At 39.0% G+C, this 288,358-nt stretch overlaps 7 protein-coding genes and 1 non-coding gene across 19 annotated transcripts in view; 6 read left to right on the top strand and 2 right to left on the bottom strand.

Moving 5' to 3' along the window:
• Positions 1-47,780: 47,780 nt before the first annotated feature.
• EIF4G2 (eukaryotic translation initiation factor 4 gamma 2) lies at positions 47,781-60,273 on the top strand. The gene is made up of 22 exons (XM_039706793.1): positions 47,781-48,055; positions 48,578-48,688; positions 48,820-48,885; positions 49,292-49,417; positions 49,724-49,826; positions 50,496-50,627; positions 50,721-50,787; positions 50,871-51,022; positions 51,447-51,557; positions 52,101-52,184; positions 52,268-52,366; positions 52,550-52,691; positions 52,783-52,943; positions 53,368-53,481; positions 54,256-54,381; positions 54,622-54,726; positions 54,811-55,026; positions 55,289-55,547; positions 55,762-55,966; positions 56,388-56,599; positions 56,709-56,830; positions 57,146-60,273. The coding sequence occupies exons 1-22, from the start codon at positions 47,781-47,783 to the stop codon at positions 57,209-57,211; spliced, it is 3,054 nt and encodes a 1,017-aa protein (XP_039562727.1). The 3' UTR covers positions 57,212-60,273.
• LOC120501506 lies at positions 53,522-53,691 on the top strand. Its single transcript, XR_005627317.1, has one exon. It is a non-coding gene; the product is annotated as a small nucleolar RNA SNORD97 (small nucleolar RNA).
• A 12,733-nt stretch (positions 60,274-73,006) lies between the features above and the next one.
• CTR9 (CTR9 homolog, Paf1/RNA polymerase II complex component) lies at positions 73,007-93,608 on the bottom strand. Its single transcript, XM_039707340.1, has 25 exons — positions 93,484-93,608; positions 91,588-91,686; positions 90,597-90,836; positions 90,107-90,224; positions 89,311-89,400; positions 87,871-88,019; positions 85,469-85,576; positions 84,861-84,968; positions 84,502-84,738; positions 83,682-83,771; positions 83,450-83,578; positions 83,162-83,345; positions 82,490-82,578; positions 82,051-82,236; positions 81,792-81,879; positions 81,416-81,564; positions 79,273-79,389; positions 78,962-79,107; positions 77,289-77,360; positions 76,337-76,472; positions 75,771-75,917; positions 75,183-75,340; positions 74,773-74,869; positions 74,338-74,450; positions 73,007-74,085 (listed from the first exon to the last, which is right to left on the bottom strand). Exons 1-25 carry the CDS (start codon positions 93,526-93,528, stop codon positions 73,680-73,682), a joined length of 3,501 nt encoding a protein of 1,166 aa, XP_039563274.1. The 5' UTR covers positions 93,529-93,608; the 3' UTR covers positions 73,007-73,679.
• Positions 93,609-97,225: 3,617 nt separating this feature from the next.
• Positions 97,226-193,379, top strand: IRAG1 (inositol 1,4,5-triphosphate receptor associated 1). 10 transcript variants are annotated; one of them, XM_039707266.1, is made up of 23 exons: positions 97,226-97,320; positions 98,048-98,167; positions 156,201-156,264; positions 159,217-159,294; positions 160,326-160,514; positions 165,600-165,700; positions 166,866-166,936; positions 168,271-168,444; positions 169,922-169,971; positions 170,392-170,433; positions 171,012-171,602; positions 173,448-173,526; positions 175,931-176,051; positions 176,897-176,927; positions 178,003-178,143; positions 180,465-180,596; positions 181,367-181,508; positions 182,163-182,212; positions 183,749-183,856; positions 185,058-185,125; positions 186,424-186,543; positions 187,151-187,282; positions 188,239-193,379. In XM_039707266.1, the coding sequence occupies exons 5-23, from the start codon at positions 160,446-160,448 to the stop codon at positions 188,477-188,479; spliced, it is 2,463 nt and encodes an 820-aa protein (XP_039563200.1). In that variant the 5' UTR covers positions 97,226-97,320; positions 98,048-98,167; positions 156,201-156,264; positions 159,217-159,294; positions 160,326-160,445; the 3' UTR covers positions 188,480-193,379. The 10 variants fall into 10 exon arrangements, 9 of the variants coding, with proteins under 9 accessions (XP_039563200.1, XP_039563203.1, XP_039563201.1 ...); XR_005627249.1 differs by lacking the exons at positions 97,226-97,320; positions 98,048-98,167 and adding an exon at positions 130,067-130,128 and having other exon boundaries at positions 188,239-191,891; positions 193,245-193,379; XM_039707268.1 differs by lacking the exons at positions 97,226-97,320; positions 98,048-98,167 and adding exons at positions 130,114-130,128; positions 130,220-130,336.
• A 1,171-nt stretch (positions 193,380-194,550) lies between these two features.
• LYVE1 (lymphatic vessel endothelial hyaluronan receptor 1) lies at positions 194,551-203,910 on the top strand. Its single transcript, XM_039707275.1, has 6 exons — positions 194,551-194,687; positions 198,007-198,166; positions 198,261-198,400; positions 200,603-200,908; positions 201,707-201,785; positions 202,503-203,910. The coding sequence occupies exons 1-6, from the start codon at positions 194,606-194,608 to the stop codon at positions 202,687-202,689; spliced, it is 954 nt and encodes a 317-aa protein (XP_039563209.1). The 5' UTR covers positions 194,551-194,605; the 3' UTR covers positions 202,690-203,910.
• A 4,358-nt stretch (positions 203,911-208,268) lies between these two features.
• RNF141 (ring finger protein 141) lies at positions 208,269-220,407 on the top strand. 2 transcript variants are annotated; one of them, XM_039706775.1, is made up of 6 exons: positions 208,269-209,544; positions 209,967-210,166; positions 211,648-211,756; positions 212,736-212,917; positions 215,847-215,954; positions 217,558-220,407. In XM_039706775.1, exons 2-6 carry the CDS (start codon positions 209,982-209,984, stop codon positions 217,706-217,708), a joined length of 735 nt encoding a protein of 244 aa, XP_039562709.1. In that variant the 5' UTR covers positions 208,269-209,544; positions 209,967-209,981; the 3' UTR covers positions 217,709-220,407. The 2 variants fall into 2 exon arrangements, with proteins under 2 accessions (XP_039562709.1, XP_039562708.1); XM_039706774.1 differs by having other exon boundaries at positions 208,269-209,533.
• A 2,603-nt stretch (positions 220,408-223,010) lies between these two features.
• On the bottom strand, positions 223,011-255,832 carry AMPD3 (adenosine monophosphate deaminase 3). Of its 2 annotated transcripts, none has more exons than XM_039706770.1 (15): positions 253,035-253,776; positions 252,527-252,752; positions 249,857-250,052; positions 249,299-249,464; positions 247,034-247,253; positions 244,413-244,542; positions 236,507-236,701; positions 236,127-236,258; positions 235,068-235,231; positions 233,772-233,898; positions 232,805-232,968; positions 230,657-230,777; positions 228,604-228,777; positions 227,413-227,523; positions 223,011-226,484 (listed from the first exon to the last, which is right to left on the bottom strand). In XM_039706770.1, exons 1-15 carry the CDS (start codon positions 253,354-253,356, stop codon positions 226,308-226,310), a joined length of 2,625 nt encoding a protein of 874 aa, XP_039562704.1. In that variant the 5' UTR covers positions 253,357-253,776; the 3' UTR covers positions 223,011-226,307. The 2 variants fall into 2 exon arrangements, with proteins under 2 accessions (XP_039562704.1, XP_039562705.1); XM_039706771.1 differs by lacking the exon at positions 253,035-253,776 and adding an exon at positions 255,435-255,832 and having other exon boundaries at positions 226,308-226,484; positions 252,527-252,754.
• LOC120501083 (proline-rich protein 18-like) overlaps positions 253,943-288,358 on the top strand; it is a 40,299-nt gene continuing 5,883 nt past the window's right edge. Inside the window, exons 1-4 of the mRNA XM_039706776.1 lie at positions 253,943-255,048; positions 256,614-256,735; positions 257,710-257,832; positions 259,318-259,391. The gene's annotated coding sequence lies outside the window, so the exon portion shown is untranslated. The remainder of the gene's footprint in view (positions 255,049-256,613; positions 256,736-257,709; positions 257,833-259,317; positions 259,392-288,358) is intronic.

A 288,358-nucleotide genomic window follows, 5' to 3' on the forward strand; every position in this document is an offset into this window, starting at 1 on the left:
AACTACAGCTTTTCTAACCACACCTTTGGCAACATCTGAAAATGCAGGAAAGTGATCCAAGCCAGCTGTTCTACCTGTGTTAGCATTAATTGATTTAGGAAATTCTATACAGGAATCAAAATTACCTGAATCAGACCATCGTTTACAGTTCAGCCTTGCTCTGATTCAACATGAGTTTCAAAGCTAAAACTCCAGCAGAAAATAGGCTTAGCACACCTCATGACTCTCATTTGAGTTAATAGTCCAGTCATGATTCGCTTTCTTTCCTGTTTGCTGGACTTGATCTGCAGCCTGAGCACCAGCACAGTTGCTTAATTAATAAAGTAGGAAGAAGAACACAAATACTGTTAAATCTTAACTAGAAAAATGAGCTTGTAATGCTATTGTCAGAAGGCAAGCTTGGTTTATGTCCCTTGGTTCAGTGAACTAGGAAAACTTAGGCTGGCTCAATTGTACTTCTTACAGCATTAGCAATAATCCAGCCACCATCACTCTGCACAAGAACATCTACAAAACCTTCCTGACAGCGAGTTTCTCTTGGAGCTCATTGCAAACCTGTTGGGGTATTTAACATTCCTGTCCATACAAAACCCAGAGCCCTTCAACAACTTCAAGGTCCAACTTTTTTAAGTGTTTGATTATTGTTGTTCACAATTCCAATTTTCCAGGTTCCTTAGGTCAAGTGTGAGCTTTGCCTGGTGAGAGGGAGGTTGCTGCACATCCTCCTCCCCATGTGTGGGAGCTCTTACAAATCCTATTAAGTTATGTCCATTGCAAAAATATCCTGATGCAGGAAGCCAGGTTCATAATCCAGATAAAATGATCATTGGAGAAAAAGTCCCCACCAAACCCAGTGAAATAATCCACGCAATGACACTGGATTTACCCCTCAGCATGACAAACGTTCCTCTCTGTAACCAGATTTACAGATTAGCACCACGGAAATTTCAAAATGTTCCTGCTGCCCATCAGGACATAATACATCCAGTATTATTTTACACACAATCAGTTTGGGTCATGTGAAAAGCTCTGCTACAACATCTGATTGACAAACATCATGCACTACATGGATTTTCTTTTGGACAGCTGGTATTAAAAATGCTTGCAAAATTTTCAGCAAGAAAAAATTTCAGCAGAAAATATTTTGGGGGCAAGGGGTGAAACACAGGAAAAATCCAGAGATTTTTTTTTCCATACTTTTAATGCAGCTACTCTCAAGAAAGGCCTTCCTTGTGTTTGAGGAGAAATTTTGTTCCTGTATACATGTGAAGGTACAGATTGTGGCTTCTTCTCTGGTTAGAAATGTCTCTCCAACCCTCTGCATCAAGCTTTGACCTACGCTCACTCCTGCCTCCTGTGTTGATGAAGTTGTGTGGGAAGTCACTTCACACAGCAGACAACTGAAATATTTGAGTTAAAGGTAGGAAAAGAACAGCTCAATGCACAAAAGAGAGGCTCTGAGGATAAATAATCTTCTCAGAATATAAGAGAAATGCCAAACAGGATTTACATCCAAACATTCCCTTTCATTGTGCATCATATATCAAGCAGTGATTGATTTTTTTTTTCCTCCTCCAGGAAATCTCCAGTTTTATAGGCTTTTTTTTGTTAAAAACTGGAGATAAACTCAGCAAAGGGTTAGGAGGGGATAGTGCCCATGGGAAAACTGCTGCCTGAGAAACAGTGTAACAATAGGGAAATAAATATTTTTCTAAAAGGTCATGAGACAGGAATGCAAATTTTCACCTGTGCCTAACTAGCAAAAAAACAAAAAACCAAAACCCAAAAAAAACACCCCCAAACAAACAAATTAAAAAAAAAACACAAAAAAACCCCACCCCAACCCAAACAAACAAACAAACACAAAAAAAACCCAAACCAAACTTAACCAAAACCCCCAAAAAAAAACAAAAACCAACCCAAACCAAAACCCAAAAAACCACCCCCAAACAAATTAAAAAAAAAAACACCAAAAAACCCCACCCCAACCCAAACAAACAAAACAAACAAACAAACACAAAAAAAACCCCACAAACAAACCAAAAACCAAACCTAACCAAAACCCACAAAAAAAAAAAAAGGTCATATCTAAGTTGTTTTGATAACTTGTTTGGATCCTTCTGCCATGAAGACAGGGTGGATGGTGTAGACTTTTGACTCATTTGCTTAGGAACAGTGGCCATTTCTTTTTATGCACTGAGTCATCTAGAATAAAATAAGCCACACAAATCAAGATTGTCATTCCCTGGAATTCTTTGAGAATAATGTTGTAAGAACATCAACAAGAGATCTGCAAAAAGAAAGGATCAATCTCTTTTTGAGCTGGGGGAAAAGAAAAGTGACTAGAAATGTCAAAAGTTGACAGCTTTGCCAAAAAGGAACCTGAATCTTCTGAACTGATGTCAGTTGGTATTTCTGCATTTCTAAAAGAGCAAACACCAAAACCTATGAAGTTACATCTCAATTCCACAAAACTGCTTTGATTGTTTAAACGTCAAAAGCTACAGAGAAAAGCTGAGAAAATTCCTGCAGAACACATGATGCAAAGCAACAACATAAATGACACATGAAAGGAACAAACGTGTTCCTTATGGAGAAAACAATGGAAATACAACATGGACAGAAAACTGAGCAAACTGATTTTACAATGTTTGATTCAGTAGCAATGCTTCAGCCTTTTCTTATTAATTCCACACTCACTGCAGGCCTAAGGAAAAAAAAAAACCCTATCTTCAGAAAGAAAATAATGTTGGTAGAGTAGGGTCATTTTTTGCTCTTTCATCCATTTCAAACCAAAGAAGCTCTTTCCTCTTACCTTCTTTCCACTGTCAGCTTCCCCACAGCAGGAAATTATTCGTAGCCTGACAATTATTTTCCTGATGACAACTTAAGAAAATCTTCAGGACTCCAAATAAGACACTGAACGTACCTTCAGAGGTGAAATAATGAAGTAAAAAGAAGCCAGTTCTGCATTTAGGGCATTTCTGAGACAGAAATTGTAACCCTGAATTGTACCAAACAAATGTTGGTTAAAAGGAGTGGAATAAAAATCCCCAAAACCCTGCTCCCATTGAATAACCCAATAAAAGAGATTGGGTCTAAATGTATGCATGCAAAGGCAATAAAAATGAATAAAAATGCAAACTTTAAATAGAAGAACAAATAAAAGATGACATCTCTGGTCAATAACAATCCCTAAATGCCAAGACAGCCTCGGGGGAGTCAAGGTAAGCTGGGGCAGTGACAGGCTGGTTGTGAAGTCCTTAACATGGAACAGACTCCAGCCAGTGTACCTCGTACACTAAAATAATGGATGAAAACACATAATCGTGCTGTAGATACCATTTTAAAGCAAAATGTCCTATCCTTCCATCTCTTCAGGCACCTAAAAGCAGAACTAGGAGTCTGATTAATTAGTTTTTCATTATTTTTGCTGCTTGCCCTCCTTTAAGTGTCTACAGGCTTACACTGTTTAGCAGTAAGATATTCCTGGGCTCTTACCTATATTTAATATCACAGTTAGTTGCAATAAAACAGAAATATATTGATTTGTGTTGCTGTATTTCCTGTTTCAGTTGAAAAAAATACAGGTTCATTCCTGTGAATTGTACCAGATTTGCCAAGCATGGAGAGGGAATTTCTCCATTTCTTCACACAATTATCACCTGCTCATTTAACCCATGAGCCTTACTCCTGGCCCAGGGAGAAGATTTCTAAGCTGACACCTATTCCCAGTTTAATTTTAATAGTTTAACCTGTGAAGTCATTAAAAATGCCAGTCAAGAGTAGTGCTAGTCAGAACAGGATTACATGTGCCATAAATAAATTCAGTGCCTGCATTCCCTCACTGTGGTGTCAAACACTCCCACTCCTTGTGTCTTGCCGTTCCACATTTCCTAGAGCTTCCATGAGCAGCACCATGAACATCTCTCCCCACCTACAATTCAGGAAATTACCTGATGCTTCAGGGACCACTGCAGCTGCCTCCTTTCTTTGCCTGGTAGGAAGAGCACAGGGGTGGGGAGAAACACTCAGCTGCTTTTCTGCATAGGAATATTTTGTTCTGAGCTCAACTAAACCATTTCTCCTAGACTGGTCTGTTTCACTCTTAAAATCATCCCCACCATGAACTGGGACACTATTTGGGATCAATACTTCCCAGTCTGGCTCTTAGCAACAAACTCTTGTACTAGCAGAGGTTCGTGGTGCTCCTGATCTGTTTGGATCCCTACCTGTGGAATTCACATCTAAAATGCCACTTCTTATCAATTTCCTTAAGAAAACATCCAAAATGCCACTTCTTATCAATTTCCCTATGAATTGTTGCATGATTCAAGGGGAGGATGGGGGGGAAATATGGTTTCCATTGCTGTTCAGGGAGATCCTTGCCATTAATTTTCAGGGTAGGAGATAAGACATAGTCCTTCATATATGTTGCTTATCTTCCTTGAAGTATGTATCTGTGAACCTTTTTAAGTCTATATTTAAGTTCCCTTTCTCTTCCAGGCCTTTATCTGGTTAGTTTAGATGAAGCAGCTACTCTTCAGAAACTGTCAAATAAACACTAATTTTTTTCAACATATAGACACCACTTATCCTGTTGCTACTGTAACATCTGAATTTACAATCAAAACCACTGCAAGGTATATTCTCAAATGTAAGAAAACAGGGTGCAGCTTTTCTCAGTTTAAAACAACAACAAATCAGTTAACATCTAAAGAAAATGCTAAAGACCCCGTTCCTGAAGCACAATCAAACTTAGCAAACCAGAAGTATTCAATGGCACAGCTGATCCCCATGATCACACTGGAAAGCATCTCTGTATCTCCAAGGCTGCATGACTCTGGCAGGTCCTCAGGCAAGGTTCAGACAATGTTCACACACTAAGGGGTGCTATTCCAGCATGGGAACAAATACCAATCACAATCTGTGGGATTGTCCTCAAATCACGGCACCTTTTCTTGTCATAAGTTGCACACAACTTTGCCTTCAATATGTAAAGAAATAATTTTTCCAGAAGTCTTAATGTGCACATAAATGAACATAGCAAGTATTGTGAATATAACAGAAATAGACCTTTGAGAACTTTTCTTTATAAAACCTGACACCAGAACAGCTGTAATGGGCTGTTCAGTTCACATCCCTCTCTTTTGCCAGAAGGAAGATGAAAAAAGCAGGGAAGATCACATTTACCAAGTTCTGCCTTTCAATAGGAAAATCATGACTGATATTATGAGCTAAGCACACAACTGAACCAATTAATTCACATTTCAGTGCCTAAAAAACCCACATGTTCAGGATAAGATTGAATACCCACGGTTTTAAAAATTAGCCAATTATTTACAGACAGAGAAAAGGGGTTAGGTCTACAATTACATATATTAAATATCTGATGAAAGAAACCTGAGGGGGTAGTTTTCCCATGTGTACATAAAAGCCTAAATATTCAAAGTGTCTCTTCTCAGCTGTAAATGCCTGCTTGACCAGACTGTGTTAGGTTCTCATTTGTGGTGAGTGACCCAAATGCATGGCCTAAGCATAACTCTCAAGGCTTAAACTGTGAAGAATAGAATTATTTCAAGACAAACATTTTATTTTGTACTTTAAAATTTAGCAGAAGTTGGGGAGTTAAAAGAATGTAAATGGTCTGCTTTTTATGATGTAGCTTTCTTTGAAAAATAATAGATACAAGAAAGGAAATTAATTTTTGTTTAAAGTACCTTGTACTTTTACCTCTAAACTGGAAAACTTCTTTTAGTAGAAGACCAGGCTGGAAAAAACTGCTGCAATAATTACCTATAGTCTCCCAAAAATGAATCAGACTGTAAGGTATGAAGTATAATTTTGGTTCCTAAATACTAAGATAATACTATCAAATACGTTAATGATAATTATTGCCAACATTTTCAATGGAAATGTCAAAGAAAAACAGAATATAAATATTAAAAGTATATTTTTTCTAATAGGAACAAAGTCTGAATAGGAGTAACAAAAAGCCAAAGAGGCTGTATGTGGTGACCCTGCATGAGCAGTCATCTCTCCTTTAGCAGACACTGAAGAGAAATCAGCCTGAAAGACCAAGGAAAGGCTACCAAGAGCAAGCTGCAATAATTTAGGCCTGCTTTTGTGTGCTCAGTAACTCACAGATGAGGCTGGAATAAAAACACACTGATTTGGCATTTTGAAAAACTAAGGTAAAACAGGTTGGGACACTTAACCTCTTTCTCTAGGCTTGCACCAGCTCTGTGGGAACAAATCAGAACTTCCAAATTCATCCACAGGGCTTTCTTTCCAGCCCACATAAGTGTTTCTGTGATACAGGGAGGAGAGGGAGGGTCCTACATCCATATAAGTTTGATCCCCCCTGCTCTGACTTTGAATCAAAGTCATGGGACATTTAAGCATCAAAGACCTGAACTTCACGACTCACCTTAGAGGAACATTAATTTCCAATTGTTTGTGACCAATATATTCTGACATTCTGGGTGTCAAACTAAAGAGCCAAATTTCTGAGCTGTGTCACTGAAATGTAATTACAGAGGGGCAGTTTTGTGCTGTTCTGTGCAACCCTGAAGATAAGCGCAAAATAAAATACTCCAGAACCAGGAGCATCCTGTGACAACTTAATGAAACACAGACAACCAAAACCTATGTGTGAGATATTTTAAATTGCTGCTTCTGTTGGAGCATTACAGAAAATCAATTAATAAGCAGTTTAGCTCATTGGCATAACCCAAAATGACGTTTGAGAGGGTATTTACTATGTGTACTGAATTTACATAAGAAAGTGATGGAAAGGAATGCAGTGTTGTCCACTCCATGCCAGCCACTTCTGTATTTGGCTGTAGAAAAGCTACAATTGCAAACAAAAAAACCCCAAACAAATAGCAACAACAACAAAAAACCAAACACAAACTAAAAAACCCAATCCACCCCCCACCCCCCAAAAAAACCCCAAAACAACAACAACAAAAATTTAAACCCCAAAACCCACAAACCCTCCCCACAAAAATACCCCATAGCTGCAAGAAAAGAAACTAAATAAGGAAAGGTTAGATACCAAATATTATAAAAAAGGAAATTAATTGTGGAGTATCAGGTCTCTCAAGCACAGGGGAATTATTTGAAATAGACTCATGAATACTTTCTCTTAATACCTGAGAATTTTATCCAAGTGCATCTCTATGCTGTTAAGTTTCACAAACTCATCACCCCTTCAGAAATATGCTAGAGTCACACAAATAAAAACTAACTCATCATTACCATCTTTAGCACTTTCTCCCCTTAAAAAATACACTTAGAACCATGAGGTTAAATAAACATCTTTAAAAAACCCAAACAAACCAACAGGTATCAGGTTGATGCAGACAACCCCTTGGTGTTCAGCTCCCACAGACCCAAGCTAAGAGTGACATCCAGTGGAAATAGAGTCTACATCCTCTTGGGGGCTGTAGCTCACATTAAGCCATACCACATCTGTGTTACGAATATTCAGAAAGATATGTCTGTCTTGTATTATACACGTCACTGGGAAGGAAAAGGTGTGCAAGAATGAAAAGTAATATAGGATTTCTACAGAGATGAAAGCTGTGCCACATCTTGATTCATTTGGTCAAAGAGACAAAATTCTTAATCAGTGGTTCACCAGAACAAATTATCTGCCTTAGAGTTCACTGTTAAACTCTTTAACAGGGAGATTTTGCAAAAAATAATAATTAAAAAACCAAACAAAAAACCCCCCAACAACAACAAAAAAATCAAAACCAAACAAAAAAAACCCCAAACAAACAAACAAAAACCCAAGAAAACCCCCCCACATGCTTCTGATGCTACATTGCACAGGTATTTGTTGTAATTGATAATTAAGCTGTCTTTGGTAATATTCTATCCAACTTCCTAATGGCATTTAGGAGGTAAAGAGAGATACTGATGGAAGCTGCTCTGTCAAACGGAGCTGAACTGGGAACAAGCTGAGTAAAGGCTGACAAACTGATTTTTTTTTCTCTTTTTTTTTTAAAGCAAGATGGAAAAAAATCCCTTGTATGTGAAAAAGCCTGTTCCCCAATCCATCTCTTTGGATATACACCCTTCTGGATTGAGGGAAAAACCCAAGGAGTCACATTTCACAGAGTCACAGAAACTTTCCTCTGTGGGAGGTGTATTGAAGCAAAGGGAGATGTGCTCCATGTCACCAGCAGCCTTTTCCCCACTTTCTTGCACACACAGGAAGGGAGATCAGCCACCCATTATGCTGTTCTCCCCCACCTTCTCAGGTGCTCCCAGCAGCTCCAACTGGCCCTCACTCATTATTCCCTGAGCAGACTGGGAGGAAAACTTCCCAGTACTCTGGCTCCATTTGCACTGTTTCTCATGTTGCTTCATGTTGGATTCCACACATCTTGAGAGAAAGGATTGGGGCAAAACAGGGTTTTTGCTTCCCATCACATGCCTGCAGCTAATGGCTCTTACCATACCAGGTCTCACCTCTGCAAACTCATACTGAAATCAGAGTCTCACAGAAATCTGGTTGGTGCTGGAGACTCTCCCTGGCCCTGTCAATAAAGGACTCCATTGACAACAGGCACTGATAGAAAACAAAATAGGCAAATAACCACGTGGTGATTGTATGAATTTCTGTCATCCTGAAAAAATGTTCACTTCTGATCTCAGTTGCAAAGTAAATCCATACCAACTATACCTAGACAAGGTTTTGTACCTAGGCATCTTGAAATCCACAATCAGGAGCTCTTATTCAGCTGCTCATTACCTCTATCCTGCATATAATATTGCCTCTGCAAGAAAAAATGGTAGTATTCTACTCCAAGCTTTCATAATAACCACTTTGCAGGATATGGCAGAAATATTCTTCCAATGGGGCATTCATCTTTACAATATTCCAAAGCACATCTTCAAGTACTTTTCCCAATGTATTCCCTGGCTTCCAAATCAAATAAGCATTAATAAAGAAAAGATAACATTCATATCTCTAGCATTCTGCAGTTGATTGCATATATAAAAAGATTCTGAAATAATTATTGTTGAGTATTTTTCTAAATTCTTAGACATTTTAAGCAAGGACACTTTAGTTTAAGGAAGGCACCTTTCCAGTGCTTAGCTTTCTGTTCACAGAGTTTAGTTAGGGCTTAGTGTACTGGCAATCTCTTTATTCAATTCAATTATCTTTTAATCACAGCAAATTCTCTTTTTCTAACAGTAATTATGTATAGTTTTTATAACAATAATTATGTATAGTACCAGGTACTGTAGCATAAGAGTGTGAGTGATGTTCATTATTCAGACTAAATCACTCTTTCCATCAGTAAATAGTAAAATTATTTTCATTCAAAGTGTCCTTAAGATCTTCACTCGTAGGAGTAAAGCAAGCCTAGCGGATGATCATTGGCACTATCCAAGAGCAGAATTTCTCTCTATAAAATTAGGTTCTGTAGCCAAAAAGGACCAGCCTGTCAAAGACACAACAGATGAGGTGCTCATCTGCAGAGGCAGAACATCCTGTCCAGTCAGGATGTGCACTTTGTGTAATATTAGGAATTACTAAATGGGCAACCAGCTGTGGGAGTACAGGTCATAACCAAGCAATACTGTAAAATACAGGAAACAGAGTAAAAACAGAGCTCTGAAATCTTTATTTGCCTATAACAAATAGAAAGCATGTAGATCTTCTATTCACAATTAATTCATTGTAGATGGAGCTGGTTAAACCACAAATATGATTAGAAGTGTGAAATATAGAAAGATCTTTCAGAGATAGAAACAGTGGCTACAATAATTAAGAATGATCATAAATTTCAGAACATTTTGATGGGAAAGATGGAAGAGAACTTGGATAAAAATAGGAAGGCATGCTCTGATGCACTGGGTACACTCCAAGTTGAATTTTTCTCAGTAGAGGGGAGAAAAGCAATTCTTGATTACTGAATGCTTTGAAAGCAAATTGTCACCTTTTTTCCATCCATTTATACTTCAGTCCTGCAGCTACAGCTGCATGAAGAGGCATTTACTGTCTTTGTACTACACTTTAATTTTGGTAGGAGACTTCAGTGGAAAATATACCAACCTTAATATCTAGTACAGTTCCAGAAATATTCTAAGGATAGAAGTAAAATTTGCTTTTGGTAGCATTTGTCAAAAGCCTGCTGTTGTCTCACTATAATTGAAAGCAGCCTGGAAAGTGAAAAAGCAGACCTGCTTCTAAAAGAAAAAATAGTCACAGAAAAGCAAAAAGGGATCATGGGCTTAGTACTGAACATGGAGCACATGTTAAGGTGCAGCCCTGGTCATTTTTGTGTGGCTACCTAAGCAGCTACAACATGGCAAGTACAGCTTGAGAATCATAATAACATATTGAAAACAAAGGGCAGTTCTTTCATTGCTTTAAAGCAACATAAATCCCTTTAAATCAATAAAGAGCTGTGAAGGCTGCAGCAGCTGAAATGCAAATTTGACATATTTAAACTGGCTGTTTATGTGTCACCATAACTACACTGGGAAAAATCCCACAAACAGGCTGCTGATGGCACCCCAACAGCTACAAGTCACAGCAGATTAAACAATGACCCAAACAATGAGCCCAGGACTGACTGAATCAACAGCCATCCTAAGAAATCAGCTGTGAGTCAAACTGAGGAACAGAGCAACAAGAAATTAGGAATTACTTACATCACAGGCAGAATAATAGAGCAAGGACTAGAGTCTCCTGACTAAACAGACCAAGCAGGAATGAAAAAGGCTTAGGGATGTTTCTGGTCCTCAAATATCTTTGAGCAGAAGAATTTAAAGGCTCCCTCAGGTCCAAAGTCTGCAATGGGCAAAAGGAGGAAAGGTCACTGTTGGCTGCACCAAACCTCATCAGCCTGGGCTGAGCTTGTAGGTACCCAGTTTGTCAGTGAAAGCTGACAGAGTTGAAAGAGTAACTATGGGACAGAGGGCAGCAAGTTAGAAATAAAGAAAGGGGGCTGTAACCAGATTTAAAGAATTTGATTTTAAAAGGTGACAGGAATTTAATTTCACTTAGCAAAGTGCTTCACCTAGGGACAAACCAAAAGAAGGAACTATATCAACTGTACTGCAAAGTTGGTGAAAAGAACAAATGAGGCTCCCTGAAGCCATTTTCATGAAGTTATGAGCCCACACTGACAATATAAAAAGGAAAAATGGGTACAAAGATTCTTTGCCCACAGAGAAAAACAGTCACAAAATACTATATTTTGTAACTGTCAAGACCTGTTTGTACTTCCCAGAAATTCTTTTAGCAGTAATATAATCTGTGCATCCTTACTCATACTTCTGAAGCTTTGAGGGTCAAGCAATCACTGAGGTCAGAGCTCCAGGTTTCCACAGAACCTCATGTAGACATTTTGCAACTGTCAAGACAGGTTTATATTATTGCTAAAAGAATTTCTGGGAAGTACAATCTGTGCATCCTTACTCATACTTCTGAAGCTTTGAGGGTCAAGCAATCACTGAGGTCAGAGCTCCAGGTTTCCACAGAACCTCATGTAGACATAAATCTGAACAGGGATCCTATAACTACTCACCACAAGATCAAGAAGAAGGAGAACTTCTAAAGTATCCATCCATCCTCTCAATTATTATCTCTGTGTCAAGGAATGTGGCCTGAAACACTGTGAATAGCACTATGCAGAAATCCGTTGTGTTTTACATGTCAAAACATCTTCAGAGGGAATGCAAGTCAGACTTGCTTTTTTACAGCAAGAATTCCACTGGAAATGTAATTAAATATAGAAGAAGCAAGATAAATCTGCCACTGGCACCAGGCAAAACTCAAAAACCATCACAAAAATAACAACAGAATATAAAAGAGGACATGAGTCTCCTAACAATGGAACAGTCTTTAAATGGACTGGGGAATATGTTCAATTTGCTGTAAATTATAGCCCTGAGAGAACACTGCACATTAAGTAACAACATTGAGTGGCTGCTATAAGAGGCATAAATTGTCCAGAAGTGCCCTGTCCTACAGCACTGCCAATCAAAGTCAGTGTCTCTGAGGCTCTCTGGAAAATACCATTAGAGGAACACTCCCTGCAGATTGCTTGTGCTGAACCAAAAGCAAAGTCACTCAAATAGCAGCAGCAGCCTTGATCTGCTGCATTAGCCTTACTATTAACAGCACAGCTTCATGAATACTAGGAAGACCATAAGGGTGTCACAAAGTTTTGGGACGTTGGGGTAGGTTTTTTTGTTTGTGGCGTTTGGTGTTTTTTTTTCCCTTTTTTTTTTTTTTTTGTCCTGGTGGTGATGACTTTTCTTTGTTCAGCTTTTTAAGCTTTTTTTGTTGTTGTTGAATTCTCTTTGTTTCCTTTTTTTTCTTTTTTAAAATATATGTTGCTGGGGTTTTTTATATATGTATTGCAGCAGCACCTAAAAGCATCATTAGAACTTAGATCTCCGTTAGACTAGCAAAGCAAAACATTCCAACAGAAACAGTTCCCTGCAGAGTTGATTTAAAAGGGGGCTGGGAAGCAGCTCCTGTGAAAAATGTCATAAAAGCAGTTAAAATAGTCATAATTCATCTTCAGAATATTTCAGATCTTCATTTAAAAGTTGCAGATTTCACTTTTGGACAAGACTTCTTCAGCAAAACATTCTAAGTATGCAGAAGATATTTGTTTTTAAACAAGAAGTTCTATACTTATTCACTACTCAAAAATATGTACTCTCATTAGACACAAGATAAAATTAGAGAACGGAACAAACTCTAGGAGGCAGACAAAAATTGCTAACATAACTACTGAAGGTACTTAATCTTTTGAGGCATCTGTATTTTAATATTTGCCGTGTTGCAGCCTAGGTTTCCCTCAAACTGCTGGGCTGTCAAAGACCAGCTATTTCTAACCTAAAATCCAGCTTCTCTTAGAGCAAACTGACTAACCACATATAATAATCATTTGTACAACAGGATAAAACACATGAGCAGAACATAAGCTGAACATCTAATCATGATCCAAAACTTTATTTGGACATGAAGATTATAGAGAAAGCAACCAAAGGTCTAAATGTCAATTGCTCTATTCTTACCAGCTTTTGAGAAATCTACATGGTAAGGAATTGAAATATTCTGTATGGTATTTTACCACTGAAATGTCCTAAATTTTTTAGAAGAAAGTTCGTACTGCAATCAAAAGTTTTGTGATTCAAAAAATCCAAGGCCAAAAGCTCCAAAGACTTAACAGTCTGCACAATTTTATCTTCTGACTGTATTAACATAGTGCTCTGCACACATAATAGAACAAAACCAATTAATACTGAAGAATATTGACAGATTTAATTCCTTACAGTCAGTCTATTAACTCAGCCATTATCCCCAGTGAGAATATACACTATGTTGTATAAGAAAATGGCAAAAATGTATTCCATTAATCTGCAAATGGGAATAGTTCTCTTATCTCAGGGAGAATTTAAACCATTTTAATTTATTCCTAATTGTGCCAGAGGCCAGCTGCACAAAAACTGCTGCACAAATACAAGTGCCAGCTGACCATTGATATCGATTCTTTACAAACCTTCCATCAGGGTCTTGAGTGCACCAACAGCCCCAAAATTACTTGGGAGCAGCAGCCCCAGGAGCACTGCCCGAGAGCCCAGGGACTGCACAGGGGACAGCAAGGGACTGTCCTGCCTGGCCCTGGTCCCTCGTGCCTCCTGGACCATCCTCCCTCATGGGACAGCCCACACCTCTCTGCTGCCAGGCTCTCCAGAACATAACTTGTCTCCTCAGGAAGGGTAAAGGCAGGGGAGCACTACCCACCCATCTGTTTGATCCCAGTGGCCAAGGTGCCAGTTAAAAACCATTAACAGGATTCCATCTTTCACAGCTACAGCACTTTCCTTCCTTTACAATAAAAAATGTTCACTCCAATTAACTCACCAGTTCATCTCACCCCCTACTTTAAAACACTAAAGACAACAAGTTGGAAATAACTGGAATAAAATCAGAGGGTGCAGTCAGTGCCAAGGCCTGCCAGAGGCCAGCCAGCCACTGCTCAGGGATGGAACTGCTGTCCACTGCAGCAGGGAGGGGGCTTCAGCTAAAGAGCACCACAGCAACCAATTAAATAAGAGCAAAACATATGGGAAAGAAGTTGATGCTTCAATGATTCCGTGACAAATTATAAGAATAAACCCCCAATTTATTAGTTGAATTATTAGTTGAATTTGGCCCAAGAGTCAGGTAGAATGCTCTTTATTTCACAACAAGGACTTCCAGCATTTTCTTCAGACTGAAACTCTTAGAAATGTTTATATATCACTGTGCTAGTCTGTGAACATGCCAGTGAAAATATTTCATTTTACAGACCCATTCACATGTAACTCTAGAGGACAAAGCTAAGTAGGCAGAATTGAAATGTTTTAATAAACAAAATTAGGAGACAAATGAGAAAAAATTCAGTAAAGGATTAAACTCATCCTTAAAAAAGGAAGGTGAGATTAAAGCACTAGCAGTATATTGCAGTCTTATTTCTATCTCCTTTCTTACTTCATTCAATACCTAAACCACTTTGTAACATTTGGTTAACAGCATCTTATTACTGTGTAAATTACCACCAAACTGTGTTCCTGAATTAAAGCATTTGGTTTGGTTTTTTTAAAATTATCCCCATGCATATTCAGAATGCTGAAAAGTGATACATGGAATGAGTCTCCAGTGACCCGAAAATGTCTGTTCCTCTGGCATTGTACTCTCCCAGTCATTTGACTACCATGAAGGTTTCAAAAGATTTATACAATTCAATTATTAAATTCAGAAGGTTAAATTACAAAGTACAATTAAAATATTATTTGGTTTTCTGCTCGTTATTTTACTTTAAAAAACCCCAAAATCAAGCCAATAAAAGCAGAAAGCAGCTACAGTTTGGGATCCCTTTACTGTGCAGACATTGCAGAACAAATGCTGCTCTCCAGGATAGTGATGATGGAATGTTAAGGGTTGGAAGGGACCTTCTGGACCATTTAGTCCCAACCCCTCTGCCATGGGCAGGGACCTGCCTGGTGACAATGAGAAACAGGGAGCTTAAGACATTGTCTTTCATTTCAGCACAGAACGCTGGAACTTGGTAATTAGTGTTTGAATAAGGACTTTATCTTTCAATTAATTTTTTCCCTCCCATTTCATCACTGAGGAAATAATTTGGTCTTCTCTGATGTGGCCACAATGGAAATGAAAAAGTGACAGAAATATAACTTTTTTGCAGAGGGAGAGGAAAGAACAGGCTATCAGAAAGGAAGCCTGCTTTTGGAAACCCATATCTGCTTTAATGGAAAGTTCTTTCACCAGACAGCAAGTAATTTTATTTATTTTTGTTGCTTTGTCTGCAAGTTTCTTCCATTTCCAATTTCTCCTTTCAGATGCAATTTAAAAAAGTTCAATATTCAACAGACAGCAAACTAATTGCTCGATAACAACCTTTTAAATTCCCAGATTAATGGCTTTAAGTGGAATTTTAATGAGTTATTCTGAGTATAACTAATTATTTGCTATTTATACGTATAGGAATGAACAGAGTATTTTTGATTAAATGAAACTTTACCAAAAGTGTTATTCCAAGCTGCATGCTTTGCACAGAACTATACCATAGGAGAAGCATACATATGAATACATTCACATAAACTTGTGCTCTGGTTTGATAAGCCTGTCCAGTGGCATGGTTTGAAACAGGGGATCCATATTCAAGTTCATGCCCTGCATGCCCCCAGGTAATGCAGGACAAACTGCTCTGAATCAAGAAGAACAGAGGTTTATATCTAGACCTCTCTCATTTTGTGCTAGTGCTCTGTGCATGCTACACATATTGGTGATAGTCACACACATAATTCCCAAAATCAAAAGCCGAAATTCTGACTTGGACAAACCAATTTCAGGAGAATGACCAAAACATTTCATACTATTCTGGCATAAAAGAGGGAAACGTCTCGAAACATCAGGAATCCCTTAAAAATAGGTGTAGAAAGCATTGATTTGCACTACACTTTGAATTAGATTTGTATTACACTTGCATAGTGCTTTACTGTGAAAACCAAAAATTGTCTTCTGCAGGAAGGAGGTAAGGAAGCCAAACTCCTAATTTATTTATCCTCTTTGTCAATTGACAAGGTGAAGACAGGTTTGTTTTGCTTTTGACGTAGTTTTTGTTTTTTAAAATACAGGCAATGTTTCTTTTGCAACTCTTAATTCCAATATATGCAACTCCTAGGGTACGAAGATTGAGGGAAGAGAATACTACCTATAAAATTTACAGAGAGGAGAAGGCGGAGAGAGTGTTCTAAGTTGTCTTACAAGCCTGGGATGGAGTTGAACAATAGTTAATGTCTTGAAATATTGGCTTCCTTCACAAGTCCATAAAACCAATGCTGATATGTGCTATGACATGGCATAAACTTGGGCATAACTACTTGTACACTTGAGTTTGTGCTTGAGTATTTATACATCTTCTAGACTGCACTGTGAAATGAACTTCATCCATCTCCATTTCAACTGCTCTCAAACTACATTTCAAAAGGTTTTAAATAGGTTGCACAAAACTGCCTTTAACTGTGAGCATGTCACTCAGATATAGTGAAGCTTCAGGGTACAAAACCAAAATGCAGATAATCACTGAGTTCTTCTCACTCAGTCTTAATTTGAATTAATTCGCTCTTATTTTGCTTTTGTCATTAAAAAAGTATATCTCATGTTACATGATATCTGCCACCTGAGATGTTCATATACAAACACAAAAAGATCTGACATTTACTTAAAATATCTATAAGAAAGTGGCTTTTTTCCCCTTTGTTTCCCACAAAATAAAGGTACTTACATGCCAAAAAAAGCCACATTAAGGAAAATTAGTAAAAAGCAAAGTTACTCCTTTATCCAAAAGATAGAAATAACAAATTAAAAATACATTTTTTAGGAGTGGATTATCTTACAGGTTTTCAGGAAGTAGATAGCAACTTCAGGAATCCAGGGCCAGCAAAACACAGAGTATCTCCAACTGAAAGAGCATTCAGCTTTACCTTTCTGCCAGACATCAACTTTCTTGTCTTTTCAAACAACAAAGAAGCCAGAAATGGCATTCAGCCACTGTCCTTCACATCCTCACCTCTTCAAATCACTCTGTTGTAATTATTTATCAAAATATTTTGGGGGCAGGAGGGGGACATTTAACCATATTGAGATAAAAAGTGACATATATTGAGGCAGATATCTACCATGATGTCTCACTGGTGTCTAATGCTCTGTTAAACCCATTGGCTAAATTCCCTAATAAATCAGTGTATTGGGTCTGACCAAGGTAAAGTAGCTTTTATGTGCTAGTCTTTTCTTTATTGTAAAGCCTCTCTCCACAACAGAAAAACATCATTAAACCAAAAGGAAATCATTCCCCCAAGACTGGGAAACTGAGGACACCAAAAGAGTTTCCATGAGTTAGTACACTGGCAGAGCAGAACCCAAATATTGTAAGGTCATGGAGCAGATACTCCTGGACACTATGCTGAGGCACCTGGGAAATAAGGATGTGACTGCTGACAGTCAACATGGCCACAGAAAGGGCAAGAAAGCTAAAAAAAAAATAATTTCTCATACCTTTAGGTAGCTAACAGGAAAACAAAGCAATTCTAAGAGTCAACTTAAATAGATTCTTTATGATAAAAGTCAGCAGAACTCCTCCAAGTAGCAATATGTGCTATTACACTGCTGTGTCATATTTCTCAGATGTCAAAGATAATTTTACTCTCAGAAGTTCACTGGACAAATGTATGTACAGAATCTTTTTTTTTTTTCTTAAAATAATTAGAAGGATGTAAAGCAATATTGCCTTTGCCTGACAAGTTAATGATCTGCACTTCTCACACATCCAGACAGGCTAAAGAAAATTGAAACTAGCGGAGGACTTGGAACACCCATCACCATCATTTTAGGGTTTTGTTTCCAAATAAATATAGAAATCAAAGCTTTGAGGAGTTTGGCACAGAGTAATGCATTTGTCATTTAAGCACACCATAATCCTCTTGTGAGTGACGCTGTGTGACACACAGCAACATGGCATGTCTAAATGATAAACCACCAGCTCTTCACTGAGCTAGCTCACAGTTATTGGCACCTTGGTAAGCTGCAATCATTTCATATTTCCAGGAGAAAAGGAAGCAGAAAATTGGTGTGGCAGAAATAGAGACAATGTCCATGTGCATTACATGCTTCCAGGAAGAAAAGGAAATGTCAGCTGACCATTGGGAGTACAACCAAACTCTGCTGTTTCACCCTCATCTCTGATGGGGCCCAATGGGATTCATCCCTGGGTACTGCAAGGGCTGGCTGATGTTATTGCAGCATCTCTCTCCTTATTTTTGAAAAGCCCTCAGAGCTTCCAGCTGACTGAAAAGTGGCAAAAGTTCAAGAAAGATGGGAAGGAAGACCCTGGGAATTACAGGCTTGTCAGTCTCACTTCAGTGCCTGGTAAAATTAGGGAGAAGGTTATTCTGTCAATCTTGGGATCTTACTCATCAGATTCCAGTATCTCATAATTGGGATGCAGCCCATGTTTGATCAGTAAGTTTGGAGAACATGCTCAATAAAAAAATGTAAAGAAATCTGCTCCTGATTCTTCCTGATTATCAAAGGTTTCTTCCTAATTATCAATGTTCACAGCTGTGCACAGTCATTCAAATTACCATACTCTAATGCCATTAACCTCAAACTCTACCTACTGTAGACAATTTCAGTTTATAAAATACAACCTTTGAATAGGTTTGTCCCTCAATTACATTAAATAAAAAAAATGTTTTCTACAATCATAATACAAGGAAAGCATATTTTAAACCAAACTTCCCATGGAATAGACCTGGTGAGCAGAGGAGGACACAGCTAACCTAAAACCTAGGATAGCCTAGGTCCTCAATCACATGTGACCTACATTTTCATTATAAATGGCATATCCTGATATCCCTAGGTTTCAGCTGGGCTGATTATAACGTTGAAACATTCAGAGTGTATTTTTTTTATTTGGAAGTAGAAAGGCAAAATGCAATCTAAGAAAAAAAAGTTGCTATTTTTCATAGAAGAGCCTAGCAACCACTTATGAAATATAAAGCTCAACCTTGATTTCTCCTCAGAATGAGAGAGCTCCAATCCATGTCTTCCATTTTCCCAAAGAATGCATTAAGAAGCAAGCTGGAAACTATTCCACCACATTCAGCAGAAGCTGCATTATTGCAAGGAAAATAATTCAAGGTTTCTTGGGCCCAGTAGAAGGATCACATTTGACAGAGCAACACAGCATCCCATGAATGATTCTTACATTTGTTATTGGTGATGGAAATTTTACTGGAAGCCAAAACAAAAACTCAAAGGATTCTTCATCTCAGACAGATGGTCTATTGAGTGGAATATAGAAATAGCACTCATTTTCTTGATGGCATAAATACAATTACATATGCCTTAAAACCTACTATCCAAGTATTTACTCAAAAGAATAACAAATCCATTAGTTTGTAGTGCTCAATTTGTCAAAATTGAGAATGTTTTAATCATACTGTGGAACTTTCAGCTACAAAAACAAGCCAAAAATGGACTCCACATGCCAACAAAAAGCACTTGCAAGCATTTCCAGAACTGCAACTTAGACATGTGACTTTGACAAAAATTATGCCTTTAAACACTTGATCATTTGGGAGTATCAATAAAATTCAGGCTTTTACTCTAAAATACTGAAAATATAAAAGTAGAAGACAGCAATAAAAAGGCAAAAAGCACAAAATTCAAAATGTTTAAATATGCTACATTCTTCCACCACAATTTTCTGACAGTGGGTTGGTGCTTTTAAGGGATTAAAGGTCAAATAAAGCCTGCAATGTTTAGCAGAAGCAAAGTCAGGATGCCAGGAACCACATTACATTTCTACTTCTGCCTCCTCTAGTCTTACTTTCAATACACAATGTTACAAGGAAACAAGCATGGCATTTTTTCATGTTTTTACCCATTAAACACAATCCTCCAGTGCAAACTTACCAGATAGAAAGATGGTACCAAACTGAGATCCTCATGTAGATGCTGAAATGTCTCATTTCTCCCTCCCCAGTACAGCTCCAGGTATGAAATCATTCCACAGAATTTGTTATTTCCTGGATAATGGTATTTCTCTGCCTTAATGGTAGAAAGTATTTTAAGGCAAATTTATGGGAACATACAAATTAACCTCACAACTGACAACAGCACTACATGAAGTGGACACTGATCTGTTTTCTCTACCCCTCACAGTTGGCAGCTCCAACAAATTAAAATCCTGTTTGTGAAACACCTAGCAGAGAATTCTACTCCTTGCAAAAATAGCAGCACTTGACATGAGACCATGAGCAGACCTCCTAGAGAGGTAATGTGACAGGAAGTTAATTTAAAAACTCCCCGAATTACATGTTCTCACCTCAGGTAATTAGATAATTGCCTGAATAGTAAACATGTCCAAGAGAGTAATCAAACAATTGGAGTAACAAGGAGACAAATACTGTCATTGTTAAATGGAAAGTTCATTTAAAATCAGCTGCTCTATCAGCAAAACCTGTTTTGAAATGGTGTGTTGATACTATTAAGTGAAAGATAAATATTTGGCATTAAACATGCTCTAATTGTTCATACTGCATAATAACATTCTTAATAAATAACTGAATAAACCTGAGTCAAGCTCAGTCTGGTGCCTCTGAGAAACTAGAGCCTCATTACCAATATCATTATCTAAAACTAATTAGTAGCTGGTGATTGTAGCCTGCTGGCACTAGGAAGCTGATTAACATTCCTCAGAAACAAACAGGGCTGGGTTGGGGGAGGAGAGGGATATTTCCCGTTTGCTTCAGACTCAAAGAACAGAAATGGAATTAAATATTTAATACCTGTGAACATTACAGCTCAGTTTCTTTCATTAATCTGTATAATGGGCTGGTATTTGATGTGCTTGAGGCATTTTCATTGCTTGATAAATGTTGAGTTTGGAATTTTTTGCCTGGTTGGATGACAGAAATAGAAATCTTAAAGTGCAATTAAATATTTTATTACCATTGTTTAATTAAATAAATACTGGATTAACTTGTCAAAGCAGATTTAACTGGCATGCTAGAACAGCATTTTCATTTTTCTTTATGAATGTAATCTATGCTTAAATGCTGTGATGATTAGTATAATTACTTTAAATAGTACTGGATGCATTCAGGGCAGAGGGATGGACTAATTACTGAGTATTCCATAGAAAACAGTTCTTTTAATTTCCCTAATAATTTGCTATGTGACCCTTTTCCTCCTTTTTTAGTTGAAGAATGACTCCAGTGAAAAATCCTAAACTGAAGTTTAGGTTAGACTTCAATTTCATACCAGAAGAAAGCCCTGCATTGTGTCATAAGTCCAACTTTTTAATTCAGTGGACATATTAAGAGCCAGATCTGCAAGTAAACTTTCAACAACTGAGATACCTGTATCGGAAAATTTTCTTTTTGGTATTATCCAGCCACCTTGAAAACCTGTGTTGTTATAAATAATCCATGTCCAATGTAAACCCCTGACACAGTAAAAGCTCAGATGAGCAAGGGCTGAAGTTTCACCTGTATTTCTGCTGGTTTCCATATGGTGAGGTACACTTTCCTGTACATATATATGAATATGCTCAGACTCAGTTCAAGTATGGAGAGAAGACAGTCCTGTTGACTCTGCTGAAAATAAAGCGGGGTTATTTTTCTATCCTTGTTTTGGTTAATATTCTGAAGCACTACACTGAGAGCTAAGACAAGACAGTGCACTGCTGACCTCCAGTGAACCAGGTGCTCAGCACCACAACCAGAATCCTCAAGGCTGCTTCTTTAGTGGCAATATCTTCCTTTGTCTGGGTGGGAGATTGTCCCCCCTAACTTAATGAACTGGCAGAAAACTCACATTTGTGCAGCCCTAAGTACACTAAAATATACTACATCAGCATTATAAAGAACACTAATTTTTGACAGAAAATGAAAAGTTATTTAAAACAAGTAATATGACACAAAGGAAAAACAGGATGCTGTACATAAGTCTTTATTTCTGTCATACCCTAAATACAGGTACTAGACATTTTGTTTAAAGTAATTGATTCAGAATATTAATTACAACACTCTCATAATGTGTGCAGCATTCAAAATGTGCCTTGATGCAAAAAATACACAACTAGGACAAAATGCTTATACAAGGCAGTGAGCAGTGCCAGTAAGACTAAGCTGAACAAATTGAAAATGCTGAAGTTTCTTAAGCTTTGGGTTTTAATGCAGGTGATCATGAGGCTGTATTAATAACACCCAGCCTCAGGAGAAATGTTCACAATCCATATAAAGCAACTGAAACACATTACAGATTAGGTATTTCTGATTGGAGTAATAGTTTACTACAAGAACGGTACATTTTACATAAATACATACCTGAATGCTGAAGAATTGCACAGTTTGAGTACCTGCATTCCATAATTCTAACCTGGCTTAGGAGGACATCATGTGGCAGAATAATATATGAACAGACACTGCAGCCTTCCCACACAAAAACCCCTCCTTCTTCAGCTGCTGCCCCTTGCAGCCAAGGATATTCAATACTGTGGAGAGACTCAGTGAATGCAGAAGCCGTGTCCAAAATTGGACATTAGGATACAAGAGATGATTATTAAGATGATCAGCAATTCTGATACAAAGTGGGGTGAATGACTGGACTCAGAGGAGGTTTCCTCAGTTACCAAGCCCTAAGCAGCCATTTTCAAATTTTGGAAGAATACAGCCCCACTTACAGTACTAAATGTCCCCCTCCTCTGCTCTGGGATCAAACTGCCTTTGCCAGAGCCCTACCAAAAGCAGGAATTTGTGCAAATGTGACCTGAAAGCATAAAGAATTCCAAGGAATATATGAAAGGGCTGCATCCTACTTTCATCAATAAAACCTCTCATGAACAACTCCATGATTACTAGCATGTGAATCAAAAATTAGAGTTCTAGAGAAGTATTTCTGGATTTTTTGTTGCATTTATCTTAAAATCAATTTCATTTCCCTTGCCAGAGGCTGATAGTAAATTCTGATATTCTTAGAATATCAGATGAAGATACACACTACACATTAATTTTAAAATCTAAAAATAATCTGCTTCAGTTATAGTATCATTATATAAATTATGGAATCAATTCAGAATGTTTCGGTATCAGTTCAGGAAATAAGAACTGAAAACAAAAAGAACAATTTAATGGCATGGCTAACAGTGGACATAGCTAGAAATTCACCACTGAAGACAACAGAAGCTGTGAATGAGCAGAAAAAAATCTGGAGAAGAAAATTTTAAGGAGATTTTTGTCATTCCTGTTCCTGCCAGAAGACATAGATTTGGGTCATGCTACTTCCTTTCATAAAAGCCCTGAGATGAGCTCAGAGCATGGTGTTAATGACACCAAGATTGTGGGTTTGATCCTTGTATGGGACATCCACCTAAGAGATGGACTCAATGATCCTTCTGGGTCCCTTCCAACTCAGAATATTCTGTGATCACAGAAGCATTCCTAAAGTATGTTTTTTCACTGATTTAGTAAAACTATCATAGAGACAGTAACACTACTTTTCAATGCATTCTAAACTTAAATCCTCCCTATGGATGAGAAGAATTCTGTAATTTAAACACACAGCTGAGGCTGACTTTAAACACACAGCTGAGATGTCCTGAAATATTTCTATTTACAAAGCTTTTGTAATCAGTCTCAGTCTGTTCATTCTCAGATAACCCAGGCATTTCTTCCCTTACTACAGTGTCATTCAGCAACCCTGGATCTTCCACCCTATTCCTACATTCTTCAGGTAATATAAACTGACAAAATAAGTTACTGCATTCCCATAACTCAGTGAGCAATCCCAAACTTGTTTGAAAAAAACCTCCCCAGAAGAGTTCTGACAACAAAAGAAACTGCATGACCAAATCTGCAAGCTGGATGACACTTCCAAGCACAGATCAATTAGTCATGAAGGCTGAGCAAAATAATTGTGTTTCTAATCAGTGGGGTCCCAGAGCAGCATTCTGGCAGGAGCAACTGGAAAGAAACACCTACACACCATATTTTCATGTGTATATCTTGGGGAAAAAAAAAGCTTAATTAGCAGCTGTGAGGAGAGCTGAGGCCTTTCAAGTTCATTAACAACATTTTTTAAACAATGTAGGGTATCTCAGAGCAGGTAGGGTGCATGACAAAGCAGTTTCAAGACTAAGTTTGGATGTTTTTAAAGAGGGTTTATAAGATGTGATGAATGCTGCAGCAAAGAGGTGGATTCTGTGATCCAATGAGTCACTTCCAGTCCCACATTCCTGTTCTGCAGGCAGAGATTGGGAAAGTATAGGGAAAATAACAGTAGCAACTTACAGTAAGACCACAGCTGTTCACTGCCTTGGTCAGAATCAAACTTAAGTACAAAATAAAATAAATCTGCTTTTCAGGTTATTCTGACAGAGAAAAAGGGAAAAGTGCATGGTTAAAATCACACCATATAAAATGGGAAATAGGATCACCAAGTCTGCTGGTGACTATATTAAGTAAAACTAATTCTGAATAAAAAAATGAAATTGTCTTTATTCACTCTCATCAAACCTGCTCTGTAGAAGTCAACAGTATAAAGTGATTCTTCTGTCATTCTTGCTTCCTTCCTGCTTTAACTGCTTTTGCTTTTTCCTAGGCAAATCCATCAATAGGTAGAATACTTTTAAGAAAGAAAAACCCCAGTATCAATAAAAGCACATTGGTGTTGCAGAAGAGACTCCTATTTAAAAACCAGATCCCTCCACATCTATTGAAGTGAAGCAACAGAGGGATTACAGAGACTGTGCCACCAGAGCATTATTTTATCTCAGTGAAGGGGAAAGGCAAAATAATAGAATTTACCAGTGAACATACTGTTCTTAGAACCCTGAAGGAACACCTCCCAAGGTCTATCTAACAAATACTCCCCGTGAGGGACAGAAATCTCTGCGTGCCAGCAAGGGAGCTTGCACAATGGGATTTCAGTCTCACCTGCCTGGTACAGCCAGTAGGATAAAATGCAAAAAGGAGGAATGCAAATTTCTTCAGTCTCAGTGCTCAGACAACAAGGAAAAGGCTCTTATCAGCCAGTATCCAAAATAACCCAAGGTCAGGTTTCCAGGAACCTGGCTGCAGAGGGCACGCACTTGAGCAGACAACCCTCTGCCATTCTCAGATCTCCTGGTTCCCTCCAGGCTCCTGATTTACATCTCCCACCTGCTGGGGAAATCATACACTCCCCAGCAGTAAGATTTGTCTGATGGGTTGCTGTTTTCTACATTGGGATTGTTGAAGTTCCAAACCTCAGGTGGCTGTTCCAGGTGCCTGGGACAGGATTGGGCAGTCTCGTTTGGCAGGTGTTCTGAAAGGGTTTTGCATCTCATCCTTTCAGCAGTCGGGTGAAAAAATTCTTGAGCATCTGGGATGACATGTATTTGAGGTTTTACACTTAGTCAAAAAGATATTTATCCAACAGATGGAAACATGACAAACTAGTCTCTAAAGTAAGCATGTCTTCTGAAAATCTCATGCCTGAGTCAATATCCGTAGCTGGCAGGAGACTGTTACGATTTTAAAAGTGTCATTGCACACAACTGAGAAAATGTCAGAATCAATCTTCCCTCTTCTTTATATAAAAAATCAGTTGATAACCTAGGAAACATATGAGTAATCTGAGTAATTGAGAAAAAAATCTAATACATTAGAGGAGCTATTTATACACAGGATGAGTCAAAATTACATTTGTTTTATGTACTGTAATAAATTAATCCAAGATTTGAAAAATCTTCAATAGGGCCTGATCTACAATTAAAATCTTTTTCCACCCTAGAAAGGTTGGCTAAAAGGATGACAAAAAAATCACAGCCCTGCTTAGCAATTTTATGCAGCAATTCATTTCTTAAAGACATAAATGTATTAGAGGAAAGGAAATTGCTTTTGACTTTATTTTATTGAGCTGTAGAAGCAAAAGAATTATCTGTTTAAGTTGCTTTTATGTAGGTGGGAATTGTCAATGGCAGCACAGAAAACTAGAGTGGGAAACAAATTGAACACTGGGCCCAATGTAAACAACACATTTGACACTGGTCATCTTTGGTATTTACTTCCAGTCCTGAACTTTGAAGACAGAGTATTTACCTAACTAGTAAGAGGTGGTACAGCTGTGTTTGTGTTAGCAGACACAAATATTACCTTGATTTCCTTTACTTCCATTACATGTTGTGCCATCAGAGTTATGGAGAACTGAAAACATTTGGGCATGTAGACATAATAAACTCTTTCTTAGTAAAAAACTAGAGACCCCAGCATTTGGATTGCACAATTTATCACAAGCCACAGGAAAAAGAAGATGTGACATTTCATCCTGAGGAGCCCTTTGTCAACAATTATTCATTGAGGCAAAGTTCAGGAAAAATTGCTTTCTACTTCCTCACTGATAACATTTATGAATATTATCAATAAGATCTTAACAGTATCTTTAAAGCTTTTGTTCTGCTTCAAGGGACTTCAGATTATCTCTACATAAAATATTAAGAAAATCAGAAAGAATAATCTGCATTAATTACCAGAAATTACTTGTCTTTACTCTTTGCACTTGTTTTTTTGTTGTTTTGGAGGAGTTTTAAGTGTATTTAAATATGTACTGCTTCCTTCTAGAATAGAAATTAATGAGAATATTCTTGTCAAGACTTCATAAGCATGACCATCCTCTTGGAAATCAATTATTTCTGGAGCACCTGATTTTTTTGTAAAATAACTTTCATTCTTGTGCAAGACCTTCAACTTGACAGATTATCAACTCAAAGGAAAAAAACCTAACTAAATAGTCAGATCACAACCCTACAAAATTCAAGAAGTTACACTCAAGCACTTACAGTTTTTTCCCAGGAAACTCTCTCTGAGTTCTACAGGTCTTCTTGGTGAATAATTTTTGTAAAGTTGAGTATTTTTGGGGTCAGACCTCAGTACACAATTTTACACTTTCTTCCTTGCTGCTTCCTCAAAAAAGAGGTGCTTTTAACCTGCATAGTGCACTTACTCATTACTCATAAATTGGCACATCACAGAGAATTGTTATTCTTCTCCTCCATTTGTATCCAAAATTTGAAAGTTGCCTTTGATTCCCCATCAGACAAACTGAGGACTTCTCACAGGTGTCACGTACTTCAGCAGAACTAATTCACCATCTTTACAGGGCTGCTGATAGATGTTTCAGCCTTAAAAGCATATTGACAGCCACCATTTTTCAAAAGACTTCAGAAGAAACCCACTTTTAAGCTTCATTTCAATCAATAATAATGACCAAAGATTACACTGGCAAAAATGCTGTGTAGTTATTTGTTCTCCTAGGACTCAAATCAGCTGGCATTAAAATTCCTGACCCTCTCTGTTGCAGGTATCTTGTAAAAGGCTGGAGGAGAGAAACAGAGTTTTTGGTATTTTTCAGTTGTTTTTTTTTAACCATAGTTGCTCAGCTGTTGAGTACATATAAACATGTAGAAAAATCCAGAAAATCAGATTGAGAGTTGAAAAGAATACAAAAACCTGCAGGGAATTAATTAATTCTTACATATGCCATTGCCTTTTTTCAAAAATGAAGGCCAAATCCTGAGGGACCAAGTAGCATTTACTATTCAAGCAATGGTTAGAATAACTCAGGCCCTAAATATGATTAAGAAGTAGATGTTCACAATAAGATCAAACCTCAAATGCTCAGGGTCAGACAGTTTTTAAACGTGGTACACTACACTATATTCTTTTTTTCCCAAATAGGATGCTGAGAATGCTCACAGACACCCAGCAGAATATAAAAATATCTCCAACTCAAAGAAATTAAATGCTGCTCACCACATGATCTTAAGATCAGCAGTATGACCCAGCTCCAGGGATTCTTTTGAGAAACATATTGCTTCTCTTAGCCAACTTTCTCAGTGTTATGGCTCCTAACCCCATGCTAACTCTGCTGCCAGCCTTTTATAATCTGCAATCACAGTTTGCCAAAACCTGCTATACACTGTACTCTGGCAAAAGTCCCACTCACCACACATGCTGATGTAGTGTTGAAGGAAGTATCACATGTGGAACAACAATATAAAGTGGTTCAGAAAGGGGGAGAGAGAGTTGGGGTTAAAAGAATGCTTATTTTACATGTATTTTTTGAAAAGACAGATTTTCAGTTAGGGATTGACTTCCTTTACAAAGGGCCAACAATATTCATGTGTAAAGCCACATAAATGCTGCAGCTCTCATGCTAAGGCTTTCAAAAGCTTTGGTACAAATTTCTACATGGCTCTAGTGACCTCTGCTCACCTGACCACTTACCTGTTTTAGGTAAAGTCTGTGTAAAAAGTGCCATGGCCTCTGGCTTTGTGTTCTCACCTTGGTGGTACACACTGGTGTTACTGGTTTCCACTGAGAGCCATCCCAAACACAAATGAAACACAGCCTTGTGCAGACAGTTGTTTAAACAGAGTTTGACTGCTAAGATGTAGGGTTGGATTCCATCCTGCTTTGTAGTCCATTTTTACACTACCTCATGAAAATGGATGCATTCATTGCTCAGAGCAAGTCCTGCTTTATCTGAATGAGGCAGCAGAATCAACCTCCTCATCTCATCTTTCCTCATGGGCTTCCGTGCTACAACTCCTGTAAACAATCACAGTCTCAGAAGACAAGCCTTGGCAAGAAATCCATAATTCTACTACCTCCACAAGTGTTTGAATTATATAACCTTCTTCAGTTCCACCATTATTACAGGACTGTCATATTTCTCTGTATTCACTGCTGCATTATTTTACAGTACTGACTCAAAAGAATAAAGGTAGCAACAGCATTGTATGCAATTAATGCTAAAGAATTAAGTGGTGTACTGGATTTCATGCAGGGCCTTCAATTTATCAGTTTTCATTTTATGAAGAATAAAAATCTTTGAAATCAGGGTAAGCTCTCTTAGTTGCAGGTTTAGAAAAAGGTAAATAGTGAAGGCTTTGAAAGAGTAAAATCACATATATGGAAGACACCTTTCTGTCCATGTACCTCCTATGTTAGTTATGAAACAGAATGTCACCACTTACCAGACGAGTCCTTCATTATTAACCAGACAAGTAACTTCCCTTGTAAACACCTTTATACTCTACCATATTTCCCTCTCTCACCCTAGCACAGAGAATAAATACTGGGATATTTTTTTAAGCATCAGTGAATATAGAAAAAAATTATTTTCAAAGGACAGAAAGTACTAATTCCCTACAGTCTGGCAGAGTATGTTTACTTTTCAAACCATCCGAGCACAGAGAATAAATACTGGGATTTTTTTTTTAAGCATCAGTGAATAGGGAGAAAATTTATTTTCAAAGGACAGAAAATACTAATTCCCTATAGTCTGGCAGAGTATGTTTACTTTTCAAACCATCCAATCAATGGAGGCATCTTTATGAGTTTGTAAGTTCACACCAGAAATATGCTTTTGAAGGGAATCTGCTGTTCATTCTCTCTCACCTCACCTTGTTTCATCCAGCCCAGGTCAGAGAGTGCAGCCAGATACCCCCAAAAGACACAAAGCTGAAAGTTGTACTCTACAGACTTTGCAGAGCATCTCCTGTGCCCCAGCTATTACTGGACTTTCAGTTCAAAGGAGCAAACTGGAGCTAGTTCAAAGCACATTCCCTCCTTTCCACCCACTCACATGCAGTGTGGACAGCAGGTTCTTGGCACCAAAGGCAAACTGGCTCCAACTGCATGGCACCACTTGCAAATGTAGACCTGGACAATATTAGCTCAAGGTGGTGGGCAGGCTGGAGCCAAATTTTGCAGGGCAGGATGTATTTCCTTTTTGCATCTCAGCTTTCCTCTTCATAAACTTCCTTTGATTAAATCATTCTAAAAATAGATAGTTTTGTTTGCCTGGGAGGAATGGAGCAAGTTGGATTCACCTATGTCAGGAAGTTCAGGATGGAAAGTTGAAGCTGTAGCAAGCCCAGCGCGTTATCTGCATGCACAAAGACAATGTACTGAATGTGTGGGCTACGTGGTTCCTTTTATCATGTCTAGAGTCTGCTATCATGCTTATCCTGCAAATCCAACACATTTTCCCTGAAGGCTGAAAGCCTCTGTATTTATTCCAGCCTGTTTTGTGGCAAGCAACTTCATCTCTCCACTAAAGCACTTTAAAAAAAAGAGGCAAATTTGGAAATCACAGCTAAGTTAGGGAGAGATAACTAGGAATATAATAGATTAATAAAATGCATTTATTCAGTCTGAGATAGGTTTTGCTGGTTTTGAAGCACTATTGCAGAAAGGCTAAAGGAGGTGGATGAACCAACGCTTTAGAAGACAACTGCTTTTTTAAAATAACACTGATTTTTCTGTCAAAAAAAAAAAAGAAAAAGTACTGAATAGAATAGAATAGTTCAGTTGTAAGGGACCTACAATGATCATCTATTCGAATTGCCTGAGCACACAGATACAAGTTTTTATAATCAAGAGATTTAGTGAGGTTAAGAAAACCATCCTATAAGAAATCAACACCTACAGCATCTTTTTAGTGAAAACAAGCTAACTTCACAAAAATGTAGGATTTTTTAAAGGCATAAAACATAAAAATATTAACATCGCAGGTACTATTTCTAGTTGCTTAATAACGTACCATTTTCATGCTTCCATCTCTAACATCTTAAAGAATTAGATACTTTGCAACAAAAATCTCACAAGAAAACAAAAAGACTGGCTAGAATCTGTAAAAGAAAATAAATGGTGTATAAGGATAAGACAATATTATATTAGGAATAATATTTATAGTAGATACAGTTTGGTCAGCTGTAACATTGAGGACATGGTTTAGTAATTTAGTGGCAAACTTTGTGGTGGTGCTGGGACTTGGGGATCTTTTGGATCTTATGGTTTTTTCCAATCATTATGATTCTGTGACTCTAACTTGGGACTTAAACTAGAAGTTATAACTGAGCAAACAATACCAAACATAATAACTTCATTTTGTGGATATTGGACAGCTTAGTGGATTCCTAATGGGAGGATGTGCAAGCTTCTCTTTAACCTGAGAGCTGTTTGGTGGCTTATAGGGAATATTCCTGTGCAGTTTGGTTGGTTTGCATAAGAGATGTACATCACTGCAACCAGCACTGCCTGTCGCCTACTTTTGCAGTTAAAAGAGAGGCTAATTGCTGAACCTAAGAATAAGATACCATTTCCTCTTTAGAAGTGCCCTCTTCACTTTAAACTGGCAGAAAGGAAGGGAGAAACTTATTCAATTTCCACGTGTTCTGTGTCCTCTGCTCCACAGTGTGCTTTTTTGTGCACCTGATGTAAGCTGAGCACAGGCTGCCATGAGCCAGCCTGAGTGAGCACTGCCACCAGTATGCCCAGTGCCAGCTGGGCCCCAGGAACAGGAACCAAGTCTCTCACAGCACAAACACCTGTGTCCATCCACACTTCAGCAGGGCTTCAGCATCTGCCTTCCCAGCTCCCACATCCTCGGCACTCCTGAAACACAAAGTATGGGGCAGAGTCACAGCTTTCCTCTGCTCCCTCAACTGTACTTGCCAGATTGCCTCAGTCCCTAAATACAGCAAGTGAGGCTGAGGAGGTGAGAAAAGCAGTGGTGCCATGTGGGAACCATAAATAATAGCAGTGCTATGACAGCAAATCAGAAAAGAGAGTGTAAACCCTCCCTTCACCTGAAGCCCCACTCCATGGGATCACCCACAGCATGCGATCATTGCTATTTTTAAACACAGTATTTTCTAACATGAGTCAGTTACCAATCTATTTCTGATCTGAACAGGAAGGACAGTGAAACATCCTTAATCACAGCTGAACCAAAATTAGAACAGAAAAATGGATCAGTTCAGGTCCTTTATTTATACTAACCAACTTCAGATGTACCTATATGAAAATATATGCATAAACTCCTTTTACAGATACTCAGTGAAGGACCAGAAGCTGGTTTAAAGAGAAATTAAAAATGCAGAATTGGGTAGAAGGGGCTGCTCCCCTCAAGGCTTCTACTTGGACAGCTGTAATTCACCCAGCCAAGCCACCATCTAAGGGATGGTGACAGCAGCATGTCTAAGCAATGCCTCTAAGAGTCACCTCTTGGTCACTCTTTGCTCAGCACTTGTCAGGCCCCAGCCAAAACACCCTTGGCTGGAATTCTGTGTCCAGTCTTGGCACTCAGCATAGGGGAGAGAAAGAGCACAACAAGGTCCTGAACCTTGGAGATTAGCCATGCCTGGAGCAGGACTGTGAACCAGATGACCTCCACATGCCCCTTCTGACCTTAATTCCACACTCCTGAGACTCCCACACCACACACATGTTAAAAGCATGTCATGAACTGGTTAAAAACTAATCTAAAATAGTTTAAAAAAATAAAAGGGCGTGCCAATGTGTGACAGCAGAAGTCCTTTTCTCCATGGCAGAACAGTGATACTCTAGCAACAAAAATAACATTGAAGAAAATGAGAACAAATCCTTAGTAATTAGACAATGACATTACAGAGCACATATTATTAGAAGATCACCAAAATATACTGGATGATACTGGAAATGCAATTAAGCACCAAGATAGCAAATAAGAGCTCAATAAATTATTAAATGTATAAGCTTTGTAAAAACTGCAGAAAGACTGCTGGCACTACAACCTGCTAAAACCCTGCTGTTGGTTTTCACATTAAGTCCTCTATCTCAAAATTCCCTTGGAAAACTTGTAGAGAATCACAGTAATCAAAATCTCACAGAAGCATTCATTAAATTAAGGAAGTATCCTGATGTAAAAATATTGCAGTGATTAATAAATAAATCTCTATTTCTTTTAGCCCAAAATAAAGAAATACTTTGCAGCACTAAGGCTGCCCTTAAAGATAGACACATGCGAGGAAAACATGAAGGGGGAGGGGAAAATCTGTGCCTTTTTCCAAGCTGTTTTGATTATTAACAACTCAGTTCAGACACATGCGAGGAAAACACGTCTAAGAAGGGGGAGGGGAAAATCTGTGCCTTTTTCCAAGCTGTTTTGATTATTAACAACTCAGTTTCAAGATAAATTCCATATGGTAAGATACACAGCATGTTTACATTTGAGGTTTACAGCTGCACTTAGGTAATTTTACAGATGTATGTATAGATAAGCACAGGGTCAGCATGGATACAGCAAACTGCTTCATACAGAGATGGAGATTTCTGATTTTGTTGCCTAGCAATAAGATCTGACTCCTGGAAGCTAACAAATACTGATTGGAAAACAGAATAGAATTATTTAATATATCACATGCATCATATAAAAAGGAACATAAGGCTATTGAAGAAAGGAAAATGCGAGGCCAAAAATAAATTCTATTCAGTGAAATTTATCCAGGAAATATGTGATACTAAGAAACTGCAATATTTAAATTAAAGAAAGCCTCAGTCTGTTCACTCTGTCAGTACTTTTCATCATTCTTCCTTCAGCAGAAAGTCCAATTCCATCTTGGCTAATGGATCTGACTTTTGAATTGCTGTGTTTAACTTTGCCCAGTCTTCTCAAGAGTGCTTTAAAGCAGGAGACAGAGAGAGAGATATTTTTAAAAATTGGATAGGATGAACATGATGGCATTTCTCTTCTTGGGAAACACAGCATGGTACTAATGGGAAGTTTGATGACATTTTCTACACTGGTGGAGAGGCAGAAGTCCACATTTCTGTTTTACTTTTTACAAAGAGCTTTAAAACTGCCCTGATGCCTTTTAGCACATTTATAAGGTCTCTCTCAGTTCTTTCAGCAATACAAATGTTTTTCTTTCAGTACTTCAGCAGTAGAACAGGCAGCTCACAAGCCAAGGATAGGCAGGCTACCACTAGTCCAGCACAGACCAGGACTACCACATCTTGGATCAGTACTAGTATTGCTTTTTCCCCCTTATAGTCTCAATTTAAATAGATTAGTCAACAATAAATTTGGGGAAACAGAGGCCACTGGGTAGTATTCCAGCATTATAAGCAGCATGGACATGTAATGCTCTACGCAGGCATTATTTAAACCTGAAAAAAGAACATGATTCCCCTTTTTGCTATTTCCAACCTTTCTTTAAAACATTCTCCTTTAACAAGCCTTTGAAACAGTACTTCCCAAATCTGTTCCTGCTGGAGCTGTCACTTAACAGTATTCCATCTGCTTGGGACAGAAAATCAAAAAATTTCTCTCGTGTCCTGTTACATCAGCAGAAATCTGGAGTAACTCCCCAGACTTCCTGCGTGACGCACTCGCTCGGGTTTGCCTACACAAGGAAGTAAACATAAAGGAAAGCTGGCTCAGTCTGAGCCCAGCACCAACCCGGGCTCACTCCTGCTGGGAACACTCTTACCAGGCAGAAAAGAAAAGCAGCTTTTCCCACTCTGAATATGTTCAACTACTGTGAACAAAGAGAATCCTAGCAAAATCCAAAGGTATAATCACATTCCATAATGAGGTGCTTTACAAAAATAGAGTTTCAGGATCAGAAGCAGCATGTTTTCCATCTAATAAAAAATACCCTGCTTCTCAAACTTTCCCTAATTCAGTTTAGAGGTACTTTTAGATATTGGACACAGCTTTGCATTTTGGCATAAAAATTACCCTCTCACTATCAGTAACACACATTTTTACAGAATGGTCCATAACTGGGTACTTAAAAAGTACTCACTTTTCCATGAAGACAATGACTTTATTCTTAATCTTCCTTTCCCAGTTGCAAAGACTGTCACACAGACTAATTAAGTACATCTTAATTTGGTGTTGTACTGTGTCTCCTTTGTCCTTGTTACAGCACTGTGAAACATCCCTAAATGGAACATAAATTATATTTAATACATGAAAGGTTGTATTAAGACAGGAATTTACATTAATTTTTTTTTGTGTTGGTCAGACACTATAATGATAGAATCTACACAAATATCTAGAAAAGCAAAAGCAGACAAAAACAAAGGACACATAAGTGAAGATTTTGATGTGAATCATGATAAGATATTCAACCAGGACTAATTTACTGAGATGCAAATCAATTGGTAATTTCATTGTGGTACTCTCTGAATAATAATAATAATAATAATAATAATAATAATAATAATAATAATAATAATAATAATAATAATAATAATAAACAGATTTCTAATAATGTAATGACCTATGTGACCACCACCTACAGGTTTAAAAAGCTAAGAAACAATAGTATTTATTGGCACACATTCCTTAGAAGGCACTTGTTGTTTATAAAGGTCTGTCAGTAAAGAATGGACAGTCTGGGATGAAAAGTCTTGCTCCTAAGCTTTCCCACATGGATATACATCCCAGAATAATCTGGCACTACGATAAGTCCATGTGATGAACAGAAAAAATCATAATTTCATGAGGAGAAACTGTAGAGGGAGTAGGGACACAGAGTTGTCTCTGATCTCTTCTTGATTCTCTCAAGTTTTGTACACATTCTGTGCTATAAACACTGATCTCAGAGAGTTTCTGAAAAGGAGTAAATTGGACAGAAACCTCAAAGGCAGAAGTAACTAATTTTCTTATTTGGGGCTGTGTGGTCATCTTTGCACCTATTCTGAGATCCCAAGTACAGAATCCAACTTTTATTTTTCCTATGTCATAAGAAATAATAGCTTGAGCTCTTAATTTCAATTTAATGCACTGTAGTTTGAACTCTGCTCTTCCCTCCAATTTTTAAATGATGATCTCTTTTGACAAGTAAGAAGAAAAGTAAAATACTAAGTTTGAACTCTTAATTAATTGTGAAAATGTTACACCATCCACCCTACTTTGTATTTCCATGTCTTAAATAATATCCAAAGATCTGCTGTCAATTACATAGCAAAGATCATATCTAATTTGTAAGATGAATTGAAAGGAACTGGTATTTATGAATGTAGGAATCAAAATACTTCATGTTCCCAACCAAGATTCAGCAATTCTGGTTGCTTATGGATAGTCCAGTGTGGAGAATGAGAAAAGGAGATGCTCTGGTAAATATTTATATATTCTGTATTCAGTGTGACTTCTCTTTTCTATCTTTTTATCTAAATTATAACCAAAAAATAGTCAAGAAACTGTCTTATCAAATCAATTTCATAATAGAACAGAGATAACACATATATGTAGCACAAAACAGGTTTTATTCTGGCCTAATAGCAAAGGTTATCAAGATAAATGTACCATAAATTCTCACAGTGTTGCAAACCAGGCAGTAATGGCACTCCTTCTTCAATTAGACATCAGTTTGATGCATACTGTTTTAGGTAGTCTTATCCTCTTCCTTTTTTACCACCCGAACTACAAACCTTGCTTTCCCTGTCTATTTCTAAACTTCCTTTCAAAACTTAGTAACAATAAGGCCTGCATAAATCTTGCAAGTCCGTAACAAAAAAACCCCAATCAACCAACCAACCAACCAAAAAAAAAAAAAACAAAAAAAAAGACATTTTGGTGCAAGACTATTTTGTATAGTTTTATCTACAAATTTGTCTACTCCTTTTCTAAGTAACCACACATAAAACTGAGGAAAAGCATGTGTTGTACTCTGTCACTGTAAGCAGGAAATATCCATCCCACTCTCTGTGTTTGTTGTCCTGTGAGGCAAGATGTTGTCTTCTGAATTCTCCCTCTCAGAACACACACCCTAAAAGCAAGAATCACTATTACAGTAGTCTGACCATAATTTTTTTAGATTACAGGTAATTCAGGCTGTTATCTGTGACAGGTTGTAACACCACACAGAGGAGCTGGCATCATGTGAGGCCAGATCACTGACTGACATCAAAAGGGGCCAACAGTGTTTGCAGTTCTTTTTCTCCAGGCAGCGCCAGCTGCATTAGTAGCGATTTCCTTTCAAAAGATCAGTGGCAGCAGGTCTTAGAGGGGACAACAGAAGTGACAATTTTGCATCTTGTAAAAAGATCAAATGGTTTAAAACATGAGTGCCAACCCTCTTAAGATCAGCTCTAGCAAGCTCGAGAAGTGAAACTTGTGACATCAGGTTTTTTTTTGTTTACTTTCCAGTAAAGTTTCAAGTTGCAAACCCCTCTTTTGAATCCTGAGGTTTACTGATTCTGAGGCCTTGCTGGCCTAGAGTATAAGTGCTGAAATGCAAAACATGAGTGCTAGCCCTCTTAAGATCAGCTCTAGCAAGCCCGAGAAGTGAAACTTGTGACATCAGTTTTTTTTTTTTGTTTACTTTCCAGTAAAGTTTCAAGTTGCAAACCCCTCTTTTGAATCCTGAGGTTTACTGATTCTGAGGCCTTGCTGGCCTAGAGTATAAGGGCTGAAATGTTTTGTTGGTTTTTAGTCTTATTTTTCCTTGCTAGTTGGCTAAATCCCCAAAAAACCAATTAATGTTTCTCAGTAATATTTACAGAGATTTTCACATATGTAATCATAAATACATGGTGATGTTCTGCATTTTCTAAAAGAAGCCTGAAGACTTCTTTTAGATTCTTTCTGCCTAAACCATGTGAATCAATGAAATAGTAGTTGGAATAAAGGAGCAATAATTGACTGATTAAATTTTTCCATACCAACTAGGATGTGTTTTCTGTTGAAATATTCTTGGTCTTGATACAGCCTTGCAACTTTTGAAACCCTCCTATCTTTCAAAGATTTGTGGAAAAAGATCACTATCAGAGTGGAAGAAGTCACTACTGAATTTAATATATCAGCAACACAAATATCAACTCTCCAAATGCTGTGTCTTACCTAGAATTTCTGCAGATCTGGGCAGTCACTGGCGTGAATGTTGATTAAAAGACTTTTTGTTCTTATTTCCTTTGAAAAGTGACAATTATCTCCAGCAATTATAAAGTTAAATTTCCTGTTCCGCTGTCCCTGAACTAGATAAGATTACACTCAAAGGTAAAGTATAGAGGTCTAGGAAACTTTGACAAGAAGAGAGAAAGGACCCCCGAAGTATCCAAAATGTAGCTGCTAGAAGGCAAAATACACCCCAGGTGTGTTGGGGTTTTGCTTGTATTCTATCTGATGTTTCTGTAGGAGTTTATGATATAACTTGGGCAGGACAAAGCTTGTTACAGATAAAATCTCTCTTCCATAACTTGGCTTTGATGGCTTTGCAACTTTCGTGAACACAATACAGCAAAAACTGTTCGAAGGGAGCACTCTGCACCCAGAGTTCACTCTTACATGGAGTGTAAGAGTTCTTGGCACCTCTCCTTGCCCTGCCTGTTCCTGCCGTGCTGCTGCTCACAGCTCACAGCACAAAGCAATTGTCAGTCACGTGTACTCTTCTCAGAGAAAGCACCTTCCCTGTGAGTGGTCCTCCTGGCAATGCAGCATCTGGAGGTGCAGCTGTGTGTTAAACAGGGCAGGCCTAATGTTGGTTGGTCCCAGGTAGGAGGATGGATAATTTCCTTCCATAATACAATCTAGCTTTGTACAAGCTCCTCCTCAGCCTGTCAGCTGGTGTGACTACATCTGCTGCTCCCAGACTTCTTGAAAAGTGAAACTGAGAAACACAACGTAGAGTACTGAAAAAGGATGAGGTTTTATGAAGATTGAATTTGTTTTACTCCACTTTAAAGGCAGACAGCTTTAGTCCTTATTTATCTCTATGAGGTGAACTGCTCTGCTTAAGTCCTCTGTTGTTTCTATGTGGGTATACACAGGAAAAGTTATTTTAATTATCTTTTTAAATGAACACTCAAACTGTGCTATATTTCTAATCAGATGTTCTTACTGCTCAAAATTAATTTGGTTTAACTGCTTTTGTAATTTACTCAGAAAGTGCTTTAATAATTTAATTTAAGACTCCTGGCTGAAACTATCCAGGTTCTAGTTTCAATTAATCCATAAACACTGTGTTTGGACTCATCTTCCAGAGTGTTCTCCTGCTGACACATCCTCATCCTTGCACTTTGTTTGTTACACTGCTATCATGGTTCTGTATCTGTTTAGTGAAGGACATAATGTAAGTATATTTACCATATGGTTGCTGGGTGAAAGATGAATGGGGAGCTGACTAAGAATGTATTTATTACTTAAGAAAATCAGAGCCAAGGAAGAGAAGGACAAGTGTAGAGAACTCCAGAAAGCTTTCACCAAACTAACTGAGGTTGGAAATACCCATTGGCAGGAACGGTTTTACAACATTAGTTGTATATGTTTTGGCTTCTCTAAGTACTTTAACTTCTTACAGAAGTAGGAATCTGAGCTTGTGAGGTTTTCTAATGCAGCTTCTGACCTGCAAAGGTGGACAAACCAAACTGTCTTCTTTAATCAGAGCAAGCTGTAAATTGAAATTACTGACTACTCTTTTTTGTAAGCTTTTTTACCAGTTGTTTAGGAAGCAACCACTACAAACCTGTTATTTACTAATGGAAGCAGATAAATTATCAGGACATGAAGCCAGCACCCCATAGCTGTGCTCTCAGCTAACTCTCTGAGAGCTGCTGCATTCAATATCACCTCAGTCTAGGGATCCAGGTATTCAAATGTGAAACAAATGTGTCTTTGGGCAGAAGAGTTAACTCAGATTCACTTCATGTGGAACTTCTCCTTCAGACACACAACATGTAAAATGCTAAGCCTGAAAGCCCTGCAAAATTAGTATCATTTCAGAAAATCATTTATGCTAACCAGAATAACTACCTAGGATGAAATTATGCTTATTTATACTGTTTCCACTTTAAACAATAAACCTAAAACAACAACAAACAAAACCCAGCAAAACCCAAAGCAAACAAACACCCTCAATTTAAACAAATGACCAGAAAAAAAACGGAGACAAACCCACTTCCTTTTTACCAAGGAAAAAATTGCTCTAGCTGGAGATTCTTCTGCTTACAGGTATTTTACAATAAGTACACATACAACTGAACTCCCCCATACCCTCATGTTCACCTTGCAGCCCTTCTTAAGATCAATCCCCAACCAGAATGCAGCAATTCCCACAGCTCCCTGTGAGGCTGCAAAGCCAAACAAACTCAGAAACTTGTTTGTAGAAAATAACTAGGTTTTCAGAATCTTTTCTTTTCAGACCTTCCAATTTTACTCAAAATTTCACAAAAGAGAATTCAGAGAAATGGGACAGTGCTATTCAAGTACATCTCTGAAGTAATTTTTACCTTTTGTTAATGATTGTCAGCTTCCTGTTCATTAAACATGTGAAGCTGGCTAACAGGAAATAATTCTATGGTGCTGAAATGGCTTGTCTTGCCCCAGAGAATTAATTATTTTCAATCCACAGAATACATTTAACACTTTCATAGAATCATAGAATACTTTGGGTTGGAAGGACCTTTAAAGCTCATCTAGTCCTACCCCCTGCAATGAGCAGGGACATCTTCAACTAAATCAGGTTGCTCAGGGACTTGTCCAACCTGACCTTGAGTGTTTCCAGGGATGGGGCATCCACTTCCTCTCTGGACAACCTGTGCCACTGTTTCACACCACACTGTAAAGAAATTCTTCCTTTCACCGAGCCTGAATCTACCCTCTTTTGGTTTAAAACCATTGCCCCTTATCCTATTGCTACAGGCCCTATTAAAAAGTCTGTTCCCATCTTTCTTAAAAGTGCTCTTCAAGTACTGAAAAGCCACATTAAGCCCTCCCCAAAGTCTTCTCTTCTCCAGGATGAACAACCTCAATTCTCTCAGCTTTTTCTCATAGGAGAGGTGCTCCAGCCCTCTGACCACTTTTGTGATCCTCCTCTGGACCAGCTTTTCTGTATGACATAAAACCATGCCACATGAAGCCAGAAATACCTACTGGTTAATAGAAACTACTTTCAGAGTCAGATCCAGCCTTCTTTTTTTAGTATCTGGCAATCTTCCAATGTTTGTCCTGATTTAGGTCATGTTCTAGTAGTGGCTTTGGTTCTCTTCACCCACCTCTCTTCCCAAAACGCCTCCTTTATGCAATTTCTTTAAAAACAAAAGAGATTTCACTAAAATGGGAAAAAAAATACAGCTGCACTTGAGCAGCTGCACTTGCTTTAAATGGATTAGGGACTAAGGAATGATAATTTAAAATTAATCTACAGAAATGCAAAACAATTTTAACATACTCTAAGTAGACTGGATTTAATAAAGGGAACCATAGATCAAACAATGGAAATGCTGTTTATTGTAATCTAATGGCTTAACCTTCTTGCACCTATTTAAAAATACAGGTTTGTTAGTACAAAAGTACTATCATGCTCATGCAGACAAATAAAATTTTCTTTTAATTAAAAAAAGGTTTTGAACTTTTCAAATGGGTAACAAGGGAAAACAGAAGGACTTCACTGCCTTCCAAAGGTTAACCTGGATTTATAACTATTTGCCTGATTTCCCTGTGTTCTTGCTTCCTCCTAAAGACTGAAAAGGTAAAGTAGCTTTTCCTCATCCTTTTTTCAGCTCAAGTGGATCTTTGATCTCTAAATATCAGCAAATGTGGTCCTTACAGAAATCTAACAGAGAATTAATGCTCTTTTTTCACTAATAGAAATTATATTAATGGCAACCACTGATAACTATTATGCCTGAATATTACCTTAAATTGTTAGAAGCCCTTCTGTGCTTCTGCCCACGGAAAAGTAAGGCAAACAGCAAGGAGTAGCTCTTTACATCCAACAAAAGCCCTTTGCTACAAGCAGATAAATGTATATAAATGTTCTGTGGTGTATTCCTACTGTTTTTTCACACACAAACCATGACACAGCATCTTCTGCACTGAAAAAGAGAATACAAAATTAGTTTGGTAAGATCATGTGCAGCATTTCAGTAACAGTAATTTCCCATCCATGCTTCTGAGCTCATCAATAATACATAATTTTTAAGGAGTAATGCAATGCAGCTATAGGACATTCAGATGCTCTTCCAACTCAATCAACTGTACTTTGTGTTCAGCTGCAGTAGGTGTTTCTGAATATGATAAGTATTTCATATAGAAGATGATTGCCACAAAACCACTCAAGCAGGCAGATTACAATGGAATCAAGCCAATACATCCTAAAACTGATACAAGAATTATTGCTTCTTAAACATCATACAATTAAACTGCAGAACTCACTAAAATGTGTTACTAGAGGGCCTAAAAGCTGTCAAAATCAGAAATTAACATAGAAAATAGAAATTCTAATAACAATAAAAAATACAAATTATGAACATGCTTTAAGGTAACTCAAATATGAGCTGGCAGTGGTTAGGAGAAAGAAAAGCTCTTCTCCTAGCAAATAATGACAATTACAAATTTGAAATCTTTCCTACTTTGTTGAAAAGCTGCTGCTAACCAATACCAGAAACAGAACATTGCAGCACAGCACACTCATTCTGCTGAGCTAAGGACCATGAACAAATCTGTCCTTTTAGAAGACTAGAGAATGTGAAAATTTTGCAGCTTGTACATTTCACTGAACTGAACCTGATGAGAAGACAGTCACTGCTGGGTTCATTTTTTGGTTAGTTTGTTGTCCTAAATCATTCTGGGAATACATATGCAATCTCCCTCTTTGCAAGTTATGATGATTATGCATTAGTACAATCATATTGGCTAAAAATATTCCCTGTTCTAAATAGGTCTGTGAAAGCAAAGCAAGCTGTGCTGCTATGGGCACTGCCTCGCTTCCCTCACGGCCTGCACAAACATTCCCTGGTGAAATCTCACTATCTCTGACACTTGACTATTCCAGGCAGTTTTCACTGGCTAACTCTCAAGTCACACCCCAAGTATCTTTCCAGATTTTGGAGGAAGAAGCACCGTAAGAGTCCTGTGCAATTGTAAGTGCCAGACGTATTGTTACACTTGAGAAATCCAGCAAGTCTTGAGTCTTAAATTGGGAATCAGGAGGTGGATTTTTAAATACATACTTTAGAATGTCTGGTTCTGAGCAGCAGGAATCCAGCTGGTGAGTTAAGGTATTGGATGCAGCATTTCAGACGACAACGGAATTTGAAAGCAAAATAATTTATTAGATGGAAGACTCAGTGAAATCTACTGCGAAGGATTTTCCAAAGGAAGGGAAAAGGGAAGGGACCTCCCAGGTGGTTTAAAGTGCACCACTGTCTAGAAGGGTTGGAATGTTCTTGCCTCAGTGAATATTGTTAAATCAGTGTCACTCAAAGTCACTTCTACAGATATACAGAAGTTTAATACCAATACTCTGCAAATTAAAATCTTGTACAGAAAAACCTTCAAAGGTTTTTGCAAAAAAAGCCTTCTGCACTGCTCTGACACCATCCATGCTATATTGTACAATTTAGGTACATATCCAATGTACTACTAGTGCATTTCTCCAAGAGACAATACAAACAATTCCTATAAGAGTGAATCTACACAGTATGAATGGGTTTGTTGTTAAGAACATTCTGCTTCAGTAGAAGTGCCAATAAAAATGTTGAAATGAAAAATATAGATGTATTTTTCAGTTTGGGGTTTGGGTTTTGCTTTTTTTTTTCCTTCTTTCCCCAGGCTTTTTTTTTTTTTTTTTTAACAATACAGCTCTCCTTGAGGCAGGCTTCTATCACAGGAAAAACGAAATGAGTACATTTCACATTTGGTTAAATGTGTGTGCCAGCTGCTTCATTCAGCAGGTGGGTCACGATGGCTTTGGAGAAAAATAAGGCTCCCCTGAAAAAGCACAGGCTGAAAAAATGTTGGGAAAATGAGAAGGTGCAGGAGGCGATTATTATGTCGGAGAAATTAACATGGAATAAACTAGGGCGCAAACTGCCAGTGCATTACTTACTCTGCAGTAATTCTCTCCACGGGTGCTTTGGCTCACATTATCTGCATGTCCACACTGCGTTGATGGGGCACTCTGAATAAAGCCAGCCCAGGCAGCCCCACGGGCAGCACGGGGTGAGATGCAGGATGCTCTGGGGTGCTGCAGTGCCACACTGCCCCGGCCACCCTGTCACCAGCGCTGTCTGGAAGCCCCACCCAGCAGAGCCCAGCCTTGGAATCACTGCAAGGCAACCTATTACACTGGGTGAGTGCTGGTGATTCCAGCTCAGCCACAGTAAGGGAAAGCTCCCAGTCCTGAAAGCTCCTTTCCCACATTTTGTGGCTCTTTTCATAGGAGCCTGCCTGGATTCTGAGCTCTCCCATATGTGCAGCAAGGGGCATTTCTCTTCCTCTCAGCCAGATGCTGCATCTGTGCAGCAACTCCTGCTCCTGTGCCACACAGCCTGCAACGCAGAGGGTTCCTCAGGACACTTGACAGACATCCCTTCTCCAAACAAGCAGTGGCAGTGCACTCAGGCTGGAATTATGCATCAATTCTGCAAGTTCAGGCTCGCAGGAACAAATCCAGAACTACCACTATGTCAATTGGAAACCACCTGATTTGAATTAAAGCATCACTGGAGTCCAGCGCAAGAGGAGGAGAGAAAGGGGGAAAATACAGTGGGGAGGTGGAATCTGGACAAGTCACAAAGGGTGGATAGATGGATGCAAGGTGGTACTGCAACTGCTAGCCATGAAAATTATTTTTAGGTTTTTTTGTTGTTTTGCCTGGGTTGTTTTTTTTGTTTGTTTGGATTTTTTTTTTGTTGGGGGATGGGTGCGGTAGTTTTAGGGGGTTTTTTGTTGGTAAAGTCAAGGGGACAGCCTGAAAAAAAAGATTCTTTAGGTAAATTTTTTACCAAACAATTGGGCTGCTACATTCTCAGTCATGAATAATGGTGTCACCCATGCCAAGAAGTGAAGGAATTTAAGGAGAGGGTGAGATGTATAAAATAGATAAAATAGAAGGCATTTCACAATTTTTTTTTTTGTCCTCTGCATCATGGTTCACTGCCTTCATCAATTGTACTTGTGCAGCAGGTCTCTGAGGCTGACAAAGTGTGGCACATGTGAAGGGATGCTATGGGCAGCCAAGCACAGAAACTTCTTTGGCTCCCACCTGCTAAAGTCAGTGTGAGCTATGGAAGACCATATATCCTGCTGAATCTTTCAGCATTCAATCCTAAAAAAATAACCACAGCTTTAAGAAAGCATTTCTATTCTCTTACTGACCAAATGTTGGGGGATTTTCTGTTGTTATGGTAATAAGTATTTTATAGTATGCTTTAAAGTAAACAATGAAAGGTGACACTTTGTCACTATGTACCTATTATGTTTTGCAGGTTTCCCAATCTGCCCTCTGCCCTTCCCCCTCAAATATACATAAATTCTTAGGTTTTATTTACAGTTTAACAGTATTGGAATGCTTATGCTTGAAACACTGAATGAGAATATTCTGCCATCCAAGCCAAAACAAAACCCCTGCTTTCTCTTCTAAGATTTGCAAGTAATTTTTTATTGCATTTTACTCTGAAAATGTTCAATAACCTTCATTGGTTCTAACATTGGCTTAAATCTTGTTGACTTTGCTGTTTCCTCTGTGCCCATTGTTGCCTCCTTTCAAGCTGGATTCCATGGATTTCAATGGTGTTCTGCACAGTTCTGTTCTTGCAGATTTTCTCATGAAGTCCAAGCTCTTGCAGTAGTGTGCTTATAGTTCCATGTGGGAAAGTGTCATTATATAAAAATTCTGGTGTAAGAACCTGTCACAGTTGTGCCACCTTTATTCAACACGAATGAGCTCACAACTTACTTTCAGGTAGTTTGAGATTTTTTGCAACACAATCCAGTGAGTAAATTGTGCTTAATGCTTATAGATATGACATGGGGCAACCTACCTTGAAGAAGCTTTATCCCAGATAAGATGCAATGTAAGAACTCCCACAGGACAGCCCCCTTTAGGCCTTACATATGTTGAAAACATTAGGAATGAGGATGGCTTTGGAAAGAAGCTGGAAGTTCTGCAGGATCATGTGTTTGGACTTGCCATCTGCACGGCCCAGGAGTTACCACATGGATCACTTTCTCCCAGTCATCTGAACCGTGAGTCACACAAACCGAAAGTGGAAGGCGGCTGTGTGAACAAAGCAGATGTGGGTGTTTGTGGGGCTGCTCCTCACCTCCCCTTGTTTTCTGCCCTGCCCCATCCAGGGCTGCTACACTCAGACCTTTGGGAAGCCAGGGTGGCAGCCACCTTAGCCACCTCCTGGGATGGAGGCCGGGCTGTTCAAGGATGAAACCCCTCACGGGTGAGCCTCTGGAAGGCTCCATGACTCAAACTTCCAGCTGGAAGCCTGGCCATCTTTGTTTTGTTTAACCGAGCAGGAACACTCCACTAGCCGAGTGCTTACCACGACAATCACAAATGTCTGTCCCGAGCCCTGGATGTCTGAGGGGTGCCTGCGGCCCCGGACAGGCCGGCTCCCGGCCAAAAGCACATGCAGTGAAATAGTTTCCAAACCCCAAAAGCAAACCTGAAACTGGATCCGTACAGACAGGCTCCTGGTGCTCAGATAGCAAACCTTCTTCTCCGGGTCTGATTGCAAGCCCACGGCTACAGTGGGCTATCGGCTCATTTTTTTACCTCAGCCAAATCCGAAATGTGGGCTGAAGGAGGGGGCTTAAATAAATTTATTAAATAAAATTTTTAAAACTCCAAACAAACGAAAACCTTTACGAACATATATCCTAGCATATATAGATTAAAGTACCCTTCTGTGAACGTGCCTACAGCTCGCACGGCAGGCCCCTAGCACTGGAGCTCTGTGAGGGCTACAGCTCGACAGCAAACGGCGCGGGGACGCGGCGGCCGACCGGCCGCCATGCAGCGGCTACGCTACTTGCGCAGCCCCCGATGCCCTGCGCGGCGTCGCCAGCAGCCCCTGGCGTAGCAGCGTTCGTGAATACGGGTGCTGCACTGCGGCGACGGCGCGGCGCAACCAAACCTCCTCCCTCCACCGCCCACCCCGGCCCTGGCACCGCCCCCTTCCTCGGCTGTGATTGGCAGGACGGGTGGAGCGGTCGGCGGCGATTGGCGGGTGGCGGCGGGAGGTGGGGTAGGTTGCGTGAAGGGTGATAAAGTTAGTGGGGCTGCCGGGGAGCGCCCGAGACGCGGCGGCGGCGGTCGGCGCTCTATGGAGGTGGCGGGGGGAGGCGTCGGGTCGGTGCTGCTGCTCCTGCTGTGGTGACTCGGAGACTCGCCCTGTCCCGCGCGCTCCCCCCTTCCCCTCCCCAGCCCCGGTCCCCGGCTCCCTTCCCCTCCCCCCCCTTCTCTTGCCTTTTCCCCTGCCCTTGGTAGCCGCCGGGACCCGGGGAAGCTGACAAGGCCTTAGGGAAGGTGAGAAATGCGGGAGTGGCGGGAGAAGCGCGGATCTGGGGCCGGGAGTGAGCGGGTGCTGCTGCAGCTGCAGCCTAAAATGGCGGCTGCTCGGAGGGGCCGCCATTTTCTTGTCAGTTGCTTGTCTGTTTCTCCCGCACAAAATGGCGGCCCGGGCCGGCGGTCGCTGCCGGCTTTGCGGGCCCTGCCGCCGCTGAGCGAAGGGGTGGAGGAGCTCGGCAGCCCCTGCTGGGCGCCGAGGGGAGGCTGAGCGGCAGCGTTTCAGGTTAGAGCGAGGGAGACGGGATCGGGCAGTGCCCATCCGTACGGGCCATGCCTTTAGTGGGCTCGGCTGTAGGATGGTGCTCTGGCCGCGGTCTGCGGGCGCCCGCGCTGCCCCCCCAGTTTCCCTTGGAGGGAGAAGCCGCGGCACACAGCGGGCTGCGGTCTGAGGACCCACATTGCTGGGGGGAAGGTGACGAGAGGATTTTCAGATTTTTTTTTTTTTTAAATAGTGTTCATTAGCTTTTTTTTTTCACGCGAGCGGAGAGCGGGCTGCCGAAGCGCCTCGCCCATGTTTCCTGTCTGGGGGCTCGGGCGATGCCGCCTGCTTCCCCCTCGGTGTCTCCCGGGGCGGCTGCGGGGGAGCGGGGCCCGCCCGGCGCCCTGGCGGAGAACAAAGAGCCGGGCGGGCGCGGGCAGCGGGCGGCGCCCGCCGGGCGGGGCGGGGGCCGCCGCCGCCGCCATGTTGTCCCCGCTCCGCGTGCCCGGGCGGCCGCGCTCGGCTCCGGGAGGGCTCCGAGCGCATCCGGGACACTCCCGGCCTTCCCGCCCTCCCCCCGGCGTTCCTGGCCCCGTGCTCGCCGCTCCGCTGCGTGAGCGATGCAGTGGGGTTCTTAATGCAGGCTGAAAGTTGAGGTGGTGGGTGGACGATATCTTTTTTTCAATATTTGGTGCCATTTGGACGCAGAACACACGCCTTTTACTGCTTCAAGCGTGCGTTTTGTTGTCTGATGCTTTTCACTACAGAATTTGCTTTGTCGTGCCATTATAAATCATAGTTTCTGAATCACGTCAGTGAAAGACTCATTGTGCTGTTTAAAGTACTTGCGTTCTTTCCTGCCGCTACTCTTGGCTTTTGGATGGACTTGAGGGTTTTGCTCAGTCCATGATACCTTCTCTCTTTGCCCTCACCCCGCTGCAAAACATGGCTAGAATGATGAAATCGGCATTTCTGTGACTGTCCCAAGTGTTGCACGAATGAAAGTTTTCTTAATTTTTGTGAAGTTCAGTGTTGGAGGGTTCTCGTTGTCGAACAAACATTTGTACTTCTTAAAATTAGATGCTATTGCTGATAGTAAACAAGTATAATATGAATGCTTGGTTTGTCTTTCTAGGTTTTGTTTTTCCCTACCCCGTCAATTTAATTTTATTCTTTTGAAGATTCTTCGTTGTCAAGCCGCCAAAGTGGAGAGTGCGATTGCAGAAGGGGGTGCTTCTCGTTTCAGGTACCCTTTGTTTGTTTGATGAGTAGTTAGCAATGGAAAATCTCCTTGGAGGGCATCTTAAATTAGTGTAGTGTTTATACCACAACGGAGATGTTTGGACTTACCCAGGATTCCATGGTTGTTTTTAACAGTGCTTCTTCAGGCGGAGGAGGTGGTAGGGGTGCACCTCAGCACTATCCCAAGACTGCCAGCAACAGGTATGTCACCTTGCTCTTGGATTTCCATGATTTTAAAGTCAGAGCATGCTTGATAGTGAATATAGAACTGAAAATAGGTGAACTTTAAAGTTGTGCCAGAAGTATGTACTGAGTTAAAGACCTTTAAATGTTTTCCAGTCTGTGCCTCATGGTTGATAGGCAGTGCATGGGGTTGTTAAAGAGTTTAATTTTAAAAGTGTGGAGAGTAGTTTTGGGTGCCAGGCATTGTTGTTGTTGGGTACTTCCCTGTGCAGCAGATGTTGCAGCATTGGTAGGGCTAATTGTGTGCTCTTAACAAAGCAAGTAATGGAATTGGTTTGAGTAAGGCATCACTGAAAGGTTAAAAGTGCAGTTCCTTAAATCTCTTGTCTCTGTTTTAATAACCGCATTCTTCAAAATTTTGCAGCGAGTTCCTGGGGAAAACCCCAGGGCAAAACGCTCAGAAATGGATTCCTTCACGAAGCACTAGACGAGATGACGACTCCGCAAACGACAAAGAACGACATGATGCAATCTTCAGGAAAGTAAGAGGGTAAGTTCCTCACAAAGTTACTTCTTGCCTTACTGCTTCCATTAGCAGTGTGTACCTAAGTAATGGTCTGGAGGAAGGGAAGATGTGGGCCTTGAGTTTAAACGCTGAAAGTAATTCTTGCAAGCAGATTAGTGTTTTCAATGGTACTTCACAGTCTGAAGATACCAAAAAAAACCAGTTGAATGGAAAATTACACTTTTCAATTTTTAGTAGATGTCAAAAATAAAAAGTAAGCTGAGTCTAAAGTGTCTGTTAGCATGCTTACAGTATCTGTGTATTCTGATTTTGGTTTTTGTTCTTCTTTAGCATACTAAATAAGCTTACTCCTGAAAAGTTTGACAAGCTATGCCTTGAGCTCCTCAATGTGGGTGTAGAATCTAAGCTCATCCTAAAAGGGGTCATACTGCTGGTAAGTTGGTTGCATTTCTTTTAACTACAGCTGTCTTGCATACTGAAAAGCATGGGGTGGGGTTGTTGCTTTTGATGGGATACAGAAGTAGCATGAAAAATGCTTTTGTGTATTTCGATTATCAAACACCATGTCCCACCTGTGCTTTCTGTTGAAAAAGGATCTTCTAGGGAGGAAGTAGATTTAATGGTTTGAGTTTCTAATTTAGAAGTCTCCATAATGACTAAACGTGATTTTGGAGTTCTGTTATTATTTTTTAAAATAATCTAAGGTGTGAGTTAGCCATCTTACTTGCTTGGCCTCCCCTTCTTCCTCTTCTTCTGAGGAGCAAGCCTCTTGGTTTTGGAAAGGCTACCACTGGTGACCTCTGGGGACACTGATGCAACTGTTACATCCCTTTCTTTAAACGAGATCATATGGGTGATGCTAACATAGGTGTTGGTATAATAAACTTGAGTTTTAGTGGCCTTTTCAGTAGCAAGCAGTGGCTTTTGTCCTTTGCTTCAGCATTGAGATGGTGTTGGACTGCACTTCGTGTTTGATTAAGCAGAAAACAGGATGTTCTAGATGAGAGTGGCAGTAATCCATTCTGTGTTTTGTAACTCACTTTGCTAATAACATTTGCACCCTCCTGCTGCTTGCTGCCTCACTCAACCTGGCTCTCTCTAGATCGTAGACAAAGCCCTTGAAGAGCCCAAGTATAGCTCGCTGTACGCTCAACTATGTCTGCGACTGGCAGAAGATGCACCCAACTTTGATGGCCCATCAGCAGAGAGTCATCCAGGACAGAAGCAAAGCACAGTGAGTGCATCTCTCAATCTGGAATGGTAAATTTTGCATGCATTTGTAGCCTCCCTGATCAGCTTAATTGTTTTCTTTGTTCTCTTTTTGTAGACATTCAGACGCCTCCTAATATCTAAACTTCAAGATGAATTTGAAAACCGAACCAGAAATGTTGATAGTAAGTTTTAAAACCACTTTAATACAGAATCTATTTGTCATCTTTTCCCACAGCCATGTAAAACAGGCTTCTTTGTTTTCCAGTCTATGATAAGCATGATGGTCCCCTCCTCCCTGAGGAGGAGGAACAGAGAGCCATTGCCAAGATCAAGATGCTGGGGAACATCAAATTCATTGGAGAACTTGGCAAGCTTGATCTTATTCATGAATCTATCCTTCATAAGTGCATCAAAACAGTGAGTATTCATATTGGGAAGAAGCTAGGAGCTAAATAGAACTTAAAAACAAAACAAAAACCCATGCAAATATTGATACTGCTTTGAGAGTCTAGGAGCAGGAGCATAAAATGACACAAAAATGTGTCCTGATGATTACCCATCCCCTACTGTTACCTTTTGGCATTATTTAGAAGTAAAATCAGCTTTGTTCAAAGCCATAGGAATTGTCTCCAAGGGAGAATCTAGTTATGCCCAGACATAAGTGTGCTGTAGGTGCTTCAAACTACACACACTTAAGAATTGGCAGTTCTTAAAATTAAGTGCATTTGCCTTCAGAACAAAGCAAATGTTTTTGTATGTGTCAGTGTACAAAGTTTGTTACTTACTACAAGTTGTCATTTACAAAACTTTTAAATCCTAAATTTCACCTTTAATTTTTCAGCTTTTGGAAAAGAAGAAGAGAGTTCAACTCAAAGATATGGGGGAGGATTTGGAGTGCCTCTGTCAGATAATGAGGACAGTGGGACCTAGATTAGATCATGCGAAAGCCAAGGTATGTGCCTAGCTAGTGCAGTCATTAACCTAATTAAATTATGTGGCTAAGACTTGTGATTGCCTGAACCGTCTGTATTTAGTATTCATAAGTACAAAACAGAGGTTTTGTGGTTTTTTTTTCTTTCAGATAAGAGTGCCAACTATGGCTTCTAGACCAATTCCCTTGATAGAAAAAGCCAATCTTTGAAACAGTTTTAAACATCTCACCAGGATGTAGTTAGGGTCATCAGGAAATCACATAAGTGAGACTATTGTTTTTCTAAACATTGCTTGAAAAAATGTGCTGAGGAACTATTCATAGCACAGCTAGGTGATTGGAGAGATAGGAGTTTGGAATGTAAGCTTAAAATGACCAGAATTTTGGCTGTGTTGCGTATCTGATTCAGGTGTCTTGATACATTAGGTCTTCAAACTCTGTCATCAAGGAGCTAGAGATGGCAGGAAAGGGCACCTTGTTGCATTATTTTGTCTTGAATGTCTTGAGTGAAAACACTCAAGGCACTGATAAGAGTTCTCCTAACTTGTCACTTTTGTTCCCTAGTCCTTAATGGATCAGTACTTTGCCCGTATGCGCTCCTTGATGTCAAGTAAGGAATTGCCAGCAAGGATTCGTTTCCTGCTGCAGGTATGATGATTAGATGGCTCCCTGCTGCTTTTTTTCTTGAAAATGGTCTTGAATTCTTTTCTAATATCCTGTTCTGTTCCAAGGATACTGTGGAGTTGAGAGAACACAACTGGGTTCCTCGCAAAGCTTTTCTTGACAATGGACCAAAGACTATCAATCAAATCCGTCAAGATGCAGTAAAAGTGAGTGTTGCCTGTAAGGTCCAGAGCCTGCATTGGTGCTGTGCACTTGGAGTAGTTCTCACACAGTGTCACAGTTGGCTTAAGGGTTAAAACCCGATGGACTTCTGTAGTTGAGGGCTAAGAACTTTGCTTTCTTGGGACTGCTACTTGAAACTGACCAAAATTGTAATTCCTGTTTTAAAGGATCTGGGAGTTTTTATTCCTGCTCCTATGTCTCAAGGGATGCGAAGCGACTTCTTTCTGGAGGGACCCTTCATGCCACCCAGGATGAAACTTGACAGGGACCCACTCGGAGGGCTTGCTGATATGTTTGGACAAATGCCAGGTATGCTGACACTGCAGGGGTTGTGGCGTGGCTGTGGCTCTGCTGTGCTGAATAAGAACTAAAACTGTCATTTGTCTCCTTGCTGGTCCAGGTAGCGGAATTGGTACTGGTCCAGGGGTTATTCAGGATAGATTCTCACCCACCATGGGACGCCATCGTTCAAACCAACTCTTCAATGGCCATGGGGGTCACCTCATGCCTTCTGCTCAATCCCAGTTTGGAGACCTAGGCAAATCTTTTCTGAAAAGTCAGGTAAGGAAGCTGTTTGCATGGTGACTTCAGCTTGTTTAGAAGCACTTCCTGAGATGCGTATGTTATGGATTAAAGTCTGCTTATGTTGAAAGACCTATTCAGATTTGATTCTGATAACTGATGCTCAGCTGATACAAAAATTCTAAACCACTTTTTAAATAGCACAAAAGATGCAAGTACACTTTTTTTTTTTTTAACTGCAAGAAAAGGTGCATGTGGCTTTGGTGGGTCAGAACGGTGTGTTTCATTAAAAGATGGCCCTGTTTTTAGGGATAGATGCTACTCCCACCACCCCTGCTCCTTCTTTCTCCCTTCCTGGCGAATAGGATCTTTGTTCCTCTGGTCCCTCTGGTACTACTTACCAAATGATGTACGCCACTCCATCATCTGCACTTCTTTCTCTATATCTCCCTTTCTGAAATAGGGGCAAAGCCAACTCTACCATACCCAGAATCAGGGACTCTTATCCCAGCAACAAGGACAGTCGAAGGATATGCCACCTCGGTTTTCTAAGAAAGGACAGCTTAATGCAGATGAGGTACATGACATGCCTACATTATTTACAGCCTATGCTAATATTGCCCAATGATTATAGCAAGACGCGTTATTATGAGGACTAATGCTGGAACTCTTTCTCCTCCTCCTCATTCTCCTCCTTCTTTGTCCCTTCCTCTTTCACCTTTTACCCCCCCCTCACTTTCCTTAGGGTATCCAGCGTCCTATGAGCAAGACTGAGATATGAGGGCAATTTTTTGGGGTGTCCTTTCCTTCCCACACACTTCCAAGAACACTACTCTGACATCAGTTCCCATGCATCCTATTGATAACAAAACTTTTCATTAAAACTTCAGAAAATCCTGAACTTTAGAAACCCTGAAGTGCTGGACCAGGTTAATTTTTTTTTTGTTTTCTTTTGTTTAGAACTGGCTAATAGGCAAAATTTCAAATGCAGAGTAAACTGCATTGTGATTTTGAGTGTTAACCAGACTTGTATCCCGATTTCTGAGCAATTTGGTAGTTTCATTTTGGCTGTAAAATACATCAGCAAGCATGCTGATTATCTTCTTGGGTCTCTAACATACTGCATCTAAAAGGAGCATTTCCAGGTTTTTATACTAGTTGAACTAAATGCCAGTGACTTGATTTTGGGGGGAGTTTCAGAACACATGTGGCTTAATTTGTATTTGAGTATCAGTATTGTAGAAATGGAGTCATGCTTCAGTGAGATCAGTTGGAGTGAGTCCATGGCTGTGTATTGTTGGTCAGAATATTTGAAACAGTTTGAGTTTTTCTTTGACTTTACTGTTTACAGATTAGCCTGAGACCTGCTCAGTCTTTCCTGATGAATAAAAACCAAGTGCCAAAGCTTCAGCCCCAGATAACGATGATTCCTCCCAGTGCTCAACCACCACGCACTCAGACACCGCCTTTGGGACAGGTAAATACAAAAATTCCTGTATGTTGTTGGCTATACTTTCTTGTTTGTGCTTGAAAAACTTAATTTCAAATGTGTGAAGGGAGAAAGATGTCTTTGATTGCACAGAGCAGGACTTGGGAAAAGAATGTTTGAAACCAAACTAATTTGAGTTCCATCTGCTCTTTTTATGTTTTCTATTGTAAAACTTTATAAAAGCAAAAGTAGATGTGCTACAAAGAAACAAATTCTGGTCTCTTTCAGCCGCCTCAACTTGGTCTTAAAACAAATCCACCACTTATACAAGAGAAGCCTGCAAAGACCACCAAGAAACCACCTCCTTCTAAGGAAGAGCTACTTAAACAAACTGTAAGTTAGTGTGCAGTAGTGAGTGTTACAGCTTTGGACGTGACCTTCAAAAAGGATGCTTACCTGTGCTTCTTTCCTCTCCAGGAGGCTGTTGTGACTGAATATCTGAACAATGGAAATGCTAATGATGCTGTCAATACTGTAAGAGAAATGAGAGCTCCAAAACACTTCATTCCTGAGATGCTGAGCAAAGTAATCCTTCAATCCCTAGATAGATCAGATGAGGACAAAGAGAAAGCAAGTACTTTGATCAGCTTGCTCAAGCAGGAGGGAATAGCCACCAGTGACAACTTCATGCAGGTATTGTGGTCTGATAATCTTGCAGTTCTTGTTTCTTGGCTCTTCATGGTGTTTAGCTGCTGTAAAGGCAGCATGCAAATATTTTTTTAGTCCTGCTAATCTGAGGAGGTAAAAATAGTACATGAACCTGTGAGGGGCACAAGTGAAAGGAAGACATGCAGTATTTCAGCAGTTGGAACCTGGGATCCTCTTTGCAAAGTATGATGTTGCACAGGAACAGAATTACTTAGGAATTGAATCTTGTGTATTTACTGTTTCTTAGGCATTCCTGAATGTATTGGACCAGTGCCCCAAACTGGAGGTGGACATCCCATTGGTGAAATCCTACTTAGCACAGTTTGCAGCCCGTGCCATTATTTCGGACCTGGTGAGCATTTCCGAACTGGCTCAACCACTGGAAAGTGGCACCCATTTCCCTCTCTTCCTGCTCTGTCTTCAGCAGTTAGCTAAGTTACAAGACCGTGAATGGCTAACAGAATTGTTCCAACAAAGCAAAGTGAATATGCAGAAAATGTTACCAGGTAAGATTTGCCACAGAGTTCTTCTGTTACCTGATCCTAGAGTAAGCGAGATGTTGTTTAGTTTATGCCAGAGTAAAATAACATGCAGGGTTCTCTTGGTGGAATTAGCTGTCAGTATTGTTCGGAATGATGTTTTTTAAGGGGTGGCTGGAGCATGAACCATTACTTAGAGCTCTTGAGAAGCACTTAACACGTGTCTTTGTTTCCTTGTCAGAAATTGACCAGAACAAGGACCGCATGCTGGAGATCTTGGAAGGGAAGGGGCTTAGCTTCTTGTTCCCGCTTCTGAAACTGGAGAAGGAACTGCTAAAGCAAATAAAATCGGATCCATCCCCTCAAGCCATCTATAAGTGGATTAAAGATAACATTTCACCCAAGCTTCATGTAGATAAGGGATTTGTGAATATATTGATGACCAGGTAGGATGCTCTTTGGATATATTTTAGGTACCTGTTTGGTTAAGCTACCAGTGTGGCGCTCAAATGTAGCTCTGCAGAAATCCAAGATGCAGTACATGGGGAGACTGATTGTTCTGAGTGAACAGTCTCTAGTAAAATCCCATTGTACTTGAGAAAAGCAAGTCTGCAGGCTTGCATCAGTGTGTGAAGCGTTTTCTTTGGGAGGAAGTCTAGATCCATGTGTCTTTCTAAAATGTAGAGCTGTAACAAAGGCAGAAGAAGGATTTTGCTGGCGCGCCATCAACCACAGTACAAGTCCCTCTGCTTGCTCCTTACTGCAAGTGAAAGCAGGATGATAGTTGCAGTGACAGCTGTCTTAACTTGATAGTCAAGTGCTTTGATCTTACTTCACAGAACTTAGTTTGGCTTTTCTTCTGTCCAGTTTCTTGCAGTATATTTCTAGTGAAGTAAACCCACCCAGCGACGAATCGGATTCTTCATCTGCTCCATCTAAAGAGCAGCTCGAGCAGGAAAAACAGCTGCTTCTTTCCTTCAAGCCGGTGATGCAGAAGTTCCTCCATGACCATGTTGATCTGCAAGTGAGTGCTTTATATGCACTCCAGGTGCACTGCTACAACAATAATTTTCCAAAAGGTAAGTGCATTGAGGTCTCACCTGAATTGGCTTGTCCCTACATTTCTTAAAATTCAGCAAGTGGTTGAGAAGGTTATAAAGCTAACCAAGTTTAAACTGATTTTCATAGGCATGTTACTGCGCTTCTTTGTTCATTTCTATGACATGGAGATCATTGAAGAAGAAGCCTTCTTGGCATGGAAAGAAGACATTACTCAAGAGTTTCCAGGGAAAGGCAAAGCTTTATTCCAGGTAAGTCTGCTAACATTAGAATAGAGACTTGTTTTTTGTTATTTCTGCTGCACTGGAGTGTTTGAGAACTTTTGAAGTGTCTGAAACCTGTAAATATCTGGAAACTTCATGGCATATTTCACTCCTGTAGGAAGGAGTTAAAAGCAAGATGACTTAAATCTCTCCTATTTTCTGGAGGCCTGTGTGTAGTGCAAATGAGGCTGAAATGAAAGGTTTTTTTTTAAAATGAGTTGGGGGGGGAAGATGAATGTTGTGTGGATGTACCTAATGGGGAAACAATGCCTGCTCCCTTAAACCAGTTTTGTGTAACTGCAGGTAAACCAGTGGTTAACCTGGCTGGAAACTGCTGAAGAAGAAGAATCTGAAGAAGAAGCTGACTAAAGAACCAGCCAAAGCCTTAAATTGTGCAAACATACTGTTGCTATGATGTAACTGCATTTGACCTAACCACTGCGAAAATTCATTCCTCTGTAATGTTTCACAATATTTAAAGCAGAAGTATGTCAGTAGGATATTCTCTGCAAAAGGTTTTTGTAGTATGTCTTAATAGTCTACAATAAAAATATTTTAGAGTATCTTCAGTGTTTAGATAACAGTGTATTAGCAGCATGCAATAATTACATCATAAGTTCTCGAGCAGAAGCAGTCTGTTGCAAGGGTCTTCTTTGCTGCCAGTTATCATAGGCTGTTTTTAAGTTAGAAACTGAATAGCAACACTGAATACTGTAGAAATGCACTTTGCTCAGTGTAATACTTGAGTTGTTGCAATATTTGATTATCCATTTGGTTGTTACAGAGAATCCTTAACTGTAATCGATGGTTGTTGCCGTAATAGTATATTTGCCTGTATTTCTACCTCTAGTAATGGGCTTCATGTGCTAGGTTTTAATATCCTTGAGCCTGGGCAAGTGCACAAGTCTTTTTAAAAGGAACAGTTTACTTGCACAAAAACTGATAGGCTGAAGAGATGGTTTAATGCCCTTTTGGAAGAGGTTTTTGTGGGTGTGAAACATGACATGGTGAGAAATTTGAATTGGTCCTTCTTACAGTACTGAAATTAAGTCTATTAATTTATCAAGACATGTTCATGCCCTGATTTTATATACTTGTATCTATCAATAATAAACATTGTGATACTTGACTTGTTTCTGAATGTCTCCCAGTAGAAAAGCTTTGGCTGATGACTTGTTCACTTAAGAAAGGAACCATCAGTGGGAGTTGCCTTAGGTTGCAACCATCCTAAAATTACTTTTACACTCCTTGTCTGGATATGCAGATGAATTCTAAATAAGGTCACAGACAAGATGAGACACTACAGTTGTGTTGTGACAGGAGGAGAATGATGGGATTCTGTTGAAGAAATGGTAGGGGTTTGCCTTGTGGTCCAATGTATGCTTTATCAGTGAGTATGTGCTTTTGACTTGGTTAATGCTTTGAGCTTCCCCCCAGGCCACATGCATGTTTCTGAATCACGTGGCACTGTCTGTTAGCTGCCTGTTTCTCAAATTAAATTGGCAAAAAAAAAAATTCCTACAAAAGAGTTGAATGATGTTGCATTGTACAGGCTTGAAATGTCATCTATTAAATACTCAAAACACCTTACTTCCTAGAACCTTGTCCCCAGTGAGTTTTTTTTTGTCCTTATTGATACTCCAGACTTAACCTGTTGAAAAGTGATGTATTTGCAGTGGCAAAAGCATAGTGGCTCCTGGACTGGAGCTTTGTTTGCCAGTGGTGTGAGTGCTGTAGCCTGTAAGCTGTTAAGCATCACAGGAGGTGAAGAAGTGGAGCCCAAGAAAAGGACTAGAGCTGATAACTAGGTTTGCTCTGAGGAAAGAGGGGAGTTGGAATTGGCAGTGGAGCACCTTGTAACAGTACAGCTGGAAAAGCATGTCATGGTTTGCTTTGAAGGGTTCCCTAACTCCATTCACAGCTCTGTTCTCCTGAGTGTGAGCTGTGCTGTCGGGGAGTTCTGCTACTGCCTTGGGAGCTTCTGTGCAGCGTGGAGCCCAGCAAAGCCAGGGACTGCTCTACAAGCCAAGTGACAGCAAGGCTATTGAACTTGAATTGCTGTCAGAATTCCATGGCACCATCCCTCATGTCAGAAATGGGGTGTATTCAGCAGTTAAGGGAGAGCAGGGGATACTGCTGTGGGTGGGGTCCAGTTAAGATAGGAATGCTTCAAGTGCAGCTCAGTGGCTCGAGGTTGAGAGCTGGCTGTGGGTGAGGGAGCTGCACCTCCTGGGGGACAGTGGTGAGCACTGACATGGGCCTTCCCAGAACACTTAATGGTATGTTCCTCTGAAACTCATGACTCTCCCCTCTCTGTGGAGTGACTTGGTCACTGCTAGAACGAGTGGTGCAGACTTCCCTCCTCACTGCATGTTCAGGCTCGGGTGCATGTGTGCTACAGGCACTAAGGTTCTGCAGTTCAGTACTCATTTAACAGGATGGACAAATACAAGTACAGCTACAGGGTTCATTTAGTCCTAATTAGTTCAAAATTCCATTCCAAAATTGCATTTTTAAGTGTAACAGGGTGCTGTGAAGTGAAATTTACCATTGTTTCACTAACAGTGTTGTGTTTTTCCAAGTTTGTCTGTTTCTCATTGAACTTGGTTGTTACTGCTGGTTGGTTTAGTGGTGTATGGTGCTATAATACTTCCTGTGGAGATGGTAATCTGTGTGTGAAGCATGTGATGCACTTTGCTCCTGTGCACTGCAGAGGGAAGATGGGGAGGAACCACAAGGCAGGAAAGAGTGGTTTCCAACTCAAGTTATATCAGAGTTGAGAAGGTAGAAGGATGTGCAAGTAAAAACGTGGGAACAGATCCCAAATCTGCAGCTGAGCTTTTCTGCCACACTTTGGAGAAGGCTGAGCTGGCAGCTGTGGGCTCCTTAACACAGTAACTAATACAAGCCTTGTGTTCTTGCCCAGTCTGACATGTCCTTACTGCAGCCCTATGTACCTGTGCATGGAGGCTTTGCTGCTTGGTTTCTTTCTAACTGACCACTGAGTTAGGAACTCTGGTAGAGAAAACTACAGAAAGAACAACTAAAAATGCAGAATAGAACATAAACAGTAGAAAATGCCACAAAAAGGTGGAATTACCATCACATGACTTGGAAAATCCTCATGCAGTGTGAACAGTTGTGGGTTCTTCAAACTGATGTAAAAATGGTGCTTTCTGCAGTGTGCACATCAAAGTGGTCTCTCCATAGATGAGGAGAGGTGGTAGCATCTTCATGATCTTTACTGCTGCTGAAGTTTTTAAGTGCTCAAGTGCAAAACTTGTGGCTAATCTGGAACAGGGATGGCTGTTGGTTGGTTTCACTTCTGTGTTCCTGTTGACTATGAGTGGCATTGTACATAAAATGTAAACAGAGTGCTTAATTCTACATAGTAAAGTCACAGTCAAAATTAAACCACTGTAACCGATAAATCATGATGGCTTTTATTAATATTTTTGTTAAGGGTTGGGTATAGTTATACTGCCAGGAGCATTGGGAGAAACTGCATATCACACATATTTCCTACCAGTTAATAGCAACTCAGTTAATTCTCTGAAATTCTGAATTAGGTTGCAGTTCCTATTCAGGAACCCTCACCCTGTCAGGTGTGGGTCGGATTTTGGGAAGGACCTGTCATGGTGAATTCTCACCTGCTCCTAGAGAGTGTCACAGCTGGACAGCTGCTGCCTTGTCACTGATCATAGCAGTAGGCCACCATCTGTCCAAGCTGCAGTGGTGTTTAGGTATGAAATCTGAGAATTCCAGGAATGTGTTCTAATCATTGAATCCTGGAAAATCATCTAGTTCCAGCTCCACTGTGATGTGCAGGGACACCTCCCAAAGAGACCAGCTTGCTCAAAGTTTTTTTAAGCCTGGCCTTAAACAGTTACAGGGATGGGGTAGCCACAGGTTTTTGGACAGCTTGTTCAGTGTCCACCCCCTTCATAGTAAAGAATGTCTTCCTTTTATCTCACCTGAACTCTGTTTGAAGCCATTCCCCCTCATCCTGTCAATACCTGCCCTTGTCAGAAGTCTCTCTCCAGCTCTCTTGTAGAAGAACCTTTCACAGGCTCAACAACCCCAGCTTCAGCCCCTCCCCCTGGGAGGGGTGTTCCAAATCACCTCATCAGGTCCTAAAAGTCAAAACACCTTCATGACTTCTATGCAGTTCTGTTTCTTGGGGAACAGTGCAGGAAGAAGCCTTATGGTGTGTGGGAGAAGGTAGAGGCTGTGTCCAGAACAAAATTTTTTAAGAGTGGCTTATCTGGCCTGCTCTTTTAGCAGATGGAGGCTTTCCTCTGAATGCTGTTGGACTTGGAGTGCTTTTCCCCTTTTTCCCCAGAGCAGTGTGTAAATCCAAACAATTGGATCATTTCAGTGCACTCCTGAACTGTACAAATTTAGAACACATCTGAACCATGAATTATCATGGCTCATGTTGCAACCCAGGCAAGCAGCTGCAGAGACTGCTTAAAAGAGTCTCTTGCTAATTCATGCTTATTCTCAAAAGTGAATTCCCAGGGAGCTGGTACAGCAGCATGAAGGGTGATGGGCTTGTGCTCACAGGTACCTGAGAAACTCCCATTTATCAACTGTGGTTCCTGCAGTGTTTGCTTCAAATGCTGCTCAGCTCCAGCCTTGTCCTGGTGTGGGGGGTGTGCAGGGACTTGGGCACCACTGATGTCACAAGGATTCCCTAAATCTGGGAGGAGATCCATATTTGGAAGCTGATAAATAGCCCTGGTGCATCTCCTACATCAAATAACTTGAATGGATATGAGAAGGGACAAGAGTGTGAGTCTAGTGGCAGAATGGGTCAAAGTGTCACACAAAGGTGAGGCTTTTTCCCTTACCTCACATAAATCTCCTGTAAATTGATCACTGCTCCTCTTTTATCTCCAATGCTGTTGGCCAGAGAACCAGAGCACACAGCAAGTGCTCTTGCCCAGCAGGAGAGCTCAGTTCAGGGGGCAGGATCCTGTAGGCACAGCTCGAGCATGGGACAATTGCACCTCCACACATTGCATCTGGGAAAGCAAAACAGAAACAGCAGCTGGGCTGGGAGCTGTGCTCTGTGACAGGAAAGGGAAGAGCTCACAGCTACAGTTGCAGGCATCAGGGTGTAACAGTAATTTAAAGAAGACTGTATCAACATAGCTTTGAGGTTTTTTTATGCCAGGGTGGTTCTACACACAAGATATACCCCAAAAAAGTTTGTCAGTCCTTCAGAAGTAGCTGTATTTGTTATTCAGCAAGATACAAGCTGGTAACACTATCTCCCTGGATCCACCCCTATCCTGGCATTTCAGAATAAGCTTCACTTCTGAAAGACCAAGAATTCTCTCAAACAGGTTCAGGCCTTTCCCTCTGATGGTCAGGGTCTAAGACTCTTCAGGCAGGAGTTCCTTGAATAATGTGCCTTTTAAGTGGTGCTGTAAAGGCACACAGGCTTGTCTGGGTTTGATTTAGGGAGCCCACATCCCTTTCCTTTAAGGGAGGGGAGTTGGAGAGGAGTGAACTGTTATTTTTAATGAGTTGACGAAGCAGCCATGGCAACAGTTACACTTGGCATGGATACATGGCTGGAGTGAGGAAAGCAGCCAGCTGAGGGGATTTTTATCTTCAAATATTTTGCAGTTTAGAACAACGTCAATCTTGCATTTAGTTTTTGTTTATGTTAGCAGTAGAAGTGCTTGAAGGATCTGAGGTGTGAAGCATTCCCAGAATTTTATTATCTAAGAAGCTGTGTAAAACCACTTTGTGAAAAGAAAAGGGATCTTTAACTGGTTTGATAGTGGGGAGGAGTTTATTGAGTTTGTTCTCTCAGAAAATGGATGCGTCTCTTTTTGGTAGGAAGGGTGAAATTTGAGAAGTGGAAGTACATAGAGTTAAAACTGAAAGACAGGTGAAGGCTTGATGTGCCTTTCTTTAGGGATTTTGTTTAACCCTTTAAGAAATGACTGCATGTTCTTTGAGATTTCAGAGACAGCTCCCTCCACAGCAGAGCAACAAACAAGGCTCCAGGCACATGCAGCAGGCCAGCTTTGTGTTCCTGCCCAGAGGCATAAAGCAGGGGAAGAATTAAAGCCTGGGGTTTTTCTATTTGTACTGATATACACTCATACATATTATGTATATCCCCATTTATCTTTATTCCTTTTATTCCTCTTGGAGAAATGCCATTCAGTTACCTGATTATTTTAAGCTTAGGTTGTTGATATTTCTGAGTAACAGTAGAAGCATTAGTCCTAATCCCTCTTCCCAATATTGACAACAAAACAGGAATTGGCCTTGGCTTCAGCTGCCATGTTAACCTTAAACAGCCCCGTGAGCAGAGCTCAGAAAGGCAGGGCTCACTCAGTTCCACACAAAGAACATTTTTAAAATCAAGAGAGCCCCAGCCAGGCTGTGGGGAAGAGGCCCAGCACGACACAGCCATGAGAGGCAGGGTAGGTGCACTGCACTGCTTTTAGGCTGTACATAACTGATTACTCACTTCATCAGCACAGCAGCTTCATTTCCTGCTCCAGTGAAGGTTTCCATGGTGACCTCCAATTTCCCACAGTTTCCCATCTATAGGATTGATGTAATTTAATTGGCAAGACCATGAAGTATTTAGCTGTGATGAAAGGCCCTTCATAAATTCAATTAGATAAATATGTCAGTAGATTTACCATGCAGGTAGGGACCACAGTGCAGTAAAACCCCAGCACATACCTGCCACAGGTGAGACCTGGCAGTGGGAGTGCACTGACTCTGGCAGTCCAGGGGCTGGAATGGCTCTGATAAAACACATCAGTTATAAATACAGAATGTGCTATTCTATCCTGGTGGAATTCTTGCCAGTGCAAATTCCATAATAATTTTCATGAAGGACTGAAGTGCAACTCAGTTCAGGAATCATTTAATATTTTACATAAGCTCCTCAAAGACTCTACACAATTTAATTTGTAAGGGGAAATGTCATTCACTCAAACTCTTCTTTCCCCTCTAGCTTTAGGAACAGGCTGCTCCTTGGATTGAACAATATAAATCCAGGTAATCCTGTTACTTCTGACACCACATGAGCTTTGGGTTTCATCCTTGAATAAGGACCATAAAAAGACACTATAGATTGAGTTGAATCCTGGTACTACACCTGTTACCTGTACAGTAAGACACAGAACCAACAGCTAAATTAGATACTAGAGCCTGGAAAGATGGGAATGGGCTTCCTGCCTGGCTCAGGCTGAGAGCTCTGGATCCCAGCCTGTGCACCACAGAGGAAGAGTGTCCCTGCACTGCAACACCACAAACACTGTGCAGTCTCTGTGTACTCACCCCAGCACCTCCAGGAGCTCCCAATTCCCAGATGCAGTTTGCCAGGTACTTTCACAGCTCCACAAGAAGTAATCCTTAGTTTGCCTGACAATCTGAAAAAAGCTTGCTGTTGGCATTTGCTGAAATGGCAGACATAAAGCACAATTTGGGCAGAAAACCTCCTAAATGTAACAAAAAAAAACAAAAAAACACCAAAACCCAAAACTCATAAAAGCACAACTAAGCAGGGAGCTGACAGATGGATGCCAGCTGTATTTATGCTTGTTCTGGAAATCTCTCTGTCAGTTCCTCAGTGTGATAAAGGTTCATGTAAACTTGATCCTACTGGATTGGTCTAGGGAGGAAAGAGAGGGGAAGATTACATCTAAATTGGAAACTAATTCAAGTGAATAACAAAGGAAACATCTGAGCTCCTGCTGGGTGGGATTCCTCTTACTTAACTATCCAAATGCTGGCTGTCTAGACATCCACACGCTCCTGGGGCAGCAGACAGGAACAGGTTCCTCAGAGTGACTCATTCCTCCTACCTTACACAATTACCCTGGGATGGGATGATTTTCCCCCTGGGGATGCCAGGCCATGGATGTCTCTCTACAAGGTGTCTAGACTGCTAATTTTTAGATGTCTGAAGATAAATAAAATTCACTTAAATTACCTGGCCCTATAACACTGCAATAAAATGTGCCATTGTTACTAGAGGAAAATTTAAGAATGTGATTGATCCAGCCCTTTTTTTTTTTTTCTTCTAATGACAGTATGGGATTGATGCAATTTGGGAATCAACATAGTAATTTTCTCTACGCAGCCCTTAGAGCAACCCATTTAATTAGAATTGCAAATTTAGATATATAACCTGTAGGATCAGGTGCAGGATATACATACAGCTCTATGGGAAAAAACAAATCCAGCAAAATAAATAAATCTTGGCCATAATGTTTCTCAAGGTCTCTGAATTTTATTATTTTTTGATACTGCCTTTTAAATGCTCATTTTATCAAATTGGTAATAATTATTTACAGAATTATTGTGTCTTTTTGTTTTTTCCTTCTCGATTTTCTGCTTCTGGAGACTTCAGGAGTTTCTCTAAAATACTGGATTTCTGCACCTCTAACCCACATTCCTTCCCCTTCTCTTCTTTGTCCTGTTGAAGGGTGTCAGCCCCATTTCCCTACAGCCTCTTCAGCTGCTGCAGCTCTGAATTGCTGAGACAGCTCTCTCTGAGCCCAGGGGAGACAATTATGGAATTTAGAAGCACCACAAAGGAAAATAAATGCACACGTGCCTCTCCTCACATTACCCTGTGCTATCTCCCTCCTCATTTTCCTCCTCACATTCAAGGATGTGAGATGAGTCCACCAAAACCTAAATCCAGAATATTTGAATTAGAAATCTTGACACATAGTACATTCTGGCTTGTTTTTCCTTGCTTATCCAGTTTTGTACCCCCGGGGCATTTCCCTTCAGACATCCAGGCTTTTCACTGCACCCACAAAGGCTGAACATTTAAAACAACAAACAGCCAAACAAAAAAAACTCAACCAAAGACAATAAAACAAAACAAAAGATCCTAAAACCCTGAGGAGTGTTAGTTCTCATTGTTCTTGCAGGTGAGGCTTAGAGAAAGCAGCAGGTAAAACAAGGATCAGGATCAAACAAGGTGGCAATACTGAATAGAACTTGATGCTCTGCTGCTCAGGGACAACTGTAATTAATCAAAAGGAACTCCTGGGAAGCACCCAGCAGGTAAAGAAGCTCTGCAATCTGACAAAACTCCCTAGATTTATTAATATAGCAATACCTTTTATTTAAGAAGCTTGCTTTGCTTTAATTTTGCTTTAGATTTGTTCTCCCCTGATTACCTCTCAGCTGGATTTTTAGCTTATTCTTTTCATGTTCTACATGAGTGTTCTCCAAGATAACTCTCCATTATTCTGTGCAGCTCCAGCTTGCTTTCAAAATAATCCTTTTCCACTTGACACTAATCATGGCTGTAATTTCCTTTAACTGAAGTGACAAGAACATTCCCTTCTACATCTCTCAACTTCACAGGTCAATCTGAAATTACAGAGCAACATTTTAGTTGCGAGATTAATGTTACAGCTGCTTTTGTTAAAAAACGAAGATTGAAAACATCACCAAATAACAAATTCCTGAACGTTATTCCCAAGACTGGGTGTGGATTTGGCACATTTGTTACCAGGGTCTAAAGCAGCACAGCAGTTGACAGGGAAGGGAAGAAGCACAGCCAGGACACGGCTCCCACTGCCCTTCTATGCCCACACCCTCAGCTGAGCTCTGCTCACACTGCTGATTTTTAGGTTGACTTTGTTTTCTGGTCCCATGAACCACTTAGAGCATCCACCAGGAAGTATATTCCATGTGTTGATCCAAAGGGCCATCTCCATCAGAGAGATGCAAATCAGAAGGATTTCTGCTTCAGGAAAAGAAATTCTTGGCTATGGAATAACCAGCCCTGCTGTAGCTTTTCTCCTGTACCCCAGAGTTATACCACTGGCTCATTTTAGTCATGTCAGGTTTACTAATTCTTAAAAAGAGATCACAGAAATGCATCCTCTTAACTATTAATAGAAGCAATTGTAGCATTTGTAGCAGTTAATAGTTGAGAAAGCTGACCAGGGAGCTCACAGCAAAGACCATCACACCTGGGCATTAAACTAAACCCAGGTGCAAGGCAGGAGGAAGGATGCTAAATAGTGGGGCAGGACCAGAACTCTAGGGAGATACAAGCACTGGGCTGTACCTAAAGCAGCTTTGATTCTCTGCCTGGGACATCTGTGAGCCTGCAGGTTTGTCTAGTGTACAGATTATCTATTTTCCAGATAATCCACATAATATGTGGACTTTGAGAGGTTTTTCATGGCTTTTTGGTTGTGCATCCCACATGCACGCCCCACTGCCACCCCCAGTGATTGGTCTGTGGTAGTTTTGGGTTTGTTTTTTTTAAACAAATCATCACATGAAGTTTTCCCAAACAAAACAAATGCATGTGATTATTTGGCAACCTCAGTGATTGAGCAACTACAACCACAGCCTCTGCTGAAGCTCTCCAGGAGATATTGATTAATTGCCTACAAAAAGTACTCTGTGAAAGCAAAGCAGCTTCATAGCAGTCTAATTTGGACAGGAATTGAATCAAGTCATGCCTGGCCAAACCCCAGCTTTTCAAAGTGGGGATCAACAAGGATGGTCAGCTTTTAGGCAATAAAGGTTTAATTCTGTAAGACAATTCTGGCCATAATTTGTTTTCAAGTCACACTCTTGGCCAGCACTTCAACCCTTCTAATAGCAAAATTATGTGTTTATAGTTTTCTTTATTTAAATTAAATAATTCAAAACCAAAGACAGATCTTTCTCACTGGACTTCATCTTACGAAGAAGGAGAAAGAGGCTGTGGTTCTATTACTAATCAAGCAACAATGTTTGTCATTTTTTAAATCAAGGTACAATTTATGCTCCAAAAACCTTGCAGATCAGACAAAAATTCAGTACAGCTCTGTAAGGAATCATCCTTCCCCAAAGCAGCCTTATGTCAGTGCTACATGAAATGTGTTCTTAATGTACAGTCTGGATTCTACATCTTCATCCACCCCCTGCCCACCATGTTTTCTTACACATTTCTTAAAAACAACATCAAAGACAAAAATGTATGAAAGCCCTAAGAAATACAACATCACTTGAGCTAGGATACAGCAACAGGACATTCTGCAAAAGTAAAGCTGAAGGGAACTGCTGCTGTTTTGGGGCAATTTAGGCCAGGATGGAGAATAATCTAAAATTTGCAATTCTTTTTCACTAAGAATCATTTCTATGCAAATACTATAGATACCACCAACCTCTCCCTTATGTAGAGCTAGCACTGCTGCCAGCTGAGGTGAATCTTGGGCATTCTAGGATCACAGTACAGCCTGGACAAGTCCCTTTAGATCCTTGTGTCTTTTATGTTACATTTTTCCTGGTTTTAACGTGTACTTCACTTGATTTTACTGTTAGAACTTCCACTCTCTGGTTTTACAGTTGGATAGATCAATAGTTCTTGCACTGAATAAAATATCCTTTCCCTGCACTGTTTAAAGGCAACAGAAATTGAAACACTCATGGCAAAGCAAGTGTCTCTTGGGGCACTAATTACAGACAAGTGAGAGCAGAGCAAAAAACTAACACAGAAGATCCAAAATAGAAATACAGAAACCCAAGTAATTAAGGATCAAGACTATAAATAATATCTATCTAAGCACTGATCTGACACATCATTAATTTTCTTTCCATCCTTGCCCCTTCTAGTAATACCATTCTGTTTATATGGCAACTCCTAATTACCTCCTAGCCATACCTTGGCTACTGCCTGGACAAACCTTGAGCAGCCCAGACTGCAGAAGGAAATGAGGAACACCCCAAGAGTTACAGGTTCAATCTCCTGCAGTCTATGCCAGTTCCCTGATCCAGTGACCATAAAACAAAACAGCTGCATGAATATGGAACTGTTTGTATGAATACTCTGACTAAAATCACCACCTCGAATTTGTGCATGAATGTGCTTTATTCTGCAAACTCAAATGAGACCTAATCCCTCTTTCCTTTTTAGTATTAGTAAATAGCTGCTGACAATAATTGTTCCTCTCCAGCAGGTCTGGGACAGCTTCCCAAAAGAAAAAAGAATGTTACCTTTTGGCTAGATAGGTTCCCATGAGAACAGAACACACACTGGAATAATTTAGCACAGCATAACAGATACAGACAGTTTAGAGCAGTTCAAACTCTGTTGAAAGCTGGAACAAAGCAGTTATCTGTCTTTAAAGAGTAGAGATGGATGAAGAGCTGTTTCATCTTCTCTGAGGCATCTTCAGAATTGGTAGTTTACTGTCACCAGCCCAGAGCAAGACTGGTATTCATTAGTATTTATCAGTATTAGCTCTGCTTAAAGGAGTCTGTGGTTCAGCAGTGTCTGTACAGACAGAACCTTCAGGTGCAAAGGTGAGAAGACTCCAAAAGCAGTTTTCTCTACTAGAGTTGTGGAACCAGACAGAAGGAATATAGCACTGCATGAGATTCTTCTCAAATGACAACCTCCTCTGTCCTATAGAATGAGCAGCCAGCAAAGATGAGCTCTCTGTGTGCCCTGTGTGCCCCAAATCAGAAAGTCACTTCTGAATTAGCAGATAGAGTCTGGAGCATTCTGGCTGAGACCTATCTGTCATTGAAGATAGATTGTGCAACCAACTCAACTGCACCTTTGACAGGAGGCCCTAAGAACCAGAGTGGGCCCACAATACTCCCTGAAATGTCCAAGATTGTTTTAGGTATTCCTCAGTGTGTCCAAGAATGCTTTAGCTGTTGCAATTTGCATATGGGATTTGCATATGAGAGAGGCAAGAGAGGAGATTCATGTGCTAAGAACTCTGAAGGGTTCAAAAACATTCAAAGAGTCAGAGCATTGTTTGGGAGCCTTCCAAGGCAAAAGAAAACACCCCAGAAGTCACTACCACAAACTCACTCTCAGGTGCTAAACCCCCGTTTTCTTCAGCTAAAACTGGGCATTTGTATTTTAATCAACAAAGGCTGGGTGGGAAGTATGAAATTCTTGTATGTGTTGAGCCAAACAGCACTGCTGGAGTTCAGGCAATAGCACAACAATGCTGGGGGCATCTCCAAAGATGAGATAAAGGGACGTGCATAAAATAAGGATAACACATATTTAAAAGCAGCAATAGGGCCTCCTTAGCATTTATCATTTCAAATGGAGGTAAACTCAATCAAGTTTGCCAGCCCCAAATACTTCACCAGCCCCAAGCTCTTGAAGGTTCAGTGAAAAAAGTTTTTGCCTCAGGGCAAAGGAAGAATTAAAAAGAGGAAGAAAACAACCCAGAGGCACTTAAAGAACAACATAGCTATGATGAGTATTCTTAATCTCTCCAGTAGTTACTAACCACAGGTAAAAAAGACATTACAAGCTGCATGACTACACATGAACTGTACCTTCTATAGTGCAGCCAAGACAATCCTGAAGTTCCAAGTATTTCTAGTATAAAAGCATGAAGCTTAAGCAGGACCAAAATAATACTCATTTTCAGTATACTGACTTTGAATTTCTCTCCTAAGTATTCCCATATCTGGTATTCTCTTACATTCTCTCTCCAATTCAAATCTTCTTTTGCAGAGCAATTAATGTTCAGACAAATAACAAAATACTATTATTAGGCGTGAGTACTAGTAGCTATGAGAATAATGAGTATTCAGTTACACACCTTCTTTCACATCCATTTTGCCAACCTGTTTTGTTACTCACATTAATACTGAATTTGTCCCTGCTGACTGCTGTTCCAGTAAGAATTTTTCCAGGTAATTTCTGAGTTCCAGATTCATTGACTGCAAGGTAACTACCAATACTTAACAAGGGAGTCTAAAAAAACTGCAAAACAAAGTAAAGAGGAAAAAAGTAGAGAGCAAACTTGTTCCAGAAAGCCTGCAAGTCTCAACAGAAGATGTCAACAGTAATGTAAGTTTAAAACTTTGCTGCAAGCAGTGAAATATTTAATGTGGAAAGCAACTTATTCCCAGGAAGTGGCACTTCCTTATAGAAAGAACTGATATAATTTTGGCTGTTGTACTCCTACCATAGGCCTTGCCTCGTCCAAACCCTTCCTTGGCAGCACATTCCCAGATATATTCCTTGTTTCTGTGTGGATAGAGTACTGTGGTTTTCTGAGTTAAATGAGCAGAAGTGGACATTTACAAAGAGAATGATTGATTTACACATAGATGCTTTGTCAGTCAGCAGTGACAGCCACTCCTTCCCACCAAGTACAGAACTGCAAAAGCTTCTGAAAGAGAAAATTGAGTAAGTGGATCAAAAAACCCAAGAACTTACAAACACACACCCCAACCAACTCTCCTCTTCCCCCCCACTCCAAAAACCTCCCCAAAACAAAATACCCAACCCAGCAAGTTGTTTTTATTTCAAGTTACACTTGAAATGTTCTGTGAAAGGCCAAATCTACAAATATCAGGAATGAGAGCAAATTCTACATGCCTCTTTCCTCTTGTATTCTGGAGCTTATGTGCTGCTCACACGTGAGGACAGCAAAATGCTGAATTACAACAGGGCTCACCAGGAAACACTTCCTGCAGCCATGGAACTCTGATTGAATGGATGCAATCCACATCACACAACTGTGGATGCAAAACACAAACCAGGAATAAAGCATTTCTCTAGCAAGGCAGTGTTACACTTGTAACTTGCTGTATTTCATCCAGGAATAGATTACTGCTAAAAATAAAGGAATTTAATAGTTGCAAGCCAACCACCTACTTCAGAAGGCAAGGAATGCTGCCAAGAGAGAATTACGGCAATGTTATTCCACTACAGCACTTTCAAAAAACAAGCATTAGACAATATGAATTAAGCTAAAACACAGCTTTCTCTCAAATTACAGCAACACATGACTTTTTAATATAACCTTAATCCTGCCATTAACTCTCCTCCTCAAAGGGAAGAAAAAGGAAAATGACTGCTGGTTTTTGGTGGCTTTTTGATTCCTCTTTTGCTACATAAAAGCAGAGGAAAATTAGCAAAGCAAAAGCAACGTTGTCCCCTTTCTGTCCCTGTTGATTGGCCTCTTGTACATCACACAGTTCAAGCTGTATTAAGTCATAACCTCTCCTAACACAACTCCTTTCTGTGGAGAGCACAAAAAATACCTCTCACAAAGGATGCCTCAAAAATCCCTGTTATTTTACACTTCCAGAGAGCATTCCTCTCCAGCTGGATGTTAGGTCTGAAGACCCACACAGCACTTCTTCATCTAGAGCTATCTTTAGCCAACACAAAATGTATTTTCTGTACATACAGCTTCAAACAGAATCTGCAGACTTTTCACAAGGCAAACAGAATCAGTAACATGGTAAAGCTATGACAGCAGAGGTGTATTTGAGGTAGAGAAAAGTTTCTAAGATCCCACAGGAAGTGCTGTACATCTTTTTCCTTCCTATTGTTAAGAGCTGGGTACTCTCACACCTGCCATTACTGTTTGTGCTCCATTTGTTTCACCTTGCATGTATCAGCTTCCCTTAGTTGCACCAATTTCCTCACACTTTCCACAGCCTCGTAAATGAAGCCATGTGACACCAAGCATTCCCACCTCAGCTCTCCACTGCTTCCCTGTGGTTCTGGGTCATGATTCAGCTTTGCTCTGAGCCAGCAAACATGAGCCTTGTTCTTCTACTCTGATGCTAAGTTTTAGGTAAGAACACAGACAGAAACTTGATAACAAACTGAGCCACAAAGAAAGACATCTCGAGTGTTCTGCATTCTGCTGTCTGCTATGGTTACCAAAAGCCCATAAACACAGGAACAAACCCATCCACAATGAGAACAGCTCATGCTCACAACAAACCAGAAATAGCAGCATGGGAAACTTCACTTTCACTTAGTGCTTCAAGTAACTATCAGTAGTGACAATCCAGGTCTCCTAAAGACAAGGCAACATATTTACACAGTCTATTAGAACTGGTAGCAATACACTATCCAGACCTACAGAATCCTCTCTTAGCAAATGCCTGACGCAGGAATTAATGACCAGTGAAAAAAAGGAAAACATTTCCTTGGACTGGTACAACTGATTTTTTTCAGAACCACACAGAGAAATCAGATTTAGTCAATTTTTCATTGTTATTCCTGAACACATTATGTGAAAGGACTTAGTTCCAAAGCCATGTACTTACAATACAGGGAGGACCACCTCCTCCAAAGAGATTCCATTGTCAAATTCAATATTTTCAGTTATTCTGCTTATACCTCCTAAGGAGTAAAATAAATCACTCCAAACAAATAAGCAAGAAGATTTTATTGTGACACTTGCAGCTTTACCTTTCTCAAGTAATACAGAGTTGTCCCAAATGTCTTTACCAGCCAATTTAAATATTTCATCTAAATCTGCATCACTAGTTTATAAAATTTCTCTAAGATCTCCACATTTTCAACTGATTGAACACAAAAACAGAAGCAAAAGAACAAACCCTTGAAAACATAGAAGAGCTGCATTGTGGCACATTAACTCTGTAATAGAAAGTAAGAAAAACTTCCCTACTGACCTTTACTCCAAGTGAGGAAAAAGATAAATATCCATAGCTCTTTGTTGCATCTGGTAGGATTTTAAGATCCATCTATGCATCTTTAATCACAGAACAAAGTTTCAGCCACACTGAACCACCTAAGGAGATTTTATGTTCCATAGTTTTTACATGCATTCCATCCTCGGTGCGCTGACTACAGGACAGAGATTCTGTGCACCTACAGTGGTTTAAATTTAAAAATACACCATAAGCCAACTCAGAGAAACATCCATTAGTAACTAATAGAAAGAATCACAAAAAAGGTCTCACAACAGTTTACTAAAACATTAAGGTTCTTTAAATCACAGTTTTGAAATATAAAAATTCTATCTCCCCTGTAACTGAGATGTATTTACATGTTTTTAAAAATATGGTCTGTAATTCAGCTCTAATCGCTGTCATCTGAGCCCCCCTCAGAGCCCTCATCATTAGATGCCTCTGGCTCAGACTCGTTCCCAGAAGCTCTGGCAGACCCCTCGTGGTCGGAGCCCCTCTCCGAGTCCCTGTCGGACTCGGCGCTGCGCGAAGCCGGGCGCGATTCGTTCTCGGAGCCGCCGGAGCCGCGGCTCCTCCCCGACTGCACGGACTCATTGTCCGACTGCTCCGAGTCCGAGCGCCGCCTCTTCCTCGGGGACCTGTCACTGTCAGAGTCCTCCTCGGACGCGCGGGACCTGCGGGGACTGCCTGCCTCGCTGCCGGACTTGTTCCTGTTATCGGAGTCGCTATCGGAAACGATGCGTTTGCTGTGCTGCTGCTCCCCCTCCTCAGAATCACTGTTGCTATTTCTAGCGTGCCTGTGGGGAAAAGCAGAAGGAAAAAATGGTATTAAAAAGTGTTCCCTTTAGCTGATACATAAAGCAAGACACCAGGATTTGGGTAATGCTAGTTTTAGAGGAATCAGTGGAATTAATTTGCACTGGGAAGGGATGTTGCAAGTACAATGAAAAACTTCTAATTATCTTCGTGTTATCTCATTAACACTGCATTCTCTCTTGAAGGCATGCACTGAAACTCTAAGTTCATACAGAGTTAATTAAGGTTCTTACCCATCATCAGCAATTTTGAGTTTGTCCTCATCAGAAGAATCATCACTTGATGAAATGATGGCTTTTGATTTGATCTTTCCTTTCATTGAAGGAGGCAGACGCTCTGGTTTGGGCTGTATAGGGGGAAAACAAAGGGCTGCTTGTTCATGTGGCACAGGGCCCAAATGTAGAAACACGTTCAGAAAACCAGACAAGCTTTTAAGAAATTTTCCATTTACTATCACTTAATTCTAGATGGCTTTGGAAATATCCTTTTCATCCTTGAAGCAGCAATAGCAACAGGAGAGTAGGATAAAAATAAGCTCTAAGACTCTAAGTTGGCTTCAGGAGGTTTTGCTGTAATTTTCAACACTAATAAATGTCTCTTGACCAGGGTAATGCTGAACTCCAAATGCATATTTAGAGAGTGATGCAGTTATTCAGGGTTTAACTTACAGCCTTCTTCTTCTCTGCTTTGGGTGGTCGCCGCTTTTTAGGCCGCGGGCCGTTTTCGTGTTCCTCATCATCACTCCCCTCTTCTGCCTTCTGGGGTCTTGAACAGAAACACATTTTATATGGCAAGAAGCCTAATATTGCAAAAAACCCTTAAAAATGCAAAAATACTGGTCTCAAGAAATGTCCAGTTCATCAAGTGTTACTGCTACTTCTTTTGCAGAGTGGTTGCTTAAGTCTTATAAAGTGTAATGTGTTAGTAAAAAATAACCATGTGACCTCTTGATAAGAGTTCGTTTTCAAACTGTTACAAAACACTGCAGAGAATTTTCCTAAAAGCCCTACTATTGCTCAGGGAAGTACAATATTAAATTGACATTAATTAATAATTAATTGATTAAAGTATCAGTTACCTCCTCCTCTTCTTCTTCTTTCTCTCACCCTCCTCTTCTTCCCCATCCTGTTCACTGCCACTGCCCTTCCTCTTCTTTTTCTTCCTAGAGATGGGCAGATCTTCATCACTGTCATCATTGACAAACTCATCAAACTCCCCTGCTCCTTTTTTGGAACGCTGTAAGAAACACAGGCAGCACAACCTATTATTCACATCCCAGCTACAAAGCTACCAGGAAACATTCAAAATGGAAATTTAGCTGAACATGTTCTGGAAAAAATGAAAATACAGACCTTCTAGAAACTATGGCAAAGTTGGCACCAGAAAGGTATAATTTAGAAACTGATTCAGAATTGGCACATAAGATAATCTTCTGTTATTTTAACAATTGAACACATTTTAGTGATGCCACCACGCTCAGAACTGCTAAGTATTAGCTTCCAATTTTGACATTTTAGTATTAAACCTGTGCAATTTTACTCAGTACAGCCTAGGAGTTTGAAATTAAAAACCTGTGCTCCTGCAAGAGATTATAAATCACAAGGGGAAATTAAAGATGTTTAAAAGAAATAAAAACAAAAAAAGAGATTAAAACATTCTGTTCTACCCTGCCTCCACCGCCACCACGTTTTTTCTCCTTTGATCCTTCCACTTCACCAGTGAACATCAGAATATTCTTGGTCTTCTCCACATATTGAGCTCTTTGTTCCAGAAGTTTCTTCTGCTCTTCTTTTTCTCTCAGGCGCTTCTCTTCCTGAAACACCAAAGAAGCCAACCATTACCATTGTATTTGCACCTCCATGGTGATTATAACAGCAGACACAGAAATTATTTGCTGTCAGGAGACTGGAAAATTGCTTTTTGATGCTCTCTGTCACAGCAGAAGGTGACATGGCAAAAAAAAAAAGTTTTCTACAAAAAAGCCCCTGGTAGAATAGCTAAAAGTCTGATGGCAGAACTCCTGGCATATCTATTTTATTTCATTATACAACTAAATATTTCTGAGGCTATGGGGAAGTAAGAGCATCACCTGTTAGCTGCAATATTTTCAGCTAGCACTTACTATGACTAAGAAAAACAGCTGCTGGGTACCACCCCAGAGCAGCAGGAGCACATATACTGAAACTGTGTGCACTTATAAAATGCAATATACAGGTTGTAGTGGAATGAAACCTGTTCTTTAAGCAGTTTCTGGCGAAGCAGCTCCTTCTCCTGCTCCTGCTTGGCACGCAGCTCCCTCTCCTCCTCATCCTGCTTGCGTGCCCGAGCCACGTGATACTGGGCCTGGCTCAGTAAATCAGAGCATTGCCTGCAAAATCCAAGGTTCTTGGGTAAGGCAAGGTAGCAAACACAAAAAGAAATGCTTTTATAAAGTGCCTGCATCACAACACTACATTCATATCCTGAATGAACTAAAAAAACAGCTACTTGAAATAGCACAAAGAAGTGCAGTGCAGATTTTTGAGTAAATGAAAGCATTTTTAGTAAGCTAATTTATCTTCCAGTGGATCATTTCAGAACATATTGCTTCACACTCCAAACGTAGCCAATTCATATACAGAAAACCCACACATGAACATAAAAGGAATCATGCCAACCAATTTGGAGAGCTTCAGAAGCATGGTTACTAAGAACTTGTATTTAATAACAACAACCTAACAAACCTTCTTGGAAAGGTAAGGCAAAATTCAAGCTTAAAAAACCAAATAGTGCGAGAGTTAAGGTTGCATAAAGTATCCAAGTCACACAAAACATTAAAGCAAGATACTTTCAACCCCCTCTTAGTGATGCCAAAATGACATTTCTTTTAATACTGACATTTGCTTCTGTGCACAAAGTGCTTCAATGATACATTCAGATGTACAGTGCAGGATGGTCAGCACATATTATTTGTACGGGGCTATGGAAATCTTACAAGAACGTGCAGAAGTGAAACACAGGAAAAGCATGAAACAGTTGTATGGAGTGACCCTGCATTTGCATTTCTACTGTTCTAATAAACTCACAGTTGAAATTTTGGAATCTAGTTTTACTACTAAAAAAAAAAATCAACAAAAACCAGGACAAAAATATTTCAGTTACAATCTGAATGAAGGATTTGTGGGTTGTTTTTTAAAATTTTTACCTGGCTTCTGTAGCAGCAAGTGCCAAGTCAAATCTCATCTTATCACCTACTTTACTCAAGTAACTGAAGTACCTGGAGGAAATCACAAGAAACCAAAGCAAAGATAGCATTACTTACATATTTACTGCAATTTTGCCTTAAAACAAAGCATTTACACCGGAATTACAAACATGTAAAACTCAACAGATGAGGAAATCCCACCTATTTCCTCTGTGCCAGCACCTTTTAATACAGAACCTTTTAACAGTTAAAAAGTGCATCCAGAGTACTCCAAATCTAAAGCATTCTAACACCACTGTGGAGAGGAAAAATTCTAAAGAGAGTTCTGAGATTTCATTTGCTGGCTCCTACCAGTAAGATCCTGAATTACAAACGTGTAAAACTCAACACATGAGGAAATCCCACCCATTTCCTCTGTGCCAACAGCTTTTAATACGGCACCTTTTAACAGTTAAAAAGTGCATCCAGAGTACTCCAAATCTAAAGCATTCTAAAACCACTGTGGATAGGAAAAATTCTAGAGAGTTCTGAGATTTCATTTGCTGGCTCCTACCAGTAAGAACATTGCTGACCCCAACAGATTGATTTATCTGTCACAGATTACATGCCTGAATTCAGCATAAGAGAAGGAAGGGAAACTTGTTTTTCAAAAATCCTTGCAGAACAGCCTCCTTGACCAAGTGGACAGGCCCTTGGGAATACAACAAACTTCCAAGTAGTTAGTGAGTTAAGATGATCAGTGCTTTGAAAAGTTTCTTCAATTTAAAAGAAAAATCTAACTTGCAAGATTGCCACAGTTTCTTCCCATATACCCTCAGACACATTTCAAATGAAGTGTTTTTGTGCTAGACTCAAATTCTTGGGTATATGAATATAATAATTCTTTGCTTGAGGTCTAGACTGTGCAGAGTATGTTCCAAAAATTTTAGTTAATAGGCAAAAATAAATTCATGCAACTTCTTCAAGACAATAAATAATCAGCTTCTCATTAAATTTAAGTCAGACCTTCTACCCCCAATGTGACAGCAGAGCTAGGAATGCACAAATCATGCACCAGCTACATCTAGGAGCAGGATAAATCGTTGAAAGTTCTGTTCAAGGATGGTGACAACCGGATCACATTAATTACACCAGTGTCTGCACAAAATCTTCTGTTATTGTTTTTTAAACAGGACAAAAATATCTCAAATGCACTTAAGAAACTGCTTCTGTTCTTAAACTGTGACAGTACTTTACTTACCAAAAGGAGGGTGAAATTAGTCTTAAGGGACTGCCGCTCATTAATTATGCTTATGTAAGATAAACAGATTTGCTTTTAAGCCTTATAGTTTGCTTTGAAAGAAGTCATAAAATAGTATTCAAGCTGTAGAATAATTGTCAACATCTTTTCAACTGCACATTTCTGGGAAGAAGAGCATCTTGGTCACAACAATAACAAAACTCTTTGAGAAACACATATTGGCACCCGGTCAAAGAAAACTGGTTCTGGAACAAAATCTGAACATACAGTTTTGTCAGGCCCAATATTTTGTTTTCCTACTAGAAACTCTAGAATTACACAGTGCCTCGTAGAAGATGATTGCTCTTCTAACCAGATTTGTGTTCAATACTGCAAGTACACTATAAGGGGACAACAACATGGATTATAAGGATTAGAAACAAATGATCTTTACCTGTGGGCAAGTTCTAGCTCTTTCACAGCATTAAGCACTTCCTTCAGATTGCTTTTTTCATCTTTCAGGACAGAGGTAGCAAGTCTTTGCAGCACTAAAGCCACATTAAACATGAGGACTGTATCACTTGGAGCCACGTGCCTGGCCTGGAAAAAACCCATACTTTTAAGATAAGCTACAGCGTGATGCAGAAATGGCATAAAGAGAACAAACACCATTATTTCAACCCCAGACCACCAAATTTAAAGAAACACAAACCCACATCAACTAACAGCAATTTTATTGTGATCCATGATGTTCTAGATCCATACCTTTAACAAAGTTTGTTTGCATTCCTGTAATTTGCCACATTTAAACAGCGCCCGGGCCAAATATAACAACACTTCAGTGTTTTGATGCTTATAGAACTTCCTGAGGCAGTTTTCATACTGAAATAAAAGAAAAAAAATCAAAATAAAAGGCGACAGTGATTTGTTATTTTGGTTAGGTAACCCCAGTAAATGTTTATATTCCTAAAAAGCATTACTGCTAATATGCCTTTTGTTTTTTAAAGAAGTGTGTTATGCCACACGGATGCCTATTTTTCAGTGATCAGAATGTTCTCTCTCCCATTCCATAGCAAGCACCTGCTTTTTTCTAGAAACTGGCTGCAGCCCAGAAGGCTCTGTAGGTCTTAAGTACAAAAGAATACTTTTTAAAGTAGCATTTACTGCAACGAAGTCAAACCAACATGACCCATTTTAAGATCACTCAAATATTCTCCACAGTATGTGTGGGGAATAAACGATCTATTTCCTTTATTCATATCAGATATTTTACAAATTGAAATATATCTAATATACTAATTCTACATATCTGATGTAATTAGTTAAAAAAAAAATCAGACTTTCCAGATAACTCAACTTTGCTCTGTCCACCCAGCTGAGGAACATGGCCATGCCAAGGGATATCAGTTTCTCTGAAGTGTAAAAGATGACTTGTTACTATAACTTCTGTGGGTCTAGAATTAAAGGCTTAAAAGATAGCAAATGTTATCATTTTCAGTTAAAAGCACCTTCTGTTTGATGTACTCTTTTCTCAAGGAACCCTTCACCCTCTCTAAGCCTCCAAAATATTAAGGAATACAAAGGAAGTTTTATTTGCAGCTCAAGTACTGAAAAATTGCCCTCAACTGTAACACCTGAGGTTGTTACTCTTGGATCTTACTGTGTTGTGAGCACCTTCAGCATCCAAGATTTTGTGTTTAGCTCAAACCTGCCTCAGATTTGTATGCTTTAGGGTAGAGAACTCAGAAGGATAATTATTGTAGCTGCACTAAGCTGGGCTAGTAATTTCAATTTGTCTCCCTTTGAATCCAATATAATGTATTTCACACTGTGACTGCATAGCAAAACCCAGGGAACAATAAAACACTTCAGTAAACAAACACATTTCTAGTAACACCTTTTCTTAAATTAGCAAACGAGTAAAATTTTTTCTCCCTAATCGATAGGTGAAAGTGATACCCACTTCCCCACTGTAACTCACTGCTCAAACAATTGCTAGAATGAGGTTTTCATTAGGCTTTTTGTCAATAATAATAGTCAAATTGCTAAAAAAAACAACAGACCCCATTCAAGCACAACAGAGTGAATGTGACTGTGTTGCCAAAGCTTGCTAACAATAGTTCACTGAAGGACAGTGACTACTGAGCTCCTGAGCATGTAAGAAAGGCCCAGTAACACTTCTTTACTAAGCACCACAAAAAGCTCCAGAATAGCTCTGAATGAAGTGTCTTTCAGCCTCAATAAGGACTCATCTTAAATGACACAAGTTGGTTCTTAGTTTCTGTCCTGTTCAACATATGCTGTGCTTTTAAGCTTATTTGTATGCTTTTCATCAGCTAATTGAGTCAATTTACTCAGAATAGGTTGACACTTGAACATTTACTTGCTTGGGCAGGTCAGGTTAAACTAGCTGACCTCAACAGATTTCTTTCAACATGAATTATTTTGTGATTTTAATTGTGGTGAGTGAAATTACAGCCCAGTAAGCTTTTAAGACAGCTTTTAAAGTATTCCTGTGATCATTTACAAGAACAAAAATAGGAATTGTTGATATTTAAAAGAAAATCCCAGCAGCAAATTGTATCTATTTACTTTGGAAACATCTGCATGTAAATCACATACAGTAACTACACTGACTGAAACCCCCTGGCTAATAATTTATTCCACAACCAAAATTCTAACCCTACTACCACAAAAAAGTATAAAAGATGGTAAGTGCTTTGTTACCCTCCACCCACATTTGGCAGTCTGTTACTAAATCTCGACTTGACAGCCAACAGCTTGCTAGAAGTAGGCCTAGAAGGTGTTAAAATACTGCTCAGAAACTTTCCCAGCTGCCCTGACAACAGAGAGACATCTAGAAGTCATCTGAGCCAAGACAGGAGGTAGTTCAGTGTGGAGATGTTACCATCTGCACAGCACTGATGTACTGCTTCTGCTCCACGTAGATATGTGCCAAATTCAGCCACACATCGCTGATATCTGCTGTGGCCTCTCTCACTTGGGCAAAAACATCACGAGCTTCACGGAAATATCCTTTGTGTGCCAAGACAGCTCCTGAGGGGAGAGGAATATGGACAGGGTGAGCTTCCAGGTTCATTCACTGTGCATTCCTACCACAGAAAATTCAATACTGCCTCAATGAAGTGCCCCTTCAAAAACTGACACAGCTGCCATTTCCTGCCACTCTACAGTGCTCAGGCCCTGAAAAAACAATTCTTTATTAAAGCATGAAACTTAAGAATATGATCACCTCTGAAGCAAAACTAGAGTCTGATATTCACCTATGCCATTAGCAGCATACAAATTCTTTGGGTCATTTCTGAGGACTTGCTTGTAGATAGCTAATGCACGGTCTTGGTGACGTTTCTCCTGCAGAAAGAAATGCCCCAATTCATCACTCACTTCTAAAGTGGGGTATTAAAAGATCTACCCATGAACTAGAAGATGCCAAACACGCATTAAAAAGAGGTTCTGAACAGCTAATAACATACAGAAAATAAACAAACAAACCCACACACAGGGCAGAGAGACGCCCATTACCTTTTCTCTGTCTCTTGTGGGTTGATGGAGAGTCTGCAACCAGACGTTGCCAAGAGCCAGCATGGAATAAGTATCATTTTGTGTGGAGGGCTGCTTCAATATTCTTTCAAATTTCTTCTGTCCTGGACCCCACTCTTGTTTAGCCAAGTGAAGATTGCCAATCAGAGACCAGGCATCTGGATGATCCTAAATAAAAATTCACTTGAAGTTACAAAAGCACTCTTTTCCTTTGCAAGGGTTCTTTTTCCAGTATAAAGTATTACTCTCTTAAACATAATTCCACATTCAAAAGAACCCCAAACAAAACACAGAGAGCAGATGTGGCAGCTCTCTCTTCTTCCCCTAGTTTAAACAAATGAAAAACACAAAAAGTGGAAAATTAAATTTTAAGTTAACTTATTAGAGTGTTTTAATGTTAAACACTTATAAGGTTACAAACCTGATTGATCTGAAGTGCTTCTTTAAACCAATCAGAAGCCTCATAAAAATTCCCTTTATCCCTGGCCATAGCTCCCAAGCGCAAGTAGCCTGACAATAAAGATAGAAAATGAAATAAAAATCAGGGAACAGGTCAAAGTCATCTTGAACAAAGAAAATATTGTCTGTGCACCAATTTCAAAAGTAATCTTTCTCTTGATCACCTAAGGACAGTAAGACACCTTTCATATTCTATTCACAATGAGAAATATGATGCGAAGAGGAACTTGCACCCATGATGGCCATATAAAAACTGCAGGTTTTGAATAGTTAGAGTATTGTAAATTGTGTTAAATTGGCTTCATAAGTTAAAGACAACTGAAAAAAAAACTGCAAAGAAATAAGGATCCATCTGTTACATAATTCTCCTTCCTCCACTTTAAATAGCTCTCCCATCTCCACAAGCTTTGGGAAGGGTATCTGCAGGTGACAATGGAAAATAAGCAGGGAAAAGGCTACAAATGAGGCTGGGACATGATGGGTGCTGCAGCTTGTGGCAAATAGCACAGATCAGGCCAACACTACTGTGAAAACAAGGGAAGACAGACATAAGGAGAGCAGAAGACACTGCCAACCAGAAGATTTTTGGTATTATAAGGATGGCTGTAGAACTGAAATACCAGATGCTCCTTACAATCAACGTAATTTGGATGTTCTCTCAAAATGTTTTTATAGAGCTTTTCTGCTTCATGAAATTCACACATGGCCTCGTAGAGCCTGGCAAGGTTGTAGGATGTTGTCACAGAGATGGCATTGTAGTAATGCTCATCATGCTCAGCCTCTGCTTTTGCACGATCCAGCGACGCCAGGAAGTATTTCTGAAGTACAGAAAGAAAAGAGCAATGAAGCACTCCAGAATGTCCTCCAAGAGAAACTTCTGTGTGATCAAGAAACACCATTCAAACTGGGAGTAACTGCATACCTTTGCTTCTCCCAGGTTTCCCAGCCTGAAGTGCAGGGCACCCACATTATTCAGGATCTCTGGAGGGACATCAGCCTGTACTTTCTCCTGCAGAATGCGTGTGGCTGTTCCATAGGCTGACAGAGCACCCTTTGGAAAGAAACAGAAAATGGATGAAAGAAAGAAAAGAATGAGCCCTATACGCTCTTATGAAAAGCACACAAATAATTCACCAAGTGTGTATTAATAATACCTGTATATCAGTCTGTTCTAGAATTTGGGCTAGCTCAATCCATGCCTCTACATCATCAGGATATTGTTCCGTGACTTTCTTTAAATGTCCCTGAAAAACAGAAGATAATTATGTCACTTCAAAGACACACAGCCTGTTGAAAAAAATGGAAATCAAAGAAAGAGTGAAGGCATTCACCTTAACGCTAGAAAGATATACCATACTGCAGAAGCAAACATCCTAAACATCTGCACAGTAATAAATCTGCATTAGTTTTCTTCCTTCATCATTCTATTCTTCTGTAGACCAGAACACCTGCTTCAAGCCTTAGAGAAACAAAGGCTATTACACCAACATGAAAAGCTAGAGAAATGCCTAACATTTTTTGCATTTATCTACCCAACATTAGATTTAAAATAGCCTTCATTCAAAAAAAAAAAACCAAAACATCACTGTCCTTCCAGATAATCCCAGACAGGACAAGTGCTTTCTGGAAATTTGCTCTCTTCAGGAACTCATGAACTAACTTCCCATCTTCAGACAATTTTATATATATATGGAAAGAATTCTGCCCTTTTCACATACCGAATAGAGACATGAGGCTGGAGCTTCTCTAAGTTCCTGGACATGCTTTACCCAGAGCCCAGTGCAGTCTCAGTTCTGTCCAGAAGCTGTGACTCTTCAGTCAGGAAGACCCCTCATGACAGCCAATATGAAATATTCCATATCTACAGCCACCTAACCCCGAGTTTTATTCAACTTAAGGAACAATCTGATTTCAAGTCTGATTTCCAAGTTCTACTCTTGCAAATAAACACATGCTGGTGGAAGGAAAACTCACCTTTGCAATGTCCCGTTTCTCCTGGTCTTCTGAAGCTGCATAAAGAGATCCAAGGATTTTCATAGTCTCATAATTGTTAGGATAGGCTTTCAAGACTTTTTCAAAGCATTGTGAAGCATTCTCTTTGTCCCCTCGATAAATGTACATTTGACCCAATCCAAAAAACGGAAGTACGAAAGAAGATGAGGCAAACTGAGTGGCCTGGTAATAATACTGGAAAGCTTGATCATAATCTTCCTAATTAAAAGGAATTAAATGAAGAACAGTCAGTGTTTTTAGAGGCAACCTTTGCATGAACTTTCATAACAGAGACTTTTTTAAAATGTGAGCTCAAAGGGGACTTTTAAGAACTGCCCTACCTGCACGTGAAAAGACCTCGCCAGCTGGTAACAGCTCTCTGCCTGCATCGCTTCCACTTCTGTGTTATGGAAAGCATGAAGAGCCAAGTGTTGTACTTTACCATAGTCCTGACAAAAAAAAAAAAAAAAAAAGGAAGTTAAATGAGATTTGGAAGGCTTCACTTTATTTATGGTCAAATGATTTTATGATTTAAACGTGGATAGCTGGAAAATATAACAAAGCTTTAGTCACAGCACTGACTAAATAACAACAGATTTAGTTTTAGCCACTACTATTCTTTTCTCTATTTCATGTTTTAAAGCATGGAAGAGTGAGGAGGGGGAAAAACAAACCAACAAAAACCTCAACCAACCAAAAAAACCCAATTCCAAACATCAAAATCCCAAAATCCCTTCAGGACACAAACTTGATTTTGATTTAAGTAAGTGTACCTTTCTTGGTTTTCTTGAGAAAGGTTCATACAAAACTCAGGCCAAAAACCTCACACTTCTTCATCTAGATTAACAGATATTGGGCATCTGATGAAATGTGTTTGAATCTAACACCATAATTCTTACTGTTAAGAGGTTATCAAGCATTTAACTGTAAAATGTCAGTGATTGCTTACCTTCTTGAAAAAGAAGTGATTAGCCAAGTGATTCAACACCATTGGATTACTGGGATCAATTGTGTAAGCCCTAGAGAGGAGTTGAACACCATTCTTGATGGAATCAGCCTAAATGAAACAATGACAGGTATCAGCAGCACCTCAGTATCTGTATCTTATTACCATCTTCAAAACCATTTTTCAGTCTAGGCTGCTCAGGATTTCTGACAACACCATACTGAGCTCACAAAAGAAGAGTAAATTCAGCTACTGCCTTTTCTTCCTCCAGCATACATGTGGAAAATGGGAAATGAAGCTATCATACAGGGATGGAAAAGAGCACAGCAGGACTTTCTAGGGAAAAAAAAGGCAAAAAACCCCAAAAGACTTAGTGTGGATGTCCTTTGACATGTCACACTCACAGCCTGACAGCCTTCCTTCTACTCTTCAGTGTCCCAGTGCCTGTTTGGTTTAGGTTTCAATGTTTTACCCATTCATTCAACAGCGGAATGAAGATATTTTCATGTTTAAATTCTAAACAACATCTTTAGATCTCATTTTAAAATCAGTGCAAGTTTGAGGTGTTTATATAGAAATATCATTGCATCAACTTACTCTTTTCTAAAGAAGCTTTAAACCTTAAAGAAAGCTTCCCATGGTAAAAAATGTGATTTCCTCCAAGTTCAAATCCACAACTGATAAAATAATTGCTCTTTATTTAGGACAACCATGAAATCAGTATCACAAGTATGTCAGCTTCATCTGTACTTATTTCTGAACAGAAGCACCAAAAATGCTATCAAGGAATCATCTAACAGCTGTGCTTTACTTTGTAATTATGATGAGAAGAAAGCTGTCTTATTGAACAGATTAGGTTTTAAGAGGTTAAAACATAACATGAAGGCAGCTAAAAAATCAATTTCTGTTTGAACAGATGCAGTCTTTCCAAACCTAGCATATCAATACACCTGGATAAGGAGATATTGGATCTTTCCTGCCTTCATTTTCAAAGGTTAATGTGGTTTATAATCAGACTGTGCATTTGTCCAAGTTCTCCAATACCTTGAGTCTGATGTCCAACTTCAACCCAAACCAGTAGATGGGTAGAGGTCCCAAAGCTCTAAGTGCTTTCATTTAAGAAAAACAGATCAGACAGACCTCAATGAGAGCACAGTGTGATCTCAACCCTGATCTGACATCATAACATCTTCTAGGAAGAAGAAACATTAGACATATCTAAGCACAAAAAAGATACCAATTAGTCTGATACTCAGAGAGGCTCTTTTCCCCAGAGTGTTCTCCCATCCCTGTGTCCACTCTTCAGTCTTACACTAACTTTTACTATGACGTTGTGAGAACAGTTTGAAGTAAAGCACAGATGATATATTTCTTAGAAAGAACACAAAATATCTTTGAGTGGCTCAGCTTTTAATCACAGCTTTTTGAATCTTCAGGTGAATGGGCTTATCCCTTGACTTCAGTCAAAAGATCTTCAGGAAAAGAAAGAGAAAGATACCAAATGTCATCAATTTCTCATCTGTAGAATTTATTAAAATTTGACTTTAGAATATTTTTGGTCCTTTCTGTAGTTTTATGAAAAAACCTCTTACGCCCATTTTTTTTTAGCTTCTTCATGGAAGTAGTAACAGTTTTCTTTTTTCCCCATGAAGTAGTAAACCAAGAAAAGTTTTTTTCAGACATTCTGTGCTAACAAAAGATCTTTCTAGGGAACTATAGAAAGCAGCACAGTAAATTTTAGCCACATACAATTATGTTACAGTATTTATTTTTTAAAAAACACTTAAGGGTCTCATCCTCCAGTGGTAATATCTGAGACGGTTAATCCATGCTAAGGAATTTATGATCCCAACTAAGCTATATTTGCATGCATTTTTCTAGTGATACAATACCTAGAAAGGTTGATCACCGCTTAATTGTACTTTTGTCAGCCCAGTTAAAATTTCTTCTTGCTTACTCTTTGGTTTGCCATGCAGCATGCATGCCTGAATGTAACTTTGAAACTTGTTTGAAAATTTGTTCTTAACTCCTAAACTTCTGAAAAACTTGACCTAACCTTCTGGGAATATGTCTTTTACCTTGACTTTCATTCACATATCTCACCATGGAGTTTTATTGTTTTAAATGAAACAGTTAACCTAGCACTGTTTTTCTGTACCTAACACTTCTATAAATAACAGAATGGAAGATTTTTAACAACAGAAGAAAGCTATTCAGAATGTGCTGCTCATGTCACAATCACATATCTATAATATCTTTCAATAGTAGCAGACACTTAAAATTATTGAACCATAAAAGTTATTGGTCATTTTAAAACTGGACTATCTTTGAAAGAATAAAAAAATTTGCTTTTTTAAGCTAGAAGAAAGTGAACTGAGCATGGACTCCTGCTAAGTCAGACCCACCTCCTTATTATTGAGTTCCAGAACAGCCAGTCCAACCAAGGCCCCGACACACTTGGAGTTCAGCTCCAGAGCCCTGCTGAAGGCCAAGCGAGCTTTTTCCAGCTTGTTCAGTTTCACAAAGCAGTGCCCCATTCCCAACCGAACCTCGGCTAGAGAACAACACGACACCATTCAGAATCCCAAAGTTTCAACTTTATGCCTTTTTTTTTTCCCACAGCCTGGAGTGAAAGCAGAGTTTTTCACAGTTCCTTAAAGCCATCTAACAATCTGCTGTTTTTCAAGGCAGCAGCCCACACTTGGCTGGCCACAAAATGAACTTGAATGTATTTAGTAAGACTTTATTTCTTCATAAACCCCAGGACACTGAGCTATCTCCCAGAGAGTACAATGCCAAACAAATAAAAAATTACTTTTATGTGAATGTATTAAAAAATAATAGAGAAAAGCATTAAAAATTGCCAGATGGAAGGGCTGGACATTCCTTAAGCAAGTTAAGTTCACCCCAAACTAGCAGGTCTTCAGAAAACACAGATGAATAAACAAGTTAGCTGGCATTTCTCCTCAAATGATAACTAATCCACATGCTGTTTATCATCCTCCAACTTCCATGACCAAGTACAGATGGACTAATACAGAAAATTCACATCATACTGCTCTTTCAGACTGCTTGTGATCTAAGAGTAGAAAATTTACAAACAGCAGTTTCAAACCTGTGTCCATCAGAAAAAGGGGAGCAAAGGAAAAATGTTTGTTGAAAAGTAAGGCTTCTGTAGCAATCAATCTCATGGTAAAGCAGACCACACATCAACTTTGCAATAAACTTTTTCTCAGACAGGTTATGGCAAAGTCTATGACATCTCTCAAGAGACTTTCAAGTATTTATGATCCTAATGTAAATACCTTGAATTAATGTATCTAAATCCCATGTATCACTTTTACAGTCATTAAAAATCACTTTCCCAGATTTTTGCGTAAAGAAAATAATACAAGACCAGGAAAACTCACATCATGCACTATAAGTAGAATTTTGCTTTTTATGTCTTGTTTTATTATTGTTATGTCATTTCTGAAGCCTTATTCCAAGAGTTTACAGCGAAAGAAATTCTGCAAGAGTTTTGAACAGTTTCCTCCCTCCCCATACAACTTTAATTTCTCTTACATGCAGAATTCCATTTTCTAATACCTCTTTAAAAGGTAATACTTAAAAAAAGAACAGTATTTTCCTAAACCCAACTTCCTTCTCTAAATATTAAGTACAGATGGACTAATACAGAAAAAATAAATACTTCAAGTCAATGAATGCCTAAATCCCTCTATAATGAGGGTTGGGGTTCTTTTGACAGATATAGACAAAAATGCCCTTTGAATTTGAATTAGGAAGACCTGAGGTAGTTTGCAAGCAGAGCAATTATCCCCAGTAGCAAACACTTTCTGTCTTACCTGGGCAGCCTGGATTGGTACGCAGTGCTTTCTTGTAGTAGGCAAGGGCTCCTCTATAATCCTTCTTGTTGAAAGAAATGCATGCCTTACCTGTTAGAACACACCAGGAATAAAAGCAAGATTATAAACCAGAAACTCAGGTATTATTTGGTTAACTTGTACTGGGCCCATTTTCAAAAGTTACAGTTAAAAACTAACAGAAAATTCAGACAATGACAACTTTTATTAGATTTGATGATGTCAAGTATGTGAAAAAAGCAAACATGAAAACACATTAAATTTACATTTTCATATTTTTCTGCAGAAACTTAATTCTTTATTGGCCCAGAGGAAAGATACTTACTGAGACTAGTAAACAACTTAAATTACAAGTGTACAGTCTGTTGACCCCTCACAAGCGGTAACTTCACCCTTAACGGAGTGTCCAGCTTCATTGCCACCACCAGGGGAAGCATAAATAGCTGGACTGGATGCATGCCCATGGGTCTCAGAAGATGCCAGCTAGCACTGCATTTTCTTAGCTCTTCCACCTATGTGTATTTCCCAAATTTTAATTAGTCTCTGCCATGGGTGTCTTGAACACATTCTCTCTACAGACATAAGCACATAATTCATTCCAAAACTCAACCCAAGACCAGGTTTTTACAAATATCCATACGTGTATTTCCCAAATTTTGAATAGTCTCTGCCATATGTATCTTGAACACATTCTCTCTACAGACACCCTCTTAAGCACATAATTCATTCCAAAACTCAACCCAAGACCAGGTTTTTACAAATATCCATAACCTCGTACCAAGTAGGGCAGGAATATTATTTGGAGACTGGTTGAGCACGAAGTGGAACTGTGCATCAGCTTGGTCCATCTTATCACCTTCAAGCAGGCAAAAGCAGGCTCTTCCCAACAAGTGATTCTGGACAAGGTAAAGAATTTGCAATACATTTATCTCTGTAACATATGAAGTTTGGACTATGTGAAAGATTAACTGATTAATAATTCTTTTAACAATGAAATTATTTCTCTTACATTTATCAAGCTAGACAATACCAATTCTTCCTTCCCCATCTCCCAAGCTGACTGAAGTAGTTCTATCAGGTGTGCCAAACTAGACAGAATTATTTCTGGTGGCACCACACACACTTCAGGTACAAGTTTTGCTTACGTGTCACTTTAAAGCCTGAGCAGTTTCTAGTTTCTAAAGCTTCCCTTTAGTGAATCAATACTTGTTTTCTTTACAATCACTAACTTACAAAAATGGTTTTTTTGGATCAGATATCAGTTTTACCTGATCGTACATGATGATTTTGTCAGCCATAGTGTACAGCAGGGTGGCCTGGGTGATGAGCTCCTTCTTGTTGTCTTTGTTCTTCTCCTTGCGAGCCTGCTGTACGTAGTAGGCTGCCAGGGTGTCCAGACATGTCATCTGGTCTTTCTCGTGGTCTCTGTAGTCCAGGTTGCCATCGATGCGGGCAGCTTCCAGCAGCTTCACAAAGTCTTCTGTTTTGCCTTGCTTGTAGTACTCCAGCTACAAAACACAGTTTTAGCACACAACACCACTCCAGTGAGTACAGAACATACCAAGCTGATGCTTTAGGTATCACACACTCTTTTTCTAGGATGCAGGGATAAACCAGAAATAAATGTATGTAACACCAGAGAAAGGTTTTCCCATAATACCAAATATTTTTCTGTCCTAGAATCACTGAATGGCCTGGGATGGACGGGACCTTGAAGATTATATCATTCCAACCACCTTGCCATGGGCAGGGACACTTTCCTGATGGTCAAAGGCCCATCCAACTTGCCCTTGAACACTTCCAGGGATGGGGTATCCTTAACTTCTAAGGGCAACCTATGCCAGTGTCTCAACACCTTAAAACACAACCTTTTGAGCTATTTATAAGAAGAATGCACTGGTCTTCCTCTGAAGTTCTTTGACATTTTGACATTTAACCGTACTTTCCACAGTGTAGATACTGCCCCCTCCTTTTTTATGAAGCACGTGATCAAAGGCACAAACCAGGAAAACTAGGGATTGAGGGGAAAAAAACCATAGAAAGCAACCCTCAAGAGGCATTGTTTCATGAAAAAGAGTTAAATTTAAATCCTAATATGCATATGTCAATCAGAAACATCTGGCCTAGAATCAAAGACTGAAAGACCCCATAGAGTACCTGTTTGGAACTCAGTTAGCACTGGTCATAAGGGTATGGAACTGGAAATGATGATTTGATGTGAATACAGGATTTAAACACACAATGTGTATCTATACTGACCGCTAGGGCAATCCATATGTGCAGCTGGGTGTGCTCCTGTTTCAGGATACTTATAACTTCATCCCCCTCGGGCAACTGATCGAAGTCAAGCTCAATAACCTAGAACCAAACAACACAGATCATCATTTCACAAAGCATTAAAAACATTGTCACTGAGCTCAAAGGAAACTGGACCTGTCAGAGCACAAAACATAAATAATGATTTGTGTTTAAACAAGGTTATGGACAAAGAAAGGAGAGGTAATATATTGCATTCCATACAAGATAAAAGTGATGGCCACTCTTTAGAGAAAAGACAAACCAATGTCTGGGATACAAGTGAGGGAGAACAAGCAGAGATCCTAATTCAGCTTCTTTCACTATGGACTTCATGCTCAGAATCAGCTAATAATCAACTTGACTGCACACTGCTGACTTTCAAAAACTTTTCCTACAGGTAATACAGAGATCTAGCTCAGAGACAAAGTTTTCCAAGTCATCTGGTGTCAGAAAATCAATATCTAAGACTTAGCTTCCTGAAATTTTTTAAAGTCACCTTTATGCCCTCGGAAATTAAGGAACTATTGAAGCAGCTACATTTCTGAATATTCACAACTGTAGACATGAGCAGCAAATGACATCAAGAACTCTTCATCATTCAGGCATTGTTTTGTGAGTATTAGTCTCCCATGTTGATCTAACAATCTTCTGATATTATAAAATGAGGAAAAAGAAACAGGTACTCCCCAGATGGGATATTTGGGAACACAATTTAACTGCTTGTTAGTTCACCTTACTCAGCCATGCTGCCTTTAATAATGAGTCATCTGCGTTACAAGTTCATTTTACAAGAAAGAAGGGCAGTTGTTGTACTCTGATTACCAATGCCGGGACTTCTCTGTAGGCTGAATTAGAGCAACTCAGTTTATAAAGGCTTCTAGCTTTGACTACACAAGACTTTAGAATACCAGCAAAAATATTTCTGCTTAACTTTGACTCATTTTAGTTTTATCTTGCATAGCACCTCCTGTTTGACAGATAATATCAACTAAAATAGTTATGAATGAGAAATAGGTATTTGCAACACAGCAAGTAAACATAGAAGTAAAAGAGAGCAGGAGTGAGTGGAGGGGTATTTTACTGCATTCACTAGTGATTAATTCAGAACTTTGGGATCCAAGTAGTCCTAGCCCAAACAGCAGCACCAAGATCACAATTCACGTTGACACCTCTGTGTTTGATCCAAATACGCAATACAGAAATTTCTGTCACAGAAGAAAATGCCCCTGACCATGTAAACACCACAGAATAAAGCAATTTTGTGAGACTTAAAACCTCAACGGCAGCCATACAGAAATTTGTTTCTGTGTATATATTTGTGCATATATGAATGTCTCTGTGTACACGTATATGTGTATACATGTATGCATACATGTATGATATGTGTATGTATACAGAAGAGCAGGGAGTCAGATTTTCACAGAGAATATTCTTCAACCTGTAAGCATTATGTTTCAGCACCTTACTTAGCTACACTATTAATTTAGTATTTGCCATGGAATGATTTAATGTCAAACTTTCTTACATGCTGCAAATCTCTGCATACTTCTGAACCTTTCTAACCTCGGCTTGTGACAGTGCACCTTAAATAAAGAAAAGTTAAATTAAGTTTTTAGCCCCACGGTGAAATAACTTTACAGAGAGGGTCCTCTGCCCTGCCTGTGTCTCTGCACCGCTTGAGGAACACCAAGAGACGCTGACACACCAAGTCGCACCTGCGACCCCGGCTCGGGGGCTGCGAGCGACACTCGCGCCCCGAGCCCGGGGCACGACCACGGGCGGCAGCGGCGACCGCCCGCGCCCCGGCTCGGATCGCCCTCCCTGCCCTGCCCCGCCGCCTCCCCGCGCCCGACTCGCCTCGTCGGTGTCCCGGAGAGGGATCTCGATGGAGCCCCGCGACATCTTGGCGACAGCGCTGCCGGAGCCGCCACTCGCCGGGCCGGGGCCGCCGCGCGCACTTCCCCTCACGGCAGCGCCCGACCCGGACGTGCTCGGGAACGGGGCGGAGCGGGCCGGGGCCGGCCCCGGGGCGGTGTGAGGGCGGTGCCTGCTCCTTCTGATCCATGCCTCACAACTACCCCTAGGAATCGGTGTATCTGCGCCTGTGGATCACCGAAATCCACAGGGTGGATTGTGCGTGCAAGCACCCGCCGGTAAATCGAGCAGCTTTACCTGGTTAAAGCTCCCTGGGCTTTGGGGCACGGCTCCCTCAGGCGGCGCCTCGCCTCACGGCATCTCAAAAGCGTCAAAAGGTTTCCAGATAAACGCGCTAAAACGCGCGGATTTCCCCCATCTTCGTAGGAAACCAACGTGTAAATCCAAATTTATATTATCCGACTAGCTCAGCTGGTATAATACTTTTGCTGCGTATTTACAATTTTTCTGCCTCAGCTGGGCCAACTACATTGCAGTTAGGTGAGTGTTTATAATGGCAAATACGGAGTGTGGTAACGTAGGAGCCCGGTCTGTGTGAGGGACTCGGCCACACCGAGGTGCAAAGTAAAGAAGGAATTCCACAATTGGGCTCCTTAATTGTGTTTTTCTAATTGTGATGGCAAATATATTGCATTTCTGGATCAAACACAGCAAGCACAGTAACATATGACCCCCCCCTTAGTCATTTTACAGTTGTACCAAGGGCAAAAAAGGGCAGGAAGACTAAAAGATCCTCAGACACATTTCGACAGAAATTATTTTAAAAACTCCCAACCTCTGATGTTATTTACACAGCCTGTTAAACCCTAGAGCTAATTTGATTTTGTCCTATAGCTAAACGTCCACAGAATACAAAACTTTGAATTAATTGATAGCCACAACTATAGGGCATTAAATTAGTTAATTTTATTTTTAAAATAAATATGAATTATTATAATCCTATATATTATAGGGGTGATGATTAGATCATTTAGTGTGTCACGTGTTTTCTGAAACTGAAGTCTCATTTTTTGATTACTTAACATTTTGAATGTGATCTGATTTTTCTTTATGCACTCATAATTCTGAACTGAGTTACCTGCTCCAATGCATAGTACCAAATATTTCTTCTACTATTTGAGTAGATTTCTTCCATAAACACCTATTTTAGAGAAATGTGTCAGGAAAGCAGAGTGATGTTGACATTTTTGGGGGTGTGTATTTTTTGCACTAAAAACATGCCAGAACCAATGTTATGCAGAGCCAGATGTTAATTAATAGAGTTCCTAAGCCTTCTTTTCTGATTTATAGGCTGATTTTTCAGAAATAAACTACTTTTTAGATATTTTAGTTAATGCTGCAGCTCTTTGGATTGAAAAGACAGCCTGTTCCTGAGGTATTTGTTCACGAGTGGCTGTAGAAAACTAGATTTCCTCATGGACAGAAAATTAATTTTAATGAAAGATTTTATAGGGTCAGAACTTAAGAATATGAAGCCAAAGTTAAAGAAGGAAAACAATTTTTGCTCCCTGGTACAAACCCACTATGCACATTTTAAATAGTTTAAAATTTTATTACTATGCTATTGACTTTTATATTGTTTAAAGCAGGAAGAGTGCTGAAAATGGGTATAAATTTTTCAAATTAGTTTAATATTGTGCTAGTTCTAGAGGCTGCTGTATTAGCTGTGTAGCTCAAACTTATTACTTTAAGGAGTTAGGATTTTCCATCCCCTTGGTAAGGAGTGCTGAAGCAGACTATATTAAATGGATTTTTAGCAATGTTATGGATATTTTTTTTTCAATTAAAACTACATTAATTGTAACAAACCAGAGCTGTAAGGCTGATGGTCCTTACTGGTTTATGTTAATGTTTCACTGGAAGATGTCTTTGCAGACCAAGAAATATTTTTTGTAGCTACTAAAGCTGCAGTGTTTTATGCTGGATAAAAGGATTAGCATCTCTTATTACTACTTTTAATTTGCACTTCATCAAATGACTGTGTTTGCCTTATTTATCTAATAAATATAATTATGTTCTACTGAGTTAGATGGTGACCTAAATCTACAGAATTTTGTTTAGTTTTTGTTAGGTTTTGCACAGATGGCCATCCACCACCTCTATAGTGCATTTATTAGGTATAAAAGTGTGGTTTAAAAAAGCAAATCAGAGAAACAGTCCAGTCTTGTCTTGCCTTTGCTTCATAGAATTTCTCTTAGAAAGCTTGAGAGAGGCAACTGTAGGGTGCAGGAGGCTTTTGTTCTGTCCCCTGGGGGGGCTAGTGGGAAATGAAGAGTTCCATAAGAAATTAGCAGTGCAATTCTACAAAGTTAGTTTTTTTTTAATGCTTAAATCTTCACAGCTTTCTAAATCTAAAGCTGTCCATGCTAGTACAGTGTCATTATTGCCACCTTCTGGCAAGGAGGATTCCTATTCACAGTCACTATCCAGTGTTGTGTTTACAGAGAATTTAGGTTCGTCCCCTGGAGTTTGATATTTTCTCTGCTTATAGTTTTGCATTTTCCTGCAGTGGAAGTGGAGTCACCTTTTTGGCTTTGATGAGTGTTTTCCAACGTGTCAAACATGATGCTTTTTCTAGGAAGATGTGATTGATAAACACTGAGTTGTTCAATGATGAATTTTAATTGAATGATAAACCCCTCATAAACAAAGAGTTACTGGGCCAAGGCTGATTATTTCCCTGCTCCTTTCTCTTCCTGGTGAAGGCTGTTTTTAGGGATTATGCATCAGCATTACAGGTTTAAAATGCTTGTCAGCAATTAATAGGACAAGTGAGGATTATATGAAAGGCTGTAGAGTATTAAATGACATTGCAGTGCTGAAATGTAAAGAATGAAAGTATCACTAATTTTTGGTTTAGGATGTTTGCTAGGAAAAATTGGTGTCTTTAAGACTTTAAATAGAGTTACACCTAGAGATTAATTTTTTATTAATTTACTTATGAATAATGTCAGGAATTTTGCCATTCTGTATCCTCTCTCTTTTAGAAATGCTTAATTTACAGAAGCTGCCACTTGTTCAGAGGAAAACTGAAAGAAACAAAAGTTTGAGGTGGAGACTACACTGATTATTCCTTGCCAAAGCTTTCTTCCAAGAGGACTTCTGGGTTCTGATACCACATTCTTTGAAATGAACAGTACATTTCTAACACGTTAAATCACATTAATGTTTGTATTAGTAGCTAACTCAAGAACAACTGAGATCTAGCATCTCCATTATCCTCTAGTCTTTTTGATTAAATTAGTATGCATGAAATGTTTGTAGTTTATTTGAAAGGTACTTGGCCCTAAAATGTTGGCATTTGATAATGACACTTGTTTTTCATAAAATGCTTAGAATAAAATACTTTCCTTATTCAACAGAATGTTACTTGTGTACTGAAAATGGAAAGAAAATACTACAGAATAAATATAGAATTGCATGTCTTCTGGTAGTGTAATGGTACTTTGGAAGATGTTAGTAAGTAGTGGAGGAACTTAATCTTATTTAAAATGTATCCTCTTTGTGTTATATCCCTTTTAAAACAATTGTTTGCATTCTGAAATCTGTGCATGCTCTCTAAAACCCAAATTTTTAACAGAAAGCTTAGGGAAGGCAAAACACATTACAGAAGCAAGGACTTGAGTGCAGAAGTCAGTTCCAAAAATAACAATGAACACTTGTGCTGAAGTTCTCAGGAAGGATGAAGCCTGAGAATCAGCCTGAAGATGAAGAAAGCTTATGGGAATATGTCAACAAATCTTTCTCTGTTTCCTGGAGGTGACTGCTTGTTCTAACATCCTTTTCATTAATGTGATTTATAACATAAACTCTATACTGACTTCTATCTGTAGGAATTAAATAGAGAAAAACAACTGATTTTCACGTGTCTAACATCTGAAATCCTTTCTCTTATAATTTGCTGTGCTTCTATGTCTCATTTATTTTTTCTCTTACAGAATACTTTCTACTTTTGTTTAAGCTCTTAACGTGACAAGGTTTAAATGGGTCAACATCCTTGCTTTTTGTGGGCAGAGGCCTGTCCTGCCAGATGAGATCTGAATGATCTGTTCAATTTTGATTCTCCCCAATGTTTCATTAAGATCTCTTACTTTTCAGATAGAAGTCTTTAATTTTTCTGGGCACACTAATAAATTTTGCTCCAAGGGAAAGGACAATAAATATAGGGGAGAGAAAAGTAATAATTGTAATTTCTTTCCCTCTCAAGATGGAAACTATTATTCTACTAGTTGTAAAGTTGGACTATTATCTGTAATTGATTTCATCCCAGGAAGATAATGTGCACTTTTCAAACTTGGCTTTTATGCTGATGATTCTATGTTATGTCTTAACACACATTTTGCTAATAATGCAGAGCTATTTTTTATCATCTTACATTGGGAATAAAAACAATTGATCAGATTACTCTAAAACTCCAGTGTAATAGCACGTTGTGTATCTAGCTATTAATTAATTTAAGAAATGTCTGTTCTGTGTTCCTCCCTAGCACTTCATGTGTTTATATGCACAGTCTTCTTGGAAGGCCAGGGACATCTTGTTCGGTGCCTGAGAAGTGATGTGGATGGATGCCATGCTCAAAGCCTGTTTTCATATCTCCTATCAACATGTAAGTTTACAATTAATTTGATCCATGCAAGTAGAGCCATTTATTCTGGACTAAGCAGAAGGCTGGCTATCTTCTTGAATTAAGGCCTCAGGTTGGAAGAGAACCAGTAAATGTTATCAGGCAGAAGCAAAAGTTATTTTAAGATGCAAGGAGGTACTCTAAGGAATGGTTCACTGAATCATTTGGGACCTATTTCCACATATTGCACTGCGTAGATGCTCTTGCTCAATTTCTAAAGCCACGTGGCAAGGGGGTAATGATGATGTGGGAGCAGCAAGAAGTATTCATTTAAAAGTAATTTAACTGAGTACCTGTTAAATGCAACTTCCCAAAAGCAGGTAACCACACTTTGAGGGGACAAAAATGTTCAGTTGTAACTTTTCAGGCATTCCTTCTCACAGCATCCTCTAGACTTGGTATTGCCTGGTAAGTCAGGGTGGTTATACTGGGAGATAGTGGATTTAGTATTTCCAGCCTGTGTTGTTGATGGAATCTAGGCACAGCAGTAGCAAGCTACTACACTAGAAATGCTGTATGGTGATCTGCCTGTAAGTTTTGGGGTTTGCACTTTATAGAACCATATCTACCATCCTCAAAATGAGTAAGATGAAATAGTGTAAGGAAGTAAATTGTTCTCTCAGTAAGATACACGTGGATGTGTGCCTGGAGTTCTGAGCTGCTTTCATTTGCCAGAGCAGTCAGGTGCTGTGTCTGCCTTGCAGTCCCTGCTGCTGGAGTTGCCACCCATGCTGCAATATGTTTATAAATAAAACCATTTCTAGCTGCAAGCTCAGCCTGCAATGGAAAGTTGAGTTGTGTTTCTTCTGGCTTGCACGTTACCACTAGGAGAGCTACTGCTGGCACTCAGTCAAGAATTCTGTTGATTCAGAAGGCAGTAAAGAAGCTCTCAGGACTGTGTTGCCCTGCAAGTATGAGTAAAACTTTATTTATATCAGTCAAGTGACTATAAATGAATACAGATCAGACCATTCAAATGAAGGAAAGTGCAGCTTTCACATGTGACTCCTCCTTGTTACCTCACTGGGCTCTCATTTGAACTTTAGCAGATAATTTTAGCATCTTGGGGTGCATGTATGGTAATTCATAATGTGCTGGAAACACAAAACTTCTTAGAGAAACACCTTTAAATAGTTAATAACTAATTATGGTTTAGGCTTAATTCCTTTGCGTTAATCAAATATCATACAAGCAACAAACCAGATTGTCATATTTTTACTCAGATATACTTCTATATCGGGTAACTTTTCAACAATGCCAAGAGTCTTATTTTCTAATTTAATCTTAAGAAATAGGTTTATTTTTTAAATGAGCTGTACCTAAGGAATATAATGCTGATAATCATCAGTCTGAAAGTGTAGTGATGGAAATCTTTCAACCCTTGTGATCAGTTTCATTGCTTAACTTTGCTGTTGGATTTTTTCAGAAAGTTTAGCCTGAATTTTCCTTGCTGTTCTGTCCTATTCAGCAAGACGCAGAAAAAGATGGGGATTTACCTTTCTTTAGTGTAATTGTTATTTTCCATGGGCATGTAAGCAGAGCATTTCTTTGTAAACAGATGTTTATGAAAGACATTTAAACACTATGAAGGATACATGAAGTCCTTTTAATTCATATATATGTGAATGGCCATGTCACTTCTGCAAATATTTTTTTCTACTATCTTATCTCTATTATGAAAATACTTGTGTAACTTGCCCGCAGAATGTTTCAATCATGGTGATTACTAATAGGCTACTATTGCTGATTAACTAGGGAATACAGTCCATTTAGTAGGAACTATTACTGGTCATTAAGATTGTAGGAATGCAAAAGAAAAAGAGATTTAGAAATGATACATCTAAAATAAGAGCAAACACTTCTACAAAGCACTTAAAAGCTTGGAAATTAGTGTAAAAATTGGAAGTTACTGGTCATTGAGATTGTAGGAATGCAAAAGAAAAAAAAAAAAAACAGATTTAGAAATGATACGTCTAAAATAAGAGCAAACACTTCTACAAAGCACTTAAAAGCTTGGAAATTAGTGTAAAAATCAGAAAAAAATAATTTTGCCTAGAAATTAAATTTAAGTAGTCAAAAAATTTGGAAGGGAGAACTTTGATGCTCTTTTGCCAACCTTTATGGCAGTTTTAATGAAGTTTAATTCTCACACAACCGAGAAACTTCGAAAACGGCCAGTCATAATCCTGACAAGTGTTTGGAGAAGCTCTGTTGTGTGTTGTAATGTTTGTTTTAAACACACAAGCCTTTTAGTTGTATCTTAAAACCAATTTTGATGTTGTCGTCCTAAGTAGACTCTGCCAAGGGTAAGGACATAAATGACACCAAAAATCCTTTCTTTACTAGAGGTTATAATAAATATTTTTCTCTAACACCTGCAAACTTCTGTGTATGTAAAACTACAGCTCAGCCAGGTGAAGATGAATGGTTGCTAATTCTGATATACCAGGTTTGAGAGGTTTCTTTATCATGTCATTTTTTATCTTCTCTTTCAAGTTACCTGGTTGTCCCTGCTGTTGTTGTAGCAAGGGAGGCTGATAGTTCTTTTTGGAGTTTTTTGATGTGTTCTGGGAAGAATTGTTCTGTAGCTCTGAAGGCTGCTGTGAAACATCCTAAATGTTAATGGCTGAGGGCAAAGAGATCTGCTTTGACCTTAAGTACCCAAACGATTTCCAAACTGACCTGGGTTGATCACTTATATTCTCCTCCCTGTGCTGAATGAATATTCTGCAATTTTCCTTCCTTCATTTGCAGGAAAGATGTTAACACATTCCCAAAACATACTCTCACAATTTTCCCATGCAAATAACCAAGCAGGAAAACATCAGCAGAGGGCACTATTGAGTTATAAATGGAATAATAATACATTAACATTTAAAAAAAAAACAACTGTTGCCGTGTGTTTTCAGTTTCCATTCATAGAATCATAGCGTAGTTTACAGTGAAAGGGTCTCTGGGGGTCATCGGGTCCATCCCTGTCTCAGAGAGCCAAATTCGAAGTTAGATACAATGAATGTGGCCTTGCTAATATTTCTACATTGCTGGATCCTCTTTAACAAGCTGCAGTCAGATGCAGTTTTTCTCCAAACTGCATTTATAGCCATTTGTGAGGCTGGTTGCAGAGCATGCCCAGAGCTGAAGCATAGTTATTTGGTAGGAGTAAGACCAGAAAAAAATTGTTTAACCATTTCTGTTTCCAAAGTTAGTAAATAGGTTTTGAACAGTTGCTCCTCAACTTGAATAAAAATAGGCAATCATTAAAAAAAAATTTTCTACAAGTATTTTGTCTGTTACTTCTGTAAGGCAAGATTGACCAGCATGGCAGTTTCAATGTAAGTACTGTTGAAGCAGAGTATTGTTGATTTATGGTTTTTTAAAAGTATGGTTTTACAGTATTTCTTTCCAGCCATTTTACTGGAGAGCTGAGGTAGATAGCAACAGGAAGAATTTACACGTGAGTACCACTCTCATGTTTTAAAGCCTTTTTTTCCAAAGATGTTGTATTGAATGTGTAGACAGATTTATAGAAAGCAGAGGCTTCTCCAAATCAGTGAGTTTTATTAAGGAAATTTTTTCTTGTTTTAATATGTCCTAGCCTGTCATCATTACTTGAATTAATTCCCGTTCCTTTTTTCAATCTAGTTGCTTATATTAGCTGAAATTTTATTAGCTAAAATGGTAAACTGTTGAATTTTGTAGGATACACCATTTTCCTTCAGCTTATCCAATTCTGCAATGCTTTTCAAGAGCGTATTTGAGACAAAATTGCAGACTTCCAAGCTGAGGAAGAAATGTCTGTTGTAAAATACCAATCACAGTGCTACTTTGGGGAGTTTACTGGCACTCGTGTCACATTAAAGAACTTCAGATAGTTACTGAAGCCTCTGGGATGCACTAATAATTTGTTAATTGCCTCTGAAGCAAATGTTTCACTACTGTCTTCAGTCTGAGAAGCAATATTGTTGAATCTTTGTCTGGTTTCCACCTTTTTTTTTTTTTTGACAAAGGTTTAGCTGCAACATTTATTCAGACAAAATATTTGTGATTTTACATATTAAATAGGGCTGTTGGAAAGGGTAACATCTGTTTTTTAAAATTCTCTTTTCACTCCTAGAAAAGTGAATATTTTAGATGTGGTTAAAGTAACATAAATGTTTGCCAACCTCTATGAATTTTGAGCTAGAACAACTCCTAAAGAGGTTTTTGGCCTCTTAAAAGCACTTGCCCCCTAATTTAATAAACTATATTTGCATGCTCTTCAGCTGAAGTTTTAGCTCCTCTCAGATACTGATCTATCCATTTAACACAAGCAGTGGGGTTGGTGAAATGTGAGTTTATATTGCTGGCAGCTCTGCAAACACATGAGCTTTAACAGGCAAATGGCCTCCTGAGGCACAGGCAGCTGGAGTGCTGCTGTGTGCTTGTCCTTGCAGGATGCAGTACCAGCTGGGGTGGAATTCTGTGCAGGTTGGAAAGGGCTGCAGGGAGCTGAGGTGCAACTGCTCTGTTGTCAGCAGAGTTAGAGCAGGGTATGGTGAGTGTTTGGGTTGTGGTCAGAACTTGGGCAGGATTTGTGTGCTCTGCAGTTCCTGGAGCAGCAGCAGCCGGATCTTTCAGCCACTGGTAAAGTGTCTCCTTGGTGTCACAGCTGGAGGCACCTCCAGTTGAGCAGGCAGGGTATGCTGATCACTGAGAAGTAGTTTTTGTCTTTGAATGGGGATGTTTGCCATGTAGGAATAATATACATTCAGAAAATATAGTCCCAACTAAAATGGTATTAAAAAAACAAAACAAAATTTTTAAAAACTCTGCAATATTCCTGATTTCAAAATACTGAAGATCTCTTTATTTTTCAATTAGGTGGCATTAGCCAAGCTTTTATTTTCTACTTAATTTCACAAATAAAAATTGCTATTAAATATGCAACTGAGCAATATGAGTTGTCAAAGAGAGGTAGGCATGAACATCTGTGGAGGTAATGTGGTATTTTAGTGTGTTGGAAGATGGTGGTGTGGAGATGAGGAAGTTCTTGTGTAGTAAGTTTTGAATGATGTGGAGGAGCTGGGGCACAGAAGAATTAAAGATCAGTTTAGGACAACTGCTAATGACAACACTACCTTTTCTGAATGCTGACCCAAACTGAAGAATGCTGTGCTTTAAACAACAAAACCATCACAGCTGGGCAGTCCCAGCAGTGACAATGTGGGACGGGCCCCTACTGTAAACTTTTGTATCTCCTGCAGAAAATGTAGCTCAAAATGGATACAGGGGAGAATGATGAGGGACTGCCCAAACCTGAACAATGTGAGAGGTTTACTCTTGACTCCCAGGGTACAGTGGTGGCCACCACTGTAAACAGCAGCACATTTAGCACTCCTGCTGGCAGTGCTTCTTGCAGTGAGTGTTTGGAGTGTTCTTGGTGAAGAAGAATTCAAAGTCACACACTGGATCATCCAGCTACTGAAGGGAGTTGAGATACATGAAATTATGAGGGAATAAGCTGAGTTATGCCTGGCAGATTGCAGAAGGCACGGGTTCCTAGTGCTTTCAGACAGGTACTACATCCACAGAGCAGTGACTTTGCAGTGATTTCAGCCGTGACTTTGTGTCATCAATGTTACCCTGACTGATTAAATCAAGCACATAGTTACACAGTAACTTCCTGTGTTTTGGTATCCCTCTTCCTCCTCCACCCCCACAAACGCTAGCACGTTGCCCTCAAATGGCTGCCAAGCAGTTTTGGACTCTCATTATGAGATTCTATTGTATATACTCTTAAAAAAAGTAGAAATTGCACATCATTGTGTAGTTTTACATGACAAGTTTTACTTCATCTTTAGCAAATTACAGTGAGAGTTTTGTGATTTTCTATTGTTACCTTAATATTGTGAAGTTGCAATTCTTTGCTGACTTTTACTATCAGGATGACCAATTACTCTCCTGCTGAGTTTATATTCTGTTGCTATTCTAATGGGATGAGTGAAGAGAAGAGGATATTGGTTTTTTTTACTTTCCTCTGTAAGGCTTTGGTTTGTGACACTTCTCTGTGAAATTATCCGTATGTTTCCTTAGGAGTTTTCAAGGAAGACTTAAGTTCACTATTACACAAAAAAGGATGATATCCAAGGTGCTGCTCTTTTGATATGATATCCAAGGTGCTGCAACTTTTTTCAAGTTTTGGCAACTTGAATTTACTTCCAAAAATTCTATTTAAAATAAAATCAGTGGGATTTATGTCAAGGTTGTTTAAATGCTTCCTACATTGTGGAACAAATTAGAATTAATTTAATGTGTTTCATTCCCCCAAGTTTATTCTGAACCTCTAAAGAAAAATAGTGATGGAAGGGAATTTCTTATAAAAACTTTTAGGGGCACTTACAAACAATGTTTCTCGAATTCCTGGAATTAAAAGCAACTGTGTGTAGTGCATCTTCCCAAATCCATGCAGCTAATTATCTACAATAAACTTTCTAAAAGCAAACAGATAAGATCAGTATATCTCATAAGAGGAGCTTTACAAGGATGCTCTGCCTCTGATCTGGAAATGAAATTGGTAGGAATTTCCCATTTCTTTTGGAAAGATTGGCAGTGGTTATAGTGAATTACCTACTGCTTCTTTTATTAGGAATATGTGGACAGAGGAACTGTATAAAGGAGGGAAACAAGAATTTTGCCTTTCTTTCAATTATTCAACTATTTTAAAGAAATAAATTACTTGTGGCTGTCTTTTCAAAAGGAAAGCCAATGGCATCTTGGCCTGGACCAGCAATGGACCAGGGCAGGGATTGTCCCCTGTGCTGGGCACTGGTGAGGCCACATCTCGAGTGCTCTTCCCACTTCTGGGCTCATTTCTTTTGGAAGGATTGGCAGTGGTTATAGTGAATTATCTGTCTCTTCTTTTATTAGGGATATGTGGACAGAGCAACTGTATAAAGGAGGGAAACAAGACTTTCGACTTTCTTTCACTTATTCAACTATTTTAAAGAAATAATAAATTACTTTTGGCTGTATTTTCAAAAGGAAAGCCAATGGCATCTTGGCCTGGACCAGCAATGGACCAGGGCAGGGATTGTCCCCTGTGCTGGGCACTGGTGAGGCCACACCTCGAGTGCTCTTCCCACTTCTGGGCCCTTCACTGCAAGGCAGACATCAAGGGGCTGGAGAGAGTCCAGAGAGGGCAACAGAGCTGGGGAAGGGTCTGGAGAGGCCTGTGAGGAGCAGCTGAGGGAGCTGGGTGTGTTCAGCCTGGAGAAAAGGAGGATCAGGGCAGACCTTACCCCTCCCTACAGTGATCTGAAAGGAGGATGTAGCCAGGTAGGGGTCAGTCTCTTCTCCCAAACAACCAGCAACAGGACAAGAGGAAATGGGCACAAACTGTACCAGGGAAGGAAGGTTGAGGCTGGATATCTGGAAGAATTTCTTCACAGAAGGAGTTGTTAAACATTGGAATTGGCTTCTTGGAAAGGTGGTGAAGTCACCATACCTGGAAGTGTTCAAGAAAAGACTGGATGTGGCCCTTAGTGCTTTTGTCTTGTTGACACGGTGGTGTTCAGTGAAAAATTGAACCTGATGATCTTGGGGGTTATTCCCACCTTAATGGTTCTATGATTCTGTGCTCCATACAGTGTGTGCTCTATAAAACATTATATGTGATGAAAAGGGACAATGTTCTGGAGGCAAGATTAGGAATACAAGATGCTTTACAGTCTGAGTGAGAAAAGAGCTTACATAGGATTTAACTGCTGTGGACTGTATGGCAATTTACTGCAGCCCCTAAAAATTTAAATGCAGTCATGAACTCAGCTGGATGGACAATAAGCAGCAGTGTCAATATTGTCTTGCTACAACTGCAAAAATAGTAAGATTTATTACCACATACACAAGTTTTTGTCAACTTTATAGAATTCTTGCATACAATGTTATATGCAGTGTTGCAAGAAAATTTCATTTGAAAAATACAAACCTACTACTGAGCAGATGGGGGGGAAACCACCTGGAAACAGGTGAAACTCTGCTGATTGTTTAGATGTTGCACCTTCTTGTTATGCTTATGAACTGCTGAGTGGTTTGTTAAATCCATTTCCAAATGCAAGACTTTTTACACGAGGGTGGCTTTGAGCCAAGGCCTGTGCTGGAGGCTAGGAAGTGACAGGCAGCTGCTTCTCCTGGTGAGCAGCTGGAGCCAGCAGTGTGGAATAGACAGTGTGGTGGCATCTCTTGGAGTGTCTGGATCATGGTTAGCCCCTCATTATGTCAGGTCTGGGGAATGAGGCTGACTGAAGCTGAAGAAATGCAGCTTCTTAAAATGAGTTTGTGTCCCAGATGCAGAAGGGCTGGAAGAAAGGGGCAGAAAATCAGTATCAGGGTGGGAGGGGGAGTCGGGTTTGCTGTGGGCAAGCAAAAAATAGGAAATCCTACCTCACATATGTGAGTGATGGAGGTGGTGAGGAAAACCTCCAAAGAATGAAAGCTCCAGGGAGGTGGTGGAGCCAATTTTGTTGTTGATCTGAAATTGGCTCCCTTTGACATTGTGGTCAGATCTGGGAAGCTGAAGGCTTGAGTTTTAGAATCTCAGGGCCAGAAATTGAGCTCTCTTCTAAAATGGGATCTGCCATACTTATTTTGTTCTTGTAAACCTTGTGTTTGCATGAAAATAATTGAAAGCATGTGTTGTATATATGCTTGTCTCAGACTGTCTTGCCCCCTGTTACATCTTAAAAATCAGTGGAAATATGTTTGGGAGCTGTCTAGCTTTGGTTTTTGGGTTTTGCAGGGTTTTGTTTTCCTTGGCCTTTCATTGAATGTGCAGAAAGAGCTGGTATGTTGAAGGTTTGCTTTAGAACTGTTATGATCTGGGAAGTCATGTACTGTTGCAGATGACAGTGAAAAGGATTTTCAAGGTGTTTACAGATAAATGAAGTTGTTTTCAAACATATTGAGGTGTGACTTGCAAGATCACAAAGTTCTGACAGCACACAAAAAAAGGTATTGCTTCCATGAAAGTTAAGGCCAGGCCAACTTGTATAAACTTCACAAAAAGAAACTTACAGCAATTATAGACTTAGTAGACTGAAAGGTATGAAAAAAGGCATTCCAAGACCAAGAGAAGTGCTGGCATGCTTCAGAGCTCATCTGTGTCCCTCTAACTTATCGCTCTGTAACAAACTATCTCCTGTAGAGGAAATGCAGTACAAGTCCAAAATACCAGCAGGTCTAGTAAAGCTGACTGTGTTCTCTGTAGGGAAAAACATCTAGAACTCTCATTAATCATAGAATGATTTGAGTTGAAAGGGACATTAAGGGTCGTGTATTTCCAATCCTCAAGGATATTTGTCAGACAAGGATTTTAAGAAGATAACACTCCAGTACCTGGTAGCACAGATAGAACAATGTGTGCAGGCAGTTGCTGTGGGTGAAGCAACTCTGATGCTCAGAGAAGCTAATTATGACAACAGCAACTTACAATATAATGAAGTGAAACATGCAGAGAAGTAGAAGAATGTTTCTGAACATTTCTAAGTACCACAAGGCATGTGGAAGACATCAGTTTATCCATTTAGAAGCTCCTGTGACCTTCTGTGTACCCTGTATGATTTGGCCACTGCAGTGCTCAAATGAAAAGGAGTGACTTTTAAAATCATCATTGACAAACAAGCCTGGTCCTCTGACTGTTGGTGATTCTCCTTTTCCTGTGTATTCAGCAGTTTAATTCTCACAATTTAACAGATAAAAAACTCCCACTAACACAGAGAACCAAGATAAAATTTTGAAGAAATGCGATAAAACTAAATTCCAATTTTTTGCCTTTTTTTATAAAGACAATTTTTAAAGCTTCCATGTGGAATTTACTGGTTTAGAGTTAAAACTAAGTTTTGGTGAGCTAAGCATTTGAAATGGAGCCTGTTATAATGCGACAAGTAAACACCTCTTAATGATTTCTTGCTTAGCTCTTTCCCTGCCACTGCTGCCTCATGTCCTCCCACCCCATGCAGGCTTCCTGACCCCGCCACTTAGCAGGGTACTAATGAATGAGCCAAAAGAGCTTTGCCTTGGCATGCTCCCGTTGGCTGCATTTGGGTTTCAGTGATGAAACCCAGAGAGGAAACAGAACCCGGGAGCTCAACAGTCTGGCAAGAGTGCTGCAAAGCATCAGATGTGTAAGGCATCCTACTACTCTCAAGTTTTCCTGAGACAGTTCTTTCCAGACGAGTTGGGAGGGGTAGAGTGGAGCATGTTGTGTGGTTGGATTTCTTGGTTTGTTTTTTTTTTAAATCTGAGTTTGAACTGCAAAATCTGTAGCAAGTTCAGACTTGAACTCTTGTAACTGATAATAAAGCAGCAGTGTCAGGATTTGTCTGTGTATCAAACCAGTAAGGAAAGACAGCAGTTAGAATTAAACAGGATTTTTGAAAACGGGTAATGTTAGTGTATAACAAAGAAGGTTGGTTGGTTTATTTTGTCCTGTTTGGGTTTTTGTTATTGTATAAATATTTTTGTTCATTTTATTTCCTCAGGAGGTAATTATAGCTGTGTTTTCTTGCTGTTTAATAGGCTAATATTTCTCCTGGTCATAATTAACATGGATGACTTTTTTATGGCAATACAATCATGTTACAGCAAATGTAACAAAAATCCATGGTGATGACAATGGTATTTGAGAGAGCTTATCTGTAAGCTACAGATAAAACACACTTTTACCCATATGTTTTAGTTATCCTCTCACAGACTCATTAACATGTCATATATGTGCTTCTATTTCTCTAAAGGAAGCAATTTGATAGATAAAAACCATCTCAAACTGCAGAGAGAGAAACTTGATCTGCTGTTAATCTACATGTTTTTTTTTAAATGAGGAGAAAATGAGTCATAACTAAAGCAGATGGAGAAAGAGATAAATAAAAGCTGCTCACAATAGCTGATAATAATTACAAAAAGTACAGTGCTGATCTGGGAATCTAGGTGTTGAGCATAATACATTTAATAGCAACATTCTTTGCTAAAAGAATGAGTGTTAAAATATTTAATATTTAATTAGGAATGCAGGCATTCCTTTTTGGAAAAAGCATCTTGAAGAACCTTCTGATGTGGCCTGTGCATAAAGCTGTGAACAGGACAGCAGTGTTCATGTCCTCAGTCCCTTGAGGCTCTGTCCAGCTCTCTCTAAACTGAATGGCAAAATTCTTGCTGGCACCACTGAAGTGGAGGAGGCCTCAGATATGTGCCTTTTCCCTGTGAATGTGGATAATGGTTTTTTTCCTGTAAAGTCTGAGCAGTCTTGCCTGCATCCAAAAATGTCAGTTGTGACCTTTCTAAGTACCATTAGTTTTTCTTCCTGTTCTTCTCCTCTTCTGCCCTACCTACAAGGGGCCTACATCTAGTCAGGATCCACGTGTCTTTCTTTGTTCCTGACATAAATTTACACTAGTTTCAATTAAATGTAGGATTGCCACCATAAACTGTAGTCACCTATAAAATTTGAATTTTCCTCCACATAAATTTATTACTTTTACCTTAATTTTGTAGAATGTGTATGTTAGTGTTTAGTAGTGAAAACTGATTATTTACTTTCAAAGGGCAGTGTCAAAAGGGAAAAATCTGTTAAGATACACTTGATCTTTGTTTTGGCATATCAATCATAATCATAACAATGGTTTTGGTGGAAAATTGTTAGGACAGCTGTACATTACATGGACGGGATTTTAATGGAAATGCCTTTTTGTTCTCAGCTTTGCTTCTATTTAATGTGAAGGGAAGCAATGTAAGCTTGTTCTTCAGTCATTTGCAGGAAAAAAAATAGTTTGTTGTTATTGGGTTTTTGTAAACAAATCCAAACAACTTCAATAAATAATCGAGAAAGGAGAAGAAGGAACAGGCAGAGTGCTAACTTCTGATCATGCTTACCCATCTGTGTTCTGTGACAGTGTTCCTTATTTAATTAACAGTAGTGCACAAAGATCATAACCCTGTTTCTGATACAGTAATATTAATACTTTTCCTGTTCTGAAGAGCTGGCAATTGAAAAATGCTCCTTCTTGATATATTTAGGCAGTAAGAATAATTTGTGAGAAATTGACCTAAATAATATTACCCAAGAGATAGCTTTGCCAAGTAAAGCTAGTTTAAATATTTAAAAGAATGGAGATACATTGTCAAAGGGACACAGATATTTGCTTCACTCTCCAGAAAGCTCTTTATGCATGACTTGGTGAACAAACACCTATAGGGTAAGGACTTCAGCAGTGCTGGATGGAGTCTAAGAAAGTTCAGTGTAACAAACAGGTTACCTGAAAAAACCCTGTAAAATAGCAAAGGTCTCATTTGAGATGTAAAATAAACAGTTTTAAATTTTAGGGAGAAGAAAGATATGGTAATAAAATACTTTTAATGAAAGGAAATATTGATGAATAATGCTATTTTATTTATGCAGCAAAAAAGATCTCAAAATTCAGCCTGTGCTCTTGAAAAAAAAATCAAATTTAACAAAGGATTTGTCGGAGCAATGTAGAAGAAAAGCAGAAAATCCATCTATTACTGGACTATGATGAATTAGAATAATTTTTCTGCCATCTTCACAAGCCACGTTGAGTTTTCAAAATAAATCCAAACTGAAGTGGCATCTCTATTTCATACCAGGTAAAAACATTTAGGAGAGGTATTTAAAGCAGTAGAAAGAAAACTGTAGACTTGGCTGCCAAGGTTTCAAGCAGCCAGCTGTAACTTTCTGATAGTGAAAAAACTTAGAAATGTTTCTACAATGCTTGCTAAAGGTTAAAATCCTTTCCAAGCAGTGATGGAGAGCAGATGTTCAGCAGGTAGAATGTAGAAACAAAATAGAAATTAGTCTTCCAGATAAATATTACCAGATAAATATATGAATATGTAGAACTTCAGGTATAGTAAATTAGAATGATGCATCCAGTGAAATGGACAAAAGATGTATTGTTTACCTCATTGAAACATATTTTAAGGAAGCAAACAACTTCATGAATACATTTAACAATTACTGATGTGCTGAAATGTTTTGAGTAGAGCACTTGTGAGATTTAAATAATATGAAACTTGCGTAAAGACTTCTATGTAAAACAAGTAGAGGAGAAGATTCTTTGAATATGAATACTTCTGTCCCGTCTTAGCAGGAATAAAATATTGCTACTTCTTAACCATACAATGGCCTGTGAGTCATTATGAAACCTGCTTTTTTCAGGTGAAAAATGCAATAATTTTACCTTGGCAATGGTTCTTCAAACATAAGCAGGCAAAAGAGTTGTCACAGATATTGCATGCTACTGGTAATAATTGTATCCACCCCAAAATGCAAACAAAACCTACTTTTGAAGTAGACAAGGGGTCTGAGATTAGGTCCTCAGAAAGTGATATTGAGAAGATGTTTTTGCTTAAAGCCTCTTAAGCAGATGTTAACTGGTGCAGTTTCAAACTTGTGTTTATAGGTTATATTGTTTGTATTGGTGCCCTGAATTTTATAAACAGCTATGATTAAAAGACATTCTTCTGGCATTGTGCTGTCCTCCACTGCCAGAGATACATTTGTTTCCAATGCTTTTGGATTTGTGTTATTCCCATTAAAAAGGAAGGAGTAAATAACTTTTCTAAGCCTTCAGAAATCTGTTAATGTCTCATGGCACTTGCTGGGCTGGTCTCCATGTTTCTCTCAATCTTTCCCAGCCCTGCCTGTCCTTAGGAACCTTCTTAAGCAATTGAATTTTTAAGTTTTGTTGGGAATGAATGGAACAATCACATGTGGCTTCATGGTTTTGTTTTTGCTTCATTCTTCCTGCATCATGGCAAAAGAGAAGCTCTGTTAATCACATCGGTGTCTTCCAAAACATCTCAGTCCAACGTTTTTCTTCCCTAAGCTTTCAGCTGAATAGGATTTATGCAGCTGATCTTGTCTCCTTTCAGAAGAAAAAACTTTACTTGGACTCTGGCACAAACCCTAAGTTTTTAAATGAGTGCTGGTATTGTCCTCTGAAGCATGAATACACCTGGGAAGTAAAATCAATAGAATGCAGAATCACATAATAACAGAGTTTACAAAAACCAAAGCAAATACCACAATTCAGCTGATAGACAGGTTTCATCTTTCTGTTCTCTGTAGGAGTGTTTTTACATTATGCTTGCAGATGTGAAAAACACTTTCTTCAAGTCTTTTGATTTCATTTGAATTAAAGGCAGTGTGCAGGTAAATGGCACCAGCTCTTGTTTTCATCTTGTAAACAAAGGAGATGTTTATCAGCACTTGTGTATTTCACTGTACATTTTTCACACAGTAGAATTTTCAAATCATTTGCTGCTGTAAAACTGGGCCCATTTTTAAAGAATTCTAGCATTAACTGGTTTGGCTGGTAGAGGTGTATATGGGGTGCAAATTAAATTTCATGTGATTTTCTCATTATTCTTCTGAGTATCTTATTGGTAAAACTAGCTTGCAACAAGTTTAAATGATGAGAGTTCTAACTGCTGTCTTGTAAGAAAAATTTAACAATAGACAATATTGCTATTGTAATAATATCCCATATAACAATAATGCAGTTTTCATGTGTGAAGCAAAGTAATATGGTGCATTTTAGTAAACACTTTAGATATCTAGAATAATTTTTCTATAATTTTAGATATCTAGAATAATTGTATGTTCAGGTATTCAATTCCCCCTTATCTTAAACCAAAGCTTCCATGTGCATGGTGCTGTTCACAGTAAATATACCAAATCTGTTCACTAGCTTTGGATCTGTGGAAAAAAAACAATATATTAGCATGTAAAATGCTTTAAGCATTGGAGGAGTACTATATAAGAGGCAGGCAACTTTCAGATATGCTTTAGTGAGTGCTCCCTTTGTGTATAGCAAAATTTCAGTCCCCTGGGAAAAGATTTACTAGACATCAAACCAATTTCTTGCATTTTCTGATAGAAGTCACATTTCTGAGTTTAACAGAGAGCCGACTTGAACTGGAAAAACAGTTATCTAATTAAAAGCTGAGAATCATGATGTCAGGAAGGTTAGTTATTCTGAGCAAAATAGTCAGTAAGCTGAGGAAAAGGAAATAAAGATAGATGAAACAATGAATAATTATGTAAAGCAAGAAATTGAATGCTGTTTGGGATGGCAGGCAATATTAGAAAAAATTTGGGACAAGAACTCTTAATCATGTTTTCTCAAACTAAACATATGAGTGATAGTTGAAGAGAAAGGTAAGACTTTGAAGACATTTGGAGTTGAGTTAGTGCAGTGACATTGCAGCTGTTCCATCCCTTAGGAGATTTTTTTATCTTTTAAACTTCTTTTAAAAAATGTGTTTAACTGCTTTTTTGGAGGTATACAGTTATTGAAGGACTATATACTGTGGTATGGATGGTGCAAGCCAAAAAGCCAGGCATTGTGGAACTTAGGCTCCTTGTTTCTGGCTCTGAACACACACAGACTACACATGAAGTCTCTAAAATCATCCTTTGTGGTGAGAAATGTTTGGAGATTGGGTAGGAAGGCTGAAGAGCATGTAGCAGAGTGGCGGCAGCAACTCTCAGGGGCTCACTCAGCAGTTGTCACAGGTCAGCTGCTGGAAATAATAATAAAGGGTGTGCTCACCCACAGCTAAACAGAAATTGAGACTGATTGAACAGATTCTACCATGTGAGGTAAAAATACTTTGCTTAAACCTCAGTGAGGAACAGCTGATATTTCATCATTCATTAAAGTAGAATAAGACTCATGTATAACATCTTTTTTTTTTAAACCAAGGCTTTAAGAGAAGTTTAAAATGTCATAAGGATCAATTTACCTTTTTACTCAACATATGAGAATATCACTCATGATATTCTCATATAAGATTATGGCAGATTTAATTTCAAACTGGTTCTCAGATGCCTTTGTCATTCAGCTGATGTAATGGCTGCTTGATTTCCTTTTTTAGTTGCTTGCTACTTCAAAGCACTTTATTGCTCTGTTCTAAAAATTCCATTAATTTATCTGTTGCTGCCTTTTATAGTCTCAAAAGAATGTCAGCCTTGTTGTGAGAAATGCAAGTACTGCAGGGAGGTGATGAAGCAGTAAGTGCTCTCCTAAAGACTCAGCTGCGTGTTCAGTCCTTTCTCAAGATTGTTTTTGGAGGTGCTCAAGGCAGAGCAGCCTGTGGAAACAACACATGTGCCTCAGTTTCAAGTGTACACAGAGGCCAGAGCTGATTGCTGCTGGTTGTAGCTCTCATCCAAGTGAGGTTTAGTGAGGAATGTGCTGGTGGAAGACTGGGAACTTGTGGTTTATAAATGTGTTTTCTCTTCCATTTTTCATGAAGTAGAAAGAATATAGCCTTTGCATCTTGAATTTACTATTCAAGCCTAATTTATTGAATACAGACTTGATTCTAATTCCAGAAATCAATCATCTTAGCACTGTAGGTAATACCTGAAATCTGCGGGCACCACTCTTGTAGTGCCTTCTTTTTGTCCATTGCTTTCTTCTGGATAACAACTCCACCAAAATACTTATTCTGTATTACATCAACTGTTTAAGAGAACCTTGATAAAAGATAGCTTTCAGCAAGTTTAACATGTGATCATTGGTCATTGTGACTTTCATCACTGAGTCTGACAGCTGAAATACTCTTGACTGGCCTTTGCCTGGTTTTTGAAAGGCTGATGAAAACTAATCTTTTCCACACTGGAAGTTCATGCTCCCTTATTGTTGGTATTTCAACAGCAGTTGGAAACTTCATTAAGCAATGCTCATTATTTTTGTACTGCAGGGACTGCTGTGTAGTTAATTCTGTAGCTAAAGAATTGAAACATTTTGTGCATACTCAACATAACCTTGTTACACACTCATATTTAGTATGACTTTACTAGCTATTTTTTAACACTTCAGTGTTAAAAATAGTGCAGGCTCTATTATATGTGTTAGGAGCCTCTATAAGAAGAGCTCTCAGAATCACAGAATGCTTTGGGTTGGAAGGGACATTAAAGATCCAGTCCCAATTCCTTGCTGTGGGCAGGGACATCTCCCACTAGACCATGTAACACAGATCCCCATCCAGGCTGGTCTTGAGTATCAGGGATGGGGAGTCCCCAGTGTCTCTAGGCAACCTCTTCCAGTGCCTCTTTGCCCTTATAGCAAAACATTCCTTCCTAAAATCTAACCTAAACCTACTCTCATTCAGCTTAATTGAAAAAAAAAATCTTGAAGTAATTTAAAAGTTGAATTAAAAGTAGCCTTGCAAAAGTATAAAAAGCAATCATTCAGCTTCCATCTATTCCTTTCTGCTGGGCCACTGTAGTCTCTTAGATGAGACATCCCAGCTATTTCAAGTTATCCTTGTATTTACACAGATGAAATGGTGTAAGCTATTCTGAATCTGTAGCAAAAGCTGTTCTATTTCATAATTAATGATGAAAATATTCTTCCCCTTTCCAAATGCTAAAAGGGCATGCAGAAGCAAATAGCAATGTATTTTGTTTCTGGTCATATGTTTTGTTTTGTTCACTTGGGCACTGGGAGGTATATGCATGTGCATGCTTTTCTCTTCTGCTGTAAGTGTGGAAAATGCTATTAGGTTTTCCTGGTCTTGTATCTTAAGTTTCAGCACAGTAATTGGACAGTGAATGTGAGCTGGTAGTGATTGAGCATTTAATCAAACAGGGGAAAATACAAGGGGAATTTTGAAAATGGGGAGAGAATAAGTGTGTGGACACATGTTGACAGACTGTTCCAAAGCTATGCTTTGTCTGTGATTCCATAAGAAAAATCAGCATTGTGCATATTTGTGTATTTGCAGGGTTCTGGTTTGTACATATTTGAAAGCCAAATTTATTCCTGTGCAAGAGCTGTAGTGTTAGGCCAGTGTCTTAACCAGGCAAAACATACTTAAGGGAATACAATCTGCCTCACCTTGTGCATTTAAACCTCTATTAATTAGATAGTTATGGCTGTGAAGGTAAGACTGGGAAAGGGAATGTGAGGAGCCAACCTTCTAAAAGGGGGATTTAGTTTTTCTTTCCCTGTTATTCCCTGGGGTATTTGACTTTGCTGTCCTTCCATAATGATCCATTTAAACAATCTTAGATATAAACAATGAGAACAGGAATTTCCTCTCCATTACTCAAGTTGCTACACTTTAGGAAGAGAACGAGGTAGTTGTAACAGGTTAGGCTGTGGGAATTGAGGGTAAGTGTGGGGTGATGCTGTGCAAGGAAACATGAAGTATTTATGTAGGTCACCAGCTCTGTTGTGCCTGTCACCTTAAAGCCTGTCACTATAACATCTCTTCCAGACACTGAGGTCATTGTTGGGTATCTAAGGCTGAGAATTAATTATTGGAGATGAGTCTGAAAGTAGATACATTAAATTTTTTGCACACAAAAACCAAAGTGCAAAATCCCTTTTTTTTTTCTTTGCACGACAGTCCATTTGAGGTCTGCTTTGACCAAGATATGATTTAGATCAACAATCATTCATCTGTACTTTGCTGCAGAGTAGCATCCTGCCTCATTTTCCCTTCCAGAGGAATGGTGTGACTGCTGAAATCTTCAAACACCAACATACAGTCCAGAGCAGCTGCTCACAAGACCACTGAAAAAAAGGGAATCCAAAAGCTCTTTGTTGCTGAACTCGTGCCTCATAGTCTGATTTAGAAGTGTGGCTTCTGCAGGGGGATTAGGCTGTGCAGTTACAGAAGAGTGGAAGCCAAAGTTTTGACTTATGGTATTAGGAATCTATTAAAATGACTGAGTGGACATGATGAGGATGGTAATGCATTGAATGGTTTTATTGGTGCAGTGAATTTAATCCTTTTAGCCTTTTTACAGAAATTACAAAGCTTGACAGGGTTATTAGTGAAGTATTAATGAAATCCACCAAGCTATGCAGCTGTCTGCAAAGTATAGCATACAAAACAGGGTTCATTTTTAAAGTTATCAGGAGGATAGTGCTGTGAAAGAGAAGCTAAATGGGCAATGGCAAATGAAATTAAAGACTCTGTAGCTTAGAGACAGGCATCTCACTTGACTACATCTAGCACATTTTTGACCATCACTTCCCATATAAGTAAGTCTGGCCTATCAAGTGGGATGATAAAAAGAGATGGATGCTAGATCTAGTCATTTTAATTACCTGGATTTGTTCCATTGAAATGTGGTTGCCAGGATATTGTTGCCTGAGTTATATACAAGACATTCAGATGCTATATTCTTGCTTACACAGAGGGTGAAAACATTTTTGCAAAGTTTTCCCATTTGAACACTTCTCATGCACTTCAAACATCCTGTTTAATAGTCATATCTGAAGTGTTGCATTATCTCTGCTCCTCAACGTGAATCGAGAAGTTACTCTGGATGGGAAGAATCCATCTTAGATGAAAGAAACAAGAGAGACCTCAGCAAGGTAAGAGATTGAATTTGAGACAGATTCTCATTTAATTTCTGGTTTTATACTTGGATAGATCAGCATGTTCAGATCAACTGAGCATACTGCTCTACCAATCTCACTTTTGTAGGCTAATATAGGATTATAAAAGGACAAACTTGAAGTAGGATAATTCAGGCTGCTTATTCAGGTGCCTTGCTTTGCAAGAGCACATAAAAACAAGGCCCCTGCTCACCACAGGCTGAAGTGTGACATATCAGTACTAAGGCTGCAAAGGCAGCATAGAGTTAATTAAGTTATTGTAATGCCTGGACTGTCTTCAGTAAATAACTCAAAGATGGCTTAGCTGTGTGTGTTGTAGGGCATGAGGACTGCACAAGTTCAGAGGAGACCTTTAAAAAAAGTTAGATAATGGCTTTTGAGTTCATAAGAAAAGGAATAGAGTGGCTCCTGCAGCATAAACATGCAGTTATCCCAGATAAAACAGCACATGGGCTCAAAATCAAATAGGTTTTAGAAAGAACCATTTTAATTCTTCAGTTTAATTCTTCCTTACCTTTCTTAAAATTACATGTATAGATTATTTGAATGTGGAACAAGTGTGGGTGTCTTTAGTCACCTCTGAATGATTGGAAAGGGCATAAAATGAATCTTCAGGGCAGAAAATATTTAGTTTAGGGGCTACACATTTGGGTCTGATTTCAGTGATTTTAGATTTCTTCCTGCCTTATAATTAATTCTCACTTTGCTCAAGGCTTTTTGGTTTCCCTTGGGTTTTTTTCCCTTTCCTTAAATGTTTCATCAGCAAAGCATACCAAAATCCTGTTTGTTAAATATTTTAACTTCTATGAGCATATCACACTTCATAATAACTTCAGGATTTCAGTGATTTTAGATTTCTTCCTGCCTTATAATTAATTCTCACTTTGCTCAAGGCTTTTTGGTTTTGTTTGGGTTTTTTTCCCTTTCCTTAAATGTTTCATCAGCAAAGCATACCAAAATCCTGTTTGTTAAATATTTTAACTTCTATGAGCATTTTTTTTTTTCCTTTCCTTAAATGTTTCATCAGCAAAACATTCCAAAATCCTGTTTGCTCAATATTTTAACTTCTATGAGCATATCACACTTCATAATAACTTCAGGTCATACATTTCTCCTTTGAAGTCTTCATTCTACCATGGATTTGCAAACAACCCTTCTTTTCCACTCCTTGTTCCTGTGCTAACAAGAGTTAAATTTTCTTAACAGTCAGAAGAATTGCTTTAAAGTTCCTGTGATTTGGCTAAGAAGTAACATCTATTAACTTTGGTGACAGCATGGGTGACAGCTCCCAGTTTCCTGTTTGTTTACAATTAAGTTTTGCTGAGGATTTTACCCTCCCACTTTTAAGAAGTTGTTCAGCAAAAAAAAAAATTTAAAAAAAGTACTTGTTTTGCCACATCCTAATTAACTTATAAGAGCAGTGTTCCTGACAAAGTATTAGAACACTTTCTCATAAGACCACAGCATATGGGATGCTGTGGATTATAGGTTGGTCTAGATAAGTAGAGAGGCAGAACATGGCAACTGTAAGTAAAATCTTACAATTTTTCTCTGCAGCCTGGTAGAGTCCCAGTCACCCATTATATAACTAAATTTACCTGTTATAACATATGTTACCAATGTGTCCAAGCAAATTAAGGTGTACACAAAAGGCAAGGCAATTTTACCACACTGAGAAGGGGCACAAAGTGGTCTGTGGTCACCACACCTGATATAGAATTGTATTTTGTCCAGAGGCATCATTAGATTTCTGACTGAAGTTTCAAAAACTGGATAATAAAATATTAGGTAACTGTTAAGTCACTCTTAGAAGGAAAATAATCCTAAGCTTTATTTGAGGATCCTGGATCTTTTCAAATACTGCTTCTATTTTATTAAATTATCTTGTTTACATGGTACTGATCTGGAAAGGGAATAATTTTGTTTTTCTATAATGCAACCATAGTTTGGTTTTAATTATGCTGAAATTTACTTATTTTTTTACTTCTTGGCCTGAGAAATCAACTAGAATTCCCTGTATGTTTTAGCAAACAATAGATACTTGACTGAGGTGCCTCACAACTTAATGTTTATAAGGCTTTAAACATAGTTCTGCTCTCAAATTGTTCCATAAATGTGATCACACTCTTCTTGCTCAGGCTTTTGTTGGGCTCCTGAGCCCACAGGGCTTGCATGCAGTCAGCTTCCAAGGATTTTGGTATGCACTGACATGCTTTCCTCCTTCGGCTCTGGCATTTTTCCTCTGCTGCTGCTTCACAGTAGTAGAAATCTAAATCCCAGCTGTTTAGGAAACATCCTAAATGTTTGGAGGGTTGTCTTGTTTGAGGACAAGTAACTGACTAAGATTCCTCACATTACCCCATAAATTCTGTGTCTTAAGGCTATGGTTCAAATTTTGCAAAAATGATAGACTGGAAGAAGCTGTAGTTTTCAGGGAGTCTTAAATCCATACATAAGGCTACTCCATACATATTTTGCAAATTTTGCAAAAATGATAGACTGGAAGAAGCTGTAGTTTTCAGGGAGTCTTAAAACAACACAAAACTTTACTTAATGGCATGAAAAATACCTAGTTTCAACAAAACAACAACAACAAAAAAATCTTCCTTTCTCTATGTCTTGTCTTATCTGCCTGAAACAGTCTGGGGGCTGAAAGATGTTCATGAATCTGTCATTTTTTGTCTTTGAAACTGTGATGTTCATCCGGCTTAGTACAATTTATCCTGACTAGGTTTTTGCTCCTCACCTTGCCTGTTTCTTATTGTTTTCCTTTTCTAGCTTTGTGAAGATTATGCCAGTCTCATCTTTGTTTCTGTGGACTCAGTCATGACTCTTGACTTCTTCCCAAGAGACTTCATCTCCTTTTTTTCCCCGCTTTGTTTAAGGATGTCTCCCAAGGATCATCCCTAAGATGGCTATTATTAGCAGCTCTTGCTAACTCTGGCCAATATTCTTAATACCATATTTTTATAGTCAGAGCAGTTTCAAATTTCAGCCTTTTCCATTGTTCCTAGCATGGTGAATATATCTACTCTATTAGCAGAAAAAGCCCCCTTGTTCTATGGATCCAGGAGTTATCAGAGTGATACTATTGTACAAATTCTTAGTATGCATTATTAAGAGTTATTAAACTCTTAGTAAACCCAAAATTATTACCTATTCCATTGACTTCCACTTAATTTGCATGTGTACACATGTTAAATGTAGCATCACTCCAGCTGGATTCCTGTTGGCTCAGTGCCACAAATCAAAGGAATGCTGATAGAATTTGACATGTAGAATTCAAATTGGTACAATGACTTTTGCATAGGTTTTCTTGCCCCCTTCTGATGTCAGGTCATTTAACAGTTTAATCACCAAATAACTTGTGTAAACAACTGTTTGTTACCTTTTTTTTTTGATGGTGAGCTTCTTTCCTGTAAACAGCAGCAGGCTTTGGATAGAGAACTTAAATCTATATAGCTTTGTCTGCATCCTTATCAAAGGCAAAGGATGAAGTTATTCTGAGCATCGACTTAGCCACATCTATTTATTGATTTCCATAGCGTGTAAAATTGTATGGCATTTGCACATGCTCATTTAAGATAAGACTGCCTAAATTTTTAAGATGGCAAGCTGATGAGATTTTGCATCCTAACTTTTTGCAATTGCCTGATGTCAAAGTTGTGCATATTCTCTACTCCAGCTGAAATAGATTCTCTGTGTTTAGTTGTCCTATTGGCTGAATTGCTCCCAATTCATACTGATATTTCCTAATTATCTGCTTTCAATGGAAGGTTTTCAGTGCTTTGTTGTAAATTCAGTCACTGCAAGAAACCATGTGTGAAAAGAGAAACCTAAATCAAAGGGGTTTTTAAAATGTATTTTGGGCTACAAAATGTCCAAATAGAAATACATTTGAATCTATTGGAAAAATTGTATTTGCCAGTCACAGCATTCCATATGTTTTTGCAAAGAAAGTAAAACAGGGGTAGCTGTATAAATAAATACCAAGAAACATTTTGTTGTGATCAGGCTTTGAGGAGTTGATAAGAAGATACAATGATCCAGAATAAATTCAAGGGTACAAGGCTGAGCAGCCCTGCTAGCTTTTAGAGACTAAAACTGGAAAAGAAACAAGTGTAAGAAATGTAAATGTAAAGAATGTGTCTTTTAATAAAACAGAATGACCATAGTAGTTTGGGTTGGTTTTAAGAGGCAACAAGGTAGGTTAGAAAGCAAGTTTTTAAAAGTGTATAAGAAAGTATTACCCAATTGTACATTTCATCAAAGAGGGATCAAATGCCAGAGTGACCAAGCAGCACTTTGATTTCAATGTGCTGGTTGAACAGCTTATTCTTGGGGTTACAAGGCTGAGCAGCTCTGCTAGCTTTTAAGACTAAAACTGGAAGAGAAACAGTGTAAGAAATGTAAAGAACGTGTCTTTGAATAAAACAGAATGACCATAGTAGTTTGAGGGTTTTTTTTTAAGAGGCATCAAGGTAGGTTAGAAAGCAGGTTTTTAAAAGTGTATAAGAAAGTATTACCCAACTGTACATTTCCTCAAAGAGGGATCAAAAGCCAGACAGAGTTACTGGATTCTTACATATTCTTTATGTCTAAATAATACTTGAGTTGTTTTGGTTTTGTCCTGGATGGTCTTGGGGTTTTTTTTACTGTTATGGGGTGGTAGATGAATGAAAGATCTGAAGTTGTTGTGGATGAAGATTCTGTGTTTTAAATGAAGCAAACACTATCTCAGAAAGCAGAATCACTTGCTCTGGTGATTACAACACAGAACCAGTGAGTGTTTCATTGCCTTGTTGCAGTAGGACTTGATTCATCTTGCAATATACATTTCCCAGTAACGGTATGTCAGTCTTATTTTGTGACAGTTCATTATATCACAAGGTGACATTGATTTTTATATAAATATATGTAGGTTAGGGTATCTACTTATGAGATTTTTAAAATTTCTTTGTAGAAGACTGCTGTTAAGCTTAACATTTCCTTTGAAAGAACAGATAAGTATTTGCTTTTTAAGTACTGTGAATAAGATTATGAAAAATTAAAAAATATTGCTTATAATTCAAGCCAACAAAACATCCCTAGTTTTGCTGGCATTTTTGAACAAAATACTTGTCTTTTGAACTAGGACATTCACCTTGAGGAGGATCTCAGGAAGAGAGCATACAGAAAAATAGGTCACTGGCTTTTCATTAATAAACACCCACCAGGAAAATATGATCAGACTGAAGTTCAGGAACAAATATAGAGAGGAGATTTTAGGCTTTAGATTAGAAGTGAAAAAGACATAATCTAATTCTGAGGAGAGGATGAAAAAGGAGGGTGTGGAAGGAGCAGGAAGAAAATGTAACTTTAGAGTCTCATATTGATAATGGTATATCTTTCCAACAAATCATAGAACTGTATTTTAGGCAGTTCTGGAGACATGGCAGAAATGCAGTGTGCTTTAAGGGCTGTCTGGCAAAAATTCCCATTGCAATGCATCCTGTTAAACATAGGTAAAGAATAAAGCACCAGCAGCTACTTCTATGTGAAGCTGCAAAAATGTAAAATAAATTACTATTAATCCCAGCTTTGCTGAGATTCAAGACAGACAAACATTTAGCTATATGCATATGGTCATACTGACTATGCATAATCAATTCCTGTTTTCTGAAACTGAAGACATGTGCTCAGTAGAAATGTGTTATTTGAGATGTCTTAAAAATTGAAAATTGGATTTTGCCCCCCCCCCCCCCTTTTTTTTTTGGAACAGTTGAAACATGCTGGCTGAAAAAACAAAATTTTGAAGCCTGTTGCTTTGACCCAAATCATCACATTTGTGTCATTTCTCAAATATCTGAAACTGCAAAGGTGCAGTGTTACAATGGAAAATGACAGACAACTTCATCTAAAGATATTCCTACTGATACTAATTTTTTTCCTTTTTAAAATGCACTACCTTATTAACGTTTAAGGAAAAGTGCAAAAACACAAACCATCCAATGAACCCTGCAAGAGTCTGGCAGCAGCACTAATCCAGTCAACAAAACTGTATCTTAAAGCTTTTCTCTAAAATTCTACTCATAAAGGTGGAATAACCTTTCTATCCATATTTTGGGAAACTTTAGAAAAATGACAGTGTAAAATTGCAGCATTGGAAGCAGGTGTTAACCAAAAGGAGTCTCTAACCAGGACTTATCTTTACTTTTTGCTGTAGGAATGAAAGTCACTTACAGCGTACCTCATAAAATCTTCCCACATTGCTTCCTCAGAATTTTAATTTTACCACATAGTAAATATAAACTTCAACCTCCAAATAATTCTTAAAATCTAGGACTGTTAATTGAGTGCAAACATTCTGGGTCAGTATGGGTAGGGGATGTGCTGGTATCAAGTTTCACATGAGATTAGCAATTTTTTATGATTAATTCAGCAAGGGAATGTCATCTTAAATCCTTAAAAAATGTCTGACTTGCATCCTTTCCCTGCAAATCTTAAGTGTCTTCTTGCAATATTTTAATTTCTCTTGTGTTAGACTGGAATATGGCAGAAAGTCCAAATTCAGTATGAATTCTGAATTCAGGAGGAAGTATAACATTTACTAGCTTGGCCTAGGTTGGTGTGCAGTACCAGTCTCCTTCACTTGTACTGCAGATTACCAGAGCATGCTATTATATGTCTGTACAGCCATGTGGAAAGAGAAGCCTGTAATCCTTTGGAATTTTCCTAATTCTTCTTTTCTGTCTTATTTCCCACAGCCAAGGTGAGATGCAGCTTAGTGATAGTAATTATTAGCTTCTTCAGCTTTCTTAAATGATCCCCAGAAAATAATTAAAAAACTTCCCTCCTCTTTTTCTGGAATCCTGCTATTGTGGATCACATTTTAACCCCTCACCACCACTACCCCAAAAACCAAAAGAGAAAATGAGCTCTGATGGGAAAAGCTTTCTGTACATGATTATTTACCCAATGGCTATGACTGTGTCAAATCTTCTGGAAGATTTTCTTTGATGATAAACTTTCATTTTTTATTTCTTTCCTCCCTGTCCCCCCCACCCCCAAAAAAAAAAAAACCAAAACCAAAAACCAAAAACAAAACACCAAAAACAAACCGAAAGCCATCATTGCTTTTCTTTTTTTATTTTAATTGTATCATCTTCCCAAAAGGATTTTCCCTAGAATACAGGACAATGACATAACAATGTATTTAATGTATTGTTTATAGGCATGTTAAGATTTCAGTTGCTATTAACAGAAATTAAAGCTCAACCCCAGAAAACAATTAATTAGACTAAGTGAAATATATCCATGACCTTGGAAGATTCTATGTGTGCTAAAAATATTTGCTATATTTAGCTTCTTGGCAGGCTAGATTTTAAGGGCATGGAAACAGAGTAGCTTCCTTGCCCACAAAGGTTTAATTTCTGATACTGTTTGCTTTCCCATAAGTCATTATAAACATCCTAATTTGGTGCTTTATTGGAACTCTATTTCTAAAACCACTTTCTTAAAGGGGGAAGGAAAAAGAAAATGAAGACATGTATATGGGAAAAGAAAATACAATGATTTTTGTAAATACTTTGACTAACATTTGTCCAGAAGGACTTGGGCATTGAAACTGTGTTTGTCAGTTTGGATCATTTTATTGATCATCTGGCAATGAAAACTGGAAAACAGATTGACATTTTGTTTCTTGGCCCCTGCCTGTTTCTCATATAGAGATTAACTGGCTATTTTGGGACTGAGAAAAAATTAGTTTTTTGTAAATAAAAAGACTTGTGGCTTGATGAAGAGAGGTTTTACAGGCACTTTGAGTCCTTGTCCCTAAAGTCTCAAATCTTCCCATCTGACTTGGGTTGGTTTAGAGGATCATCTCTACCTCAATCATGGAATCAAAGCAGACTTGATTTTCCATTGTTGTCCATAGAGATGTTTTCTTTAAGATGTCTGGGTTCTAGCAAACTTGTCCTTACCTTCTACAGGCTCTGCAACTGCATATTCTTTTAATTTAGCATTTTTGATTCATGTGATTCTCTTTTGCTGGAGAAAATTGGAAGTAAGTTTCCTGCCTTTAGAAGACTCATCTAGTTGCTGCATAAACATTATTAAAAGTTAATAAAGTTTGTTACATTTTGCATAAATGATCTAGCATAGCTGACTGGAAAAGTGATATTGAGTAATACCACACTTATGAACCAGCACACATTTTAGTTCAGTTTTTCTGGGTTGTATTTGGGGTTTAATATTCAGCAGAATGAGTCCCAGATGGGAGAATTTCTTTGCATGTTTTTGCTTTGGATTTTTTTTTGTTTAATATATTAAATTAGCAGAATTGTTATTAATGTATTTTTCCTCCTGTCTGGATGAAGCTGGCAGGTAAGAATTGCATACATAAATAAGATTTGCATACTGGGTGCCGTCAGATAAGAGAAGGTGACTTCACTTTTGTGTGCACTATGATGGCAGCAACATACAAGCCAGAAAACAATTGAAAACACAAATCTGATGCAGAACTAAATATTTAAATTTGGAAGAATGTTATGTGCAAGAAAACAAAAGGACACAGCAAAAATTTGGCGTAAACTTTAACTCCGCTAACTAGTTTTCCATACAGTTGAGAAATAAGATGATGAGAATGATTCAATAAACAAAATTGTCAGTGCACATTGTTATTTGGGAGGTGGACAAAGATGAATTCTGTGATGCAAGTGAAGTTTTAACTGATAAAAACACCTTTGAGATGCTTTTAAAATGGAGCAGGAAAACTCATTTCCTAGAACTCCAGTTGTAAGTGCAAATGTTATCACTTCTGCTGCAAATTTTTAGCCTGTTTGATGAGTAATCTTTATACTTTAGTCACTGGATAAAAAATAGGGCATGTAATTGTGACTTGCCATTATGGATGTTATTACACATGCTCAGGAAGGGTAATAAACAACATTTTATTGCAAGTATTTTTATGTCCTGAAGCATAAAATCTTCAAATATAGTAGTAATGAGAATAATGAAGTCAATCTTAAAAAATGAGAATTCTCAAAAACTCAAATCAAGATACCTACAACTCTTTCTGTGCAAATATGCTATTTGATTTGAAGTTCTTATCTCCCACATTGCCCAAATAAAGCCAAAACTGGAAAAAAAACACAAAGATTGTGGCAAGATCACTTTTCTGCTGTTGCTAGACAAAGCTTGTGCTTGAAAAAGTTCTTATCTCCCACATTGCTCAAATAAAGCCAAAACTGGAAAAAACCCCAAAGATTATGGCAAGATCACTTTTCTGCTGTTGCTAGACAAAGCTTGTGCTTGAAAATGGTTGTTCCAAAAATCAAGTCCCTGTGTGGATCTTACCTCTACTCTGGAGATGCAGAACTCTCCATTGAGTCAGTGTGACAAGGATTTTAGTGCTGGTCTTCACCTCCTCAAAGGCACAAGTAAAAATCTTAGAACTTGAGGAGGCCAACTCAGGAAATTTAACAGTTCCAAAAATGAAGTCCCTGTGTGGATCTTCTCTCTACTTCAGCCTGAGAGGCAGAACTCTCTATTGAGTCAGTGTGACAAGGATTTTAGTGCTGGTCTTCACCTCCTCGAAGGCACAAGTAAAAATCTTAGAACTGGAGGAGGCCAACTCAGGAAATGTAATATTGCTGGGTTAAATTTGCTGCTCCTGCACTGCTGCTTTCTCATAGGTCACAGAACTGTGAAAATCAGGGAAATGGCAAGGTAACTGGTGACGTGGGGGCACACACATCCCATAACCACCAAACCATATGTAACTGCAGAGAACTGCATCTAGATACTCTGAAATACTTCAGATACTTATAAAAAAATAACTTCATGCTCTCCCAGGGGTATACAATAGAGGAATACTGGCAACATAAATATGTTGTGTTATGGGGGAGTTGCCAAGCCATCTGTATTAGAATGTTTTTTTTAAGATCTGGTGATATATTTTGTTTACTTTTTTTTCTAATTACTTTTTTACTATGGTACATGTTACTCTGCCTTCTTTATAGAATTTTAACAGTCTACTGGAAATAATTAAATTTTTAGCTGCTAATATTTTGTCATTCAATAGTTTAGATTTTAGCTAGCAGCTTTCACCTCTGTTTGGCCTGAAATCATTCACATTAAACAAATCTCTGGGCAAAGGATCTGCCAAAGCTATAGAATATACAAAGCAGTTTCAGGAGCAGAAGACTGACAGAAGCTTTGTTTTCCTCCCCTTGTGAGTACCTCCAGTATCTTCTGTGTCCCCTAAATCCTGCATAGACAGCAGGGGTCATGTTTGTGTGCTGCAAGTGGAGGGGCCAAACAAAACAAAACTGACACTCTGCTGCTATAGGTTTCCCCATAGTGGGGGCAGTTGTTTAAATCTGGTTTACAAGCACTGGTTTTTCACTAATTCTCCGGGAACTTGAAAATATGAGGCCTCAATTACTTTAAGAAATTTGGGCTAAATTTGGCCAACAGTTGTTGTAGGACACTGGACCAATGAACAAGCAACTTCAGTGAAAAGTTTTATTTCCCAGAGGATGATAAGATAATACTGAAGAACAGTAAACAACTTGTTCTTGCCCAAACTGGATTCAAAGCATTGCTCTGAAAGGGATGAAAGTAGATTTAACAGAAACACAACTTTTGTTGTAGACAAATGAAGCATTTGACACTTATGGCCTTGAAATTCTATAAAACTGAAAAATGATGAATTACAGATGCTAGTAAAAATTCTGTGGCTGCAGATAGCTAGATGGAAGACTGAAACCATGCTGAGTCACAAGAGAGTATTTCAGAAATTGAGTTTGTGGGTAATGAGGTAGTAATTCAAAAAGATGAAAGGCAGTGTGTTAAAATGTCTTGTCAGAGTCAGCAATGGTGTCAAGTACTGTGCATGGACAAAGGACAGTTACAGATGCTAGTAAAAATTCTATGACTGCAGATAGCTAGATGGAAGACTGAAACTATGCTGAGTCACAAGAGAGTATTTCAGAACTTGAGTTTGTGGGTAATGTAGTAATGCAAAAAGATGGAAGGAGGTGTGTTAAAATGCCTTGTCAGAGTCAGCAATGGTGTCAAGTACTGTGTATGGACAAAGGACATCAGTTCCTGAAAAGGTGCTGTAAAAACCTGGCTGTTCCCTGTATGTGGGGAGCAAGCTTAAGCACCAATGTCGCAGAAGTTTTTCAGAGCCTTTTTTCACTATATTGATTTTTGGAACTAAGAATATCTTAAGTGTAGAATAATAGGCTTTCCAGCTGAAACATGACGTGGCACAAAGCAGGTGCTCAGCTTCTAATTTTCTGTGCTTTGTTGCTATCAGCTCATCTTTGCCCACTTCTCCTACAAGCCATGCACCAGTCCCCTATGGTGTTCTCCAAGTCAAACCATCAAATCCTTACTTTCCTTTGTCTGATTTGTTGCTGCCTTAGTGATCTTATCAGCCACTATCAAAAGGCAGTAATTTAGTATTGTTTGCTGCTTTCTCTTAAAACAGACATAATATATCCCTTCAAAACTTACTATCCAATCATTTTAAATGCGATCTGCTGCTTCTTTATTTATTTTAATTACCCACCTTCTTTTCTCTTGTCTTTACTTCAGCTGTGAAAGGATTTTTAGACAGAGTTTGGCTTTCTTACATTTAATAACTTCCCAGCACCTGGCATTAGAGAACTAATAGTTAGGATCTGTAGATGTAATTGTAATACTTGTAAGTAAATAGTCTGAAGCAGCTAAAGGGCTGAAGTAAAATCTGTCAGTTTTAGAGCTGAGAGCTCTGAATCACATTCACATAATTGCTCTGTAGGTACCTGAATGTACTGTGGTGAAGGTTTTGGGTTTCTTTTCCCTCTTCAAGCCTCATTTGTAGCTACATTCTCTTATGAGATACAAGCAAATTCTGTGGACTTCAGTGGGAATTATTCCTACTCTGCAAGTGGAGAGCAGAGCCCATGACTGGACCGAAGCCAGCGTTCTTTAAAAGTTCACATGCCTTCTATTTGCTCTCTAATTTAGACTCCTTCTGACCAAACAAAGGGAGGGGGAGAGGAATGAAAAATAGTAGCATCTGTGTCAGTAAAAAATTCTAAGGGTTAACATAACATGATGTAAACTGTTTCATCTGTTCTTCCTACTTGCCCATTTTAATCAGAAATGAGTAAGTAGAGTTTATATGCAATGAACTTGAAGAATGCTAATGGGATGTCTGCATCGTGTTGTACCCAGAGTTCTTATGCCAGAATAGGAGAGCCTTTAATTCTGTAATTCTCTGAGGCAAGAAAAGCTTTCTGAAGAATTACCTTAAATTTAAACTCTCATTCTAATGTTAGGCAGCCTGTTGGATTTCTGAGTTAAAAATTGCTTCAGCTTTAGTTACTAGAGCCAGATGTAACATTGACCTTAAATGGTAAAAGCTCCCAAGAGTGAAAGAGAGGCTGGCCCGAGGGGAAAGAGGAATAACTGAAGTTTTAGGTAAGTAATCTCTATAACCAGGAATAAGCTCTTTTTCAGCCTGAAACAGAACGGAACCGTTTTTCCTCCTTAAAGGTACAGTACCTTGTTCTTGTGATACCGAGGAGCTGGTTCTTTACCTCTTCTCCCCCACCCTTTAAAATTCCTCCTCTTTGCCAAATTTTAGCTGTTTAAAAACTGGGTGTAGTCAATGCAACCTCGTTCTGCTTGCAAACTGTTTGGGACTGTACAAGAATGAAAAATGAGAAGCTGTGTTAATTATACTGAGACTTAAATAATACAGGTATGTAGTCAGTAATTCAAGGTAACCTGATTCACAGATACTGTTATCTGCCTTGTACTAACTAAGAGGGAGTCTTAGGAGCACTCCATGTTATAGAGAAACAGATAAGTCACAGGTTGCTCTTTTTTCTTTTCTTTTTAATTGTATGACTTTCCTTCCCTCATGCTTTTAACAGTGCTGGAGTGGTTCATGTTGGTGGATTATCTACTTGTCTGGAACTTGTCTTTTAAAAAGGTGTTTCCAGAGCCATTTCTTTATACAGTCCCTGTTTGAGTTTATTCTGGTTAGATGTAAATCAACACCACAAAGTTGTATTTAATTGGAATGCTGTACAGAGAAAAACTAAATATCTTCAAGTGTTAAAACATGTTTCCTTTAGTACAGAAAAATCTCATTATTTGCTTTTCCTGATATTTTGGTTTTCAGTTTATCTGTGCTATTTGGTAGGTATCCTGCATTAAAGTGTGTTTCATTCCCTTGATAAATTAAAACATGTTTTTGTCTTACTAATGTGTATATTAAGGTCTTCTTTTGCTCCAGACAGCAGGATGTAAACAACATGAAATAATGAGGTCAGTGCAAGGAAGTGATAGCTGAAATTGAAGACTTGAGTTTCTGTTACTAACTCACATTACTAGCAACTTGTGTTAGTGAGTTGATTTTTCAAATCTGCATAGCATGGCTTCACCTGGTGAAAAATCCTCTGCAATCAGTAGTGAATTTCAATCTCTGCAGAGTGATTAGGGCATAGTTTTTAGTTTCTCCCATACAGAGATTGGGTGAATTTAGAGTTCTGAGTGTGGACAGTGTTCTTGTGAGTGCTGACAGTTACTGCATTTATGTTTCATATGGTAGGTGTTGTGTACACTTTTGTGAAAGTTTTCTTCATCCAGCTTCAAGAGGCTGTGATAAATGAATCTTACTTGTTAAAGCATTTCGGATCTTGTTGCAAACCTCTAATAGTTTTATTTTTCTCTGGACTATCATTAGTGTTCAGCTTGGTACATTTAGGTTAAACTTCTAGCAGACCTTCATGTTTTAAATCAACAGTAATATCCCAAATCAATAATTATACTACACTTGGAGCCTAATAATCTAATGGTACAACTCACAGAAATCTAAGTTTATTAGAACAGTGGAAATTAAGAATCAGCCCAGTATATGAAATGCTGAATTCTGAGGGTCCTCACTTATGCAATGTTCTTGTATTTCTGGCCTCCAAAGACCCTCGTTCTGGTTTGTTGATCTTGCATTGTTACTTTACTTGTGATGTTTTATGCAACCCTTCAACTTCTGCAAGGATGTACAAGTTTAGATGGTATTCTAGAAGGTGTTTAAGTTTCCATGACTTATTTTTAACAATGTCTAAAAGTTGGGATGACTAACCAGTGTCTTACTCCTCCAAGTCTAAACCACGTATATATTTCTAATACATGATATAGGACTTCAACAAATATTGTTCTTATTTCACACAATTCTTTATCTTGTAACTTAAAAGATATATTTAAGTACCTATGTGTAAATTTATCTTCAGTAAAGGTATTATGATGGCAAAAGTGTAATTTCATACAAAAAGTACAAGTTGCTTATTCGTGCATGGTGGATGTTGTGTTAACATCAGCACTGATAAGCACCTAGGATTTTCATTGTATTTAACTTTTAGAAATCCATCTGCTTCACATTCTTCTGGATTAAGTCCTAAATTGTCTGTGGGCATGAAACCTGTATGCCTCCCTACCTGTCTTTTTATATGTCAATTTTAATAACAATAGTCTTATTTATCTAGAACCAAAACATTGGAAATTAAGAATTATCTAGCAACCAGATTCATAACTCCAATGTTTAGCCCCAGCTGCTTCCATTCTCCTTTCAATCAGTCTGCTTCCTGACAGTTTTTAAGGATAGTTTGGTGTCAAATAACTTTAAAAAAAGTTATTTACATCAGAATATGGCAAGGTATAGGGAGCTGGACCTGGGAGAGACAGATGTGAAAGCTTCTCCTTTCATGGGTCACATGTTGCACACATGGAGTTCTCCTTCCTCATCTATCTGCTGTTCTTAGACAATTGTGTAAGTCCAGGAAAAAGAAGGATAAAATGGCTTGTGAGTGGAAGGGGAAAGAAAATCCTTGCTGTTTCAAGGTCTGTGGGCTATTTAAAGATGTGGGGGATTTGTGGGCAGACATACATCTTCTTGCTGTCCTAACTTGCAGCCTTCCTGTAAACTAAGCAGAAGAATTTCCTTGTGATGTGCTCTCTGCCTGTGCTTCCTTTGAAAAGTGGGTCAAAGAGATGTTTTGGATCTCATATCACTGACAGAAAGGAAATCTGAGTGGGTGATGAATCTCTGTAAGCTTCTAAACTAGTGACTCAAGTCATGAATTACTGCTTATGTACATGTGTAGAGCTAAGACTGTGACTGTTATGGTAGTGCTTTGAAATAATAACTCACTTTCCCTCCACGGAAAGTAGGTCCCAAGGATTCTGGAAAAGAGAGAGGGATTTGTTATTTAGAGCAACTGGACTTGTAACCTCAGGTTTTTATGGAGAGCTTCAGCTCTAATGGCATCCCTGGATCTAATCCTCCAATCTAAGTAGGTAGATATAATGGGGTTCTATGCTTTATATTTCTGTTCCTTTAGGTTAATTTCAGTGTGTCTATCATTAATTTTATAATCTTAAAAACAATTTGAGAATTAAATTTTACTTAGAAATTGCCAAATTTATGAAATATCTAAAAGGTTGAAACAACAAAACCAAAAATAAAGACCACACACTTCCATTTCATAGCTGAAATCAAGAATGCCTTACCATGTGCTAAAACTTTGACCTATCCTTAAAATGTGCAAACCACAAACTCTTTAGGTGTCACAAGTAATCTGGGACCTGTAGTATTTTGGATATCTGTAGATATCTGTTGGTTTGGACAAGTAAGGCTTGTAGAATATGATCTTTCCTATGCTAACTGGGATAGCTGGAGGAGGGGGAGGATGAGAGGAGCAGGGAGGGTAGCATACAAACCTGCCAGCTAACAGATGTGAAGGGAGTATGTAAAGCTGGATGTCTTTTCCCCAACTAAAGCATATTCTGTTGTGTTTTGTTGTGATGCACATACATACTGTAGAGTCACTGCTGTCCTCTCATTTATGTGTATATATGCCTGGTGATTGTCCAAAGAGAGCTGCAATCTCATGCCTATAAAATACAGCCCACTGAATTAGTTACTGGGATTTCTGTGAAGACCAAAGGGATTGAAAACTTGATCTAACAAACAGCAGTGGTGGGGAAAGCTTTTTATGTTGGAGCTGCACAGTTTTCTTAGTCACTGTAATGTTTTGCATCCTGAAAATGAATGTGTGATAGAAATTCTGGGCTGCTGGGGCAAGTACAATAATTGCTTTGGGGTAGAGACTTGGCTTCTGAGTAAAATTATTGCTGTTTATATAAATTCTGCAGAATGTTTTGTAAGGCTGAAGTTATACATGGGGAATTTGGCTCTGAGTCTTTGCTTTTAAAATCGTCAGCGAAGTTTCCATTGACTTCAGCATTGCCAGAGGAGGCACTTAGTGAACACCACAAAGGTAAAGACTCTCTCAATCTGAGCAGGAGAAGGTCTATTTTCATCTATCTTATTTTGGACTGGATTTGCACTAACGAATTACAAAATCAGTAAAAGTATAGCTTTTTTCTGAAATTTTGGACAAGAAAAATCCTCTATTTCATTTTTAAATGTTGTCCCAGTTTCTCCAGTCTCTTTTAATAGGTAGTAGAATATAGTGAGGTCTCATATATCAATTAATGTTTCCTGTTAAAACTTACAAACCTGTAATGAACTGTGCTGTAACTGCTGAACAGAAAAAAATAAAGTGTCTAGCCATAAGTTGAAGGAGAGCTTGTGGAGAGGAAGGGAAATAATTCGACGATGTATGAAAATTTCCCATAGTTTTCTTGTTAAATGACATATGAAAGGCTCTGACCTGTGGGCTCATGAAAATAGAATTATGTGATTGGGTCTGAGCTGCAGTGGAGGGTGGAGTTTGTCCCAGGAGGAGGTGCTAAGTCAATCCAACATTCTGCCCATCACCTCAGACTGGAAAAGTCTTGGAAGCAATCCTACATATTGTGCCTTGTTCCCTTATGCCAGTGTAGTGGAGCCCATCCGGACTTCCCTGAGGGCTGTTGCATTTAAGAACTTATTCCTGGCTTTTGTTAGATAAAATTATCAGCATTGCTCCAAAAGCTGGTTTAATAAATGCAATAGTCAGTGGAGCAGACTGTCAAAACCAAAGCAGATTTATCAGAATTCCCAAGTAACTTAGGAACCTGAAGCAAGTTTAGGAAGGCTTGAAAACTGTTCAGTGCATTAAGTAAAAATGTCTTTAAGGGACAGGGAGAAAGAGTGTGTGGGCTATATTCTAAAACGTCAACATGTAAAACTCAGGTTTTATCTTCATGTCGAGCTTTTGGGATCTGTTTGAAATCTCTTTTGCATTAAACACAGCATTAAAATGTCCCTTCTAAACCTCATATATTATGTGCTAATGGAATAGAGTCACTGGAGTATTAACAACCTTGTACCCTTGTAAGAAGCTCTTGATATTTCCTGTTGGTTTCACTTTTCTGCAAGGCTTTGACATTTTCTATTTAACAGATTTTAAGTGTTTTTCTTAGTAAAATGGCAGACATTCACCATCTCACTCTCTACAAAGCTGCCATATAATTGTAACAGAAGGATGAATAATACCTAAAGATCCCCAAGGAAATCTGTCCTGTTGCTGTTTGGTATTTTTCTGTCTAGTAATGTGTTCAGAAATTACATTAAATACCAAGTGATGATTTTTACTGGTCACTTTAGAAATAATGTTAAAATTAAGGACCCAGAGGAAAAATACAGCACACAAGAAAAGTAGCCTGGGCTACAATGGGAAGAGTGTGGCCAGCAGGTCAAGAGAGGGGATCCTGTCCCTTTACTCAGCCCACACCTGCAGTGCTGTGTCCAGTTCAAGACAGGACAAGAGAGACAAGGAGATACTGGAGAGGTCCAGCAGAGGCCACAAAGGGGATGAGGAGTCTGCAGCATCTCTCCAGTGAGGAGAGGCTGCAGGAGCTGGGCCTGGTTAGTTGAGAGGAGGCTGAGAGGGATCTCATTGATGCTTATGAATAGCTCAAAGGTGGGCTGAGAGCACGGTGCCAGACCCTTCTCAGTGGTGTCCAGCGACAAGATGAGGAGCAATGGCCATAAAGTAAAACACAGGAAGTTCCATCTCAACATAAGGAACAACTTCTTTACATTGAGGGTGTCAGAGCACTGGGACAGCCTCTCCAGGGAGATGGTGGAGTCTCTCTGGACACATTCAAAACCCACCTGAATGCATTCCTGTGTCACTGCTCCAGGTGACTCTGCTTTGGCAGGGAGATTGGAATGGATGATCTGCAGAAGTCCCTCCCAGCCCTAATTATTCTGTGATTCATATTATGAAAATGTTGAGTTGTATTTACTTAAACCATCTAGCAAGTCAAATTCCCTTCTTGTAAATTGCTGTTGCTGTTTGGATTGTGTGGAGCTTTGCCCATGTACATGACTTATGGGTCTGTCTCTCTGGACTTTGATTGCTCCACAGAATCTGGCTCCATTTAATATGAAGACAATTTCCCTTTTTCTGTTGCTTAACAGGCAGAGTTGATGGACATTTTCCCCTTCAGAACTTGGTAAATTTCTTGTACAGCTTTTTACAAATGAACACAGACCCACCAGGTTTTTCACCTAATATTATTCTTAGGTAGTAGTTAGTGATATGTTTTCTTAGAGCAAACTCTTTTAAACTCATGACAAAAACTTCACAACTCACAATGTATCTTACACTCATCTGTCAGCTTGTATGATTCAGAAGTTGTGAAGCTGGGAGGTTTTTTCTTCCTTTTGAAGGTGGGTACTGTACATTCATCCTGTGTACTTATCTTCTGAGCATCTGCTTGGAAAATAAAACAACGTGCCTTTTTGACATCCAAGAAAGTGCTATAAAAAGTCTGTTGCTATGTTTAAATGCCTACACTCAGTTGCTATAGCAATAAAAATATCAAAAATGATGTACAAATTGCCACAGTGCATTACCAGCCCTTTCCTGGACAGGGAGATTGTGGGACTGAGACTGGGACAGAGGTGCTCAGTGTATTGGAGAGTAGAGTTGCCCTATAGTTCCAGGTGCCCTGTGGTGTCACCTGAGAGCAAAGTGTGTCCCAACTGTGTGGATCCCAAACTGCTTAAGTCAAATGGGACAGCTGGGGCCCTACTGACTTCAGTTGCTTCGTCATGACTTGTATGTTGAATATTTGGACCAAGCTCCCATTTCTGTGCAAGATAAGCTGCAGAAAATGTTGACCTTTCTCTAAATTCCTTCAGTCCCATGACAGCAAGTGTGAAAATCAGCTTACAGACTGCATCAGCTCATGTAGATTTTTCACCCTCTAACATCCCAGTGGTCACTGTGAAATGTCCTTGTTCCTGAGGCAGTTATGGGCACCCTGCTATCGAAAAGAAAAGAAATTAAATAGTAGCTAATGGAATCTTTAGCATCTCTATGGGGCTCAAAGCCTTGAACATTCAGTTACTTTTCAAAGAGAGCAGGAAATTCAACTTCCTTCAGAAAACACAGCAAGCAGAGGAAGGATTGTTATTTTAGCAACTGTAAGTTTGATTGTGGAATTGAATTGTTTCCTCAGACATTTCTATGCCTCATTCTCTTGTCTCCTGAGGAATATTAGAGAAAAGACTTGGAGAAATTGAAGCCTTGTTTGAAAGCAAAATAACTGGTTCTCTTTATTCCAAATAGCTTGAAGAATCCTCAAGATTCAAATGAGATGGCTCAAACTGCAAAACAGTGTGCGGGTCAATTTGCATGTGGATTTGTAATCCACAACAGTCACATAATTATTTCAAGCATTTTCTTTAACGTACTTTTAGAAGTCCAGTTGAGAGAGTTGAGAGGTCTGATATCAAGAGTGTATCTGTGGTGGAAATACGTATTTTAAATTTTTGTTTCAGTTGTTAGTTATTGTTTAATGCTCTTTTTCAAGGCTGTTATAAGCATGTTGATTAAGTGGTTCTTAGAGGCAGCTATGATACTCTGTAGTTTGAAGGCCCACTTAAATTCTGCAGTACCTCTAAGTATATTTGAGCTTTTTAATTTTTCAAAAAACACTGGATAAACTACTGCCATGTACATGGACCACAGCTTTTCTTAAGATAAGCATTGCAATGTTACGTACATGGTTGCATCCCTCTCATTTCTACTAGCGTCTGTTTGCGATCTCAGTACAGTATTTTTTATAATGAATCTTGAACATGTTTGGGATTTAATTACAATGTTTCAATTTTGGTTTTAAGTGTTGAAAAAATGTGATAATTTGTAGCCTTACACATGCATAAACTCCAGTGAGTGTGGAAGCATGTGTGTTTCTCAAACTCTGTGGAGATGCTTTGTTTACTTTCCAGCTGTTCCACATGGAGTACTGGACAATTACCTGGGTTTATCCTTAAATGAGAATGTCAACAGCACTGATTGTGGGTTTGGTTTGTTGGTTGTTGCTTGGTTTTGGGGTTTTTTTACAAATCTAATGGGGGAGTCCAAATGTTAGGTCCATAAATATTTATTGATACTTGTTTATTAAAGTCCTGTGTAATAAAAATTCCAAAGGTTATCCTGTTATATCAAGCTTGGGAGGTGCTTCTGTGGCTGCAGGCTGTTGTGTGCCTGTAAAACCAGCACATCTGTGCTGCATTTGCAATATTGGGACTTTTACTGTTGAGAATATGTGGTCACATGAATAGCCTGACAGGGGAATGGGAGAGGACAACCAAGGAGATGTGTGGAACCTAAAAGCTGTAGCCTTTATTTTTCATGACGCTGTCAAATACTCTTAACAAAGAAACCTCATTTCCCTGAGAGCTGTGTCTATAGCACCCTCGCCACAGTTATGACATCAGTTTATTCTGTATTTCTAAGCTATTCTATATAGTCTCTGTTTCAGATGCTGTACATCTGAACTTGCATCTGCCATGGAAATACAAACTTCCTGATATCTGTCACTTCCTGCATCAGCTTAGCTTGAAACTCATCACCAGCTTATGGCAGTGCAGGAGGAAGAGGGAGGCCTGAACACACAACATTAGCTACATAAGCTTTTTTCTAGAGAAAAAGTACTACATGGCTATGTTTAGAGACACATTTCTCTTCATATGTTGTCCACTAGCCTTCTTTAAGTGTTAGCTATGCATTTATTCTTTCCAAAATCTGTTTTTGGTATTGTTTTCCTTGGACTAAAAATTTTGCTGTTATTCTGGTTGTCAGCCAACTATCTTTCCCCCTTCTTCCCTGCCCTCCCCTCATTCCCTCCCAGTACCCTTTGAACTTGTCCGGCTTGTTGAATTTGGCAGGAGAGGATTGCAAAAGTATTAAACTCCTATAAGTGAAAATCAGTGGTGTGGTAAGAGGGGAGAGACCCAGCTTAGTGCTGCTAAGAGGAAAGGCTCCACTGTGAGCTGAAATTATCACTGATTCTATTTGATCTGCCAGCTGGCAACCTGGCATGTGTGAAGCTTAAAACTAAGCACAGCAAATGCTGTCTCTTGGCTCTCCAGACTGGTAGGAGACTAGGAGACATGTAAGCTTGCCGTGAGAGAGATAAGACACAAAATCATCAAAATAAAATGCCCGATGAACGGGTTTTGATAGCTCAGCTGCTTAGAAACAACCCATTTTTTAGTGTAGGGAGACATAGGTTACTAAATGGCCTGTTTGTGCACTGCTATCTTTATTTTGGAAAAAATTCACAAATGTCTGTGAAACACATCAAGAAAGCTGCAGGCTGATAACTCCTGTGATTTCACACCAAGTTCTAATAGTTGGTGGCAGTCCATATGTTTGTCTGCTTTCCAAAGTGGTGCAGAGCACTGTCAGTTTGTAACAGACACCCTCATCTATTTTGCAGATTTTTCCATCGAGGCCGCAATGCCTAAAAGGAAAAGGTCTGAGGTTTCTGCAGTCTTTGGGAACAGGCTATAGACTCTGCTCAGCCTGCTCTTTAGGCATGTCAGTCAGGTTCATGGGAATGTTGTTAGTGGACAGGTTCTTCCCATGGCAAGTAAATGTCAGCCATCCGGGTAGAGGCAGCCATTCTAATTAGGCTTTCCTTATGCAACAGATGTTTTGAAGCTCAGCCAGGGAGAATAAAGTACTATCCAGAGACAGCAGCCCTTATCTGCTTTCTGGTCATTTAAAGAAGGCAGTTGGGGCTCAGGAATCTGTTCCCTGAAAACTTCCCTGCATTTGAAGTGGTTTCTCCACCAATTATGTCCTTTTGTGTATGTTCAAGGTCACCAGGCAAGGTCTGTTGGAACTCCAGGAGTTCCACATCATGAATGCTGCTCACTTGGACTCATTACTTTAGGTGCCCTTTAAATAATCTGTCATAGGTTTAGGGGTCTATTTAGTTTTTTTAATATATAGAAAAATGCTGGTCTCTTTCTCTAAAGATTATTAAGAGCATGCAGATATTTGGTTTATGGATAAGGAGTGTTTTTGTTCTTCTCCCTTTGTTTTTTAAAATAACATTGGGAAAACCAGCAACACTAAACAGATGCTCTCAACATGAGATATAGTGATCTTGTAAAAGAACTCCCCTTCTGTCTTCCTTCAGCTCACTTCAGAAGTTTCTAGAGAACCTTTTTTTTGAAGTTAACTTCAGTGAAAAATGGCAGAATGAGATCTCATTTGCCCTTAAGCAAACTGACTGCATACTTTGTTTCTGTTACTCACTGGTTTGTTATTCTGTGATGATTTGAAAAAATTAACCTGTGGTAACATCATGTTTTCTTTCTTTGCCTGATCATCTGCTTGGAAGGAGTTGTTAATTTTGCTTGAATAAACAAAAAATCCCCCTCTTTTCTATGTCGTATTGAATTTGTTTCTCTGTTTAAAATAGGAAGCTTCTTCCTATAGCATTCCAGCCATCAGCCTGCTGAATGTTCATTATCCTTTCTGCTCCTATGCTGCAAGGCATTATGCTGACCATGAGAATTCCAGACCTTAAATTCCTCTGATAGGTAATAAGCTTTCTGCTTGCATTTCAAATTTTACTTCTGTTTGAAACAGTTGGGCTAATTTCTCATTTGTGGGTCTCATCCAGCGCAGTGACTAAGGAGACCGTACACATGAGAGTTGCACAGGTCAGTTGTTATTCTGACAATTTTTAACATATTTCACATTTTTTTTCTTTATTAACATATATGTTACCCATTTGCTGGTTTTTAAATGCTGCTTTGTAAATAATTTTAAACTGTTCAGTAAAAATTAAGGCTGGAGTCATAGATAAGAAGATATGAAACCCTAAAAAATGTTCCTAGAAGATAAAAATCATTGTTGGATTGCTTAACTAATATCCAAAAAGCTATGTTTTCCCCCCATAACTATCAAACATTATTCCACTGAACTGAATGCTCCACCTAGATGGATGTTGATAAACTCAGGATGTAAGTGTGCATTCCTGGTGGCAGGAAATGCAATGTGCTTCAGTTGTGTGACAAAAGTGAGATTTAGTTCAGCAGTGCAAGAAATGAGACAACTGCTTTTAGGTAACACAGTGAGTTTTACTACAGTGAATTTAATAATTTGGATTAACCTGAAGCAGTGTTTATTCCACAGTACCAACATCTGATAAATAGTTCATGTGAAGAAGCAAGACCAGTGGCCAGTTTCACTTAAGTGCAGTGGGGAGTGATCATTTCTTCTTCACAGTGGTAAATCTTTGCTCTGTTGGAAAGTGCTGAAGAATTATATGCACAACATTTTGCATGCTCTGCAGTTCTTAAAATGCAAAAAAACCCAAACAATCACCTTTCCCAAAATATTTGTAGGACATAGTGAAAAATATGTCATTATACAGTAAAGAATCAGATCCCTTGAAGAGGTCAGAAATCAATTGTTGTATCCCTCTCTTTCTTAAGCACACAGTTTCATTATTTTCTGCTGCATTTTTGCTATGAAATAATGACTTAAGTGGGTGAAATTTAATGTTCTAGTCAGCTAATAAGATTAAATAATGTACCAGTGCAAAGACTATTCAGCATGTTTTCAATATTCTGACCTTCCTCAGGAATATTAACTCACCACAGTAAGGGCTGCAGCTGGGCAGCTTTGTGAGAGTAAAGGGAAGAAATAGCTGCTCTGTGTTTGCAGAATAACCTGACTAGAAAAGTTCTGTGACTTATAAATGCCTGACTTTTGGATTGGTGTAGTTGAAGAAAAACAAATGAAGACAGATTATGAACCTAATGAGTGAACTAAATAAAATTCTATTATTCCACCCTGCTTAAAAAATGAAGAAAATTAAATTTTTAATGCCAAAAGCACTTATTTAGTGAAATTGGTAACTCTATAGTTGAATATTAATGAAGCTCTGCAGTATGTTCACTTAAGGTACTGATTGTAATTCATACAAGCTCTGTGATTCACATTTGCTTTTTGCCTCACTTCAGTTCAAAAGTACATTTAACACATATTTAGAATTGAAGTGGATTTTTTCTGTGTATGATAGAAAAATGTGGTGCCATTCACACAGGTTTGCAAATTGTTATGGTAAGTACTGTAGTTGCCCTGTTTTTTCATCTCCTAGATTCCATTTTTTCAGCAGAAAATGTTTTCTGATTTAACTGGATAATGAGAATTTTAGAAAAAAATCATAGCTAGTTCTGACTTGAAACATTTCCTTTAACAAAATTGTATAAATGGCATGTTCAATTAGTAACTTTGTCCTCTTTGTTCTGTAAAAATATACTTTTTTTGTTTTCAACAAGTTTAAAAACATAACACTTGGAGGGAGCATTTAGAAAATGAATTTGTAGGTTGTCTTTAAGTGCCATGGAAATTCAAATAAACATTTTTCTAACTAAGAAACACAGCAACAAAAAAGTTTGTCTTGGAAGACAACTTGAAAAGTTTGTCTTGGATGAGTTGTGTTGAACATGTTTCTTACATGCCTTAGAAACATGTTCAACACAATTCAACATCTTCTTTGCAGAGGTCAAACAGTATCATTGGTATTAATTTATATGTAGATATATTAATTTTTTTTGCATAGATATAGCATATATGCATAGGTTATGCATTTTGTTTGTTAAGCTTCCTTGGCAGTTTTTACTTGTTTGTAGTCAGTTGTTGGGTATAAAGAAGAAATGAAGGGAAGATGTGAAAAACATGAGTGAAACATACATTAACTGTTTCTAGAAAACCTAGAAATTCTGGTTCTAAGTTCTGGCTTTCTAATTCTCTCATTTCTTTTGATCTGTGAGGAAAAATATTGGGATGATGATTTCCTAATTACTGCAGCCTAGGATTTGGATAGAAGAGAACATTAATAAAGAGAATTAAGATTTCAATTCTTAAGAATTTAATTTCTTAGCCAATAAAATTAAGAATTAAGAGAAGGATAGAAACTGTCTCTCTTTAGCTTACTATTCCTTCCACTGCCCCAAGAAGATGTTTTGGAAGGTAATCTGAAGTCAGTCACTTCAAGAAAGGCAATAATGTAAAAAAGGTTAATTTTAACCTATAAAAGTTTGTCTCCCTGGACTTCTCTGTGGTCATCTAAGAAGCGAAAGGTTTCTGCAGAATGCAATTTAGAGAGCCAAAAATTAAATTCTTGGTTTTAGGACAGGAACTTAAACTGATACAAAAATAAGAAAAAAAAACCCCAAACCAACCAAGCCAAACTAACAGAAAACTTCAGGAGACAAATGGCCTTAGGCTAAAGTGAGGCCTCATGATGGTTCCCTTTATACATATTCTCATGCCTGTCAATATGCTAAAGGCAAGTGGTATTATTAATAATCTAGTGGTGAAGAAGAACAGAATGAAATGTGTCTAGGCTCTTCTCTTGATCCTTCCCTGCAGAGAACATCATCTTTGGTGTTACTGGTGTTGGTAGGAACATTTGAAAGAGAGCTTAGATCAGCATTTAGCAGCTGTACCCAGCCATATCCCAGCTGATGAATATTTGAATGAAAACAGCAATTTCAACTGACAAGTAAAAGCAGATATCTGCATTGTCTGTGAGACAATTGCTTCCTTAGCTTATCAAGTTTTGATTTCTTTATATCACTCCAATAACTATAATAGGACTTGTGCAAAGGTGATGCTCAGTTTAACTGAATTGATAAACAGACACAAGAAAACTAGATAAAGTTTCATAATGGTTATCAAATCACTATACCTAAGACAAAATTGAGCTTGAGAGCTTCAAGGGGAAGAGGGATGCTAAGGTGAAAATTTGGCTTTTGGGTGTCGGAAGAACTGTTTGTCATGTTCCTTTACTTACCTCTACTCCCAGGATTTGATATTAGGAAGTTTTCCCTGCTTAGTCCTGTCCTGCAAGCCATACAAAAGGAGGACAAGGTGTGACCTGCCAAGGTTGAAGGCATAATCATGTTGCAGCAAAACAGCACAGGGAAAACCTGAAGGTTTATAGGCAAACAAAATGTACAGTTTGTCTCTTCAAAGTAGAGAGTGGAAGCTTTGATTGGAAGTTTGTCTCTTTCTGTAGTGAGTGGAAGTTTTTATTGTGTTTTGTGGAAAAAAATAGGTTTCTCACAAAATTTTCTAGGCAAGAATTAAATGTAGTTTGTTTTGATCTTGTGCAGCTATGATAGAGTATCTGACATAGTGAATGAAAACTTAGAATTATATATATTATCTCTTCATTGTTAAAGCAACCTTATTGTGGAATTTGTTATAGATTGAGTGTACTGGTACACAAGGGAAATAATACTTAGAGTGTGAAATAACTTTTAGAGTTGTGAAGTCAAGTGGCCTTTTTCAAAATTTTAATATCTCAGGGGGGGAGGCTGTCAATTGTATCTTAGACCAATCTTATATTTTTGGTTTTTACACTTCTCTGCTTATTAAAACCTGATGTTTATACTGGCTGAACTAGTGAGAAATATTAGAGGAAGAGAAGAGGTATTTCAAGATGCTATCCCAGAAAATGAATTTATTCCTACTGCTGTATATTCTCTGAGAGAAAAGCAGTGGGAGTGCAAGAGCACCTGAAGACATTTCCCCAGTTTGTACCATTGATTTGAGCTGAGATTATTTTCATGTTTTTTCTGACTCAGCTACATGTGAGGCTTTTGGACCTGGAGTGTAGGCAGCATTGTACAGCTGACTACATGTGACAGGGAGAGGTGTCAAATAAAAATAAAAAAGATACATTTTTGCAGTGAGAACAATCATTCACTGGAACAACCTACCCAGAGATGTGGTAGTGTCCCCATTGCTGGAGGTTTTCAAGACACAGTTAGAATGCTCAATAATCTCATCCAGTCTCCCTTTCCCACAAAGGGTTGGGCAGGTCAATATTTCACGGTCCCTTCCAACCTGGGCTGTTCTGGGATTCAGTGCTAATAAATAGGAAAAAGATGGAGAATACCAATAATACTTTGTAATTAAGAGCTGTGTAAACCTTCATGCCAGTATCAGCTTCTGATTTTCTGGAAGTTTCTATATTGATTTGCACTTGTGTCTTCTATTAAAAGGCATTGAAGACAAATGGGATTTTCTTCACAGAGAAGAAATAAATGGGGGATGTCCTTTAATGTGTGTGTGTGTTAGCAAATGTGCCTGCCTAAGACTGCAAAGTTTGGAAAGTGCTGGTTTACCGTAATTTCTCCTGCAAAATTCAATTCTTTCTCTATGATGCATCTTAAAGAACTGAAAACACTTTCTGTGACCTGCCACCCAAATAGCTCCTTAAAAACATTTGATGATTGCTCATCTGCAAGAATCTAAAATGTGACAAAGCAGGGAGATGCCAGGCATTCTTCAGGCTGAGTTATGTTTACTTCATGGAAGCTGTTAGGAATCCAGCACAGTATCATCCTGAGTCTTAGTCCTGGCTGTGGTCTTAGCATGTACTGTTTGTATTAACTAGAAAAATGTAAGAAAAAGTCCTTTTCTTCTATTGCTTTCTTCTGCCTGTTGTTCTGTCTATTCTTCATCCATTTCTTCAGCATTGCCAGTTAGATGTGATGGACAAAAAGGCACTTTTCCTTTGTTTACTTTGTCACAATCAGCTTCTTTCAGAAATTGAAGCTACTTCCACCAGTGAATATAAGGGCTGCACATCCAGGTCTTGCAAACCATTAATCTCATCCCCATAGGGATCATGTTCATGCTACTCCAAAAGCTGAACCCTTCTTTAACACTCAACCATCTGCAGCTCAGGCCTTTCCAGGTCCAGGGCTATATAGAATTACTGCTGTACATCTCCTCTACATGTATCTGACCTCTGTTTGCACTGACTTATGTGCTCCAATTATTTTTCAACTTCCTGTGGTAACAAATTCAATTATTTATTTATATGCTGTTGTTAAGAAACTTCTTTTCTACTCAAGCGCTTGCCTACTAGCTGCTTTTGGCATCCTTATCCATATGTACTGTGAGGAATTGAGAGCAAATAATTAATAGGCCACCCTCTTCAGTCTATTCATCACTTTCTAACCTGTTTCTATCCAGAAGTGTCCTTTTTTGCATGGAAACCATTTGCAATTACTGACCAGTCTTTCTTCTATGAACCATTCGTTTTTATGTTGTTGAGGGTTTGTTGTTATTCTTTTTTGGGGGTGTGTGTGCTTGTTTTGTTTGGGGTTTTTTTTGAGATGTGACTAGAACTATTTTAAAGATTTGGTCTCATTCTATGCTGTTTCTAGCACTTTCCTATTAATTCTTGACATTTTTGCCTTTTTGGCTGCTGCTGAATGCTATTTTCAGGGAACTATTCAAAATTACTCTGAACTCTTTCCTATTAATTCTTGACATTTTTGGCTGCTGCTGAATGCTATTTTCAGGGAACTATTCAAAATTACTCTGAGCCGTTTCCCGACTTGTAAAATGTAATGATGGGCTGTTATTTAAGTGTGTTTTTTATATTTTTTTTCCTCTTGTGCATAGATTTGCCTTTTTTTACCTGACATTTTATTATTCAGGTGCTCAATATTGCCTAAACTACCTTGGCTGTCTTTAGCTCTGATTTTCCCATCTCATCTTTAATCATCAGTACAGACTCACTTTTGCTGATTCTTCAGGACTATGTTGAACACCTCAGTACCCGTGGAAGTGTAATGTCTGCAGCACGCAGTACAACTTCTGTTCTTCTTCCTTCAGTTACAGGAGGTATTTCTCTTTTGTCCTATGGGAGCAGTTTCCTTAAGATGCTTGATAGAAAATTTTGTCAAATCTCTTCTTGAAAAATACGTGTTGCCTGCATTAACATGCTTGTTGATTTCTGTAAAAGAATTTAATGAAATAGCAAAGTTTAGACTGCTGGACAGTCCTGTATTAATTTATCCTTCTTGTATCTGGATCTATTTAGTAATAAAATATTACATTAATTTCTTATCTAGGACAGTTATTATCTAAAAGTTAGGAACTAGGATGAAAGTCTTAAGTGATAATAAAGTTATGAAGCAATCAGTTCTCAAATCAGGAGTTTGTTTTGTTTGGACAGAATAACAAAGCAGTTCAAGGTCAACATCAAAATATTGAAGGAGATGTTTGGAAAGAATGAGCATCCTTCATTGTGTGATTTGTCTCAGTCTCTTTAAGGCTATTTATTTCCCTTCCATTACCTCAGGTAGATAATGCACAGCTTTTTTTTTTTTTTTTCCCTTGCTATTTGCCAGAATGTTGTCCAGAGGCACTCTAAACCCCCAAAACTTTGATTAACAATAAAACTTTTGATGCATTGGTATTTCAGCATTTTATGTGAATAAAACTCTGCTCCTTTTATGTTCTTCTCACATCCCCTATTTCCATTTTAGGTTTTGAGGTAAAAATGTCCTGATGCATTGGTATTTCAGCATTTCTTCTATTAAGATTAGTCTTATCTTGTTAGTCTTATGGTGTTGTTGAAATTACCATGAGTTCCTGTATCTTCTTTTAAGAGACTTTCTAAATAATTTATCCAGTTTTGTATTTTTTATTTCATAATATATTAGAATCATTGAATCTTTTTCATTCCACAATTCTCTACCAGTGTTTTTAACTTTAAATAATGGGTCCCATTACTTCAATGAAACCTTGTTTACTTTATTTGACCTAAAGAAAAGAGAGGTAAGGTAATAAATCTTAATGTTCGTGACTACATACTTATTGTATACAAATTGTTTATAAGTAGGCAAATACAGAATGCCATTTTGACTCATCATATATAGAGCTGTAAAATTAGCAACATCACAATTTCTTAGTAGAGTGATGACAAAAGCAATACTGAGTTCTAGCATAGCTTATAAAGTGCAATGGAGCAGGACTAAGAAACATGAATTTGGGTCAGTTTCACTCAGTATCAAGATGTGATTGCTGCTCCTTTCCCACTTTATCTCCTGGAGAAAAGCAAGGAGACACCAAACTGTCTGCAGCTGCAGTAGAACAAGAGGTGTTGTACAAACTCAGTCATTTGCTGGTTGTGAACTGAAGGACTGAAATGCAATTCCACGCCTTACTCACTGCTCTTACTGCAGATATGGAGCGTCCTGAAAAGACCCGACAATTGCAGTAGGTCTGATATTTCTGTGGCAAATCTTGACCCATGGCATGTTCTGAAGTTTTTTGGTCTCAGAATGTGAATAAAACTCTGCTCCTTTTATGTTCTTCTCACATCCCCTATTTCCATTTTAGGTTTTGAGGTAAAAATGTCAAAACTAGTATATGAAATGCAGCCCCCAAAGTGTAGAATTCTTTCCTTGCAGAAGCAGCTCTCTGGTTTAAGCTCATCTCTTTCCTAGGCCTCCCTGTGCACAACACTGATAAAACCATACCAAATGAGTGTGGGTTTTTTTGAGAGGTTGATGAGATGAGATTGTGCATAAAGCTGGTACATTATTTTTTGGATCAGCTCCTGGATATAATCAGGAATGGAATGGTGTTGGCTAAATAATTTTATCAGGGAAAGATTTTGACAAAGGACATGAGGAACATTTTGCTACATTTGGCGTGTGCTATTCCAGAAGAGCAGAGCTGTTGTTTTCCTCAAAGCTTTTTTCTGAACTGTTTAATTACCCAGAAACGTGTGGGGTTTTGGTACAGAATGTGCCAGTCAATGCATAAAAATTCCTTTTTTTCCTGATAATTTTGATTTTTGTTATTAACTTTCCTAGTCCTAGATTTTGGAAAACAATAATTGAAAATGGCAGAAATAAGGTTAGCAAACTACGTGTTCTCAGAGTGTTGTACCTGGTAGCCTTCTAAAAGAAAATGAGAAATTATTTTTCTTACCATGTTTTCTAGAAGAAGCAAGCCAATAAGGATAATTTCCCAATTAGAGGGCAAATTGTAAAGATTCTGAATCTAGAATTTTAACAAGCAGCCAAAATAGGCCTCACTTTCTTCCTGCCGAGAAGAGTTTAAAAGTAAGAGAAATTCTGTACTGTGTTCACTTAAATAATCAAAGGTTAGCTTTGATGTTTCACATTTTGAAATGCTGAGTTCAGTCTGGTGCATATGCAGAATACATCAGTGTGTCCTTAAAGTGAGGAAACTGCAAGTAGATGGTTAAATTCTCTTTAGGTCCTTGGTGTTAATACCTGGAAGACAGAATGGTTGAGGTGCTTTTGAAGTGGATGGTGTAAGAGAGCATTCACTTCTTTACTTTTTAGGACACCTGAAAAATAAAAGGTTGAATTGCCTTTAGCAAATTTTTGCTGTTTAGCATTACCATGTGCTCCCAGCCTTGAGATTCTGTGGGTAGAGACTTTGTATGATGTAGTGGAAAGGCGGCTCTGGAGTTGGTTTGGGCTGGTTTGTTTGGGTTTTTTTAGGTCCTGGCAATAATCCCTTGTCCCTCATTTTGGATTCCGATGGTGTGCAGAACTTCAAGAGCACAGGAAATGGGGACTTGCTTCTCTTCTCACAAACAACTGCTTGCTTTCATTTTCAGACAATCTTTTCTGCAAGTCAGCAAATCTGTTCTTTCTGAAGAGGTGGAGCAGTGTGCTTTCTCCCTTTCCCCCCACATTAAAATAAAGAGGTCAGGTTAAATTTTCCAGAAGCTACTGCATCTATGTTTCAAATAAGGATAAAAAAAAAGGACAAATTATTTACCCTATTATTTTGGCCGTGGATTATTGATTGCAGCCACTGGCAAATCTCCTTCTGGCCACATATAGTTCAGGCCAAGTAGCTGATTTGGGGATCTAAGAGCAGGAGAGAACCATGACGCTTCTCAAGTCAGATATGCAGCCAGAGATTACCTGAGAGAGGCTTGCAGGTGCTACCTGAGATTGAGTATCCCCTTGGGATAGTGGTGTTTTCAAACCAGAGACAGTAGACAGAGCATTGCTTTTCAGTAATCAGGTAAAGCATCTGTGCAGTCAGTCAGTTGTAATGGTGATATGATGCTCTGCTCTACTAAAAATTTCAGTCAGAACTCAGCTGTCCTCAGTCTTTTAATTTCAAAGCTTTGTTTGCACTGGGAGTTTGGACACAGTGTGATTTTCACACTATGAAGTTATTTGAGCAAGCATTCCCAAACTGATGGACTTTTCCATTTAAATTTAATTTTTAGAAGTTGTGATAGGAAGAGGCAGCATATTTACAGCACAATTAAATTTATGTACTATGTAAAGGCTGCTTGCAAAAGGGTTCATCTCACAAAATTCACCAGATGTTATTTATGACTGAAGTTTAATTCAGTGCTGTGCCTGTATTATAAAATAACCTTTTAAAGAATGCAAATTAATATTTTACAGTGTGAGATATAAGAACAGCCATGTCATGAGCATGCCTGATGGAACAGTCTCTGTGCTAACATCTTGTTTCTGTATGATGTGTGAATTTTGGAGTATTTATTTCACCTCTGTCTTAATTACTACATTTTCCTGTCTAATGCAACACCTTTGCAGCCCTCAAGTTATTGAATCAAATATGCTGTGTTGGTTTCACCTTGAAATTAATAACTGCTTCAATTAGCAAAAGAGGGACTCTGAGGAATTTGTTGCTGATTCAGCATGTGCCTCATTGGAGAGTCCTCCAATTCAATTCATTGCTAACTTGGCCAGTAAAATATACATAGAATATCTTTGCTAAATGCATCAATAACAAAGTGATCTTTCTGCCTCTGAAGATTGTGGGTCTTAGCTTTCAAATACCAGTTAAAAAACAACCAAAACCAAAAAAAACCAACCAAAATCAGGCTTCATCCAAGCTCCTGAAAACCTGCCTTTACATAGTACATAAGTTGAATTGTGCTGTAAATATGCTGCCTCTTATCACACCTTCTAAAAATTAAATTTAAAGGAAAAACTGCATCAGTTTGGGCATGCTTACTGTAAGAACTTCATAGTGTGAAAATAGCACTGTGTGACTACATCTGAAGGGTTCTTGTCAGAAGCATAATCAGTAGCAAGGAATAACACAGCACTCAGAAATCTGTAAATGATTCAGCAATACAGGCAAAACACCTTCTACAAAGTGTGTTTGCAGAATCTTATATTGCATTAATAGATCTTTTGAGAAGAAAAGAGCTTTTGGCTCCAATTTTGATTTGACATCACACCTAATTGCAGCACTGAGGACTTCCTCCCTCACCCCACCTCTTTGGAGAAAACTAAAATTGAACAATCATCCTTTGCATTATTAATCTATTACTATTGGTGGTGGTGGTTTTGTTGTTGCTTCTGCTGTTACACCTGGTTTTAGAGCTAGATATTGACAAGAGAAATTAGTGCTGCTGCTGCCCTCAAAATTGTTTCTAGGAAAAAAGCTTAAGATATGGCATTACAAAATATTGCTGCTTTTCCACACTTCTATATTGTATGCAGGCAGGAAGGAAGAGGTGATATGAGCTTTGCTTTTTCACAGACAGCTAGACCTACAGGTTTCATGTGTGTACTCTAGGAATAAAATTGGACTGTTCCTAGCAAAAGAAACAATTCTTGTGACCTAATATACAGCATCCCTGGATCCAGGTTTGGACATTGCAGCCTGGATGAATGAACTACCAGGTCTGTAGAAAAAAAGTAAGCAGTCAAAATCCACACAATGGCAGCTTATTTGAAGAAGTTGATAGTGAAGATATTCCTGTTCTAGTGTGCAGCAATTTTTGAGAAAACATTCTGTGGACTAGGATCCATAACTCTTTTCTCACAAAAAGGAAGTGAAACACCTTCATCGTGCACTTTTGGCCTGTTCGTTTTTGTAATGCAAAAATAGGTGTCCATGTATCACTAAAGTAAGCAAATATCAATCTGATTGTGTCCAGGTAGGATAAAATGGGAATAAAACACGTGTTGTGCTGCTTTGCCATTTATCTATGCAAGATGGAAAGCCAAGTATAATCTCCCTGCTTGAAAGCCCACAGTTGAATTCTAGATCGCAAAGAAAGCTATTTATTATTGGTTTGTTCAACAAAGTTTGCCCTCTGGGGATACCCTTTGTGATTGGGAAAGAAAGAATTTAGTTTGATTTCTTCATTTGGAAAATTTTTTGCTTGAGTAGCAACAAGACTCTTGGGTCACTAAGCAATAGTGTTCTGTTCTAATTGTCTTCAACATATTTATGTTTCTAAGTCAGGCTGTTAGTAGTTTTTTCCAAATTATGCAAAGTTGATATCCTGCTGCCCTACAAAGCAGAATCATTTATAGAATGTTTCTATGTAGAAATTGCTTTCAAACATTTTGCTTCATATAGAAACCTTAAGGTTTTTCTTTGAAAAGGATGAATTGACACCAAGAAACACTGATTTTTCCCCCCCAATCTTATCTGTCTCCCCTCCACACAAATGTATTTGCTCTCTTTTTACATTTACTAAGAATATAGTCAAGTGGCAATTTGAGAAAATATTGACTCAATCTCCCAACTCTGCCTACACCCTAGACAAAAATAAATGTGTAACTAGAATGTGATATATAATACATCCAGTCCAGACAGCAGAAACATATCTAGGTTTCTCCAAATCTGTGAGAAGGAGTAGAAGAAAGAAACCCACGTGACTGTGTGGCTGAGTACATGATGCTCATTTAGGCAAAAGCACGTTGGGTGGTATTATCATCTCCTGGTATTCTGAGTGGTGCAGTTTCTGTTGGGAGATTTATCAGTGCACAGGTCCTGCATCAGAGGGGTCCCTCAGCACCACACAACAAGACTGGCACTGCCTCCTAAACAATTCTACTTCTAAATAGGAAGTTGTCTAGGAGGAGGAAGAGAGCAACATATTTTACTCACATATAATTTCAACTTTTTTTTTTTTAACTATCCTGTTTTAACTTCACTGCCTTTATGTTGTAATAGACTTTTTTCCAGGTACTTCCTAGCTCTGGGTGTGTTTTGAACTGCCCTCCTGTATGACACCAAGTGTACTGTTCTCCCACTCTTATCTTCACACTTTCTTATATGCTGTTTCTTATGCTTAGAAATCCTTATTCTCCATTCTAAATATCCTCCCACTCTATATTCACATTCTTCGTTTAAATTGCATTTCCTTAAAGTCTATAAAAAATAATCTGCAAGTTAAGAAATATAGCAACTATGCCTTGAAATCTGTCTTCTGATCATCAGATTTGCTCCTGTTGGCTGAATTCTTTAACTTATGCATTAATACTGAATAAACCAGAGATTCATTCTTCCTTAATATCACATGTACCATCTTTTTCACTACATATATATATAAAATTTTATTTTAAAGTATGCCAAAGTTCACACTAACTGGTTTCCTAGAGGTCACCTGCCTGAGCAGTGCTTTTTGTTGTCTTCTTGCTTTTCCGGCTGAAAGCTCACTGATGGGAAAAAAAAAAAAATTAGGTCAGTAAGATATCATTCTTATAAGAGAGCTGAGTCCAGTATTTTAGGTGCAGTCTTTACCAGATAAAATTACCATTTTGGAGTTCTGTCTCAAGGATATTTGTTCAAAGTAACGCCCCAGAATGAATAAAAACTACAAGTGAACAAAAAAATAGGTTTTCCTGAACTTGTATGCAATTCTTAAAACCATTTGTTTTCACAGAGAGGTTGTGCTGCTTATAACCTCATTTCTGTGTATTCTTTTTTTTTTTTTTGCTAGATAAAAGAACCTTGAAAATAAAAAAAAAAACTGCATCCAAACCAGAGTAATTTATAAAAGTTTGATTCATGCGACATTGACTCCTACTTGCCCCTAAAAAAAAAAAAAATTGGAATTGGGAAATTTTCAGGCTGTCTAAACTAGGCTTTCCTTAAAAGAAATACCTTTTTTTGAAAATCTGGGTCTACTAGTTTAAAAAGCTAGTGAAATACTGCTCCTCATTGTTTCTAAAATACGTACATTCTTCATCTGTTTGCTGATTGTCTGCAGCATAACATTCAGCCTAAAATTCTTGCAAGACAGAAAAAGTTGTTATAAGCCACTCCTTTAGATGCTTTGCTGCAAGAGAAATAAATCTAAACACTGACTGCTAACAAAACAAACTGTAAAAACATTGCTAAAACAAATGAAGCTGACATTTTACAGGATGAAAAGTGCTATTTTTGAACACAGTTATGATCTTTTAGTAAGTCTTAAATTTCCATTTAGCTATGTTAAAATATTGTCTGTGAGTGAAATTGGTCCAATTGCTTTTTCTCTTACTGTATCAAGGAAAAGCTAAAGCTGGGACCACAATGGATCCTCTGGGAGTGAAGTGCAGAACTCCCAGAATAAGTTTCACTAAACTCTTTTGGAATTAGTTTTAGATTTCCTTAAACTGTGATGTAAATTTTTGATCATAACCAAACCAAATGCCTTGTTGTAGGGGTTGGCCTTATTGATAATGGAACAGCATCACCTTTCACCCCCGAACTTTTTGGTTTTCAGTCTCAACAATGTCATAACTACCCATTCATGGAGATATTCTCCCAGGATGCATGTCAGGCTGGACATGCATCAAAACATTTCACTTTCTGCCTGACCTAACTTTTCCTTTCTCTCATTCAAGCAGCTTATTGAAAACCATCCAGTTTTATGTGTTCCTGAACTATGAGGAAAACAGGAAGCAGAAAAGGAGATTCTTTCCTGTCATACTGCTCTGTAAATCAAGTCCTACATGTGTAGCTCGTAGTTTCAGGGAAGTCTGTAACCATTGAGTTTGAGGGGAGTTTTTTAGAAATTGTGTTTTCCTTCAGCTTTCTCTAATTTCTTCCTTTAAAATATTTTTTGTGATAGAATTATTTACATTTAACCCTTGTCTCTGAGGCTGCAACCTGGAAGTGTTCTGATTGTTAGAAAGTATTATTGAATTCACTCAGGAATCTCAATAGTCAGGAATTAATCCCTGAATAAGAACAGATCTTTTGGATTCACACAGTGGTTGCACATACACTGCATGCCTCAGTGGAATTGTTCTGTATCCTAAAAACAGAAACACCACTTTGTGTTCCAGGTTTTACCTTGAGCAATTGTGTGGATGTTGGTGTGGGTGGAACTCACTCATTAAGGTTATCACAGAGGTGTCTTATTTTTGTCCTGGAACTATGACTCTGTTGTTTCGTAAATTGGCTGAAGCAGGATCTTAATATCTTGCAAATTTAAGTATTTACCATGAAAACCACTCTTTAGTCATAAAAATGAGATGCAATAGGAAACTATTAGTCAATTTTTTTCCTGTGTTGCAGACAATAAAGAAAATGTCTTCCAATTTCCATGTAGGACCTTTTGTCACAAAGGGCAAGAATGTACATGAGTCAGCTTCAGTTGGGATTCTTTTTCCTTTTCTCAGTGAATGTTCCTATTTTACAAAGTTCTTGGAGTCCTAATGCAAAATTTCAAAGTGTTTCTATTAAGATATTCTGCATCTGTTTTTAGGGGGTTTGTGGTTTTTTTTTAAATTGTGTTGTGATTTGGGGTTTTTAAAGTTTTAGGGGGATAGTTAATATATGCCAACAAACTGTGTACCTTAATCTATATTAATGCTTTGTCTTTGAAAACATGTTTCTGGTACAAACATAAGAAAAATGCCCTGTTTTGCTCAGACTTTGTTTGAAGGAAGTTTACTGGGTCTTGAGTACTTCAAAGCTGAAAAACCTAATTCAAAATGTTATGTGAATTCTATATATTTTTACAGCTATACAAAATGGAGTGGAAAAAGTTACCTTTTTAGTTTGGTAACTTTTTACAACCACTGTACAGGACAACAAAGAAAAAAGTTGCAAAAAGTCACTCAGAATTCAGCTGCTGCATCGTGAGCAAGCAGCTCCTGTTATTGACAAATGAGGCTTGACCACAGGCAGCATGAGGTCAAGAAATATTAATAAAATGCTTTCTTAACTGGTTATTTCTGCCCTTTGTGTTCCCTTTCTGACACATGGCAGATGATTTGGGGTCAGGTGCCCAGCTATCAGTGGGGATGGAGTGAAGCACCTTTCTCTGATCCTTTGCTGCCACAGATTCAGCTGTGACTCAGCCAGGGGAAGTTAACTGATTATACTTAACTTTCTCTACTATGGTAAAATAAGTTGCAGAGAGAACACACTGAAAGCCAAGGGCCTCTAAATACTTTTCCCTTTTATGGAATAGAGCTCCCAGAGCTCTCCATTTCCTGGAGATTGTACTCTAAGCCTACACAGTGGTAAAAGAAAGTTCTCTGCATTCACTGATCTGTATCTGACTACAAATTTGAGCTCAGGGTATAATTTTTTTCCTAACTATTTTAAGAAGTAAGTTTATAATAACAGACCAAAATGTTAAAAGCACTCCATCCTCTCTGTTATTTCTTTTTCTTATTTTTTTCCTTTAGATTGTCTCCTCTTAGTGTGGGAATGAGCAGAATTTGGTGACTTGGATAGGTAACTTGTGTTTAACTCATTTTGTAGGTGCACAAGGCTCGTGCATACTGAAATTGTAGACCTTCACCCACATCCACTCTGCCTGTGACATGTGAGTTATCTGTACAAGTATTTAATTTTAAAAGGTAATTTTGAAGCTTTTGTCATTTCTGAAAGAATGGAGTTTTTGGGGGAGATCATTTACTTTGATAAAACACTAGAATAATCTAATTACATCCTTTGATAAGATAGAGGCAGGCCAGAGAGAGCTTGACCAATGGAGAAAAAAAAGAAAAATAGAAATAAGAGGATCTTGAAATCATCTCAGTGCCTAGGATGCTAGTATGTGTTCGTGCACCTTAACTGTTTTTAAAGTGCAGGTGCATTTTTAATATCTCTTTTCAGTGTCTTCAGGGCCAATAATTACACGTGTTTCAGTTGGTCCCTCACTGAATTGCACATATTATTAACATAATTTTCTTCTTTGATTGAAGCATGTTTATCCTTGTGGAAAGGAGACGAAGCTGGCAGAGCTAATGGTAGCATGATTCCAAATGCTGTTCAGCAGGCAGGTGAACCAGGCTTAGAAGCAGGCTAGTCAAGCTCTGCACATTCTAGCTCAGGCTGTCAGCTAGATTTGTAAATAGAGGTGTGAATTTCTGTAAGCTCCAAGACTGCACTCTGCTCTAATGCTCTGCTGAAAAAGAAAAAATGTACCTTCCAGTGACATAAATTTTCCAAGGACATTTCTTTATGCTCTATCTACATTTCTGAGATGCAGATAAGCTTCTCTAATTCTTGTAGAGTGTTCTCACAAAGCCCCTTGTTTCTATGTATTTTGACTCCATGTGACACTCAGTGGGGCTGTTTTCATAAGGTAATTTCAGCAGTGATGGAAGAACATTTATTCACTAATAGTTAGGTTTTCATATTTTCTAACCCTCTGCCTTTCCTACCAGTATAGAAGACAGTAACTGATCAGAAAATGGCAGAACTCATTGCAGAGCATGGTGTATCCACTTGCATTTACAGTATATGATGTTTGTGCTGGTTAACATCATAGTCTTTAAAAAATATGGGCTACTGACTTTAAGAACACTGCACGGGTTAAAATTAAGCTTTCAGACTGAAAGTTAATAATTTTAGAGTTCTCAATCGTATAGTTTATTAATTGAACTACATGCTTATACTGAAATACCAAAATGCAGTCCCCCTCACTTTGGCAGTGTAGTGGACTGCAGCAATGCAGTTAAGGTGTGCAGAGATGGTGTTTGATTTGAGAAGCCTAGGAATATGAATAATTATGTGTAAGCTTTCACTGCTCCAATATAGTCCTCAGCACTGGGGTTTTCTGGAGTGGTACTAGGAAAAAATGGAAAGTCAGAAGGAGAAATTTTCCTACTGATCGGCACAGAGATTTGAAGCTTATTCCTGTTTGCGAGATATCTCTGTAAGGAAATCAGAGTAGGGCTCTAATTGTGTTAGAGACAGCCTGAACTCAGTCCACTCCAAATCTGGGGGTTGTTAAGGTGGCATAAATTCATCTTTCTACCCTCCTTTTTCCCTTGGCTGTACTTTCTGTGCTGCATCTCTAGGACAACACAGCTCGGGATTTGTCCCTTTCTATTCTTAGACAAGCCTGCTGATTTATTTCTTTTTCTTTCAAAGTTTTTTTTTCTTTTTAGATCTGAAAAATGAACTGAAACTTGATGTGCTTAATAGCTCTTTCTTGCTTCAAGATAAGCTACATTACTTTTTAAAGTTTAGTATGTGCTAAGAACTCAGCTAAGACTGAGAATAAACCACTTTGCAATAGCTTCTACAATTCCATGTAGGACTGCAAACATGCTTTGGCCATGACTTGAAACATTCCTGATTTTTCAGGCCCAGCATTGGGTTGAGTGTATCAGAACCATAATAAATTCATAAGGCAAACACTAAGAGGGATTAGACAAATAGCCAGATTTTTTTTTTCTCTTTTTTTTTTTTTCCAGTTTGAATTTGGGTTCTTACAAACTCAGAAATTGTGTAAAATGCCAGGATTTTGTTACAGAGATGAAAAGCAAGTCTGTGTCAATTTTTTTAGCTACCGTGTTTCCATCTCAGCTTCTTGTGTTGCTAATAGTTGGTGACTGGGTTTGATACAAAAAAACTTAATTATTGAAACACTCAGGCATTCAGTATCTGTCTAATCTGTGGATTTATTAAAATATACATAATCATAAATATGTCTTTTCCACCCTAATAGGGACTTTAATTGTTTTGCCTTAATAGCCATTTAAAAAGATTTAATTCATAGAAAATTTTCTCTACTACTCTTTGAAGTCAGAGGTGGGTAAAATCGTGATACAAGCATGAACTACCACTTACTTTTGTAAAGTTAGAAAATCACCTGAAACAGGCACAAAAATGTCTATAAAAGCTTGAAACATGCAGTCCCTACAGCATGCACTGCTCCGAAAAATCCTTATGCCCACTGTTCAAAAAGAGTTTGTATCTTGGTCTTCATAATGATGTCACATTTTTCAGAGCTGTTATTGAGGAACTGAAATGATATAATTATTTTTTCCTGAACACACCAATACTTGTGTAGGATCATTTTTACAATCTATTCATTCTGCACTATCATGTGAGAGGGCCTTGTATTCCTCGTCTAGTGAAAGAGAAAATTAAGTTTCCAACATAATGTGAAATGAACATAATAAAAGCAGGGGTCTTAGCTGCTTCTGTAGTCTAGAGTTTTCACACATTCTGTAGGTTTTACAACACAGATTTTCTTCTGTGAGAGCTGAGGTGAGGCACTTGTCACTACTGAGACTGTGTCAGTGTTTCTTGTGAATGGTTTTGCCTCTTTTTGCTTTTATTTTAAAGCAACAGATGTATTTTGACAAATGTAATTGGCAACCTCAAAAAACCAACATGTTCCTGAATACATTTCTTTGCCCACCCCTGAAATGGAAGGGAAAAGTGTAGCAGGTTAATGTCCAGTGCAGTAGTGAGGAGTTCCCAGTGGAGACACAGTGTGTGCACCAGGTGGCCTCAGCTGCGTGTGTGTGACCTGCAGGCACCGCCGGGGAGCGCAGTGATGCATTCGTGAGGACACTGATGAGGACAGCTCCCTGATTCCTGGGCAGGTGCCACAGTAAGTATTGCAACCACCCCCTGCCACTCTAAGGACTGATTTGTGCTTTGCACTGCTGATCCTCAGACTTTGGTACAGGCTTTCATGCTGATGTTACCCTTGTGAATGCATTGCCTCCCCTTGATACTAATAATGAGAGTTTTCTCAGCTAATAGGTAGTTTGTGGGTTTTTTTCCTTCTTTGGGCATTTCTGCTGTTTTGCTTTGGAAGTGTCTTGCACCTTGTTGTCTTGTGCAGAGGTACACCAAGTCTTTTCACAATTCACCTTGCTCAAAGGAGAAGTGCCACCCTCTAGGGTTCAAGTTTTGGTCCTCTGAGATCATGCTCTGTAGCATGAAGGCTATTAGTCACTAAAAGGCATATTATGGAATAGATGACTGAGAAGGGACCCTGGCAATATCTGTCAGTATCTGAAGGCAGGTGTCAGAGGATGGATCCAGACTCTCCTCGGTGGTGTTTAGCAACAGGACAAGAGGCAAGGGCAGAAATTGATGCACAGGAAGGTCCATGTGAGGAAAAACTTCTTCACTGTGCATGTGATTGTGCACTGGAAAAGATTGTCCAGAGAACCTGTGGAGTCTCCCTCACTGGAGAACTTTCAAGAACTTTCTGGATGCAGTTCTGTTCCCTGAGGTCTGGGATGACCCAGCTTGAACAGGGAGGTTGGACAAGATGACCCCTGTGGTCCCTTCCAACCTGAACTATTCTGCTGTTCTGTGATATCCAGGATATGATAACAGGATGCTGTTTACTTCTTAGAAGATATTTAGAAAAGGCAGTTTGGTCACATCATAGTGACAAATGAAAATTGTAAAATGGAGGAAAGAGATGGAAATAGCAACAAGAACAGAAGGTTGTCTGTTTTGAATGCGTTTGCTAAGTTATACTTGACCTTGAAAGCTTGAGTTAATAAAACACAAGATAGCATTTTTAATTTAAACCTTAATACTGTTTATTATTGTAAAGTGATCTCAGTTTTTGAGCATAGAGTTTTAAATGGATTTGATTTGTATTTTTGGCATCTAACCCAGCCTGCAGATCACGAGGCCTCCCAGAGCTTATGCCTTCAGGCTAACTTGAAACAGATACTGCCAGCAGTGCATGATCCTCTTAGTCAACCTTGCAGCTCCACGTGCTTCACGCTGCCCACCATGCCAACCTTACCTGAAGACAAGGGACAAGCAAAAGAGGCCCAGCACAACAGCTCTCCTCCAGCCAAAGTAAGCTCTCTTACTTACAAAGGTGTTTTCTGACACTTGCTGGAAACCTGAGGCTGAAACGTGTTTGTGTTTATTTAGGGGCTTATAAAATCAAATCTATTTGTTGCTCTGTATTAGGGTGTTTTGCTCAATTGATGAAGCTATGAATGGTCCTTCAGTTGAAATCCTTTGAGTTCCTCAAATATTTTATAGCCTAAGGGATGAGAACTTAAATTGCTCAAGCAGTTGTTTATCATTTTGAACTGGAGGCTTATAAATGGTTCAGAACAGACAGACATATATCAAAGCTGTCCAAAAATGTCCTTTCTGATGTTATGAAATAAAACTTTAAACTTTGAGAACAGAACTTAGGCTTGCACTTCAACAACTAGTGTTGTTTTTACAGATATAGAAGATGTTATGCAACTTGTGTGTGTGAAAGATGGACATGGGCATTTTTGGTTTGCAGTCTTGCTCAGTGCTTTATTTGCCACAGCAGAAGATGAACATACACTGGAGCTATACAGAGGCAGATGGATGTTCCTCAGGCATTTCATCAGTTTGCTTCAGATTTGCATGGAATCTACATGTTTTTACATGTTTTCATTCCAGATAAACACTTAAAAATCAATAACAGATGGATCTTCCCCATTTTCATTAATCTATACCACAGATAAAAAGTAGCTTCATACTTTAATAAACTGGGGTTGGATTTTTTTGTCAGTTGTTAGCTTAGCTGAAGAAAGAACCATTACTGTGATTAAGAAATCACAGGTTATCCACATAGTTAGTTTTTATGCAAACTGGTGTAAAGAAAGAGGATTTATAGTCTGGCACATCCTCAGTTAAAGATGTGACACTGTCATTAGGTTTGGGGACACTACATTCCAGACTTTAGGTGAAAACATCCGCTACTTTAACATTGTTGGAAAATATTGCCAGCAGTGAGCTCTGCACTGATTTGTCCTGCCTTCCATCTAAACTGCACATGGTGCTGAGTGTTAGTTTCCTGCCTTAAGATAAACACCCCAGCAGTTGGATACAAGTTCATCAAGACTACCATCTGATAGCATCTATTAGCTGAAGATGATTTTATTGGGGTTTTTTAACTCGCCTATGTGAAAAGTATTTTAGTACAAAGGACTTGCTGTATAAAACATATCCGGAGATGAAAAATATGAAAATTTAGCAGACATCAGTGATTCTAATCCTGAATTTGCTTGTCAAGTGGGAGAAATGAAAATTTCCAGTCTCCTAATATAAAAGCATTAAATTTTTAATACATTTTCCAGGCCTTTTAGATGTAGGTCTTAAATGAACTGTGGTAATGTGATAGTTCATGAATCAGGTCACTGTGCAAAATGCTTCATTTTAGATAAGTGATTATTTTTATGCCCAAAATCACAGTGGAGTGATTTTAACCAACACACTGCTCATAAGCCTGCTTAAGGTTTGCCACTAGCCAGTGTTGTGAAAACTTGATCTTGTTCATAGCTCTTGTCACTCTAGGCTTTTGCTGCAGGTCAAGCTCTACAGCATGACTGTAAGTCACTCTAAGTATAACAGCTTATTGTGAGATAAGGACTTGCAAGCAAGGAGAGGGCATCCAAAGGAGCTAAAAGCTGGTGATTTTGTTTTCTGCCACTCAACAGAATTTTCCAAGTCTGGAATTTCATCTCATCTAGAGTGCTGTCTGGTGTCTAACTTCCTTGTTCTGTTTCAGGAGGCTTTCCCCCACCTTTTTCCTACATGCCCAAATGCACAGAGATTGCAAAACAGTTCTGACAAAAAGAAAATGAACCTTATATCACATGTAGCTTTCTGCATGCTTCAAGTGTGATCATGCTTTTACATAATGGGAAGACCTGGGTTCTGTGTCTCAAAATCATTTTGAGAGAACAAATGTGGGTTTTCATTTCAGTATTTCTTACAGCAGCCTGGGTTTTTCTGAAGTTCAATCCAGACTTTTAATTCTTTTAATTAATATCTAAGAATATGGCCAGGTGGCAGAGGATTTTCTGTTTCCTGTTGTTGTTTTTTTTGTTTGTTTGTTTGTTTTTGTTTGTTTGGTTTTTTGTTGCAGTTGGGTGTTGGTTTTTTTTGTGGTTTTTTTTTGGTTTTTTTTTTTTTTGTTATTCTGGATTTTTTTCCCCAGTGCTTTAAAGAATTTAGTTGTTATACAGTGAAGCTCTGTCATCTGACTGCCTGGCATGGTAGGTCTTTCAGCAGAGTATCGTTGTATTTCTTCTCCCCTCACCATCCCGTTAACGTAAAAATAATCTCAATTTTTCTGGATTAGAGACATTTCAAAAGCACATTCTCTGTATGCTTAGTGAGGGCCTGGTAGAACTTAACAGCCAGAATGTCTGGAGGTTCTGCTTCCATCCCTGATGCTCTTGGCTGTTCTGTTATGAACCAAACTGCCTGTGCCACCCTCTCAGCCCTGCACACGCTTCCCTGCCAGTCTGGATGGCTCCTGATCACCCTTAGGGAGCAGTTCCCACCTGAGCCACCTGAGAGGTGGAGTCAGTTTTACCCTAATTTTTGTGGAGGGGAGGACTTGGGACAAAAAGGAAGCAAAGACTTGCGTAGCAGGGAGCTACTGGTAGTAGATGAGGCAACTGTTGGGAATAGCTGAGGAGCAGATGGGTCTGGAAGCTCCCAATGGAGCAGAGTTAAAGGCACACAAGGTGATGGAAATCTTCTGTGACATCTCTGTGCAGTTGTACAACACTGCAGTGTTGTGAGGCAGCTAAAGCTTCCTGTTAAAGCTTCTCTTCCAAGGCCTGTATAGAGCAGCCTGAGCACTCCTCAGTGTATAACAATTCCTTTTGATTGGAGCCAGCTGGCCCTGCAAAGAGCTTCCTGCTCTGGCTCTTCCTGCCCCTCTCCTGGACAGTGCAGGAGGCCATGAGGTTTCACTTGTGTAGAAGCTGAACTCCTATAGCTGCTGACCAGAATTAATGTTTTCTACCTGACCTGAACTAGCCTTGACTGCAAACTCTTTTTTTTTTGTCTTTTCTTCTTTTTTTTTCTTTTTCTTTTTTTTTTCTTTTTAATGAGCTGCTTTTAGAGTCCTAAAATGGGCTTGAGTGACTTCAAGGCTGATGTTACATCATTCAGAAGTTTTTGTTTTCTGGCAGTCAGTCATGAGATTATTATAAACACTGTGCATGTGTATCCAGCTGATTTGCCCTGCAAGCAGGGGAGTCAACTGAGTTTTGTCATTGACAAAAATATATTGTCACTTTTAATATTTTCAAGAATATTACTAAAAATTGATTTCAAGCTATTGTCATAAAATGTCACTTGTGCATTGAATCACATATGCTTTGGGATTCTAACATTTTCAGAATTGCAAGGATATTTTTCCTAAATTTAAATCTTCACAGTGTTTTCTTGGCAGGTTCCCCATCCTGCTCTCCTGTGACTGACAAAGTGAACTTGCTAAGGAAGTTCATATGAGATTTGAGAGTATGGAAGTGCGAAGCTGCTTGAAACAAATTTTAGTAAAAAATTTATGCTATTTACAGTAGAATCAAGAATCCTAACTCAGATGTCCAAATCAAGGCATATTTCATTGCCTTTGAGAGGTAGAAGGGTTATTCTATGTCTTTTAATATTATGCCATTTCCCAAGTATTCTAGAGTCCTTTTAGTTGTTCAGAAAATGTGTTATTTCAACAAGAATAAAATGCAGCACTGGGAGAGATGTTGCAAGGAGTTCTATGGTAAATTACAGACATTAGCAGTCAAGTAAAAACCAGCTTCTTTATGGAATAGTAGAGAATGCTTTAGGATAGAAGGGACCTTTAAGGTCATCCAGCTCCAACTGCCCTGTTATGGACAGGGACACCTTCCACTAGACCAGGTAGCTCAGAGCCCCACCCAACCCGGCCTGGAACACTTCCAGAGTCTAAACCTGACTTGCTAAACTGTGACTTTATTACATGCTTCATTCTGTTAATGCCTGAATTAGTGCTATTGCAACAGATTTTTCTTACCTGTATAACAAATTTCTTGTGAAAGCTTTGGGCTGTAGTTTCAAGAAAATTGTAGACTCCAAATAACAAACTAAACCAAAACTCTTATATATATATATATATATATATATATATCAGTGCTTAGCAGAAGCAATTAGGATCTGAGGATTTACAAGTTATTCTTTAAATTTTACAAGTCACTTTACAGCAGTCCACTGCCACTGCTGGGAAAGTTTCCCTTCAGCTGTTTTCTGGTTTTAATCTGAATACAGTGTTTGGGGTAGAAGTAATCATTTTCTTACCACATATGAGGCATCCACATTAATTTATGCCAGCCTGATGCACCTCCACTTGTGATATCTCACAGGAAATGGATTCCTTTTTTTCAGCTGAGTGGTATAATTATGCAGGTGTGAGATTAAGTTCTTGAGGCAAGGTCTCATTTTTAAGCAGGCAAGCACATATTAATATTCAGTACCAGCTTGCCAGTTTCTTTTAGCACTTAAAAATTATATTTTATTTTAGGAAATATTTGAATTATATTTTTTTACAATATGTTTCCAAGTAATTTGAGGGAAAACCATGTGGAGCTCTTAACAAGATAACTTTAAATTATTTTCTGGGGTTTTGGGTATCATGTGTACACTTAATACTGTGTTTATTCAAGCTTTCATTATACATTACTATCATTTGGAAGGTTTGTGTGCTTAATTTAGCCCTCTTATACGGAGCTGCTTTTCACTCTTGCATTCAGCTCATAAACTCACCAAACTCTTGGACATGTACTTCACTCAAGGAATGGTTTGCTGTGTGTAAAACCAGACTGTCTGCCTTTTTAAAGCTTTCTCCTTAGCTCCATGCTGATTGAATTTAGCTTGCATGCATTAAAAGTTCTTAAAGAAAACAGATATTTCAGGTCTCCATTGTGTCTTTTGAGTAATTAAAGTATAGGCCTCTAATTCATGTTTCTTTTGTCAAATTACAGCTAATTATATCTTATTACAATTACTTTTTCTTTTTTAGGTAAATTGAGAAATACACATTGTTTTCCACACAGACAGTCAATGTTCAGTGGTTTGAATTTCTGCTTAACTACATTTTTATATTTTTCACACATCATTCAGGAAACAACTTTTGAAGGGACAACATGCAGCACACCTTCTATTGTTCTTCCAGAGAATGCTGTCACGCCAGATGTAGAAATTGATAAAAATCTGGTTAACAGGTACTGTATAATACATTACCAATCCATCCATAAATGTCAGGGACTGTGTTTCTGAAAATTGCTTTGAAATGGATGTTGTATGAAAATATTAATGCTGCATCTCTGTGATTTGGTCATAGTGCCTTTGCATTTTGAGAATGGTATTTGGAACAGGAATATAATCGAGACTAAAAGAGCAGAGTTACACAGAATACTGAGCCTGGCAACCCCACTCACTGAGCTGCGCAACTTAAATATCTACTTTGAGCACTGTAATACAATGGGGTTTGAAGCAGTTTTTGGTTCACATAGGTGGGACAAGAATACCACCTTGAGGTTAAGCATAAGTGAAAGTAAGTCATTGACTAGAAACAGTAATCCTGTTTGAAGTTGAAAACTTCAATGCAGTTTTGAGTTGAATTAGGGTTATCATACTTACTGTGATAAATTACATGTGCTTCCTGACCTGGGCTCTTTAATTTTAATCACCTGCCACTAAACTTAAAATATGGGGAAAAAGCATATCAGAAAATATATTTCATAAATCTATAATTTGTTTGTATTTTTAAAATTGTGCTTCTCCAAACCTCAAGATTAGTTTAGAGCCAGAATTTATATACAGCCATTCAAAAGCAGAATTATTTGTGGGATTGGTATTTATATTTCTGCTGTTGTTTGAGACTTAACTGGTTTGCAGTTTAGAAAGATACTATGGGAGTGTCAATGTGGGAGCCTAAGGAATTATTTAGCTATAAAATTTACTTTCTGAATTTTTATTGCTTCTTAAAGACTAAGTTTTTTGGGGTTTTTTTTGTTGGTGGTTGTTTTTTTGGTGTTTTTTAGTGTTGTTGGTTGGTTTTTGGGTTTTTTATTATATGCCATTCTTACATGATTTTTAAGTCATGGTAATAATCAAATGAAATGTAGGGGTTTTTTCCTGAGAAATCAGGTTCACAGTGAATGAGATGAATAGAACTTTGTCATATCAGTTTCTCCAATTTTCCTTGTTTCTGCAATCTCCTCCATTTTCCAGTTGTTTGGAGGTGAGAGGAACTACAAGAAATGCTTTTTGTCTTTGTTTTTAAATCAAAGAGCTTTCTTTTTAATATTAATTTTAATAGATAATCAGGACCTCTTTTTGATGCTATGCTCCCATAATTTTTTTCTTGTTCACTTTTCTCTCTAGGCCTCGGAGTCCTCATAGGAGACATTCTAACCGTGCCACCAGGAATTCAACAAGTTCACTGACTTCTGTTGGTAAGAAGTGATTATTCATTTCAACTAGGATGTATTCTCAGAAAATGTGACATGCAATGAAAACTTGTATAGAGAGTCTGACTGTGTAGACCATAATTTTTTTCTCTGTGTATGCTGTGTAATGCACGCACAGGGAATGCTGGTGGGATGTTGAATTGTGATCATGAGTTTGTAAGTGGACTGCATGCAGACCAATTAAAGGAAATACACACATTCTTACTTTCAGAAAGTTGTTAATTGGTGCATTAGCTTAACATCTTTAGAGGGCTCAACATATACATGCTTTATTTCTTGTAGAATACAAAATACTGGTTTTGCTACACTTGAGCTTCTCTTTTGTTGGCACAGGGAAAGTGTCATGAGAAGTCTGTCTCTCAAACTTCCAATACATAAATCTGAGTTTAAACCAAAACAGATATTTCACTGAAAATAGATTGCTTTAGAATACTCAATCTGTAAGTATGGTTTTTGACATCCTTGAAATTGAACTAAATTTGAGGACATTACAGCCAAAGGACTTCTCCCTCCCCCTGAAAAAAATCAATCAAAAACCAATAGTGAAACAACTCCACACCCACAAGCAAAAAACTCTTGAGTTTTTGCTGCTTGCTTACATCCTTAGCTTTTCTGAAAACTGATGGTTCTATAATGGCTCTTGTCAATTTTTAAAATATTTTTCTTATGTTACCTGATGACTTTCCTCCCCCACATCCAAGCTGTTCTTTAGATGTTCATAAAAGCTATTTATACTGACTCACACAGAAAGGGCCTTTCTGACAACTGCCTGCCTTCTTTGCTGCATCATAGGCTGGAGAATTGTAAAAATTGGTGCTCAAATTCTAGTGTTTTCAACCAATTTAAATGCCACAGATTAATGGCGTGTTAAATTAATTGTTAAAACTATTGTGCATAAATATTTGCTGGGTAAGTTTGTGGGTTCTTAGCCTTGAAAAACTGAACATGAAAGTTCCATGAAGCTCAGTCTACAACAGAAATGCCATTACTGTTAGTTGAGGTGAATTTAATGACACTTTTATTTAGAAATGAGAAACTGCATTGGAGACACAGCTAGGAAAGCCAGTTTCACATATTCAGAGAATTTTTAATCACAGTGAATTAATCTTAATGGGTTACCTGTGGTTTTGAGGGCTTGCTCTAAGCTTGAGATTGTAAAAATGTAAGAAATGAGCAGACATTTTTTTTTGTTACATGCAAGCTCAAATCTAAATTTATAGCTGTAAATTTACAGGCTTGTTTTGAACTTGTTGCTCTCACATGCCACAATATAACTGGAAATGGAAGGTCCAGCTCTAATTCTGACATTTTCTACACAGACAATAGTGGTCATGTGATTGATCTGGTGAATGATCCACTACCAGATGTCAAAATATCAGAGGAAGACAAAAAGAAGAACCTTGAATTGTTAGAAGAAGCAAAGAAAGTGAGTGAGAGGTTCCTAACACGCAGAGGCAGAAAGTCAAGAAGCAGCCTCTCAGAGTCACCCACAGGTAGGGGCAGATCGTGAAAACCAGATTTTATATTCTCCTTCAAACATCTCTAAAGGCAAACATCTCCTATAATCTATACCTTGCTGCTGTTGCCATACACTTGGTTAATTTGAAAGTCAGAATCCCTCATGTTCTCCGCAAGGTTCCACTTCACACAGAAAATGACCTGTCCATGTACCCAGATGTGTCAAGGTAAAATGGTGTAAAGTTATACTGCAAACAGTGTAACAAGAAAGCATTAAGTATTTCTATTAAAAAGTGAAAAATGCTCACAAATTGTTGTTTGAATTAAATTCTAGTGGCTAGAATTCATTCTGCTGAAAAAACATTCCCTCCAGACACAATTACACTGCCTCTTACTCTGAACATAGCCATAAACTGAGCTAAATGGACCAGATACTCCTTTAAAAACAGCAGAATAAAATGTTCTGTTCTAGAATGTCAATTGAAATTATTTTTCCTTTTACACGAAGTGTTTGAAAACTGGAACAAAATGCCATTTTACCATGAAATAGGACTTTCATTTTGCTTTGAAATGTCAGTTCAAACAAAGTTCTGTCTTACAATTGGCCTGGCACTCTCTGGAGGGAAAAAACCCTCCACAACTATACATCACTTCTTCTCTTTACTAAATTCCTCATTAATCTTCTCTTGTGCTGCGTCTCCTCAGTGCTTCTAGTACCAGAAAAATGAGGAGAACAAGGATTTCCTGTATCAATAGAAATTTATCCATTTTTGATAAGTATAAAACATGAAACTTACTCTAAACTCCAAATTGCCAAGTACAACCTGACAATTAAAAGGACTTGTCAGGTTCTGGACAAACACATGACTGTCTATGATATTGATGTTTTAATCTCATCTGAATTCTAAAAACACAGAAGGTTCAAGCCTATAAAGTAAAATCACCTTTTCGTTTTGTTTTTTGTCTGTGTTCTAATGAAGCGGTTTCCCCTACTCTTAGTCTAAAATTTTCACCTATAGCATCTCAGAGCAACTCTCTCACTCCTCCACTTCCATCAGGTAAAATGATCATGAATCATTAAGGGAGAAAAAGACCTCTAAGATTATCAAATCCAATCATTTGCAGGCTCAAACTCAAGCTCACCAAAAAAGTATTTGTTTAGTATTTCTTGAGAAGAGTAGATTTAAGCATCTAGTCCTGAACATAAGCTCCTTAATGCATACAAAATATATTTTTTGCATATAGATATTTTTATAATAGTTTTATTCCTGTGATCTTGCAAGCTCACATGTTCTATTTTTTAAATTTTTTGAATAACAGAGTTTTGAGAAGATTTAATGATCTTTCACTTGATATGTGTTTGATTTTTTTTTTAATAGTATTTTTGACATTTGAATTTTTGTCCTTCATGTATTATGGGAAACTGTGCACATATGTGTTTGTTAATGTTATAGCAGTAAAAGTTTTGAGCAAAATATCAGGATATGCCCTAATTATGTGTGTATCTTTCAGGGTTGGATGCATGCACAACCACTAGTATTGAGTCAGTATCTCCAGGGCAGGTAAGGGCTGAATAGTCTGTGCAATAAGACTGGTTATTACCACACTATATTATAATATGCTGCATTTTAGTACCTGATAAAAATTGTGTGTTTAGAACATCATTTTATAGACCAAAATTGGATTACTGGTATTTTCTCTGTATAGCAAGGGACAAATAATTATTTAGTCTGAAGACAGAAATTTATGAAGTAACAGGACCTGAAAGATCATGAAGATATGTTAAGTGTAGAAAATAGAAGATGCAATATAACCTTAATCTATGAAAAAGCTAATCCCTAAAGTTACTTCATAAATGAATATAGCAAGCAATGTAAAAAATATGAGATTCAAAGTTCAGCCATTAATATCTATATCTAATGTTTGTAGCATAGGTGTGAAACAGAACCTTGTAAGCAGTTTTTTCAATTTTTTTTTTCTAGAATAACAGAATTGTGAAAGAGGATGACAAGCAAACTGCAGAGGTAAGTATTTCCCATTGAGAGCTGAGCAAAGTCTGCTGGTTTGTCTTAGCACACATATGATTTACTGATGGGACTAAAAATGCTGAAAGATTGTTCACTGGGTGAAAAGAAAATTACACTGCTTTAAGAAATTAGGAAGCACCTGCAAAAGAAATAGAGGACAGTGAGCTTACCACTTGATCTTTCCATCCTATCATGCACCCTGCTCCAGCTCAATTAAAATCAATGCACTAAAAAACTTCATAAGTAAAGTGAAAATATCTACTATAGCCATTTCTGTGTATGTCAGTGGTTTAGACTTTCCATGACATTAGCATGCTGAGGAGCTTGGCTTTAGGAGGATTGATGTGATGGACTCTGGAAAAGGAGAGGTTAACTCAAAAGTTCAGAGAGGAGATTCCAAATTCAGTATTCTTTAAGTGCCTTTTAAAAATTATTTCTTTTGTCAACATCACATATTCAAAAGCAAATGTCACTGAAAAGGAAATGGCTTTTTACAATGAAAATCTGTCCTTGGGCAGGGGAAAAGAGGAATCTGGATTTGAGTCTCTGTTTCATGTGTGTCCCTGTACTTTCAGAATGCTGCAAAAGGATTAATTGATCGAAGGCAGAATGATCAAAGAAAGATTTCTCAGGGAAGGTTGGTTCCTCGTTCTGCTGGCTTTGAAAACTCCAAAGAGAAGCTCTCAGACCAAAAGGAAAACTTTGATCCACGTAAACATATGGATACTTTACCTAAATTCTCCCCTTCAGCTGGTGATGGTGGCAGAATGTCTCTTAATACTTGCATGAATGTTTGTGAAAATGAACTTGGAAAATCATTCCTCAAGAAAGGGAAAGAAAATGATGTTCCTTTAAGAACCCATCTACCAGGACCAGGAATAGGAAATATGGACTCAAAGCTAAAAATTCCTGTTCCAGAAATGAGAGACCATAAAATTCCATGTAAACCAGAATTTAAACTGTGTGGACTGCGTCCTCCTCTATTACGGGCTGTGTCCTGGGATAGCTTGGAGCCTGGACAGAAAGAGAAAACCCCTTTAAAATTACCATCTGAGGAAGATAAAAGCTTTCTTGGTAATAAATCCAGCAATCAGTTAAAAGCATTCAAAGACCTTCAAATCCAAGTTCAGCCAGTTCGAATGCAGAAGCTGACAAAGCTCAGGGAGGTAAGTCCTGTCATCAGCTGTATCCTGTTATAAAAAGTCATTTTCATACCCTACTAAACTTTCAGCATGTTTAGTAGTATTTTTATCACTGCAAGAAACATACAATGATAAAATGGGAAACAGTTTCAGCATAATCAGTACAGGATTGTACAACATTTTTCTTTTGCAGCTGTGCTAAACTGTAACCTGTAAGTAAATTCCATGGAATTACTCTATTTCTTAGTTCTCTTCAGGTATGCAGCAAGTGCACTGTGGTACTTCAGGGTGTACATATGCATGTGCTCTTGCATGTCTACATTTGCAAGATCTCAGAGGACAGGAAATGGGTTTGTAATGATTAGTTGATTATTGAACCTTCTCAGAAAATGTCTCAAAGTGTTCAGAGCTGTAGAACTGGGCATTTCTGACAGCAAGGGCATGTAGAACATGCCCAAACTTACTATTCCTAATTATAACTTGCTGCAAATTTGCCAGCTTCTAAATGAAAAGACTTGGGCTGCAATATCTGTTAACTAATCTATTGTTAAATAATTTTCTAAATGACTAATAAATTTAAGAATTAAACCCTAAGAAAAAAAGCAGAAATTTCATTAAAACCAAAAGAAAGCAGTGAACATCTCTATTGCTAATAATGACTTTTGAAAGAAAAAAAAAAGAAGTAGCAGGTACTTTCTTGAACAGCCTAATAAGGACATTTTCCTTATCCCCCAGTGATTAATATTTTAAGATTAATATAAGGCTGACAGGTGATAACCTCAAGTTCTGTACCTTGGTTAATTCATTCCCATTGTATTGTTTGGGAATGGCAGCTTCATTACTCATCTTTTCCTGTTGATATAACACACACATTCTTAATGTGTATGTACTGGAAGTTTTGATTATATGGACCCTTGGGCCATATAATTACAGGAGAAATTCTTCCCTGTGAGTTTTATGAGGCCCTGGCACAGGGTGCCCAGAGAAGCTGTGGCTGCCTCATCCCTGGCAGTGTCCAAGGCCAGGTTGGATGGGGCTTGGAGCAACCTGGGGTAGGGGAAAGGTGTCTGCCCATGGCAGGGGGTTTGTAACCAGATGATCTTTAATGTCCCCTTTCAACCCAAGCCATTCTATAATTCTTTAATTCTATAATTTTGAATGTCCTAGAAGTTGTTAAGCACAAATAAGAGAATAAAAAAATTTGCAATATTATCTATAATTCCATTTAGGCAAGATTTGAGCTCTATCTTCAGTAGGAGTTGTTTAATTATAAACGAAAGTGGGTATTTGTGAATTTAAACATGTGAGAATATGAAAGAAAATGAGGTGATAAAAGGAGAAATAAGACAACAAGGTTTAATCCTTGAGAATGCATTTTTTCCTATGTGTAAGGAATAGAGGTGGAACACAGTAACAATGAAGCATCCCAAACTCTGGTCTTAAAAAAGTCAAAGTGGCAAAGTCTTATGTGTAGGATTTTCTGAATTTCTTCTGTTATCTGGGATACTTAGTTATGACTGTGGCTATATCCAAAACTGCTTTTTAATTGTCAGTTACTAAAGCTCTCACTTACCAAAACTCTACATATCTACTTGAATAAGGAGCACATTTCACAAATCTTTCTTTGCATGGCCAGTAGTTTTTCTAAATGTCTATTCTCTTATTACATGGAATAATATGTAATATTCTAAAGTGTGTGTGAATTTATGAGTATCCATCTTATGTAGCATCTGACTGTAATGTAATGCAAATATCTCTATTATATTTATGCACTAAAGTAAATATTTTATTTGCTGTTCATGTGGTAGGGATATTTAAATTGAGATTAATAGTTCAGTTACTTAGAAATATTATTGTTTCTATTCACAGGAGCATATTTTGATGCGAAATCAAAATTTAGTTGGACTTAAGCTTCCTGAACTTAGTGAAGCAGTGGAACAGGAAAAAGGTGCAGTATCATAAAAACTGGAAGGAATGTTTGTTATATACTGATTTTTATAACTGACTATCATGTGGGGAAGAGGAGAAAAAGTCTTAAAATTTTCAACTTCATTTGCAATAATAGTTGAAGCAGTCATGGAGAACAGTAATAAATGAATAAATAAGAGACACCAATAATGGAAAGTACCTCAATTTCTTGATAATTTGAACTAAGAAGATACTGTAGGTATTATTACAACCAAGGGAAAAGATGCACATGTGGAATGGAGTCTGGCTTGTACCTAATATTGTAGGACTGAAGTTTCAGTAACTTTCTGTAAAAACATTTCAGCAGTGACGGATTAAATGGATATAACTTCTGTAAAATATTATGGTCACAAGGGTGAATTTGATCCCTGGGAGTATAAATAAGTGATGGGATGCTTTATTCCTTTTTTTATTATTATTTTAGTATATGTGTGGCAAGTACTGCAATGGCATTTTCAGTCCTGGTCCACATTTCTATGTCAATGTGAATCAGAAAAAGTAAGACCAGAAAAGAGTCATAAATATGTTTGAAGGATTGGAAAAATATGCCTTACAATAAGTGGCATTTTTAACCTCCATTTCTTTGATTTTTAAGGAAAAATAAAGGAAAAGGCTTTTTTAAAGAAAGGGCTTAAAGCTCTGCATAAATGAGGAAAAAGAAATCTGGCACCTAATATTTTCTCCAATCTAAGATAAGCAAAAAAGATTTGATGCCTGTAGCTGCATCTAAAAAGGTTCAGAATAAAGAGCAAAGATATGAACCTGAGGATAATTCAACATATGGAAGAAGTAGCAGTAGTGCTTAGCTAAAATATTTAAACCAAATATATTGATCTAAAATATTTAAACCAAACCTATCTATTTGTTTGGAAATAGTTAATTCGGAACTTGTTCAGTGTGACATTAACTGAAATGAAGATGGTTACTATGAAAGGAGCTGAAACTGCTTGTCCAAGATTTAATCCAAAGACAATTTCAATTTTTTTTTAATACTGTACATTTTGCTAATTCATACATTTTCACTGGGACTAGCTCATGAGCCTTAAAGTTCCTGTATCACTGAGAGATGATTGAGATACTACATTTCATGTTATGTCTGGAAATGGACTAATTTTCAGTGTGAATGAATAAAGATGAAAAAGGCTTCTTGTCCTCTATATTTAGTGATTATATCTTTGAAATCTTAGATATGATAATAGTATTCCTGTCACTCTGTTAATGTAGAATTTCCCAGAAATTATTAGCAGGCTCTTTTGAAACTATAAAATAGTTGCCATTTTACCAGCCTGCTACGTAATTTTGGCAGGTTTGGAAGTCTTGAGGAAAACATTGTGAATAAGATAAGCATTATTTTATCCAGCTTCTCAACATGGATCTCATGAGTATCACAAGCTTTTCTAGTCCAGTAAGTTGTCTAAATGGTAGCCAGAAGTTTAAGGGTCAACTCCTTGTCCTCAGTGGGGAAAACAAGCAAGGGGTCAAATTCTTAGTTAATTTGTTAGGGAGACCTACTTCCTTACATTGTCAGAGAAGCCACTTTTTCAACTGGAGTGGTAACTTTGCTTAAACAATAGGAAATAGTCAGATAGTTCATTATTGCTGTTATGAATCCAATGTACTGTCTCCATCATGGTTTTTACCAATGACAAGTTACTGTCACCATCTGAGTAAACACAACTTTGCATCTACATGAGATAAGTGGAATGCATTCATTCTGGAGACACTGTGGTGTCAGGCTGGATTTGATGGGGATACATGTGACTGTTCTGCAGTAAATACTGGAATTTTTAAATATAAAGCAAAGGATCTCCCATTCTGTTCCATCTTTCATGTTGATACTCTCCAGATTTGCACACTAATTACACAGCAAGTCTAAAAATCCTTCTGTTAAACTTAGGAACAGGAGAACTGTTTAAAGATTCCGTCCCAAGTCTGAGATTCAGACTGAGGAATCTGCCTTTCCTACAAGAGAGTCCTTAATGAAATTCTGATAAGAGAGAAGGAGCTAAGGGAACTAATATATGTGAAATTAAATAAAATGAAAATACATAAGCTAAGTAACATTAATTATATTAAAAAAATGTTAGCCATGTCTTGGTCCTTATGAAAGTGACAGAATCAGAGAATGTAAGTATAACCTTTATATGCTCTTTCAATGAACATACAGTGCAAACATGTATGCAAATTACATGATGTAATTTATAACAATAAATGGTGTACAAAATTTGTATATGGTCCATTACACTGCACTTCATCTTGGCAGGTGGCATTTAAAGCCTTAGAAAATGACAGTATTCTATTACAAATTCTCGTCTAAAATAGTCCAGAAAATAATGTTGACTTTTCAAGTAACATAGTTTTTTTAAATCTGAAAATGTTTTTAGGCCCTTCACCTCTCCCTTCCCCCACTGAAGAGGAAGAGACAAAGAACAGCTCTGATGTCATGCCCAGCATTCCTGATGTATTGCTGCGAAAACTGCGAGTGCACAAATCACTTCCAGGAAGGTAAAAGCTCATTAGGAGTGGAAACACTTCATCCAGGAGAAGGCACACTAATGGTCTCCAGCCAGCTTCCCTTCCCTCCATTCACAGGGAAAGCAATTGTTGCATTTTAAAATGTGCAACACAGATTTACTGACAAATTTTGGGGAATGCACCAGCTTCCAGTAACTGGCCAACTTTTAAAATTAATTTGTGAGCTCTACATAAGAAGTCTTAAACCTTAATTGCATGCTACAAGTAGATTTTTATACAGATTTTTCCACTCCTGGTTTCCAGGACTGCTGCTGCAGATATGAACTCATATTGAAAATATTATTTCTCACCCCCATGAAAATAATCAGGCCAGATGATGCTTTCCAATGGAAGAATTTGGGCATGTAAGAGTTCTGCAGTTTCTCTGCAGGTGACAATTGTTTAGGGAAACTGAGTTTATTTTGCAAACGCAGTTGAAGGACTCACCTGTGAATTCACTGATTTGGACTTTTTCAAGACATTAACTTAATCCAAATTTAGTCAGCCAAAAATGATTCCTCCATTTAGCCACATGGTTATGTATCAAAACCACCAGAGCCTTCACTTATCTGAACTGTCAATAAGGAGTCTCTGTGCAGGTGAAATAAATATTTAACATTTATGGTGGAGGAATTATTATATACATGATTTTATATAAATGAATGTGTGAGGTGAAGAACTTCTGAGAGACCATTGCTTGATTGTAATCAATACTGAAAAAAATTGGGAAACTCTTGAAACTTAAACATATTTTGTTGTTCTTTTCAGTTAAGTATTAGAATACCTTTGTTTTTAGAGAAAAAACCTCATTAAAATGTGATTTTTTTAACTTCTAGCTCCCCACCACTCACTGAAAAAGAAGTTGAGGTAAGTATGTTATCATTTTAGACATATCCCAACTTTAAGTGATTACTTTGTGTGGTTATTAGAATGAGGTAATGGGGTGATTTTTTTCCCCCAAAATATATTTCTCATTCAAAAAACCCCAAAACATATTGAACTTCATCAAAATAACAATTTTGTGAAATATGAGCAAGAGAAATTGTAAAACAACAGAGTAGGAATAAGCAAAACATCTGGTTGTGTTTTTCATAATAAAATATGAATTCTCTTTGGAAATTGTTTTAATATTTTGAAGTTGTAAAAAAAATTTAGGTTAAATAAGACCAGAAACTCAGCAATTTAAATTGCATTTTTATTATCTAAAATGAGCTTTGGGGCTTTTTTAAATAATATCCTGCTGTTAGTTTACATAATTTTTTTCTCAGTTCAAGCCAATAATTTTGTTTGCAGGTCTCTCTTTAGCTTGTAGCATTTGTTTCTTGTATTTTTTTAATCACATAACAGTCAAGAAAAAGATCTTTTTTTACAATACTGCAGTCTACTGGAACTGTTGGTGCCTTGTGCTTTGCGAAGTATTAATCCAAAGAAATTACTAAACTCTGATAAAGAAAGAAACAATCTTTAAAAGCAGGGTGTAAGAGAATAAAAATGTTAGCACTTAATCTTTTGCTGGCTTCAGGGGTAGGTGTTTATCCCTTAGGTAAAACAATGCTCATGGTGAGCTCATCCCTGGACTTCCTCTGCACAGACTATCTGTTTAAAAACCTTGGGGACCCTTGGAGGAAGTCCAGCTAGAAAACAGATCCATTGTGATTCTGGTGCCTCTGGTTGGCTGCTTCCTTCATTTTGTCTCTGCCCTACAGAGCTCCCAGAAAAACATCCAGGAAAAGAGGCAGCAATGCATTTATTATTCCTATTTCAATGGAAATAAATAGAAGTGGTTTTTCAAAGAAAACAAATTTAAAAATACTTCCAATTTTCTGTTTCAATACTTATTTAAGCAGCAAAGTTAGTGAAACATATACCTTATTCATAAGCTGTTGTTGAAAATTATATTACTGTGAGACTTATTGGAAAATGCCTTTTTTAATCCAAACAGAATGTATTTGTACAACTCTCCTTGGCCTTTAGAAATGATAGTTATACATTGGAATCTAGAATTCAGCAGGCAGAGAGAGAGAGAAATCTTACTGAAGAGAATGCTGAGAAGGAACTGGAAAACTTTAAAGCAGCAATTACGGTAAGAAAACAGTGGGAATTCTTTTCCTGAACTGTAGTACACATGAAAGTGCACACACATTGCAAATGTGTTTGACTTGTAAATTCAGCCCCAAAACTTCATTTTCTGCTGCTCAAACTCCTTGCCATGAGCTGCCTACTACTCTGAGAGAGGCCATATTCTGCCAGAGTGGGCCAGCATTGCTGGAAATGCTTAGGGGATGCTTCCCTGGGTCTAGCAGATTTCCAGAATAAATACTAGGAATTTTCTGTTCAGTTCTTGAAATAAGCCTGTGACACAGCTAAGAGCATTTAGAACTGCAGTTGAAGCCTTGATTCATGCTCTCCTGGGCAAGATCTTCTTTAGCAGTGAATTTTAAGTGTCCAGATATGAAAGATACCAAAATGATTTGAAACCTGAATCCTGAGATCTGTAACATGAAAGGCCTCTTAACTGCAGATACTAGAAGGCATCATGTGTGAAAGGAAACAGCAAGGAATACTTAAGGAATAGGTACAATCTCAGGCTCAGGTTAGAGAATGAGTACACTTTAATTCCAGCTGTGCCTGGTGTTCCTTTACAGCAGTAGTTTTGAGTTCTTCCTGACAGCTTTCTCTAGGTTTTCTAACTGGAACAACAAAAATATACTAAGATGTGTCAGCTAAAGTGCTGTGCATGTCTTTGTGCATAAAGGGAGAGATGGTTAAACATCAGGCTGATAAATGAAATAGCCTTAGACCCAGCATGCACTATTGTAAGGAGGTGCTGCCACTCTTATGAGAATAGTGAGGAGAACATATGATTCTCCCATTTACTTTATCAAGAACATCAGGTAAGAAAAAATACAATTAAAGAAAGATTGTGATCTTCACATCTTTTCATCTGGAATTCCAAATCTCCATTTTCAATTGATTGTTTCTGTAAAAAAAAAAAGTTGAGAATATTTGGCTGCTCTTCACTCTATTCCATATGTAAAGAGCAAGCAGAAACAGCCTATTAGATCTCAGGGTTTTCAGACTGAAATAAGTCTGTTAGATTTGCTGTGTGTTTCTGTCAAGAATTCTTAATTAGGCACCAAGGTTCATGTTGCCAGTATGGGACAGATGTGATTAGGATTCTCTTCCTTTAAGCAGTTCACATGCTACAGTCTGGCTTTTACAAGCTTTTTTACATGATTTATAACAAAGTGGAAACTGCCTTCCCCATGAAAGCTTTTGTTCTGGACAATGGAATAAACTAACAAGCAATTAAAAGCAATGATGGCTTCTGTAAAATCTCTCTCGTACTAGATCTAGACTTGTTCCAATCTCGTTGAGAGGTTATCTTCATTTCTGTAGGACAGGCACATATTTTATGGCTCAGTGACAGTTTTACCAGTCTTTCTGATTTTTTAATCAGTCTTGTGATAATTGATGTGTTATTCAGAAACCAAATTTCAAGAGAAAGCTGATCTATGTGAATTTCCAATTTTTTTTTGAGAAAGTAAGGAGGTTACAGTTGTCAAGAAAGAAAAGGAAACTCTAAAATTATGTGCATGATTCTCCCTAAACATATTCCCTTATTTCTTTTTGGTTCTTGCAGTCAAATGTTGGCTGCAATTTATTATCAAGGTAGCATTGCAATTCTTGAGACTATAATGTCTTATTTTCCAAATAAGTGAAGTATCATGGAACTGAAAGAACACATGTGGCCTTCTTAATACTTGTGTCCAGAAAATTAAAATGCCCTTTGTCCCTCAGCAATCATTTTTAAGTGCTAGTTGAAATTAACTTAGTATTTGTAGAGTTTACAGGTTGTTGTTATAGGACACATAAATAACACGACACAGATACGCAGCTTTTTTAAGGTAAAAAAAGCATTTTTGATTTTTTACTCCAACATTTATAGATATCCAAAAGTGACAGTGGATTGGAGGGTGTTCTAATGACACTGGACAAACCAACAGTCCATCAAATTTCTTCTGTTCTATAAAAGAATGCAAAACAATGAATTATTTACATAAAGTGTGTGAAAAAGTTTGTTGCAAGAATGTAAACATCAGAAGGCTTAGAAAAACTTAAAAGAACAACAGGTAGCAGAGTATGTTTCACTTCAGATTTCAGAAGGGAAGTATCACAAATGTGGTGAGCCCTCTCTAACTCCTCAAACTGTGTTCCTGCAGCTTGCAGTGAAGCACCAGGGCAGCAGCACTCTGGGCTGGGTGTGGTGGCAGTGCTGACACCCCTCTGGGGCTAATCTCTCCATGAGGAGTTCTGCCTGGACATTTCCACCCCATTTTGAGGCTCTGGCCACTCCATTTTAACAAAAAACATGCTGATAGAATTGATGTGTTGTTGTTTCAGTCTTCAGCTCACCTGTGGCACCACTATGAGCACAGGGAAGCCTACCAGAAGCTCCTGGAGGACATCGCGGTGCTGCGGCGTTTGGCTGCCAGGCTCTCGAGCCGCGCCGAGATGGTCGGAGCCGTTCGCCAGGTGAGGGCATCCTGGTCTTTACCTGGGTCCTGGATCCACAGGAGCACTCTTTGCCAGCCTGGGCTAGAGCTTGTGTTCACCCTCTGAGTTTTATTTGCCGTTTTGACAGGTTAAAGACATCTGTTGTAGTGTCAGGTAACACACTGCTGCATCCTGGAAATAGAGTTCCAGCAGAAGATTGCCCATTAAGCTCCTTAACATCTGTACAACAGGAGCATATATTTTATTCAGAGCTACAGCTGCATCACAAGAAACTATTTTCAAATCAGTGCAGCACATTATAAAACTATTAAGGAAAAATAAAGAACTTTTCTGGGTCAAAAAACTCATCTAATTCAGTCACCTGCCTTTGGCAATAGCTCAGTCAATTACAAAGAATATGAGGACAGAGTGAGTATAAATAAGAACACATCAATACCCTCCCAGATTTAAGAATTTTCCCTCTACCCTCCAAAGTAACCAGATTCATGCCAGTGACTAAGACCTATGAGTGTTTGAAAACAAATGTGGTATACCACATGAGTAATCAGATAGGCACACAAACACAGTTTCTGAATATATGACAAAATAAATTATTATATTCTGTGAAATGCATATGAACTGGCATTTTCTTCTAATTATCTTAGGAATTTTCAGTCATGGAGGCACCAATATTTCCTTAAGAACCACAGCTCCAGATTTAGCCCTGACATGGAGCATACATATAGAGGCAAATGATTTGCTGGCAATGCGTAGAGGTTACCTGGATATTTCCTTCTTTTCTTCCTTAGGAGAAGCGTATGTCAAAGGCAACAGAAGTAATGATGCAGTATGTGGAAAACCTGAAAAGGACATATGAAAAGGATCATGCTGAACTAATGGAGTTCAAGAAACTTGCCAATCAGAATTCTAGCAGAACCTATGGTGCATCTGGTAAAGACCAAAAAAAAAATTAAGAGTTTGCCTCTAATTCAGAGAGATGTTGGTGCTATTAATGATTTAAAGTAAAGTATTGTGAAATCTGTTCATGAAGTTCTGATCTACAGGAGTAGATTTTCAAAAGTTACAGAAATAAGTTAAGATGTTTCATATGAGCCATACTTAATGCTATAGTACAATAATTTGAAGTCCCTATCACTTACCAAATTCTGATGAGATCCAATAATATTTTCTCGTGGCCTTTTGCAAATCCATTTAATCTGCACAATTTTAATGCAGATACCTTTTAGGTCCAGATGAAGGCAAAATTTCATTATTAAAAACACTGTCTTTTTGCAACCTCTTCTTTCCTTTGCTGAAAACTGAAATATGAGGATTTTCCTTTGCAAAAACTTGTATATGGAGGCCAATAAGTGGGATTTTTGCCTGATTCAGTGAAAATAGTACTGCTTTGGTTATTTGCAATCATTTCACATTTCTTGTGCAGGTGTAATTGAGAAGACAGCTGTATGGCAATAAATATATGGTCACTTACAGACCCTGTGTAAATATACTGTATCTGAGTTTGAAATATAAGCAAGGGTTCTATTAATATTATTTAGAGATACTCACATAGCCTGACTGTTCTTTATCTTTGTTTCTGTGCAGAAGATGGGGTTCCTCGTTCCTCTAGATCCATGTCTCTCACTGTTGGAAAGGTATTTCTGCAATATAAGGAAAACGAACATTTTATGTAGTGACATTTCTTTGTCTATATACACTCAGTTCTTTAGGCTGTGCTCAAACAGTGCTGGTAAATTCTCACTATCATTTATGCAATTTAGTGCATGTGCTTTGCTGTTTTGGATACATGACTTAGTATGGCTTTGTGCAATACCCTGATGGGGAACTCCAGTGTTTTACTTCTGCAAAACTTCCAAGTGTTGGAGATCAAGTCTGTTACAAAATTTCCTAAAGCAACCAGTGATTTGGGAGGCATGAGTCCCAGTATGACCATCATAAAATTTGGTGACCCAGTCATATTATACTCAGTCTACTGCTTATTCTCATATTTTTATTTGATTGGGTTGTAGTTCTTTAGGTTTAGTTTATTCCTGCCACCTCTGAGTGTTGGGTATAAAGAATTACAGAACAGAACATGCAGAGGGCGAGATGGGATTTCACAATCAGAACCCCATAGGTTGAAGCAGAGGTCTCAAAAAAAGACTAAGTTTAACAGGGATGAGTCCAAATAATAGAGGAGACAAAAAAAGAAGTCAAACACTAGAATGGACTGCCTTCCATGGCTGCAAACTTTCCAGTTTAGTTTTTCAGGATCATATTAAATAAAACTGTCATTAATAAATAGGTATGGTTGGTTTTGTCTAGAACCAGAATCCTGGAGAGACTCCTAAGTATTCACTAAAGCTGTGTTCACTCTTTTCCTGTAAAGCTGTCTAGAGAACAATCTTAAAAGTGTTTGGATATGCACTAAAACATAGCTGTTAGATGCTATAAGTGTTTTGATATTTTTACTTAGTTGGAAGCATAGATTTTATAGGATGAAGCATTTGGCTACATACCAAATGACAACAAAAATTTGCATAATCTGTACTTGAGCTAGAATATATTGTTACAATTAGCATGTGTGTATCATAAGAAAGAATTTTTATGATCTTTGGGAAATATGAGCAGTGTTGCATGATGCTATCAAACAATTCAGGGGTGGGGGAGAAGGGGCTGCTCTTTTGTGGAAGGAATGGGTGTTTTTGCTTCAGTAAATTATAATTAATATGTTTACATGTAATTAATATATTATAGTGGGTACAGTATATCATAATAAGGGCATAGCAAGGTAAGAGTTTCATGTGTGACTTCATTATTTCCAGTCATTGTGACACTGGCACTTTCATTATGCATCTGTTTTCATCAAAGATAAAGGCCTATGATAAGAACTGACAACATAAACTCAGAACATTTCTGTTGTGTGATTTACACTGCTGGGCTTTCAGCATGGAGGGAAAAGAGCAGCATCTCTGTGCCACACCTCATTTCACATTGAGCACTTGCCATACATACCAGGCAGTAGAAGATGAATTTCTGGGAAAAACCATGACCTTTTATTTTACTTCTGCTCCCAACTCTCCGTTTCCCAAAGGGGACACTGACCTACATCTTTGCCACACAAATCAACCCACAGAATTTTTCTTCATTCTGTCTTGTATGGTAGAAAAAATAATTGTTTTTTCTCCCAGAATATGCCTCGAAGGAGAGTCAGTGTTGCAGTTGTTCCTAAATTTAACTCCTTGAACATTCCTGGTCAGTCACCAACAGCTTCACCTATACCTTCAATGCCATCCCTGGTAAGTAAAACCCACATTTTAAAGTTACCAGTTTTTGTCTAAACCACTTTTGCACAAGGCCAAGCCATAGTTATTGTAAAATGAAAGCTTTTCTTTGATTTAACTTGTTTTGACTCCATCCTGTGCAGGGGATGGACAGAGGTAATTCCTATTGTGTAAGCAGATATTGCAATCTACCTCCATGAATGATCCTTTTGGGAAGAGCTGAATAGGGCAGGCTGCTGATTCACAGGCATTGGACTTTGGTGAGGCAATTTGCCTTTTAATCTGAAATAACACACAGGAAAGAAGTAATGAAAATAGTTGTACACTGTAGAAGAGAAATTTCAACCAGAAACCACAGAACACAGCTGGACTGCTGTTCTTCATTGCCAGAAGCCCACTGGACAGAAATACTTGTAGTTAATGTACAGAAATGTTCATGGTAGCAATTTAGAGCTTCTGTGATGATCTGGGATCAGTGGAGCCATCAGCCTCTATATTGAATTTTTTTTTTTTAACTTTAATAAATTAAATGAAATTTTAATCTGAACATAATAAATCCATACAAATGCTTTGGAGAAAAACTGCTAGACATAGTCACTGTTCAGAGATGAGCTAAGATGAGATATAACCTTAATGTTATGGAGTTTTCTGTTAAAAATATAGGGTTATTTAAATGAGGGTTTTGCTGAGAAGCTAAAGCTATTTATCTATTTTCCTTGTAAGAAAAGCATCTATTTGTGCAATTTATTTATTATGTACTCAGAGTCAATTTCTTCAGGAACAAGGTGTGTTTGTTTGCCATGGTTTATTATGAATGATTTTTGTTTAAAATTTCCCATTGAAAACTCAGCTAATAAATGCATGTTCTTAGGATAATAGGAGAGGAGCAAGAGAATAATTTTATTGGTCAGTGACCAATGTATGAAGGAGAACATTTTCTGGGTAAAAATAAACAGGATAGAAGGAAATGCCAGAGAAAATTCTTAGTGTGCAAGTCCATTGTTTGCTCTGGTTAATGGGAGCAATGTGGAAGCACTACATTAAAGATACTTTGCTCATGAATATGGGAAGGAAACCTAAGCAGCACACTGCCTTTGTAATTTTATTGAACACTTATTAGAAATTAATTAATGAATTTTAATTGGTATTTAATTATTTAGTCATGAATGTTAACTAGTTAAAGAATGCAACATTTATTGCTGTGTTTTACTTACAGACTGAATCACCAAGTAATGGAAGGAGCAGCCTAACATCTACTCCTGCTCTGCCAGCACTTCTGGAAAAGTGAGTTTTGTCCAGGCCATCTCACTATCTAGTAAATTATAATACTAAATGATAAGTTAAAGAATTATTATGTAGTAGTGATATTACTGCTACTTGTTAGAATGCTTTAAACATGCAAATTAAAAGCTTTCACTGTGAATTTCATGTATTTTAGATTAGTGCTGAGGCAGGAAAAAATTTATCTTGTGTCCTTGTTTTACCTTGGGCTTTACTGCAAATGTAAGTATGCAACAACTGAGAAAACAAAAATGGGGAACTACAGCACTGGCTGCTACTATTCAAAAGAACTCTGCAAGATCTAGACCATCTTCTGAAACTGCACAGAAATTCTGTGAGAAAATACAACAACCAAAAAAACCCTTATCAATATTTCACACCTAGGAAAACAAATCATGTTACCAAGCAGCAGAGGCAGAACTTGAAATTCATGTTTGAGCCTAAGTGTGTGTGCATGGGCCAGCTGGTCAAGTAGTGTAGAATTACCCAGACCAGTACAGTTTTGTGTGTTTAAGCACTTCAAGCTTATACTCATGGTTTGGTTAAAGTCCAAGTGAAAATAATGTTTCTTGTTAATATGACTTGAGAGAAAATCCATTGCCCACAGATGGTGTCAATCAGGTTGAACTACTTTAGTACCAGAAAAAGAAAGCATGCAAAAAGGGTGAAATTCCAGAAGTTGAAATGGGATCCGTTGTTGAGCTTATTAAACCTTGACTTTGATAGATCTGCTGTGTCTCAGTCACTAACTTCTCTGTCCCAGTTAAAATAAATGATAGGAGAGCACTGCAAGAAGACAGCAAAATAAACCAGCTTATCTTCAGGCTAAACACTCCAAACTTGTACTTGAGAAAAGTTCTAGAAAGTCAGCACAGGAGAATACTCAAAAGGCAAAAAAGCCCCATGTTTTGTTGAATTAGCATTTGACATTACTTCTGTTGTGTTCCTCTTATGTAGCAGGTTACAATGTCTAAGATGAGTTTTAGAAAGTTGAGGGAAATGTTTTCATGAATAGCAAATAAATGTCATGGATGAGCCAGGAACGAAAGGCTCTTTTCTTCTTTTTTAAAGAATTAAAATGCTAGTTTTCTTACCTTAGAAGCATAATAATTGTTCTTAAATCACAACATCCTGAAACATCTTAATATTTTTCTTAGTGTTAATTTTTTTCTTTTGAAAGACATTTCATTTCTTCAATGTACATTGAAAAAGACAAATCATGACTCACAAAATTGCAGCATGCTCCAAATACAGCACATTTTCCTGATGTTATTTTCTGTCTGCTTCTTTTGTCTTGGCAGTGGGAAGTCAAATGGAGAACCTGACTGTGAAACCTCAACTTCTGTGCTGACACAGAGTGGGTTGGAAGAGATCAGTGCTGAAACTAAAGCCAAGATAGAAGAGGAAGCATATAACAAGGGGTGGGAATATTTTTTGTGAACTAAATCTGTAAAATGTGCTACCAGAGGAGAACATGTGTTTTTAAAATTTAATTTTAAATACAGTAGTTATGTTGTTGGTGTCACAAAGTGCTTCACACAGCATGTTTTCAGGCAGTTAAAAACTTTGGGATCTGTTTCTGAATGTCAAACAAAGAATTTTGCATTATGTGAAGAGTGAGACAAATTTTGATCCTCTCCTGCAGAATCCAGCATGCCATCTGACTTTAGCATTGAATTGCATTTATTCTCCAGGAAAAAAGTAGAGGATACTCAAAGTGATGGAGAGCTATAGAGAAATGTTTACTGGCTCCTTTACTATAGACAGAAATTGTACTCTGTGGAGAACAACTTTTTTTTGTTCAGAATTATAAATTTGGTGTCAGCTCTAATATAATCCTCTGTTCAGGAAGGGTGGCTGTCTGTGTGCTTTACTCACGGTCTTCAGCTAATGTTTACTCTTACTCAGGTGCTTCAATGCTTCTGCTTGTGTTTTATTACATATAACAAAACATAAAGATAATTTTTCATTAAATAAGATCATGCTTATTCATCCTACACTAAGAAATAAATGTTTTATCTGATAAAGATATCAGGAAGCCTTGAAGAAAACCAAAGAACTTCAGGAGCTGAAGGAAGAAGATGAGGAGACACCCAAAGAAAGCCATGAGGAACATGAAGAAAGTGAAAATGAAGATGAGATAAAAAATCTGAAAAGCAGGTGAGACAGTGGTGTAATATGCCCATACAAGAGAGGCCACTTTTTTCTACTCATGGTACCCAGGCATTTTATACTATCATTTTGGCATGTTCTCCTGGGGAAGCATATTCAAATAACATTTTCACAGAAAGTAATATTCTAACACAAAACAGTTGCAAAACACAAAACTTTTGATTTTTATATTTTCGTTAAAGCTGTGTGTTGACATCACGATGCTTCATCTTGCTGGGGTTTGGTTCTGATTTGAGGTAGAAGCATGGTCCATAAAAGTTCTTTAGATGCCAAAATGCATCTCTCTGTGAATATGTACTGCCTTATAAAGGTTGTAATTCAGGAGCATGAATTGGTGCTGTGTGTCATTCCTGTCACTGAAGTGACACTGCATCCATCTGCACCCAGTGCTCTCTGTCTGTACATTACAGAGGCATTGAATGCTGACCAAAGCAAGGAATGTGTCCAATCCCAGGTTAAGGCAGGGATCCTTACCTAATCCAGAAGAATTCATCTCCATTCCATAACCATTACAGCTATAAACATCTGCTGATTTCAGATTTCAGCTGCCTTCAGAGAGCAACCATCTCATTAGTCATGACATTCTTGGAAAGAAATGTTTACCACATATTCCAATGCTTAATTTAGTTGATCAAGGTATGAACAGTGCAGAATTTTGCATGGTACCAAGCTCTGAGATGTGCCAGCTGACAGGTGGGAGAAATAGGATTCAAATTTAATCTCCAGTTGTCTCACAAATATTACTCATATAGAATAGCTGGACTTGGAATATCTGAGTGTACAGCTCTTCATAAAAGAATTTTACAGTTTGATTCTTCTTTGACAAGGTGTTTGTATAGGGAAAAAAAGATGGTGTACCACATATGACACCTTCCAAATTGAAAAGCTTAAAATAATAAATTTGCATTTGATTAATATATAATAGTTTTCTTTTTATTTTACAGCAGACTTGAAGTCATCATTAATTATTTATATATCCTGTACCCCAAACTGTGCAAACACTGGAATGTGGTGTGGCTTGTGGTGGCTGCAATAGTCATTTTTGCTGTGGTGTTGGGAATTTACCATTCCTACAACTCCTGTGATGAAAAGTCAGAGGCACCTGAAGGGAAGGCCAGCTGCTCTGCGGCCCAGCAGTATTCCTGGTGGAACTCAGGATTCCGACAGGAGCAACGCACGGAATAACAGAGGGACAACCCCACCCTTACAGTCCCTGAGCAAGTTTGTGTATTAGAGCACCGTTGTTAAAGGTAGTGCTTAGTCATCCCTGTGGCTGTCCCACTGATCCCTTAGGCAAGTGAGTTACTCTACACCACCAGGTTTGGGATCCATGGTGAGCATTCCTTGCTAAGATGCCAATCTGATAAATAATCCTGTCCGTCCTCTTGTTGTAAAAGACTCATAGAAATAAAGTAGTGTTGAATCATGGTAAGGCTGTGGCAGTAATCAGCAACCTGCAAGACATTTAAAATAACAATTTGCACAGGACATTGACATTTTGAAAACCATCATAAAACCTGCATTTGCAGTTAATGCTTTACTTTGCATTTCCTGAATTTACTGTTGATTGTTGAAGTACTAATTGCATTGAAGTCCTTTGGGTTTTAAGAGGCTAATTAAATTCCTTATTCATGACTATTGAGTAGAAATAGAAGCACTTCCATGGAAGAATATAATTATATTCTAAGACCAAATGCCTTGCTGCTAAAGTAATTTTATAAGAGGAATTGTCTATATGATTATTTAAATGGAATGCTAAGTACATGCATAAATGTGTTTTATGATATGCTTTAAGAATGGGACCACCACTTTTTTTTAATGGGGTACTCAACAGAACCTAAAATGGGGTCTAGGTGGCACATCTGATACCATCCAATAAGTCTGGAAAGTTCTGAGATATAAAAGTTTCCAAAAATGTATTTATGCCACTCAGAGTCAGTACTGCTTACAGCCAAAAGTGGTAGATGCCTGGAAGGGTCCATGTGCTACCCAAGCCCAAAACACAACAGTCTTGGGCATGGGAAGCAATCTTCAATTCTTGATTGAAAAAGAAAACAAAAGCTCTTCAAACCTCTGTATGGAGGTGACCACACCAAGTGGACTCTGCCCTCCTGCTAACACTGGAAATAGGCATTCTTTGAGATCTGCAGCAGGAGCAGAGCCCTGAGAGCAACCAGACCCCAACCAGGGCCTGCATGAATCAGGCCGTGGTTGCAGTGAGGCCTTAGGAGAGCTCACTGTGTGTTTTCAGTAGTTCATTTTCAGAATCTAATGCCAAGACCAAAACTGATCTGATACACTTCCAAAGCTGAACTACCACCTCAGGTCAGAATAATCTTTTGCCCAGATTTTTTGCCAGTTCTGCCTATTTGGGAGTTGTGAATTCTTACACAAGAATGCGAAAGCCTGAAATTTTTGGACAAGCAATTTGAAAATGGTGAAGCCGTTACCTGTACAAAACCCAGCACCTAGGGCTGAGACCAAAATGTGTGTCAGTGGAGGTGGGCCATTTGTACCTGCTGAGCATCACTTCTGAGGGAAGGTGAACCGTGTTTGTGTTTCCATAGCTACGGCCACAACGGCAAATCCAGTGTGACCCTCGATTGCACTCCTGTCCTGCATCCTCCTGGCATTTTCTGGTTGAGAAATGGGTCTGTTTTCCAACAGAAGGATAAGAGTGTTATGAAGTACTGTAATTTCAGTTCTGATACAGTCAATATTGTCCTGTCTTTTTTTGGTGGAAACACTGAACTTCAAGCTGTCAAAGAAAACAGGTTTCTAACTCAGTCAGAAATTTAGTTCATATACCTGGCACTAACAACAAATATCCTGCTTGTGAATTTTTGTTGGCCATATATTTCTTAGAACATATTTATAGGGGAAAGGAAAAAAAAAAGTGGACCACTACCACATTTTTGGGGGATGGGGTGGGGAAGGGAGTCTATAAGCAATTAGAAAGGGGTTTTTTTTTAAATTTTAAAGTATATATATTGAGGAATAATGTGCTTAAGGAAGTTCAAAAAGGATAACGGGGAAGTGTGATTTGGTCTAAAATTGCAATTGGTAAAGAATAAAGAGAAGGATTTTTGCAAATTACTTGGAATCGGGTTCAGTTAGAATTTCTGACTGTGAAGAACTACTGTGACCTTTCATGTACTTTCAGTATTTGAAGAAACTCATCAGTTGTTTCTTGAATACTTTACTAAAATCAACTTCTTTAACTTAATATTCTTTACAAATAACATTGGTAACTTAACAAGGCGATAAAATTGAAAGTAAATACTTCTAAATATTCAGATTTTTCTATGCCAAACATTATGGCACATATTTATGTGATTGTGGAAATGTTGAGCTGCCCTGAAGAAAAATAATTAACACTGCCTGTAATTGAATTAATTTGTTTTTATTTACATCTGCACTGTCGTGAGTCCAACAATTTATTTTAAGTACACATAAAAAGTTATTGATATCAACAGGACTCTCTAATTGCTTAGTGTTAAGCATGTGAAAAGGTCTTTTTGGTCAGTGGGTGAGTGAGCTCTCCATCCTCTTAAAATTCAGCACACTGGCTTTTTGTGGAATTAGTGCAAAGGGACAATTCCCATAAGTAGTTTTACTGATTTGAGCTGAACTACTTGCATGTATGAGGTAAGTATAATTTAGCCACAAATGAACTGAAAGAGGCAAGAGATTTTAGTGAGGGTGCAAAAATGATGATAAAGTTTACTAAAAAAAAAGAATTGTTCTTTTTATAACTACTTTGAGCAAACTGTCCACTAAAAATAACAAACCACAATGACTAACAGCACACTAAATAGCTATGCTTATATTTTTCAGTTATTTAATTGAAACACCTTTTGTTTAATAGGAAACTAGATGAAGCTCAAAAACTACTCTAAATATAATTTTATCTGTTGGATATTAGTTTGCTTTATTTGGAAAAAAAAGCCGAACAACCTCTTCTGTGTTCAAAGATCACATCAGATAACAAGAAACAGACCTATTATTTATGCTATTAACACTGAAATAGTTTTCTTGAGGTGCAATATTTATTTTTCTGCTTTAACAAGACACATTTATGGTTTCTCCTGCACAGCACAAATGTTTCTAGCAAAAGGAATTTCAAAAGGGCACTATTTTTGTGTATCATATTTAAATTTGTAATATTGTAAGATTTTGCACAAGTGTGCTGGTATTGTACTGTATAGTATCACATACTTGAGTTTTGAAATAAAATTATGGTTTCAAAGTTCTCAGTGTTTTTACCTTGGGGTGCTCTGTCTACATATTGCTGGCCATGTCCTCATGAAATACGTCCTGCCTTGTATACACTGTTACACGTTCTGAGGATCTTGCTCTAAGTCTTCCAGTTCTTCAGGAAAATGGTACAGAAGAGGAAAGCAAGCTCCTGTGTCAATGGAGAAAGTGTTTGGAAACAGGATCATCCCTGCCATGCCCTAGAAACCAGCTGAGAGAGGAAGCTGAAATATCCTGGGAAGAGTTCAACTCCTGCTTCGGAGGGAGGCCATGTGTCCCGGAGGAGGCTGAACATGGGAGCCACAAGGGAGATCTGTAACCCAAGGATTGAGGGTGAAAGGTCAGGAGTCTTTATTTGCTTTGTGGACTTGGGAGCTCTGGGAAGCCTGGGTCTAGTGGGGAGCAGACTTGCCTGACAGTGGGTAGGAATCAATCCTAAAGTTCTGAATCTCTGATGGTCTCTGCCAGGGGACAAACTCTAGGACATCAGCAACCTGGAAAGGAATTACTGTTTCCATGGAAAGACCCTGATATTTGTATTTTCTCGTGAACATTTTTTTTTGTTTCCTCTACTGTTGTTCAGGTTTCAAGGTTCCTTTTGAAATTATTGTAGAGAACAGTTACATGTGTTCTGCCTTATCAATAGTTTTCGGTTTAGCAATCCTCATCAGCATTTTAAAACATGCTGACATAAAAGGCTGGCAATTTTTCATATAGGTTACAATAAGTATTTAGGTCAAAGACTAATTAATCATTCAGTACAGGTCTGGTTTTTTTTACCACACTGATTATGAAGAGGACACCAAAAGGTTAAAGACCTTTTGTACTGTTACAGTCCAGATAAGTGATCTTCGACGCAATTTTGGAGCAGCTGAACTATAAAAAGGAAGAAACACACAAAAAACAAAGTTATTTCAGTCTTGCCTTGTCCTTCTAAAATTCTGTTCTCCCTCTCCTAATCTGTAAGACCTTGTGAAGTAGCTCATATTGTTTGGTGTTGCAAAGGTGTTTATCTCATTTTTACAGCAAAAATCCTACTAAACATCAAGAGTTTGACTAAAGGAACTTGGCCAAGGCACAAAATGTTAAGATCTGGCAGGACAAGTAGCATGCAATTTTAAAATGTCAGAAACCCAGCTATTTATTAATTTTCATGGTAGGAAATACTTAGCAGTTTAAGGTAAGTATTTTCAATGGAAAGATTTTGTTTGATGTTGTCAGTATTTTACAGCCACAGTCTATAGTCTATGAGAGCTACAGAATAGCTAATAATTATTTTCTGCTTCTACTTTGTAAATGCCAGTGAATCCTCTTACAACCTTCAAGTGAGAGCTAAATCTGATTGCAGTATCTGACTTTGCCTGGCTTTGTAGGGGCAGGTAAGTAGAGCACAAGGAAGGGAACAGAAATTTGGGCTAGAACTTTGAGTTTTACCAAATTCAGTTCCAAACCACAGCCCAAACACAACCCAATTTTCATTTCATCACTGCTAATGGAGACGTGATCTCACTGACCCCCAGCATTCTCTTCAGGCCCTGTCTGTGTTACAGAGCACCATCTAACAAGCCAGTTACATGCTGCTGCAGATGTGCCTGTGTCCCATTAAAAGTTAATGCTATCTCATATATTAACTGAGGACTTTCTAAATCCAAACCACAGTTTAAAGAGGTAACTTTACACTGTTACACTTGAGTTTATAGGACTCTGAAAACAGTCTGGAGACACTGGACATCTAAAAGTCTGCTGAATCACAAGTTGAACATGATGTAAGAAAATCATACTGCTGCAAAAATAAAAAGACTGACACCATTCTGAACTGTAAAGCAGGTAAAGCAATTTATTAATTAGTCTTGGCATCAGCAAGGCATCACATGGAGCAAGAGAGTGAGGCAGCAGGGATTTCTTAGCTGAAAGAAAACTGGGAGCAGAGGCATAACTCTTTAAAACATAAAATGGTAGCAAAACATAAGGGAGTAAACTATCTTCCATGTCCATTGCCAGCAGGAAAGCAGTGACAGGTTTATACCAGGGAACAGCTAAGTCAAGTTAGTGCAGGGAACACCTTTGAATTATAAAGAATAGTGAGGCACTGAACAAGAGCATTAAAGGAAATGTTAGGAATCTGTCACTGGAAATCTTTGACGACAGGTTAGACAAACATCTGTCAGGAATAATGCAGATACAGCAGACATGACTGACACTAAAGGAATTAGCCCATCCCTTGAACTCCATTCCTGCTCTGTGTTTATTGGAATCTCTGAAAAAAAATCTGCTAAGACTTCTTGAAGGTTTTTTTAAGTTATAGCTGTAAGGACCATCTGTGTTTTGAATCAATCCAAGGGAATTGCTGTTTGTTGGAATGTCACAAAAGGCAGCAATGATGGCACTGGCTGCAACCTCTGTACCTATGGTCTCAAAAGGAATCCCATTTACAGTAGTGTATCTGCAAATCTCTTAATATATAAGTTTCATATTACCTCTGTGTTATAGGAACTAATTTTGCATTGGAACTCTAAGGGAAAAAAAAAGTAAAACTACACCATCAATACAAATAGGACAATGGGGAATGGATGCCCTTCCAGTTCCAATAAAAAAGAAAAATCCTGTGTGGCATATTGTGATACAATAGAAGATTTGTTTTATTTACCAGATGAATAGACAACATGAATAATGATCTGTTCATCGGTAAAACAGGAAAAAACAGCAAAAGAAAACCTCCTTTCGAAGCGTTTACTGACTTAGCAGTGTAACAGCCTTATCTCCCTTCCTCAGCCGTGCTTTGTGAATCAGCAGCAGTGACATTTTCCAGCAATCCCCACATGAAAGCCAGTGGAAAGGGCGATGAGGGATTTCCGCTCCGTGACCTCGCCCTGCAGTGGGACAGTCACCGCACTGGCTCTGCCATTCTTTCTACGAAGCACTGCAGTGACAGCTGAAGTTGCTTTCCAGAAGTCATCTCGTCATCTGACAGCATCCAATACCTTCACTTTCCTTAGCACAGGAGACAAACTACCTTGAATTTCCTACTTTTCTGAGTTTTCCAAGCTGGTGGCAATGGCAAATTATCTTGGAGTTACCTCAGCAGTGTCTTTCATCTGGGTTATGACATTCCTGGCTCAAAATTACTTTGTAACAGGTATGTAAAGTTCCACTTTCTAAAGTCTAGCAAAAAAATTTGGGGAAGGAGTGTGTGTAAATGTGTTTCTGGCAGAGGAAGCCACAGGACTTTGAGAATACAGTGCAACAAAAACTGGTATATAGGAAAACCTTCATTGTTTCAATTCAATTGCTGAAAATGCTGAAATCTTTGAATCTAAATGCCACAAAACTGCTTATTTTAAAGATCTGGTATGGCATTTAGGATTAAACTCAGATCTGTTGAAATGTAACTTCATTTTGTATCATTTTAAATACCAGAGCAAAACATGACACCAGTTCTCTTTCAAATTCCATTGTTAACTTGACATAATCCATCCTTACTGCAGTAGCTGCTGGGATATCTGCAGATGCTCAATGCACACGAAAAGCCTCCAGATGCTTTGCTGTTTTTCAAGGATTTAATGCTTGTTCTATTTATGTTAAAGAACATATACTGTTATTGTAGACAGTTGATTTTCTCACCTACTAAAAGACTTCCAGACTGAGTGAATGAGATGCTCAAGTCCTGTTGAAATTCCACAGGACTGGAGTACCTAACAACAGTAGTGTCCTCCAGCAAAACCAGCACGGTACAATTTCCACTGGGGAAAAGGAGAGCTTGAGGAAGTACCCTTCCTTGGGACACCTTCTCATGCACCCTCATGGCTCCAAGAGTTCCAGCTAAGCTCAGGGCTGATCTCCGGCTGTGTCTTGGAGCTGTTTTGTGGTAGTGATTTGCTGTCTGGGCTTCACATATGGGCTCTGGATTTAGGCTGTAGGTAACCTTGTCTCCAGGACAGACTTCAGATATGTGTAGAACCATCTCCTGCTGTTCCCAAATGGACTTTCTGGATGTCTGACTCATTGTCTTGCTCTTTGGGTGCAGTGAAACCTGTCACCATCCCCACTGTGGTGCTGTTGAGGTGCTGTGGGTCTGTGCCCTGGTTGGTGAGGACACAACCCTGCCTGTCACCCTCTGCTCCTGGCCCCTTTCCTTGTGGAACTGCCTCACGCTTGCTGCTCCCTGACACCAGCAGCCAAAGGGAACTCTAATAAATCAAAGCGAAGCTTAGACACAAGGCAAAGAGAAAAACAACCGCTCCCCCCACCAAAAAAAAACAAAATGGGAACCAATACACAACAAGCCCAACATCCACAGCTTACAAAAACTTAACAATTTTCTTCCTGTTTTGTGGCAACTTTGTCTTGCTGTGAGAGTCTTCTGTCTAGGTCTTCTCACTTATTTCAGTAAACCAAATTTTTAACCCAAGACCAAAGTACTGAGCAGAATGTGCCAGTACTAGGTTACCTAAGTAGAGCAGAGCTTAAAGTACAGCTATGTGCAGCTCATGGACCAAAAAGGATAATGTACTTCTAAAGGATTAGTCTGCCTCCTGTACAAACTCAGTCATCTTTAGAACAGAGTTCAGAGGTGATTTAATGAGCTACGAAGAGACTACTGTTCTCTTTTTGGATTCCTTCCTCACAGTGTGAAATTCATAACTTTAACAAAATACATCAATGAATCACTGTTTTGTTTTAAAAGGCCTAGCAAATTTTAAGACACAACTTTGGTCCATATCTTAGAGTCACTTTTCTTATCATTTGCAACATAAGTTTCTGGCACTGAGTTTCTATATTATGCTGTGTATCTATCATGCAATACACACATGAAAATATTTGTCCTGTAATTGGATGACTAATGAGTGTAGCAGTACCTAGGCAATTTTCTAACATTTTGTTAAATTCCTTTCAGTCAGCTGCTCAGCTTTATTTGAAATTTGTAAAACTGGTCATTGAGAAGTTTTCTTTCTCAACATTACATTTTTTAAAAGTTGTGTTGGCTCAAATCTGAATATAGGAAAATAATAGACTAAAGAAGATAGACTTGAAGTCCTTGCTAAGAGCACACACACCTTCATTGAGCACCAGGGCTTCTCTGCAGCCCCCTGCAATGTGTTTGGGCTTGACTTGTGTTCAGCTCAGGGCTGGATGCAGCCACAGTTTGTCTGAGGGGGACTGCTCAAGGGTTCAGTGGCTTTCCCTCTCTGCTGAGATAAAGCCACCTGATTCAAAGACTACTCTTCCAAATATTTAAACTAAATGTAAGGACAGCAGAGATGCATCATTTTCTAAAAGCCATTTCCAGACCACCACATCCAGTGGGAGCAGGAGCTAAAAGCCTGTCTGGTTTCTTAGCACTCCACACAAACTTAGTCACCTTTATCCCCTTCTCATCACAAGAGTGGCTTTTCACAAGAGTGAATCTTTTCATTCATAAAATTCAGTTTAATTTGTCTTGTTGAGGGGCCATGGGGTGGATTTGGAGGCATCGCTTCATCCTGCCTTGAGAGTTTATGGACTGCCTGTATTCTGAAGCACAGATTTTATAAAATGCACATTAATGTACACACCTAGTGAATAGAGTCTGACAATCATATTGAGCAAGTAAGTAACACCTGTGGCTGGTGGTTATCTGACATGTCTGTAATGAAATGCTGAAGTGTTTCATTTGACAGGACAATTACTCTATGTAACTCCAAAATATTTTTTTTTTTCCGGTAAATGCTCCCAGTAAAATACAAAAGCAAAATAGTAATACCCTTTCTCCTTATTTGTGCCAAGTCCTGAATTTTGTCCCATGCTTTTAACACAGATGAGAAAGAAAAGCAGGTGTAACCTGAGCTATGCACTTGCTAGTGCAGGTGTCACATAGAGTGTGCCAGCTGTGGCTGTTTAGAAAGCTGGATGAACTGCCTGGAAAAGTGTTAAATTCACCTGGCCTATGTCCTCTTTTCCTGCTCCCTGCCAGACACAGTAAATGGAACACTTGACAGTGGCTGGGGGATGGAAGCATCATGCAAAGCTAGGGAAAAAAAGCCAGAAAAAAATATAGAAGGAATAAGGAACATCAGAAATGATAAAATATTTTTATTTTCTTATTGGTATATTAATTCCATGAAAAATTACTTGTAACTCCTTTGTTGTTATAGAACTTACTATCTCGATAAGAAGGGTGTAATAACAGAATCAACGCCTTGGTGCAACAGCTAGCTTTATTTTTAAGAAGAAAAGAAAGAAAAAAGGCTGCGTATGCATTTAGTCTAATGACAGAAAAGGCTCTTGAAATCTCAGACTATTGTGTTCAAAAAATACATTCTATTTTTAAAATGTCTTTTATGCTAGAAATTAGTTTTCTGCTATCCTCAAGCTAGAAACTTTTAAAAATGTTCAGTTCAGTTGATCTTAAATTCTTCATGAGGAATAAATGTTAATATTCAAATACTAACCTTGACTATTTTATGGCTTAATTACAGGTTCCATTAATTCACCTTGCAGGATCAAGGGTATAGGAATTTATCTTGATCAGAAAGCGAATTTCTCAGAAGCAAGTAATGGATGTAATCAATTCAACCTAGAGCTGGCAAGTAAAATACAAGTTGAAGAGGCTTTGAAACATGGCTTTGAAACATGCAAGTATGTGCCATCATCACCTTTAGTGAACACCTTCACACACAGCTGAGGCTGGTGACAAACCCCATACTAAAAGCACTGATCCTTTTTATTGTAGCTATGGATGGGTGAAAGATGGATTTGCTGTTATTCCTCGGATAACATCCAACCAGAAATGTGGTCAGGGAAAAACTGGAATAGCACAATGGAATGCTGGCAAGGATAAAAAATTTCATATCTACTGCTTCAATTCCTCAGGTATGTAAGCATGACAACTGCATTTTCTGTGTGTTTTGGACTATATTAGATTTTTTAAATCTGCATGAAAAATTCACAAAAGTGAGTTGTTTCCTATAATTTGTTGACACTTTTCCCCAGTTTTAAACATTATGAAGATGTTCTTAGCTCAGAAACTTCCAAGAAATGGAAAAGGCAAATTCAGTTAATCCCAATTAATATTGTGGTGCTACCATTAAAGCTCTTGAGGAAGAGTTGTTTTTGCCATTACTTAATGTTGGCACAATGCTTTTAATATGTTTTGATTATTTGGGCATGATAATTTAAAAGAGAGTGATTGAATCTTTAACCAGGGTGTCTGTGTGTCTACTCTTGCAAAAAGGCTAAGAGTGAGGTAATTCAGGAAAATTGGAATTTTTTTTTATAAAGGGAGGTCTATCCATTAAGTCAAATTAAACTATAAGCCAGAACTTCCAAGAGACCATAAAATTAATTAGATTCCTAATCAGTAAAATCCAACAGCTCTTTTAAATTTGCACTGCCCTAAGTGTGAAAAGACCTGACCTTCCCCTGACTGGCTATTTACAGACTGAAGTCCAACAGTAGAACTTGATATAAGTTAGATCTCAGCACAATGTATCAATATTGTTTCTTAATGGCTTCTACTAAAAATAAGTAACTAGAGATGTTGTGCTTCTATGTGTGTCCCATCTCTATGGTTATTACATGACAAATACCCCAATAATTAGACCAAATAAAGGATCATTTCATTATTTATAATCAGTTCTAGACTTGGCCAATGAGTTTTAGATAACAAGAACAAGAGGCTATGTTAAAAATCCTGAAAGTTTTCAGCAACACTGTGTGAACAAGGGTTGGAAAGCAGGAGAAATATGGAGATGCAAAGATGTAAAGACCTGATACTCTGCCTGGTGACTGTGAACATTGGAGGCTCCAAAGAGACTGAGGATAAAGGTATAGAGAGAAGGCCTGTGCCACATGGTGATTCACTCCCTGAAATGTGTTATTCTGCATCAAAAGTGTTGGGTCGATTGGGTAATACTACAGAGGCAGCAAGTAACTCCAAGTTATTTGCTTTGTTTTGCTTGAATTAAAAGAAAATAAATACATATATGCTGTTAGAGTGTGTGAAGAAAGTTAAGCTTGCTCAATGGTTAGGAAACCATTTAATGTATATTTCATATTGAGATGATTCTGCAGTTCTTTATCTTTCTTTCCAAACTGTTGCCTGTTCTAGGCATTTTTTTCCATTTCATTCCAAAATATTTGTCAGAAGCTCATTTTGTCAACTTTCTTGTGCCAAAAAACTTGCCAAAAGCTCTTGAAAAACCATAGTGGAAAAAGTGTCAAGCCCCTGCCCTTTGGCAGTTCATTCTGTAAAGGTGACTGCGTCATCAGCCTCCCCACGGGGATTCACTTGGGAAACAGCACATACATCTTTTCCTTGTTATTTATGTTAACCTGGTTGTTACTTTAGTGAAATTTTTATAGTTTTACATAATACAGAATTTCACTAGCAAAGTAGAATTTTCACAGGAGCCTGATTCAGTGCTCAGCTTTTTCAATTCCATATAAAAACTTCACTTGCACATACATTTTTATATAGACAACACCTACTTCTATTAAATTACTTAATTTCTGGAAATTACTTATTTTTCTTCAAACCTGAAGTTTTTACTTTCCATCCTCTCCTCCCCACTTACAATCAAATATTTTTATTAACTCATGCTGGTGCCTGATTTATTTGAAACTTTTATGGGCTACATTATTTTACAGAAAATCAAATTAATTTTTCAAGTATCAACAGTACATGAATATATTTTGAACATATAATATAATTGAAATAATTTTGAATATTAGATGTCATGCTCTGTGGGAGGTTATACTGTTGGGTTTTATGTGCAGTATTACTCTAAGTTTCCATGAGGGATATAGTCATTGGTATGGAATAATAAAATGAGTACCATGGTTGCTCAAAGGAGTGTGTAACTATGTGAGTAATGATAAAAGCTGTATAATCTAGGTTGTAATCACATATTTGAAATAGAATATATTTGCCAGGTTTGGGTAAAAGTTTTGAGAACAAAAAAATAAAATTTTCCAGAAGGGAAAGACTGAGGAACAATTTCAATAAATGTGTGTGCAGTAAGTACAAAACTGGCATCCAACATAACTTTTATGTATTTATTTTCCCTGCTGCAGATGTCCAGATTAATTCCTGTCAACCAGACCCAACTACAACCACACTTGCTTTATCAACTGCATCAAGGGACTTAACTTCATATTCAGTCTCTGATTTGACTGAGAACATGACAGCAGTGTCTGCTGTGACTGTGACTGAGTCAGAACAGTTCCTGAGAAAGAGATTTCGTGTGGTGTGCGTGACTGAAACGCTCTCACCAACAGAGGGGCCCACCACCACACCAGTGCCAGAGGAGCACGCGCCCACTGACTCTCCCAAGCACACTCCCCACCTGGCCTTTAAGAATGATGCTGTTGTTTTTGGAGGTAAAGGCCTTATGTGGTAGTTATTTAATGAATAGAGCTATTTATGTAGAATAGCTCTATTAAAGAAGTCTATGTAGAAGTCAGTAGTCAAACTGTTCATTGCTATTTTGTTTGCTGCTCCACCATCCATATTGATATAGCTGAACCTGGAGGCAGAATAGGAGTGTTTTGGTTTTGCAGAACAAGGCTTGTGGAGCAGAGGATTTTAAAATAGTTTTTAAGAAGAACTAAGATCTGCTTTTATACTTTATCATAAATTTTAATGTGAAATTGTGTAAGTTCTTTCTGGTTAATGTGATTTGGGTCAAAAAAAATTCTGAAAAAATCTTGGCAAACATTCTCAGTGCAATGGTAAACTCACTAGGCTCTTCAAACATTCTTGGCTTCTTTTGGTTTTAAGGAGAATTGTTCTTGAGATATGAGGTGTGAATAAACAATCAATAAGCAATCCTAATGCACAGCAGTGGAGAAACAGACCAAATATGAGGCAAGGCATGCCAACTGTAAGGGTAGTTAATAACAAGAATGTGCTCTCCAAGCAGGTTGTAAAAACCCTTCAATGAGCAGATTAGAGAAATATCTGTCAGGGATTGCCTAAATACCAGTTTTAGGCTATCCTGAAAGAATTGAGCAGGAGTCACTCACCTTTGGATCTTTCTAATATTCTACTCTTCATGTGTATGTAGGCTTATAATAGGCTGGTTTTAGAAGAATCCATATTTTTGCTCTTAAGCCTTCAGAACATCAGCTTTAAATACATAAATAAAAACTCTGTGCTTGTGTCACTTTTATCTCCAGGTATCCCCACTGCACTTCTTGTACTGGCAATCGTCTTCTTCATTATTTCTGTTGTTCTAGCAGTCTGTTATATCAAAAAGTAAGTTGTTTTTTGTTTGTCTTTTTTTTATCTCTCTTGCAGTGAATTAACTCCTAGAAGTGCAATCACTGAATATTTAAAATATATACTGAAGAACGGAGAAGTAGTGATGATGACATAATAGTGTTGCACAAATTTAAAAAATCTTAAACCCTGTTTTTATGCAGATAAGTTTGTTGTTGCTGTTGCCACTCCCTGCTTTAGAACAGGAGCACAAAATAATATTGCCTACTTTTAATTGATCTATCATATCTAGTGTGAAACATTTCCAATTGTGTCAAAATAGCAACACTGAAATGTGCATCTGTTCATACATAAACCAATTTTATCCTTTTTTTAATGTCACACTCAAAGTGAAAGTTTTTATTATTGCATTATGATTTTGCCCAGAAAAAAAATAATTGTTGAACTCATTTGTCATGCTCAGACCTTCAATACAGTGCATCATTAAATGCTACTAAAAAGTGTGCAGTTTTCCCACCCCAGCCCAGACAGCTGTATCTTTGTGTACCACAAATCCTGAATATACATTGTCTGTTTAAAAAAATATATATTTCTTTAGAAAGCACACTGTTGGAAAAAGCACAATGATGTAGCATGCCACTATCCTCTGAGAGACTTCTGCTTGAGTATGGTGATTTAATTCTAGCTGTTTGAGTGATACTACCAAACTATGTCAGTATTTCTGCTTTACTATCTTTTTTTTTCTTTTTAAAGGTACAAGAAAACCTTACCATTTTTAAACAAGAATCAGCAAAAAGAAACAGTTGTAACTACTGCTCTCAAAGAGACAAAATCAAATGACCAAACACCTGAGAAGGAAACACAGAATAATGGAAATAAGGTAGAAGAGTGTAAAACTAAGCCTGAGGCCACAGTAAAATGTCTAGAAGCAGAAGTTTAAAGGAAAGAATGTACAGTTCTTGATGGAAGTATAAAATAAAGCACACAGAGCTTAGCAGTGGTTTTAAACATAAGTGATTGTAAATACTTATATTTTCTCCACCTTTAACATATGAAACCTTGGGTTTTTAATAATTACTTCTTTGGCAACAAATATTCTTGCAGAAGAACATGGTATCCTATTTACTTGAAATAAATTCTTCAAATCCATATTACAGCTCATTTTTCATCTTTAATAAAGAAGCAATTAGGAATATGCTATTAACAACATGCACTACATTAACTATTTGCATGGAATTTAGATCACTATATAATGAAAAGATTTTTATATCTGGCTGGAGGATGTCTGCTAGCCTAATGCCTAAAATAAAAACTGGCACTGTAGTTTTTCCTCATGTAGATTAGCTTATTTCCATTCAGTAGTTGCATGCTGCTTTAAAAAAATGTCTGTTTACAAGCAGAAGAAACAGTTCTGTTTACAAGGCAGTAAAAACTCAAAGGATTAACCCACTGTCATTCCATTGCCCAAAGAAGGGTACAAAGATGCTGATGTGTGTGTGTGTATGTATACACAGCAATGAATAACTTACTTAGATACCTTCATTGTATCATAATTTACTGTTTTATTTATTGAAACCATTAGCATTCTTCCACATGAGATATTTGACAGAGGGGGACAAAAAAATCCTTGAACAAGACTTATGCTGGAGATCTTTTGTGTGTATTTAAGTGTGGCTTTCATAATAAAGGTCTCAGGTGATATGGGATGTCTACGGTGCTCCCTAAAAAATAAACTATGGTGGATATGTTTGTCTGGACAATTTATTCTCATGAAAACTGTCTCATGGTAAAAGGAATTCATATAACCATAACGTTACAGAAGTAATTAGTTGTTACAACAACACTAGGAGTTTATCAAATATTTTCCTGAATAAAGAATTTAGACAATTCATCTTTATGTTTGAAGGAGGTTGTTATGCCAAAGGAAGTATTTTTCCTCCATCAGACAGCTTAAAAAAACATAGTCTTAGATAATAATAATTTTTAAAATAGCAAAATAGCAATACAACAGGTCACCTATATTGTGTTTTCAACAGTGTGAGATACTGGGTGATGAACTTGGATATTTTTCATTCACATAAATTTTAAAACGTCCAGTGTTTATACATTCGACTAGTAATGAATTATAGTGTATTTCTAGCATTATTCTTAAGAGATTTCCTGGGTTGTTTTTTGTTTTCTCTTTTTGCCTTTTTTTTTTTTGATAGTTCAGAACTATTTTGTGGCTCCAAGTGATTCAGTGCAGCTCTAAAAACTGCTCATTTCAGATGTCCATCAGCTGAATTTTAGCAGAAAAATGTGCACCAGAGGACAGCACTAGACACAGCTTTCCCAGCCAGTTAAGTAACTCCTCTCCTTGCAAAGCATCACAGTAACACCTTGTGTCCTGAAGGCAAGTGCTCTGTGAGGAGTAGACAGCACAAGTAAGGCCATCAGGAAGAGCCACAGCCACCAGTCATGAGGGTGCCAGAGTAGCAAACGGGCCTAAGGACACAGGCAAGTGTAGTGGACTCAAAGGTAGTTTGGGAAATTTTTTAAATCTCCCTTCTGCCTCTCTTTTCCATGTTTTAAAGATGAGAAATTACCTGTTTCTCTATTCTTTTCCCTACAGCCAAGAGATAATTATGATGTTGCTTCTGTTTTAGAGCTAAATAAGGGTGCTTTTTTCCCCTGAAGTGTTTACTTGCTAAAAAAAAACTTACCCTGTTTTAATAAGATATTGTCTTAATCTCTAAGTGTCTTATTTTATCATGTACCTTAAAAACTCAGCATTCATCCTGATCTTCCCACTGCTACCTGACCATGCACATGGTTTGATCTGCCCCTCCATTTCACTTTATGCCAACACCACAGGGGGTAAAGGAGTTATCCTGCTCTGTATGGAATAAAGGCAGATGTAAGTATTAACCAACAAGTACTCTATTTGATATTGTCTCTATGTAGTTAGCACAACTCAGTCACATTGGAATTGGAAAGTACAAAATATTCCTGCTCATTGTTTAATGGAATTGCAAGGGATGCACTACTACAAGGCAAACAGGAAACATTTAAGTATCTAGACCAAGAGTGTCAAACACCAAACCCTTAAGTAAAGGTAGCAGAAACTTAAGAGAAATTCTTCATTAGGCTTCTGATTTTTCTCAAGTGTTGTGCTTTTTTTTTTTTTAACAAGACCTTCTCAACAGTTCTGAAGTGCCTTGATGTGCCAGAACTGCTCAAGTACCTTGGACAAATAACTCATCCCACCGAGCAGGAGAGCACAGTCAGTACTTGCCACTTGATGGTAACACCCCTCAGATTCCCACACTGAGGCTACAGATGTTTGCTGACCTTAGGCAAAAGGGGTGCTTGGCCTGCAGGAAATATGGCAAAGGTTTCCAGTCCAGCCCAATCCCTGTCTGGAATATGGGAATGCCTTTGGCGTGGGAAGTACGTGTATCCATGTGTGAACAGAAGCAGGCAGGAAGGGGAAGTACTACTCCTTTTCTCCTCTTAAAATTAAGAAAAAAAAAAAAGTGGAATTAAATATTGCAGCATCAGGATGTGGATGACCCAGAGGATGTTCTGGGATGTGTGTTTCTCAATGACTTGCTGTCGTTTATGGGTGTTGGGGTTTTTTTGTGAAAAGGTCAGTGAGCATTGACCTTTGCCACTCACATCCACCGCCCACATCCTCCCTGCAGACCAGGATTTGCACCAGCAGCTGTGGCCTGGGATGATCCCACTGAGCCAGGCACTCAGCTCCATTAAGTATCATTTAAATCACTATTTAATAGAGCTCATAGTTAAGAGTGAAGGCACTGTGAATCCAGGACAGTGCAGCACCAAGTGTGTATCTGCTGAGGGTGCAGCAAGGTGAAAAGTGATCCCAGAGCACTCAGCTCCATTAACTATCATTTAACTATAGCTCTATTTAATAGAGCTCATAGTTAAGAGTGAAGGCACTGTGAATCCAGGACAGTGCAGCACCAAGTGTGTATCTGCTGAGGGTGCAGCAAGGTGAAAAGTGATCCCAGTTTTGTCAGGGTCAAGGTGAAAAGTGTCCCGTTTATTCCAGAGTGTTTCTTACACAAACCAGCTCTATACAGCACTTCTGCTGTGTGGCAGAATGGGTAATGGTGTGGCCAGCAGGGCAGGGATTGTCCCCCTTTACTGGGCACTGGTAAGGCCACACCTCGAGTGCTGTGCCCAGTTCTGGGCCCCTTTGGAAGGACATTGAAGGGCTGGAGTGAGCCCAGAGAAGGGCACCAGAGGTGGAAAAGGGTCGGGAGCAAAATTATGAAAAGGGAGCTGGGGGTGTTTAGCCTGGGGAAAAGGAGGCTCAGGGATGACCTTATCACTCCCTACAACTGCCTGAAAGGAGGCTGTAACCAGGAGCGGGTTGGTCTCTTGTCCCAGGAAAGCAGCGACAGGATGAGAGGACAGAGGCTGTGCCAGGGGAGGTTCAGGTTCGACAGTAGCAGGAATTTCTTCGCATGGAGGTTAATCAGACAACCAAATGGGCTGCCCAGGGCGGTGCTGGAGTCACTGTCCCTGGAGGTGTTTAAGGAACGACGGGACGTGGCACTCAGGGTCTAAGAGACGGGGTGGTGCTCGGTCACAGGTTGGACTCGATGACTCTCAGAGGTCTTTTCCAACCTAACCGATCTTGCGCTCCTATCGATGTTCTGGCGGGGCCCGCTCCGCTCAGCGACAACGCCACCGCGGGCTGCCCTGGGTGCAGGGGCCGGGATCGGGAAGGCGGCCGAGGGCCGTGAGCGGCGCCGGGGCCGCTGTGAGGGCGGCGCTGAGGGCAGAGCCGCCCGGGCCCCGCTGCGGCCCCATTGTTTAATGGAATTGCAAGGGATGCACTACTACAAGGCAAACAGGAAACATTTAAGTATCTATACCAAGAGTGTCAAACACCAAACCCTTAAGTAAAGGTAGCAGAAACTTAAGAGAAATTCTTCATTAGGCTTCTGATTTTTCTCAAGTGTTGTGCTTTTTTTTTTTAACAAGACCTTCTCAACAGTTCTGAAGCGCCTTGATGTGCCAGAGCTGCTCAAGTACCTTGGACAAATAACTCATCCCACCGAGCAGGAGAGCACAGTCAGTACTTGCCACTTGATGGTAACACCCCTCAGATTCCCACACTGAGGCTACAGATGTTTGCTGACCTTAGGCAAAAGGGGTGCTTGGCCTGCAGGAAATACGGCAAAGGTTTCCAGTCCAGCCCAATCCCTGTCTGGAATATGGGAATGCCTTTGGCGTGGGAAGTACGTGTATCCATGTGTGAACAGAAGCAGGCAGGAAGGGGAAGTACTACTCCTTTTCTCCTCTTAAAATTAAGAAAAAAAAAAAAGTGGAATTAAATATTGCAGCATCAGGATGTGGATGACCCAGAGGATGTTCTGGGATGTGTGTTTCTCAATGACTTGCTGTCGTTTATGGGTGTTGGGGTTTTTTTGTGAAAAGGTCAGTGAGCATTGACCTTTGCCACTCACATCCACCGCCCACATCCTCCCTGCAGACCAGGATTTTCACCAGCAGCTGTGGCCTGGGATGATCCCACTGAGCCAGGCACTCAGCTCCATTAAGTATCATTTAAATCACTATTTAATAGAGCTCATAGTTAAGAGTGAAGGCACTGTGAATCCAGGACAGTGCAGCACCAAGTGTGTATCTGCTGAGGGTGCAGCAAGGTGAAAAGTGATCCCAGTTTTGTCAGGGTCAAGGTGAAAAGTGTCCCGTTTATTCCAGAGTGTTTCTTACACAAACCAGCTCTATACAGCACTTCTGCTGTGTGGCAGAATGGGTAATGGTGTGGCCAGCAGGGCAGGGATTGTCCCCCTTTACTGGGCACTGGTAAGGCCACACCTCGAGTGCTGTGCCCAGTTCTGGGCCCCTTTGGAAGGACATTGAAGGGCTGGAGTGAGCCCAGAGAAGGGCACCAGAGCTGGAGAAGGGTCGGGAGCAAAATTATGAAAAGGGAGCTGGGGGTGTTTAGCCTGGGGAAAAGGAGGCTCAGGGATGACCTTATCACTCCCTACAACTGCCTGAAAGGAGGCTGTAACCACGAGCGGGTCGGCCTCTTGTCCCAGGAAAGCAGCGACAGGATGAGAGGACAGAGGCTGCGCCAGGGGAGGTTCAGGTTCGACAGTAGCAGGAATTTCTTCGCATGGAGGTTAATCAGACAACCAAATGGGCTGCCCAGGGCGGTGCTGGAGTCACTGTCCCTGGAGGTGTTTAAGGAACGACGGGACGTGGCACTCAGGGTCTAAGAGACGGGGTGGTGCTCGGTCACAGGTTGGACTCGATGACTCTCAGAGGTCTTTTCCAACCTAACCTAACCTATCGATGTTCTGGCGGGGCCCGCTCCGCTCAGCGACAACGCCACCGCGGGCTGCCCTGGGTGCAGGGGCCGGGATCGGGAAGGCGGCCGAGGGCCGTGAGCGGCGCCGGGGCCGCTGTGAGGGCGGCGCTGAGGGCAGAGCCGCCCGGGCCCCGCTGCGGCCCGGCGCTGAGGGCCGGCACCGGGGGAGGGCGGGCGGGGCGCGCCTGGGCTGTGAGGGGCTGTGCCCGGGGCCGTCGGGGCGCCTCGTGGGTCTGCGGTGACGCGGGGTGTGTGGGGTATTAAAGGGTGAACAATAGGGAGCATTTCGTAGAGCCGTGGTGGAAGTGACCCACGGGGATCAAAGTCCAGCTCCTGGCCCTGCACGGGACACCCCAGGAGTCACCCCGTGTGCCTGAGAGTGTTGTCCAAGCGCCGCTTGAACTGTCTCAGCCTCAGTGCTGTGACCGCTTCCCTGAGGAGCCTGTTCGGTGCCCGACCACCCTCGGGGTGAAACTTTTCCCGATAGCAGTCCTGCAGACATCCTCGCAGGTGTTTCTCCCCGAACTTTTCAGTGCTGGGGTTTAGGCGCTGAGCTCGGCAGCCCCGCAGCAGGCACGGTGCTCCCTGAGGAGCTCGGGGGAGCAGCAGCCCCGGAGATCCGGGAGGAGGAGGTGTCTGCACGGTGACAGGTTGTGCTGGTGACATGTGTGGCCTGGGCGTGTGCTCACCAAACACTCCCCGGAGAGCGGGGCAGGAGGCGACTGGAGCCTTATCGGAACGGGAAGAGTGGCTGGAGGGGGAGCATGTCTGCGTGGGAGCAGAAGTTGGTCACAATTCCAGCCATAAACTGGAAACTTACTCTGGTGAAATTGCAACAGTACTTCAGTATTGTTGCTCGGTGTGCTGTGTTTTTCTGGCACCGTGGTGAGATATGAACAGCTGTAAATGTTGTTCTGGGCGGGGTTAAGCCCAAGCGCTGCTGCAGCTACCTGCAGGGCAAGGTTCTGCTGTCTCTGTGGTGTCTGCCTTCAGGAGTTTGTAACGCAGCTCCTGTCAGACTGCTCCACGTGTGAGTGTAGGTGGATGTTCGGCAGTTCGCTTGCCCTCGCACACCTCTAGCTATAGAAGTCTTAAAAGGGCCTGACACTATTACACTGGTTTGCTTGACGAGCAATGAGCTCTGCAAAGAGGCAGTTTGGGGGAAGTCAAATGCAGGGGGATCAAGGGGAGTAAGTAGATAAATACTCAGAGGGCATGGCATTAATCCTTTGGCAGACTTTTGGGGAAAAAGATTTGGGTGTGAAGGAAAGGTAAAGATGGAGTTGGAGACATTTGAGCAAATCAGTTCATAATACAGCCTGAAGTTGAGCATTTTGTGCAGATAGGGAGGTCTCTAAATTGGATTATACTGACATGGATTCCTTGGCTTACCAGTTTCAGAATGCTGTGGGAGTTCTTTTGATCTGCCAGTGTAAGTTTGATGTAAGAAAGCTGATTCCTAATGTGATGTCTATGTATAAACAGACATTGATGTGCTTATTTGCAGACATTCTGATATTCACAGGCATAAATATTTAGAATAAACAAAGATTGTCATAAATTACGATTGTCATCTTAAGATTTTTTTTGCATTCCATTGGATATATTTATATATATCTGTGTGTGTTGGTGCTGAATCTGTGGGGAAAGTTATCTCCATTTAATATAAGTATTGCTGTAAGCAACACAGTTCATTTTTAGCAAGATTATAATGCCACATTCCAGACTCTTTGAAGTGTTCTGTGTTGTTTCTGATCCAACTATTCAGGTTGTGTTACTTGTGGAATAATTACTGTAGGCTAAAAGAGAGTGAGGGAGTAGCCATTCACAAACACACAAATGTAACTCTCAAATATTTTTGGCAGAGACTCTACAAGTGAATGAGAACTTCTCTCTACAGAATTGAGGTGAAGAACTTCACCATGGGTCAACAGATTTCAAACCATACACAAACTGTAATTAACAAGTTGCCAGAAAAAGTAGCAAAGCATGCCTCTTTGGTTCAAGAAAGTGGTTTCCTAACCTATGAAGAGTTTCTGGGAAGAGTAGCTGAACTCAATGATATGTAAGCCTTACTTTGCTTCTTTTTCTTTTTTTTTTTTTTTGTGTTTTACAGAGATCTTGTATGCAATATATTATTGTGTGCTGGCTAAGCCAGAACTGGCCCGATGGTTTGGAAATTATCTTTAATTTCTTTTTGTTTTTATAATGGTTGGAATTCCTCTTCAAAACCAAAGCCTTTCTCCTCCTTAAATTCACTTCTCTGCAGTACTCTTCTACCAGCAAGTGTTGCTCTCTCTTAGAAGTTCACAAGAGGTGATTTAGAGTCACCTTTTTGTTAGTGTCACCTGGGTCCCTTATTGTTCTCCCTTCCACCTGAAGGTGCAGTGCTGCTTCCTCTCTGCTTGTCACTTTGGGTAGGAAGGAGCAGTAGGAGCCTGGCAGGGACAGCAGATCCACGTGAGGAGGGTGGCACCTGAGCCAGAGCTGTTGGTGCCCATCCCTGCCACCTCTGCAGACATGCCAGGCTGCTCCTCATTCAGGATGAGATGTATCTTACTGTCCCAAACCAGTGACCTAGATAATCCCAAACAAGAGGCTGCTTTTTTGTCACAATTTTCATAGCCTGCCTTTTGCTAGACCAGTACAACGACAGTAAAAGGAAATTAGCAAAAAAGCAGTGTTGTCTTTTTTAGCCTGTATTTTTGGTATACAGTGAGAGTGGTAAAATGAAGTGGAAACACACACACACACTAAGGGATTTGTAATGTTTGCTATTTAACTAAAATGTAAATTTGTATTCAGTTTAGAAATTATCTTGGAGAGGGTCATACTTTTGTGAATGACCTTGAAAAACACACAGCTGTTTTCTGGGTAGACACATAAATAGATTTTGAAGAACATAACTTGATATTCTGCCTGAGACTCCAAGCATTTGTTAGTATAATTCACTCCAAACTACTGTTAATTAAGTGGTTTCTTTCTTTCTAGTGTTTACTTAAGCCTGAATGTATTCTGATTCTTATGGAATAGAATGTTGTGTCTGTGTTCCATTAAAAAAACAAATCTTAGGTCACCTGACACATTCACCTGAATACCTCATTATTAATATATACTAACAAAAATACATCTCATCAACATATGCTGGTACTCACGGGCTTTTTTTCTTACATACCTGCTGAGGAAATAACCTTTTCAGATTGGAGACAACATTGTGTGATTACTGTAATAAACAGTGAGAGTATATATGAATTTCAGTGTCTATACAGGACACATGCTTGCTGATGCTGGATCAGAAGACTTGCACAACACTTTCTGAAGTTTGCTGTGCAGTTTAAAGTGAAGTGGATTCCATTCAAATTCAGTGTATTCAATGACATGCTAAGCAAGTCATTACTCTATAATATGATGCCCCTGGGCAGTATTGCTAAAATCTCTTTTAAGGATAAAGAACAGACATGTGAACCATAAATAATGCCACTGGCTGAGGCTGCTGATCTTTGCAGGTCCAGCACATGGCATTAAACTGATGTTGCTTTGTTTCAGTACTGCAAAATTGGCTTCTGGACAAGACAAACATCTGTTGTTTGAAGTGCAGCCTGGGTCTGATTCTTCTGCTTTCTGGAAGGTGATCGTTAGGATAATATGTACCAAAGTAAGTGTGAACATTTTCCTTTGATGGCCTGTTTGTATGCAAAGATTTGATGACTGTCAGTTTTACTTGTAAAGTCCAACACCTGCTACATGTGTTTTGATAGAGATGATGTATTCAGAGATGCTGTTGGAGATAGATTAAGTCTCAATTCTAAGTTTCTGCAAAAATCACGGCAACAAAAATGTTTTTATAGCTAAGTTTAAAGGAGTGAGACCTTCCAGTGGAGCACTTACAGCCCTTTAGTCACAAATGCAGGTGATTTGTGAGGTCAAGTAGTCGAATGTACAACAAACTGCCAACTGTAGATTTTGAAATTAATAGTAGAAATTAATCAGGTCTTTCAGGCATTATTAGTTGAGCTACTGTGCCTGTACATAGTCTGATCCCTTAGAAAAACAACCTAAAGATTAAATGTTTTAATTTATGACAAAAACGTATGAAATTTGTTCTGTCTAATGAGGAGATTTCCCCCTCTCTATCCTATCATTAAAGTCCTTTAATGATCCTGAATCCCCTGAGCAATCTTAACGTGTGGTTAAACAAGCCGACCCTCAAACTCTGTTTGAAACCAACAGTAGCTGTAGTTAGTAGTTTTCTGTTTACTCCTAGTTTTCATTAAGGCAGCCATCACTGCAGGCAAGTTTAAGTTCAGATATCAAATGTCTGATTTTCCTGTGCTTGGTCCTAAGTTCAGCCCATTTCTTTGGGGGTTAGGTCCCTGCTCACACCTGAATCCACTTCAGTAGTGATGGCAATTGCCTTGCCCTAAAATTGTGGTGCTGCCTGTGGTGTTCCTCACGCTGCACCGGCTGCGGGCAGTCCTGACTCTTGCTGAGCAGATTGCCGCTTGTGAATGTGGTGAAGGACACTTAGGAAGGAGACTACTGCCTTACATGAGAACTGCAGTGCTGTACAAACATTCTGAGCAATGCCAAGTTAAAACCTGATAAGTAATTGTAAACAATTCTCGTATCTTAAGATAAATAAAACAAGTGGCATCGTGGAAGCTTCCAGAATCTTGAACTTATATCAGTTCACTCAACTTTATAAAGACATCACCAGTCAAGCAGCAGGAGTTCTTGCACAGAGTGATACTTCTGAAGAAGCTGCTGAGAGTTGGAGGTCTCTGTCTTCGTGTCAGGCCAGCTTGTGGATGGGAAGGTATTTTGATACACAGTTACAGCATAAGCATTTTGGGCGTTGTGCTTCAAACCTGAACTACAAATACCTGCTGATGAGAACTGCTTGTTCTTGACAGCAGCAGGCTTTGTACCATCTCAAACAGGGACAGACACCTTCCCTTGCACCAAGGGAGCTGCAGTGCGCTTGGGTGAAATCCTGAAATATGGTGTTACCATACCTTAGCTTCAGAACAGCCCTTTTAGAGGTCAGTTCTAGTAGAAACATAGTATATGTTAAATCTCCTGAAAAGGAAACAAGAGGAAACGGAATCAGCTGCAGCTACAAATCCAGGGGGTTTGACAGTGTTTGTTTAAACAGATTTTGTTATTGTTCCACTTAAACTTTCTCTTCCTCTTACATTTTGGCATGTGAAAGTTCCCATCTGTTGCCACTAGAAACCCATCCATTATGGTAATAATTTAACTTGCAAGACTGGAAAAATGTGAATTGTCTCACTCATGTTGACCTTCTGCTTTGTTAACCAGCGGAAAAACAAAAGACTGAGGTCAACACCTGCAGTAACTTGAGTTCAAACTGAATGTAAAAGCAAGAAACCTGTCACCCTTTCCCTGTGTGGAAGTGTTGCTGCTACCAGTAATTCCTTACTTTTCCTGAATAAGTTCATGGTTCTAACTCAGTTTAAGTGAGGTACAGCTACATTCTACAAGAAAAGGTAGTAAATGGTAGAGTTCTCTATGTTCACCAGTGAAGAGCTGGCAGCCAGGTATTTTCATGAAACAGCCTGAGTGTCCCACTTCAGCTGTTGAAATGAAAAAGGGGTCACCTGTGTTGTCACTCCATGGAGCCCTCTGTTTTTTTAAGTCAGTGGATTGCAAAAGGTATTATTTTAATTTCATTTAATTTCCTGTGAATTGTGGACATGTTTGAGAAAGAACAGGAAAATTGCTTTCTCAAGGTTATACCAGAACACACATTTTCCTGGAAATGGTCTTTTGCTTTAAACAGACAAATCAAACAACATAGACCTCACATACTTAGGTAAAACAACTTTATAAATTGCTAAAGTAAATGAGAAAAATAAAAGATTTCCTATGTGAGTTTCTTTTTCAGTTTTTCAGACTGGGAGACAGAGGAGATAAGCATCCTTCTTGTTTGCAAACTTCATTACATGAGGCAGTGTCAATCACAAATAAAAACAGAGTATACTTTGCTAATATGATGCAGTTTGGTGAGCTTGTGTCTTAGCCAAATTTTTAAAGTTACTAAGGAAAACATAAGCTGAAGCACCTCTGTATATTTTTCTGGGATAACCACCCATTTGCCTCAGTTCTTCTCACATTTTTCAGCTCTGCAAAGTTAGCCCTCACTATTTAAAAATAGCGTTATCTGTTCAATTCTTCTTAACTTTTCCCCCTAGAATAATACCCCATATCTCTACAACATCCACTTCCTATTCAGAGCATTCAAAATATGCCTAAGTGGTTTATGCTTTCTGATAACAAAGAGATAAGCATTTCCTTTGTCTGTCACTCCTTTATTTTACTGTTTCTTCAGGAACTTAGTGACTATAGCTGACTTTGCAGAAGCTTTATAAATAGGCCTTGTATAATTGCTTGTATAGACAGCAGCAAATCTCAAAAATTCAAGTGCTATTAAAGGTTAGTACTCAGAATTGCATGGCGGAGGATAACGAGAAGGGAACAGGTCTAAAGAACACAGTGAGCACTGTTCTTGGAAACTATTGTCCTCCTTGTATGCAAACTGCCATCTGAAAAGAAATAAATCTGTCATTTTAAAGTCATTTCTCCAAAAGCAAATTGAAAAGGAAACCCCAAGGACCTACTGAAAGATAAAGCAAAGGCATGTTGACTGCTGTTCAGTAGGTGGCTATTCTGTGCAGATCAAAAATCAATCTGTATTTGACAAGCTCCCTTAGATACCTAAGCAAAAGTGGTCTGGTCAGTAGTCATCAAGGTGAACTAACTCCTGAAATGCCATTTTGTACTGGAATGCTATCTCTGTCCCTCAGGTCAGAACAGGGATTCCCACATTGGGGTTTTTGGAAAACCCAGGCAATTTTGAACACTGCCTTGGTTGTTTTGGAAGTGAGCTGTGACTATAAAATTGCAAACTTTACATATGTGGTTAGGCCAGTGAAAGCAGAGGATTTTCTGCACCTTTTTGCACTTGAGAAGTCTTGGTGGTGCCAGTATTTGAGATACTCCTGATAAGAACGTTAGATAAAGATATCTAATATATGGGGAAAAGATATAAAATGTCAACATCTATCTTGGGTAGTGACATAATTTGTAAACTTCCCCACCAACAGATACACCTGGGAGTTTAATTGGAAAAGCTGTGGTATCAGTCATCTTGAGAGTCCTAATTTGAGAAGCCCTCACATGGAGCATATTGCAAGCTAAAATCAGCCTTTTCAATCTAGTGAGTAGTTCAGCTCCTGGCATTGATGCCATGTGAGATGAGTGAACCTGCATTCTGGTAGTGATGCTCTTGACATGCATGTTTCTGTCTAGGATATAAACCAGCACAAAGAAATTTGGCAAAGTTCATTATGACATAGTTCAGCCTAAGGTGCACTGACAGGAAGGCAGGTTCTTCTCCTGCCTTTAGTGTAAACAGTGTTTCTGTTCTTCTGCCCAGTCATGTGAGACAAAGCAGTTACAGTTCCTCACACTTCCTTGTTGGTATGAAAAGGGATTTACAGAGCCATTGACAAGACCAAAAGCACCTGACACAAATAGTAACAAAAAAACCTGACACAAAAAATAAATGTACATTCTGGCTTAATTTAATTCATTCACAGATTAAAAGCACAGGTGTTTCTTTCTGGCCATCACTAATTATTATGAACAATGTAGTAACTGGTGTAGTTACTGGGGCATAAATATCAAACATCTGGAAGAAAACAGTGTCTTCTCTTCTGCAGGGTTAAACAGCTGACAGATGAAGAGGAATGTTGCATCTGCATGGATGGGCGTGCTGATCTAATCCTGCCATGTGCTCACAGTTTCTGCCAGAAATGCATTGATAAATGGTAATATAGATGAAAGGACATTAATTATTTTATAGTATGCATGTTTCAATTTGATTTGACAGATTCTATGGTTGCCATATAATTTAAATTGAGTAAAAGCAGACTGAAGCAGAAGGAAGGCAAGGAATTTAGTAAAAAAGAAATGTGAAAATGCTATTCAGCATTTGTTTTGTAATTTCTTACCTATTTTTATTCTTCTAAAATTTAATTGTTACAGTCTTGCTCAGAAACTTGAGAAGATGGTACATGCAGATGCTGGCATGTTATGCTTTACAAATCTCATTTAAGGCTTGTTAAGACTATGCAAATAGGAAGGCAAGTTGGACTGTCTGTCACTTACTTGGGAAATAACTATCAGAAGGGTTTTTTCCCATATGTTATGCTTTCATTTCAAACAAATAGCATACAATTTACTGATTTAACTATATCAGACTCTGCCAGAAAGATATTTCTTCTCCATGGCAGCACCTTTGGATTTACATATATAGCATGTAGTATACAGTGTTCAGCTTCACAGTAAATTGAACACCTTTTCAGCTTCTGCATCTCTGATACACCAGTTCTTTGAAATGTGGGAGAGAAAAATTCCTTTGTGGAAGAACACAGCTCTTGGCTGGCCATGCAGGCCCTCAAGGATTAGGGAAGTGTCCTGGCAGTCTGGCATTAGGGGACACAGACCTACTCTGTTAAAAAAGGCTTTTTTTGCCTGGTTAACGCAAATGGGTTTACACATAATTTGTGCATAAGAATTTGTTTTGTGGCTTTTTGAAAGACTTACTGAGGAAGTTACTCTTGTAATAAACACCAGCTTTCCACAAGGAAAAACATACTAAAAATCACTGGATCTCAGAATACAGCAAGTAATTCCTCTCTTCTGGGAAAATGTCCTAACATCTATCAGCAGGACAGGGCTTAGTTTAGTGACTGTGCTGGAGAGTGGATTATACACTGCTTTGGCTGATGAATCAGCTGAACTCCTCACTGAGTTAGAGTTGCAACACGCCTTTTTTTGGTCTGTAATTTTTAACGTTGCCTTTTTTTGGTCTGTAATTTTTAAGGTTGATCTCTTAATATAGGTATAACAGAGGCTCTCAGTTCAGACATAAGTGTTGGGGACCCCTGAGATGGTGGAGTGGGTTGGGACTCCAAGGGGGCAGTTCTAAACCTCTGTGGGCTGCATGACCCAGGAAAAGGCTCCTGCTTCTCTTTATCTAGGAAGCCTATGGAGACTGGTTTCTAAGGAGCTCAGCTGAATTCCTGAAGATAGGAAGAATTAATTTAGGCAGTGAATTTCCATTTAAACTTTCTGGCCAGGTAGACAGATGCATCCTGTCTGACCTGAGCAAAGGCCTAGGAGGAACATGATTCCAAATTTTCACTCAGAGAATGGAGCTGCATTCAGAAGTTTTCCTCACAAAGAAAGAAGTTTTTAAACAAACAAAATAGAGCGATGGCCGAATCCAGTTAATGTGATCATTCTTGAAGTTCTCACTGGGTTGATTTTTGTTTGGGTTTTGCTTGTCCTTTTGGGGGCTCTTTTGGCTTTGTCTGGCCAGCAAAAGACCATCAGTGAAAACCACTCATTTCTGTGCCTTCCTAACAGGAGTGACCGCCACAGAAACTGCCCCGTGTGCCGCCGGCAGGTGACTGGGGCAGGAGATTCCTGGGTGGTGTCAGAGGCCCCCACAGAAGATGACATTGCCACTTACATCCTTAACATGGTGGATGAGGCGGGGCAGCCCCACAGACCCTGACCCTGCCCAGCAGGCTGATCGTGGCAGAACCACTTGAAGCTTTGTTTTCCCCAGCGTCTGGTTTTACCCCTCCTTGCCGTTCTTCCACAGTCTGTCCTTTCCTTCTCCTCTTGGCTGTGTGAGTCTGCGCTGCTCTCCTGAAGCACAGGGTATCTGAGCAAGTCTCTGTGTGTGCAGCCCTCGTTATTGAACTGTTCTTTCAGCATCTCTTTGATCATTAACACAGTTTACTTTAACAACAGTGTTTGATATTAATTAACAGTTCAACTACTCGATGAAGCAACTTGTAACAGCACAACTACAACTGCAAACTGCTGTTTGAGCATCACAGTGTACTGCTACAGAGATGAACCCTGGCAGATGGCTTGACCTCACAGTTCCTACCCTTAAAAGTAGTCCCTTATTCACAACTAACGTGAATAAAGAGGATGAGTTAGCACTAGTGGTTATTAATTTGAAACTTGAAGATGTCCCACTGCCTGATCTTCAGTAGGAAGTTATTGCTGCTCTTAGTGTTTACACATACTTAATCTGATCTGTTATGACTTTTAGTTATTATTTTAAACCTGTTTTCGAGAGTGTAGGCAGGTCTGTAAAAGTACTTGTGCACTTCCCCTTATTCTTCTAACAAGACTTTTAGAATATTTTTTTAAAAATTATATTTAGCATAGTCTTATTAGCTTGGAAACATTAAACAGTTTAGTGCACAATCCTAAAAGCAGTAAATCAGCTTCTCAGTAGTTTTTGATAAAGAACAGCTAATACTATTTCTAAACATTGGGCATATCTGAAGAGAATGCCTTTATTTGATTAGCACTTAAGGTGTAGTTTAGTCTGATGCTGTGGCTTTATCTGCTCCTCTTGAGTTTTTGAAGTGATGAGATCAGAGTTAAAAGGTATACGAAGAGTTACAAGTGATAATCTAAGTAAGGGTGCTCTACTTTATATCTACAAGTGCAATATGCTTTTATGTAGCAGAGGGAAACTTCTTTAACAATAATGTGGCTTGGAGTGAGATGCACGTGTGACAGCTTGGAAAGGGATCTCTCAACTGGAGTGCAACAGTATTTTCTGTCTAGCAGAATAAAGTCTTCAAGAGCTTAGACAGTCTAAAATTGTTAGTATTCAGGAAACCCATCTTAAGCCTCTTGTGCATAGTGTTATGGAAATGAATGGCTACTGTAGAGCATTAATTTTATATATATGTATATTAACAATTACTACTTTTTCTCACTCAGTAACCTCAAGTTAAAATATTCAAGTGTAGCATTTGAGGGAGTAACAGCATAAATCTTGCTTACTGTGAGACTGCATTTTTCCTTACCATACCTGTTAAAATTCCATGATGCCATAAGGCTTAAGTCCTTTTGTCACAGGCAGGTTCTGAACTAAAAGGCATGTGCACATGTAGATGTGCACATTTAGGTTCTTTTTCTTAACTGGCTACAAAATAACTTAATTACATCAATTTGTTAAAGAATGTGCACAGAGTATAGCACCTATTTGAGCTTGGCTTGTGACACCATTGTCAAAGTTATCATAGGTTTTAAGACAGAGAAGCAACATACCCTTCATGTGTCTGTTATCTGAGAGCCAGTGTGGCTGAGTGTGTAAATCTGTATTTAGCTATGGAAAAATCCTTTTAGGAGTGTATATAGCTGAGAACTCTTTTTTGTTTCCCCTTTCTTAAGCCATTGATAGCAATGAGATATTCTTCAGTAAATGTATGGAGTGTTTGGTTGCATAAAGGTGGTTGTTGTTTGGGCTGGAAGCGTTACTGGCCCAGGATTTCCCACTAAAACGTGTGCAAATATTCCTGATCCAGTTTGGTTTCCTTTTGCTTTTTGAGCTTGCATTAATCCATGTTCAGAACTTGCAGATAATCTTTGAATTTTTTAAACTTTTTATATCACTGGAACAGAAAGAGCATCTAAATGAAAGACTCAAGCTAACTTTATTTTTCAAGTACTTCAAGAATTATACTTCTGAACTGAGATTTTATAAGTTGACTTTCTGCTGAGAACTTACATGAACTTCTTAAAATGTAATTTTATAATGATGCAAACAGGTTGTTAATTGCAGCATAATGACAATTACAATATAAACTAATGCAAAAATTATTTAAATAGTGAAAAAGTAAACTTTGTATTCTGTACAGCTTTTTTAAATTAAGTTGCTGTAATTCACACTGCTGTGATGTAGATACTGTAATGTGTGCCTTGTAAAATATATGTACTGTATGTTATATGCAGAAATAGATACTTTAACAATGAAAAACTAGTAATTTGGTACTGGTTGATATTACTTAGTCTGAAGTACAACATTTAGCAAACAATTTTGGAAAAGGAATCCATTGGCATAGACATAGCAATGAGTTCCAGAAGCTAGACCTTGAAAATGTGAATTACTGCAAATAGCTGTTGGTGGGGGGCATTAGAATAAATTAACTTTCTTGTGTTAAGTGAACATTTCTTACAGGTTTAATGTGAAATTGTAACTTAAACATTAGAGATGGTATTAATGGCTAAGAACATTCCACTATATTAAACTTTGTGTATGAATTGTGCAATAAAGTTACATTGGAAGAAATGTTAGAGTTCTTTTAAGCTTAAGGAATCTCCTGGCTTTGGTACCACAGAAGTCTGAAAACTGAGTTTTGATCCAAATAAAATTGCATTGTACAGATGGTGTGGTTAAAAGTGTGGCACTGTAAGTCAGAGCTCTCTTAAACTTTGAAGGGTTGTATCAACAAGGATCAGCAATGTATCTCAATGCAGCTCTAAAAAAAAAAAGAAAACAACAACAACAACAACAACAAAACCCTGGCTCTGATTTGACCTCTTCTAGGTACACAAATAAATTGGAATGTTCTGAAGTGATGGGAGAAATTAAACAACTCTAATTCTTAGAGGACAATATTGAGGAGCGTGTTTGTTTGGGGAAAGGATTTTTATTTTCAAAGAAGTGTGATACACTTTTTCTCCAAGTAATTTCATCTTGTTTCTGATGATATTTTAAATTTTAAGAATGCTAAGGTTTGGCATATTTTTTCTTGATTTTTTCCTCGTTTTAAGTAAGAATTAAAATATGTAATTAATGTAACTCTTTCCTTTGTCTAGTTACTTGGCTTATCTGTTTGGATCTTTGGAAGCCAAGGCAGAAATGGGAGCAGAATTCCTTAACAGATCAGGAAATTAGAATGGATAAAATGACCAGTTGACAGGCACAGCAGGAGGTAGGTGTACCAGAGCAATTAGCAATAAATTATATTTACTAGGTTTCAAGTTTAGACACCATATCAGTGTGATGGGCATGATTCTTTTTTTCGTGGGAAATGGTATATTTCCTTATCTTTCCTTTAAAGAAAACTCTATACATAATTAGAAAGGTTTTCTAATCCATACTCTTTCCTGTATGGATTCCAGGGCAGCAACTGAGATCTCTGTTACAGGTTTGAACTGAGCTGTTCAATCCCACCCCTGTAGAGCTGTATGTGCCAAATGCATTATTTTTGGAAGGAACATACTGGCCATGGTTCTTTTTGCTTTGCATATCCAGCTGATCCTGGAAGAACAGCCCCCCCAGGGAGCCCTAAGGATGTTTGATGTAAGTAGGAGCTGCATGTTAACCTGGCTGGCCTTAATCCTTACACTGCATATACACAATGCTTTGATTTTGTATTCACACACACTCTGTAATGGAAGTAATATGACAGTAATTAAGTATTTTCTTTGGGCTTCTGTTGTTAAATTATCCCTGGATATAACTTGCCAGAGGTTTTATCCTCACCTGTTTTAAGTGGTTGAACAGAATTTTGCTTTATGAGTGTCTTAAACATCAGTCATTCCAAAACTGAATTTTTGTTAACTGTCATTTCTTTCAATGCTCGATTCCAAGGCATAGAATTTATCATACAACAATATTCTTTAAGGACTGAAAACTTTTCCTGCTGGGATGTCACTAGAAATTAGCCTGGATGGGGCTGTGTGCTTTCCAGTGACCACAGTGTGTGATCACCAGGCAACGTTTTGCTCTGAGCCAGCCAATGTTACAGCTGTGAGGGATGGGACAGCACATTCTGCTTTTGTGTCTGAGCTGCCAAGATGTTTATTAGCAGATCTTTACTTACCTCACTAAGCCATCAAAATCCAAATAGGAAACACTGGGCATGGGATTTGTAAGTTTAATATTAGAAGGAATTATCAATTTTGTGAACTTGGATAGAACTTTGCACTGTGTGTCTGCTGGAATGAAGAATACAATCCAAGAGGTGATTAAATGAGCACTCTTCTTTAGTCCAAAGTGCTATTTAAAAATGCTAGGTGTTTTCACAAAGTAAACCTAAAGTATTTGGAAACCTGCACCTCTGAAATTTGTAAGTGTAAGAAGGTAGGAGATTGATACAATAATCTGTGCTTCCATGCTGGTGTGGTTCTGACCCATTTTAACAGACCTTCAAACACTACTTTTTATGTGAGACCTGTCAGTCATGGTGAATGACTGATGAAGCAGTGGTGTTGGCATCTCACTATTATACTGCCTCAGTATTATAGACTGTGCTGCTTAACAGTGGTGTTTAGTGCTTTGAGAGGTGTGGGGGAGAAATGCACATTGCTCAGTTACAGATGCACCTGTACTCCTGTGCTTCACCAGTGCTACTCATGTACGGAAATAAAGTTTGTGTACTGAAAGGGATGATGTTTTAATCTTCATCTAAAAATCAAAACACTTCTTACTGAAGCTATTCCTCAAAAGTCATGGGGACTGTAGCAGGATATCTGTGTTGATACTATTTGTTTAAATCTGTCACTTGTTGGCTTCTTAGTTGGGTTTTATCAGATGAATCTGTTGTGTGTACTCACAAAATCAGTGCACCTTGAACTGCTCGGCCGTGAGGGTCAGGGCTGCTTTCCTGCTCCCAAGGCTGGGTGTCTTTGACTCTCAGATCAATATCTACAAGTTTCCAGGACCAGCAGGAGCTGCTGCGTGCCCTGCCCTGGTGCCCAGCTTGGATGAGCAGGGAAGCAGCGTGGGCACCAAGACATGGCAGGGGCAGCAATGCAGTTTCACTTTCAGAACTTGATGCCAGGTCTGAGTGGTTGGTTTGCATTAACACTGAATTGTTTTAAGCCAGATAAGCCTTTAGCCTCTTCTCCTAAATAATGCTCACTGTCTTCCCTACTTAGGTTTAGTCAATTTAACTGCACATAGTTTTAGTTCTCCTTAAATGTGGAGATTGGGAGAAGCTACTTTTTTTTTCGAGAGATATACACACAAAATCCATAACCATATTCTTTTACAATTCATTCATTAGTGTAATGTTTAATGCTTCCACAAGAGGCAAAAGATAAACATCATGTAACCCAGGCACAGAAAGAAAAAAGCAGTTTTTACAGACACCTTTTCAGACTTGGATTTTAACTAGGAAAAGAGAACAGAAATGTTTAGCCACACATAAAGAACAATGATACAAGACAATAAGGTAGCTCTGGGCTGTGAAAAAAATATGCATTCTCCAGTAGCAGAGCAAAGTTTGCTAAAGTAAAAGAACAGAAAAAAATTGTTCAGGTGGATAGGTTGTAAACATCAAATAACCATAATTAACCATTTCAGGTTGAAAGTATAAAATGCTTTTGAACCAACAGATTTAAGGAAGCCTTGAATAATGTTTGAGCCTCTCTCCTAATGAAGTAAAGAGCAAGTAGGTTGTTCTTCCATCCTGCAGCAGTACTTACCCAGTGGCCACCTGCAGTGATGTTCTTCCAGCCCCTGAGTCAAACCAGCTGTGTTCTAACCCGGTTTGACCTCAGCACAGCTGGGGGGATCAGCCACTGCCCTGTCCTGCCCTGGTGTCTGTGTGTACAGCAGTGACTTGGGCTGGATCTGTCTTTTCATTCCAGCCACAGCCTGAGCCTCAAGGTTACTCTGAACAGCCTCACATCAGCACGAAAGTGCAATTTTAGAAAAACAAAACAAGGCAAAACTTAAGAACTGAACTTGGGAATCAGTAACATTTGCCCAATTAAAGGATGACCAGGAGAAATGTAGTAGTAGAAGCTTGAAAGGATGTCTGTTTCTATTTCCCCAAATATAATACTATAAGCCAAATTTCCCCTTAAAAGCAGCACACAAGAAAGCACAGAAAGCAGAACTTGTGGTCATGACCACTTATGTGTTACTGTGGTTATTGTCAGAATCCCAGTTACTGTCCATTCACTGAATATGCAAATCCAGTTGGTTTTTTTTTCAATAACAGCTACAGACCTATTAGAACCTGAGGTAAGGAAAGCTGAAAAGGTATTAAATATATACACAAATTTGGTGTAATTTTAAGGAAACTAAAAAAGACATAAATGACAACAAAAGCACTTACAATGATCTTCAGGTGAAACAACCCAAGTAAATCAGCTGGAATTATTTACCCAATGTTTATTAGGTGGAAATATTTAAAATTGAAATTCTTCATACCATGTTGCTTATTTAGCCCAGATGCAGATGTTTTTCCCAAATAATGTTATGTTGGTAACAGTTTATTAGGAAGTTGTACTGATGAAAACAAGACATTTGCATTTGATGCAGCTGAACAGCTTAAACCACTTTCTCAGACTTCATCCCAAGCAAATGGCACCAATCCTGAGACTGCATTCTATGAGCTGCTAAAGTTTCTAACAGTGAGGCTGACAGGGGCTGCTGACTGAGAACTTGGGCCAATTTTGCTCTCATACAGCTGGACAGCATAATGTGGTTTCACATGATTTTAGGGGTACAAGGAATACAAAATCTGGCACATTGCAGACATTAGGCTGGGGCACTGAAGAGCTGAATTGAAATTCCCACCACCTGTCTGCAGCCCTGGTTTTGGATGAAAAGCCTCTGCAATCACTGCAGTTCCCTCTGCATGACACTGGCTAACTGTGATGGAGAGTGGATGGCCAGAGCTCTTCCACTTGGACCTTGGACTCCCTCAGAGCAGCCTTAATTCCAGGCTGCTTCCTGACATCTTTAGGTTTATCACTCTCTTGGGGGGTTCTTGCAAGGCTGCAGAGCTATAGGAGTTGATAAGGAATTCCTCCTTCCCCTACTTTAGTGCCATTTCCTTGCACAGGAGAAGGGCCTGGCCTAGGAAATAGAAGTGGCACAAGACATCTGACTGAGCACAACATGCAGGGTTCAAAGTCAGGTGAACCTTGAAGGGCCAGTATCACTTACTGGCTTTTTATGCATTCATGCTGAATGCCTGTTTGAAGAAGCCCAGTGTCCCTGTATTAGAGAGCAGGGGTCTAACCCTGAGCTCAGAACCTACCTCAGGGACTGCAGGCTTTTGAATTGAGTTGCTCTGGTGGACTGACAGGCAGCCACACCCTCTGCTTCCCCAGCTCGAGTCTTTTTGGGTGTGAAACTATATGCAGCTTCTACAATACATAGCTGCCATCATGTTATCAGCCTTTAATCCTTTCTGAAGTACTGTATCATAAAGATGATGAAACAGAAAGAGGATTGAAAGTGATAAATACTCCAGTAGCTGTATTTTACTAACCACTTCCTCATAAATAAATAGTTTAACATAATATACCATGATTTGAAATGACAGATTTCAAGTGGGCTGGCTTCTGTATAAATAGACAGCTTGACTTCCCATTCAGCTGTAGTTGACTAAAATACAGACTAAAACAAATGTGTAAAAATATGTCAGAAGTAGGACCAGAACCAGGTCTGGCATTTCTACCACTGATTCATAAGAACACTTCCCTTTTTCAAGTAAAAAAATTCTTTTTATATGCAACCAGAATTATCTGCATAAATTTCTAAGTAATTTGAACGGGCATATCCACATATTCCCATTACAAAGAAATAAAAAATGTTCTCAACTTTCAAGGCAAAATTTTCTTGATGTAATTAGACTCATTACAATGTATAATAGTGATTTTGACACCATGTTTTCCATTTGCTAGATTAAAAAGCATTCATCTGCTGTTCTTCACTGACATCCTACATAACAATAGGAATTAATTAGTCATTGAACACGATTACCCAATGTTGGTTTTTCTTCTTTTCCAATGTAACTGCTGAAACATTGAGTTAAAAACTGTGTCAAAATACCTTCCAGAATTAAAGGGTGGCCTCAAAATTCAGCACCCCATAAAAGCTGCTAACAAAAAAAAAGAGTTAAACTTAAAAGTGTTAAAAGCCATGACTGGTACTGAGACTTGCAGGACCAACCCAGGTGGGTGTGTGCTGTCAGCATCTGTGGGATCCCCAGGTGCACAGCACAGCTGCACTACAGATATTCCCTCTGGTTTCCCAGGCTACACAGCAGGGCACAGTTAAGACAGTATGAAACAAATAGTACATGATTCTGAGTTTGCATTTAATATTTACAGCAATCTTAAAAAGCCTAATGTTCGTAGAAACTGAAATCTTTGCAAGGAGAATAACGCAGTAACAAGTGATGGCAAACACTGTTTACCTTCCACAGATACTCCCTTTGTCTCTGGACTGTTCAGTTGTGTCTCTGTAGCATCAAAGACAGGTGATTTGAGGTTAATTAGCATATTATCCTGCTTAAGAGGAACATATTCTGGTTTCTCTGAGTTTGTAACTACTTGGACAGAGTAGAAATATCTTCTGTTCTCATGGCATCAGCCAGGAAGCTGAGTTCATTGCACAGAGTCTCGTACCTGAAGGCCATCCGGATCTGGGCAACATTTGTCTTTCGAATGTCATTTCCCTCAGGCCCCTCCTTGCAATAATTCACCCCTAAGAATTTCTGCTTTTCCTGTGAACGGGATTAAAAGTCAAAAGGAAGAAGTCAGTTCAACTGCTTTGACTTATTGCAGAAATAAGTGTTAGCTGAATGAGTCCAGTACAAGTGAAAAGAGCAGTTTCAGCCAGCTGGCCGTTGAACTCTTCCTCAGAGTCTTAACCAGTTTAGGAGATTTTAAGTTCAAAGTTTATCCATGTAATCACTCAAAAGTACACTCAATCTGGCTTGCTAAAACCCTCTGTGTTAGTGTTCAGCCTTCACTGCCATATCTTGCATGTGAGAGGGTGAAAAGAGCCTTAGGTCTCTTTTATTGGTTAAATGTCACACAAGAGCAAAATGAGTAGTTGTCAGCAGGGAATATTGGAAGGAACAACAGAATATACTCATGAAGCCCCTTCAAATACCAGTTCCCTCAGAGAAATGTTCAAAAGTGACACAGAAGAGAGAATGCTCTAAAGTAAGTCCTAGAGAAAGCCTTGGCTGTACAGAATTTTGAAACCAGAAGGGTATTTAATCTAATCTGACTGCCTATCTAAACCAGAATATTTTCTGTAGTACTCCCTTTTAAGTAAAAAAAACATGTCTTACTTATGACAGGCAGTTTGTTTTTACTTAATGCTAAGACATGATGCAGAAAATCACTGGCAGAAGGCTATCACCCAAATAATTAGAAGTTTGTAACTGGAAGGAGAACTGAGTATAAACAGACATCTGGTCTCTACATATTTTGAGAATTCCAAAACAAAGCTAATGGGGAAAAGTAATATTAATACTTTACTTGTAATGTAAGACTGCATAGCAGATAATTTGTGACTATTTATGGAAAAGAGGACAGGGATATGCATAAATACATCACTAAGCACCTTCTATTCAGTGTTCAGACTATTGATTTCTGGGTTCCTACTTGCCTTCACAGGATAGATTTTCCAGCCATACTTACCTTATCTGACAATCCACTCTGTAGAACACTGTTTCTTGCTATTTCACACAAGTCACACGTGCTTAGTTTCCACACCTGAGCTGCAATAGCATATTCTTCCATGAGAGCTTCCTGCAGCACCAAAATACATTTGATAATAAATTATATGTAAGTAAGATATAAATGGGGACACGTACTCATTACTAATTAAGGATTTTATACATGCTCTTTAGACAGCTGTGAAAAATTAGAAGTTTGAAACTTTAAAATCACAACTATTATGAAAAGAATTGTTCATTTCAAATTTCCCAGGGACTACTGGTTAATAATTAATAGGCACTGGGTATCCAGTTAGCTTAGTCTAAGAAATTGCAACCTGCAGTCCAGATCCTTGGAGGCATTTCTTAGGCAATTCCAAAGGAGCCCCCAGGGTTCACAAACACCCTGGCGCAGCCAGTTGTAGAGCCTGAGTGATTTTGCACATGGACAGAACCAGGGCAATTTCTCGCTCGGCCCTCCCAGCGGGGCGGGCGGGTGCGGCCCCGGCGGGCTGGCCCAGCCCCGGCCCTTGCAGGCTCCGTGTGACCGCACCCCTGCCCCGGCCAGCGGCAGCTCCGTGTCCCGGGCCAGCCGCCAGCCCGGCCACGGCGAGCAGGGCTGGGCTTGTCCCGGGACACAGAGCTGAGTGACCGACGGGCCCCTCTGGGCACAGCATGGCTCGCATCGGTGCCAGCCGCAATCCAGGGCATCACAGCCAGTGACCAGGCGCTACTGTCCTGCCAGGCCACCCAAGGGCAGGAATCTGTTCCAGCTCACTGAGCAAGCAGATCGTATGTCATCTTGAGACTGCACATTGTGTTTTTGTAGTGTACTTCCCCAGACTTATTAGAGTAAGGAAACTGGACTTTCCTGGCACTCTAGAGGATTGTTTATGAAGGCTCAAACCTCCCTTCAGCCTCATCCTTCATATTATACTTCAACAGCCAACACTGGAGAGGCAAGAGTACAAAAGAAACATAATTAGGAAATCAGACATTTCCTTCTGAAGCCTAACAGTGAGTGGTAGACAGAGAATGAGGAGGGAGAATGAATGAAGTGACTGAAAGACATGACACTATGTCCTAAGCAATGAAATAAAACAGCTTTCAGGTCATTCTGGACCCATGTGGTGCTGTTGCCAAATTCAAAGCTGGTGCTTTTTGCAATTCCTACCTTTGTGTAATGAAACTGCATAGGATCATCTGTGGAGAGGGAGACGTGCAGGCCCTTATGGAGAAACTCCCGCAGCGGATTTTTGGAGTACTCCAGGAACAGGCTGTTGTTACTAAGTGGGGACATAGCAATGGGTATTTGTGCAAGATAATACAGATACTGGAGGACAGGACTCTGAAAAACAAAACACAGTCAGCATTTAATGGTACTATGGGATAATGAAAAAGAGAACTGTTTCCCTTGGATAAAAGGGAAACAGCAACACGGGGGAAGACTTAAGATCAAAAAAAGAGGTTGACCATGACTTCTCCAGGAAACATTTAAAAGTCTGAATTTTATATCTTACTGATCTTTATAAAAATAATTTATGGTCTTAAATATAGTCTGTTTAAAAATACAATGACTAATATTACTGTAGATTAGTAAGTATATATATGACCATTATGGGCACTGCATTTCATATCAGCTGCACACCTTCCCCCAAAATCTGAAAGTCACATAAGACAAATGGTCAAGAATTGCTAAGTAATTTTTTATTTCCAAAGCTGCAGACCAATAGATAAATTTTAGGAACAAAAGTTTTAAGTTATGAGAAGTAATTTGTTGCTGTTGTACATAATTTAAATAATCTATGTCCATGTCTTCTTTATTACTGTTTTGCTTTAGCCAACCTATGAACCTCATAAGTGCCTTTATTACTGTTACTATTAATAGTACCTGCTATGCCATCTTATCACACCAGGCCATGCAGGAGAGAGGGAAGAGGAGAATGCTTTGGTCACACACTGCTTCAGTGCTACTCTGTCTGGGTCTAATTTCATGAATTACTATTCATGAGCATAGTATCAGACATGATTTTAGGTATATTTTTTCCTTTGTTCTTGGTTATGTTGAAAAGTACAGGGAATTTTCCAGCATTAACCAGAAAAAAACTCACTTATAAGGGAACCCTGAAAAATTACAGTAAACTCAGTACAAGTCTGCCACCCACTGACCAATTATTTTAATTATGAAACAGTGCCCTGAGGATGGGTTGAGTGATGGTTTTCATTAACTAAAGTCCCAGGAATTACAGCATTTGTTCTATCTAAAATATTGTTGTGTCAAACAGCTATGTTGAATTTCTTGATCAAAATAATCAAATCCTTAAAGAAGTTCTGAAAGAACCCTGAAATACAGAAATGCTAATCAGAGAAAATTACTTTTGTCCCTGTAGAGAAAAAATGAGAGCTTTCCTCAACTTCTTTTGGGACTAAACCAGGGAGCAGTAGCAAGTCTAAAGTTTTACATTTTGTTCACATAATTTTAACTCTGCTTAGAGTAACCAAAAATGGGTGCTGCCAAGTCTTTGACATATCTGAACAGTTGATCTTCCTTCCCTGTGAAGACAAAGCTGTCTTTTTGTAGCTTAAGAACAGGAAGTTCAGTTGAGCTTATTTATTTCATTGAATCATGAAATAGTTTGGTTTGTAAAGGACCTTAGAGATATCTGGTTCCAACCCCCAGCAATGGGCAGGACACCTCCCACTAGACCAGGCTGCTCAAAGCCCCATCCAACCTTGAACACTTCCAGGGATGGGGCAGCCACAGCTTCTGGACAATCGGTGCCAGGGCCTCACCACCCTCACAGTAAAGAATGTCTTCCCAATATCTAATCTAAACCTACCCTCTTTCAACTCCCCCTTGTCCTATCACTATCTGCCCTTGCAAAAAGGCCCTCTCCAGCTCTCTTGTAACCCCCATTTAGCTACTGGAAGGTGCCAGAAGATCTCCCTGGAGCCTTCACTTTTTCAGGCTGCACAACCACAATGCCCTCAGCCTTTCCTCCCAGGAGAGGTGCTCCAGCCCTCTGAGCATCTTCATGGCCTCCTCTGGACTCCCTCCAACAGGTCCATGTGTTCTGGGGTTGGGGGGGGGGTCTGGGTGGAGTTTCTGGGAAGAGTTACTTGTGCCTTGCTAAGGAAGTGAATTAATGAAAAATATCCATTTGGTGCCTTCTGTTTGAACCAGTGATGGATGTCTGAGCACACAGTGATTAGTTTAGGAGCAATACCTTCTTCAGGAGCAATCCATGAGAGATGTTGTCTGCTGTCAGAAAGGCAGAAACAAGGTGTGTGATAGACCCAGCTTCTCCACAGTGAGGTCGAAACAGGAAGGTGCACATGCCTCTTTCCCTGAAGAGATCAAAAGCAAGTTTCACTTAAAATAAATCACTGTTCTTTATCTATTTGGTATATAACCACCAGTAATATGTGGATTTAAAAAGAAGAAAATTAAGTTACACATTCTTGTACAGTTTGATGTGACATCTACCCAGTCCTACCTGTGGTGGGCTGCTCAAAAGGGCAGGTCCCTCTACCCAAGCTCCTTTTACCACCAGACATTTGTGTCTTCTTACCTTTCCCAGTTACATCTCATTTAGCAATTGTCTACCCACTGAGTGAACAGCTACTGAATGGATTTCAGTGGAGTGAACTGACAGATGGAGAATTCAGTAAACCCATGCAACCTGTGGCTGCAGAATTCCTGGTTCAAAATCAGGGAAGAAGGGGAAGCACATTGCCAAGAGTTAGCTAACAGTACCTAGGGTGATGAGAGCCTGCCATCTCAGCAGGTTAAGTGTAGCATAAAACCACACCTTCAGAAGCAGAGACAATCTAGGAATGTTAGTTATTACACCAAACTTCCACTATAATTTTTAGAATACTGAATTATCACCTGCATTAAAAATGATGCTGGGTTTGAGGCTATAATGGACCCTGTTACTCAGTGCAGACAAATGTCCCACAAGTATTTGGAGATGTTCAAAACACAATTTCGACAAGGAGTGTTAGAATATAAGGCAATTCTAGGGTGGAAGTTAGTAACATTTCTCCTGATGTGAGGATGTAATCCATCCTTGCTGATATTACCAAAAATATAAAACAGTCTTGTCAGGGCTGTGTTGACTCAAGCACTTAGATTAACAGGGTGAACAGTTGGTGACTCATTGGTGAATTCTGTCAGTATCTCAGCTGTAAAGAATATTTAATGATTGTCTGGAGGCATTTTAATACAATAGTCAAAATGATCTTGAGGTAAAAAAGAAATGCATTAGTTCTGGCAGAATCTCTCTTTGGAACAAAAAAAGCATGAAGCCTACAGAGAATGTAAAGGAAGTCAGGAGAAAGGGATGACTTTCCTGCAGCTATCTGCTGTGTGTCCTTTCCATTACAGAATTAAAACTAACAGCTAAACCTGACTGTTGCACATATGAGGTAATTCAAGGTGGGTGTTTGCATTATGAGTTTTGATCAAATAGGATGATAAAAAATGCTTGAAGTAGCAGTGGGAGAGAAGAAATAACATTTTGAATGCTAACTTGGATAAAACTGTAAAATGACAAATCTGTGCACCTTCTATAAGAAAATCCCACAATATTTTCTAAATAACTAAGATAATCTAAATAACCAAATGAAGTGAACCAAATCCTTTCAGGGCAAGTGATGACACTCTCACATTAGTGGATAACCTCACTGTGCCTTGGCTGGAGTCAGTTGTGCAGAGCACTCAATGAGTCAGCTGCAAATTTAGCAATATTACCTCACATTGAATTTCAGGCTTTCCTGAGCCTGATGCCAAAATGTGCTCTGACAGTCTGATGTCACACAACTCCCTGCATTACTTGCCCAGACATTGGTCCTAAAGTTGTAAAACTGAATTGAGTCAAGAAGCCTGCTAGAGGAGGTTAGCTGGATGTGCAGTTTGTAATTGTGTCCTACTTGATCTGTCTGTGAATGCAGCAGCCCCTAAGCCAGTGTGCCACAATGTTACTTTGTGTCTTTTAAATTACCAGTAGATAGCCAGACACCAGGAGGCAGATACATTGTATTTGGGAATCTGCTGCAAAGCCAAGCAAAGGACAGTAAGTGGGATTTGTGGGGGTCCTTCTTTTGCTTTGTTTTGTATATGCAGCTTTAAGGAGTTAAAGAAACCCAAAATACACAAAAATATCAAACCAAGGTATTAATCTGATGCCACTACAATTTCTGATTTTTTTGTTTGAATTAATTATATCATTAGTATTTTCAAAATATCTCAAGTACTCAAGTCTAAGTAATTCAAAATAACCCTTGCTTCAGAAGATCTGTGATCTAGACACTGACAGAGTGAAAGGTACTGATTTTCTGGGAGCTTGTAAAATAGAAGAGTGTCTCCTTACCTCCTAAGGTTGTTTAGCAACATGATGTTGACATACATATAATACAAATAATAGCTATATGGGGGATTCTTCTCACTGGTCCAGAGGTCAGGGTTAAGGCTCTTGTCAGAGAACATATGGCCACTGTGTTTGGATTCATCATCAACACTGTCAAAGCCAGTTACCTGGTGGGAGAAGAAAATCACAGAATTAAGGGGCTTCAAGAAGAAAACTTCAGTGCTACTTACTCTTACTTCAGGACTTGTTTGAACAAGCATCCAGTCTCTCCTCCTTCATCTCTATCCCTATCCTAGCAGTCCTGCTGCTCTGCATCCTACCATACCATGCACAGAGCAGCAATAATAGGTTTTGTCAAAGTTTTACTCATTTTTTTTCTCCTGAGACAAACAGGAAGCCCAGGTGCACAAAAGCCTTCAGGCTCCTGTGGGGTTTACAGAGCTGCAAAACTCCCTAAGATCCAGACTAGAATCCTTTGAACTCATCTGCTGTCTTTGAGAAGCAGCTGAAAGCAAGAGGCTCCCAGCAAACCTCAGAGCTGTGATCTGAGGCACACTCAGAAATGTCTGTGTTAACCTTGTCCCAGCAGCTACATCCCCACTTCTCTCCTGAGATCTATCACAACCTACACAAGGCTTCCTTCCAGCTGCCTCCTTCTTGGAGATCAGTTCAGAAGCAGCTCAAAGTACCCATCCAGGATGATGACACACAAGAGCACGTAGACATTTTTGGTCATTAATATAAGGACAAATAAATAGCTGCTGAGCTGTTTCTAAGGAAATAAACAGGTTATGTGAGAATAGGACCTCACTCAGACTTGTTCTAAATTATATGTCAGGGCTTTGAAACAATAATAATACAAGCAATCTGTGGAGAAGAAAGCTTTTTTAGAGTCTGGGAAGAGCTGTGGACCAAAAAAAAAAAAAAAGAAAGCAGTAGAGGATCCATTTCACATGATAAACATACTTACATATTTGAGGAATAGGTGCAATTCTTTGTGGTCTTTGGGATTGATTGTTGCTTCAAACAAAGGTACAAAGATGTTCTCCAACATCTTCCCAAAACTAGGCAGAATATTTTTAGACCTAAATATGTCACTGAATGGGAAAAAATAGACACATTCTTTAATAAGCTTGTATTGTCCTTCACTTTTGTATTTTCTGTTATTTGTGTACATTCTAGAGTTTCAGTTCCACCAGGATTCAGAAATTCAAAGTTTATGTCAGGGCAGATTGTCTCTGTGCTCTGTTTCCTGCACTGCCTGGCACTCTGCTTCATCCAGGCTCTGCTGAAGCTCTCAAGTGCTCCAAAAATAGAGACAGCATGCAGGGGCAGATGCTGCCTCAGAGCAGTGGCCCTGTCCTTTACAGACATCCACGTACAACCAGGGGAGATAACAAGCTATGAAGGAAACAGAAGAATCCTCATGAAGGATTCTGTTTCCTAAAGTTGTAACTAGTCCAAATGAAAGTAAATGCTGTGCTGTAGTGAGCCTTTCAGCAAAAAGGGATAGTACTTCCATGTGCCACTAAATGCATGGCTTATTCCAAGTGCTGACTGTGCCATGCATGTCAGAAATTGCTATGTAAGAAATTGAAGGAGAGAAACTTTCTCCCCAGCAAAAAGCACACTCGGGGATATATGTGACTGTGACAGCTCCTTCTCTACTCATACCCCAACTGTGACATTTCTAAACTCAAGGCTCAGCTATTAAGTCTGACAAAATTATCAGGGGAGACTGTATGACAACACGCAGTATTGGAAACAAAGAAATAAAGTCCCACAGGATGCTTAAAAACTAGGAACAACTGACAAGGATTTAAGTTTGGAAACCATCAGTCTGGGTTGCTTCCAAGTTCACTGTCATTTAGTCACTAATCTTGATGATAACAATTTGACAGCACTTTCTACTCCTTCATGGAATTCAAGAGTTGATTTTTTCTTATTACTAAATTGTATTTTAATTGGCCTTTGAATGCCGCTTGATTTCACCCAGTTGTAATTTTTGGTTTCAATGTCTTCAGACTTACAAATAATTCACAGTAGTTTTGAATAGCTTCATAAAGAGTAGATTCAATCCCCATCTCCTGTCTTCCACCCCCAGACTGTCAAGAAAACTGCACCAATGGTCAGAAATAAATCTCCCAAGCTATTGCTTATGAATAGAACTACAGGACAGCTAATAAGCCATCTAAATATTATCAGAAATTAAGTCAGTGGTAAGATTTCAAACTATTGAGATTACCAAGAGCTCCTGATTACTTACTAGATTCTGGGAACCTGAATTATCCAGCGCATATTAGGGGAATAAACTTTATGCTTAATGAACCATTTTGCCAAGTTCAGCCATTCATCTGGAGACCGTCCATAAATGGATAAGCGGGGCTCTGTGTACTGGTACTTACTTTCTTCTAGTTCACGGGCTACTTCCTAGTAAGTAATAAATATATTTGCTTTAATATGGACACTGAGATCATTTACAGCTAGAAATATATTTATCATTGCATTTTCCTAAGAGCAGACATAACTGTATTGGCACCCTTCAAAGATAAAGGGAATCTCTTGTCTTTCAAACCATTATTTTATTTTAGGCATCTAAATACTCTACTGGCAAGCTAGCTCAAATGTCATGTGAGTATAACTTATCTGTACATATAACTGGGAATAACTTTAAAACCTCCTTTTGGAGGACAATGTTTCTGTGCAGTCATTACTAACACCGTTGTCAGACCTATATTTAAGATATATAAATCAGAATTAGACTATTTAAACTACAGCAAATGCCTACATAAAATATACAGAACAATGGAGAATCTGACCCAGAATCTGTGGTAGCAAGCAGTTTTACAGCAATTAATTTTAGACAATACTTCTGTACATTCAAGAAGAGCTGACATCTACTACATCACATAAATTACTAATTTTTTGTTCTAAGAAATTAATTTGAAGCCTGTTGCATGCATGTGCAGATACAGATTTATGCAGAGGCACTTCCCTAGCTCCTCCTTCCCTAGCAACTACCACTAGCCAACTAAATCCTAAACTAGAGAATTGACCCTTAGCTGCTCTCCCTTAATTTAAAAGTACCCACAACTCAGTTTTGAACGCATACACAACTTATGTGTACATTTCTACTTCATACAACTGTTCAGAAAGCAGCAGGGATTGACTTAGCAGAGGTTTTCCTCTAAGGAATTGCTGGAGCAAGCCCAATACTTGGAATACTCAATTAACCCTAGTGTTAGGTCTGTATACAGTTATGACATCACAAATCCATTACAAACCTTCATTTCTCTACAGCTGGAAAAGCTTGAAACTTATTTACCTTGACCATACGAGCAAAATATTCACCACCAATATAGTTCTCAGTCTTCAAATACAAGTCCCTCAGCTCACTGGCACCAACTGGATTGTACTTGGAATTGAATTTGTCAAATCGATGGAATGTTTGACGTCCCTGGAGGAGGAAAAAAACCCAAATAACCGTAGTTTTAGGAACACTCAATAGTTCACAAATTAAATTGCCCAGTCTTAAAAGGCACAAAAAAGAAAAAAACCTGTGATAACTTCTTTCAAACATCCACTGTAATGCATGAAGTCAAATTCTGATTTAGTAAGTTATCATGCAAACATTGTAGGAACTAGAATTTTACAACTGGAAAACTTAAATTTTTCCCATTTGTTTTGTCGTTTCACTAGACTTACTGCATGGACATCTAAAGAGTCTACAGTGAGGTCATAGGGGTCCATGTGAAGGCTTTCGAAGACTTGCTTTAAAGTCATCTTCTTGCCTTTTTTCTCTGCAACAATCCTGTCAGGCTCCGTTTGATAGGTGTGCTTAATGAACCTCAGTAAGTGCTTCTGGTTCATGCAGGCAGCAGCATGGATATGAGTGTCAACCTGAAATCAAAAGGTTATTTATGCTTATCATCCATCTACATAGACTTAATTAGCAAAGTGTCAGTGTCACTGACAACAGTAAAGCCTTCTAAAATATTTCTTAAGCAACAAAAGGATTAGTGTCTGAGCAAATCAAAGTGTTTCAGAACCCTGAGATGTTGATTTTGGTAGAATTGCTCACTAAGCAGAACTGTGAGTAAAATAGCCCTCAATTAGTAGTTTCCTATTTTAATAGGAACATTTTCAACAAGACACATTCTATGTGCTAATCACTGACCCTGGGTTCAGATTAAACTTGATACTTCCTTAAAGGACACTCTGACCCCTGAGTATCCTTTTACTTCATTAATGAATCAACAATGCCTCTCTAGTTATACACTGTGGTTATAACTATTCTCACTGACAGAAGGGACTTGGAATTCTCAGCCATTTCCAAAAGCAGAATTCATTTTTTCAATGGCATTTCAACCATATGAAATCTCTTAGGTCACTAGAACTGAAGAATATACATGTGAGATTTTTGTCACCATTTTTTCCAAGTTTAATTATAATACAGCAACTCATAACACTGACAGACTGTTCAGATGTTTTTTCTTAGATCTCTTCACACATTAAGGGAAGTGCAAATTCACAGAAGGGCTGAAAGTACTCCTTCAGGTTTTGTTGAAAAAAAAAAAGTATTGACAAGAAACAAATTATTTCCACAGGTCTTCTTTGTTTTTGCTCAGAAGCTTGCACTGCTACCTGAGCAGCCTCTATTGGAACACAATCCAAAGAGACAACTCACAAGATCTGGGGGTTGGTTGTCAAGTAAGTTTTCCCTGTGTAAGTCCTTAGTAACACTAAAAGAGCCTCTCAAATAAACCAAATACTCCAATAAGCCAGCTATAAGAAGGCACTGAACCTAAATGTCTGAAAGGACTCTCATGCAGGACTCCTCTGCCCAGGAAACTGCAAACATGGATACGAGCAAAGTGAGCCAAACACATTCCCCTTTGTGCAGTGACTCTGCAGTTTCACATTCTGCCAACAGAACTAATCAACATCCTTATCTGCTTTTAAGGATCAGCAGGAAACACATCACAGAGCACAGGAATAAGTCACCCTCCGGCAGCGTAAACCTGGGTTTATGCCATGACATCCAGGCCACAGGAATGCCACTGCTTCACTTGGCACCTGGAGTCACTTTATTTGCATGTTACATATGCACAGGTTGTTGCAGCTTGTCTCTGAGAATGTCAGTAATATAAATAAAGACCAGGACATAAAACTGGATCCTAAACACTTAATTGTTAATCACTGTCTAATTCAAATATACCAGACACATTAAAGCTAAATGAAAAAGCAAGAAACATATTGCTGTCTCAAAGTACAGAACAAAAAGTACATTATTAATGCACAGGAAACAATTATGTGTATAAGCAGTAAACACATCTCCACACAATGTATTCTCACTCTCCTCACAGTACTTGTATAGATATTTGAGCCCAAGTGCATTTTATACATGTGCTTCCTCAGGTTAGTAAACATTCTCTGGGTTAGGCACTAATACTGTTTGCTGTAAACTCTTCCTGGAACAGTGAAATACTACTAGGCTTGGTCAGCTTGTACACTGAACAGCAGTTACCAGGCTCTAAATGCCAATGTAAAGCAAGCCATAAACAGAGAATATATGTGTAGGGACCCTGAAGAAGTGTAGTTCATTGAATTTCAGAATGCAGTAGTTCTAGTAGTGGCTCAGCTACTGGAATTAATGAATCTTGAAAAAAGTCAGAACAAAACAAGACACAGCACTTCCTCCTTATGTAAATCAGCATGAATTCACTGCTGTTAGGAGTACAAGGATGGAAAGCAAGGAGGCTTTTTGTTTCTTTTGTTTGCTTGTGTGCAAAGATCACATTGCTTTCAAAATCCTGCTTCCTGTTGAGAAATAATTCTCTGGAGCCTTTGCTGTTCAGTGAGCTCCTGTGACATCATCTCCCATCCCCACAAACACATCACACACAGCTCTAGAGCTGAGCTAACTACAGGAGGTTTATTCTGAGAACAAAGATTTGCCTTTATATATATATATATATACACACACACACTTTTTTTTTTTACCTCTTCCTTCAACCTAAACATACATATCTGCCTAAAGTTAAGAGACCTTTCTGGAATCTCCTTCATGCTTTTTCCAGAGAATATTCACTACTTTAGCCACCTTTTTTTACTATGCAGTATAATTTGACTTTTAAGCAAGCAGCAACTTCAGTAACAAAAAATTATAAAATACTCAAGTCTAAAGTCATAAGATTATCACACAGCTTTTTTTCTTTACAGTTTTTTAGCATAAATGCAACTTTTTGGAAGGTTTTAAGGACTTGAGCTTTGAGCTACCCTAGCACATAGTTAGTGTGTATGCTCTTGTACATTTTTACCATGCAGGGTGCAATCCTACTTAAATAAAGTATCTGAACACAGAATCCTTGGGCAGAGCTTAAGTGGGCTGATTTGGTTAGCCAGGTTATTGTCATTACTGTTCTTATTATTATGAGATATTATAATGTTAAAATACTGTCATTAGTGTTATTATTTATTATGAAAGGCTTCTACTAAAACAGTTTGAACAGACTGAATTAATATAAGGGTGACAAATACCCCTTTGCTGCCTTCCTCCTCCCCAAAAAAGACAAAGCCACTCCCAGTTTAAGATGTTACTATTTTTTTTTTCTCCCTCACATAAAATAAGCTGATGCTTTTCTGGACCATGAGTAACACACCCCCACCACAAGATTTATTTGTTTCTATTTGCAAACATTCTGCTTGCATTTTCAAATTCACTGTAGTGCCATTCCAGCCCAGTTTCTCCTTAGTGCAAAAAAACCCCGGCTGCATTCCCTTAACCAGATTTCCTGTTGCACTGCTTATTGTCCCCTCCCCCAGCAGAAAACCTTTCACTCAAGGTCACATTAATCTTCAATGGAAAGAAAAACAGAATGAGTGACAGAAGCCTGTCTTGGAACACAATATTATACCTTCAGTGAACTCACACTTTTAACAAATGAAAACAGTTGTTTACATAAAGGTTACATTCTTGTAATTCCATCATTCAAGCAATGGTGGACCTCAGCTGTCTTGCACTTAAGGGATGGTAGAATTCCCTTCACTCAGCAGTTCTCCATGTAACGAAGCCAGGCTTTCTTTCTCTGCAGATTCCTACTGTGTACAACCTACAGACTGAAGGAGTGCTCATTGCCCTCCACATCTAACCAGCACCAGCCTCCCTCAACCACTCTGCCTCCTCCCTTTCCTTCCTGCATTCCTTCTCTTTCCTTCCACTGTTGCTCAGACCTCCACAAAACCTCCATCTCAGATGTTTTATGGATGCTTATCTGTGCATATTGCAGGCAGTGCTGCACTGAATTGGGCATGTGAGCTAGATTCAGAGTGCTAAGTGATAAATCAAAGGCAAAAAGAAATGCCAAGGCCAACCCTTTTAATAACACTTAACATTTCCAGGGCATGGATTTGTAGTATCCACAGCTGTAAAGTGCCACATGTTCTAGACACATACACTTTCATTTGTAAATACTTCCAACCCAATAGCTATGGGCTTCATGAACTTGACACTGAATCCTCTGCAGGCTTTACTTCAGTGCTGAACAGAAGGGAAATCATTCCTCATCCCACTGCTAGATTGCCTGCTCGTCAATACATTCATACTGCATCAGCTTTTCTGATAGGATGCAAAGCTTTATACAGTGGCATTGATTTTCTCCTTGCAGTTCTTTGACAGGCATGAGAGGCAGAGACACAAAATACTCTGTCCTCGGGTGGTGCAGGAATGCTCCTGGCAGCAGAAATAGTCCCTAGAGCTGTGCAGAGCTCCTTGGGAGCTTGTCTAATTCATATTTATGCCATGCAGAGCAACCCAGAAACCAGGAGAGAAGAGAATCCCTGCATATGCAGCTTCTTGTCTGGCTGCAGAAACCAACCCGAGTGTTTGTATTCACACAAATACAGAAATACACTGCTGTGAAGAGAAAATCTCTTGTTCTGTTCTTTTAATTACTAAAAGGAGAGAGGAAAAGCTTTCCTTATGGTCTTGACAGAAATTTTGCATTATAATCATTGATGCCTTTACACCTGATTGTATTTTGTGCTCACTTGCAAAACTGAGGGTAGAGACAAGAATTTGCCTCAGCATCTCTGCAAGGCAGGAGGGAGAAGCAGCACTCAGAGCTCAAAGCACAAGAGCCAGCTTTGCTGCCAGCTAACAGTGGCAAGGCACCATTCCATGTCATGCTGAAGGGGCATTCCCTTTGCATCTGATGCTAACCCCTAAGTCTTCACATTCACTGTCATTTTGGTTTATATGATGAAACTATTTTATCACCGAAGTCAGTTAAGTAGTTACTGAGGGAAACAAAAGAAACATTAAAAAAAGGAAACTTAGAATGAAATAAAGCTCAGAGAAGTTGAGGTTCACCATTCACTCACAAGGCTTGTAATCAAATGTTTAAAAAGCGAACATCTGCTAATTTCATTCAGTATTTTTGAGATCTATAGGATTCAGCAGCATTTAACCCCACTCTAACTTTCCTTCTTATAAGTACAACCAGTGGTATTTCAACTCTGTGGTCATAAAAAGCAGCTAGAATTTACTTCCTCTTTGTCTAACCAATAATTAAAAAAATAAAAATTCAGTTGCAACACCCTCATCCAATGGATGTCACAGCAGCAGCCAGTTTATTGCAGTAGAGCATTCAGCAGGGCTGTAAATGCAGAAACTGCATTCTCCCATGCACAGCTCCCCACACAAGCTTGGGGCACCTGCACTAGTGAGCTGCAGGCAGGAAAGTGATGTGTAAAAGTCACTGCTAGGACATATGCTCAGGTCTGATTTGCTAACACACTGAAATAGTGGCTACAGAAGGAAAGAATATCCAAAGAGGCTTAGGCTGGGATTTTTTCATCTTTAGGAATTGTATCAAAGCTATGTGCTGTGAAGGACACCTGCCAATTCAATACATTGACAGCCATTACAAAGGCAGCAAATAATGCTAGGCAAAAAAATGCACAGAGGTCTACAGGAAGCCCTAAGCCCTTCTCAAACAAACCTCACATACAGCACAAGACACTCTGGGATACCAAGGTTAAAACTCAGTTCTGAGTTTGTGTACCATATAGCTAAACTCTTGTTCCTTAATTTCATTCTTCATGCAGGCTGTGTTATGTGGGAAATGTGTTGCCTGCACTTTGCTGTGCATCAGCTGGAGGACGTGAGGAATCCTGCTGATGGCAGACTCAAGAGTCTCCTCTAAAGTTAGTGTTTTCCTCACAGACAGCTGTTGACCTCCTGTGGAGAGCCAAGGGGAGCCAGCCATGCTGTCTCACCACCTGTGGGTTCTTGTCTGTCTACAGAAATACCTGTGTCCTTAGTAAAGGGCAATTTTCCAGGTCCAGCTTGCAAAATTGTGCAAAACATACCTTGGGCTGCATTCCAGTTAAGTTCAATATGCAAGATATAAATATGCATGTCCTGTATTTAAGACGAGCCTTATCCTGTGTTTTAAGAATAGATGATCTCACTGGAGGAGAACTCCTATTAAATCAGGAAAAAAGTGGGGAAGGGGGCAGGAGGCTGGGTTGTCATGCTAGCAATTAAGCAATTAATCCTGGCCAGCTTTCTACTGCACCTTTCTAAATGCAGCAGCACACATTCACTGACTGACCTTGCCACTCCATTCATATCTGTTCTAATTTTGGTATTTTCCATCCAGTAGTTTGGCTCTTTCATATAAGCAGGTTGTACCAGGACCTCCACACTTGTGTCTGAGGGATGTGATACACAACTTCACCAACAGCCTTTGGGAAGGTGAATCCTGTTCCTTGATTTCCTTGTGAGCAGTAAGCACTTCTTAGGATTGACTTAACAGAGAGACATCCTGAAAACATTGGCTGAGAAGTGTGGCTTTCAAATGTTTCACTGCTGATAACTGTTATTAGCAAGGAAGCACTCCAAGGAAGTTCCAAACATTACTAAGGTTAGCAAGACACAGGGAAAACAAGATTATTTGAGGGCTTACAGGAATTGTGTCTGCAATGCAGTTTACCTTCCAGAGTGCTTCAGAAAAATACTACTTGTGAGCTTGCTTCATAAAAATACTTTAAGCAAGATGAACTTGGAGCAGGATTTTTTCAAGGAGTACCTGGCAGTAGGAATGGTCTCTGGCAGAGCAGAGCAGGCTGGTTCCTGCTCTCTGGAATGTGCCCATTGCCAGAGGGGAAGCAATGCACATTTTGGGCTTTTGAACAATATGAATCCTTTTGTAGAGTGGCTTATTCAACAGCAGGTAATTAAAAAATAATTAAGATATGCCCAAAGACATTGAACATTTGCTTTTAGATCAAAAGCTTAACTTAGCAAGAACAATCCTGTTAATTACAACTTCTCACTAATCAAGCTGATTGTGGTAGTTACCTGATCCACACCTCTGCATGTCTCAGTCAGCATGTGTTCTATTATTAAAGTCTCTGTCAGCTACTGAAGTGTTTTCTCTGAATGTGGCACGTAGCAAATGTCTTTCCAGGGTTATGCAAGAAAACTCTCAGGCTGGGAGCTGAGTCTCTGCCACCTGAGTGAATTAGCTGACATCTCCCATCCATACATTTAACAGTCAGAAGGGTGAAATCCATTAGAACTTACCTGACAACTCATCTGCTTCCACCCTGTGATGGACTCTGGGACAGTTTATTACCACAACGGTAGCCAGCAAACACACTGGGCATTATAGGGAAAAGCCAAGAGGGCTTTTTGATGAACTAGTGCTAACCAAAATGTAAAAAGAAGGATAAGTAAACCCTGAAATTACAAAATAAGGATTATCTCTTCCAATTGTATAGAGAAACGATGCAAAATGGACCCAAAGTGGTTAAAACCACCAGCAACAATTGTGAAGAAATCTCACTTATCAAAATGAAGCAGTAACTCCAGTAACTTCCTCTCCACTTCAGGAAAGGGAAGCAAATGAAGCAGCCTAACACTGTTGCTTCCAAGTTTGAAGAGAATGCAGCTCCCTTGGGTGTGAATGTATCAGGAAATTAAATGAGCTCCTTGATTCCCCTACCTGTCTCCTAATTATAGCCCAGTGTATCTCGCAGGGAGCCAAGACTACAACTCAGATAATCTTTTTACTTAATATATCACAGACTTTTTTTACCAGATACTGATGACAGCATGAACCCTCAGTTTAGTTTCTGTGGGAGGTCTTTTGACATGTATTTAAACATCTATTTTCAATATGAAATGAAATTATCATCTAAAATCTATACAGCTGTTCCTACTACAGTCTAGTAGGATGTATCTACATGAAAGCAGAAAAATGCACTTGAATGTCTTTGAGTTCATTAAAATTAATTAAACCTTTATAAGGGTATTTTTATTCATAATCCAAATGAGCTTCATTTGATTAACTCTGTTTCACTCTTTTAAAGCAATCTACATACAATTAAGCCCCTTTGATTCTGAATAAGTAAACAAATTAGTTTAACATAATCAAATTAACCCACGCACATTCAAGTTAATTTTCCTGGAGAGCTCCCATGTAGAAAAACATTAACATTCTTAAAATAACTTAATTCAGTTGAGTGGTAAGCATAAGAAAAGCAAAACTTCAGGAACTCCTACTAAAAACAGTGTCATGCCTGTAATCCTTCTCACACTTACCTTTCTCACATTATAAAAGTCTCGATGGGGATTACTCTTCAGTTCTTTAAATTCTGACATCTCATTCAACATCTCATGTAAGCTAAATTTAGATTCTAAAAAGTTAAGCCTCCGATGACAATATGTTTTTCTGTAAAAGAAAACAAAAAAATGAACTGTAACTCAAAACTAGTTGTATTTCAAATTCAAAAAGAACATCAAAGTTTTCACAGTAAAAACAAAGTTGGGGCATTTTACGAGGTCTAAGACAAATCCATTCCTTTTATCCTACTGGTTAACAAATATGTAAGCAAATTTCAGACCAAAGTTATTAGTGAAATCTTAAACAGAACTCCACATAACCATGTTATGTCCTTCAACTCGTCCAAGTATTCATCATTATACCTGTGCATGAACTGCAGTCCTTTTAGTAATAAAAATCAAAGCATCAAACCTATAATCAAATACATGTCAGTTGCAACTCCTCTAAAATGGTACCTCCAAAAGAACAATCTTCTCATATATAACAGGACATGTATTTGTCTCCAAAAGAACAATCTTCTCATATATAACAGAAAGAACTTGTCATCCAGACTTACTCATTATGAATGTTTTTAAATCCTCCACATTTATTTGATTTTTCAATTTAATGTGAGAAGACAAGATACAATATGCTTCACCTTTCATGCCTTGAGAACACGTATGTTGTGTAGAAATATTTTTTTCCAAAATAATTTATTGTGCCCTTTATAGAAAATATGCTTTTTTGTTCCTGCTTGCCTACTCAGAGCTCCATCTTCACTTTCATCTTCTGTCATGTTTCTCCTTCTATTTTTAACCAATGACATGGTTTTTCTCTTCACCATCTGTCAATTCTTATTGACTCCACAATATTTTGGTAGCACTGTTAATGTAATAGCCTTCTTTTTCCTGCTTTATTATTACCAATCTCTCCTCAATAGGACACAACTCCCATTATGGTTTTGGAAGCCTGTTTCAAACCCAGTCTCACAGAACCCAATACTAACCAAGACCTGTTTGCCCACTGCAGGAAGTCTGTTGGGTCATACTGTTATCCAAAAGACCACAACCCTGAGGGGTGAGATTTCATCAGTTTACCAGCAGCAAAGATTAAACAACAGTGGCTCTTGATCTCTGAGCAGCCCCTCATGTGATGGGCATAAACGACAGGAAAGCACTTGCTGCAAACGGGGAAACAATACCAAAAGAAGAGCTTATGCACCAGGATTATGGGAAAGACCTTTTTCTTTTGAGTTGTGCACACTTATTAGAGTGTGGATGAGCCTGCAAAAGCTTACTCTGAATTAGTGAAAGGAGCAGGTGACTGACCTACATTCACCATGGTGCTGAGTGTTCTAACTTATCCTACCGCAGCCCTTCTTACTTACGGCTTGCTCTTACAACTGAGAGGTCTAAGGTTTAAGTGCAAACTGCAAAAGAGCCTTCAGCGTGACTCTCATTTCTGGTTTTCCTCCTCATCCTTTTATCTTCTCATGTCTGTCTGGGAATATAACACACTGTAACTGGAATGCTTTTTCCCATTGCTGACTGTAACCAAAGCCTGCTCAAGCTGGCACTGATTTGGAGCTGGTAAGGCTGGCACAGGCACAGGAGGTGGCTCCTGAGAAAGGGTTTAAGGAATGGGCCAGGCTTGTTCTGCCACTGTCACTGCACGAGGCAGACAGACTGACACAGCTGTGAGAGACAGACAGGGGAAAGAATGCACCAGGTGGGGCTAACTGGGCACAGTGTCAGTGATGATCTCTCCCAGGCAGGAGGACCAGCAATGCAGTGCTGGCACACAGGGCAAATAGCTCAGAGGAACAGTTCAGGTTCCTGCTTAGTTCCATCCTAGAGTGGATTCTTTTTCCTTTCCTGGTGTTGAGGCGATGAGAGATGATGCTGTTTCCAACCCTCAGCTAGGAAGTAAACTTAAAACTGGATGCACATGCTTTCATCATGCAGCAGGCAAGGACATTGATTTGTCATGAGTGTCACTGACTATACTATAGTTGTTACATTTGTAGTTTTTAGAGACTTCACAGAAAATTGGTGGTTCTGGGAAATTTTGGACTTATTTTGATTGCACATACATGGGTCAGTTTTGCAGCATATGAGCAGTTAATTAACATCTGGAACAAATCAGACTAAATATTTATGTTGCTGAGCTGATCTGCATGCTCTGCATATGCAGAGTTTTTCTTCAAGCAGCCAGAGCAGAACAGACATGAAGGAATTTAGGACAAATGTTCAAAAACCTCAGGTTCAGCATAGGCAAAAACAAAATAAAAAAAAGTTTTAGTTCCCATGCTTCAAGGAGTTTGGGTCAGATTTGACTTGAATGGAAACACTTTGCCAATTCCTTAATGTTTTTCTGTTAACCCCTTTTTTTTTTTGCCATGGTTGATGCTAAGAAACCAAAGACATGAAAGGTAGCCATAGGTGGCATTGTATTTTTTCCTTTTTAAGATTTTTCATTGTGCATTAATGCTTGAGAAAGGCAAAACAAAACAATACTATAGAATGGGTATGCTGAGAAATTAAATGTCACAGAAGTGAGAAGTACTAAGGCACAGGTAAGCAGCAGCCTGAAGGGGCAGAGTAACAAAAGAGGAACATACGTTGGGCCATCTGCAATGAGAGCAAGAACGTGGCTCAGGTCAAGGGTGTAGGTCTGCAGGTCAGGATAGGGCAAACTCCGAGGCTCATTGAGCTCCATCATCTCTTTGCTATCATAAACAAAGGGAATGCCACCTTTCAGCTTGATAACATAATCCAAATTGTCTGGAGCGTCATCCAGATTATAAGGATCTTCATTTTCTTCTGGGGGTGAATGGAAATCTGAAAACAAATTTACATTACAGTCAGAAGAAGTAACTTACACAAAAGGCAAAATAATTACAAAAAGAACTTCCTGCTTCTGTAAAGGTTAATTTCTAACAGATCTCAGTATTTTTATTAAAATCACATTCAGTTACTATAAAAAATCTGCTGTTGCAACAAAGGTTTTTTCTGACAGGCTTTAGTTGCAGCCTCTCTCTAAATTAAATGCCTAGCTTAATTCAAACATTATATGTTATTAGAGTTCTCTGAACCACTGCATACAGATTTAATACTATTCTTTATTAATGTGTGTTGGAATGAGTTTGAAAATGAGTTTGCAGAGGTATTTAAATAAGGATGGTTCGAGTGCAGTTGAGATTTTTCATCAATAAAATAGTTGTTGACTTCATACCCACCTTCATTGTTTTCTTTTCACCTTCTGACTCACTGTAGCAATTTTGGAAATTCGTATTTAAGCATAGAATCAGTTGGGTTTGTTGTGTTTTGATTGGAGTTCTTTAGGTTGTGGGGATTGGTTTGTTTATGTGTGGTTTTCAGTGGTGAGGGTTCCGTTTGAGGTTTTTCATAATTTTTTTAATAGAAGCATAGAAGCCAAAAACTGTACAACATAAATCCAGTTTATCCCTTGGCCTTCTAATCATAAATAAAATCACAAAGTTCCAGAAGCACAACTGGGATTTGTTCAGTACAGTTTTGTAAAGCTTTTAAAAAGTTATACAGTTTTTTCGTATGAATCAAGTAATCACATGTATTTCTAGGAGATTTAGTTAATGTGAACACTCAAATATTGTCACTTCTGTTACAAACAATCATCACTTTTACAATATCTTACTAATGCAACCAGCACACAGTGTCCTGACTGCATTTATGTCAACTTAACTATATTCTTTGGCTCAATATGAAAAGATTTCTTCTTTTACCTGTTCAGTTAAGTCACAACAGAAAAGTAATCACCAGTCCTTTTATTCACCTAGAGCACCTGAATGTATGTTATAAACTGATACCATCCTTATCTCTAATATTCATAAATATCTAGCTAAAATTTGTGCTAATTAAGACATTGTGTAACAATATTTTATTTTTTGTGTCTTAGGTTTAAAATCATAACTGTAAGAAAGTTATCAACCTAATAATAACTTGGAAATATCTCCCTGGCAGCTGTTCCAAAATATCTTCCCTGTCTTGAATATTCAGTATACTGTCCTCTTTACACTCTTCCTGGAAAACAAACACTTGAAAACATATTTAGTCACCCTCTTTCAACCACTAAGGCAGTAATTGATTTAAAATATCACTTCAAGGCTGAAAATAAGTTGTCAGCAACGTGGACACATTTACAGTGGCCCATCTGTACAGACCGAAGGTTGCTCCTCACAGCCTAATCCAGAAATGAGCAGTGCAAACAGTTTAGTGCACAAGCAAAGCTTTCAAGACACAACCCACCTAAGAGACAAAAATAATTTGTGACACACATAGTGGGGGAATATGTTCAACCTAATAAGCCTTGTTGAGAGATCAGTTTATTTACCCGGGCAGAATGCCCAACAAATATGACTCTACAGCTTGCAGTCTTGACCTGGCAAGTGTAGCCTGCCTGTGAAATTCCTGACTCAGGGCTTGCTAACTGGCATGTCAGTATCATGCTTTAATTTATGATGTAGATGAGCTCATCACCCCTCTTAGTTCCATATGCCAAGATGAGGAGGAATGACTTCACTTTAAACCACAGCTTTTTCCTGAGGGAGCATAAGTATGCTACTTAACATCCCATTTGCTTAGGAAATAAAGTAATCAATAAGAGAGTAGTCTTGGTTTTTAGGTTTTAACATCTTCAAAGTTCCAAATTAGATAAAGGATTTATAACTTAGGCCTGTTAATGATTCTCCACTCAATAACAAAATAAATTACAAGGACAGTCAGAAGAGATCATCACAAAAATACAGCTTTCCTTTACTATAGTATTGCATGGGTTTAATTCTGCATTTTAAAATAATGTTTGAATTTTTTAGAATGTAATTGAATATTTTTAAAAGGGTATTCACCTGGGCACACCTCATCTTCAACCTTCCATTTCTGATCCCGCATGCTGCACAGGTACTGAGATGTCGTCCTCGGGAAGCGGTGGTAGGCAAGACGTGAGTACTTCTCTCGGATGAGGAGAGCTTTCACCAGGCTCTTGGCAGCTTGTTCATAGTCATCAACTGTAACCTGGAAGGAAAACCTGGATAAATACTGGGAAAAATAGCAGTTCTAGCATAGGAGTGTGTGGGGCTTGACCATAAGGATCTCGCCCAAGGAGTCAGTAAGCCAGTGCCAGAAGCAGAATCCAAATACAATATACAAAACACACACAAATGTTTTTATCCTACCATCTATTACCTATTTATTGAATATCTGATTATGTCAGGATCCAATTTATTATTAAAAAGAGTAAAAAACAACCTGACCTTGACTTCTGTCTAACAAATCACTGTATTGACAAAGCAATTTAGATTTTGTTTCAGAGAGCCATCATATTGGCATTTTACATTTCATGTACATATATGGGACCTTTTTTACACCCTCTAGATACAGAAAGTGGGAAAACAATAGTTTCTTACCCCTGCACAGTAGTCCCCACTAATTGAAACTCTCTGGAATTCTGGTACATCATATGGCACTTGGACTGGCACAAAAGCACTTGGAACAACTGGCGTTGCAGGAGACAGGACAGGATTGGCTGGTGGTGCTTTCCATTCCTGAGGTGGAATTTGTAATGACAAAGACTGGGATCTAATCATCTTGAAACTTTTCTTCCTAAGAATTCACGGTATAAAACATAAAGTAAGCCATGGTATAAAACAATTAATACACTGGAAAACTGATTATAGCAAAGAAATCACCACTAGGAAATGTTACTAATGAAAAATACCACAGAAAAATGCTGTTTCTTTCATACCACAGAAAATGCTGCTCAGAAAGTACTTGTGCTTTTAGCTTCTCTGTATTGACATTTCACATGATCTACACCACACACAATTGCACTTACCCTCTACATGAGTCCAATATGCCACAATTTATTTACAATCACTCTAAGATGCCCTAAGGTTTTTGTTTCACTTCTCACAACTTCAGTTTCAGCAAGTCACTGTGCAGAAGGAAAAGGAGATCACTCTGCTCACTTTAGTAAGGGTCAATTCTTACAGACTGACAGCATCAGAATTCATGAAGGATCAGACAGAAACAAGTCAATGTTACATATAGAAATTGTTCTAAGTTATCATGCTGTTACACACACTTCCCATTCTTCCCAAAACTTGCAAGACCTAAAACTCATCTAGTTGTCAGACAAGACTAGGCAACAAAATTTCACGTAACAGTCATTCAGTTCAACTTGTAAGGAAAAGGAGGAGCACCTAGTTATTCCTTAGGGAGTGTTGGATGAGACTTGAGGCTGATGTGGTCATCAGAGTAATATCACAGCATGGCTTTGATACACAAGTCCATTCCTCCCTTCAGGTGAAGCTCACCTAAATTTAAAAATGCTGCCTTTTCTCATCAAAGCTGTGATAGATGTGCACTTCAGATAAACCAGCTAAAAAGAATGCTGTGCTCTCCAGTGAAGAAATTGTAATACCTCAAGTGGAGCTTTGGAATATCACTAAAGATACAATTCATTTTCCTTACTCAGTTTAAATGTTCTTAAATGTATTTTAAATATTCATATAATATATAAATAGTATGTTATAAACTACCGTGATAATTTCTTTTGCACTGTGGAAATAGTCCCTACTTTTGTAAGTTAGATACCAAAACCTTAAAATGTTAGTAAGAATCACTAACAAAGAAAAAGGAACACTGGAACATTCTCTGAAAGCTGCATATTACTTCTGTGGTATTCTTAAGAATAAGAACATGCAGTGCTGGTACAATTAACACCCAAATTTCATCCTCTAAAGTACTTGTAGCCACCTTGGAAATCTGCATCAGTTTTGAAAGGCAGTGTTTGATCAACTGAAACTGGAAACAGCACAAGCTGTACTTGTGTCACTGTCCCTTCAGTACTTCAGAACAGGGATGAACCCTTGTTCTGTTCCTACATGTAAACAAAATACCTATAACACCCCTTCCTAAACAGTCAAACCTGTACAAAACCTGAGTTTGTTTCTGTGAGACAAATTTTCCAAATTAAAATGAAACATTAGTTCAGGAGGAAATATATACCAAACATTTGTTTGACTGGAAACATCTGGTTTTCCCTTCTGTGCCTGTTTATGTCTATGAACATGCCAACTGGGAAATCCACTTGCACAATTCCAAACCCAAAGTCTCAGCTTGTATCATCAGTGAGTCATACCTTAATTTAACTAAATTGACTCTTCTCCCTTCTGCTCCAGAAACATGATTCCAAGTGTTGCCCAACTGCCTTTCTGCAGCTAACCAGGTACATGTGTTTAGCTATCACTTTCAAATGCTTTCTTGCCTGCCTGCTTTTTGAAGAGTCTGTACACGTCCAGCCCATTTGGTGTCAGGCTGCTGCTGAGCTCATGTGACTCCAGAAACAGCCCAGCAGTCCTGTGAAGGCAAGACACTGGAACAGCCTGACATCAGGGGAAGGCTGTCTCTCTTGCAGAATAAAACAAAACCCCAAAACTCAAACCAAAGCAAGTCTGCCTTCATTGCAGCCGTGGGTAAACCAAAGGTAGAATGAAATTTTTTGTTTTGTTTAATGTGCACTTTTGTGGCTGACAGTGGCTAGATTTTATCTCTGTGAGTAAAGGAAACCTACAAATAACCTCATTATGCCAATACCCCTTTTCACCTTACCCCTTGATCTTAAATATAAATTCTTTGCTTTCATCTATCTTTGCAGAGACTAAAGGAAGTATCATGCCACTGTCATTTTCTCGGTGTTAAAATTTTCTGTTTCTCTTAATGAAACTAGAAAAAAGAGGGGGCAGTGTTTCTTTTTCTGACTCTTCTTACATTAAAGACTCTTAGGGTTTTGTTCATTTCTACCCAGCTATGCTGTTTATTAAATTTGCATGAGAAATATCTGTGCCATTGCTGGGAACACAGCTGAGACAACCTGCCCAATCCAAGCCCCCTGGGGCCCATCCTGATACCTCCTGCACAGGACAGAAGGACACCACAGGGGTGGCCCTGGTGCCTGCTGCTGACCTTTCTCCTGGAGTAATAAGAGGCAGAATGCTGTTTGCCAGGTATTTCAATACTAACTCAAACTCATTTCAAAAACTATTTTCCACTAAGACAGCAACTACAGAACAAACCTTTTAGCGGTTTCCACAGACTGCTGTTCTGCCAGCTCCTTCTGCAGCTCCCTCTCCTTGGCCTCCTTCTGCCCAATAGGGCAGTCTTCAGGCACGGTGAAGAGTGACAACGCATCCTTGCTGTCTTCTTCTCGCAGAACTTTGGCAAACACCTTCTCTGCCAGGAGCCGCACGTGCTCGTCCACCTCGGAAATGTTCAGCTTGGGAAACTGCCGCGGCATCTCGCCTGATGAGGAGCACAGGTGAGAAAATCAGAGCTACAGGATGAGTGAAGATGTGCGAGAAATTGGGGTTTTTCCATGGTATGCCTAGCAAAATTCAGAGCTTGGAGCAAAATCAGAAGAAAGTAGAACAGCTCTGCACAATTTAAACTAGCATGCAGTACACAAGAACCACAAAGCAGCTCTGCTTTTGGAGCCATGCTAATTTGTGCATCAGGAACCTCGTGGTATACCCACAAAAATTCCTAAGCAATTTATGTAGAGATTTACCAGGAGATTCCACTTACTTGCAGAATCACTCAGACAATTTTTTGTGACACAATGGATACCCAGCTGCGTGTCCTTGCACTGAACCTGGAAACCACATTCACTCAGTTGCTTGCCTTCTTCCTTGCTCAGTGACTTCAAGCCAACAGGCAAGTTAGAAAAGAAGGTTGTACATTTCCACCTCACCCCATCCCTTGCACAAATCAGAAAGTCACGGAACTTCTGGGAAGCGGAATAGTTGCACAACAGGAACAAAGGTAGTATAGTTAACTCCATGACTTTTTTCCATTTGTAATAGTTCATATCACATTTTTGAATGCATGTGGGAAGGAGATAGGTCATGGACTTGCATTTTTACTTGGCATTTAAATATTACTTTTCAAAAAGAATATGTTTTATGTTTTAAAATTTGAAGTAGCTAGGCTTTCAGCACAAAATATTTCCGTTTTATACTAGCCTCACTACTAAAATGCCATCTTTATTGTTTCTTCTGTAGTTTCCGGGCTTTGCTTTTATTCCATTTTCATACAATCCAGAATGTGCATTTTAGCACAAATGGAAGCATTCCAGAGAGGAAAAAACACAGTGCTGATAAACTACAGACCAGCATTATTTGTTGTGTACTATAAAGCTTTCTGAATGCCTTCAGTATGATGGAGTTTATAACAAATAAGATTAAATTCTTATTACATAAGTTAAAAATAGCTGCAAACATGTCACAGCAAATGGATCCAAGCACTGCCAGAATGTGAAGTCAGGGTCCAGAATTGGCTTTTCAGAATTTCTAACCATTTTTTGGTTAGAAAAATGCAAACATACTTTGTGAGATAGCATTCATTTAAATAACAACATACCCTGGAAGGCAGCCTGGAGTGTGGCAGTTTTTTATCTCTCCAGACACAACTTATCAGGGCCCCCATTACAATTTTTCTGTACGCATGCTGCAGGTTTCATATGTTGATATGTGATCCTTTTGATATGTGATCCTGTTTGTTTCAGCCTAAAAGACTCTAATTAATGTCCACCTGTTTTCACAGTTGCTTTGAGAATATTTTTGCTTTTATTCTAAAAGCAAATGTAGTACGAAAAGGTGGCAAGAATTAAAATGGACCATAACACAGCAATTTAGTGTTCCCCTACATTACTTTGCATTCTTATTTTATAAGAACCCATTCACATGCCAGAAGAAAAGCATCTCTGTTTTTAAAGAACTGTGGATCTGACTGTGCTGTTTTCTGCACAGGAGAGTATTTGTTTTGCAATTAGTATTAAGTCTTTGTAAAATCAAGTATAACTACATAGGAAATTTAAAAATACATACATGTTTAGCTGAATGATTCAGTGGCAATGCACTACCATATCTAAGTAGCATCCAAACTTAGGTTTGGTTCTCAATGTCAACCCCCAAGGAAGTCATGGGAGTCTGTCCCCTGAACTCAATGAACACTGTTGTCAGCAGCAGAGCCCGCCACACATGTGGCTGCCCGCAGCAAGAGCCTTTTGAGCTGCTTCAGCCAGGGAAAAAGTCCCTTTATACTTACTCAACTACAGTAAGAGTGTTAACAATACTAGTACAATGTGAAAGAATAACATTTTTTCCGCTGAGCAGAAAATGCTGAACATTTTCCTAGTTTAAATGAACTTTTTCCTAGAGAATTGTGATCAGAAACAGAACTGCAGTAAGAAACATGCTGCATGAGAAACCACACTGTGTTTTAAATCCTTACAATAAGGTAGTGAAGAGACAGAAAGTACAGATGTAAGTACAATCCTTTACTGACACTAAAGTTTTTTTTCTTTCTTACAGAACCCAAGCTCACGTTCTCCACTCAAGCATGAGATACTAAGGTACAGAAGAGTTTGAAATGTACATTCACCCACATTACTGCTAGCTCATGGTACCAAAATGAGCCTAACAAACCTAAAACAGTCATGAGGCACCTCATGCAATACTCGTGTGAGCTGTGCCATCCTGCATTGGAAGAGGCTCTTGTATCCAGTATCCTTCTATTGAACTGCTGTCCTTTGCCCAAGGTGAGCAACAACTAGACATCCTAATTGGATGGGGAAAGGTACGAATGCCACCTAGTAAATGATCATTTCCTAAATATCTCAATTTAACAGAAAGGTTGGTTGCTCTTTAGGTCTGCACCTTTGCAGAAGAAAATAAAGCTATTTCTCTTGAAACATTCTGCACTAAAAAAAAAAAAAAAAAAAAAAAAAAAAAATTAAAAAATAGATGTAATGATTATTTAAAAAGCAATTATCGATCAGGCATTTAACGGCCTTGAATCTATACCCAGCACACGCCGTGAAAGCCGGAGCCGCCTCCGAGCGCCGCGGATGCCCCGCGGGCAGCGCCGCATCCCAGCGCCGCGAGCAGGTGGGGCCGGGCCCGCGGGCGCTGCCGCCGCAGGAGCCCGTGAGGGCCGGCGCTGTCGCTGCGGGGCCGCGGCTGCACCTGTGGCGGGGCTCGGGCGGTGCCTCTCCGCGGGGCCGCGGCCTCAGCGGCAGCCGGAGCAGGGCAAAGCGTGGCCCCTTCCCTTTCCCCTTCCCCTTCGGCGGCTTGAAGGCAGAAGTCGCGCTGTCACATGGCCCCGGCCGGCGCGGCAGGCAGGGAAGGAGGGGCGGGAGCCCAGCCCCACCTGGGTTCTCCTCAGCGGTGCCGCCTTATCCGGCGGCTGCTTCAAAACTCCTCGAAAAGCGCTTTAATGTACAAAAAAAAAAACAAACTTGGGTTCGGGACCAGAAAGTCGTGAGGCTAGTGCAGAATGACAGCCGGTAAGTGTGCTGGAGGTGTGTCCCAATCAGAAGTGTTTTCAACAGCGTCTGCCCTTCAATGTAGCAACGCAGTCCAGGTGCTTGTCTGTAATAAAATACAAACAAACAAATCCCCAAGAAATTTTCCGGGTAGATCGGCGAAGGCAGATAACTAAAGCTCAAACCCAGCGTGACTCAGCAGGAATGAGGATATTAACATGTAAAATCATTTGACCTTATTTTGAGAGATTCTGGGCCCTGAAGCTGAAAGTTCTAGGGCCTTTTTTTGTGAGTTTGGTTTACAATATTTGGAGACTAACCTGAAAACATTTAGATATAAAAGTATCTCTACAATGCAGGGAGCACTGGGAATGACGTGAGTGAAGGTAGTTGGTGTAAAAAGACGAGCAGAGTTAAAGGTAGATGTCCCAAAACTGAGGGGTCAGGTAGTTCTGTGTCCCCCCAGCTTGGTAGGCATAGAAACATTCCACGTGTAAACCTCAGGGGATTTTGGCTTCGGAGACTCCTTTTCTTCACACAGCTAGTGAAGAAATGAAGTGAAAAGAAAGTTTTCCAACCCAAGTCCAAGTTGCAAAGAAGAGCGGATGTTTTGACTCTTAGACAAGTGGCAGCACATTCACCCTCGTGTGGTCATAAAAAAGGCTAAGAATTATGGCCAAAGCTGTTGTATGAGACACGTAGCAATCCAAAACATTCAAAAATGAGTCAGCCGTAATAATAAAAGAAATATTTAAAAACAATATTAATACTACAAAAATAGGCATTGTTTCTCAGCCTGGAAAAAGGAGCTATGCTGCGCGTACGTGCTTTTCCCACAGTAACTCTGGATGTCTTCATTAGCTGCTGCTGGCAACACCCTGACAAAATATCTGCCACCCAGAAAACCACATACTGTAGGTGTCTGTGCCTGTGACTCACAGCTGCCCTGCCCACTGGAAATGTGAGTAAAGCACACCTGTTGCTGCTGCCCATTCCATACACCCCTCAATTCCTGACCTGTTAGTTCTGCTTCCTTCCTTTCTCCCAGCCACCTGCCTAAACTTGCTCAAACTTGCTCAAACTGCTATCAGGGCAGTTTGTCTGGAAGTTTAAGCTTGGTGTCAATCATATCATTATTGTGCCCTGCCTGCTGGATTCAGGTGTCCCACAGCCTTTTAGTTTTCTGTCCTCAGCTTGGCACATCAGTCTTGCCTCTGCACTTGATTTAATCTCTTCTGTGGGATGCAAGAGCTTGGCAGAGTTCCCTCTCGTGCTTTGTGCCAACGGCAGTGAAAAAATAACGGTTTGGCAGATAACTGTTCCTCAGCTTTCTTACACACAAACGGGCAGCTCCACGTGCCCCCAGTGAAGAGAGAGAACGTTGCAGTGTGAGCTCACGTGTTAGAAAAGCCAGAGAATTCACACAGAAAGGAGAACTTAAAATGCATTAGCAAAGGAAAGGCTTCTGTGAGTGCTGTAGTACAAATCCCTAAGTGTATAGGACACAGGGCACTTGTAGGTGACCATGAGTATTTAAATGAGTTTTCCTTTTGTAAGAAATTGGAAAACTGCAAAAGCAAACTGAGATAATAGCTGAGTAAATGCATCTACAGTAATTGAGGCATTAAGAAAATACTATTGCAAGATTTGTAACAAGAACAGGGTGGATTGAAAGGGTAGGGTAATGGTAGCAAATTAACAAGAAAATACTTCAAGGCCTCTCACATTTTGCAGAAGCAATTACTATGGTCAGTTACCCAATAGCATACATTTGACTGGTGGGTCTAGTTTCCTGTCCTGTCTCTGCTCTCCTAATGAACAGTTCACATGCATCCTTGGGGAATGGCAGTAACACTGAGCTGACAGTGAAATAGAGTATTTTCAGTTCTGTGAGTGAAATAGAGTATTTTCAGTTCTGAAATTTTAATTTCACAGATGTTGTTGTACTCTTCATTGGCACCTACAAAACATAAACCACTAAACCTTAGAACACCTCAGTGATGCCAGTCAGCACCTTGTCTGCCCCATGAGGAGCCTGTCTGCCAGCCCTGTTTGTAGGTAGGTTGTACTTTTACACACCACATGCTGAAAGTAGTGCAAGTGTCTCCAGAGTTATTTTAAATGTTGGCATTCCCATTGTAAAATGTCAGTACTTTCTGAAGCCACCTGGGTGTCTGTTGTGCAGCCAGCACTGGTTCTCTCAGGTAAATTTTGCACTTTGTAAAGATGTATTTATTTTAATCTTTTTATCATGCTGTACAAGAAAAAGTTATCCACTTCTTTTTACCAAGTTACAGCTGATCACATTTATTTATATTATTTTTAATATGTATTTCCATTGAGTATACAACTTACTTTTAGTCTTATTTTAGAGACTATTTTGGTGACAGTAATACACTCATGATTATTTCAGTGCACATGGTATTTTGTCTTCTGCAGTCTGTCTATTTTAACAAGAGGAAATGCAGTAAAAGTTTTAAATGTCAACATTTACAGAGGAATGGAAAAAAACAATAAACCTCCCCTAAATTTACATCTGTATTATTAACATTTATTTTTAGAAACAGACAAGTCTTGTCTGGGAGATGATTACTGCTGGAATGCATATTCATCAAAATGGTCTCTCGTTTTCACTTGTAATTGTTTCAGCTGTTGTAAGAGACTGCTTTCATTTGAGCAGTGCCTTAAAAGCTGAAGGAGTTTGAATTCATTTTGTAAATAGATTCATACAACTGCCTGTGGTATTGATAACAACAAAACAACTAATGGATCAAATAAATTATTTCAATCTGTAATGTACCCATTAGTGGCACCCAAGTGATATTAGATCTAGTACTTGCTTTTCTGATCTTCAATCAGCTCAGTTAATGATATGCTTGGCACACGTGCATTTACTCACTGAAGACTTACTGATATCCCAACAGAAAAAAACCCCTCACAGTTAAATGAAGTTATCTCCAAAAGCTAGAGGGGAGATTTTTGCCAAATGTGAAATGCAGTTGAATCGTGTTATCAAATATTCTTCACTGTAAAGGAAGAATGATATAGAAAATTGTAATATTTCATAAAGTGGGAAAATTGCTCCACTGAATGGTTGAATGATACAAAGCCAATCATATCTGTCAGTTTCATGAAGTCAATAAATCAAAAAGCATAATGTTTCTTATCCACTGCTTTTCAAAAAGCCTGCAGAAATTACTTGGGCACATGAGTATTCAGTCCTGTAATTGAATTAGAGCAGCTAAGAACTCTTGGTACAGATGATTTGGTCTTTCTCAGTATTGAGTTAAGGAGGAATTTGTAAATCTAGAAGTTTGGCTTCTACTCTAAATAAAAACAACAAATTTCCTGTGTTTTGGGGATTGTTCAAGGCCATTCCAGAAAGTGGGATGTGAGATGAGAACTATGAGGAAAAATTTTGATTAGACCAAGCTTTTCCATAAACTCCATCATCAGTAGTTGGAATATGTACATACAAAATACTGCTAGGCTTATATAAAATGCAAAATGTATTTTAAGTTATTTGTACTGACATTAGAACAGAGATTTCTAGGTGTGGAATCCACTTTGTGGGAGGCTTTGAGCCAAGTGACATCCTCCCTTCTGAAAGGACACCTGTGAGTATAACTGTCCTGTAGTATATTATTATAGATAAAACACATGGAATATGCAAACATAAGCCTGTTTGTTTAAAACCAGAAATGGAAGTGAGAACCACAGAAATTGCAGAAGGATATGACTGTTCAGCCTCTGCTTTAAAAATAAATTGGGAAAGTACCCGTACAGCCCTAATAATTAGAGTCTGAAGCAGCATAAAAGAAGTTTTCTGTCAGTTTATAAATAGAATACACTGTAATTCTTTGTTGCACAAGAAAGATTTACAAGCAAGATGGGACTCTGGCGTGTATGGAATTATAAGTCATCATGTGGATGTTTGGAAAGATTCCTTTCCAGTCACTTGGCAAATTCTTTGCTGGCATCTGCTAACTGCCTTTGGCACAACAGCCATGTGAAATGCTGGTTTAAAACCAGTTTGTCTCAAACCTGCTTAGCTTGGACTTTGCAAGTAGTTACCCCAGATAGAAGACTGCCTTTCTCTGACTTTATACATTATTTATCTGAAATTCTGGAACTGTTCAAAGAAGGAGAGATCTGAATGCATCAGACAAACCTGTATGTGTAGCTGAGTGACCTTAAATCTGATTTATAAAACATAATTTTCTGAAGGTTACATTTCAAATCTGTTATGTGCAATGTAGTAGAAATAGTTTTTTAAGCAGAATTCTAATGTACAATGCTCTTTTACTCAACTTTGTTTTAAGAGGAATTTTATTTGCTCGGAATGAACATAAGATAAAATATTCAACAAGCAGTAATCTAATAAATTAGATACTACCAGTACATGATAAATAATAAAACAGTGTAAGTACAGCTCACAGAGGAAAACTCTGTGGTCTAGTTTGGAGACCCCTAAAACAAAAATATTCTAAATTAGGTGATTTCTACAAAAATCGGTACAGAAATCTAACCTGCATGTTTAGAATTAATTTACATGTTATGTTTGTAGGAAAATGCAAATAGTTAAGTGCTGCTCAGTTCTGCATTTGTATTATTATTGGCCATTAAGTTTTCTGTAATCATTTGTGATAAGGGTTTGCATCTGGGCTCTTTGGCCCTCACATCGGAAGTTTCCTTCCCAAAAATCAGGTATCTGTGGGGAGCAGATGGAGCACATAACTGCCCAGGAACTGGGAAATGCAAGATAGGGTTTAAACATGACTTTACACAAAGGCCACATATCCTTAAACAAACCCTGGCCTAGGTGTTGTTGAACTTTTATCCTTAGATAAACTCCTGGCTAGGTGTTGCTGGACTTTCCTGTCCCCAAATTATCCCCCTCTTCTCTTTGTTTTACAAGTGTGTTTTCCAAGTCTCTCCTGTCACAAGTGTTAGTGAAACTCTGCAACCTCCAACCCGGGAGCTCCTTTGTACACGGGGACTCCTAGTGACCATTTACAGCCCAAACCAACTTTCTCTGTGTTCCTTGCCTAGTGCTAAGCAAGCAGAGTTGGCAAGAAGTCCAACAGAGAATTTTCTTATTTTCCTGTAGAAACTTAAACTTTCACTGGGAGTGGGAATTGTTTTATTATTTTTATCCGATCTGCCTGTGTAAAATGGCTGTGGCCAGGCCTGTGTTGTATTTATGTTTTCATTGTTTGGACGGTCAGATGTTGGAATGGGCTGTCCAGGGAGGTGGTGGAATCACCTGGAGGTGTTCCAGGCGTGTCTGGGTGATGTCGCTTAGGGGTTGCAGGGCAGTGCTGGCGCCATGGGGGACTGGAAGATCCTCAAGGTCTCTTCCAAACTTGATGATTCCATGATTCTATATTAAAAAACTACTTCAAAACCTCCTGTCCTCTTCCCATAAAGCCCACCCAAACCATCAGCTATGGGAATCTGCAGTGTGTGACATCTCCCATCGTTTTTATTTCTTTCCCTTTAGGCAGAAACAGCGCGTTTCCTTTGCGGCGGGGCGGGCAGTGCCGGCCGGTGCCGCTCTCCCCGCTCGGGGGCTGGGGCCGGGGTTATGTAAAGAGCCGCGTTACGCAAGGAATGCAGATTTTCCCTTACGTAACCGCCCGCCCCTGTCGGAGCCTTCCCTGTCCGTGCCGGCGCTGCCTATACATTAAGGGAGGGAAAAGCGGTGCTAGCATCTCTGGCTCCATCCACACTGCGCTGCGTGGCTCTTCCCACTCGCGTTTCGTGAAAGTCCCGCCTCTTCCTTAACCTGCAGGGCAGTTGCTTCCATTAAAATAATCAGCACACATACCTAAGTCGTATTTGTACCCTTTTCTGAGTCTAGGAAAGACTTTATTAATTCCCAGTTATTGCACGGAGTGAAGTTAATGCAGTGTGGACAAAGGGAAGTTACAAAGTTCTGCCTGCTTCCAGCTCTATGTTTCAGCTGCTGCCACAATTGAAGGACCTGATTCCAATGCCTGTGTCCAAAGACAGATTTCCAAGTCACTTCAGTGCCAACAGGGCTAGAAAAAAGAGCCCCGTAGGTCAGAACTCTGTCTTTAGCTGATATTGGGGAAGATTGCAGAGATGGTGAGGCCTGTTGCTGTTTGCTTGTCCCCTCGTGTGCAGGCAGAGCATCATCAGGTGGGATCATCCCTTGGGATGCTTTCATGGAGCAGTAGATGCTCTCAGGACTTCTGTGCTTGATGCCTTACTCAACTCCCTCCATACTGATTTCTGATCCTACAACTTTACATGCCTTTCCTTTCAGATTTAGTGACGCTGATAAGTTGGGGTGGGTGGTTTGCTCAGGGTTCTTTTGGTTGATTTGTTTTATGTTGGTTTCGGGGTTTTTTCCCCTTTTCCTTGCCTTCATTTCTCTACGGAAAGGCCTTGAATTCCATGGACACCTTGAAGGATTGCTGTAAAGGAGTGCTCTGCCCAGGGCTTTGTTCATGTTCTCTACTTGGACATTTTTAACCATACACCTTCATACCCCTTTCCTTTTTCATGTGTTCCTAAAGCCCAGGATTTGTGGGGAAGGTCTCTGCATGTAATAAACTCTTTGATGGATCATGTGGTGGAAAAGAAGGGATTTCCACAGGGAGCAGCTCCAGCATGGACAAATCTCTTGGAGTGTCAGGTAGCAATAGAGGCTGGAGCAGATGGCAGAAGGTGTGGAATGGAAGGTGACCTGCTGGATTAGTCAGTGTTTGAGTGGTTTGTTCCTGTCATCTCCTATATAATTAGCTGATAGCAGGGAAACAGCCAGGCTTCTCAAATCTAGACTAAAGTGGAAGAAAAGAAGAGGTGTTAAACTCAATGTCTACCTTCCCTAATATTTAATTTCTGGGTTTCAACAACCTTTTGTTTAAAAAACAGAACTATCAGAGGAATTTAGAACATAAATGAATAGATAATTAAAAAATAAACCATCATGTTGGCATTTCTTCAACTTTGTTTTTTCAGAGTAATTTAATTTTTCTTCAAAACTCATATGAATGAAGTATAAATTTTAAACATGCTCTCAGGACTTCTGTGCTTGATGCCTTACTCAACTCCCTCCATACTGATTTCTGATCCTACAACTTTACATGCCTTTCCTTTCAGATTTAGTGACGCTGATAAGTTGGGGTGGGTGGTTTGCTCAGGGTTCTTTTGGTTGATTTGTTTTATGTTGGTTTCGGGGTTTTTTCCCCTTTTCCTTGCCTTCATTTCTCTACGGAAAGGCCTTGAATTCCATGGACACCTTGAAGGATTGCTGTAAAGGAGTGCTCTGCCCAGGGCTTTGTTCATGTTCTCTACTTGGACATTTTTAACCATACACCTTCATACCCCTTTCCTTTTTCATGTGTTCCTAAAGCCCAGGATTTGTGGGGAAGGTCTCTGCATGTAATAAACTCTTTGATGGATCATGTGGTGGAAAAGAAGGGATTTCCACAGGGAGCAGCTCCAGCATGGACAAATCTCTTGGAGTGTCAGGTAGCAATAGAGGCTGGAGCAGATGGCAGAAGGTGTGGAATGGAAGGTGACCTGCTGGATTAGTCAGTGTTTGAGTGGTTTGTTCCTGTCATCTCCTGTATAATTAGCTGATAGCAGGGAAACAGCCAGGCTTCTCAAATCTAGACTAAAGTGGAAGAAAAGAAGAGGTGTTGAACTCAATGCCTACCTTCCCTAATATTTAATTTCTGAGTTTCAGCAACCTTTTGTTTAAAAAACAGAACCATCAGAGGAATTTAGAACATAAATGAATAGATAATTAAAAAAATAAACCATCATGTTGGCATTTCTTCAACTTTGTTTTTTCAGAGTAATTTAATTTTTCTTCAAAACTCATATGAATGAAGTATAAATTTTAAACTTATATGTGCCAGCCCAAAACAATGGGGAAAGGTGAGTTTGCTGTATGCAAAATCCATTCAGTAATCTGGTACAAAAACTGAATATTTTCTAAAAGAGTAATAGTAAACTTGACCATCCCTCAAGATAACTTTTCAGGATTTTGCAGTGTAGCAGGAAGGAATGGGTGCTGCCATGGCTTTTCCTTGTGCCAGTGTGACACAGACAGGTGCAAAAGGTTGGAAGAGCACATCAACAGCTTAAAAACCACTTTTGCCAACTTTCTCCATGCAAGGGGCCAGAACCCTTTGTTTTCCATCCTTAGGCACCTGCAGGCATCCTGTGGATAAAATTAACTGTGAAAATTCAGTATAATACAGGGGAGAAACTGAAAGCCTTTTTGCCCCTTGCATGAGCTATCAGTTCCACATTGCTCAAAGGATGAGGACAATAATTTTTTTTCCTTTTTTCCTTCTTTTTTTAAGTAGTATCTATGACTGTCAATGGAACACCTCTGAATGGTATTTACTTTTCAAAACTCTGTGCAAGCTTGGGAAATGCTGCATTTAAAAAGTCAATGGAGCCATCTAGCGTTTAAAAATTGCAGTTCCATGGTGTTTGGACTTGTATGTGCCAGACAACGGGTACAGTCCTCATGGTCAGAGAGGGAAAACAACTCATAATATTTTATATTAATCCCTGACAGCCCTTGATTCTTACAAAATGTACAGTTATGGGTTCCAGAATTGACACTGTTAAATTGCATGTGGTGATCTTCACTAGAGACACCCAAGTCTAGACAAAAAGGTTTTCTTATATTTATGCTCAGCCACCTTCATATGTCATCATTTTCAGTTACATGTTTTCATTTCTGCTTGGCATTTAGAACCTTCCAATACCTGTGCTGCTCCCTTGCCTGCTGTTTCAGGCCATGCACACAAGACACATTCACACAGCTCACAATTTATGCTTTTCCTCATAATTTCTTGTGCTGAACTCAGATATAATTGCTCAAGATTTGTCATCCACAGTCCTTTCCCCCATTACATGTTCACATGGTCACTTTCTGCATTTGTGGATAACTTTCTAGAGACAAAGAAACACAATTTTTATATGTTTAAATAACTGGGCTGGCTTTATTCTCCTAATGTAACCTAGGAAGGTGATTGCAGATCAACTAGTCAACAAAAAGAAGAGAATTTTGCTGCCCTATGGGGGAAAAAATGGGGCCAAAGCAAAGACTGAGCCAACCTATCAGCTTCTGCTGGTGTGGGAGATGTAGGACAGAGGGCAGGAGGTGTCACACCAGGAAGAGCCACTGACGTTTCTGGGACAAATCGCCCCTTCCTGGGTCCAGGTCCGTGACAGAAGTCAGTGTTCCATCATAATTTTTCTTTTCTTTCCTTTTTTTTCTGTTCAAGTCTAGTCTAATCATACAGATTTGGCAGACATAATGAAGTGATTAATTTAAATTCTCATGCCCATATAGTAATCTTAAATATGTATAATTCAAAGGTAGGACACACTTTGGCCATGGGACCTGACCTGACCTAGCTTTGGATGTTTGAAAGACAGTGGCTAAATTTAAGCTGGTGTTCTAAGATTCTTTATAATCCATAAGAGGAAACAACAAAAGGGTTTATTCAGATCTCCACATAGGTGCCTAAGAATGCTGGAGCCAATCCCACATGGCCAGCAGTAACTAGTGAAAATCAGCTGCTTACCAGGAATCTCAGAGTGAGTCAGAGTTACCGTAGCTCGTTTGGAAGCCACTTCTGGATGGCCATCTTAGGCAGGAGAGGCATGATTCTAAGAATCACTCAACAGATGGATTCCTTTTAGTAGATGCCCAGTGTGGTCAGGAAAGGAAACTGAGTCTTGTGCATAATAAACCTGTTTTAGTTATTAATGGTGGTTCTTCTGCCCCCTATACATTTTTAAGATTTTAAAAACCGAGTTTCTTCACTGATAGTTTTGCCAAAAGTCAAAATTAAGGCCCTAATGATACCACAGTGCACTACTGCTGTATTGTATTTACTGAATCCCTTCAAAGGGACTATCATATAATCACTGTGACCTCAAAAAAATGTTAGTCTTGTTTAATCATTAGAACAAAGAGCTGGAGGCCAGAAAGTTTGTAATATCACAGTTAGGGGCAGAGGAGAGCCAACAGTGTGGTTTATAGAAAGGAGACCAGAAAAGACCTGTCTGAGTCTGTGGAGTGTTTCCATTTTCCCCAGCTGATGTAGTGCACAAACCCATGATGTATCCTGTTTCTCCAGACTTTCAGTTTACATTAAAGCAGGTCCTGTGCCAAGATGTCCTGTTTACAAAGCTTCTGTCTGCACAGGGAAATCAACTGATAGAGCTCTCATGGCATAAACTGAGCTTTTCTGAAAGCTGTAACTAGTTATTTAAGAACAACTATTGTGGAATAGCTTATGCTACAGTGGTTACACCCATCACCTTCCCTGGAGAGAAGAAAATCCATTACAATATTCTAAACATGAACTCATTGTACACTTTTTCTTCAGGACTCTACAAATAGGCAACTTGAAATAACATTCTGAATGACATTAGTTATCTTTGAACAGTTAATTCTAAAATCCAATTACATGACTTGGAATTCTTAGCAAAACTTTGATTGGAGGCAGTTAGAATTAAGAATGAGAAGAAAGAGGAATTATCAGAGGGAGGAAAGCTCCAAAGGAAAGGGAATGAATATCATCAAAAGGAAAACTGTAAAGGAGAAAATCAAAGCCAGAATTAACAGTCAAGATGAGAAATTATGGTGGTTGTAAGCCTGAGTGAGCTACAGCAGCACAAAAGGGTAGGATATCCTCTAGATCTTAATGCCTGTTCCCCACTGATATCAGCATGAACTCACTGGCTTAAGGGCATCACAGACTCCTAAATTCAGGCAAGCAGTCATTAAACATGGAATCTGGCTTCCTCTGCAGAATGACTTTTCATATCCCCAAAGACAGTATTTTCCCCACATTGTGCCCATGTTTGTTCTGCCAGCCTTTTCACTGCTTGCTTCACTTATTCCCAATATGTCAGAGCCCAACTCTGACATTTCACTCTGAGGATCTTTTAAAAGATCTGGGGTTTTGGATCTGTTTTGAACAGGGCAGAACAACTTGCTGGTTGTTCCCCTCCCTGTGGCAGACACTTCTGTCTTCTAAGCAGACTTAAATACTGTGACAGATTAAGGGGAAAATGTGATATTTCCAGATGTGTGACAGGAGTTGTGGAGCAGGGGAAATGACAAGGACACGAGCTGTGCAACAGGAGCCAACAAGGACAGACCAGGGCAGCAGAGCCTCCTCTCTCAGACCTGTCCTGAGAGACTGTCTGAACTGGTGTGCATGACTCTCTCAGTTTCCCACACAGTCCATGGACAGGATTTTGAATCCTTGAAGGAGCAGGAGCTAAAGTGATTTTACAGAATTGTGGCTTCTTTTGTCTTCATCATTCAGGAGCAGATAAAAGGTTACCCTGATCAAAAAATATAATCATATTTGTGATATTTGAGAGAATGTTATCTATGTAATGGAAAATTTTCTCCCTGTTTTTAATGTTCAGGTGTGTTTTTAATACCTGTGCATGAATATGTATCCACATCTGCTAGGAAAGCCTTTCTTTCTGAGATTAGGAATGAAAGGGAGTCCTTTGTTTTAAATCTCAGTTTGACTAAGTTATACAAGGAAGTTAGGTGAATGTTTTACTCTGTTTCTTCAGGGGAACAAAACTTTAAAAAACTGGAAACATGGGACAGGAAGTCTGAATTAGCTGCAGGAAGTGAGACCTGAGCAAGTGGACTGGACAGGAGAGATTCTGCCTGGAGCTTTCAGAGCCAGGTTCTAGATAACTCCAGAAATGTGGAATGCTAAATGTATCTAGTTGTAACAAGTGACTTAGGAGATGTCAGGAAAATACACACTGTATTTCTTGGTTTATCCACAGGAAGAGCAGTAAAGTGCTACAAGTGACATGAAATCCAGCACAGCATTTTAGGGGGCACACCTTGGTGCAGCTTGGACAGATCTGTGCACCAAGGGTGAGGAGATTGCTCCACAAAGAATTCCTTTGTGTGAAGTTATCACAATGTAAGGACTCTTTAATATTGTGGGAAAAGGTAAAAATGAAAGCCAAGGGCAATAGCAAATTCAAAGAGAAGCTTGTGTGCTACTTAAGAGTGTGTGTGATTAATAGGTGTTGAGGAAGGTGCTGATTTTCCACCTCTTGATGTTCCCACTCCAAAGCAGTTTACCTTTCTGGAAGCAATGCTCCAGCTGAGCAGAGCTGTGGATCTCAGCACAGTAATGAATGGGTAAAATGGAATTAATGCCTTCACAAACAGGAGTCAACAGAGAGCTGTCATTTCATCCTGCCCTTAAGTTCTTTTAATCTGTGAAATTTCTTAGACAGTTTTGACTTCCTCACCCGAGATTTCATATTGCTTCTTTCTGCATGTAGTTTAATGTTCTAAATTTGTGCCTGAAGGCCAGAGGTGCCTTTTTGTTCTTGTTCCTTAAACACTAACTTGAAGGCTGAAAACATTCCTGTTTTTCCAAATCTGGAAAAATGCAAAATGGTCATATTACCAAAGGGAGAGAGAGGAGGGGAAAAAAAAGAAAAGGAATACTGTGTACCCAACAAAATAGAGGCAAGAATGCAAGAATGCAGGAATGTAAATGTGTTACAGGCTGTTATTAGGATTTTGGATGCAAAAATAAAACTTAGAAAAGACTGAAGATTTGAAAAGGCTTGATACAATCCAATTTATTTCAACTAGAAATTGCCCTCCCTAGATTGCTAAGGTGACAGGAAAAGTTATGAAAAGAAGATAATCATATTTGTTTAAAGTCTGGCAGTTTCCACTGAAATGCCTGTCTCTCTATAATAGTTTTTTTTTGAAGGAAGTGCCTTGGGGAATTACTAGAAAAATGATCTTTATTAAGTGTTCATGGCCATCTGAACTATCCACCCATCCAGTATAAATGTGTTCTGGCAAAACAAGTGTTTGTGTTGCCATGGCCTTTCCCATGATGTTATTTTCTTAAGCAAAAGCATTTTTCTAGCTGAGATCTTAACAAGGACACAGGCAGGGCGCCATGATTCAGTCCTTGAAGAGAAAAATAATGATTTGGAAGGAACAGTGCAGGAAAAAGATGGTCTCAGAGGGGGTAGAACACAAGACTTAGATATCTGGTGTCCCTTTTGCCCAACAGAAGCAGTGAATCCTTTCACTAATCACCTCAGTTGTGCAGGAGAGCAGTGCAGCCTCCACCAGCCCTGCAAAAACGCTGATGAGCCCAGTGCTGAGAATCTCCTGAGGCATCCTCGGGATAGGGAAAATCTTCCTTTAAAATAGCAGCTCAATTATTATTTGCTGAGCAAATCACATGCCTCAGATACAGGCTTCCAAAAATCAGGTCACAAGACCCTGTGCTGTGCAAAGGTGCAGGGATTCTGCACAAAAAATATTTTCCCAAGGTCTGTGTAGATCTGTGTGCTGTGTTTGCAAGGTTTTATCTGTTCTATGTGCTTGGGTTTGGGTTTTTTCTGCCTTTGTCCTGCAAAATCTCTTTGGGAAGGTGCTGCCTAAGGGTTTCATTTGCCAAGGTGCTGCCTTGGTTTCTGTTCTCTGGTAAATATCTCTGCAAGTGCAAGTGATTGTGAATTTTACTTTTTTTTATGGATTTATGCTCTGGATTTAGATTAATATCAAAATGATTTAGCATAAAAACAGGTGAACAGATCTCATAAGCATTGAACAACGTTATTATAAAGGCACAGTGATTAAAGCAAAACGAATGGGTGTTTACATAAAGTGAACAAGGAGAAGGCGGGTGCTGAGTCCCCCTTTCTCTGCATATCTTCCCAAATTCCAGTAATCATCACTTTCTGAGGCAGAGGTCATCTCTGAATCTGTCTGCTTCCCATTCACCAAGGGGCCACAAATTCCTTTCGGAAGGAATAAAATCCAAAAAATGAAGAACAGCAGGACCAAAGGCTGAGGCTAAGCTCTCGTGGGGGTTTGATGAGATTTGGGCTTTTTCCTGCCTTAAGCTTCTGTGAGACACCTCTCTCAAACTGCTTTCATAGCCCTGTAGTTCCACAATCACATCAGAATATTGATCTCAATAGAAAATAGTAAGGGAATAAGGTCCATGAATGCTGAATGTAGGTCTAAATCCAGTTATCTATCTATTTGTAGAAGAGAACATGTTACAAAAAAAACCAAACCAAAACAACAGAAAATACCTAACAAGTAACAAAAAATAAAAAGAGAGTAGGCCTGTAAAAATAGAATAGGTAGGGTCATCATGAGAGGGTGAGTTCACATCTCACTGATACCTGAACACAGCAGCATTTTAGCAAACAGACCAATTACAGAACTATGGCAAAACAAACAAAGCAACACAGATAATTTTATTTGCCATTAAATGAAATTAATTAGTGTGATACTAAGGCAAAAATAGTATTTGATATAAAGAATAGAATATGTTAGAACTCTGCTCAGTGTGTAATGTGTTCCCCTGGCTGCTGAGACCCATTCACTCTCATGCTCCTGCACTGAAATCACTTTTAGAAATCCCAGGAGCAGAGCTCCATCCTCTGGGAAGCAGTTCCTCAGCCTAGCACCTCACAATAAGTTCTTCCTGTTAACTCAACGCTTTCCTGCCATCTCACTGATATTGCTGAAGTGTCTTTGATAATATGTACTTGATATCTTTCATATTCATACTCACTGAAAAAAAATCACAAGATATCTAATCTAAAGCTAAAAATCCACAGAAACAACATGAGCATGAGCTAAATCCAGTTTGCTTTATGCAACTAATTCCAATGAAATTAAAAGTCTGTTTAGGGGGGGAAACAAACTTACAGCATTATGTAACACCAGGCATATCTTTTTTTAATACAACTTTTTGAAATTAGATTAGAGAGAAAATTCCAAGTTAAAATTGACTTTAATTCTCCTGCTCTTGCAGTTGAAGAGGGACATGTCTTATGCATGAAGCAATAATGGAGCTGCATGCTGGCATGGATCTGGCTCATGACTAAATCCTAAGTGGATTTAGTTGTCACACTGTGGCGCAGGGAGCTTGCAAGCTCCATTCAGCAAGAAAAGAGTTGACCTGGATAGTGATTCTGGAAGAGAGGGAAAGGGAATGAGCTGCAGGAAATGACAAGGCTGCCAGCAGAGCAGCAAAGATCACCCAGAATGTATCACTTAAAGGGAGGCATTCCTAAGTTGATGCTGACAGGAATTCAGAGACATGGGTGCACCAAAAAAAAATCTATAGGCTGGAGATAGAGCTCTAAATTGAGTTTGCTGGTGCTTATCTGCTGCTACAAACATTGACAGTAATTTATAGGTGTGCCTATAATTTATAGTTGTCAGGAAAAATTAGTTAAAATAAGCTATTTAAAATGAAGGCTTGTAAAATAGTCCACCTTCAACAAAATGTTGGAGAACACAATGTAATTACAATTTACTTCCAAGTATGTACTTTATTTCTATGAAAATTAATAATACATTTAATTAATACAGAATCATTAGGAATGACATGTTTTACGGAAATAATGATGAATTTCTGAATATTGTTACATATAAGTTATGTGGTTCCTATGATAAAATATTTTAGCTGTTTATCTTATGAAAGTATTTAGAATTGTCCCAGTTTCTTTACTGGTAAATAATTTATTTCATGAAATACTTTAAAACTGTTCTTCCATAACTTATGGAGAGCACATCAGTTCTCAGTCCACCTCCCTCTTCACTCCTCCAGTCCCCACTTCCTGAGTTTGCCTATGAGGATGTTGTGAGTGTCCAAAGCCTTGCTGAAATGAAGGCAGACAAAATCCACTGCTCTCCCCTCACCCCTCCAGGCAGCTGTTTCATCATCAAAGGCAATCAGCTTGGTCAAGCATGATTAACCCATAGTGAATCCACCTGATTCCACCTTCTTGTGTTCCCTGTGGACAGAGATGGCCTCCAGAATGAGGCTCTGTCTTCTTCCCAGGGACTGAAGTGAGGGTGACCGGCTGGTAGTTCCCTGGCTCCTCCTTCTTGCCCTTTTTGAAGACAGGGCTGACATTTCTTCCAGCCCTCAGATGCCTGTCCTGATCACTGGCACCTTTCAAAGATGATCATGGGCAGCCTCACTGTGAGGTCTGCCAGCTCTCAGCACTTGTGGATGCATCCTGTCAGGGCCCATGGATTTGTGGATGTCAAGTTTACCTAGATGTTCTGTAACCCAATCCTCCTTGAGAAAGGGAAGGTCTTCCTTCCAATGTTCCTTTACCCTGGTCTCAATACTTTGCAATTTAAATTAAAATTTTAAATTTTAAATTTAAATTATTCAGAATTCTCTAACTTTACAATGTGTTAGCTTCTTCCCAATATGCATGTAGGACCAATCAGACCCCCAGTTCTCTTTATATTTCCAAATAAGCAATATGATTCAAAATTTAGAGTAATAATTGAGCCAGAACCTTGTTTATTATGTAAATGAACAGTAAGATAACTCTTTTGCTCAGGACTTGAGGATGGGCAGTGGGAGATGTGGATTCTGATTTACAATCTGACTATTAATCCTGAAAAAGCTGTTAAGAACCAACACTTATTTGATGTCTTGTTTGTCTGTCAGTTAATTAGCTGTCCTTTATGGTCTACTATCATGGCCCATCTGATGCAAGCTGAATGGCAATAGTTCAATTGTATATCTCTTATGTTTTAGATAAGAATGATCTTGTAATGTATTTCACTTTTAATTAGCAATTGAACAGCATAAGTTCATTTTTCCACTGCTTTTTAAATGCCAATGCAAGGTGTAAATAGCTTAAGAATAATTGTCATTGGTCTGTCACAGAGAGGTATTATTCATGTCCTGAGTCCTTGGAGGAATTCAATTCTCTGTTCAGATTCATAAACAATAAGTTGTTAACTTCTTGCATGGAAATTAAGACAGCTGTGGACACTCAATTGGCACAGTGGGAATCAGCTACAAGAAAAGGCCTTCCCAATGCCTATGGCTTGCTTCTTCCAAAGATTTTCACCTCTGCTGTAAGAACAGTTGAACTGCATTAAAAACTGGTCCCAAACCACCACATTCTATAGGACAGAATCAGTGTTTTTAGAATGGAACAGCTTAGAAACCACAGAATCACAGAATGATTTGAGACGGTACCTTAAAGATCATCTGGTTCCAGTCTCTCCCCATGGGCAGGGACACTTTTCACTAGACCAGGTTGCTCAGAGCTCCACCCAGCCTAGCCTTGAATACTTGCAGGGATGGATGGATTATTCCATTTCCCTGTTGTGGGAAAGAGCAAAGGACAATCTTGGAGACAGGCAGCTGAAGGCCACCATCAGTTAATTTTGCCAACTGCTACATGTACTGAATCCCTGCTTTCCATGAAGTGGCTGGGCATGGCCTGCTGTTGGGAAGTAGAGAATTAATATTTTGATTTTCCTTTGCACACAGCCTTTGGTTTTGCTTTATTAAGTTGCCTTTACCTGGATCCACAGGTTCTGTCCTGTCTTTATTTTCTCCTCCTCTGTTCTGATGAGGAGATCAGAAATAAAACAACTTGGTGGGCACCTGGCTGCCAGACAAGGTCAAACTCCTGCACTATCTGATAGATTTTTTGGAAATGTTGTGATGGATTTTATTTTGGTTGGATGCATTTTTTATACCTGTAAAGATTGTGATAAGGCAAAGAAATGGAAGTGCATTCTTGTCCAAATTCTGTATTTATCCTCTGTGTTTGAAGGGCTGAATGACATTTGCCAAACTATTCAGTTGTTGGTCAAAAGTTGGAGGAGCTACCAGAACATACTCCTCCTAAAAATGTGATTTCAAGCATCTTGTTGCCAGGGTTTGAAATAGTGCTAAGGTCTCTAAATCTCTGGTGTAATCCAGAAATTAACTAATTGTGAGCCTAATCAGTTCCAGAAGGAGATCAACTACCTTAGAACACTGAGGCCCCTCATTGATGTTACTCAGAAAGATGTTTGTGGCAAGTGGTCTCTGATTTGAGACTCCTAGAAAGGATTTGAGAACAGAGGTCACAGATCTCTAGCACAGTGGTGAAATGGGTGAAGGGGATGTTTCTTTGGGGATTTCTGAAGTTATTTTTGCCCTAAACCAAATTAGCTATCAAGGTGTTACCAGTTTTGTGAAACAATGAAACTTGTTCTGGTCTCTGGGATTTCATGAATTGCATGAATGGAAGACAAAGAACAGGGGCTGTGTACATTGGAACCTTCAGAAAGGGGACTGAGGTGGTGTCTCCTCCTTTGAGGAGACTGTGATGTGGTGATGAGACCTGAAGATTGGTTTGAGTTCCCATGCTGTCTTAGAGACAGCCATTACAAAATGAAGCCACTCGGGTCATGTCAGTGTTGGTAGGCACTAGACAGCCACACTGCTTGGTGCTGGGCCATTCTGCAGAGCCTGCCTTGGGAGATATCCCAAGGATAGCCACGGAGTATGAAAGGAGCAATCAGCCAAGAAAAGCAGGAAAAAGTGTTCTTCTGAAGTGGGGGAAGGGATGCTGTTTGTTTTCTGATTTTAATCTGCAGGAGTCCAAGAAAGGGAACCAAAAAATTAAAGAGTGGGAGGACTGAACTGGAGGGGAGGAGAGTAAAAGTATCTTTTTACATCAAGAATAGCCAGACCACTGTTTAAGCCTTGGAACTTCATTATTCTTCATCCAGCTGGCAGTCTGTTAGAAGAATCCTCCTGACTCCTGGGTATGCAGATTTTGGAGAAATGCAGGTTTTCCCATTTCCACTGTTGCAAGAGTAACAATTTCCTTTCCAGAAACACCAACATGGGGAAAGCTATGTATCTGGAACCCTAGGGTAAGGTCAGAGGGAGATCAGCTGCTGCTTCAGGAGCCCAGAGGGGACATCCAGGACAAGGCCAAGAACAGTCAGTGTTGGTGTTAAAGACAGACAGCCAATTGCACTGTGTCTCTGTGCTCAGAGATTCCCTCAAAGTGCCATATTAGCCAAAGCCTCTGCTGTACTGTCCAAGTCAGAATTCCAAAGGTTAACTGCTCTCTGCCAGGAGAAACTGGTTTCTGTCTCCTGGCTTCCTGCAGAGCTTTCAGAAGCAGAACATAAGCGTGTCACTGGAGCCACAGGAAGCGTGTGGCTTGTCCTGCCTGGCAGCCCCTGAAAGCCCACATCTTCCCTGATGCTTTTTGGCCCAAGTGCTTCAAAACATGTCACTGGAAGGTGCTTGCAGGCAATGGACAGTTCTCTTTACTGCTTCAGTAAAAATGTCCATCCTGGCAAACTGCAATGAGACAAGCTGTGGTGCTGCCTGAAGAAGGAGTACCAGCCATGGCTTTGTTCTGTGGTCAGTGACAAGGGCAGCAGAAATTACAGCCCTCAAGGTAAAGTGTCTGCATCTTCCTTGACACAGCTGATCCAGGCTGGTGTGCCTTGATATTGCTGTAGGACCAGGAAGTCTTTCTCTTTATTGTCTGTGTTCTTTTCAGTGCCTTTTAGTAACCAAAAAGACAGGTAAGAGACCCATCCAGTGACATATTATGAAGAGAAAAAGAAATGTGGGGCAGAAGAAGATGCTTTTCTGGAGAAAAACAAATGTGGGGCAGAAGAAGATGCTTTTCTGGAGAAAAACTGGGGACTGGGGGAAATAAACTGAGCTTGATTTTGTTGTTTGTGTTGAGTTCAGCAACATAAACCACAAACCTGTAACTTTTAAATGTAATACTCTCTATTGTGATATAAAATAGTCTTTATGAACTCTCTTACCTTATGTTTCAAGGCATTTTGAATTTTAAAGTCTTCAGCCCAAGCAAGAGCATGTCCACATGCACTACCTCACCTATTTAATCATGCATATATGCAACTTTTTAAAAAATTGTATATAGAGGGGAACTAACCAAAAGAATAAAAACAGATAGTCCTGAAAACTTAACACAATAGATTCAAATTTTATCCATTTCCCATTTTCTTACATTTCCAACCAGCTTTGTCCAAAGTAAAAGAGAAAGAGCTTGACACTGCCATACACATGTAGATTTCATTTGGAATTTTCAAAGGTCAGTGCAAAGCAACTATGTACTTTGGAAATCCCTTTAGGGGCACAGATACTATTCTTAGGTAGTACACAAATTAAGATGGACTTCTATGCCTCTAGCTGAACATTCCACAAACTTACAAACAAGTCCACACCTAAATATATCTGATATTAAATATTGTGGTATTCTGGGATTCTATATATTTTATCACTTCTTAGATATATTTATTTAATTTTTGTTATCAATAAAAGGTGTCCTTAGTCAGATGTGTCATTTCCCAGCTACTCAGATCTTCTGGATTAGGCGTTGTTGTCCATAGTGTGTGCTGTTACATGCACTTTTTTTTTTTGACAACTTATATTGCACAAGGAACCTGTATTGTTGTTCTGTGAAGGGTACACAACACAGGACTACAAGAAACAGGAAACAGTGTCACCAAGCCCAGTAAGAGTAAGGTTTTGGTAAAAAAAGTAACTTAATTCAGGGACAGAGATGTCCCCACAAGCCCACAGACAGGGCCCCCATACCACTCATCTGTCTGATTCTGTAGTTTGTGAAATTTTCATCAAATGTAGCTGTGTTGAAGATTGGTACCACAATCCGTGGGTTATCTGTGTAGCCACATTCTTCATGGGTAGCAGTGAGGCAGGAAAGTAATTGTAATTTAGCATTTGGGAAGTTGGCACTCACTTTTATGTCAGCTTCCCTTTTTAGCTAAATGCTGTTTCAAAACTCTTCCTAGTTAGACGTGGATAAAAATAACTCAAAGATTGGAGGAGCTTTTCAGACAAGAGTCAACAAAACAAAAAATCCTACTCTATCTCTGCCCAGGACAAGCAATATTTGAATATTCCAGGCATTTTCACAACAGTTGGAGTTGCAGAAAATCTGTACTGGACACAGACCATAATCCTTCTAATGGCATGTTAAATTTGTTGAGCACTCTGGCAGTGAGCCAGTTGTCTGGTAATGTTAGGAAGGGGTTAGGTCAGAATGACCTGGACACATGCAGAGAAACCATTACCTTCCCAAGGCATTCTGTTTGGGATAATCATTCTGAAACCTCCAACAAGGAATGCCATAGCAATGAACTTAGGAAGGAACATCTGGGCTAATCAGTGAGAGAGACAAAAGCCCTCTGCTCTGAGGGTTTCTGGTATATTTACTTTTTCCCTCTTGTTTCTGTGGCACTAAATATTTGAGAGAAGTCCCAGGAAATCCAGAATAAAACACTAAATATGTCATGGCAAGCAAAAATATTTTTCTCCTCCTCTTGATTCCAAGGCTGTGAGCTAAATCAGGATATTTGCTTTCCTTTGCCATCCACTTCTAACACATAAATAAAGCAACCACTCCTCTGTTGCAATGTGTCTGAGGTAGCTGTAATCACCCTGTTGACTGACAGTAATTGGTATTTGCTTCGGTCATCTTTAAAGTCATGCTAATTAAAACTGATCTTCCTACTCACATACTGAAAGAAACCAGTATCTGGAGGCAAGATCATCTGGGGAAAATGTTAATAAATCCTCAGGCACCAATGTCAGCCTCCCTCAGAGCTGGCAGCAGTGGCCTTCCTGTTCCCAAAGAATGCTTTGTCATGGTGCTGTGGTTTCACCCCAGCCAGCCACCAAGCTCCGGGCAGCTGCTCACTGTCCCTTGGGGTCAGGGAGAGAATCAGAAGGGGAAAGGCTGCAAAACTCATGGGGTTGAAATAAAGACAGTTTAATGGAAAAGCAAAAGCTGTACAAAACACAAGCAAAGCGAAACAAGGAATGAATCCCCTCCTTCCTCTGGGCAGGCGGGTGTTCAGCCATCTCCAGGAGAGCAGGGCTCCCTCACGGCACCAGTGACTTGGGGGGACAAAGGCCATCCCTCCAAATGTCCCCCCACTTCCTTCCTCTTCCCCCACTTTATATACTGAGCACGATGCCGTACAACATGGAACATCCTTGGGTCACTTGGGGTCACAAGTCCTGGGCCGTGTCCCCTGGCAGCTTCTTGTGCTCCTGCAGCTCCTTCACCAGCAAGGCCTACGGGAAGCAGAGGAGGCCTCGGCTCTGTGTAAGCCCTGCTCAGAGTAACAAAAACATCTCTGTATGACCAACTTTGTGTTCAGCACAAATCCAAAGCACAGCTCCATTCCAGCGCAGACAATTACCTCAGCCCCAAAGCAGCACACATCTTCTCTAGGCTCTTGTCTTCTCCATGTGCATCAGTGATTCTACCACTAGGAGCAGGAAAGCTTATTATGCTGTGTAGGAGACCAGCACATATTGATGTGAAAGGACTGTGTGAAAGCCAAAGATGTTCACTATTTTTTCTGAAGTTTTCTTTCTCCAATTCTTCACTGGAGCATTTCTTGACCATCCCCAGAGACCTGCAGAACAGGGAATAGAAAACACAGAGAGAGGAGGAAGAACTAGGGAATATACAAACCACCACGTATTGATGGCCAGGCCTGTGTGAAAGCCAAAGGTGTTCACTATTTTTTCTGAAGTTTCCTTTCTCCAATTCTTCACTAGAGCATTTCTTGACCATCCCCAGAGACCTGTAGAACAGGGAATAGAAAACACAGAGAGAGGAGGAAGAACTAGGGAATACAATATGCAATTCCTCATGTGTGGGCTTTAGCCAGGATACTGGGATCAGTACCAAACGCCCAATAAACTCTTTAATTATGGCTTGGTTTAGCACTGCCTTGAGGTACCTTCAGCAGTCTGTGGCAGTCCTAGTTAAGCTGGTTTGCTATGGAGTCAGCAGGACGTGCTCACCTCGGAGCGCAGCACGCAGCCATACTGCTTCAGCTGGGTGCTGCTTCAGCTGGCGCCGGTTCAGCTGGGGGCTGCTTCAGCTGGTGCTGCTTCCGATGGGGGCTGCTTCAGATGGGTGCTGGTTCAGCTGGATGCTGCTTCAGTTGGGTGCTTCTTCAGCTGGTGCTGCTTCCGATGGGGGCTGCTTCAGATGGGTGCTGGTTCAGCTGGATGCTGCTTCAGTTGGGTGCTTCTTCAGCTGGTGCTGCTTCCGATGGGGGCTGCTTCAGATGGGTGCTGGTTCAGCTGGATGCTGCTTCAGTTGGGTGCTTCTTCAGCTGGTGCTGCTTCCGATGGGGGCTGCTTCAGATGGGTGCTGGTTCAGCTGGATGCTGCTTCAGTTGGGTGCTTCTTCAGCTGGTGCTGCTTCCGATGGGGGCTGCTTCAGATGGGTGCTGGCCAGCCAGTCAATCGCTGGCCACCCCTGCTGGGTGAGGAGACTGGAGTCAGAGGCTGCCCAGCAATAGGATGTCTTTGTTCTATAACCTCTGTAAAGGCTTCAAGGTGGTTTGAAATCAAGCAAAATAGTTTTCAGAGGATGCCTTGCAGTTTCATAAGATGTTACATGCTTTCCCCTGCAAAAATGTGAAATAGCTGCCAGGAAAACTGAAATAAAGAACTTGAAAACCAGATTAAATAGATACCAGTGAATTTTCCAGGACTCTTCCATCCTTCTTTTTCTAACTTGTTAATACAAATACATTGCAAGCAGGTCAGCATTAGCAAGAAAATTATAGTGCTTGCATTTTGTCTAGTTTTAGCTAATGCTATGTTATTTCATCAGTGTTTTTTGTAAACCACTGATAAAACTAAAGATGTACTTGCTTCAACATCCTCCGTAAGATGTTGCCAAACTCACATTAAGTATATACAAAGATTTTGTAACTAAAGATACATGTGCATCATTTTATGTATGTTATCATTTGACAGCATTGTCATAAAATGCTATTTTTAGAGCCACTGTTGTCTCCTTTAGTAATTTTATTTTTTGTTATTCTGGCAAATGCAAAACTTGTCAGAAAATATACAAAGAACCACAAAAATTGTAGGTTCCAAATGACAATAAAAGCTACAAGTTGTCATGATTAATCCAGATTTACAGCATGAATGTTAGCTTTTCATTACTCTTAGTAGAGGACCATACAAAGAAAATAAACTTATTATGTTGGTGTCAGACATTTTGACAGCTTAGTAGACATTGCATTCCTATTTTCTTTCCTGTCTCATGTGGCACTGCTGTCTTCCATACCATTTAGCAGTTGCATAATTGTTCCCTTTCAAGCATACAAACAATGAGGTCAACTTGAGTCATGTCAAATAACTGGAGCAAATACCACATATGAAACCATTTAAGATAACAAGTCATGTAATCACATATATTACCCCTTGCCTGGATTTTCTGGATCATGCTAGAAGTGTGTTAGAATGCACAAAAGCAAGAGAGCTCACCAACTGGCTGTTTTGCCTATGAGAGGCAACTAATGAGCAGTTTACTGAAAAGTATTTAATACAGACAAGCAGAATTAAAAGTTACCTTCCTCTACATCACCATGCTGCTTCTTTGCTCTGACCTTTTCAAGGCAAAACCTGGGTTTTCCTGCAGAAAAAAAAAATATGACCGGGATGAAGGTTTAATTTTATTTTAGTGGTTTTAATACATTCAGCTATGTTGCATTTTAAAGCTGCCTAATTATCAGATGTAACATCTGGGATACAGTATCTATCAGACTGTGTTTTATCCAAACTGGGCACAGATACAAGAAAGTGTTATTTGTATTTATTAACTGGAACATAGAGAGAAAGGTCAACACTTTCCCTATTCATCCTTCATCAGCAGAGAGGCTGGTAAGAAAGCAGGGTAAAAGTAAAGCCCTTCATCAACAAAACCTTGTGCCTTCAAAACTATGCAAGACACGTGAAAGCAAAGAAGCAGCTTCTTACCTGTGCATTTTTTTCTTTTATTGAATCATTCAGTTAAGCTATAGGTCATGTCACAACCCTCCTCTGTTCTCAACTGAAGCCAAAAGAAGTGGTTTCTCTCTTGCTACAGTGGTTGACAAGAAGCACTGACACACTGTTCATAAACAAGCAGCAATTAAGAGATAGGAGAACATGGCTAGAATAGTTCCTATTCATATGTTTTATTCCACTCTGCAGCACTTTTGAAGTAGTTAAACAGTTGTTTCTATAATCCTCCCAAGTACTTGTGACAGTAGTAACAATTACTGACTCTTCAATGCCAGTTGTTCTGCCTCCAGAGAGTTTGAGTCTCTTTTTTATCTGCACTGCAAGGCCTCACTGAGAACAGGTCATTTTCTTCTAACCTTTCAGTCCTGGAGAGTTTCAGGCTGCTGCTGGAGGGTGTGTGGGCACACAGATTGAGCAGCCCTGTAGGTATCTGTTATGGTGTGTGTGTTTCTAACCCCACACACCCTCATTAGCCAGTTTCCAGTCATCTGCTACAGCCCGGCCAGCATTCACTCTCTCAGTACAGCACAGCAGAGTGGCTTTTCCTGCATGGAGGGGATGCTCAACACAGAGGCTTTGTTCACAACAACACAAGAAGTGTTGTTAGACACTTCTGACTGGGTTAGAACCCCAGCCTGGCTGGGGCAATGTGTGGGCCAGTCTCCTGCAGTGAAAGGAGGCAGAGTTCAGGGACACTGTGAGGACCTGGCCACTTCCTGTGGTCTGTTCTCATACTCTCCCAGCATCACTGCATTAGGAGGCACAGCTCTGCCTCTTGCCTGTAGCATTTGCTTTGCTACTGTTATCTGTGATACCATTCCCCTGCCTGTTTCAGGGCCTTCCCCACCTCCCCAGCTCTGCTGTAATATTGCAGGATTGGATGAGTGACACTTCACTTTCATTCACCTCATCTACCACTTTAATGATTCTCAGTAGCTTTCCTGATGATGTTCAACATGCTGACTCCTTGCTGCTGCTGGACACTGACCTGGAAGGTCACTTTTCTCCCTCAGCATCTCTGATGTGGCCTAACACAAAACTCTGGTCCCTTTGAGGTAATTTTTTCTCCCTCAGCATCTCTGATGTGGCCTATCACAAAACTCTGGTCCCTTTCCCCATCATAGATTTTTTTTTTCTCTCCACCCCATTTACCTTGAATACATGAGAGCTGTCAGAGTTAAAATCCAGTCTAATTTAGCAACTGGTGGCTTCAAAGTTCTGTGGTTTTAGTCAGAAAATAAAATGGAATCCTAACTGGAAAACAAAACAAGACCTAGAACAGAATTTGAAATAGCATTTTGAAACCCTTTCTGGCCATACTTTTATATAAAAGCTACTATTTCAAAATACTAATTTGACTGAAATCTGGAGTCCCCTAGCAACTGGTTTTGCAGTAGGACTGTTTAGACTGGGTTTTGCACAGGCCTTTGTTTCAGGACTGAAGGAAGGGTGACCTGGCTGCTGAGCACTGCTCTTTATGTTCTCAGTGGACTTTGGTCTCTCACATGGGGGCCTCCTCCAGTGAACTCCAGGCTTTGATGGAAGAGGTCTGATGTATGTGTGGGTTGCTTGGTTATTACTGGAGGTGACAGCAGTCCTGTTTCTCAAGCCTGGGCAAGTGTGTTTACTTGTCTGTGTTTCTGTGCTTCCATGTGAAGTCCATGAAGTAATGTCCTGGCTGAAGGTCCATGGTGTGCCCTAACTAGTGTATCCCTGTGTGTCCAGGAGAGAGAAAAGGTAACCAGCACGGATTCCAAAGTGTTTCAGCTAGTACTTTAAATCCATTATGAAAAAAGGGTTGCATCTTCTATATCAGCATCATACGGAAGATAATTTTTGAAGAAACTCTACAGTCATAGAGATGAAAATAACTATGTTGATGGAAGGTCCATTTTTCAATGCCTGGTTGAGTTTCTAGGCAGGATTAAAACAAAATGTAAAAATCCCTCATATGAGCCAAGAGATCTTTACAATCTTTTAAAAGCCATTTCTACTGTCTCTAGTGAGAATTAATAGAATTTGAAGCAGCCTTTCATACAGATATGATACTTCCTTCTTGTGTGTTTTTGGACTATATGTTACAATGAAAACATTTTGCAACATGCCATTCATTAAAATAAGGGTACTTATATTAAGTGTGTATAAGTTACATAATTATGTAGAGTAAATACAACTGTGATTTCAATGCAGCTTTTTTTTTTTTCTGAAAATAATCCCTTCTGTTTATAACAGTTAGATGTTATTTGATTGTGGAAGCTGACAGCTCATACCTGACTACTGCTGAGGTGGTGTTGTTTATGCCTGAGGCAGAGAAACAGATCAGTCTGACTCAGCACACTGTCCTGACTCCTGCCTTTGAAAGAGCTCTGTGTGTAGAAATGAAGAGCATGTGCATATCTCTCCTACCATGAGTTCTCCTGGTGTTTGCTAAGTTCAGCCTTCTTTACTCTTCAATAAATAGGTCCTTCCTGCAGCACAGGAAAAAGGCACTCCTGGTGTTTTCTAACTTCAGCCTTCTTTACTCTTCAATAAATAGGTCCTTCGTGCAGCACAGGAGCCAGTGTTCTCCTTTTATCTCTTCATGTCACACCTTGAAAGCAGTATTTTCTAAAAAAATTCTGCTACTTTCTCTTGGTAGCCCAGAAGGCAAAAGTAGTATCAGGATAGTTCCTTTCTCCATCTCCTCAGAATATATAAAGGTATTGTGCTGTTCCTGTTTTTTCTGAGTAAAGCTCAGGAGGAATGAAAAATCTGAGTCTCTGCCTTACTCAGCATATTGAGTAACCAGCACAGGGCAGCTATAAAACACTTTTAAAGCCAGGCCTCCCTCCCCACTGGCAGCAGCTCCATGCCACTGGCATCCAGCTCTCATTTTAGAGTGATTTGTTTGTCTTCAGCAGGCAGCAGATGGCAGCAAAGTTGTACAGATGCACTAGGAGAAGGAAAATATCTTTGTGCACACACTCTAACAACATTCCATGGAAAAAACGCATCATTTGTTTCTGTCTGTCTTGCAGTGTGGTTGAGACAATAAATCAGGTTTATTGGCCCTCATGCACTTGTAACATAAGGGGTTGTTTTTCCCCCATTACCAGGAGTTAATTAAATCAGGTTGGGGTAAGAGGACACAAACTATTTCTCAGTAAATCATCTTCAGCTCTGTAGGACTCACTTCTTTGTGCAAATCTCTTTATATCCTTCATTAAACAGATATTGATGGCCTTGTGCAAATATTATAACAAAGTGCTGGTGTGTGCACTTTGATTGACTGCCAGTCTCTGCTGTGAGCTATGGAATTCCTCTCTCACTTGAGCTGTCCAGATACATCCTTTTCCAGCACTTCAAAATAGGTAGCAAGTTTTGGGTTTTTTTAACATAAAGAGAAGAAAGAGGAGGAAGGAAATGCTACTGTATAAAGTCTTACTGTTTAAAACACTCCAAAGTCCTACTGCATAAAATAAAAATTGAAGCCTGGGTTTTGGACAAGAGCACTGGAAGTTTCTGGGATTCCATCCCTGCTCATGAACACATTTAGTGACACACTTGACGCATGTATTTTGCTGAAGTTGTCACTGCCAGCAGCACCACATCCTCTCAGAGCAGCAGCAATAAGCATACATTGCTGAATTCATTTCAGATTAAGTGGAGAGTCTGAATTTGTATTCCTTCTTTTTGACAGGGATCCCATTCCTTACTTGTATCTTTTAGTAGTTTCTTCAGTGTTCAAAATGAGAAATTGGGAATAAATGAATTATAAAGTAAAATTTACAATACAGTCCTTTTGGTATAAAAATAGACATGTTTTTGAAAGAAAGCTGGGGCTTAGATTTTCTTCCTGCTGAAGTCAGTAGAAGTTTTGTTTCAATTAGATGGGATCAGTCTCAGGCCTGGGATTTGTTGCTAAGATTCCTATCTGGCTCACCAGTTCATCACACCAGCATGTCTGATGTCTGTAGGCAGTAAGGGGACTATTGATATATGCCAGTTGCATTTTTTTCATGTTGTTTATCAATAAAGGCCAGATTATGAATGTGTTCCTTATGCAGAATGAGATGCAGGGCTGCACAGCCTCGGGAGAAAAATTACTTAAGAAAAGGGACTTAAAATCCCTCACCTTTTCCTTGTCTCTAAAGAGAACAGACATATTTTTATTTATTATATTTTACAAGGTGCAGCTGTCCTCTTCCAGCGTGCAGTCAGAGCTGCTCCTGAGCCCTCATGGGCAGGCAGGGAAGTGTGGTGGCCCCTGAGAGTTTGGTGCTTTCCAGCAGAGAGACACCAGAGCTGGGTCACATCGGGGGAACGAGGAGTGCACACACCCTCCTGTGCTGGGCTGTAACAGCAGGGGGATGAATTACACGCTGCTTTTCAGTCTTGGAGTGATTCAGCGTCATGGAACTCCTGTCCCAGTGAGCACCTCTTAAAAGGACAATAAGCATGTTTGTTTGATGATCTGCTCAGTGTGCTCCTGAACTAACAGATAAGATCCGGTTTGTTTGTTCTCCCATTTCTGCCCATACTGCTGGACATCAGAGATTAAGACCCAGACATCTGTTTGTTTGCTTTTTACACCATGTTAGAAAAGTATGAAGAAAATGAAAACCTTTTGATAACTGATGGGAAAGTTGCATGTAATTTTCAAAGTGACAACTTACAGAAAGTATTGGAAGAATACTTATTTTGTAAACCTATTCTCAGAGTCAGAATTTATTACAAAATATGTGCCTTCAGTGGGTACAAAAGATCTTTCTTGAATTTGGAAAACCCCAGGATTTTGTAAGTGGATGAGAGACTCAAGGAGGTCTAGTTAAATGTTTTGTAAAAGTTATCACAGAATCAAAAAAAAGCTAAAAAATTCATTTGGCATCCTCATTGCTGTTGTGTTTGTTGGGAATGTTGCATGCAAAACACTCCAGTCTTATCAAATCATTAACATTGATTCTGGTCTTAATGGGACCATTTGTTTTTCATTTGGAGACATTACCAAGCATTTTGACTAGTGTACATAGTTTGTAGTAAAAAGGCTTTTACATAGCAAAGTTTTTTTACCTCATGAACAAATTATGCTCCTTCTTCTCATGAAGGATACATGGCCTCACTCCAAAGAATTAAGTATTTAAAGACTAAAACAATTTCAAAGCTGACACAAATTATTTGGGGGGAAAAAAGCCCTGTTCCTTAAAAAATATTTGGATAATAAAAGCAAACCCTTGTGAATGCAATAAATAGATTTTAATTAGGCATAATTGGATTTCCTTATTGGTTGTACTCAGTCATGCTGGAATTCTTTCTCCTGATGCCTGTGTGCTCCACACTACTTAAGTATGATGTGAGATAATATGAAACGGTGAATTGACGGCACAAGGAAACTATTTGGATGGCTGTCTGGAGTTGCCATTATTGGCTTTAATTATGACTTGCTGTCCTTGGGGTACTCAATGAGCCAGAAAAGGCTTCATATGTGCCAAAGTATTCATTAGTATTCCCCTTTCTGTCATTGTGCTTGCAGAAAGAGTTTATATCTGGCACCTGACTGCAGTTCTTCTTAGCATGGACCGAGATGCTTTGCAGATTTTGATAATCATCTGAAAGTACACCAGTGGCTCCACTTTTTGGATGCAGTAGAAGTTGTTCCTAGGTAACAGTGGAAGAACTCACACCACTTTCTGATGTAACTGGAGAACAAACAATTTTTGTGGTTGTTCACGTGACATGGCTGCTTAAAGAAAATGTTGTGGTGCCAACTGGAGAAAGAAAAATAATTCCTTGTTTTTCTCTTCCAGGTTAGGGGACCTGTACTCGGGCTTCATGGGGAGGTCCTTGTATATATCAGCATTTTAGGCACCTTGCCATCATTCCATGTAGAACTAATAATGAAGCCCAAAAAACTTTCTGAAATAAAAATAGCCTTTGGAATCCATTTTGGTAATGAAAAATTGTCTATAGTGAAGAATTTTGGATAGAATAGCATAGACTAATTAAATAGAATAGAATTAAATAGAATATATTTTTTTTGTCTGCCATAGGGTGTCCCCAGGGTAGGTACAAAACAGAGTAATCACTCCTAAAGAATACTCCACAAACTCTTCTGACACTTTGCTGTAGAAGCTGTGCTGAGAATGGTGACCACTCCTTTGGCATCTGCTCTTGAACAGACTGGTGGACAAGGATGAATTCCTGCTCCAATACATATTTACCATTGCAAAACTTAATTTTAATTTAGAGCCTTGTTTGAACTTCGAGTCATGTTTTTAGCAGCCTTTGAAATACTGTCCTGTGGGACACCAGACTGTTCTTAGAAACGAATATTTTAACCAAGGTGGTGTGTAAACAGATACTCCTGATTTTGGAGGCATTTGATGACATCTTCCACTTCTCATCTGACACATTACAGCATAAGCTGGCTTTGACCTAAGTACAGAGCTCTTCTTGAACTTCTACTATAATAGGAGGATGTTCTCTTTCATGTGCTGTTTCACAGTCTTGTTCTCCCTGAAGCCCCAAATCCTTACACTTGTCAGAGATTTTAATCTAGATCATGGATGAACTTCAGCCACTATTTAAGCATTCATGCCCAACATTTTGCTTTATGGGATGAAGTGAAAAGATGCTTCACCAGGGTTTTTCAGTATCATCCCCTGCTTGGGCAGGAGGAAGAGCTTTCACCTGGGCAGCTTACACCTGGGGCTGGTGCAGAAAAGGATGAGAAGAGAGGATGCTGTCTTGATATATTCTACCCCTTATAAACCCATTCCCCGAAACCTAGAACTGAGGATGGTGTATGGGAAAGAGTCCCTGCCTGCCATTCTCCTGCTCTGCCATTCTTCTCCAGCTTATCTAGCCTAGGTTAACCAAATTCCACTGACATCGTGTTTTCAGGGTTTCCCTGGCTGCTCTTTACACTCAAAGAGTGTGCCACCTTTGGGCTGCTCACTACTTTCTGACATCTCTCCTCCAGCAGTGTCTGTGCTTTAAAACACATGGTTTCAAAGATTGGTTTCAAAGAATGGAGGGAACTCAAAAAAACCCCAAATCTTTCCTTTCTTTGGTTGTTGTTTATTGCAGAGAGTTTTGCTTCCCCTTACAGGCGCAGCAGGTGGTGCTCTTGGTCCTTCCAAACACAAGCTACACTTCCTAAACTCCAGTCAGGTCAGAATTGTGCCATCCTGCACCAGCTGGCTGGTTTGAGCCCTGTCTGGTTCTGGGCAGGGTCTTTCAGCTTTGAGTGAAGTGTTTTCCATCCGTGAAAAAGAAAGGAGGGAAGAAAAGGTACTCTGCGTGGGGTTTTGGCAGGAAATGAAGAAAAGATCAGTACAAACAAAAGGAACTAGATGGCAAGTGCATACTTAACCACACTGTAGCCCAATCCAGCCTTCTGTCCAAAATTTAGATGGTAAAAATACTAACTGTGGAACTTATAGGGAAAACGTTGTAGCTATTAAATGGGGTAGTTCTGTTGCCATTGTGTTCTTGTGCTGTGTACATTGAGTAGGATCTTTCACCTACACATTGTAATTTCTCAGTGCAAGCACCACAAAACTTGTAACAGCAACAATTCTAATTTCCAGGTTCCACTTGCTTGTTTCTCAGCTGGCAGCTATACCTTGTCCATGCATTTGTGTCATCCCTTAGATCTTGCAAAATCTGGATCAGAAGGCCAAGGGCAGGAGACAGGTAAATTCTCTTCCAGCTATTAACAAACAGGTAATTAAAACTGTCAAAGTGTCATTATCTTTGATTTTCTTTCTTTTAAAAATAATGTTTCAAGTGGAAAACCCACCTCTCAGGATTTCAAAAATCTTAGCTGAAAGTGCTTAGAAATTAACTAAAAATAGGCAATTCTGAGCAGAACTTCAAAGTTTGGAAAGAAA

This window comes from Passer montanus, unplaced genomic scaffold (assembly GCF_014805655.1).
Source record: "Passer montanus isolate IOZ18808 unplaced genomic scaffold, ASM1480565v1 scaffold2, whole genome shotgun sequence".
NCBI lineage: Eukaryota > Metazoa > Chordata > Aves > Passeriformes > Passeridae > Passer > Passer montanus.

What these genes read in the sequence shown, in the direction of transcription:
- EIF4G2 (XM_039706793.1), top strand. Translation starts at nt 47,781, where the DNA reads ATGCCGCCTGCTTCCCCCTCGGTGTCTCCCGGGGCGGCTGCGGGGGAG. An exon ending in TCCGTCAAGATGCAGTAAAA is followed by an intron (nt 52,367 to 52,549) that starts GTGAGTGTTGCC and finishes CCTGTTTTAAAG; the next exon opens with GATCTGGGAGTTTTTATTCC. An exon ending in GACAGCTTAATGCAGATGAG is followed by an intron (nt 53,482 to 54,255) that starts GTACATGACATG and finishes TACTGTTTACAG; the next exon opens with ATTAGCCTGAGACCTGCTCA.
- CTR9 (XM_039707340.1), bottom strand. Translation starts at nt 93,528, where the DNA reads ATGTCGCGGGGCTCCATCGAGATCCCTCTCCGGGACACCGACGAG. An exon ending in AAATCATCATGTACGATCAG is followed by an intron (nt 90,225 to 90,596) that starts GTAAAACTGATA and finishes TACCTTGTCCAG; the next exon opens with AATCACTTGTTGGGAAGAGC. An exon ending in AAGCAGAGAAGAAGAAGGCT is followed by an intron (nt 74,451 to 74,772) that starts GTAAGTTAAACC and finishes CCCCCTATACAG; the next exon opens with CCCAAACCAGAGCGTCTGCC.
- IRAG1 (XM_039707266.1), top strand. Translation starts at nt 160,446, where the DNA reads ATGCCAACCTTACCTGAAGACAAGGGACAAGCAAAAGAGGCCCAGCAC. An exon ending in CACAAATCACTTCCAGGAAG is followed by an intron (nt 176,052 to 176,896) that starts GTAAAAGCTCAT and finishes TTTAACTTCTAG; the next exon opens with CTCCCCACCACTCACTGAAA. An exon ending in CTGCCAGCACTTCTGGAAAA is followed by an intron (nt 185,126 to 186,423) that starts GTGAGTTTTGTC and finishes TTGTCTTGGCAG; the next exon opens with TGGGAAGTCAAATGGAGAAC.
- LYVE1 (XM_039707275.1), top strand. Translation starts at nt 194,606, where the DNA reads ATGGCAAATTATCTTGGAGTTACCTCAGCAGTGTCTTTCATCTGGGTT. An exon ending in CATGGCTTTGAAACATGCAA is followed by an intron (nt 198,167 to 198,260) that starts GTATGTGCCATC and finishes TTTTTATTGTAG; the next exon opens with CTATGGATGGGTGAAAGATG. An exon ending in CTACTGCTTCAATTCCTCAG is followed by an intron (nt 198,401 to 200,602) that starts GTATGTAAGCAT and finishes TCCCTGCTGCAG; the next exon opens with ATGTCCAGATTAATTCCTGT.
- RNF141 (XM_039706775.1), top strand. Translation starts at nt 209,982, where the DNA reads ATGAGAACTTCTCTCTACAGAATTGAGGTGAAGAACTTCACCATGGGT. An exon ending in TTAGGATAATATGTACCAAA is followed by an intron (nt 211,757 to 212,735) that starts GTAAGTGTGAAC and finishes TCGTATCTTAAG; the next exon opens with ATAAATAAAACAAGTGGCAT. An exon ending in CAGAAATGCATTGATAAATG is followed by an intron (nt 215,955 to 217,557) that starts GTAATATAGATG and finishes CCTTCCTAACAG; the next exon opens with GAGTGACCGCCACAGAAACT.
- AMPD3 (XM_039706770.1), bottom strand. Translation starts at nt 253,356, where the DNA reads ATGACCTATCTCCTTCCCACATGCATTCAAAAATGTGATATGAACTAT. An exon ending in ACTCTTTAGATGTCCATGCA is followed by an intron (nt 236,259 to 236,506) that starts GTAAGTCTAGTG and finishes TTCCTCCTCCAG; the next exon opens with GGACGTCAAACATTCCATCG. An exon ending in TGCACCTATTCCTCAAATAT is followed by an intron (nt 232,969 to 233,771) that starts GTAAGTATGTTT and finishes TTCTCCCACCAG; the next exon opens with GTAACTGGCTTTGACAGTGT.